The sequence below is a fragment of the Rattus rattus genome, chromosome 2 (genome assembly GCF_011064425.1).
Source record: "Rattus rattus isolate New Zealand chromosome 2, Rrattus_CSIRO_v1, whole genome shotgun sequence".
Taxonomy (NCBI): domain Eukaryota; kingdom Metazoa; phylum Chordata; class Mammalia; order Rodentia; family Muridae; genus Rattus; species Rattus rattus.
In genome coordinates this window covers 154,378,189-154,609,725 of record NC_046155.1, presented here as the reverse complement: position 1 = coordinate 154,609,725, position 231,537 = coordinate 154,378,189, and the positions used below count along the sequence as shown (strand labels likewise).

The following is a 231,537-nucleotide window of genomic DNA, read 5'->3' as shown; positions in this document are numbered from 1 at the left end:
AGCCCTGGCCAGCATTATGAGGCTGAATATGGGTGATAGGTAATGGATCATTTCTGTTTCTGATTGCCTGCTACAGCTGTATACATAGCAAGGTGAATTCTGAATTATCAAGAATAAACTCAGCATATGCAGAACAACTGTTTCTGTGTAGTAAGAGTAACTATACTAAGAGGCTTCAGAAAACCCAATAATGCCATAAGTTTTTGAACTGAAGTTTTTTTTGCATCAGTACAGAATGTAGGTGGCTTTAGGAACTAGTGTTTTTCTTATGATACATGGGAGAATACAATTAGCTCTTTTTATAAAACTGAAAAAGCTTGCTTTTATTATGTTTGCTATAATTTCTCCCAATAATTGCTACAAGCTCTTTGCCAATTTTCATTGATTATCCATAATCACGTAATCTCAGAATTAGTATAAGGTACTACAATTTCTGCCAGGTCTGGTCCCAACAATTGACAGTCTTGTTCTACCCTTTTTTTTTTTTTAAGATTTATTTATTTATTATATATAAGTACACTGTAGCTGTCTTCAGACACACCAGAAGAGGGCATCAGATCTCCTTACAGATGGTTGTGAGCTACCATGTGGTTGCTGGGAACTGAACTCAGGACCTCTAGAAGAGCAGTCGGGGCTCTTAACCACTGAGCCATCTCTCCAGCCCTTGTTCTACCCTTTATGATTAAACCAGAAACTTTGTCTGTGTAAATGTTTAATTTTTACTTTGTGTGCTAAGAAAATCCATTCATTAATAAAATCTTCTCTTTGCATAATGAATCCCTTAGGAAAATGAGTTGAAGATAAAATAACCACATAAACATCTCTGTGGTCTATGTTCTACTAGAATTAACTCTCTCTGCTTCAGCTGCTAAGCATCTTTGACTGTTTAAGTCTGAATCTCCTTGTAATATTTGAAACAAATTACTTAACTCTAGAGTAGTTAATCCAATGATAGGCTGCAGCCAATTGATACCTCCAGTTAACTTTTTTTTTCTTCTTCTTCCTTTTTCTTTTTTTCGGAGCTGGGGACCGAACCCAGGGCCTTGTGCTTGCTAGGCAAGCGCTCTACCACTGAGCTAAATCCCCAACCCCCAGTTAACTTTTGAAAACCATTAAGAGTTTGCATCCAGGCCAGGCACAGTGGTGGTGCCCAACTTTAATCCCAGCACTCAGGGGCAGAGGCAGAAGGATCTCTGTGAGTTCAAGCGCAGCATGGTCTACAGGGAGTTCAAGAAAAACAGGGTTGCATAGAGAAACCCTGCCACAAGGAGGAAGAGGAGGAGGAAGAAGAGGAGAAAGAGGAGGAGGAGGAAGAGGAGGAAGAGGAGGAGGAGGAGGAGGAAGAGGAGGAGGAGAAGGAGCAGGAGGAGGAGGAGGAGAAGAAGTTGTTGAAGTTTGCAATTGATCTGATCTGTACCTTTTGTGGTTGAATTTTTTTGTTGATATGATATATATTTTATAACCCCAATAGTTAATAGACTCTCCCCTCTGTAGCTTTTCAGGAGTAATCTGTAACCCCCAGCAGGGCAGAATTCTTTGCTTCCTTAACTATTTTCTTGAAAGTATCTGCAACATAATCAACCAACAAATTATTATCCATGTAGTGATAAATAATGGATTGAGGGAATTGCCTGCAAGTTATTTCCAGTAGTTGACACATAAACTATTGACATCAAGTTGGACCGTGTAACATCCCTTATGGAAGAACTTTCCACTGATATCTTTTTATAGCTGGAGAATTATGATGGGTAGGTACTGGGAAAGAAACCTTTCTCTACCCTGCACTTGCAGGAAGATAGTAAAAAAACAATTTTTTAAATCAGTTACTATCATAGGCCATGACTTAGGTAATAAGGAAGGTAAAGGAATACCAGGCAGTAACGGACCCATTGGTTGGATTACTCTGTTCACTGCTTTTCAATCTCTTAACAGTATCCATTTTCATGGTTTCTTTTTTTATAGTAAATGCAGGAGAATGCCATGGGTTGGTAGACTCTTCTGTATGTTGAACCTCCAGCTCCTCTTGTACTAACTGTTCAAGTGCCTATATTTTTCCTTAGTTAAGGACCACTGGTCTAGCCACTCAGGCCTGTCAGTCAACCGTTTTAAGAGTAGGGTCCTAGGGCTGGAGAGATGGCTCAGTGGTTAAGAGCACTGGCTGCTCTTCCAGAGGTCCCAAGTTCAATTCCTAGCAACCACATGGTGGCTCACACCATCTGTAATGAGACCTGATGGCCTCTTCTGGAGTGTCTGGAGACAGTGGTATACATAAAATAAAAATAAATAAATCCTTCGGGGGTTGGGGATTTAGCTCAGTGGTAGAGCGCTTTCCTAGCAAGCACAAGGCCCTGGGTTCGGTCTCCAGCAAAAAAGAGTAGGGTCCTTAGTGCTTTAGCATCACCTCCGTTATAAATTTGGAAACTCAATCTCGGTTATGCCCTCTGTTTGGACAATTGGCACAGGCTTTGCTTTTGATGACATATATCAATACTTTCCTAAGGAGCATCTACCATTTCACCCCTTATTTCATCATAGGCTGTCCCTGGTATTGCAGCAATGTTAATCTGAGCACCCCACTATTGTAAAAGATCCCTTCCCCATAAACTTGTGGATATGTCAGCCACATAAAGTCCTAACTTTTTGATTTGACCTTTCAGTCCCACACATTTAGCCTGCCTCATGCTTTGTTTTACCTCAGATAGCTTTCCAATTCCTAGAAATTGGGTATAAAGACTTTTACACAAAGCTTTATAAAGGGGCTAGAGAGATGGCTCAGTGGTTAAGAGCACAGGTTGTTCTTCCAGAGGTCCTGAGTTCAATTCTCAGCAACCACATGATGGCTCACAACCATCTGTAATGGGATCTGATGCCCTCTTTTGGTGTGTCTGAAGACAGCGACAGTGTACTCTCATACATGAAGTAAATCTTTTAAAAACAAACTTTTGTGAACGATAGTTACACCAGCTCCCGTGTCCACCAAACCTTCTATTTCAATATCATTTACTTGCAATTTCAATTTTGGCCTCTGATCATTAACTATTGTTTTCCAGAACACACATTTTCTAGGACTTTCAAACCCTTTTGTTCTTCCCACAGGAACAGCTTTGCTTTTGATGTAGGGAAACAATGGCAGCTGAGCAGTCCTATCACCTAGGTTAAGTGCATCCACCCCTCTTTTTACATAGGCACTAATATTGATTTCTCCTTTGAAGTCTTCATCTATAATTCCTGGATGCACAATGCATCTTTGGGAAGTCAATTTACTCCTTCCCAAGACCATCCCTACTATCTCTGTGGACAAAGAGCCATAAACCCCAATAGTTGTTTTATAACATTGATAACAGTCACCCAGCAACTGGTCTTCTGCTACATTCATTCCCCTCTATTTTACTGTCCAATATTCACAGCTCTTTCCCCCCACTTTAACCATTGCAACTGCAGACCGGCTTCTAGTACAGCTTTCATCAAACCATTCCAGCCTTAGGGAATGATTTATTTTGAGTGGCCCAGTTATTTAGAATTTGTTTCACATAAGGGGAGTGCATCCTATATAAAATCATGACCCCTTTAAGTTGCCTTAGACTTATTACTTCTTTAGGACATCATTACCTTTCTCCACAGCATTCACAGGCAAATGCTACTGAGAAAACAGAAAGGTCATCTCTTAACCCCTGGGGTTGGTTTGAGATTAACCCTTTCTCTCTAAATCGGCTGTTTCATCAGCTTGTCCTCCAGCCTTTTCAGCTTCTCTCTGATCCTACTGCCCTTGAACCCAGGTTCTTTTCCTCTTTCCTCCTTGGAGAACTCCCAGTCTCTTGCTCAGTCACTGGGACTGAGCCTTTTTGTTCTCCCTTTTCCCAGTGCTCCTCACCTCTCCAGGGCTTCCTCTTCCACCAGCAGTTTTTTCAGGTGCAGCGAATTCTGCAACAACTTCAGAAAAAAGAATGCAAAGCTACACCTTTTGTTTTCCCATTTCAGCTATTTTTTGTTTTTCAGCCCCCTCCCTTCCCACCTGCAATTTTTCCAGTTGCACAGCCATTCTCCCAACCTTTTAAAGAAGAAAAAGAGAAATGAACAAAACAAACAAAAACAGGATAATCCTCTCTGGGAACAAAGTAGAGGATATCCCAGCAGTAGCAGCCTCAATAAACTTTTTGCTGATCTCTTGAAAAAAAAATAATCAGGGGCTAAAGAGATGGCTCAGTGGTTAAGAGCACTGACTGCTCTTCCAGAGATTCTGAGTTCAATTCCCAGCAACCACATGGTGGCTCACAGCCATCTGGAATGGGATCCCATGACCTCTTCTGGAGCGTCTGAAGACAGAGACAGTGCACTAACATATATAAAATAAATAAATCTTTAAAAAATATATTTAGTACATGTATGTGACCATCCACAGTATGGAGGCCAGAGAACAACTAGTAAGAACTGCTTCTCTTCTACTCTCTAGGTTGTGGTTGGAGTCAAACACAGGTGATCACTCTTGACAGCAAGCACCTGCATACCCACTAAGCCATCTTGCTGGCCAGTTTGTTTGGAGAAAAGATCTCACTACATAGCCTAGAATGGACTCAAACTCATTGCAATCCTCCTACTACAATTTCCTGAGTAGTTGGGAAGACAGCCCTGTCCTAGCTGTCTTGGAATTTTGAGTCTAGGTCATTTCCCAGGCTTGAGAACCTCTCCGGCTATTTCCTGTAACCCCCCATCTGGGAGGTATACCAGTATGTAGAGTGGTTGCTTTGGGATGGTACAGTGTGCTAATGTCTTCCAATGGCTGCCAGACCTCATGGTGCCTGGCAGGTATAGATAGAAGTTACACAAGTGCCTCTCATTATACTTTGATTGGACAACCCTACTGTCAATCAACAGAGATGAGTCAATGAATCCCTGCAATCAGCATTATAACACTAATTCTGAGGATGACTTTCAGAGACACCCTGACACTCACAAGCTTAATGGCCACTAGAGAGATAATCAATTGGTGAGGTGAAGAATGAGACTAAAGATAGTACCATCTTTGCAGGCTCTGGCTCATGCCATCTAGGGACTGACCTTAGAGTGTAGTCTTTTTATACATTTTTTTTTTGTTCTTTTTTTCGGAGCTGGGGACCGAACCCAGGGCCTTGCGCTTGCTAGGCAAGTGCTCTATCACTGAGCTAAATCCCCAACCCCTCTTCTTATACATTTAAGCAGAGTAAAACATTAGGAAGGGGTTTTCACACGACAATTCTCATAATGAAGCTATTGGGATGGCTACACTGCAGTTCCCTTGCAAAGTAGCAAAGCATCTGTCAACTTTACAATAAGAATGAATTCTTAGGCCAGGTGGTGTTGGTGCATGTCATTAATCCCAGCACCCCTGAGGCAGAGAGCAGAGGCAGAGGCAGAGGCAGAGGCAGACGCAGACTCAGACTCAGACGCAGACGCAGACACAGAGGCAGAGAGGCAGAGGCAGAGGCAGAGGCAGAGGCAGAGGCAGGAGGCAGGAGGCAGAGGCAGAGGCAGAGGCAGAGGCAGAGGCAGAGGCAGAGGCAGAGGCAGAGGCAGAGTTCCAGGTCAGGCAGGGCTACACAGAGAAACCCTGTTTCCAACCCCATCCATGAACTTCCCAAAGAATAGATTCTGTTGGCTTATAAAGAGAGCTCAGGGCTAGGGCCTAGTGTAATGAGGATTTTGCAATTTTGGTTTCTTAAAAAACAAAAACAAAAACCCACAGGATTGTGGGAAGGGGTGACTTGGAGCAGAGCAGTGAACTGGATATAAAGTGAATAAGTTTTTAAAAAAAGAATTATAAGAATATGCTTTTGTGGGCTGGAGAGATGGCTCAGTGATTAAGAGCACTGATTGCTCTTCCAGAGGGGTCCTGAGTTCAATTCTCAGCAACCACATGGTGGCTCACAACCATCTGTAATGAGATCTGATGCCCTCTTCTACTGTGTCTGAAGACAGTGACAATATATATATATATATATATATATATATATATATTTTTTTTTTTTAAATCAAACATGCTTTTGTTTTTAATCCCAGGTTTGGGACATGGTGCTGCTTCAGACTGTCCCCAGCAGCTGATTATGATTTGCCTTGTGCTCTAGCAGGGGAGTGATTTTGCCAGCTGCAGATAGTTTTTTTTCCATTGCATGATGTCTGGAATTCTGGGGTGGGGATTGGGGGTTAGAGTGTGTATCAATGCTAGGTCCCTGAGAGGCAAAGTGAGTTGTTTGTTGTTTGTTGGTGGTCATGGTTTGTTAAGTTGTTGTGTACATAGAAGAAACAACAAGAAGAAAGAGTTAGATATCCTGAAGGCAAAAATCAAACTTGCCCCTAAGGAACACCCCTAATCAGCAGGAAATAGTCTAATGATATCGTTACCTCTTTCCTACCCTTTATTCAGGGATCTCTTTCCTTTCCCCTCTTCTCTAGTGTTAGGTGGTTGAAAGAATAGAAAAGGGGTGGGAAGGGGAGAAGAAAGAAGAACCCACAAAGTAGCAAAAGACAGCTACGAGTGGCAGCCAGACCTGGGGCTAGGCAGAATGGGACACTTGATTTCAAAGAAGGAAACAGCACAGGAGGAAGGAGTGGATATTCCTTTATTTTATGAGTATACTGTATAAAGATTATTTATTTCATTTATATGAGCACACAGGCATATCTCTGTGAATCTGAGACCAACCAGGACTACACAGTGAGAGTGTCTTAAAAATCAAGCAAACTGCCTGGAGAGATGTTTCCGTTGTTAAGAGCACTGACTACCTTTCCAGAGAACTGGGGTTTGATTCCCAGCACCCACACAGCAGCTAACACCTATCTGCAACTCCAATCCCAGGGAGCTGACACCTTCCTCTGGCCTCACCAGGCACTTGGCACACATGCTATCAACAGATGTACATGCAGGAAAAACACCCATGCATAAAAATAATTAAATTAAAAGCTACATATCACGAGGACCATCTATACATTTTATTTAATCCTGCATACTCAAATACCATCTCAAGAACTGTTCCATGACATTCAGGTTGGCCTCAAACTCTAATGTAGCTGAGGATGGCTCTGAACTCATGGTCTTCCTGCCTCCATCTTCCCAGACTGGTCCCAGACTTGCTGTGTGGCCAGGACCAACCTTAAACTCTTGATCTTCCTGATTGCCGTAAGATACCAGTATTCATCTGTGTTTACATGTTTACATGGGTGTACATGCATGTGTGTGGGCATGTGTAGAGGCCAGAATACATTCCTCAGTCACTGTCCACCTCTTCAGGGTTTTGTTGTTGTTGTTTGGTTGGTTGTTTGGTTTTTGTTTTGTTTTTGTTTTTGTTTTTGAGATGGAGTCTCTCGTGACCTGAAGTTCCCTGATTTGGCCAGTAAACCCCAGGGATCTGTCTGTCTGTACCTTTCTAGTGCTGGAAATTCAAGCATCACAATGTGTAGCTTTTCTTTTTGAGATGTGGGTCCAGGGGGGATTGAACTCAGCCTGTCAGGCTTGGTGGCAAGCACCTTTACACACTGAGCAATCTCCCAGCCCTAGATACTCATTCTCTCCCCCACTCTTACATTATCTGTTTTTGTTATTTGTTTATTGGGTTTTCTGGGTTTTTGAGACAGGATTATACTCTGTGTAGCTCTGGCTATCCTGGAACTCACTCTTCCAACTCACTCCACAGACCAGGCTGACCTTGAACTGGGAGATCTACCTGCTTCTGTCTCTGAGGGATTAAAGGCATGCACCACCATCACCCAGCAAATTTTCTTTGAGATTTCATTATTTTTGTTTCACGTATATGAGTATTTTGCTTGCACATCTGTCTGTACACCACCTTGTGTGCCTGGTGCTCTCAGGGGCCAGAGGAGGTCACCAGGGTCCCAATACTCTGTGACTGGAGTTATAGATGTTTAGCAGCAGCAAGTACTCCTAAGACACTGACCCAATGCTACAGCACCCTGGATTCTTTTCTTTTTGTTTAAAGATATTTTATGTATATGAGTACACTGTCACTGTCTTCAAACACACCAGAAGAGGGGGGTCAGATCCCATTACAGATGGTTGTGAGCCACTGTGTGGTTGCTGGGAATTGAATTCAGAACCTCTGGAAAACCAATCAGTTTTTTTGTTTGTTTGTTTTTTCTCCATCTTTATTAAATTGGGTACTTCTTAATTACATTTCAATTGTTATTACCTTTCCCCATTTCCATGCAAACATCCCCCAACCCCTTCCCCTCCCCTTCTATATGGGTGTTCCCCTCCCCACCCTCCCCCTATTACCGCCCCCTCCCAACAATCCCATTCACTGGGGTTCAGTCTTGGCAGGACCAAGGGCTTCCTTCCACTGGTGCTCTTACTAGGATATTCATTGCTACCTATGAGGTCAGAGTCCAGGGTCAGTCCATGTATAGTCTTTTGGTAGTTGCTTAGGGTTGGTTGGTATTATTGTACATATGGGGTCTCAAGCCCCTTCAAGCTCTTTCAGTCCTTTCTCTGATTCCTTCAACGGGCCTCCTGTTCTCGGTTTTGCTGCTGGCATTCGCCTATGTATTTGCCATATTCTGGCTGTGTCTCTCAGGAGAGATCTACATCTGGTTCCCGTCAGCCTGCATTTCTTCGATTCATCCATCTTATCTAGTTTGGTGACTGTATATGTATGGGCCACTGTATATCTAGTTTGGTGACTGTATATGTATGGGCAGGCTCTGAATGGGTGTTCCTTCTGCCTCTGTTTTAATCTTTGCCTCCCTATTCCCTCCCAAGGGTATTCTTGTTCCCCTTTTAAAGAAGGAGTGAAGCATCCGCATTTTGGTCATCCTTCTTGAGTTTCATGTGGTCTGTGTATCTAGGTTAATTCGAGCATTTGGGCTAATATCCACTTATCAATGAGTGCATACCATGTGTGTTTTTCTGTGATTGAGTTACCTCACTCAGGATGATATTTTCCAGTTCCATTTGCCTATGAATTTCATAGTAATTGTTTTTGATAGCTGAGTAGTATTCCACTGTGTAGATGTACCACATTTTCTTTTCTTTTTTTTTTTTTTTTTTTTTTCTTTTTTTTTTTCGGAGCTGGGATCGAACCCAGGGCCTTGCGCTTCTAGGCAAGCGCTCTACCTCTGAGCTAAATCCCCAACCTCACATTTTCTGTATCAACAATCAGTGTTCTTAACTGCTAAGCCATCCTTCCAGCCCCCTGGATTCTTTATTTATTTATTTATTTATTTATTTATTTATTTATTTATTTATTTTTGCGCACCTTTAATCCAGCACTCAGGACAGTCAGGGCTACACAGAAAAACATGTCTTGAAAAGCCAAGGGCTGGAGAGATGGCTCAGCGGTTAAGAGCACCCAACTACTCTTCCAGAGGTCCTGAGTTCAATTCCCAGCAACCACATGGTGGCTCACAACCATCTGTAATGGGATCTGATGCCCTCTTCTCCTCTTCTGGTGTGTCTGAACACAGCTACAGTGTACTTATATATAATAAATGAATAAATCTTTAAAAAAAAAGACAGACAAGCCAAAAAAAGGGGCTGGAGAACCAAAAAAAGCCCAGTCCACTGTGTGCTCTAGGCTGGATCGAGGGAGCTGTACAATCAAAGCCAGGGCTGGAAGAGTCCACTGAGTTCTACAGGGGAGAGCCGAGCCAGGATCTGTTCTCTCCCATACCCCTCTCTGTGACCCAGTGGTTAGGCCCTTTGTGACCCAGGCCAGGAGCTAGAGACCCTGACCACCAGGGGGGGGCGGGCAGAGTAGATGGTGAGTCTCCCCCTGGGAGCAGGCCCCCCCGCGCCATGGCAAGCGTGGTGGTGAAGACAATCTGGCAATCCAAAGAGATCCACGAAGCGGGGGACCCACCTGCGGGGGTGGAGAGCCGCGCCCAGCTGGTCCCGGAAGCTCCCGGGGGGGTGACCAGCCCTGCCAAGGGGATAACAAAGAAAAAGAAGGCCGTGTCCTTCCATGGGTGGGTTTCCTGCACCCTGTTGATGATAAGTCTAGTGCCCAGCAAAGCATGGATGCTGAGGGCAAAGAGAGACGAGGAAGAGGACATTACAGAGGCGGTAGGGGAAGAAGGTAGTGTGGGTTGAGGGGAGAGTCAGGGAAAGTGATGGAAGGAAGCGAGCATGGGGCGGGGGCGGGGCTGAAAGGCAGCAGGGAAATGGTAGATGAAGAAATCAAGGAAGCAGGAGGTCAATGGCATCAGACGGTGCAGGTGCTGTGTTGTTGAGAGCATAAGGCCCGCCCTCTGGACCCCCCACCCCCATGTCCCCACTGTCTCCTGGATCATCTGCAGGGTGGAGCCCCGGATGTCCCACGAGCCGATGCACTGGTGCCTGAACCTCAAGCGGTCCTCAGCCTGCACCAACGTGTCCTTGCTCAACCTGGCTGCCATGGAGCCCGACTCCTCCGGTACAGACTCGACCACAGAGGACAGCGGTACACTGGCACTGCCAGGGCCACCTGCTTCCCCTACAACACCCTGGGCTCCAGAGGACCCTGACATCACAGAACTACTGGTGAGCAGATGACATGCGGGTGGTGGGCCACGGTCTACTCGATGGAGGTCCAATCTAGTTTAGGAGAAGTTACAGTCACTGCGACCTGAAGACAGGCTTTAATAACCATATCAGGAAATGTCTCCTGGGAGTAGGGGTACAGCTCAGCGGTTGAGCATTTGGCTAGCAAGTGCCCTGGGTTTCATTCTGAACAACGCAAGAGAGAATACACTGGCCCCATTGAGTCACACAAACCTTGTCATTTATTTACTCTTTAGACGGGGTCTCACTTCTTAGTCCAGTCTGGCCTTGAATTTGCAGGCCTCCTGCCTCAGCCTTCCAAGTAGCTGGGATGGATGAGAGGCCTGAATCCACACACCCAGCTTTTGATAAATATTCCCTTGAAAGCCTGAGATGTCAGGGGTAGGGAAGAGACAACTCCACACTGTCACCTCAGCTGCTCGAAGCATTATCTTTGCTGTTGACTTTGTTTTGGGGAGAAGATCTTATTATGTAACTCTGGTCTGCAACTCTATATGTTGACCAGACAGGCCTGGAACTCACAGAAATCCTCCTGCCTCTGGCTAGAATTAAAGACATGTACCACCACACCCAGACTGAGGTATTTTCTTGGTCTCCCAGGGGCCTGACTCAGGCCAAACTGAGGTTTGAGGCTTCTGTGTAGAAAACAAAACAAAACAAAACAAAAAACAAAACAGAACTAGTGGGTTTATGTGGCAGAGCCAGAGGTTTCATTAGAAACATTTAATACAGACTTTAATTATGCCAGTTAGGAGGAGGGGTGCTCAAAGGGAAAACAAGATCCACTCAAGTGTGAGTATTGCCTTACCAAGGGAGAATTCCAATGAAGTGTTCCAGCATCAGCCATACAGTCCATTCTGGGATCTCTCAGGTTATATCTCTGAAGGTTGCTAAGAAAGGTTTTTTTTTCTGACTTCTGAATTGGTTCTTTAGGTGGTTTGGGGAGGGGCTCGGCCCCACAATGCATTTGTGGAGATCAGAGGATAGCTTGGACCAGTAGGTTCTTTCCTTCCATGATGTGGAACCCAAGGTCAGAACTCTGGTCTTGAGGCCAGGTGCTTCACCCTTTACCTGCTGAGTCAGCTTGTCTGCCCGCCCCCTCCTGGTTTTTTAAGACAGGAGTTCTCCGTGTAGCCTTGGCTGTCTTATAACTCATTCTGTAGATCAGTTGACCTTGAACTCACAGAAATTGCATGCCTCTGCCTCTCAAGTGCTGGGTCTAAAGGCATAGCCTCTCTCTCTCTCTCTCTCTCTCTCTCTCTCTCTCTCTCTCTCTCTCTCTCTCTCTCTCTCTCTGTGTGTGTGTGTGTGTGTGTGTGTGTGTTGCCCAGGGAGACCAGAAGAGGGTGTCAGATCCTCCTGAAACTGGAGATACAGATGATATTGAGTTGCTAAGTGGATTCTGGAAACCAAACCTCGTCTTCTGCAAAATCAGCCAATGCTCTTAGCCACTAGGCCTTTTCTTTCTTTTTTTTTTTAAAGTTACATTTATGCTTCTGTGTGAGGTGGGGCACATGTATGCTATACACAAATGAGACGAGAGGGCAACTTAGTGAAGCTCCCCTTCATTGAATGGGTCTGGGATCAAACTCAGGTCATATTCAACCAGTAGGCCATCTCATCACCTCAGATCTGCTTTCTGTAGCTTCTGCCTTACTGAACAGGTCTATCTTGAGCTATCTAAGGTTCACAAGCCTCAGCCTACCTTGCCTGGAGATGGGGCACAAGAAGGCCTGAGCTGGGAGATTGGGAGGTCATCTTGTGAAGGTGACCAGGACAGGATGATGTCATTGTTTGAGATGTTAAACACTGTATACAGGTCAGTGTGATGGTTCAGTGGGTGCTTCGAAGCTTGACAACCTTCGTTCAGTCCTAGAAGCCCACATGTTAGAGAGAACCAGCTCCTGTGAGGTGTCCTCTGATCTCCTCACACATGCCCTGGCATCTAAGTGCTGAGACGGTAAATAAATGAGGGAAATATATAAATGACAGCCATGGTGTCTCAAACCCTGAATCCCAGCATTTGGAAGGCAAAACCAGGCTGCAACTTGGAGGCCAGCCTCAGCTACATCTTTTTTTTTTTCTTTTCTTTTTTTCGGAGCTGGGGACTGAACCCAGGGCCTTGTGATTGCTGGGCAAGCGCTCTACCAGTGAGCTAAATCCCCAACCCCTCGGCTACATCTTAAGGAAAGAAATCTAAAGCAGAATCTGCTAGAGATTCAATCGTAGTCTGTGAGTCTTGGAGAGCAGAGAACATGTCCCACTGTGAGAAACAATTTAATGAAGACATAGGCCGTACGAAATAGCAGATTCCAAGACAGAAAGCTAGGCCCATCTCCAGAGGCTGTCCTTAGAAGGAAGGGGAAGTCTATTCACTCATGCCTGAGCCTGGGTGTGGCAGCCAGCCCACAGCCCCAAATACTGTCAGCAGGAATAGTTATTTCTGTCAGTATTGAGCATCGTTTCTCTGTTGATGAAGCTCTGGAGGCCCAGAGAGGTTAAGTAGCACAAGCAAGGTCACAGAGCAGCTTAGGGAGTCACAAAGAGGGTTGGGGTGATAATCTGCACTGTCGGGGACAGTAAAGGACACTGGACACCCTGAAGAAGAGTAGTCAACGTGGCTTTGCAGAAAAGAGAACATAGGCTGAAACTTGAAGCTGAAATAATGTATTCTCCTTGTAGAAAACCAGGGAAAGGTGTTGCAACCACCAGGAGCAGCATGTGCAAAGCCACAGGGACTGAAAAGAGTCTGGGAAGGAAGGGACAGGGCTGTGGTGTATGGAAAAGATGGGGCTGGACACTGCCCACATAGGCTGCAAAGCATGGGTATTGTCCCAAGGGGTCATAGGGAGTCCTTGTGGATTCAGTAGGGAAAGGAGAAGCAATCCATTTGCTGCTATCCTCTTGTGTGCTATATCGGGTGATGTCACCTCCCCCTATCAGAGCATCTGTAAGGGAGTTGGTATATTGACCCAGTTTAAAGATAAAGAGAAAATTAACCAGGTTATAGAAGGCAGAGTCATTCCCAAGGTCAAAAGGCTCTGGAGTGTTTGTTAAGACCCAGAGGCTAAATTAGAAGGCTGCTGGGTTTAGTACCAAAGAAAACTCCTTCCTTCCCCAAGACTTCCCTGCAGTATGTGCAGGGGAGAGGAGGCAGAAGCAGTGGGGCTAGTACTGGATAGGAAACCAGGCACAGAATAGACTCAGACCTCCCTCCTCCCCCACCCCAGTGCCTTCCAGTGGTTCTCATGTGAGCCTAGAGCCTGATGCCTCCCTGAAGAGCTATGAACATGTCCTCCGTGTCCTCCGAGGACCGATGACATCCAATCAGCTCTGGGCTGTGGGATTTTCGGGCTTTAAGGATGAAAGCTTCGTGAGCATGTGTGGGCCTCAAGCATCTTACTGCAGCTTCCTCCTCTCTGACAAGGAACTCGTGATCACATCAGGGGGCTGCAGAGAGCAGAGGGAAAGAGACAGAGTCTCAGAGAGAGAGAGAGAGAATGATAGAGACAGAGATAGAAGGGCAGAGACCAAGACCCAGAAGGACACAGACAGACAGCAGAGCCCCAGAGGACCATGGTGACCGGTCACCGTCGGTGTCCACTCCTAGTTTCTCTGGAGACAGAAATGCTGTGCGGAGACGGTGGTGCTCTTGGGTGGTCACGAGATGAATGACAGCAGTGAAGGCCACACTGACACACTTATCCCATTCTGTGGTGGCTCCTTAGTCCCTCCTGGACACACTATGCCATCTTCATTATTTTACTCTGGGGTAGAGATCTCATTATAGAGCTGGCCTGGAATGCACAGTCCTCTTTGCTCGGTGTCTAAGCGCTGGGGCCACAGGCATGCACCACCATTGCCAACTCTTGCTGTGTTGTGTCCCTTGATTTTTTTTTCAGACAGAGCCTCATGCATCCTAGGTTGGCTTCAAACTCTCTTTGTAGCCAAGGATGACCTTGAACTCCTAATCACACTGCCTCCACCTCGAGAGCGCAGGTGTGCACCACCACGCCAGGTCTGTACAAGACTGGAAATGGAACCCAGCCCTTTGTGTGTGTCCGGCGAGCACTCCCAACTGGGCTACTGCCCTCAGAGTCACTCTGTACTGGAGGACTGCCTTGAACTTCTTCTGACCGTCCTGCATCCACCGCCATGCCAACATGGGTCACTAGGTTTATCAATCAAGATATTGATCACCCTGTGGCTATAGATCCAGCCATATGGCCATCCCTTACTATCATAGCTATGTAGCCTTATCTCCCACTTTCAGGGAAGGGTAACAGAGAGGCTCCAGGCAGGATCATGCTGTCAGGGGCTGTAGAGCACAGTGGTAGCTCATGGCAGAACACGGCTTCCTCACCTGTGTGTAACTCTTCAGCTGCCTGCCTTCTCCTCTCTCCTCCAAGGACCCCGAGTACCCCTTCCCATAATTTGAATCAGTCATCTTGTGATGGTGGCTACCAGTCACAGCTATATTGCACAGGAAGGAAAACTGAGGTACACCCGGCTGTGATGCTCTCCCCAAAGTCACCCGGGGAAGTAAAATGAGCTGGCCCAGGGTAAATGTTCTAAGTCTCCCAAAGAGCTCCCTACGGCAGACTCCTGAGTCTCCGGTTCAGAAAGTCATTTGCATATGATCTAATGCTTTTGAAAGTTGTCCTGACACTTCACGCAGACCATCGGGGAATGGCTAAGTTGGAAGGTGTGGCACAGGGCCATGACAGGGTACAGTCAACATTTCTGCCAGAGCGGGTTAATATTTTGTCCCTGGCCATAGTCCTCAGATGGGGTGAGAATATGGTTGGCATTTCATCCAGGACTTAACCTTTGGGTGGAATGAGGTTGCGGTAGAAATCACATCCATGGATATGGGGTGCGATCGCTTCTGTGAGGACCGTAGGCCTCTGGTGAGAGGTCCATGCAGTCGCTATTACGATTAGTGCTATACATATCTGATGGGATCAGTGTGCAGTCAACGTTTTGGCCAGGGCTGAATTCTTTTGATGGCTTGGCTAGGGTTGGAAGATGCCCCAAGACATTGCCCTGACTCAACTCCTTTCTGGCTTCTGAGTGGAGACCTAGGCTTTTGGCCATAGAGGCTGCTTCTCCTTACACAGATGCTCACGACCTGGGAGCCAGCATTCCTCAGAACATTCCTCAACCTCCCAGACAACAGATGTGTGTCTCCATACCTGGCCCACCGCACCCATGAATTCTCACAGCTCGGCAGTAGTGCTGTGTGCACGCAGAAGGCAGAGGCAGGCAGATCTGAGTTCAAGGCCAGTCTATTTACAGAGCAAGTTCCAGGGCAGCCAGGGCTACACAAAGAAACTGTCTTAACACCCCCCCCCCTAAAAAAATGTCTGGAGGCCCTGGAGCTCACTATGTAGACCTTACTTTGCCTCCTGATTTCTGGCTTAAAGGTGTGTCACATGCCTAGCCACTGACAGACCTTAAAACAATGTCTTCATTACAAAAGAAATATGTTTTCTTCATTTTACAGTCAAAGAAACTTGTTATTATCGTAGTTTTGGTTTGGTTCTTTTTTTTTCTTTTTTTTTTTTAAGATTTATTTTTAAAGTATACAGTGTTCTACCTGTATGTCTTCATGCCAGAAGAGGGCACCAGATCTCTTTATAAATGGTTATGAGCCATGTCATAGATGGGAATTGAACTCAAGCCCTCTGGAAGGGCTCTGCTGCTGCTCTTAACTTTTGAGCCATCTCTCCAGCCCTTGTTTTTGTTTTTAAAGAGAGGGTAGAGTCTCTATGCCACAGCTACTTAGACAGATCTCATGGTCTCTATCTGATGATCCAAGATGATTGTCACTTTATACTTCAGAGAGTGGGAGGACAGGAAAGGAGGAGGGATTTTGTGGGTACACGTTTGCATCTGGAACCCACGGTCTTGTGCATGCAGGCAAGTACTCTGTCGTTGAGTCACACCCCAGCCCCTCACTGGGGGATTCCAAGGAGTGGCTTTACCATTGAGCCATACCCTCACCTCCAACGGGGAAAACCTAGGCATTTTCTTGAAACTGTCTTCCCCTCTTACTTGTCCCAGCGCACTGTGAGGAATATTAGTCTCCTTCTGGCTTTACAAAACAAGGGACTAAATTCGAGGATGCCACCTTTTGCCCAAAGCCACAAACCCATCTAGAACAAAACCAAACTGAAAACACAGCCTGCTACCTCTAGAATTTTCTTGGTGTTGAACTCTCCCGTTTTTCACCAGAGTGGGGTCAACAGTGGATTGGTACGTGCCAAAGACTCCATCACCAGCTTGAAGGAAAAGACCACGCGGGTTAATCAGCATGTTCAGACACTGCAGGTAGGCTACGGGAGGATCCCTATACCCTTGCCTGTGGCCTCTTCCTCCAGAACTAAGTTCCTGGCTTGTAGCCACCTTTCTCCATTGCGCATGCCCAACCCTTAGGAGGCTAAGACGCTGCTCCCGGTATAAACTTTAACCCTGCCTCCCTTCCATGGTCAAGAGCGAGTGCTCTGTGCTGAGTGAGAATCTGGAAAGAAGGCGGCAGGAGGCAGAAGAGTTGGAGGGGTACTGCAGTCAATTGAAGGTGAGCCGCTGTGGAAGGAACCGGTTGGGGAGAAAGGGATGAGAGAAGCAGAGACCACGGAGGGCTTGGGATGTGGCTCAGTTGGTAGAATGCTTGCCTAGCGTGCAGAAAACCTCGGGTTCAGTCGTAGTGTGGCATTAAGCCTGAGTTGGGTAGAATACACGTCTGATTTCAGAACTTGAAAGTCCAAGATTCTTTTCAGATATATAACGAGTTGGAAGCGGGGTGGGTATATGAGACCCTCTCATGGCTACCAAAAAAAAGTCACTCTCTTCTGGCTTTCATGGCCACTGCACGCATTATTGCACATACACTTATATACATATACACAGGCAAAACACCATACATATACGAATTTTTTTTTCAAGACAGGGTTTCTCTGTGTAACCCTGGCTGTCCTGAAACTAACTCTCTAGACCAGGCTGGTCTCAAACTCAGAGATCCACCTGAGTCTGCCTCCCGAGTGCTGGGATTAAAGGCATCCGCTGCCATGGCTGCCGCTGCCACCGCCACCATCATAAGACATTTTCAAAAAAAATTTTTTTTAATTTAAAAATTTAAAACAAAAGGAGCACAGGAGAAGGGGGATGATCAACGGGGTAGTGCAGTACAGGCTTGGCTAGGAAGGAAGCTTGGTTGGGAAGTGGATGAGTCCTACATAGGGCAGATGCTATGCAAAAAACGAGGCTGAAGGTGGGGGGCAGAACCGGAATGGGAAGGTAGGGCCCCCGCCCTGATGTCCTGACCCAGGAGAACTGCCGCAAGGTGACCCGTTCAGTGGAAGACGCTGAAATCAAAACCAATGTCCTGAAGCAGAACTCTGCCTTGTTGGAGGTACGAGGGTATGGAGGGGGGTCCCAAGCTAGTGAGAAATTTGGGTGGAGTCTCGGGATGGGGGTTGGAGGAGCTATGGTGGACAAGGACAGGGGTGTAAAGGCTGCAGATGTTCCAGTGAACTGAGCTGGGTTTGGGACCTGGCTGTAGGGGTTGGATATCAAAAGTGGGAGGGCCCAGGGGAGGAGCCAAATAGGGCTTGCTGGGTGTGACCAGGGTGGAGCCTGGGGAAGCTTAGTTTGTCAAGGGTGTAGCCTGAAACGACTGGGTAGGCCGGGTCTAGAATGAAGACTTGTTAGCTCACTTTCCAACAAAACTTGGAGAAAGCTTGTTGCGATCCCTAAGAGGCAGGGACTGAGGCAGACAGGACAGGAGACGAGAGTGGTAGGTTGCCTGCAGCAGTAGAAACAGCTAGCAGAGTTTAGAGTAAATGTTATCTCCCCTCCTAAAGACAAGCAGGAGTTCAGTTAGACTTCAAGTGTACTTCCCAACTATCCTCTCTCTACACTACTTTGCAGTCTCGGGGATCCCTGGAGTGCAGTTAGCTGCGGGTGGTAAGTTGCCGATCACCTTGACTCATTGTCCTCCCTTGCCCAGGAGAAGCTAAGATACCTCCAGCAGCAACTGCAGGATGAGACGCCCCGGAGACAGGAGGCCGAGTTGCAGGAGCTGGAGCAAAAACTAGAGGCTGGCCTCTCCCGGCATGGCCTAGGCCCTACTACTCCCATTCAGGGCTGCTCCGGTCCTCCTGGTAGCCCGGAGGAACCCCCGCGGCCGCGAGGCCTGCCCTCCAATGGCTGGGGCATGGCAATCCGCGCAGGGGAGGGACCCTCGCTGAGCGAGCAGGAGTTGCAGAAGGTCTCCAGCGGCCTAGAGGAGCTGAGGTGGGCGGGGACTGGAGGAGGTGGGTGGATCAGGACCCAGGTGGAGCAAAGGGCGGGAGTTGGGAGGAGCTTCGAGGCTGGGTGGGCGGGACAGAGTGTATCCTAGTCGGGTTGTAGTGGATGAGAATTGGAAAAGCTTGATGTGGGAGGGGCTTAAGGGGGCTAAGCGATTGGGCACAGAAGCCCACTAGATGAGGATTGGGTGATAGCATATGTGGTACCGAGCTAATCCAATACACCAAGAAAAGGAAAATGAAAAGCAAAAACAAACAAACAAACAAACAAACAAAAAAGGGGGGGCTTGGGGATTTAGCTCAGTGGTAGAGTGCTTGCCTAGCAAGCGGAAGGCCCTGGGTTCGGTCCCCAGCTCCTCCGGAAAAAAAAAAAAGGAAAATGGTGGGAGGCAGGGAGTGGTGCATGCCTTTAATCCCTTAATCGCAGCACTGAGAGACAGAGTTCAATGCCAGCCTGGTCTACATAGAGAGTATCAGCACAACCTGGACTACAATAGACAAGACTGTGTTTTTTGTTTTTTTTTGTTTGTTTGTTTTTTGTTTTTTTGTTTTTGAGACAGGGTTTCTCTGTGCAGCCCTGGCTGTCCTGGAACTCACTCTGTAGATCAAGCTAGCCCTCAAACTCACAGAGCTCTGCCTGCCTCTGCCCCCCAAGTTCTAGGATCAAAGGTGTGCACCACCACAACCCGGCAACAGACCTTGTCTTTAAAACAAAACAAAAAGGAAAGAAAAGGGGTGCTGGAGAGATGGCGCAGTGGTTAAGAGCACTGACTGTTCTTCCAGAAGTCCTGAGTTCAAATCCCAGCAACCACATGGTGGCTTACAACCATCTGTAATGAGATCCGATACCCTCATCTGCTGTGTCTGAAGGCAGCGACTGTGTACTCATATAATAAATAAATCTTTAAAAAAAAGAAAAAGAAAGAAAAGAAAAAATAATTCGGTGATCTATTTGGGGCTAGGTCAACAAGGGCGTAGTCAAATCTATACCCAACCCTTTCTTCCCTTCTGATCCTCGCAGGAGGGAGGTGTCCTCGCTGGCAGCTCGGTGGCATCAGGAGGAGGGGGCGGTGCAGGAGGCCCTAAGGTTGCTGGGAGGCCTGGGCGGCCGTCTGGATGGCTTTCTGGGCCAATGGGAGCGGGCGCAGCGGGAACAAGCACAGTCCGCACGGGGTTTGCAGGAGCTGCGAGGACGAGCAGATGAGCTGTGCACTATGTAAGGGTTCAGCCGGTGCTGGAGGGCGCGCGGGGTCCTTGGGAGAGAGGAAGCAACCAACCGGAGGGTGGATCCTTGAGGAAGGAGGCTTGAGCTGGGGGCTAAGTGACCTAGATTCTCCAGTGAGAGGCTGGTGTGGCTCAAACTGAGCCCCTCCCTCACCCCTGCTCCGGATTAAGGGCTTGGCTTTGAAGTTGAGATCCACCAGTAAGGAATGAGTGTGGTTCAGCAGTAGCGCATTTGACTAGCAGAAGCCCTGGCTTCTATCCTCATCAGAGCCAGGCCCCGCAGGTATATAGGTTTCGGGTGCTGGAATAGTCCTGGCTATTCCAAGTTAGCCACATTGGTTGCTCTCCTACCTCAGGGTGGAGAGGTCAGCAGTGTCTGTCGCTTCACTGAGGAGCGAACTGGAGGCACTGGGCCCAGTAAAACCGATTCTGGAGGAGCTGGGACGGCAACTTCAAAACTCCCGAAGGGGACCTGACCATGTCTTGAACTTGGATCGTCCTGCCCAAGGTCCCTGTCCTCGATGTGCCAGGTATGGGGAGGGGTAACAACTGCACCACATTTAGGATTGATCACATTTAGGATTGATCGACAGTGTCATTGTGAGAGATAGGCTCCTGTGGGCTGCAGAACGAGTGCCCTGTTGCATTGTGGGAATATCTTCTCTACCCTTCCCACATGGTAAAAATTGGCTTCTTGTAGAGGGCAAAGGTTAGATGCACTGGTATTTGAGACTTGGTGCGTTTCCAGCACACTGTGGGAGGGCTGGGTCCTCTGTGACATAATACCAGGGGCACAGAGGGGTAGCTCAGTTAGGAAAGTGTTTGCCTTGCAAGCAGACAGGAGATCCCTGTACTGGTCAGTATAGTGACTCTAGGAACTCCAGATCCTGTACTATAAAATTAGACTCTGCCTTAAAAAGTAAGGTAGAAGGCTGGAGAGTAGCCGGAGGAGTCGAGCACCAACTGCTTTCCCAGAGGTGCTGAGTTCAATGGTGGTTCACAAATATCTGTAATTGTAGTCCTGTGGGATCCAATGACCTCTTCTGGTATGCAGGCCTACAAAACAACCATATACATAAGCAAATAAATCTGAAAAAAAACAAAAAAACAAAAATAAAAATAGTAGGGCTGAACGTGCTTGAGCACGCCTCTAATTGAGCACCGCCTGTAATTCCAGTTCCAGGAGATCCAACGCCTTCTTTTGGCCTCAGTCGGCACCTGTACACAGGTGCCATTCCATCACAGGTACACAAAGATAAACTAAATCTTAATAGAAAAGCAGAAGGCTGGAGAGATGGCTCAGGTGGTTAAGAGCCCACACTGCACTTTCAGAGTCCCAGTACCCACATCAGGTGACTCAGTCATTTATCACACCAGAGCTGGGGGAGTCCAATCCTACTGTGCTCTGCAGGCATGTCTTGCACACACACACACACACACACACACACACACACACACACACACACACACACACACACACACACACACGTATGCATAGATGAAAAAATAGGCTGGAGAGGTGGCTCAGAGATTAAGAGCACTGGCTGCTCTTCCAGAGGTCCTGAGTTCAATTCCCAGGCAGCCACCACAGAGCGGTTCAATAACCATCTATAATGAGATCTGCTGCCCTCTTCTGGCCTGCAGGCATACATGCAGGCAGAACACTTTTCTTAATAAGTAAACCTTAAAAACAATAAGTTGGAGTCGATTGAGCAAGACATTATCAACCTTTGATCTCCACACACATATACACACACGCAAAGTGAGACCTGGATGTGTTGTGGAAAGAGCCGGAAGTGGGTTTCCAGTACCACATAGGGTCAGGTTTGACTTATGCTGCGGCTAATGCCTGTTAGGGTGTTTAATGAGGCGTCTAAAGAAACAGGGCCAGGCCTGGCTTGTTCACATCTTTAATTCCAGCAGTCGGGAGGCAGAGGCAGGACATCTCTGTGACTTCCACTTCAGACTGGTCTACATGAGTTCCAGGACAGCTAGGGCTATGTAGAGAGACCCTGTCTCAAAAAACAAAAAGTAAAACAGCCAGATGGAGCCTAGTCCAGGGCCTCATCCACCTGGTGCCCATTCTTTACAGCCAGGGGCAGCAGTTATCCACGGAGTCCCTACAGCAGCTGCTGGAACGTGCGCTGACCCCACTGGTGGACGAAGTGAAGCAGAAGGGTCTGGCTCCTGCCTGCCCCAGTTGCCAGAGGCTACACAAGAAGATTCTGGTACCAGGGACCATGGGTTGCCATGACCCATGTTACTTTTGTGTTTTGCAGGGTTTGGGGAACCTATGGCAGGAAGGGGAGGCCAGCATGGGAACAGCAGGCTTTGCCTGTGTGCAGCCAAGACAGAGCTTGGGTTATAGCTCAGTCACTCTGCACCCTGGAGTGACACTTTATCCTGGGTCTGGGATATCACGGGACATGGGGGGGCAGAGTCTATTCTATAGCTCATGGAACATGGGCCTGATTTTCTGTAGCCCTTCAGGGAAGTGACTGGACTCAGAGGGACCCTTAATGCTAGACTGGGGTACCACATAAACCACAGTCCTATAGTTATTAGAACGTAAGGACCGATGCATTGTGGGACACGGAGAGCCAGTGGCCTGTGCAGTGATGGGATTGAGCAGCCCAGGAATACATGGGAGGTCAAGGCTTGGTGCACTGGGGAATATGGAGGTTAGTGCATGATAGGATTTTGGCCTCAGGGATGATGGGATATGAACTGTAGTGAGCTGCAGCCCCACTAGTACATATGAGAGCCTGGTAAACTGTGGGAATTAGAACATTGTAACACTAGGCACCATTCTTGTGACCGATGCTGGCATCACAGATGCAGGTCTTCTTGAGAATTATGGGATGTGGAAGGGCACCACAGGATGCTGGGATACACAAAATATAGGAAAATTCACAGGCACCAGGGGACAGTATTTGAGGTGTGATTCAGCTTGCAGGGACACAGGCCAGAGCATTAGGGACACTCACAGGCTTCTTGCCAGATGGAGTTGGGGAGACCAGTGAATTGTGAAATTCCCCGGGGCTAATTCCCAAACTCAAGGCCTGATGGGTTACTTTGGGTGGTATGCGGGCTCCGTGGGACCCTGCCCCTTGCCCTCCGCGACCCAGCTCCCCCTCCACCCCCAGCCCAGTCCAGTAAGCCCAGCGGCGCCTACACTCCTCTCCCCAGGAGCTGGAGCGCCAGGCCTTGGCCAAACACGTCAGGGCAGAGGCCCTGAGCTCCACCCTTCGGCTGGCCCAAGACGAAGCCGTTCGGGCCAAGAACCTACTGCTGACGGACAAGATGAAGCCGGAGTGAGGACGGAGGCAGAGGGCATGGGAGGAGGGTGAGGTCTCTGGATGGGGCCTGGCTCCTCCTCCTGCCTCTCACCCACCCTACCCCCAGCTGGGCCCCCCACAGTACTGATCCCCTCTTGGTCATCATTGCAGGGAGAAGGTGGCCACTTTGGACTATATGCATTTGAAGATGTGTTCCCTCCACGACCAACTCAGCCACCTGCCACTTGAGGGGTCCACAGGGGCAATGGGGGGAGGAAGCACTGGAGGGGCTCCCCCTAAACGTGGGGGTCCAGGCTCTGAACAATAAATGGCCTCTCATGCTGGCATGAATTCTGACTCTTGAGTTGGCATCAAAAAGCATAGTCATCAGGTGTGGACGCTGAAACAAGATTTCCATGGGATCTGGGTTACACAGTGACATCCTGTCCTAAAAGCCAAATGGGAAAGGCATACAGCTCACACTGTAGAGCACTTGCTGAGCTGGCTTGAAGTTCTGAGCTGACTTCCCACCTCCCAGGATGCACCTGTCAACGCCAGCCTTGACTACACAGGAAACCCCAAGCTAGCCTGTGCTTCATGAGGCTCTGCCTCAAGAGAACAAAGGGGCTGGAGAGATGGTTCAGTGGTTAAGAGCTCTGCTCTTCAAAGGACCCAGGTTCCAAACAGCCACGTGCCTGCTCACAATACTCCAGTTAGAGGGGATCTGCCGCCCTCTGCTGGCACCGAATGTACACTGCACAGAGTGCACACAAAGCACTGATCCACATAAAGTAAACGAACTTTAAACCAAGAGAAAGGGAAGAGGGGGAAAGGGGGAAAAGAAAAGACAGAGGAGGGAGGAAGAAGAGCAGAAGAAGAAGAGATTATGTCCTGAAGGCTGTGTGACAGACAGTCCTGCAGTTTTGCTGGCCCTCAGTCTTCCAAGTCCTGGAAGAGTCCTTCACCCCATTTTGCAGATGAGGCTGGTAAAATGATGACCCACTAATTCTCAGAGGCATTTGATTAAGAGGAAAGCCCTGTCACTGGTTTTGGTTCTGGTTTGCTTTGGTTTCTCTAGTTCTGGAACTCACTGTGTGAGGCCAGATGAGGCTAGCTTCGAACTCAGAGATCTCCCTGCCAAGCCCCCCATGCACACTTCAGGATTGGACCTTGCTATGTAGCTCAGGCTAGCCCAGAACTCAGCATCCTCCTACCTCTTGAGTTAGTTTTCAATAGTAGGATACAGTGGTACAGCCAGCACCTGGGAGGCAGACACAGGAGGGTCAAGAGCAGCCTGCCTGAGCTACAGGACACCCTGCCTCAATCCTTTCTCTCTGAAGGAAAGAATGGCTGTTCAGACTTTAGTTTGGAGATGGTCTGATGGGCCTTTAGTGTTGGGTGACAGGCACGGGGCTCATTGAGTGTGAGGAGCTGATCTGGTCTGGCCAGGGAGTTGAAATGGAGCCTGCTCAAGTGGTGGTGTGGGCTGTGGTTAAGGTGAAGACAACTGGGAAGCCAAGTTGGGGTGAAAGGGGTGCCCCATCCCCCCACTCCACCCATGCCTCGCAGAAGAGTACAGTGGATACTGCATCCAACTCCCATCTTTATTACCAGGAGGGTGTGGGGATCCCCAATACCCCTGTCTGCGCCAGCCAAGTCCTGGGAGCAATGCCCTCCTTCCTGAGGGAGACCAGCTCCCTGCTGAGGGGCTCACAAGTTGGTGGAGGATTTGGGGATATTGGGGTCCACAGTCTTACAGGAGAGATTGCTGTATTTCCAACATGAACTCTCCCCGAGCCCTGTGAACTGGCGCTTGAATTGCTGTCCAGCCTGGAACAGGGAGGCTACATCCAACAGGGCATCTTCAATGTGCTGCCCCAGCCGGTGTGAGTCCTGCAGAGAAGCAAAAGAGGAGCTAGGGGAGCCCTGGGAGACAGGTCTGAGGGAGGAGGCTAGATCAGGGACCCCTGGGGTCTGAAGGGCTCAGTCCCAGAATTTAGAGAGAGAGGAGGAAGGCACTCAAGTTCCTCTTACTGTTTCTGTGCTTGATTGCTTGCTGGAGATGTGGAAGGTGATTGCGTTTTCCCCCATGAAGATGTAGGAGACGCCATACCCATGGTCATGGGCCTGGAGAGGAAGAGTGAAGCCAGCCGATACCAGCCTGTCCTCCACGCCCGCAGGGCACGAGTCCCCACCGCTCCCTCCCCAGATGTCCAGAGGCTGGACCCAATCCAGTTCACTCACAGGCCCAAATCCACCTCCAGAGGAAACATAATCCGGGTAATTGTGGACATCGAACAGGTGTGCCTGCTGCACAGGGATCTGGCTGGTAGACAGAAGCCATTGCTGCGACTGGACCTGAGGGTAGCAGGCGGTCTCATGAGCAGAAAAGAATTCCTTTCCTTCACTGCAAGCCTGACCTCCTCCTATGCCAATCCCTCCAAAATCAGTGGCTTTCCTCTGACCATGCCCCCTCCCAACTAACCACACCCCTTTCCCATGCTTTCCTTTCCACTCTGCTCTTTCTGCCCCACCCCGCCACCCCCAGGGTCTCTGTGTAGCTCTAGCTACCCTGGACCTCTCTAGACCAGGATGCCAGGCTGACTTTGAACTCAGAAATCTGCCTGTCTCTGTTTCCCGAAGGCTGGGATTAAAGGCCTGGGCCGCCACCACCACCACCCAGCCCATCCTGTAGCACGCCAGGCGGGGGCAATACCACCCAGCCAAGCCCTTAGACCTCCAGTGGGGGATTCTAGACTGATGCTCTACTGCTGAACCCCTTTCCCCTCTCAGCACCCTGACCCCAGACTTGGCTTGGCCGTTTCAGCACCCTCCTGGCTTCCTTCTCCTCCTACCCATTTTCCTGACCTGGGTCAGGAAGGGCGACTGCATGTGGAGAAGCCGGGACATGATGTACAGTGCGAAGAGGTGACGGTCGATCCCTTGCCCACTCATTGCTGCCTTCAGCAGGGCCTGGTGCTTGTCCACGGCTACCCGGAACAGGGCAAGGCACTGTTGGTCCTAGGTCCCCCAGGGCAGTCAAAGGTCATGGAAAAACAGGAAGTGGGCTTACTTTGAGGATCTGGATTATATCTGGTCTCAAGTCAGCTTCCAAGATGCCTACAAGGTAGGGATGTCTTTCCCACTTTGCAGAGAGGAAATGGGTTCAGAGAGAGGAAGTAACTTGTCCAGGGTCACACAGCTAGGAATGCTCTGTGCCTGACATTAGGACCTTTAGGTCCTCTAGTAAGCCACAGCATCTCACAGGTGAGAGAGATGAAAGGTTTGCAAACGGGAGTGGAGGGAGGGGACGGCAGAATTGTTTAGAGCAGAGGCTATAAATAATTTGAGGTATGATGTAGACGAAGGTCATGGTTGCACAGTGTCACAGTGGCTGAAGTGAGGAAAGCAACAGAGTAGAAGCAGCACTTTCTGCAAAGTGCTCCCCAGTACTGTGTGTCGTCCCCACTAAAGCCGGGAACACATTCTCCTAGTCTATGATAATCCTTCATTTTGAATCCCATGGTCAGAGCTGGTTGGTCCCTTGTTGTGGATGCCCCTCCCAGATCCTGGCCACGATGGAAACCTCCATGAGGCCAACACTCACTGTCCTCTCCTTGTTTTCCATGGCTCTCACAAATTGGCAGGCCTCTCTAGTGCAAGACCTCACTGTCTCCGTCCTGCCTTCCAGAAACAGTCGGGTCATGGCTGATTCATAAGTCAGGCAGAATTGACCCCTGTCCTGGGGGAAAGGAGAAGAGGAACCTGTCAGCTAGCCTTGGGATGTCTTTGTAGTCCTGATGGAGACCAACCTCATTCTGCTTAAAACTAAGGAAACCAAGATGGCAAACCCACAACACAACAACAGACTCGCGAGATGGCTGACCCACAACAAGATGGCTGACCCACACAGGATGAATGACCCAGAATAAAATGGCTGATTCACAACAAGATGGCCAACCTATGTTAAGATGACTGACCTGGGGTTGGGGATTTAGCTCAGTGGGAGGGCGGTTGCCCAGGAAGCGCAAGGCCCTGGGGTCGGTCCCCAGCCCCCAAAAAAAAAACCAAAAAAAAAAAAAAAAAAAGATGACTGACCTACCGGGCTTGGCTGTCCATGTCTTTAGTCCTAGCACTTGGAAGGTAGAGGCAGGTGGATCTCTCTTGAGTTTAGGTCAGCCAGGGATACACAGTGAGACCCTGCACACACCCTACAATCCCCTACAAGTCCCTTAAAGGTTTATCTTAAACAATGAGTGACCCATAAAATGGATGAGCAGATGACCCATAGTGTCACAAGACAAGAAAGAGACCCTGAGGAGGTAGGTGAAGAGGCGGGCGCTGGAGACTCTGAGGGAGCAGGCACTGACCCTGAAGTGGGCCAGCTGCAGGACCAGCTGGATGAAACTGTCTGAAGAGACATGACAGCGTTTGATGAAGCTCTTGCCGAAGTGGAAGAAGGGGAAGACATGGCAGTCAATATTGCCAGACAAGGTCTTGGCTCCCCTCAGGGCCAGAGAGATGGACGGCTGGATCTGCCAGAGAAGGAGGTGGGAGAATGTCTGCTGTTAACATGCATTGTAGTGGCAGAGCTCAGGCAAGGGTCTGGGAGGGGTGGGGGGCAAAGATGCAATTAGGTGGGGTGGGGCAGAAGGGAAAGGAAGAGGTTACGATAGGGTGAGGACAAGTGAGGGAGTGCGGTTCAATTTAGATGAAGGACTGAGATGCAAGCAAGCTTGAAGAGGTTTGAAGGGACCAGGCATGGAGCTGGACAGGGCTACGGTTACTGGGACAGGTCCACCTGAGAGACAAGATGCAGGGAATGGAGGTGAGTAAGAGAAGAGGTGTTGGGGATGCTATGGGACTCTAGGCAGTGGGTACGTTTGGTGTGATATGGAAATTGGCACAGGGATGACTTCAGGGTGAGGCATGGGACTTAAAGGGGAGTCCCAGAGCCCAGTCTTACCTGCTCTGGAAGGTCCCACTGCAGGCGCTGGGGCTTCGGCAGGGCAGGGTCGGTGTACCCCTTACAGTGGCCGTCTGTGGCGTATCCCAACTGGAAGCACTCTGTGGCCAGGGTGAACTGGGGACGAAAGTGTCATTTGTTTCCTCTTCTGGACCGAAGCCACCGTGGAGACAGCTGTAGTAGGGCCCCGTGTGGCTGAGTCTGAGCCGCAGAACCCAATGTGGTGGGATGTTCTAGGTTCCCACTGAGCACGTACCCGGGCTCACGTTTCTCACCTCTCTCAGCTGCCTCATAACCCATTTTGGTTTCATTTTAAAACAGGGGCTAATGTAGTCCAGGCTAGCCTGGAATTTACTGTATAGTTGACAGTGATTCTGGACTTCTGATCTTCTCGCCTCCACCTCCTTTTTTTTTTTTTTTTTTTTTTTTTTTTTTTTTTTTTTTTTTTTTTCAGAGCTGGGGACCCAACAGGGCCTTGTGCTTGCTAGGCAAGTGCTCTACCACTGAGCTAAATCCCCAACCCCTCGCCTCCACCTCCTATGTGCTGGAACACGACAGGCAGCAGTACCACGGCCATCTTACATGCTGCTGGGGATAAAACCCAGGACTGCACAAGTCCACTAGTTGAGCCCAAAGCCAGCTTTGTTTCCTTTTGCAATAGACTGGCTGGTCTTTAGCCCAGGCTGGCCTATAGCCCAGGTTGGCCTCTAACTAAAAGCCTCCTGCCTTCCAAGTATTTAGATTACAGATGTGTGTGCTACAACACTCTGTGTGTGTGTGTGCCAGTGTAAGTGTATGTGTATGTGCATGAGTGTGCATGCGTGCTATATCCTGTGAGAGTCTGTGTTAGAGCATCCCGTGTATGTGTGTGTGTGTCTGTCTGTCTGTCTCGCTCTCTCTTTGCATGTGCTTGGGTGGGGGTGGGGGTGGTGTTACAGGTTACAGGCTCTAGGTTGGCTGTCACTGTGCCTTCTTTCTGTGTGACCCTTGAAAGTCACTTTCCTTTCTTTGAGCCTCAGTGATACACCCACCCCAGGCAGGTCATCCCAGCAAGCCCCATTCTCTGCTGGGCTCTTCTCTGATTCTGTATGTCTCTATTCTAAGGTCCTTCAGGGTTAGTCTTTGGACAGGGTCCCAAGCGCACCTCACCTCCCATAAATGTCCCGCGACAGGGCAGTCAGCCCATGAGTGCTCCACGCTGAGGCCCAGCTTCCCGTTGGAGAAGACGATGAGGGTGAAGGATTTGTCAAACCAACTGCAGAAAAAGTTTGGGTGGGTCTCCAGAGAGCCAGGGAGGAGAATGTGAGCACCCATGGGAATTCCAGTGTGGGGGTGTGCTTCTGGGTCAGGATGGGGCAGGGGAATCAGCGGGGGGCGGGGGGTGTGCCAGCCCAGGGGGCCTCTGGGAGTGCTGCTGATCAGAGCTGACTTCAGACACATGGGTGTCAGATTTAGGGAACTGCTTTTTTTGGTTTTATTTTTCTCGGAAGTCAGCTCTGGGGGTGCTGGGAAGAGACCCTCCATCTTGGGTCTGTTGTTATAGCTAAATAATCCTCCATCACGGGGCCTCACTCCCTAAAGCGACCACAGCTCAGTGGAGCAGTTGATCTTGAGCAGTAACTAGAAGTACAAAGGTGGAGTATCAGTTAGTGAAACTCTGCTCTGTTCAGGCTGTAGAATCTATACAGCTGCTGAAACTCAACGAATTTCTGCTGGGCTCAACTAGCTAGGTTTGCTGACACAAAATGAGTATCGGGCGATCAGAGTCTGGGGTCTTGAGCAGATCAGTTCTCTGGGTTAGCGGTCTCTTACTTCTAATGAACTGTTTTGGGGGTTGTAAGATATAGGTGAGCTCTGGATCTAGCTGCTGAGGTGTGGGGTCTGGCTGTCTCCTGTGGAGAAGCCCTAGTTCTCCAAAAGCGTGTGGGTGGTATTGTAGGGGGGTCGACTCACCGGTCATGGCCTTGGCCAGTCAGCAGACTGTGGGCATAGGTGTCTAGGGAAGCTGCGGGGTTCTCTCTGGTCAGTCCCGCGGGCTCAGAATCCAGGGACACAAAGAAGGCAGCCCCTTCCACAGTCTCCAAGGCAGTGGCCGCATGGGTCTTCACAGACTCACGTACCTGGGCCCACATACTCCTGTCCGAGTGGGATAGGCCTGAACCCAGCTGGCCCCTCTACCCTGCCCAGCCTGTTCCCCGGAGCCCTGCTTGCCCCTTGCAACCACAGGTAACCGACCCTCACCTGGGAGCGGCAGTCAAAGCAGCTAGATGTTCCTCAAGGGGACAGGCTGGGGAGGGGTCGTCCAGGATGTCCTGGAACTGCTGTTCCAGGGCCCGTGGGGACAGCAGGCCATTGGAAGAGTGGGTCTCTACACGGAAGAATCTGCCCTGGTGGAAGACAGCCACATGTTGGCTGTCTTGGAGGTGACAAAGGTAGTCTGGAAGAGTATGGGGAGAACACGAAGGTGGAACGAGGCTACATTATAAGATCCACAGCCATCTACAATGCGATCTGGCGCCCTCTTCTGGTGTGTCTGAAGACAGCTATGGTGTACTCATTATACATTATATTATATATACTCAATATACATTAAATAAATAATGTTAATAAAAATGCTAAAAATTGGGGTGGAGAGATGGCTCAGTGTTTAGGAGCACTTCCAGAGGTCCTGAGGTTAATTCCCAGCAACAACTTGGTGGCTCGCAGCCAAGGGATCAGCTGCCCTCTTTTGCCCTGTCTGAAGGCAGCTACGGGGTACTCACACAAAATGAGAGGCTTCCTGGCTTGCTCCACCTTAAGCTATCTTTAATTTTACGTCAACTCAGATACCAATGTTTCACTGTTGAAGAAGCTAAGGCTCAGAGGGGACAATGATTTCCTGAGGCCACAGAGGAAGCATCACAATCAGGGGAGAGACCCACACAGACTGGCTAGAGACCTGCTCTTGCCCTCTGCCCAGTGCAGGAAGGGACGAGGACTGAGTAGGGGGTTATCCTCACCTTTTTCCACCCCTGGAATCCGTGTAGTGTTGAACATCCTCTCGTACTGGGCGGAGCACAAGGGTCGCATCCCCATCAGCAAGGTCTGCAGGAGGCCAGGGGCTCCTGAGCCAGGCTCGGCCCTCTGCAGCTCCCTGTACCTCCATCCCCAAGCCACGGGATCTGCCTTACCGGTGGGATCTCCTGCCGGTTCAGAAGGTGGCGATACAGGAGCAGGGTATGCACGGCATTGCCCGCACGGGCTGCCTGCAGTGGTGTGGGGGTGACATACAGAAAATCCTGCTTGGTGGCAAAGGGAGGGAATACAAAATATACTGAGGCCATGCTTGTCCCTGATGGGGGCCCCAGCCAGCGCTCTGCACTGTCATGGGTCGCCAAGGCCACAAGGCCCCTGCCAGCCCCTGCCTGCCTCTCCCTCCTCACCATCATGTAGTAGGTGCTATTAACCAGCGAGCCTCGAGAACGCAGGTACACAAACTCTTCCCACCAGTCGCTGACCTGCGAGGAGAATCGGAGAGGCTCAGCTCGGGTGGCTGAGACCCTGAGGGAGAAGGATGGTGTGACCAGGGAGCCTGCAGACGTTCCTGTGTCACATGGGCAGAAAGGATCTTGGGGGGGGGGGGGATTGGTTCTGGTTAACAACCAGCAATAACCTGTAAGTCCGTCGAGGACGAAGGATTAGTTCATTAATACCTGCTACCCTCAAGTTATGGAATATTACATAACCATTAACTAGAGAGTAAAGGCACCGGGGAGATGGCTCAGTGGGCAAGTGCTTGCCTTGCAAGCATGAGCACCCCAGTCAGATCCTCAGGGCCCAGAGAAAAGCCAGGTGTTGTGGGTCACACTCATAATCTCAGTGCTGTGGAGGAAGGGAGAATTGCTGGGGCCTGCTGGCCAGACGCCCTACCCAATCAGCACACCCCACGTCTCAGTGAGGGACCCTGTTTCAAAAAACTAGATGGAGCTGGGGAGACGGCTCAGGAGTTAAGAGCTGCTCTTGTCGTGGACCTGGGTTTGTTCCCAACACCCACATGCAGTTCACAACTGCATATAACTCCAGCTACAGGGGATCCATCCGATCCTCTACCCTCTTCTGGCTTCCGTGGGTAATGCACGTATGTAACACATCTACATATACAAACATGCAATCACCTATACACACAAAGTAAAAACAAAAAGAAGTATCTTCAAACAAACAAACAAAACACAACTATAGGGTGCCCCGAGGACCTCTGCACTGCACGCTCATGCACACACATATTTGTGTATGTGTACATTTGAACATGGATGCACACCTGCATGAACACACACACACACATTACACACACAGACACAAAACAGTAAGGTACACATTTATGAACACGATGAGCATCAACACACAGTTCTGAGGGCTCTGGGTATCTCTTGCTTGCTGGAGGGCTTGCCTACCACATACTGGGTGTGGTGTTTCTTCCAACTGGGCCATTCCCCAAGGTTAAGATTGTTTATGTGCTTGGGTGTTTCTCGTGCATGAATGTCTGTGTACCGACAGCACCCCAAGGCCAGAAGAAGGAATCAGATCCTTTGGAACTGAAATTACAGAGGCTTCTGAACCACCGTGTGGGTCCTGGAAATCAAACCCAGGTCCCTGCATATACTTTTAAAAGGGCAGAATCGGGGTGGGGGGTTGGGGATTTAGCTCATTGGTAGAGCGCTTGCCAAGGGGGCCCTGGGTTTGGCCCCAGCTCCAAAAAAAAAAAAAAAAAAACAAACAAACAAACAAACAAAAAAAAAAAAAAAAAAAAAAAAGGCAGAATCGGGCCCTAAGAGCATGCAGAAAAAAGGAACAAAAGTAGACTACTAGGGCTGGAGAGATGGCTCAGTGGTTAAGAGCACTGACTGCTCTTCCATAGGTCCTGAGTTCAATTCCCAGCAACCACATGGTGGCTCACAACCATCTGTAATGGGATCTGATGCCCTCTTGTGGTGTGTCTGAAAATTGTACTCATATAAATAAAATAAATCTTAAAAAAAAAAAAAAAAAAAAAAAAAAGTAGATCACTAAAGTCTGTCTGGTTTTCTCCAACCCTTGAAGGCACTTAACACTAACCTGGGGTGCCCCACCCCAGACCCTCTTTCCTTTTCCTGCCTCTGTTAAAACCATGTGCTACCAGCCCCAGGCAAGCCCAATGCTTGCATTAATAATTTAAGTGTCTGCTGGCTGCTGCTATCCTCAGCTTCCTCTCTAACCTTCCATCTCCAGGCCTTCCTACACGCCCTGTCCTGTTCTAAATCTTTCCAGCTCCCTACTACATTCCTGGGAAAACCTATCGCTCGAGCTTTCCCATCCTTGCACGCCTGTGTTCTGACCAAAGTGAAGCCCCCTTTCCATATTTGTTTACATTTGCCTCTTCCACTTCTCCTAAGTCCTGCTAACTGGACAAGTTCAGTTCACATTCAGGCTCTCTGCCTACCTCTGAGATATTTATAGCTCCATCTTGCTTCTTCACCACCTCTCAAATGCCCGTTGCCTGTCACCCTTCTCCAGTTTCCTACGTTAGCCAAGGCTGGCATTCCTAATTCGTGTGACTCATTCTATACCTCAGTTTCTTTTTTCTTTTTTTTCGGAGATGGGGACCGAACCCAGGGCCTTGACGTTTGCTAGGCAAGCGCTCTACCACTGAGCTAAATCCCCAACCCCTGTACCTCAGTTTCTTAAGGAGCTCAACTCAAAAGTGCAGCCATGGGCCTAGCTCCCAAACTAGCTAACCACCACCCATCTAGGAAGCCGTCCGCGAGCTGGAAATGGTGGACGGATTCATGTTGGAATTCTGGTCCTAACACAAGTAGTGTGACTCAAGCTCAGATAGAGGATCCTGAAGTTATTGCAATTTGGGTGACAACAGGGAGGGGCTGAGTACAGAGGAGGGGCTACTTACTGAAATTCCATTATCCTGCAAGTCACAAGCAGGGCTGGGGCAGGCCAATCACTTGGACAGGCCAATCGTGGTAGGGGCATGGTTAGGGCGGGCCAATCACCACAGGACGGGTGGGCCAATCACTGCAGGGCCGGGCTGGGCCCCGAACTCACGTAGTTGGAAGCGCACCAGGACTTGAGTTGCAAATAGAGCTGGAGTCGTGGCGCCTGCAACCTCAGGAAGTCGTTTGCCAGCGCCACAACGCTGTCGAAAGCGTCGTCTCGGAGCACAGGGCGCACGGACTCTAGGTACTACAAGCAAACAAGGACAGGAGCGTCAGGGCCCCGCCGCCTGCCCGAGACCGCCCCGCCCCAGGACACGCCCACCTTGCGCACGGTCTCATGCGCTCCGGGCACTGGCTGCCGCGGGAGCGCACGTTGAAAGCTGAAGAGCCTCGGGTGCCTCCCCGAAAAGATTCTGACCAATGCCTGCGGGACAGAGGAGAGGACCCAGTTGGGGCAAGGAGCGGGGAAGACGAAGATGATGTAGGGAGAGGGAGTAAGGAAATGAAGGGGGTTTGGATGGAGGAGAGAGGACAAGATGATGGATGGGGGAGGGGAAAAGGAGGACGGAGATAATTAAAGGGAGAGAAGTAGAGACAGAGTGAAGAACAGGATGGGAGGACAGAGGTGACCGTGAGAGGGAGGGCGGGGAGGGAGGAGGGGGATGCACTGACCCAGAGGACAGAGATGATGTACAATGTGTGGAGGGGGTACAGGAAGACAGCACGAGAAGAGGGAGACAACTGGGGACAAAGCGGGAGACAAAAACCCAGAGAGAAAGCGACAGAGATCCAAAGACAGAGATGGTCAGAGAGCCCCAGAGAGAACGGGGTGGGAAGCTGGGGTTATGAACACAGAGACAGGAGTGGTGGTGGACCAGACCCAGAAAGAGACAGCCACACGTTTGTTCTGGGAGTCTAGATCCTCACATACCAGCCAGGTCTTCGTGGGTGAGGACATGGTACCATGAGGTTCCAGAAGCCAGCCGTGGTGGGACAGCAGGAGCCTCAGAGCCACATGAAGTGTGAAGATCAGGGTTCCCCACAAACACGAGGCAAAGACTGCTGCTGCCAGGAGCCCCTGGAGCTGGTGGTGCTGTCCGCCCCTGGGAGAGAAATAAATAAAAGGGTGCCCCTGGGGTTGGGGATTTAGCTCAGTGGTAGGCGCTTGCCCTATGGCGCGCAGGCCCTGGGTTCGGTCCCCAGCTCCAAAAAAAAAAAAAAAAAAAAAAAAAAAAAAAAAAAGGGTGCCCCTGAAGCTGTTAAGTGGACCGAGTCTGCAGGATGCGCACTGGGGACAATCACATTTGACAGACATATTTACCTGATAAAGTGGGTGTGTCCCTCTGTTGCCCATGACCACCCTTGTGGAGGCACCAAGCTCCTAAAATCGCTTTCCTGGGACCAGAGGGGACACCAGGGTAGAGTGCTTGCCTAGCATGCGAATGCCCTGGGTGTGATTCATAAGCTGGGAGTACTGTGCTGGCGATCCTAAAATACCAGCCCTGGGAGGCAGGAGGAGGAGTTAAAGCCCGTCCTTGGCTACCTTGGCTACATGGTGAAATGGAGGACAGCCTAGGTTACATGAAACCCTGCCATAAAGAAATGCATACATACATACATTCACGACTTTCAGCCATGCCGTCTTTAATCGCGGCGGCACTCAGGAGTCAGAGGCGAACTCTGTGAGTTTGAGGCCAGCCTGGTCTACAGAGTTCTAGGACAGCAAGGGCTTCACTAAGAAACCTTGTCTCGAAAGACCAGAAAATAAATAAATAAATAAATAAATAAATAAATAAATAAATAAATAAATAAATAAAAATAATAAGTAAGCAAACCGGGAAACCAATGAGTGCGGTGTGGTGGAGGAAGCCCAGAGCTTAGCCTTGTCACAATCCCTCCCACCATGGGCTCCTGGTTTCAGACTGTGGGCACATCACTGCAGCTCCTCCGTAGGATGCCCCGCTAGACTGGGTCATGAATAAGTCATGTCCTTCTAGGAGTTTCCCTGTCTAATCTGGGCTCTGCCTTGTCCAGAAAATCTGCTTCTTCCAAGGAAGACTGGCCTACCTCCTGGGACTTAGCACACCTATCCCTGCCTGGTTTCCAGGCCCTACATAAAGGTGACAATGTTTGCTTTGGCTGTTTGGTGTGACACAGGATCTTGGTTTGTATTCCAGGACGGCTTCATCCTTGCACATCTCTGCCTGGTCCTCCTAAATGCCGGGTTACAGGCATGTACCTGGCTGGAAACATTGCTTTTGTTTTTGTTTTGTGTGTGTGTGGGGTTGTTTGTTTGTTTTTTCTCCCCGGAGCTGAGGACCGAACCCAGGGCCAGCGCTCTACCACTGAGCTAAATCCCCAACCCTTGTTTTGTGTTTTGAGAAAGGATCTTCCCATGTAACCCCTGCCTCTGCTGGGATGAATGCTTACTTGGTGAGCCACCATTCCTGACCCCTGACTCAGGTCAGAACTGAGTATAAGAAGAGCTTGGTAATCCTGAAAACCTCATGTGGCACTCAGGTCTCGGGAGGTAGAGGGAGGTGGATCTCTGTGAGTCCGAGGCTATGCTCTCCACATAAGTCCCATTACAGCTAGTGCTACATACAGAAAGAGATGCTATCTCCAAAAGAGGGAAGGAAGGAAGGAAGGAAGGAAGGAAGGAAGGAAGGAAGGAAGAAAAGAAAGAAAGAAAGTTGGACATGGTGGTGCACTCCTTTAATCCAAGCACTTGGAAGGCAGAGGCAGGCAGATCTCTGAGTCCGAGGCCAGCCTGGTCTACAGAGTGAGTTCCAGGACCGACAAACTACACAGGGAAACTCTGTCTCAAAAATCAAAAATAGGGGCTGGAAAGATGGCTCAGCGGTTAAGAGCACCCGACTGCTCTTCTAGAGGTCATGAGTTCAATTCCCAGCAACCACATGGTGGCTCACAACCATCTGTAAAGAGATCCGATGCCCTCTTCTAGTGTATCTGAAGACAGCTACAGTGTACTTGTATATAATAAATAAATAAATCTTTAAAAAAAATCAAAAATAGGTAAATGAAGCTATGAAGTGAAAGAGATGAAGCTCCCCCACCCCCTCCCTTTTTGACTGTACCTCTATTAACAGTCATAAAGTAAGCTCCAGAAATTCGATTTTTGATTTTTTGTTTTTTGGTTTTTTTTTTTTTCCTTGTTTTGTTTTGTTTTTGTTGTTGTTGTTTTTCCAAATCAGGGTTTGTCTGAGTAACATCCATGTCTATCCTGGAACTCACTATAGACCAGATTCTCCTGCCTCTGCCTCCCCACAGCTGGGATTCAAGGCTTATGCACCGCCACACCCAGAAATTACATTTCTTTGACAAAGCACACAGAGTGTCTTGGTAGGGGTTAGGGCTGTGACTGGCTCGAGGAGGAAGGTTCTCACCAGTCTGGCAGCAACTCTTTAATCTTCTCCATCAGTCCTAGGGAAGGGTCCAGCTGGAGGAGACAAGCAAGCTGGATTGTACTGAAGAGGAAAAGCCAGCTGAGGGGCGTTGCCGGGACCACACCAGCAAGAAAGTCATTCTGTGTTGAGAAAAGGGCATCTTCAGTCCTACGTTCCCTCTGAGCACATGCTCGGTCTCACTTGCAGCAGCTTACAGGGTCTTGGATGCGGGCAGCGCCCAGGGCTCCTTTTACTGAATGTATTTAGTAAGGAGTTGGGGGCATGGTATAGCCTTTGTCTACTCCCCAGTGAGGGGCTGAGGCTGGGAGAGAGGCTCTTCCTAGAGTCCACCCTGTGGAGAGTTAGTGGAGGGAGGTATGGCTTGGTGGTAGGGAAGCCTCCTGGAACCTACCAGTATTGGGGGTGGGGGTGAGAGTTCATTCAAGCTGTCCTAGACTGTTCAAAACCCTGGGTTCTGAACCTTGGCACCAATAAGTCAGTCAGTAAGTAAACAAATAAATAAATCCAAGATAAGGAGACTATACTGGAAGCTGTTGGGGGAGGAGCTGCGTGGGGAGTGCAGCAGGGGTGAGGTGAGTCAGGAGCAGAGCGGGTCAGGTCAGTACAGAGCATCCCAGAGGAAGCCATAGTTAACAGTAGCCTGAGACTGGACACCCAGATCTTCAGAAGTGGGTTTCAGAAATCCCAGAAGCAGGTACCTGGTTCCCCAGAAGGAAATCAGCCAATAGCTCTCCTCACCCAGACACGCCAGAGATGCCTTTTCCAGGAGCGTAGGGCAGAGAGGTAAATCTCCTGCCACACTGAGGAGCTGAGCTCCACTTCTGCCCCGTCGGAACTGAGTGAAGACAGCAAGCTCGAGGCCTGGTGTGCCTCAGCCATGTTCCCTGGGACCCCTAGGAGAAAGGCAGAGAGTCATTCTTCAGGACCTCGTGCCTCCTCTCAGATCCACGAGTCCAGAACTTGGTCCTTCTCCCTTGGACCCACCTATGCAGACTTTGCTTCTACTCTCGGGTGTGTGTGGGGTGGAAGATTCCAGGCCGGGAGAAGTCTAGACCCCAGCCCCCTCTCTCAGACTCTATCCCTTCCTCCCCACAGCGGGACCGCAGGACTCAGCATAGGCTGCTCCAAGAACCTGAAGGGTTCTGCGGCTCACTGTTTGGGACAGGAATTCATTTAATTGGGGATCTCTGAAAGCATAAAGGCTGGAGAGCAACCTTGAGACCTGTATTACTGAGAATTCACTGCTCAGTATTCGGGATGGGAGAGGGAAATTGATGCAGGCTCAGTTCAAATAAAGCACACTATTTTTTCGGTTTTTTTTTTTTTTTTAAACGTACTAGTTTTTAGACCCATAGGGAAATGAACATTTGCCGACGGTGGCACTGTTCATTTCCAATTGCAAGGCAAACACATATGGGTTCCCTTCCACCATGGGGTCTGGAGAGGGATAAAGAGGAAGCATCCTACTGCGCATGCCCGGCATCGAGGGATGCTGGTGACAAGCGGAGGCATGTCCAGGACGAGTGATGGAGAAGCCCCACTCGTCTGCCCCAACACAAGGCCCATAGCCCCTCCTATACCCGGTACTAGTACTTACACCGGTCAGAGGTAAGCAGCTGCGGTTCCTGGGGTCAATTCCATATACACCTCCTTCCCCCAGTTTTGAGTCCACTACTGTTTCCCTTGTACATACATCCAATCCCCGTGTAATGAATCCACGAACTGATCAACCGTCTTTGGCTGTTATCCTGAAACCCAGAGCCACCTCGCGGGCACCTCCTCGTTCCCTGAACTGGGTGTTCAGGTCCTAGGTTTTATCCCCGCCTCCTCTGATCCCTCCGCGTTCAGTCCCTGCCCCTTTCCAATCCCTCCGCATTCTCTCCCCGCCCCTTCGGAGTCCTAGCGTCCAACCCTCTTACCCTAAGCCTGTTTTTTTTGGGGTTTTTTGTTTTTTTGCTTCTTTTCCTTTTTCAGTTTGTTCAAGAAACTAGAACAGCCTTGGCCTCCCTCCCTGCCCTCTTTTAGGTACAGCATCATGTCATGCTTGTCGCTGTATATCTGCTGGAGCACATCTTGGGAGATGCTTCTCAGGCTGACAGGTCAGAACCATCCACAGCAGGCTTACAAAGAGGCTCATGAAACTGGTGCCACTGGGGAGATCCCAGCTAGACAGAGGGACGGTGCAGGATGGGCATAGATACACACAAACACAACAGTCTGCTTTATTCCACTGTGGGATTTCATATTCTGTCCACGATGGATCTGGTGTTCTTTTGGGTCCACCCCAGGACAGCCCATTGTCACCCAGAAAGAAGGGCAGTATCCAGGTCTCTTCACTGCAGGTAGGGATCTGTGAAGGTCCTAGGGCTCAGGCTTCCTTAGGATTAGGAGGTGGCAGAGTCAGACCCGGAAGCTCTAGCAGGACCCAGGAAGCTAGCTAGTGTGGCTGAGGAGTCAATGCATCAGGAACAGGGTGGGAAGCCAGATCAAACAAGTGTCTTGTCCAAGGCGTTCAGGTCTGCTCAGTGAGCTTTCTGGCTTTAGGGTTACCCACCCCTGATTGGCCGATTGGCCATGCAACATAGGATCCAAATTCCCACCTGTCTCCAGGCCAGGGTGACCCAGCTTCCACAAACACTGGTGGATCAAGATAATGGTCTCACCCTTATTCCAGAAGACAGGAGAGTGGAGGGACCGGATCACTGGACTGGAACTAGCTTACTTAGAAACAGCACAGGATAACTTTCTGCAAGTTCTGAGTTCAAGTCTCAACAACCATGACTGGCTTGATAATGGGATCTGATGTGCAGGCATACGTGCAGACAAAGCACTCAAAGCCTTGAAAATATTTAGCTGTGCAGATTATATGCCTTTAATCCTGTCACTTGGGGGGCAAGGGCAGGTGGACCTTTGTTTGAGGCCAGCCTAGACCAGAAAGCAAGTTCCAGGACAGCAAGGGCTAGAGAAACCCTCTTGAAAAAGCAAAAACACCCAAATACAAATGACACAGGACCACGGTGCAGGCCTTCAGCCACAGCACTCGGGGGCAGAGGCAGGAGGACCTCTGTTGGAGCTGAGCCTGGACCATAAGGCAAGTTCCAGGATAACCAAGGCTGCACAAAGAAACCCTGTCTTAAACCCCCAGATAACAGAAACAGCACAGGACATGGAAGGTCTGGGGTCAAAGGACAGATATGGCTGGCCCCACTGAGGACTGTCCTCAACCTTGGCTCCAGGGAAGAACCTCAGGAAGGTCAGGGAATACAGAGACATGGTGGGGTCCTCGCCTAGCTTGAGGGACACACCCCTAGACCTACAATGGACAGTCCTCAGGGAGTGACAGGCTGCTGAACTACCCCAGCCCCCAGGGCAAGAAGTGGCACGGTCAGCTGAGGATTTATTGGCATAAACGCAACCATATAAAAACATAAGTTATGAAAAACACAGCCACGATGTACCCTCCCGTCCCCCAAGCCCAGCCCCTGAGCCCCCTTTTGCAGGAGGGCCAGCCTGGCACCTCCTCAGCGCATCCGGTAGTCGGTGGAACAAGAGAGCTCACACAGCTGACCCTTGAAGTCCAGGTCGATGGTAAAGTCCAAGTCACGCTGAAGGGAAAAGGTGGGAGACAGGGCTCAGGTGTGCCATCAGGCCAAGGGTCAGGTAAATGTGCTGGCCCCTTCTGCTAGCACACTGCATACCCCACACCCTGACTTAATGACTGCACTACAGGCTACAGTCACCCCACTATGTTCCCCAGGACCAGCAGTGCTGGAGCCCACCACTGTTTCCAGTCCCCCTGGCAAGCATCCTGAAACCCCTCCACCCATGGATCAAGGCTGTCCTAGCATCACACTGAGCTCTGCCACTTGCTACTTTAACGTGTACAGGGAGTCAGGTGATTTCAGTGCCCACAGGAAGGGTACTGAACCCAGCAGCCACACAGGGGCTTCCTAAGGTACCTACCTACCATAGTACCTAAGCTGGCACTGTTCAACTCTACCCAATACCATGTTTACGCTCCCTCAAGCCTCACATTGTTTTTGGCGTTGGGCCTCATTCCAATAGTGCCAAAAATCTCCTCGCCGGTCTTCACTGTTAGGTAGTCCTCCATGTAGAACACAGTCTGCTTCCAATGTGTGTACGGAGACTCAGGACCTGGAAGGTGGGCATAGTCAGTTCCAGGTTTTGCCTGGGTGTTACCATGCCAAACCTGCTAGTGTCCCAAGGTCACCAGCAGCAAGGCTTTAAGGGCTCCTGTCCCTGCATCTGCCTGTGTTCAGAACACTAGGTCAGACTCAGCCACACGATGACCGACATCAGAGCCAGTCTGGGACAGCTTAGTGTCCCGCACTCACCCTTGTTCTTACCAGGAACAGGGCAGGAACCCTGAATCAGAATACCATAGGCACCCCTCATGAGAATACCATGAGACACTAAGCCATGCCCCACCCCTCACCCAGTGACTCTAGGCTCTCTGTGGCTCCATTTCAACTCTCCTTTTTTGAAAGGGTTATCATTAATTTTCTTCAACTTTCTGCCCTGTTGCCAAGCAGCTCTGTGACGGTCATAAGCCCCAAGGGCTTGTGCTCCTCTCCTCCTTACACAGATGCTCCTGCCCCAACCCAGCCCCACATGGCCCTCACTGGTAGAGAAGCCGGTCCTCTTGTGGCATCGGGTGAACTCGATGTTGAAGTAGGCCACTAGTGCATGCACATAGTCATTCCTCTTCACTTGCAGACAAAAGGGGGAGGTGAAGGTCAGGTCCTCCACCTTGACTGTGTAGATGTCCACCTCCTGCCAAATGTAAGCCCAGTCAGTGTTCAGAGCCCATCTTGCACATGAGGACTGCTGCTTGTTAGGCCCTTCCCATCACAGCAAAACATAACCCCCCAACTCCAAGTCCCATTTTCTGAAACAGGGTCTCATGTATCCTGGCCCTCAAAACATTTTCTTTCTAAAAAAGACTAGCTGTCTTCAGACACACCAGAAGAGGACATCGGATCCCATTGCAGATGGTTGTGAGCCACCATGTGGTTGCTGGGAACTGAACTCAGGACCTCTGGAAGAACAACCAATGCTTCTAACTACCATTTTCTTTCCCCTAAAGATTTATTTATGGTGCTGGAGAGATAGCTCACTGGCTATTCTTCCAGAGGTTCTGGGTTCAAATCACAGCAGCTTTATAATTGTCTCCACCATCAGTTTCTATTGACCTAATCTCCATAGGCAACAGGCAACACTCGGTGCTGATACATACATGCATATAAAACACCTGTCCACATCAAATACATAATTATGTATGGACGTGTACGTGCCTGTCTGAGTTTATGAAGTCATATCCATGAAGATACCCACTAAGGTTAGACAAAGGGTATTGGATGCCTGGAATTGGGAGTTACACACCCCTCAAAGAGCATCGAGTACTTTTAACCACCAAGTCACCCATCTCTCCAGTCCCAATTCTTGGTTCTTTTTTTTTTTTTTTTTTTTCCAGAGCTGGGGACCGAACCCAGGGCCTTGCGCTTCCTAGGCAAGCGCTGTACCACTGAGCTAAATCCCCAACCCCTCCAGTCCCAATTCTTGATCCTCGGACCACAGAGAGGCAACAAACTGAAGGAGAACCACAATGACTCTCCAGCCCCCAGGTGCCCCCACCCAGCCCCCCTGCTCCCGTGCACTCTGCCTGCCTGCTTCATTTTCCTATCCTGGAATTCAGCACCAGGCGTGATCCTCAAAACTCTGATGTGTGGGCCCAACTGGTTTCTCCACGCCTCTAATGGACAGGTCAGGGACCTGGAACCCCTATTGCTATTGAGTTACCTTTATGAGGCAGGCGTTGGTGACCAGCTGCTTTGGGTCCACCACGTCTACCAGGGGCTCCTTGATGGCCACGTCTTTAATGCAGGACATATCAAAGCCATATACATTCTCCCACCCTGGGAACAGACAGGGTCAGGTGAGCTTGGAACCCAGGTCCTGTCCCCACCACCCATCCTACCCTCACTACCCACTCCAGCCCCAGCTCACAGTGGATCTTGTAGTCTTTATACTGTCGGTCCTCAATGGCTGTCACATACAGGGTGGCTCGGTCTGGGAAGATGAGGCCATCAGGTGCCTGAGGGAGGAGTTGTGTAAGATCAAGAGCCTAACTGAACAGACCCAACTGTCCAGCCCACCAATACTTTCCACAGAGACCCCTTAGCCATCTAGGCCTCACCCTCATCCTTGAGTCTGGTCCCTACTCAACAGCCACAAGGAACCCAGAGCCCAGGCTGTCCCACAATTCCTAGGAGCCTGGAAATACCACATTAGGAAAGACACCCTCATTTTGTACAGTGTCCTCCTGAAACCCACCCCCGCCCTTGGCTGCTACACAGCACACACTCCCCTGGTATAAGGACCCTGCTCTGGTCTTCTTGAAGTCAGCTCCTCGGCCATTCCTTTGGTCCCCTCTCCCTGGGAAGGTCTTATCCACCACAACACCTGGTGGCACCCTACTTGCTGCTCTAACTTCTTAGTCTGGGGTTCCCACTACAACCCCAACACATATGCCTCACCAGCCACTTGTCACGAGCGTGCAGCACAGTGTTGAGCATGGACTCATAGAAGAGGCAATAACCCATCCACTCGCTGATGATGATGTCCACCTTCTCCACAGGCAGCTCCACCTCCTCCACCTTGCCCTTGATGATGGTCACCACTGCATCCACAGAACGACATGCCAGTCAGGGTGAAGGCTGGCCCAGATGGCTCCAGACACCCACACAGACCTCTGGTCATAGACCTCTCTGTCTCACTATGTAGCCCTGGCTGTCCTGGCACTTGCTATGTAGACCAGGCTGGCCAAAACCCAGAGATCTGCCTGCCTCTGCCTCCCCAGTGCTAGGAATGAAAGGTTAGAAATCAGGGCCAGCCCAAGACAAAGGCACAGCAGCGGCTCCACTGGTCTAAGAGTGGCTCTGCTGCAAGCCCAAGTTTAACATTCTCCGGGTCTGCGTTTCCACCCCTAGCAATGCCCGACGAAATATATTTCTCTATTCAGTAGGTATCAAACAGTAAGTAATTGTGTGGTCACATGTGTAAAATGAGGGCCAGCTTGGGGTGCTTGCCGCCAAGCTGGATAATCTGAATTCCACCCTGAGGCCTGGTGGCACTGGCCTGTCACCCAGCTAATTAGGAGGCTGTCACTCAAGGACTGGAGCTCAAAGCCTACTTGGCCTAAAGTAAGAAACCCTGTGTTGGTGTTAGAGAGAGCAGTTAAGAGCACTGACTGCTCTTCCAGAGGTCTTGAGTTCAATTCCCAGCAACCACATGCTGGCTCACAACCATGTGTAATGGGATCTGATGCCTTCTTCTGGTATTTCTGGAGACAGATATAGCATACTCACACAAAAAATAAATCTAAAAGAAAAACAAAACGAAACCCTGTCTCAAAACACAAAGAAGGCTGGTAGACAGGGTCAGTGGGAGGGCCCCTGCCAGGCAAGGGCTAGGGCTCCAGGCCTAACACCAAGGCTGAGGAGAGAAACAAAGGCACAGCCTGCTGCTGCTTATCTCTCACATACATGACGCCTCGCAGGAATCTACTTCTGTTGCAGATTAGCGCCTCTGCAATCACTTGTGGGCTCAGTATGGAAGCCTCGTCTAAGGAAAGCACCATCACCCGGGTGGCAGGACACACCTACCCATGCCTGCCTCTGCTCTTGAATGGACTATGGCAACCAGTACTCATCCACTCTCAACAAACTCCCGCATTTTTTCCCTTTCTGTAGCTTGTCCTGGCCCTCAACCTCCAAGGGATGGGAGGCCAGGACACACCACCACCAGGCCTTCACAGTTTAGACCTATTCCACCTTTTATAATGCTGAGTACAGCCCCACTAAAGGTGGGGCCACACACCTTTAGTCCCAGCACTTGTAAGGTAGAGACAGGCAGATTTCAAGAGTTCAAGGCCACCCTGGTTACATAGTGGGGTCCAGATCAGCCAGGGCTACACAGTGAGGCCTCCTCTTGAGGAGGAAAAAGAAAGTTTAACTGCATGGAAAACTGTGTGGTGTGAAATGGCATCTCAGGCAGACTAGAGGCCTCCAATGTGTACACGTGAGCACAGGACAAGGCGTGTCCTGGAACTGCAGGTGTGAACTGCAGACACACAGGCAGCAGTTGTGGGGTTCTCAGGGAGGCAATGTCCAGCATGATCAGAGTGGGGGCTGCTGGGGAGAAATCTTTTTTTTTTTTTTCTTTTTTTTTTTCGAGATGGGGACCGAACCAGGGCCTTGTGTTTGCTAGGGCAAGCGCCTACCACTGAGCTAAATCCCCAACCCCGCTGGGAAGAAATCTTGACAGGCCCTGGATGTGATAACTGAGGGATGGGGATGTTCCAATCCTGAGCACAGTCACCATGCAAAACCCTAAAGCATGAGGCCCAACACCCCGATATCCAGACTCTCAGCATTCCCAGACATGAAGGAGCCACCAGTTGTCAACTGGGGTCTCTTAACTCTGCACTGAGGCCTTCCAGAAGCTGGCTGTTCCTCCACAGGCCCCCTGCCCCACTCACCGTGGTCTAACTTGTTGGCTTTGACAATCTTCACAGCATAATCAGAGATACTGGAGCACTCGATCTACGGCAGGAGGGAGGAAGGAGAGGCTGAGTGCAGTCCACGCCTTTCCACTGTCTCCGCCCCTAACAAGCCCACCCACTGCCTTGAGACTTACCCCAATGACCTTGCGGGCCCCTGCCTTGGCAGCGAACATGCAGAGGATGCCAGTGCCCGAGCCCACATCCAGCACCACCTTGTCTTTGAAGAGATGCCGATTGTGAAACATGGAGTTGCGGTACGTGAGGGTTCGCACCTCATCCTTTAGCATCTCCTAGGCAGATAACAGAGACAGAGGACCAGAGTGAGGGGACACGCAAGGCCTGGATGTCACCGCCACACTGATGATGAGCGAGCTTCTTCTGCAGTGAACATCCAAACTGGCCAGGTTTTATCAGTGCCACCCTTTCAAGAGCCAGGGACGAATCAGCGGGCAGAAACAGGAAGATCCTGGGAACAAGGCCGGCCCTTAGATCACCAAGAGGCATCATGGTATTGGCCCAGCATCTTACGCTGCTTGGGAAACTTAGGCAAAAGAAGCGTTAAGTTTATGGCAGGCTCACACAAATTAAAGAGGGAGCAGATAGCCGGTAGCAAGTAGGTTGTGTAGCAAATGCAAGCGAGGGGTTGGTCAACCCTTGGCATCACCTCTCAAGTTCCAGCCATCTTGTTTTCTGACATGGTGTCTGAGACCTGGGTAGCTGGACAACTAGGTTAGGCTGGTGAGCCCTGCCTCTGCCTCCTCAGAGCTGAGCTTATGTAAGCACATACTACCATGCTTGGCATTCTGAGAGTTATAGTGCATGCAGGAACATGGAGGTCAGAGGACACTTTCCCCATCTACTCCGAGTTTGAGGGAGCTCTTGGTTTTTTTTTTTTTTTTTGGTTCTTCTTTTCGGAGCTGGGGATCGAACCCAGGGCCTTGCGCTTCCTAGGCAAGCGCTCTACCACTGAGCTAAATCCCCAACCCCTTGAGGGAGCTCTTGCAAGGCAAGCACTACGTTCTGCTTGTGTGGCAAGTACCTTTACCCACTGAGCCGTCTTGCCAGTCCACTATGGCTTTTTAAGTGGGTTTTGAACTCTACAACCCAGGCTTGCATGGCAAGCATTTTAATAACTGAGGTATGTCCTTAGGCCCCCAAAAACTCAATTTTGTTTTATGTATATTTTCCAATTTTTCCCCTCGTTTATGATGTTGGGGATGGAGGCCATGATCCAGCACATGCTAGGCAACTGCTCTGCCATTTTGCCACAGTCCCAGCCTTTTTTTTTTTTTTTAAATCCCCATGGAAAACACAAGGATTCCTTAGAATGTCATTTCAGTTGCATGGAGCCAGTCTCCTTTATCAAAAGGGTTGTAGTGTAGCATGAGCAGTGGATGCAGTCCCACCGCCAGTCACTAGAGGGCACCAGAGACCGGCAAGGCCTGAGCTCATCCTTAGGTCTGTGGCACACAGCACTCCCACTGGCCTCTGAGAGCTGTTGAGACTTCAGTCTCCCAAACAGGGGGCCAGGGGCAGAAAGGGAGCAGTGCACATGCTGAGACATTGACCCCCTGTCCAGTCTTGCACCCCTTCAGTGCGTGCTGGCTTTAGGAACAGTCTCTACTCACCTCGTGGATGCCAAAGTGGGCATAGGAGTCAAAGTAGTAGTCTTTGGATGTCATGTCCTCAGCATTGGGCTTCTCACTACTTTCTGCTTGGCCACAGGAAACCTGGAAGAGGGGAAGTGGCACAAGGGTCAAAGGTGGGTTCCCCAGAGTCTCCTCAACCTGCAAAAAGCCCCTCATCATACCAGGAAAACCCTCCAGCCCCCTCCAGTATCTTTCTTCCCCAGGTAACGTTTCCACTTCCAGGACCCACCCAGAGCACCATCCAGGGAGCAGCGGCCTCGCCTACCATCTCTCCAGGCTCTATGCCCCGTCTCTAGCTCAGCCCACAGCTGGGGAGGGAGGGAGAGAGGGCGGAGCCAGGGCAGACACATGGAAGGGCAGGGGAGGAGGGCTGGAGATGGAGTTAAGGAAGCAGCCATGGTTCTGGGGGAGCCAGCTGGGGCCAGGTCCTAAGTGTTTAGGGGGCACAGCGGAGGAAACTGGTTTGAAGCAAGAGGATGGTTAGACCTCTTGGGGAGCCAGATGTATAGCAAGTAAGCTTATTGTGGAAGTGGGTTGGGTGGGGGTCTCACAAAAGGATATTTACTTCTTCAAGAGGCGGCTGGAGGCTCATCCCATTAGCCAAGGTGGCTACAAAATTCTAGGAGAGAGTAACAGGGAAAAGGATTAGCTACGGGGCGGCTGGGGAAGGCCTTTGGGGCAGTGAGTGGTTTGTAGGCTGGCTTTTCCCAGGCAAGCGAGTGGGTGTGTAAGCAGGGACAAGCAATGAGGCTGTGGTTGGGCAGAAAAGGATAGGAAGGAGGAGGGAAGGGAAGGTCTCCTGTCCCAGCTGTTGGCTGAAGAGATGGTGGCCTGCCCCATGTTGTCCTTCTGTGGTCAGGTGACTGGCCACATACACCTACCCCATCTAGGCCACAAGACCCGATACTTGCCAGTGCACATGGGCACTACCAGCTGTTGCTCCCCTTCACTACCTAATCACCCGCCCATAGATTAGGTGACATTTCCTGACACACATGCCAGGCAGAAGTGCCATGAATAAACTGGAGGGAGGGGTTGAAAAGGAATGGGTGCTGTTTCCTGTCCTATGAGGGTGCCATTAGAGAGATGTAGCAGACCACCATAACAGCAGGCACCTCCAACTCCACCAGGGTGAGGAACACACGCACGCACAACCTCGTTTTACCTGACTTTCCGATGAGGTATTAAACGTGCCCTGGGGGGTTGGGGATTTAGCTCAGTGGTAGAGCACTTGCCTAGCAAGCGCAAGGCCCTGGGCTCGGTCCCCAGCTCCGAAAAAAAAAAAAAAGAAAGAAAAAAAAAAAAAAAAAAAAAAGTGCCCTGGAAAACTGGGACCAGCCCCTTTCATACCTCACCTGGGTCCCCACACTCAAACAGCCTTCTCTCTTCTCTGTCCACAAGTCCCAGGGTCATTGTAGTGACCCTGGAGGCTAACTGATCCCTATTCATGGCAGATGTCCCAGCAACTGACCTTCCTCTCCTTTGAAGAGGTATGGGCTCCATCAGATTAAATCCCATCAATGACTGCCATCCAAGGCTTCCAGAGAAGCTACGAGCTAACTAAGCTCTCAGTTCCCTGCAGCCTGTCAGGGGATTTTCCCACTTGGGCCTCTCTTTTTCAATAGTACAGATCGATACAGATCAAGTTGACAATTGACTGAAGAGTGCTTGAAACCTCTGTCTAGGCCCTGCCTTACAAGCCTAAAGGTGAAGGCGTCCCCAGGGTACAAAGATGGTACATAAGATGAAGGAAGATGGCAAGTTCAAGGCCAGATCCATTTTTCTTTTTTCCAGAGCTGAGGACTGAACCCAAGGCCTTGCGCTTGCTAGGCGAGCGCTCTACTACTGAGCTAAATCCCCAACCCCCAGACCCATTTTTGAATTAAATTAAGTAAAAAGTAGACTAGGGAATACAGCTTAAGATGGAGCACTCAACTCTAAGCAGGTAAGCAAGGCAGGAGCTAGAATTTCATTCCGTTTTGGGCGGAAAATTAGGCAAAGGTGGAAATGCTCAAAAAGGGGTCCCTTGCCACATTCAAGGTGGTAAAAAAAAGCTCAGTGGGGGTTAAGGCCCGTGGCTATCCGAACTCCTTTATCCCCCACCACTGACCTCTGATCATCCACCCGAGGTCCCTCCCACGAGGGAGTGGGTTTTGGGCCACGCCCCATGAAAAAAGGACGCCCCTCTCACACGCCCAGAATGACCACGAGGGGGTGCCCGGCGACGGATCCGGATCTCCTCGGTTGAGATTCCCCACCATCTCCTTAAAGAGAGGTCACGGGGCTATGCCCATCCCCCCCTTCTGCACAAGGGTAACAGAGTTGAGGAAAGGGAGGCCGGGGGGTGATGTTCTCAGGCCCCACGCGGGTGCACGAATCCTGGGCTGCATGGACGTCCACAGCCCAGCCTGGGATAGCGGGTGGCAACCCCTGGACCCCTTGAGTGCATCCCAGGTCATCGGGCTGGGGGCGGGGCCTTTGTCCCGCACGTGGAGCCCGCGGGGCCCCTCGAGCGGCACACCCCCCTCCCCACGCTACACTGCGAGACCACGTGCGGCCCGGCTGGAAGCGCCCCCCGGCCCGCGACCACGTGCGACAACCCTTGGCTCGGGTGCGGGACCCAAAGCACCGAAAGCCGTGATCGCTCTCGTCACGATCGAACACATCCCCCGATGCGGACCAACGTGAGACCAGGTACATCAAAAGGCCCCGTTCCCACAGTTCAGGCCGTGGGCCACCCGTCTCGTGCCATCCCTGGGCCTAAAGAGCCCAGCTACTCACCTCCATGATGCAGTTCGCGGCCTCGGCTGCCGCCATCTTCACCCGAGTCCTACGGCCTCCGAGACCCCCCCTCTCTCTTTTCTCCCCCCCGCTCGACCGGGGACCGCCTTTTACCAGAGGGTCCACAGTCCAGCCCTCGATACCCCGCCATAAGTTCTCATTGGTCTGTAACGCCGTCCATCTGACAGCTTCACATTTCAATTGGATGACAGACACATCTATCAAATATAAAGTGCCCACCCCCTCCTAGCGTTTAAAGGCCCGCCCCCTCCTGTCCGCTAGGAAGGGAACAACTGTCTGTCTGTCTCGCCCAGCACGTGTGGCGATTGGGTAATATCCACCAGATCGTCCCGCCCCTTTCCGGCTAGCTCCGCCTTGGAGCTTCCCGGCGGGCTCCGCGCTAAGCGGACGTCTAGAAACTGAGCTGTCTATCACTAAGATAATCCGCTCCTCCCTCGTTGCTATTGGCTGAGTCAAAGGTGACGTTCGCGACTCTTACTCCACCCTGTTAAAGCGACCGGCTTAGAAGAAGAGGGGCCATTGGCCCATAAGGAGGCAGGCAGCACTTTGGGCAGCAGCAATTGGCTCTCAGGAATGTCAGTCATCAACCTTCTGTGGATTCCCCCCTCTCCCTGGAGGTTTTCTAGAGCAACTGGGGCGCGTGGGCGCCTTAAGTTAAAGGGAAACCCCGAGTTCCTGAGAGGTTCATGGTGGCGCATTCTAGTCTGAGGTTCCGAAACCAGCTATTGCTGGTTGTGAGCCGTATTGCGATAACCCCTACCCCTGTGCTGGACGCGCCAAGTTCTGAAGACCTGTGGTCTCCTCGTGGCCTCCAGGTCCTGTCCGGGAAACACCCATCGTCCTTTGTCTAACCAGCTCCTACACGTCAATCACCGGCAATTTGGACGCCGCCTCCTCCAGGATATTTCCCTGGATCTGTCGAAAGTTACTCCTTGCCTGAGGATGGATGTCAGTTGCTGTGTTCGTGCACCCTCCTTTTACCTTCTGTCCCACCAGTTCATGATCCAAACATAAGTTACTTTAAACTCCCGTGTGAACTCCTCTAATCCGAGCCTTCACATAAGGTATGCGTGCATATCTGACCTGTTTTCCTTCCAACGCCTAACACTTATTTTGTTTTGTGTGAATGTGCATTCGCGTGTGCCTTGAACGTATGAAGGTCACAAAGCAACTTATAGGAGTCCTTTCTTTCCACGATGTGAGTGTAGGGAATTGAACGGAAGTTGTCAGGCTTAGCAGCAAGCCCCTTTACCCTCTGAACCATCTGCGCAGACCAATATTTAAGATCTGGTAATATCTTTTGTTTGACAGATTCTCACTGTGCCTTAGGCCTGGAACTCGCTGTGGAGATCAGACTGCTTTTGTCTCCCAAGTGCTGAGATTTAAGGCCTATGGAAATCTTGCCCAGCCAATATGCCTCCCCCCTTTCCTAGACAATGTTTTTCAGTGTATCCCTTGGATGTCCTCTTACTCATAGATCCTCTTCTGCCCTCCCAAAAGGCATGCTTCCCACTCCCAGTTCAATATGATTTATTTTATGTGAGTACACTGTTTTCAGACACACCAAAAGCATCAATTCCCTTTACAGATGACTGTGAGCCAACATGTGGTTGCTGGGAATTGAACTCAGGACCTCTGAAAGAACAGTCAGAGCTCTTAATCGCTGAGCCATCTCTTTAGCCTTTTTGAGACAGGGTTTCTCTGTGTAGCCTAAGCTGTCTTGGAACTCTGTAGACAAGGCTGGCCCTGAAGTCAAAGATCCCGCCTACCTGTGCCTCTCTCAGATTTGATTGACTCCAGTCCTACTTTGTCCCCTATCTCAATAGCCCCAGGGCCTTTCCTGCTACAGACTCAAGGTGCCCAAGGGCCCTCTGTCCTACCCTGGTGCTTCAACCTCCCATTCCCTACAACTTACCAGCCCCTCTGCCCATGGCTTTTGAGGCCTTCCAGCACCTCTAGGACAATGTCTTAATCCTTCAACCACTTTCATGCTTCAGCTTTACTGATCCCATTTCCTGGGGCTGCTGCCATTTTTACATGGTGCCCCTCTTCTTTGGGGATGGAACTTGCTTTTCATTCAGGACAAGAGATTTTATCTCTAGCCAGTGAATGAAGTGCATTCTGACTGACCACAGATTTAAATAAACTTAGCATAGGGAGTCTCTGCGGCCCATTCAGGTTGCGACTGATTCCTTGGAGGAAACTGAGGCTCAGTCACAGCTACACACATAGGACACTGCTCAGCTGTATCTCACTACAGAAAGGCAAACGAAACATTGCTTTTTAAATTTTATTTAATTTAGATTTTGTCTGTGCACAGTATGTGTAGAGGCCAGAGGCGGAAGTCCAAATGCCTTCCTAAATTTTTCTGTACTTTGACTGGTCTGGAACTCAGAAATCCACATATTAAAGATTTATTTTATATATATGAGTACACTATATCTGTCTTCAGACACACCAGAAGAGGGCATTGGATCTCATTACAGATGGTTGTGAGCCACCATGTGGTTGCTGGGAATTGAACTCAGGACCTCTAGAAAAGCAGTCAGTGCTCTTAACCACTGAGCCATCTCTCCAGCCCCATACTTCTCTTTCTTAAGTGCTAGTATTAAAGGCATACACTGCCTTCCAGGCACCACCTTATTTTCTTGAGAAGACGTCTCTCACTGACACCAGAGCCTAACTGGCTGACCAGCAAGCCCCAGAGATCCTGCTTCTGCCTCCGAGTGCTGGGAGTGCTGGCATGCGCCCCGTGCCCTGCTTTTAAAGTGAGTGCTGGAACTTTGACTCAGGTGATTTTGCTTAGGCATCAAACACTTTAGAGGACAGATCCACCGTCCTAGCTCACTTTGGGGCTTTAGAAGCAAGGTCTCCTGTAGCTCAGACTGGCCTTGAACTCACTGTGTAGCTAAAAATGACCTTGAACCTGATCCTCCCAAATGCTGGGATTACAGGTCTGCAGCACCGAGCACTGCAGTTTAAAGGTGTAGCCAGCACACACCTATGAGACCTGCCATGGAGATTTAAGGCCTGTCACCCTTCCACTCACAGCTATACACTCCAGCAACCTCAGAGAGGTCCATCGTAAGTCAGAGCTAAACATGGAGCTTAGTGGCAGTGTTTGCTAGCTCAGTTGTTCTTAAGCTGTGGGTCTCAAGCCTTTGGTGGTCAAAAGACCCTTTCACAGGGTTCACTTACGACCATCAGAAAACACAGACGTTTACATTACCATTCATTGTAATAGCAAAATTACACTCAGGAAGTAATAACAAAGTACTTTTATGGTTGGGAGGGGGGAACCACAACATGAGGAACTATATTAAAGGGTCACAGAATTAGGAAAGTTGAGAGCTAGGAGAAGTGCCATTCATAATAGGAAAAAAAGGGGGGAAAAAGTACAGTTGGATATTGCCACAAGCCAGTTGTGTATCTGTTTGTTCCATATTGGAACATGGGAAGAGGAGGGGAAGCGCTTGAGATTCAGGAAACTTACAAGGCTAGCAATCTTGGAACCTTACAAGATTCCCAAGCTGTTCCCCAGGGCTACAAAGGCAGTGTGTAAGCACCAGTTCCCAACCCTAGGGGATTGAGTGTCTGGTCTCCTGGGCACCTGCACTCATACCTGCCCCCACCACGCATATAACTGCACATGTAACTTTCGATCTTTTTGAAGCAATCAGTAAGCCAGGCTGGAGAGATGGCTCAGTGGTTAAGAGCACTGGCTGGTCTTCCAGAGGTTCTGAGTTCAATTCCCTGCAACCACATGGTGGCTCACAACAATGTGTAATGAGATGCGACGCCCTCTTCTGGTGTCTGAAGACAGCGACGGTGTGCTCACATACATAAAATAAATCTTTAAAAAAAAAATTCAGTAAGCCAAACCTGGAGAGGCTACTCAGCGGTTAACAGAGCCTTTTCTTGCAGAGAACCGAATTCTGTTCTCAGGGAAATATCTGGCAGCTAACCGCGTATAATTCCAGTGCTAGGGGATCTAGCACCTTCTGGCACCTTCCTTCCATGTGTGCACAAACATAAAAACACACACACACACACATAAAAACACACACATAAAAACACACACACACATAAAAACACACACACACATAAAAACACACACACATAACATAATTCTTTAAAAGGACTTAGGGCTGGAGAGATGGTTCTTCTGGTATGTCTGAAGACAGGCACAATGTACTCATACACAAAAAAACAGATCTTTAAAAAAATAAAAGTGCTTAGACACACATACTGCACACATGTAGTGCACATACATGCATGCAGATACAAACATACATGTAAAATTTAATACTTTTGCTTTTGTATTTTTGAGATGGTCTCACTATATAACCCTTGCGATCCTGACTCCTATGTAGACCAGCCTGGCTCCACATTCAGAGTTCCACTTGTTTCTGAGTGCAAGGGTGGGAATAAAGGAGTGAGTCTCCACGCCCAGTGCAAGTCCCAACACTCGGGAATCCAGACTTCCTGGCTAGCCAGGCTACACAGCAACAGAAGAGGTGGGTTGTGATGAAGGAAGGAAGACCCCAACCTTGGCCTCCCACCTCCATGCACTTACTCAAATGCACATGTACACACACACACACACACACACACACACACACACACACACACACACTCAAACACTTTAGTGCTCTAGTCAAAGAACAAAGCTTTTAATACTAAACAGTCTTTTTGGCAAAAAAAGAAAAGTAGGGCAACCGCCACCCTACAGCCCTGAAGAATGTGTGTCGTCATACTTCGGTCACCTGCAGCCGGTTCAGAGGAAACGCTCAGTCCAAAGGCAAGTTCAAGTCCACAGGTGAGGTGGCCAGGATGCCTGCCTGCAAAGGACAGAGAGCCCAGAGCTGACAGGAACTTCAGTAACACCACTGCAGTGATAAAAGATGGTGGTGGAGGCTTGGGAAGACGGGGAGGGAGGCTCTAAGTCAGAGCTATGGAGACACCCAAAAAGAGGGATAGACACACAGATGGAGGAGTAGGAGGAAGGACGCCTTGAGTGGGACACTGAAGTGGCCTTAAGTGATTCCGTGATGTGGCTGTTCTGTGCTGCTCTAGGGACTGTGCTTAAGCCCTGCAATGCCCTGCCCAGTCTGTGCAGTCTATGTCCCAGATTCTGCTGTCATCTAAAAGAAGCAGGAATGCTGGTTTCTTTGCTGAGCTCTACTTGTCCCTCCTTTCTTTCTATTCTGTCCCAGTGTAATCTGAACCCCATCACCTCCCTATTCCAAGGAGTGCAGGAGGAGCCCACAGATGCTCACAGTAGCATCTTTCAGTCTTGGGAGAACCTACACCCTCACCAATTAATGAAATCCAGAGTCCTTCCTGCTGGGACTGACACCCACGTCAGGCCTTCCCTGCTCTATCTAGAAGGCAGGATAGGGTGTGCACAGACTGTATCTCAGAACCCCCACCCCACAGTGATCAAGGGCCCTTCTGAGCCTGGCTATGTCTCTAGAACACACTTTTTTCTCTCTCTCTCCTTCTGAAGTGCTGGGACTCTACCATTAATCTATATCCTAACCTTTTATTTTTGTGTTTTGAGACAAGATCTCAGTAAGTTGCCTAGGTTAACCTTGAAGCTCTGGAGCCAAGGATGACTTTAAACCTAGATGCTTTGCCTCAGCCTGTCTGATACTTGAGATGACAGGCCTGCACCACAAGATACCATCCTCTCCTCTCTCTCTCTCTCTCCCCCTTTCACACCACCACCACCCCACCGCTATGCCTCAGCCACCTCCAGGAACTTACTCCAGGATCTTCTGTGCAGCCCTGGCTGGTCTGGATCTCCCTATGTACAGTATGCTGGCCTTGACCTCAATAGAGCTACCTGCCTCTGACTCCTCGAATTAAAAGTAGGGCATCATGCCAAACAGATTTATTTCTATTGTACATGTATAAAATAAGTCAGTGGCCAGTGAAGACCTCAGTGAGTTGATACTCAACATAGGAAGCAGGTTGTGGAAAGAGCTGTGGGGTCAAACTGCTGCACACTCAAGGCACTAGATAAGCACCCTATGCATCCTTGAAGATCCCATTCTCTAGCACACAGCCACCCTAAAACCATGGGAAGGATGAGACGGGAGCAGTGTGAGCTATTCTCACAACTGTTCATTCAAGCCAGAAGGGCACCAGACCTCATAAGCAGTGCCTGGCATAGAGCAAGTGCTCAATAGACACATGATGGATTGAATGGAAGAGCTGGGAGTTCTGGAAACTCAACTGTCGAGATTGCAGTAGGGTCAAACTGAGCCCTGGCAGGGTGTGTGTGACTTACCCAGCCCCCATGGGCCTGGATCCAGGGCGCGAAGCTGTGTACATGCTCAATGCTGAGGCTGGCCAGGGTACCCCCAAGCCCAGCCACGCGCCGGCTCAGCTCCATGGCTAGTGCTAGGCGTGCCAGCGGATCTGGGGATGGCGGTGGGGGTCCTGGGCACGGCATCGAGGGACTCGAGCAGTTTGGGGAGGAACTGCCTCCCCGGCTAGAGAAGAGCTCCACAAGGCGGGCGAAAGAGCCTGCTGACAGGCGGGCCAGCTTACGATGCAGGGCCGGGTCAGAGGCCAGCTGAGGGGCAGAGGGGCAGTGTAAGCCATGTGACCACCCTGGAGGGACAGGGTTTTCCAGCACCAAGTCCCACCCACCCAAGCTGCCTCTATGGCATTCCTCAGGAGACTTCCAGGAAGGGGTCCTAGAATTAGAGCCAAGCACAGTTCTGAGTTCTAAACAGTTAGTTCTCCTTTGGTCCTTAAACCCAAGCTGGGCATGGTGGCACATGCTTAATCCCAGCACTTGGGAGGCAGAAACAGAAAGAGCTCAATGCTCTGAGTTCAAGACTGGTCTACTGAGTAAGTTCACGCAGAGCCAGGGTGACGCAGAGAAGCCCTGCCTTGAGGGCGTTGCAGGAAGAGTGCCTGAATCTGTGCTCTTTACAGATAATTGCTGTTACAGCACTGTTCGGTTTTCAAAGCCAGATTCCAGGAAACTCAGAGGCTATACCCTCTCGAGCAGGCTTTTCCTCCATATTCTAAGCTGTGTCCTTACTGTAGTCAATCAGGATTCTTGGGTTTAACTATGTCGCCCAGGCTGGCCCTGACTTTACAGAGCTCTGCCTGCCTCTGACCCAGTTGCTGGGACTAAAGGTATGTGCTCTCCTATCCCTCGCTGTCTTGTTGAAACAAGGTCCCTTAGTGTGGCCTTGGCTGCCCTGGAACCCTTCTGTGGCCCAGGATGACTTTGAACTGGTCCTCCTGCCTCATATCCCAGAGTGCTGGGAGGAGGCTGGGTCAGCAGGCTCTACTACATCCAGTTTCAGCTCCTGCCACAGCCATTCTCTCACCTGGCTCTCAGTTCTGGCTTCTTCTGTTTCCTGTTCTTTGTTTTGAGTATTTAACTTGGGGGAGAGGGTACTGGAGACAAAGTTAAGGTAAGGCAGGTAAGCCCTGCTAGGCAAGGGCTCTGTCACTGAGCTAATCCCTAACGCCTCTGGTGCCTCCTGTTACCCAGGTCCCATTGCTTGTTGATGGTCATGAAGGACGCGGGTGTGGAGTCCTGCTGTGGTGAGGCGCCCAGACGCCTGTGAAGATGCTCTGGTGTCTACAGGAGCCACACAGCATCAGAAGCCTGTGCGGCTCCAGCAACTGCCCCTATTCCATGACTATCCTCTCAAAAGCATGGAGTAGAGGCCGGTCACCTTTTGGTTGATGACTTCTGCCTCCTCCTCCAGCAAGGCTACCAGCCTCCTTAGCAGGGCTTCCTTCTCCGTGGGTGGGGGTCCCTGGATCTCTGGCGGGGAGGGGGGCAGAAGAGAATTGGACTGGGAAGGGCCCTGGCTTTGCACCTACCATCACCCCTCACCGGGGTTCCTCTGCTGCTTACCTGAGCTGGGCGGAGACTTGAGTTGCTCCTGCACCAACTGTTCCAGACGCTGGGCAACCAGGGCATAGAAGTCTGAAGAGGCTGGGCCTGGGCGGAAAGAATCAGTAATGCTTTGTGTTTACAGAGCAGGGTGTTTATGGTTTCTCTTCTCCCTACGATCTTGCCAGGCAGTAACAATTTCTATTTCACAAAAGGGTAAACTGAGGCCAAGAGACTTTAGTAAAATCCTCAGCCTTTCTACTTTGTTGCACCCTCAAATTCAACTGAGAATGTTCAAACTGAGCTCTGGAGACGATTCCATTCAGTAAAGGCAAACACAGCGTTCCCGCCATTACCACCTTATCCCCTGTCCAGTCCATACTCAGCAACTGGCCACAGGGCTCATTTTAAAAAACCCATCCAATCAGGTGCACCTCTTAAGAGTTTATTTTTTTAATTTTATATGTGTGTTCTGCCTGCATGTGTGTTTGTGTACCACTTGGGTGCTGAGTGCCTGTGAAGGCCAGAAAACAGCGTCAGAAGTTGGACAACTTAACAGTTAAGAGTACTGGCTGTTCTTCCAGTTCTCCCTGCCAGAGAACTGGGGTGGGGGGTGGGGGGTTGACAGTGGCCTGCACATACACACTCCCACTTCAGGCTTTTCCCGGGAGGGTTTGGAATGGCACAGGCAGCAGCATAGAGCACAGCTGCTGGAATAAACACTGGTAATGGGGAAAGCAGGAAGGTTCATTAGAAACCAAACCACCACCCACATGATGGCTCCCAACTTTGTGTAACTCCAGATCCATGAGAGCCAATGGCTCCTTAAAAAAGAAAGAAGATTCATTGGTGAGTATGGGTGTTTTGCCTGCATGTGTGTCTGCGTACCAAGTGCATACCTGATGTCCTTGGAGGGCAAAAAGAGGCCTCCTTTTCCTACTTCTTGATGTGTGTTTTTCATGCTTCATTTATGTGCTCCTGGGAACTGAATGCAGGGCTTCACGCATGCTAGGCAGGCACTCAACTGACTCAAGTTTTTATAGTCCAGGTTGGCCTTAAACTCACAGCACACCTCCTGCCTCAGCCTCTTTTTTTCTGGAGCTGGGGACCGAACCCAGGGCCTTGTGCTTGCTAGGCAAGCGCTCTACCGCTGAGCTAAATCCCCAACCCCCTGCCTCAGCCTCTTAAGTGTTGACTACAATAATGTGCTACCCCACTGGGTCTGTTGATCATCACTGACCAAGTCCAAAGATCCCTTCTGCCAGTCTTCTCTCTTACTTTAAATGGGAGAAAGGATTTGCCCAGTCAGATTACCAATTGGCCAGGGAGTTGTGATTGACAACCATGCTTCCTGTCTCTTGTGTTGGGTAGTGGAGCTACAAAGAAGGCTTCCCTAAGAGCCAGAGAAGCACCCACGTAAGGAAAGAGATCAGGTGCCAAAGCACCTCCCCCTGGTCAACCACGGAAGTCTATGCTAGGGCTCTATTTTATGGTGCATGCCTGTGATTCCAGTATGAGTTGGACTGAGACAGGAGGGCTCCAGTAAATGTGATTATGTCTCAACATTCCCTTTACTGTAGTCCCTCAGCAGTGCACCCCCAAATCCATCGAGTGCTAGCCAGCCTTTCCTTCCAGCCCTAGCCTAGGACATGAGCAGGCACTGTCAAAATGGCGGTACCATGAGGGCCCCTCAGCCTACAGCCTTGGTGAAACACCACTGCAGGAGCTGTCCCCAGGGGTAGCAGCTCCTCTCCATCCTCCTGGAGCAGCCCCACAGAGATGGCACCTCAGCCGAAACAGCCTGCAGCCAAGGGCTTCTCATCCTAACCCATGGGCCCAATGCAGGGAAAAGGTGATGAAAAAAGGCCACCAATCCCTGAGCTTCCCAAGCTCAGGACTTGAAATCCCACCAATCGTCAATCTGGAAATCCCTGCCCTGAGAAGCTCCACCCTCTAAGAAGTCCTATATAAGCCCTGCCCTCTGTCTAATTCCCTGCTGTCTGATCCCAGGAGCAGAGGGCAGTCATCCATGGATTTGTCCCTCCATACTCTGAACCCTCCAAAAAGTCTCTTTCATGAGATTTTCTGCCTGGTGTGACTCTCTAATCAGAAGGCGCCAAGAAGAAAAGAAGCAATGAAGCAAAGAAGTGGAGCGGGGCTGAGGCTCCTGAGCCCCTTGGCTCAGCTGGGGATGGATACCCTCCCTTGGGAACCAAAACACCTCTGCCGAGGAGGCTTCTTCCCAGAGCTGTGTGGTTCCTGGGCCCCTATGTCTCAGGATGCCCTAACATTGGGACACTGTCCCGCCTCAGAGCTGCATGATTCTTGGGCCCCCGGTCTCAGGTCTCTCTTGCACTGGGATACCTTCATCCTTCAGAGCTGTGTGGTTTCTGGGCTTTGGAGTCCCAAGATACCTCCCATCCAGGCAGAAACACTTACCCCCTAGAAAGAAGTGTAACAAAGAACTGAAATGGCTATGGCTGGCACTGAAGCTGAGCAGTGTTGACTTTATAATGGGTACTGTCTGGAAGGCTGCTAGCCTCCAAATTTCACAAGTGATCTGAAGAAATCTCTTACCAGGCTCCGAACCATAGCAGGGGCGGAGGGGAAGGAAGCAGGGCCTAGAGGACTCAGGGGGAGGAGCTCCTCGCCCCAGGGGACAAGGGAGGCATCTTCGGAGGCGGCTCAGGAAATCTGTTGTCTCTTCTTGGGCAGGGCTCCTAGGGGCAAGAACCTCGGAGTTATCCCAGAGGGTTCTGAGCAAACAATCCCTTCGTCCTCTCGTGGAAGATTCTTGAAGCTTGGGACAGACATATGGGGTTAGGTATGAAGAGAGTAGACCACTAGACTCAGGAAGATCTTCTGATCAAAGGCTGGCCCTGGGGGAGTGGAAGAGTATCTCACCTGGGTGGAGTTGGGACAGGGGACCCAGCAGCTTCACCGCGTCTAAGGAAGGCAGTCAGAACCTTCAGTGTGTCCTCTTGGAGACCCAACTCTTCAGAGCCGGCCATGGAGGTACCTGAAGCCGAAGACAGAGAATGTACCCAAATGCAGTGATAACTCAAACTTCATTCAATCACTGAATGAAGAGGACACCTTACTCCAAGGAAAAAGGTGGCTTAAGGGCCAGTGGGGCAGTTGATTCCGTTGAGGAGAAAGGACCTGAATTATTGAATCTAAGAAAGGACGTAACTGAGTGCTTGGACTCTTACATGCAGGCGCAGGAAGGGAGCCCTGAGTGCTGAAGGAGTCTCGAAGACCCTAGAGAATAGGGAACTACTAATCCTAGTACGCTTTGCGGCAAACGCTAGCCGGGTTTCCCCTCTTTTTCACCGAGCAGCCTGCTGGGAGATGTAGTTCCAATGACCTCTGGCGGGCACCAGGAGACCTCCGTGCTTGGAAGTCAGAGAGACAGGACTGGCTGTGACCTCTCCTGCAACCTAGCTCCCTCCCTGGTACCCCGCTCACCTGGATCGGGGTTCTGCCCCAGTCGTACTGGCGCACACGCTTTCACTCAATTTCTACAAACTTTACTTCCGAAGTTCAACTTTCCCGCGCCTGCGCACTGGGCCGACACGGTAACCGCCCCAACGTCGAGGGGGGCGGAGCGCTGTGTTGCATCATTTGCATATGGCGTTCCCAGCATGCCTGTAGGCGGAAGGCCAAAAAAGGGCATTGAGGGAGTTAGGCCGATTCAGTCGAAGTGTGCTCCTAGGTTTTCTGACTTTTCTAAACGTAAATGATGAGAATTTTTTTTTTTATCTCAAAATACCATTAGAAAGGAAAGTCCCAACGCTCGGAAGCTTAGTTGACAAAGAAGGGGGTTGCGTGGCTGCGAGTCTCAACTACTGTTTGGGAGCCCCAAAACCAGTGCTGACACCCGCGCCCCACGAGCGCGCAATTCCTCCCCTGGTAGGTAACGCGGAAGAACCGGGAGGGTGGCGGCCTCAGGGCACAGGAGCTCGGCTACCGAAAACCAGAATGGCTACGCGTTGTAGACGGAAGCCTGCAGTCTCAGCATCCAGACTGGAGGCAGTAAAGATTGCTGCAAGTTCGAGGCCAGTGAGCTCCAGGCCAGGCTGAACCACAGAATGAGCTCCAAACCAGCATGGGTTAAGCGAGTTGAAGACCAGCCTGAGCTACTGAATAAGTTTGAGGGTAGCTTGGGTTACAGAGTGCATTCGAGGCCAGCCTGGGCCACACAGTGAGTTGAAGACCAATCATGGCTACATAGCAAGTTCGAGGACAGCCTATGCTCCATACTAAGACCCTGTCTCAAAACATCCATAAAAACAATGTAGAAAAGACAAAGCAGAAGAAGCGACAGCACCTGGGAGAAGACTCTGGAAATGAGTAAGGGTTTTCTGCAAGGGTGAGGTGGGTGTGAGAACAGTCATGATTCTTTAAAGACAGGGAAAGAGGACTCCACCCTGGAAATGGGGTACTTGCTTTGAGTAATAGGGGTTTACATTTAGAAAAGGGAAAGAACCTATGGAAAACTCTGGGGTAGGATAGGCGGTCCCGTTGGAATTGGAAAGGTGGGAAGGAGTTTCCCGTTTGTACACAGGAAAACAGGGTGAAGGAAGGCCTGTGCTGTATCGGGTCGGAGAGGTTTGAGTGCATTTGCCCCTTGACATACAGGCTCAGGAACTGCACTGTATGCGCAGGCTGGATCATGGGAACCCCGAAACCGCTGATTTTGCCTTGGCTGGTGTCTCAGCTGGACCTGGGACAGCTGAAAGGTGTGGCCTGGCTGGACGAGAGCCGTACAAAGTTCAGGATCCCATGGAAGCATGGCTTACGACAGGACGCACAGATGGCTGACTTTGGCATCTTCCAGGTGCTGGGGGGCGGGGGTGGGGGGGGCGTTGAGACTTCAGAGGCATTTATGGGTGTGGCTAGACAGGGCTGGGTCTTGCTAATTAGGTGGGATGGACTTGGGGGACAGCCCGGAATTGATTGGCAGATTCCAGGAATAGAATTCTGAAAGCCAGATTGTGTCTCTAAAAAACCGTTCTGGAGCAATGGTTCTCAATCTGTGGGACGCAACCCCTTTGGGGGTTGAACGGCCCCTTTCATTGGAAAACAGATATTCACATTAAGATTTATAACAGCAAAATTACAGTTTTGAAGTAGCAATGAAAATAATTTTGGGGCTGGGGGCTCACTACATCATGAGGATCTGTATTCGGATAGTTGAGAACAGCTCTTTTATTAGAGGATGGGAAATCTCTGGGGGGTGGGCTCTTGATTTTAGATCCCTTAAATCTTAAGAATTGGAACAGCCCTCAGGATGGGGTTATTAGCTACCAGATCAGCATGGTAGTAACAGAATGTGGGGTGAGGTACCAAGTAGGTCCTAGAATACTGGCTTAAAAAACAAAAGGCTTGGGCTGGAGAGATGGCTCAGCGGTTGGGAGCACTGACTGCTCTTCCAGAGGTCCTGAGTTCAGATCCCAGCAACCACATGGTGGCTCACAACCATCTGTAATGAGATCTGATGCCCTTTTCTGGCACATCTGAGGACAGCTACAGTGTACTCGTCTATAATAAATAAACCTAAAAAAAACAAAAAGAAAATCAAAAGGCTTGAAGGTGGATGTGTGGCATACGTTTGTAATTCCAGCACTCTGGAAGTGGCAGCTGGAGGGTCGAAACTTGGAGCCTACCTTTGTTATAATGTGTGAGACCCTGTCTCATATTCAAAAAGATTTTTCTAAAGTGTGGAAAATATAGATAAGGATGAGGACGGGACAGAAGTCCTAGGGGCTCTATGAATGTGAGAACTTAGGTCAGGAACCAGAAATGTATGGAATATGGTGAGAGGTGTCAGGACCTCAGCCAGAGTCTAAGTAGTCTTCCCTACTGTCCTGGAATCACTGATGTATCAGGCCTGGGCGGAAGCCAGTGGTGCCTACACCCCAGGGAAGGATAAGCCAGACCTGTCAACCTGGAAGAGGAATTTCCGGTCAGCCCTGAACCGGAAAGAAGTGTTGCGATTAGCTGAGGACCGGAGCAAGGACCCTTTTGACCCTCATAAAGTGTATGAGTTTGTGACTCCAGGTGTGTGTAACAAGGCTGGCTTGGGGGTCACAGGAACCACGGGGTCTGGAAGATCTCTGCCACTTACTCTGCTCACTTCCACTCCGGACAGGAGCAGCAAGGGACTTTGTACATCTGGACACCTCCCCTGACACCAATGGCAAAAGCAGTCTGTCTGATCACCAGGTGAGGAGACACTAGTCTTGTGCCCAGCCTTGCCCCATCCATTAGGCCTCACCTTCTTCCCACCCCCGCCCTTACCCCTGGACCTCCATTCCCACCAATCTGCTACCCTCTGGCTCAGCTGAAGCTGTTGACTAGCTCCTTCCTCCTCCAGGAAGACCTCTTGGAATTACTCGATGACATGGCCTTGGGACCCCTCCCAGATGAGGGGTCCTCAGACCTGCCTATTGCTTCTGATCCTTCTCAACTACCACTAAGCCCCATTGTAAACAACTTCCCAAACCCAGCACCCCAGGAAAACCCACTAAGGCAGCTGCTAGCTGAGGAACGTGAGTGCCTGCTGTGGGGTAGGAAGGGCTGCAGCAGGGACTGTGGTCCTTACCTGGTCCTCTTCATCTCTCCCCTCCCCTCTTCATCTACCCCGGTACTCAGAGTGGGAGTTCGAGGTGACTGCCTTCTACCGAGGCCGCCAGGTCTTCCAGCAGACACTCTTTTGCCCAGGGGGCCTGCGGCTGGTGGGCAGCACATCTGACAACGGGACACTGCCCTGGCAGCCAGTCACCCTGCCAGACCCTGAGGGGTTTCTGACAGACAGGCTTGTGAGGGAGTATGTGAGGCAGGTACTCAAGGGGCTGGGCAAGGGGCTGGTGCTGTGGCGGGCAGGGCAGTGCCTCTGGGCCCAGCGCCTAGGCCACTCGCATTCCTTCTGGGCCCTGGGTGAGGAGCTGCTTCCAGACAGTGGGAGAGGGCCTGATGGAGAGGTTCCCAAGGACAAGAACGGAGTCGTGTTCGACCTCAGGCCCTTTGTGGCAGGTGAGTACCCTGTGCGAATTGACAGCTATGGTGGTTGGTTGAATTCAGAGCATGCTACTAAGCTTTGTGGCAAAGACAGGCCTGTACCCACCAAGTCCAGGAACCGGTTGCTGTAACTGTGACCTAATGTAGTACAGGCCCAACATATAGAAGATACTCTGGTGTATACAGATCTCAGTGTCTACAGAACTGAGGTACAGCAGGGGCTTGGCTCAGCTGCTAGTGCCCCTGCAATTTACAAGAAGAGTAAGTCCCTCTGGTCCCGCTGTCCATCAGTTCTGTGGTGTAATGAGCCCAGCACCACCTCCAGTTATTCCCACAGCCAGAATCCACAAGAGCCAACCAGAGAACCTTAGAACCGTTTTGAAGAAGGGTCTCTGTAGCCCAGGCTTTCCTAGTGCTAGGATGCATGTGTCAGGAAGGTACCCAGTGTGAGGTTGCGTTTATATTTGATACCTCAGTTTTCTAGGCAGGGTCTCACTCACTGCTTCTGCTAGGCTTGAACTCATATCCCTCAAGGGCTGGCAGGCATCAGGTGTCAATAGAGACGGAGTGGTCTGGCGTCTCACCTCCATAATACTGCTGGAGGAGGGAGGGGGCAGGAGCACTTGTGTGTCTGCAGGGACTTTTCACAGGCAGTGCCTAGTGGTGGCAGAACATCACCAGGGAAGCTAGAGGTTGAGCGGGTGAACAGGGACAAGCCACCCTTTCTTTTCTGACCTGACTCTTGGGTTCCCAGATCTCATTGCCTTCATGGAAGGAAGCAGACACTCCCCACGATACACTCTGTGGTTCTGTGTGGGGGAATCGTGGCCCCAGGACCAGCCGTGGGTCAAGAGGCTTGTGATGGTCAAGGTGCCAGCTGTCTTTATGCTACTGGGAATGGGAGGGTCCACTTGTGGAGGAACCTCAGCAGCCCGGGACTAAAACTCTCAGAAGGCCGTCTGAGACAACGACTGCAACAGCCCTCTGCAGCCACTATTCCCCATGCCCAAGATCTCTGGGTCTTCTCTGAAGGCTTCTCCAGATATCCAGAGCTTATTCTGACTCTAGACCTGTAGCTGGCAGGTGCAAGCCTTTAAATGTATGGCTCCCGGGGGCTTCCATTGGTTATGGCCTGGGTGGTGGGGGGTGCAGCCACAGTTCCTAGAGGCACTAGGCTGAGTGATGCTGGGTTATGCTGGTAGCCTATAGCTGACTAGAGATTTGTCCTGCCTCCTTCAGGTTGTTCCTACATGTCTTAAGGAGCTGTTAGAGATGGCCCGGGAAGGGGGAGCCTCATCACTGAAAACCGTGGACTTACACATCTCCAACAGCCAGCCGATCTCCCTTACCTCTGACCAGTACAAGGCCTGCCTCCAGGACTTGGTGGAAGACATGGACTTCCAGGCCACTGGAGAAACCTGAGCCCAGCTCAGCTGCTCCAATAAAGCAATTTATGCCACCATCACAAGTCTGCACTACCCTAGGCTGCTGGTTATTCTACAGGGGTCTCAGTTTTCCCATCTGCAGCTGAGGGTTAGGTGCTCGGTGAATGAGGTACACAGACAAGACACAGCATGGCTGCCAGCTCCTGACCTTTCCCCAAGGTCCCAGAGAAAATATCACAAAGGAAGCTGTCACAGGCTGTGATCTCCCCAAGTTGTGATGGGTGGCAGCAGGCTATGGGGCAGGCTGACTCACCATCATGGATCACAGTGCTGCTCACACCAGAGGTCACTCGGTGGAGACAGCTCCAATGTACACAAGCCAGCTCAGGTGCTGCTCAAGGCTGGGCCCTGCCTCCTGCTACCCCCACACTCCTGAGTTTGGATACCTTCATGGTCACCCCACCCTACCCCAACTCTTTCCTCCTGAAAAGGCAAAGAGCGTGGTTTTTTTTGTTTGTTTTTTGAGACAGGATCTCTGTAGAGCCGTCTTTGAACTCACAGAGATCCATCTACTTCAAGTGTGCACCAGTACGCCAGTCTGTATTTCATGAAATCTTTAATGAAACTGGAGGGGGCATGACAGAAGGGCTGGGACTGTGGGGGCAGGCTAGGTCAACGGGTAGGGATAGGGCTAGGGTGGGCTCTCCTCTTCCTCACAGCAACCTTCCCCATCATCCCACTGTGGGGGGGCATAGTGGGGAAGTGGAGCCATAAATATGTCCAGAATCTCAGAGGCACAGGGACAGGGTAAGGAGTCTTAGAGAGGGGGCAGGGGCAGGCCTGGGCCACCCTTGTCTGGGGGCCCTGGCTCCTTGGGTGGCCGAGGAGGTCCTGGGGGGTCCCCCGGCTTGCGACCGTGCTTGCGGAAGTAGCGGTAGCGCTGGACGTAGGCCCTTACCAGGTTGCTCACCTTGACAGGGTTGATCTCCCCGCTTTTGCTGTGGCAGATCTGCAGAACCAGGAACAACTGAGTTCCTGCCAATCCCAGGGCACCCTCGACCTTGACTCAATGACCCTATGTCTCTCTCCTGGACCCAGGTCCCCAATCCCAAAGTCCCTTGGCCCCACCTTGTGGACAGCCTTCCTCAGGATGTCCTTATACTCCTCCTTGGTGATGTCTTTCTTCTGGTAGTATGGCTTGATGGCCAGCTTCACCTCCTCCACCGCCCGCTCCTGTGTGTGCAGCTTCTTCAGATACTGGTGTGAGACAAGGACAGTCAAGAGCAAACATGTAGGAGAGGAGCTACAGCTCCCTCACCCTGGCCTGCCCTATCCTATCCTTTCTGCAGTTACCCCAGGCTAGTATAGACCTCTAGGCTAGACCCTGTGGCACCCTTGCCTAGCCAGGCCTAGCAGTCTGCTGGGAGACAAACCAGTCGAACACTATACTGTTCCTTTCATGTGGTGCTGGGACTGGAACTGAGGGCTTGCCTTATTTTTGTGTAGTGTCTCTAATAAGTTGTCCATTCTTGCCTTCAACTTTAAAATCTCCTGCCTCAGCCTCAAGTAGTAGGATCAGAGGTGTGTGCCCACCCCCAGTCCAACAACTGGCTCCCACCTATTCCTAAAAAGATGACAGGGTTACTGCGACTGCAGGGATGGCAGCTTGGCTGCTCAGACTCTCCTGGTTCAGGTCATTGTCACCTGAGCTGACAGGAGCACAGGAGGGACTGAGCAGTTGAGCCCAGGCGGCTCAGGCTGCTAAGGTGGACAGCATCACAGGGGGACCCAGCCTTCCACCCTTGGGGAACTAGATCCCGTAATTCATGAGAGATGGGACACCGCCATCAAGGAGCTGTGCTGGGAGGCTGGGAATCCTGGGAGAGTCCATGACCCAGGTAGACCTGGAGCTGCTTTCCCAAAGCGAGTGCAGGGCGTCTGGGCCCACAGCAAGCTGAGTGGGGAGGTCGGGGAACCACAGTACACGTGCTTTGGTAATAGGGACACACATATCCCAGCTGTAGAGAGAGCCAGTCTTAGCTCTATGTGCCATGAGATTCTCAAGTGACACAGAAGAGCGGCTGCCTACCACTCCATAAAACACTAGTTAACACAAGACAAATAGCCCTAGAGGCCTGGCTAGCAGCATGGGGATGTGACCTAGCGAGGGGCTCTGTGAGCTGAGGTCATCTGTTTCCTGTTCAAGCCTACCCTGACAGAGAGCTGTGGTGGGTGCCTTCAGATAGTGCTGTCTGGGGCATGACCAGTCACATCCATCTAGAGAGGATTTAAAGGAAGCAGCTGGAAACCAATTTTTTCTGTGCCTGCAGGGTCCTCGCTCCAGCCTTGTCACTAGCTCCCTTGACTTCACACGCTAGGGTTACAGGCCTGAGTCTGTTCAGCCAGCTTGGCCCTAAGTGCTTGACTTTTTTTTTTGACAAACCTATGTCTGCCAGTTATTTGAAGGTGGGGAGCAAATTATAAGGGGTGTTTATACATCCATGTATACATACATAAACTTTAAGTGTTTTAAATTCTTTTACACATTAATTCTTTTTATCTGGAACTGAGGATAGAACCCAGGTCTTCCTGCATGCTGGGCAAGCCCTCAATAACTGAGCTGCATCTCTACTCTGCTTTTCTGTTTACCTGCCCAGCCCCCAGTCCCATTCTTCTAGTGCTTTGACTCTCCCAGTCCATCTCACCTTGTCAGTGTCCCCACGTCCCTCTGAGCTGCTGCTGCCCTCTCTCTTGTCAGATGCAGGGACTAGCCCTGTAGGGGTAGGAGGGGTAGAGCCACAGCCCCCTATGGGGAGGCTGCCAGGAAGCAGGTAGCTGGAGGGGCCTGGGGGCAGACCCAAGGAAGTGGGCACGGGAGCTGGGGTCACCCCCAGAGTAGAGGGTGGCTTCCGGTGGCTGAGGATCTGTGAGAAGAGAGTATGATAAGCCAAGGGAGGTGGAAGGAAAGAGGGGGTTTGTTCCCCCTCTGTTCCCTCAAATTTCCCAATGGTGTAGAGCAACAGGCTCCTCTTCTGGCCAATACCTTGCCCTAAGGCCTGCTGGGAGTTGTAGTTCCTCTCCTACCCCGAGGCAATGGACAAAAGAAGGGGCTGCGGGGACTCTTCCCCATGGGAGCCCACCTGGTTGGTGGCCTGGATCAGCTCCTGGGCCTTTGCGCGGCTGGCCAGGTTGGCTTCTTCCATCTTGAACAGCAGTGCAGTCACTGCAATGGACAGAGGGATGACAATCAAGGCAGGTATCAGGATGGTAACAGCCAGGTTCCTCACTTCATCCCAGGACAGAAAAGAGGGACGTCATCCACTGAAGATCACCACAGAGCCCTGGTGTTCTTACCACTCAAGGGGTCTGCGTGTAGTAGGGTCAAGGAGTGCTAGGCTATGGCATGGAGACGGCTGAAGTAACATCTGCTAACTGACCTACCCCAAGTCCCAACCCCCCTACAAGAAAAAACAGCACCCTGCTGTTCTATCTAGTTCTACGTGACTGGCTACTGTGTTCAAATAGATCCCTGTACGCCAGTGCTTGGGCTAGATCCTGCCTGTTCTGTCCATCCAAGCCTATCTACCCATCCCTCTCATGCCTTCACCTTTCCCTCTCCCCACTTGCGAAGACTCACAGGCCAGAACACCACTGGTAGTACAGTCCACACCAGCAGGCAGGTTCCAGGGCATGGGTGGGGGTAGCGTTGGCAGCTGGGAGGCCCTAGCAGCTGGCCCGTCCTCTGCGCCGGAGTCTCCAGCTGTAGACCCCGCACTGGGGGCAGTGCTTGGGGCAGCTGCAGCGGTGCTGGTGGCTGTGGTAGTGGCAGGCTGCTGCTCCTCCTCCTCCTCTTCTTCCTCTTCCTCTTCCTCCTCCTCCTCTGCCCCTACTCGGACCCCAGTGTCCTCACTGGCTTCCTCTGGTAGGAAGGAGACTTCAGGGGTCTTGCAGCTGCTATCCACAGTCTGGGAGTCCGGGGTGAGTGCGGGTGGAGGTGGGGCTACCTTAGGTGGAGGGGTACTGGGGGCCTTGGTGGTCCGTTCCTCCCCAGACCATGATGTTTCCTCTGTCCCCTTGGCGCTGGCTGCCTGGCTGCAGCTATCGGCCTTGGATTTCTTCAGTGAACCAGGCCCACCACTGGCCGTGCTGCTGCCTCCACTGCGAACCTTCTTCCTAGTCTTCGACGGCTTCGTCTTTCCCTTGGTCCCCTTGGCTTTCTTGGCCCCAGCCTTGGCTTTGGCCTTGGTCTTTTTAGGCTTGGTGCTGCCTGGGGCCACCTTGGCCCCCTCTGCAGGAGCCCGTTCATCCGGCTTGAGGAATGGTGAACGGCTCTCACGGTCTCGGCTGAACTTGACCCCAATGGAGCCCAGGCCCGAAGACGAGGAATCCTTGGCAGGGGTGGTGCTGCTGACGCCCTCTCGGATGAGCACAGCCACCTTGGACTGCAGTTTTACTTTTCGAGAGGAGCAGGAGGACGACGAGGACGAGGAGCCACTGCTTGGGGGTGCTTTAGGCAGCGCCCCTGAGCCAGGAGCAGAGTCCTTAGGTGGCCGTGTCTTCTTGGATGACCTGTCCCTGTCTCGGCCCCGGTCCCCATCCAGGGCCTTCCGTCGAGACCCTTTCTCCCTTGAGGACGAGGATGAGGACGCAGCCCCTGAACGCCTGCGATCTTTGTCACCCTTGGCACCTCGCTCATCTGCACTCAGACCCTCAGAGTCATACAGGACCTCCCGCTTCGGGGACACAGCAGGTGCTGGCGAAGGTGCGCGTGGCTCCGTCTTGTCCGGGCGACCCACTGTGATGGTTCGTTTGATGGCAAACAAGTCGTGGTCCGTGAGGTCCTGGATAGAAGGTGGCACGGCTCCGCGGCGTCGGCTGTCACGGTCAGAGCCCGAGGGAGGCACAGGTGCGGGCAGCTTCTCTAAGTCCCCAGAGCGCTTCTCTGCCCGGGAGCGCGAGCGCTTCTTCTTCTTCTTGCCACCCTCGCGCCGCTTGCCCCTGTGCCGCTCACGTCTCGAGGAAGATGACGAAGATGCCGCTGGAGGTGGAGAGGCGGAACGCCGTCGGCGCCTGCGCTTCTCCCGGGAACGTGAGCGGTGGCTCCCACGTCTTCGGTCGGCGCTGCGGGAGCGTGAACGGCGTCGGGAACGGGAGCGTGATCGACGCCGGGCAGTGGAGTGGGAGCCAAGCTTGCGCTCACGTGAACGGTGCTTCTTAGCTTCCCAGGTGGGCGAATCCGGTGGCGCAGGGTCGCCGCTGCGCTGCCGCTCTCTTCGAGCCTTCTTCCGAGCAGGCGGTGGGCCTGGCGAGGCAGAGCGCTGGCGGTAGCGCTCACGTCGCTGGGTTAAGATCTTGCGGCGCAGGTCCAGGCCGCCCCAGCGGGCATCAGCAGCCGGTGGTGCAGGTGGCTCACCTAGGTCCACTTGAAGTGCGCCCTCGCCATCAGAGTCAGCATGTAGTGACAGGAAGTCATCACCCTCAGGGGCACGTGGAGCAGAGGCTGGGGGCGCAGCAGGGGCGGCCACTGAAGCCAAGGTGGCTACAGAGGCAGGAGGCTGACGAGGTCGTGCAGCACGGAACAGTGACACTGCCACCCTGGGCTCCTCCTCAGGCTGCACAATCTCGCCTTCCTCTATCTCTGGATCAGTCGGGGGTAGTGGTGGCAGCGGCAGCGCTGGTCCACCAGCCGTCGTCACGACTTCCACCGAAACCTTGCCCTCAAGGCATGCCTCAGCCTCCGGTCCCACCACAAAGACCCTGCGGCGTGGGGCCCCTTCGGCCCGAGTGGAGTCAGCCTGTGGTGGTGTCCCTGGGGCTCCCAGCGTCTGCGGGGGTGGGGGTTCCCGGTGGGGGCTATCATCACCTGGGAAATCCTGGCTCAAGCTGTTGTCATCATAGATGCCAGCCAGGGTCTCTGAGATTCGACTGATGCTCTGTGATAGACCCTCCTCTTCCTCTTCTTCCTCCTCTTCCTCCTCCTCCTCTGGCGAGGGGGTCCCAGCTGATGAGCTGGGGTTGGAGCCCGTGGGCTCAAAGGGATCATATTTTTGCTCTGGGGCTGGCGGTGGGGAATAGGCCTCGTCGGTGGGGTGGAAGGGGTCATAGATGTCAAATCGCGGGGCAGGCAGAGCTGGAGGAGGTGGGGGTGGAGGAGGAGGGGGAGGAGAAGGAGAAGACGAAGATGGGGAAGGGGAAGGCGAGGATGAGGCAGAGGAGGGTGCAGGTGGTGGGGCAGGCCCTCCATCCCCTGTGCCCAAGGTGAGGAGGTGACGGGAACAGGCAGGTCGAGATGCATGGGACTGTGGAGAAACTGCAGAGAACAGGGTAGACAGAGCAATAATCAGTAACGGATCCCTCCTCTCTCCCAGGCAGAGGCCTGCAGACACGGGCAGTAGAGCACACTGAGGTGGTGAAGTGGTCACATCTCCAACAAAACTGACCCATTCATGCAGTACAATTAAGGAACAGAAGATGGGTTCAGTGGTAAAGTTGGGGACTGGGATATGTGGCTCAGCTGCAGACACTGGCCGAATGTGTGTGAAGACACCTAGTACAGTAGAAAATGACCCCAGAGTCCACACCTGAACCCAGAGGGAGCCCTGACTTAATCTCACAAACCATGGGCTGGTCCTAAAGTCAATGAACTGCCTTGACTAATAGCAGTGATGTCCCCATAGGACAGAAGAACCAGCTGCCTCCTGTAGGAGCTGAACCTGTTTTGTGGAGAGGAAGGATGAAATGAGAGCTGGAGGCTTGGCAAACAAGAGAATCCTTTGAAGTTTTTTTGCCATCAACCTGCACCTGAGGCCTTAGAAGCAAGAGCCACTGACCCCCTGGGCATCACGAAGTGCTTTCCCTCCTCGCCGGCCAGGCTCCATGTGTCTCCTTAGCTTGCTCCTCAACATCCACTGCCCCAAGGACACACAGCAACGATGGCCGGGCCCAGACTCAAATGACTTTATCTAAGCACAGGATCTTAACCCCCACCCAAAATGGCCCATTAGGACATTGCCAGTTCCTCATGCAGATCCAGGGCACAGCACTCTCTACTCATGTCACCATAGGTCCCTGGCTCAACCTGCCTACTTCAGATTCCTTCTATAAAATCAAAGTCTGCTCATTCACTAAACTCCTATTTTATGTCAGGCACAGTCCCAGGGGTGTCAGAAAAGCAAGCCCCGCCCTCAGGGAACTCATCCTGATGACAGGGTTAATATCCAGAGCCCAGAGGGTATCCAGGACCAACTCAGAGTGAGACTCCCCACTCTCTGCTCCTTTTGTCATTCCAACACAGGACACTAGTGTCTGGAAACACTGGACGGCATGTGATTTGGATATGGGGGAAGATCATGGGTGAATACCATGTTCTTTCTTCTATGGTCTTAATATTTCCTAAAACAAGACAAACTAAAAGGGCTGGAGAAATTGCTCAGTGGTTAAGAGCACTGTCTGTTCTTCCAGAGGTCCTGAGTTCAAATCCCAGCATCCACATGGTGCTCACAACCATCTGTAATGGGATCTGATACCCTCTTCAGGTGTGTCTGAGAACAGCTACAGTGGTGTACTTATATATAATAAATAAATCTTAAAACAAACAAACAAACAAACAAAGACGAATGTGGTGGTGCACACCTTTTAACTGAGCACCCAAAAGGCAGAGGCAACCAGATCTTTGTGAGTTCAAGGTCAGCCTTGTCTACAATGAGGTCCAGGACAGCAAGGGCTACACAGAGAAACCCTAAACCCTTTCTTGAAAAACAAACAAACAAAACTGCTGAGGCTGGCATGATGACACACACCTGTAGCTTCTACTATTCAAGAGGCTGAGGCAGGAGAATCACAACAGTATCAGGCTATATGGTAACAGGAGGAGACTTCCCCACAACTGGAAAAACGAAGCCAACTATGACAGCACACATCCACAGTTCCAGCACTCTAGATGGAAGGTGGATCAGGAGTTTTAAGGCCAGAGTAGGCTACAAAGCAAGATCCATCTCATGAAAACAGACTAAGGATATGACTCAGTGGTTCCAGGTGTGAGGCCCTGGGTTCAATGCCAGAAACATACACAGATACAGAGGAGAGAAGAGCAGCAACAAAACGTCTCAGTGAATAAAGGCAGCTGCCGCCAAACCTAAAGACCTGACTTAGATCCCTGGGACCCACTTGGCAGAGGGAAGAACAAACACCTGAAAGTTGGCCTATGGCTTCCAGACACTACCATGGAATATGCATGCCACCCCAGCCCCACAAATGTAATTTAAAAACCAACAAACCAACAAACGGCCTTGTCAGTTCAGTTTAGAAACTAAGAACCCTGAGCAGGACAGAGCCGCAGTGCTAAGCGCAAGGGAGGTGAGTAGAGCCTAAGCCATGCAACCCTCTGCTCCCAAGCTCTGTCTTTAAAACATCACCACAGGAGGTCCAACCCTGTGATCTCAGCTCTTGGGAGGGCCGGGCAGGGCAGGACTGCCACAAGTTCTAGGCCAGCCGAGGTCAACAACAGGACAAGACCCTGCCTCAAAAAAAATTAAAAAAAAAAAAAAAAAAAAGCCAACAACAAAACCACAGCATAATTTCAGAGTCCCCATGAGAGCAATTGGCTAAATATATATCCCAGCCAGAACCCAAATGGAGCCATTTGTCTGTATGGACAGGTACTGTTGGGAAGTCCATCCTCTGTTATCTTTGGAGTAAGGATCTCCTGGCGTTGCCACACTGGTCTTCAACTCCACAGCGCCTCTCCTTCAGCCTACCAGGGCTGAGACCCACAGTCAAGGCTACACTCACAACTCTACACCCTCAGGGATAGGACAGATTCAAAATCTTCCTGTCGGCTTCTGGGGGTTCATGGGATCTGGGTACCATGTCCCCTGAGTCCAATTCACAACTGAGAAGGGACAAAGTATCTGTGACCTGCTTCAGTGGAGTCACAAGCCACTCTTCAAGGCACTAGTACTGATGGCTGCCAAAGAACAACTTGTACAAAGGCCTTCTCTCCACTCCACTTCTAGAAAGAGGGAGGTAAAGTCTCAAGCACCAGCAGCACAAAAATACAGGCCTAGGTGGAGCCTAAGTCAGAACTGACCCTGGGTGTCCTGGGAGCTTCAGCTAGATCACCTGCTGATGTGCTGAGGTCCCTGGGCACCCACTAGGTGCACAATGGGGAGCAGATTGTATCCCATATAACCACAGCACAGAACAAAATGTCTGCCCTTCCACTCAGACTCAAGCTGATCACCAGGCTCACCAATGGAGCTAGTGAGGAGCCACCTCCTAGGAGACGAATCCCCAACTCAAAGACACTACCAGTCAACTCAGATAACTGGTACCAGCATGCTCAAGGCTCCTATGTGATCCCCACTGCGCTTTTATTCTATGAGTACATGAACTAGTCTGTATCTAATATAACCGTCCTTACTACCTTCATTACAAATAGCCTACGTAATGCGAGTGTCTTAGCTTGGTGGCAGAATGCTTGTTGAACATCCAAAGTCCAGGACCCAGCACCATTCATACATAAATACAGTTGACTTTCACACAATTTCAAGACCACCCACCCAACACAGAGCAGGCCAACATACCCGTCTTTCCTGTCCTCCAGGCCCTGAGGCGGGGCAACAGGCTGGGCACAGGTAGAGGCATGGGGTCCCTGTCACCGATACGGACCTCAGCTACCAGCTCTAGCACGTCCTCACTTCTGCAAGGCAGAGGAAATGGTGAGTCCCAGCAGTGCCACAGCTCTCAGGATAGGGTCACCGCGCCTTCAGTTACCCAGGTTCTTACTCGCCAGGCTGAAGGTCCAGGTGGCTGGGAACCCAGGTGTCGGGGGGATCCAGGATGCTCACCAGCTCCACAAGGAAACTATCTGCAGCTGTGTCCAGTACCTGGAAGGGGCCAAGTGCGCTCTGTTCTGTGAGCACTCACACTGACACCCTTCCGAGTTCCAGTCTCTCAGGAACCCACCAATCTGCCACAACAACGTTCTGGAATCCAACCAACCTTATCTTAATGGTTTCTGGGAGCCAGCTTAGTCAGGGATCTGGTCCCCAGACTCCTGTCACTGCCTGCCAAAGTCACATCAGACCCAGGGGTTTAGATCCTCAGTTCCTTTGTCATGCAGGCCCCAGGATGAAGGTTGGTGGACACCCTTACTCACAGTGGCCATGTCAGCACCCCCTGACTCCTGTGAACGAGGCTCTGACCGAGGACTCCGACAGCAGCGCCTCCATCGTAGGCCACAACACCGAGAGCCATCTGGATAGACATTAAAATAAGATGGGACTCAATGTTAGGCCTTGCCTAGCACAGAAAGCAGGACCAGACCTAGTGTTTGCTGAGGGAGTACCTCCCACCTCCCAGCCTAGGCCAGACCCTGAGCTCCCCCAATGCGTGGCAGTCAGGGATGGGCCTGCACACACTGGCTTACTGAAGGGCATGTCTCAGCTCAGCCTTTGAACCCTGCCCAGTCCTGGCTCTATGTCTCCTGCCTCTCAAGTGTCCTACTACCCTGATCACCTCTAGCCGGCCCTGAAGCCACACTGGGTTCCCTCCTACCAGCTAGGCCTGCCTTCAACAAACCCAGTACCCTGGACACTCCTGACCCTGGCACAAGAATAGCACTCAGGACACCTCAGAAAAAATGAAGATAAAAGCCCAGAGGAAGGGTAGAAGCCTAAGAGGACCAGTGGACCTCATACCTTTATCATTAGGCAGGTCCCCCTGCAGGGAGCTTCCCACAGCCTGCTGAATGGCCCGCTGCGAAAGGGGAGAAAAATAAAAATCAGGGCCAAGGCCTCTGTTAGCCTGCTGTTTGGAAAGCATATTCCAGGCACCCAGCAGCCAGAGTCCACATGGAACCCGAAATCTTCCTGAGGGCCAGATTCAGGGCCTGGGCCCTCAGCCAGTACTTCAGAGCATGAGAACCTTGGTCCCCAGACCTCACTGCCCCCAGTTGTCTTACCAAAATAAAGGCAGAAGGAGAAAGGGCAGGATCTCTGTCAGGTGGACCGTCTCCCCGATCCTCGCCAGACTCCTCTGTTTTACCTCGAGACTCATCTTCCTCCTCCATGGTCACCTGGGGTTGAGGGCAAGTTTGAGGTGAAGGCTGACGGAGGCAGGAACAGAGGTGAAAGGAGACCTCAAGGCCTCCACTGCATCCTCCTTTAGTGTCCCTCTCTTCCACCTCATTCCTGATGACCTTGTACTTGGTCCCACGCTGACCTGCAGGGACTAGAGCCACTCTTGTCCTTCTTCTGGATTTCAGCTGCCTCCCCGTCAATGGAAGGACTGCTCAGCCACCTACTCCAACGTCTGGCCCTCCACTGCCCACAGCTTCCCAAAGCTCCTAGTCAAACCTCCAATCAATCCCCAGACCCAGTCAAATAGATGCAAACTCAACCCTGACTTCAGGTGTCATGATTTTAAGGCGTGCTTCAGTCTCAGAAAGCCACCGTCCCCACAGCGAGGAATGTGCCGACATGCTCAGTGGCACTCTGTAACAGGTACCGTAGCTTCACACAGCATTCGTCATCCTCCATGGTGAGGAACCAAGAGTTTTGTTTACAGCCATGAAACAGAACTATGATAGTATGATCATCGCAATCACCATACCGCTTTTAAAACAAAAATGCCAAATTTCAGAAAGGCATGCTGTCCTCCCAGCCCCATTGGGACACTTGCCTATCACCCAGCTGCCTGTCCTGTGGAAGCATGGCCAAAGCCTCGGTGATGTCACGGGAATTCTGAGCTTTGAGTGCCCAGTCAGGTAGTTGAAAGAGCATCCTTCAGACTGGTGGATGTCTTGATTGAGGCTTCAGAAAACATGAACATCACAGCTGTAAACCTCCCCACAGCTGTCAATCCTGCTACTCTGAAAACACCTAATCTTGGAATTCTTAAAAGCTCTAGGCTCCCTAAATCACACTAGTGCTTATCTGAAAATGGCAAAATAGTAGCATGTATATCATACTCATTCCCACAGATAAATGGCTGGATACACATTAGCAATAATTTTATCAGTGGCCCTTAGACCAGCTTTCCCCTTTTTGCCTCAACCTACTTCCCTGGTTGCTCACCCACAAGGAAAAGTCCTAAGCCCTGGTCTCAGTCCTACTGAGTCCACAACCTCCTGGCTTCAGCTCTCTAAATCGTCAGCTTCCTTCCTAATTCTCACAGGCATACCTTAGTCTGACAGCCCCTCTACCACATCCAAGCTTCTCTAAGCTAAAATTCAAGACTTCCCTATACTGTATATCAACAATTCCCAGCTCTGGGACTGCTCTCTCACAGTCTGATACACATGTTACACAGAGCCCTGACTGTCACATACAAGAAACTGTACCAAAAGCTCCTGGCTGCAGATTTGGAGAGATCCCCAAAACCATTGTAAAAGGTTCTGCAGACCATGTGAGATCAGTGATCCCTCAATTACAGGGCTCTGGGAGCAATTTAGTGGTTCACAAACAGCTCGTTACACATAAAACATAATGGAAAATACTTCCCAAGTTTCAAATGGAACCTCGAGTTTACAGGACTGGAGTAATATTAGTAAAATACATATGCTGGCATGCATTGAATCTCATCGAATAATGTAGTCTTTCCTTCCTATCAAGGTCAAGTTGCAGAGCATTGTATTAGATGATTCTAGACAGCTCAATGGACTCTCAGGTCCAAGGAATGATTCTCTCTCCTCAGCACTGGGACAACACAGGTTCTTATTTGTTTAAAACCATTTTCTTTTTAATTACTTTCTGAAAGGCAAGTACATTTGAGCTGGATAAAATGCCCAGCGTTTTCTGTTGTATTACTCTCTACACATTTATCTAGTCTCCAAAAGCATTTGAATTTGCTCTAAGACATAGACGGGATTCTTGCAATCCCTGGAAGATTCTAGCTCCTTCAAACTACCCCACCCCATCCCTGTCTCCCAATCACCCCCACATAAAACACTTTCCAGACTTTAGAGATTCGTTTATGCCTCTGGGCACATCACAATGCTTGCTTCCCTCTCCCTATGTGGGAACACATCTCTTTCTTCCAGGTGGACCTTAACACTTCCTAATCCTTGAAGTGAGCTTCTAGGCCTCCTAAATGGTCCCTGATCCATAGAGATGAGCCGAATGCAGAGGCCAGCACGAGTAGAGACTTCCCAGCCCTAACAGATATACCCCAGTGAGCTAGGTGACTCTGCAGACCCCCTTAACTCCTGGGGTAGTGAAGATCTCAAGATGGCCCCAAAAGCCTCTCAACAGACCCTTGCCTACGGTCGCACATAAAAACCATCTACAGCGCCTGCAGACATGTCCGGATTCAGCAATGGGATGGAGGGTGGGCCTAGGCGCGGTCCAGGCCATACGAACGCCCTCTGGCACCTACGGGCGCGTCCCAGGCCCTAAGAAGGCCCCCTACTCAGAGACTGCCTTGGCCGCTGCAGCCGGGTCTGAGGGTGCCACGCTACGCTCTCCAGGCCCCGTGGCATACGGGCGACACTCGGGGACGACTAGCGACTCGACTCCGCCCCGCCCACCCCGCTAGGCCCGAGCCCCGCGGCCCGGACCGCCGCCGCCATCTTACCCCGCCGCTCGGGCTGCGGCTCCGGTCCCGGCGCGGGGCGGGGCGGACTGGGGCGGGGCTCGCGATTTGAGCTGGGGAGGGGCGGAACCAAATTGCCGCGGAGCTTGCCGGGATTTCAAGTACCCAGCTGGGTTTCCAAAGGGCAGGCCGGGCGGGAGGAGAACTCCGTTTCCCAGAAATCAATTCGTCACATGGAGGTGGAGTGCGCGCGCTGTATGCCGGGAGATGTAGTCCGCGTGAAGACTCCGTCACGCGGGGACAGTGTAGGGGTGAGAGGTGAAGTGGGCGGGGTTGCTGGAGCGCGCGGTGAGACCCCCCACAGTGCCCTGCGTGCGCGGGGAAAGGGCGGCGGATCAGGAAGTGATGTAAAAAAGGCGCTCCGTTGTTGAGATCCATGGGAATTGTAGTTCAATTGGGATGGAAGCGATCCCCGCCTATAGTCTTCCTTTCTGAATGAGACCCTTCTAATTTCCTCTCCTATAAATCCTAAGGAAACTTTTTGAGGTGTCTTATGTGTCTCAGATGGGCCTGGAGCTTGTTGCTGTCATTCTCCCTCTGTTTCCACAGTGCTGGGACTTATCAGTCATCATGCCCAGCTTATTAAATTATTTGTTTTGGGGGTACTAGAAATTGGGGTTGGGGATTTGGCTCAGTGGTAGAGCACTTGCCTGGCAAGCGCAAGGCCCTGGGTTTGGTCCCCAGCTCCGAAAAAAAGAAAAGAAAAAAAAAAAAGAAATTGAATTTAGATGCTCATACATGGTAGACAAACGTTCTATATATCACTGAACTGTATCCATAGCCCTCTTTTCGTTTTTTATTTTGAGATAGGTTCATTCTAAGATGTCCAAGATAGCCTTTAAACTCCATTAAACTTGGAACCCAGAGCTGGAGAAATTGCTCAGTGGCTCAGAGCACTGGGTACTCTTCTAAAGGTCCTGAGTTCAATTTCCAGCAACCACATGGTGGCTCACAACCATCTGTAAAGGGATCTGATGCCCTCTTCTGGTGTGTCTGAAGACAGCTACTCATATACACAAAATAAATAAATTTAAAAAAAAAATCACTTGATAAACTTAGAACCCAGGAGTCATCCTTACTCAGGACAGTAAAGTTCAAAATCTGAGTCCTCTGATTCAGAGCAGAAGAGTGACGACTCATTTCCCTCTTCCTTGGGACTCAGGAATTTCGATTCTCTTTCCTTTCAAGACGTTAATACCATACCTTACACAAACGTAAGCGCTAAATTCCTCCACAACTCTCCCTGAGCACTCATACCCTCGAACTCAGAATTCTGCGTCTCCAGACTCTCCATCCTTTGGCCTCAAAGTCCAGACTCCCAGCTTTCCCAGTACCTAATCTAGTAAGTAGTAAGGAGCCCCTCCCGACGGCCGGTTCTCCCTAGAATCCGGGAATCCAAGTCTCTAACTCGGTGCTCTCGTAGGAACCAGGTGTCTGAGCCATGAACCGCATCCTTCCAAAGCCCAGAAATCCTGGCTCATGGATTAGGAATGTGGTGATCTCACAGCCCGTCCCTGCCCAGTTACCCTGCTGTCCCCTTCCAGGGCCCCAGCTCCCCTCCCAGTCTATCTTCCGTTTGGCTGGGACAGCGGGAACCGGAAGCCTAAGTCCCTAGGCAAGCCGAGACGCCAGCCTCTAGACCAAAGTCCGGGCAGACAGCTTGGCGACGATCCCAGGGGGGAGGCGGAGATTCGTTTTTGAGACCTTTGCTGTCCATCCTAAGATCGCCCTATATACGGCCCTGAGAAGGAGCAGGCAAGCCCCACCTACCAGAAACAGTGGTCCTTAGATAACAATTACAAGCATTTAATTTGCATATGCCCGCCCCGAAGAAAACTTTTTCGCCCAAAGATGGTCTTTATTAGCATAGCTCCTCCCAAAGGCGGACTGCCTAAAGAGAGCTCGTGGCTGGGCTCGGACCTGGCACAGTTCATTAGCATATTCCCACCCTTCTTGGAATTCCCCGTTTTTTTGCAAACTTGTTTCCCCTACCCTTATTAGTATAGCTCCTCCCTTTTCCTGGTCTCGCCTCCTCCTGAAGCTTCCGGAGACTCGTGTCCTACAGGCTCATGTTTATGCAGTACTCATTAGCATAACCCACCCCTTGGTCTCTCCTGACTCCCCCTAGGCGGTAGCGGCGGCAGCAGCAGCGGTGGCGACATGAGCAGCGGGGCGGCGTCCGGGACTGGGCGGGGGCGGCCCCGGGGCGGGGGGCCGGGACCCAGGGACCCCCCGCCCGGCGAGACTCACAAGCTGGTGGTCGTAGGCGGCGGCGGCGTGGGCAAGAGCGCGCTGACCATCCAGTTCATCCAGGTAGTGGGCCCTCACCGGGGAGGGTGTCCCCAAGATCGAGACTTTGAGCCCTTTGGGGATTCCCTGAAACTTTTCACTTCTCCTAGAACCATCATTAAGACCCTTCTAAGAGAATCTCTAACCCTAAAAGATCCCCTCTGATTGCGACTTCCAAGTGCCCAGGGCCTCCACCCCCTTCGTGAGGGGAAGCTTTCTCCTAATATGTCCTAGTCAGATCACCCTCCCAGAGGTACCAGAGAGCCCTCATCCTAGTGTATCTGGCCCTGCTCACCAACTGGGAGCACCCTAAATTCCAAATAGGTGCTCCATTCAGACCCTAAGCACTCCCTGAGGCTCCAACCTCCCCCTGATCTTTGTCCAGACTTTGATTCTAGGACTCTGCTTGGACCACCCTGTCCTAAAACAAGCACCCTGTAACCCCTGCTTGAAGAGGATTTCCCTTCAGACCTGAGATTTCAGAAAGCTCCTGCTACATGACCATTCTAGGAAAACACCAGTATCAGGCAGTACCCCATTCTGCTGAATGCAGACCCCCATTGCATCCCCAAGGAAAACTAACCATTTCTCCATCCTAAGTTCCCCACTCAAACTTCTTGCCCTCATCCCTGAAAACCCTAAGTAGCTCTCAAGTCACCTTCAGGTTAAAAAAGAAAAGTATAGAACTCAGGTTTTTCACAGCCTCCAGAGACTTGGAAGGTTTTAGAACCCATAAATGGACCTCTACTACAGCAGGAACCCAACCCTCCAGAATGCTCCAAACTATTCTAACCCTTGAGCATCTCCTAATATACTTTGGGGTTCAAATCGTCTCACACACCCCAAACCTCATCCTCTCTACGCCTTGCACCCTTCCCTGCCCCAGCCCTCAGCAAGCACTCTAGAGAGGAAGCCACCTTCAGCCTCAAGAGCCAAGTTCAGAAAATCCAGCCCAGCCCCGGAAACCTCCACCCAGTTCCCACGGGGAGCCTCCCCACAGCAGGGCAACACTAGGAAAGCAAGAGCCCACTTGCTGTTGTAGAGTTTCCTGGGTGATACACATTCACAGACAAGGAGCCTCCAGCAATGCAGTTCAGAAGCCTGCAGTGGGAAGAAAGCCCAAATTTGAGCCCCTGGCACGCAGGGCCAAACCTGAAGATGGCCAGAGGCCTGGTTGGAGGTAGCAGCACCCGTTCAGGAAGGGAGAGGCGGGGGATGAGGGTGGGGCTGTCTCTCAGAAGCAGGATTGGAACTTAGACCTTCCCAGGGGAGGAGACATTGGAGGCTGCTTGTGGAGGAGGGAGCAAGAGGAGGGAAGAAATGGGGGGGATTGGGGGGATGGAGGGAGAAGGGAAGAGAGAGGGGGCGAGTAGGGGTAGGGGAGAGGGATAGGCAGCTACTTTGGTCAACAAGAATTCTCAGAAGCTGATCACTAACACCACTACCAGATCAAGTGTTAAGTGTTAAACAGAGAATTCCCTCCAGAAGGGAAAAAAAAAACAAAAACAAAAAAACAAAAAAAAAAAACACCCCACCTTGTTACATGGGGTAGTGTTTTCATCCTCAATTCTCCAAGTGAGGAAATGGATTCAGAGACAGAAAGTGATTTGTTCAAAGTGAAGACGCAGCTGGAGTGATGGTGACCCAGGAGGATGCTTTATACTGAAAACAGAGGGGCTAAGAGAGGAGATGGGGGCATTGGTGACAGGGACCCTCAACCTGACAGCTGGAAAGGTGGAACAGAACAGCTAGAAGCAGGTTAGAGATCCAGAGAGAAAGGAGATTGACAGAAACCCAGAGGGGGAGAGAGGGAAAGACACAGGACAGTCAAACACAAAGACCAGAGATGGGGTGGGAGGGGACACTGAGACGCAGCAAGAGGGAGAGAGACAAGAGAAAAGACAGACAGACAGACAGAGACTCAGGAGAAGGCAGGGAGAGAAAGACTTTGAGACACAGAGAAAGAGAGCTGGGACAGAGACTTGAAGAAGGTATAGGGACAGGTCTCTCTCTCTCTCTCTCTCCCCCCTCCCTCTCTCTCCCCCCCTCCCTCTCCCCCTCCTCTCTCTCTCTCTCTCTCCCCGCCCCCTTTCTCTCTCTCTCTCTCTCTCTCTCTCTCTCTCTCTCTCTCTCTCTCTCTCTCTCACACACACACACACACACACACACACTCACACACTGAATACTTGGTGACAGAGACCTTCTCTATCCCCAGTCCTACTTTGTGTCTGACTATGACCCCACCATTGAAGATTCCCCACAAAGATCTGCACGGTGGACGGCATCCCTGCACGGCTGGACAGTGAGGATGGCTGGGCTTAGAAGGGAGGCAGGTGGCAAGGCTGGTGGGGACTTGTGAGCACGCCCTGGCTAATGTGGGACCCACACGTTTCTCTCCGTCCCCACAGTCCTGGACACTGCGGGGCAAGAGGAATTTGGCGCCATGCGGGAGCAGTACATGCGTGCTGGCAATGGCTTCCTGCTGGTGTTTGCCATTAACGACAGGCAGAGGTGAGGGGCGCGTGCTGGTAGACCTGGGTGAGCACAGGACAGGTTCCTGCCAAGATGGCGCCTCATGCTCTTGACTTCTCTTGCAGTTTCATTGAAGTAGGCAAGCTCTTCACTCAGATCCTCAGGGTCAAGGACCGCGATGACTTCCCCATTGTGCTGGTTGGGAACAAGGCAGATCTGGAGACACAGCGCCAGGTTTGGGATGCCCCCTCCCCTGATCACCCCATTAGGACCCAGGAAGCTCTCTCAGGGACTGTCTCCTACTCTGGATCACTGGTCTCTCTACTGTCACAACTTTGACTTAGATATGACCCCCCAAGTGGATCACCCATTGCTGAGCCACACTCCCATCCATCACTGAGAGATTCTAGGCAGGATCCCAGCACTAAGCCAGTCCCAGCCCTTCTAGTAATCCTTGGATACTGGTCCCTACTTGTAGTATACGTTCCCCTCTCCTGAACAAGGACACCCTTACTTCTTGCCCGCTTGCCTTCTAGTTACCTAAAACATCTTCATAATCGTCCCGACATCTCGAGTGTATCCTCCAGGATCCTCCTCTTGGGTCCTTCTAGAACTTTCTATCTTGAGGCTGATGAGCTTATACACTGGAGCACACCTTACGGCTTTTGGCATCTCCTCTCTCTAACCCCTCCCTTTGTCCTCCCTCTGTCTTCTTCCAGGTCCTCCGATCCGAGGCCGCCTCCTTTAGTGCTTCCCACCATATGACTTACTTTGAGGCCTCAGCCAAGCTGCGTCTAAATGTCGATGAGGCATTTGAGCAGCTGGTGCGGACTGTCCGGTAAGCACAGTACCCCTTCCTGACCTCCCGGTCCTCAGCCCGACATCTCTTTTTTTTTTTTTTTTTTTTTTTTTTTTGGGGCTGGGGACTGAAACCAGGGCCTTGTGTTTGCTGGGCAAGCGCTCTACCACTGAGCCAAATCCCCAACCCCTAGCCCGACATCTCATACTCACAGACTGCTTCCCACAGGAAATACCAGGAGCAAGAACTCCCTCCTAGCCCACCCAGTGCCCCTAGGAAGAAGGATGGGAGGTGCCCCTGTGTCCTGCTGTAGCCTCAAGTGACCAGCACAAGCTCTCGGGACCAGCTGCCTCACACTTGCTGTGTGGCCCAAGGCTCTCTCTGACTGAGCCTCGGTTTCAACCTCTGGGTTCCCCAGGACACACTACACCCTCTTACCTTTACTTCCCGGCCTCCTGGGGCTACCACCATGTGCCTTCTGTCAATACCTCCTCCTTTCCCCACAAGACCCTGGTAGGGTGAGGAGCATCTTGTCACTGCTGTATATAACCCCATCTTTCAGTATAATAAATATCACTGCCAACAACTGAAGACGCCTTCTATTGGGTGAGTTGCTAGAGATGGACCTAGAGTCTCATGGCTGCTAGGCAAGGGCCCAAACTCTGCGTCCACAGCCCAGATTTTCTGTTTGTTGGTTTGTTTGGTTTTTGCTTTGCTTTTGATTTTTCAAGACGGGGGTCCTCCGTGTAGCCCTGGCAGTCCTGGACCTCACTCTGTAGACCAGGCTGGCCTTGAACTCAAAGATTCACCTGTCTCTGCCTCACAAGTACTGGGGTTAAAGATGTGTGCCACCACCATGCCAGGCTGTATTTATTTTTCTAAACGGGAGTGGTAATCTGGCTGGATGACCAATCAGGTAAAGGTGTTTGCTGCCAAGCATAACTTTCTCAGTTCAAATCCCAAAGCTCATAGGGTTTGGGGGGGGGGGTGGAAGTAATCAACTCCTGCAATTTCTTCTGGTATCTACATGAATGCTGTGGGACCTGCACATGTGCTGGATATTTTTCATGTCAACTGGACACAAAAGCTAAGGATCATCTGAGAGAAGGGAGCCCCAGCCAAGAAACAGCATCCGTAAGATAGGTCTGTAGGAAAGAAAACATGGAGCGATTGGCTTTTTTTTTTTTTTTTTTTTTTTTTTTCTGGAGCTGGGGACCAACCCAGGGCCTTATGCGCTTCCTAGGCAAGCGCTCTAACCACTGAGCTAAATCCCCAACCCCGCGATTGGCTTTCTTAATGTAGATGTATTTTATGTGCATTGCTGTTTAGGCTACATGTATGTCTATGTGAAGTGTTAGGTCACCTGGAACAGGAGTGGCAGTTACAAACTGTCTCAGAGGTGCTGGGGACTGAACTGAGGTCTTCAGAAGACCGGCCAGGGCTCTTAACCACCGAGCCAGGCTCCAGCCACATAACTCATTTTCTTAATCAGTAATTGATGGGGAGAGCCCTGTCCATTGTGGCTTTTGCCACGCTGGGATGGTAAGCCACCGTTTTACAAGCAAGCTGGCTGAGCAAACCAATAAACAGCACTCCTCCATGGCCTCTGCATCAGCTCCTGCCTTCAGGTTCCTGCCCTGCTTGACTTCCTCTCCTGATTTCATACGAAGATGAACAGTCATGTGGAAGTGTGGTTTTTTTTTTTTTCCCAAACCTTTCCTCCTAAATTTGCATCTGGTTATTGTGTTTTATCAAGTAATAGTGATCCTAAACTAACACCCAGTGTGGCGGCGCATGCGTGTGACTCCAGCGTTGCAGGGGCTGTAGGAAATTTCGGAGGTACGGAAGAACTAGATCACAAGTTCAAACCCAGTTTCACTTATATGACGAGACCTTGTGGGTGGGGGTGCCTAGAAGGTTCTAGAACTACACTATTAAATATGGTGGCAAGAACTTAAATATAGCTATTAAAATTAAAACTAATTTCTTTGCTGGGTGGTGGTGGTGGTGGAGGAGCGCGCCTTTATTCCCAGCACCCCGAAGGCAGAGGTAGGTGAATCTCTGGGTTTGAGGCCAGGCCTGTCTTCAGAGTGAGTTCCAGGCAAGCCAGGGCTACACAGAGAAACCACGTCTTGGAAAAAATATTACAATTAATTTCCTCAGTCAGACTCTGGTGGTGCACACCTTTTAATGCCAGTGCTAAGGGTTCAGAGGCAGGGGGAATATTTCTGAGTTTGGGACTAGCCTGGCCTACAGAGTGAGATCCAGGATAGCTAGGGCTACACAGAGGGACACATCTGGAAAAAAAACAAAATAAAAAATGTGTAAGGATGTTTTGCCTGCATTGTCTGTGTACCACGTGCACGCAGCCCCTGCATCGTCAACAAGGCCATCAGACCCTGTAGAACTGGAGTTATACTGGGGCTGAGAAAAGAACCCAGGCTTCTGTCCGGACAGCAAGTGCTCTTAACTGTTAGGCCATCCCTTTGGCACATGGACCAGTTTTTGGCACATGCACCCACATGTCTACTCTTCATGTTATCTGTCCTAATTTAATAAATGGTTTCTGGCTGGCTGCTGGTGATGTACCCCTTTAGTCTGAGCACTAGGAAGGCAGAGACAGGCAGATCCTGGAGTTCAAAGCCAGCCTGGTCTACAGAGTGAACTCCAGGACAGCCAGAGTTACTCAAAGAAACCATGTTTCGAAAACCTAGATAAATGAAAATATAAAAATCCACTTCCTCAGGTTCAAGATCCCAGTAGTCACTTACAACTACCAGGGACCCTAACAGGCAAAGTAAATGTACAAGACCCCTACAGCTGCAGAGGGACCTACTGCAAGTGCTATTCTAGAAACTTCCAGGGACTTAAGAGACATAGACTACTACAAATCTATCTTATCCATCAGGCACAGCCCCCGCTCTACATAGGATAAAGACCTTTTAGCTAAGGAGAGGGACAGATGAGCAAGATGCCTTCTGGGTCTGAGAAATATCTTCTCTGTATACTTACACTCAAGCCAGGACCCACAGAGCCTGCCATACTGTGTGACATCATGTGTGAAGACTGGAGTCCAACTTGGTGACCATAGGGACACCAGGCACAAACCTCCAAACCCATCTGATCCAACTATTTTGAGCTTCACTGATAGGTCTCACATAGCCCAGGCTAGCCTTGAACTCTTCGTCCTCTTACTGCCACTCCCCAAATGCTGGAATTACAGGGGTGGGTGAGCCAGTGTGGTAGTTTGACTATGTTTGGCCCATAGGGAATGGCACTGATGGGCGATGTGGCCATGTTAGAGGAAGTGTGTCACCGTGAGGGTTGACCCTAAGACCCTCATGCTAGTTGCTTGAAGCCAGGCACCATGCTTCCTACCATGATAATGGATTGAACCTCAGAACCTGTAAGCCAGCCCCAATTCAATGTAATCTTTTATGAGTTGCCTTGCTCATGGCTTCTCAGAGCAATGAAAACCCTAAGGCAGCCAGCATCCTGGCTTGATCTTTGAACTCCAACCCTTACCCAGTACCCCAGGGTGGAACTTCATCTGAGTTGTGTGTCTCCCTGTGCAGAACACGGGCTTTTCAGCAGAAGTTGGCCCTTGGGGGGCTGGAGGAATGGCTCAGTGGTTAAGAGCACTGACTGCTCTTCCAGAGGTCCTGAGTTCAATTCCCAGCAACCACATGGTGGCTCACAACCATCTGTAATGGGATCTGATGCCCTCCTCTGGTGTGTCTGAGGACAGTGACTGTGTGCTCACATGTATAAAAAAATAAGTCTCAAAACAAAACGAACTGAACATCCTTCACACCCACTGCAGGTCTGGCCTCCTGTTCCCTTGCCTGGTCCCATATCAAATCTAGAACAGCAATTTGGCATTTACGTCCATTTGTCTTTGTGCTGCTTCCCTTGGGGAGATGAAAGCTATCAATGCCCCTCACAGAGCCGAGTCCAGTCCCTACTGGACTTGGTATCAACATCTATGACCCTTTCTCCCCTGTCCAATGACTGTGAATTTCATATTGGACCGCTAATCAGTGGTATCCCTCTCTGTTAACACAGCCAGAGTCTTTGGCCTATGTTCTGCCCCAGGACTGAGCAAGGCTAAGAACAGGCAGCAGCATGCTCTCCCTTTAGGCCAAGAAGGGATCGCCCCTTTCAAGAGGCAGAACCTGTAGCTGGCTGCAGCCTCTCCATCCTTTCCCAGTCAAGGTTTCCAAGTCTCAGGAGTCCCAGCAGGGGGGACGCTGCTCTTGCCAGCAAAGGATCCTGTGTCCCAGCAGACATTCCCCAGAACAGAGCTGAGTATTTCCCACCGCATGGTAGGGTAGGGTAGGGTGTAGTTTTTGGCCTGGACATCCTGGTTCTTGTAAGGCCAAGATGCACACTGAGCGCAGGACAAGTTACTGCTTGCCCTGAGAAGAAAGCACAAGAATACACACGACAACTGGCAAGCCATTTTTGGAAGCCTCCGGGCCACTACCATTCCCAAGTTTCTAAGACAAGAGTCAAAGGCCGGCATCTCCCTAGGCACGTGTCTGTGCCTGTGGTAGGGTTCCCGCCCTCTCCCAGGCTTTGGCAGTGGTTTTGTTTTGGGTTTTTGAGAAAAGGTCTCTCTCTGAAGCCCATGCTGTCCCGAGTCTTCTCTGTTCCGGTTCCACAGGCGTGTCCCCCAGTTTTAATGTGAGTACGTAGACGGCGTGCTTCAACTACAAGAGGCTGAGGTTCAAATTTAGGAAGTTGGATTTTCTCCAGATCAATACTGCCCTTCCACTCTGCCAGGGCTGTTGTCTTTGCAGGTTAAACTTCTGCTCTAGAGCTCCCACCTGGGACAGTCAACTCTGATCCCGGGTTCTCTAGCCTGCATTTGCAGGGCTGGTCCACAGTTTAGATCAAGCCACCGCATATTTTGGCTTGCAGGTCATAGCCGCTTACAGCCCTCACTAGAGGCTAACCCCATTGCTAACATTCCAGTTTTAGTGTCCCCATCCACCTTGGGGAATCAGGCTCTTCTTACACATCTGGTTTCTATCACTGATCCACACCCCAGCCCCTCACCGGGGAATTCTAGACAGTAGCTCAACCAGCAAGACCTGATCCCATCCCTTTTCAGGATAGCCTTGAGTTTCCATGGTAACTCCTCCTGGGATTACTTGGTTTTGATTTAACAGACCTGAGACGAAATTCCTACAAACTCTTGGGAGGGCTGCAGGGACACTCTGAGCAACAAATGACTCAGTAACATAGTACTTAACACCCATTATGGTACAGGCCTGTCTATCCCCTGTGCAGAACACACAGACACACCTGACCCAGCATCAAACACTGGCTTTGAACATCTCCCACATTCCCAGCAGCCTCTTTGTGGCCTTGCCTGGCCCCGCCCCTGGCAAATCAAATCTAGAACAGCAACCTGGCATTGTGTCAAGTTGCCTGTTAGCGCTGCTCCTCTTGGGAGGGATGCAGGCCGCTGAGGCAGCTCACAGAGCAGTGTGGAGTCCTTCCTGCCCATCAATATCCATGACCTGTCCAAGGACTGTGAATGTCAGCGAACTGAGCACTACACACCAACCCAGGCTACAGTGAGGCTGTCTGATATGCTTCCAGCTTTTAGGCTCCTGAGTCGTGTGGCTGTGGAGGGGACCCTTGCCTCTGTAATGACTGCTACCCAGCCCTCAACACCTGCTCTTCATGATCTACCTGCAAAGTGTTACAGATTCACGTATTCTTTAAAAGTGGAATCTAACCAGGTGGGGTGCTACATGTCTATAATCCTGGCACCTGGGAAGTAGAGGCAGGGGGATTAGAAGTTTGTCAGCCACAGTTACATGTAGCTTAAGCTATGTGAGATGTAAAAGGAGAGTTCAATTGCCTTCTGCATAAGCCATCCAATGTGGGGAGAGAAATGGGGACCTCTGTAAGAGCAGCCAGCACCCTTAACTACTGAGCTCCCTCTCCAGCCCCACAAGGAGTCTGCGACAAGCACAGTAGTAGATGTTTCAGACGGCTTCCTCCTTGCCCAAAACCAGATTGTAAGAAAATTCAATGAGATCATGGAAATGCTACACAGTAAATTGAGGCCAGCAGCCCATAGCCACACAACCTTACCTGGGAATCCTGCAGCCACAATCCCCCTAGGCAGCCTGTCCACCCCAACCCTCGATCTTGACAAACCATAACAAAATTCATGCTTGTTTGAGGTCATTAGATTTTGGGGTCACACATACACGGTCCCTGGGCTCTATACCTAAGCGGGCTTCATCCGGGTTTCTTTGCCAATCCTTGCTCCCACTGCCCAGGCCCACCCACCGCCGCAGACAGAGCACTCCAGCCTGCTGGTAAAGTGTTGCTGTTGGGTTTCGTTTGGCTGGTTGTGTGTACACAGTGTATACAAGGTGAGTTGTACAGCGCCGAGTAAGAAGAGCAGGAGGTCAACGAGAGGAGGGAAGAGGGCAGGAGGGGGCAGGGCCGGGGCAGAGAGAGGCATTAAAAAATAGAACCACATTGAGAAGACAAAGGGAAGCAGGGCGGAGGGCGGGGGAGACAGATCGCTGTAGAAAAGGAACAGGAGGGTATGTACCCTACCCCGCCCCTACCCCGGGTATGTACAATAAATAAGATTAAAAATAATTAACAAGATGTTTGGCCCCTCCCACCCAACACCACACGCCCTTGGGGAGCAGCCTTTAGTAAAGATGTTGGCCCGGAGGGGGAGCTTGGAGGGGAGAGGGGGTTCCCCGGTTCTCTCAAGCCGCCCTGCCTCCCTCAACCATACATAGAATTTTCCTATACATTATGTACACGGTGGAGGGGCAGGGGCGATGGCCGTGTTGGGGGGGCTGGGCCAGGGGACAGGGCAAGTGTTACTAAATAGACATTTATACATATATATAAATAATTTCTCTGTACACGAATGGGGGAGGGTGTGAAAGGGAGTAGAGGGGGCTGTGTGGACACACCCTGGCTGAGGACGACCCCTTCCCTCCTGGCAGCAAGGGAGCCTAGGAGTCAGCTCCAGAGGACAGTTCTGTCCAGTTCTCAGTTCATGGAGGAGGTGTCCCCCTCGCCAGGCAGGGTGTGGTCACCCACAGCGGCTGTGGGCCTGTGCTTGGGCCAGCAGGTCACTGAAGGAGTCGAACAGCTGTTCTAGCCATGGCTGGTTCCTCATGCACTGCTGGACTACCTCCTCTTGACCCAGGTCCTCAGCACCACCCTCGATGGCCAGGGTCTGCGGGGAAGGAAGGTGAAGCTGTGTGGGAAGAAATGGCTAGGGAAGATGGCTAGGGAAGGGATGGGACCAGGACTGAGGAGGAAGGCTGGAGTTCCTGACCACAAGAGGACTGAGGAGCCGGGCTGGTGCTCACCTGGTCTCGGCAGCGCAGAAACGTGTGGTATTTGTAGTGGTGCAGAGAGTGGTAAAGGGTGTAGTACCCCGACTTCTCCAGCTCCACCTTGAACTCCTGCGGACAGAGGAGCACGTGCTCATACGCTCTGGCCAGCACCCCTCCTCCTGCGCTTACCCCTCCCAGGCCAAGAGTCCTACCTGGGCCCGCACAACGCTTCTCTTGAGCTTGCTGAGCGTCTTTCGGTTATAGGGCTCCCCTGCAGGCCGCAGCCGCACAGCTCCCTCTTCGGGGGAGCCTTCTCCAGTCTGCTCCACCTGCAGCTGTGGGAACGTGTGCAGGGCATCCTGCGGGAAGCCAAAGGGTCAGGGGCCACCTCCCTGGACCTGACCTGCCATTCAACTCCAGCACTCAGATCACGTAGGCCTCACTATCCTGCCTGTGATCCTAGCATGGCCTCAAATCTCACAAGTGCCACATTCTACCCACCATTCTGCGCTCTACGGAATGGAGCTCTGTTCTCGAAGACGTCCCAGGTTCAGTTTCTAGCACCCACCCGGAACGGCTCACAACTGCAGATGTGGTCTCCAGCTGAATTCAAGATTCATACACACACACACACACACACACACACACACACACACACACACACACACACACACACACACACACACACACGCACGCACACGCACACACGCACACACACAAAAACACACCCCTAAAAATTATGCACTCTAATTCACTGTACCAGCCTCATCTATCCCTGGAACTATGCAAACCAGGTTGCTGAACACCGACCCAGAAGTAGGGAGGCAGCCTAGTACTAACCCCTGAGTTTTCTCTCTTCTCTTTTTCATAAAAAGACAGAACCCTCACTATTTGACCTGGCTGACCTTAAACCCACAGAGACTCACATGCCTTTACCTTCCAAGTACTGAGGCTGTAGGAATGTGCCACCACACAGCTCCTTTTTTAATCTTGTGACATGGCCTCGTTAAGTTGTCCAAGATGGCTCTGAGTTTTGATTCTCCTGCCCCAACCTCCCAAAGAACTGGGGTGACAAATATCTGTGTACTCTCTCTTTTTTTTTCCCCCCTCCGGAGCCAAGGACTGAACTCAGGGCCTTGAGCTTGCTAGGCAAGCGCTCTACCACTGAGCTAAATCCCCAACCCTGGGGTGACAGGTATATGCAAGCCTATTCTACACAGCAAGTTCTAATATAGCCAAGGCTACCTAGTAAGACCCAGTCTCCACAAAACCAAATCAAACCAAACCAAAAAAACCCTAAACAACACATTAACCAGAATCCTCAGAAGCAGACAAACTTTATACTTTTTTAAAGTCAGACTGACATCTTGCCAGGAGCTCCAAGACAACCTGCTATATTCTATCCCAGAATTCTCAACGACAATCTAAATACTCCAAACAGGACCAGCCTCCCGTGTTTACAGCTGGAAGAGTATCAGGCACCCACCATGTCTGGATAAGCCCGTGCTGAGGATGGAACCCAAGGCCTGAGCACGCTACCAAGTGAGCCGAATTCCCAGACCCTGACATCAGGATTAGAGTCCTCAGCACATCAGCACTGTACCTCAAGATTCTCAGGGTGGCCCTGGGGTGTACCATCCAGCATGAGGGGCCATTCCAGAGGGCAGGAATGAGCCCAGGATATGACAGCTGTGTCTCATAGGGAGACAGGAGATGGGTGATAGGGTGGCCAGACAAAAAAGCCTCAGGCCCAAGCCTGCTCTATTAACGTTCCCTGTGGGGCTGCTGGGAAGCCAGGGGCCTCGCCAGCTTAGCTCTCATCTTCTCCAGACGGAGCTGAGGACAGCAATGACCCTGTGATGATTCCCCTCCTGATCCCTGCTCTAGGGAAGGTACTCAAGTAACCTCGGCACTGACTACCCACAGTCTCCACACCTGATCTGGGCCCCATGCAACCCACTCAGCCCCCAAGCACCTGCAGCGCTGGGCTCAGTGACAGCCGCTTCAGGACCTTTTTCTTGTGCTCATTGAGGAGGCCGTCAATCTTCCGCATGGGTGGAAGATAGAGTTCATCTGCAAGAGCAGGGGTGTTGGCAGACAGCAGCTCCCATGAACAGGGTTTGTCTGGGGTCCCCAAATCCCCTTCTCCCCAAGACCACAGAGTCCAGGAGCACAGTTCCTTCCCAGGTCCCAGCTTTCCTCTCAAAGGGCTAAGTGCCCAGCGCTCAGCCCTAGACCCTAACCCTCCACCCGGCCCCAACCCTCAGCCTCAGGAAGCCAGCACCCACCCATAACTCCATATCCCTCCTCTGATCCAGGCTTCCTTCCTGGTCCAGCTCACCATGTGTGTCTTCCAGGGCCTGGATCATGTCTGGGTCCAGGGCTGTGCTCACCAGCATCTCCACATAGCTCCTGTACATCTCCCGCATGGCCCGTGTCTTCAGCAGCCGTCCTGGAACTGCCCGCTCTGGGGAGAGACGGGACAGACTCATTCAGAGGTTACCATGCAGCAGACGCTACTTCCAATGGTAAGGACTCACGGCGCAAACCCTAGCTAGGAGGGCACAGGGGAGCCTCTGCTGAGGATGCCGTGATGACTGAGCTCAGAGAACGACGTGGCTTAGCTTGTCCAGGCTGGAATGATAGATACACTCAAGATCCCAAGAGCAGAGTGACAAGAACGGCAACTCCTCAGGGCCAGGGAAGTGGGCCTAATTCAGTATGGCCCCATGAGAACCTATCGAAACCAAAACACTGAATCAAGACAGAGACCAGTCGGGCTGGAGAGATGGCTCAGTGGTTAAGGGCACCGACTGCTCTTCCAGAGGTCCTGAGTTCAATTCCCAGCAATCACATGGTGGCTCACAACCATCTGTAATGGGATCCGATGCCCTCTTCTATTGTGTCTGAAGACAGCTACAGTGTACTCATATGCATAAAATAAATATTAAAAAAAAAAAAAAAAAAAAAGAGACCAGTCGAGAATGGTGGTGCACACCTGTGATCCCAGCACTTTGGAGGCAGAGGCAGGGAGAGCTCTGTTGAGTTCAAAGCCAGCCAGAGCTACACAGTGAGACACAGTTGAAGCAAACGTACCAAAACGGAGGTCAGAGGTCAGGATTAGCTTAACTGGTAGAGCGCTGATCTAGAACACACCAACAAAGCCTGGCTTCTATGCCCAGCACCACGGCGTGAGGTACGCTTGTGATGGGAGAGGTGGAGGCAGTACAGCGCAAGTGCAAGAGTTACCCACAAGTCCGTAGCCAGTTACAAGGCAGTCTGAGCTACATAAGACCATCTCAACAAAAAAGAAAAGAGAAAAAAAAGGAGGGAGAGGGAGCGAGAGAACTACTTTCACAGCTGATACAGACAAGCTGAAGACATTACACTGGGGGTGGAGATGGCTGAGTGGTTAGAAGCACCAATAGCCCAAGAGGACCCAGCACCACGTGGTACTTCACAACCATCTGCACTAGGTCTTAGAGATCCAACACCTTCTTCTCCACTGCGCCAGGTATACACATGGCGCACAGACATACCCGCAAAAGACAGACACGCAAAATGAATGGGCATCTCCTGCAGTCCTCACAATTCACAAGCAGGTATGTCAGACATGTTAGCCATTTAGAGCCAAATGGTGCAAGAGAGAAAGCACATGCCAAAGCCAGGAGAATAGGGCTTTGTTGTTGTTGTTATTTTTGAGACAAGACAACAAGCTTGTGTAGACAGGCCAACCCTCTAAACTCATGGCAATCCTCCTGCCCCATAGGGCGGTCATCATGCTGAGCATTAGGGACACAGCAGAACATCCAGCTGACACAGAGCTCTTGTGGTGCCAACTCTAGGCAAGATTCTCCCTCAGGAGCTACCTGAGGCCAACTTGACAGGCAAGGTCAGGAAAGAAAAGGTTCTGCCTTTCTCGGGGTCACATGAGCACCGCTGTCTGGGCCCAGGACATCTGTCACAGGCCTAAGAACTAACCTGTCATGAACCAAAACCACCCATCAGTGAACATAAAGGGTGTCACAGGCTCCATGGGAGTGAACGCTGGCCCAGCCGCAGCAGGTCGCCCAGCCACGCAGGTGCTCCCACCCGAAGTCTGCTTCCTCATCTGTCTGCATATGGTGTTTAAGTTTTATTTGTTTACTTATAAATTCTGTAACTCTGATTTACTCTGCAGTACAGGAGATTCAAACACTGAGTTACAGCTTGGTTCTAGTTTACTTTGGAAGTTTATTTTGCCTGTTTCTTTGGTCTTTTTCCCTTGAGACCGAGTCTTCCTATATAGCCCTGGAACTGGAACTCGCACTGTAGACCCAGGCTGGCCTCGAACCCAAAGACCCATCTGCCTCTCTAGTGCTGGGATTAAAGGCGTCTGCCTCCACCGCCTGAATTCAACATGGTTGTTTATTTTTTACTTTGTCTTGTGAGATGGGATCTTGAGCTGAACGGGCTGCAGCTCAGACTGGTTCTGAATCTCCCAAAGTCCTCGGCTGCTTTTTAGCAGGATGAGGCCTCTGCCAGGAGGCCTGGCCTCTACATGGAGTTACAGCCTCTACCTCTTATGGCTGCCCTGGAAATGGAACAACGTACTAAGGCCTTAGCAGACACATACCGGTTACACAGGGAAGTGACTGTTAACGGCTAGTTCCTGCCATTACTGGGGAGTCCCCTTCCATTTGGGAGGCTACCCACGGCCCTCAAGCTGCTATCACCCTGTACCCTCAAAGCCAGTGTTCCCTCCCCCACATGACCCCCTATGCCCGCAGCTGCTGGAACCTACCATCCTCGCTGGGTGCGCCAGGGGAGGACTCGGAGTCTGATGAGCTGCACCCAGGGCCATCACCCGCTGAGGCATTGCCCACTGCCTCCTTCAGCCACTTCTTCCTTTTCTTTGGAGGCGGCTCAGCCTTGACCTTCGAGGGCCTGGCTTTGGGCAGCCGGGAGGTGGTGGACTGCCCTGTGGCTAGGCTCCGGTCAGTCCGCATTTGCCGCCCACTGGTGGCCCGTTCGCTCCGCAAAGGCCGATCACCACCACGGGTTACCCTCTCTTTCTCCTTCTCCTTCTCCTTCTCTGCAGGTCGGGGTGGGGATGGCTTCTCTGGGGCAGGGGGCTCGGGTACAGTAGGCTCAGGTGTTGGCTCTGGAGGCTTCTCTGACGTCATCTTCTCAGGGGTCTCAGGCTTAGGAGGTGGGGCTGGGACCTTAGAGGGAGGTGCAGAATTGCCCCCAACAGGGGTAGGGCCCTTGGTCTGACCAGACCGTCTGGAAAAGGACAAGAGAGGTTGTCATCAGCAAGCTGGAGACCCCACCCCCACGCTCTGAGACCCTGAATGTTCACAATCACCTCCTTTTGGGTGGGTGGGTAGGTCACTGCTCGCCCTACCTCTCTAAGCCTCTCTCCTCCTTCCTTCCTCTGGTTCCGCACCTCTCTGGATAGACCTGCCTACCTCTCTGGGTTCCTGCTGCCTGCCTCTCTGGGACTGCATCCCCTACCATGGGTCTTTCTCCTTCTGCCAGGAGTGTCTCCTGGCTCTATTTCCCTCAGGAAAAGCTCCATCTCCTGCATGTGAAGCCAGCTTCACACCTTCCCCTCAGGTACCCTACCACTGTCAGTACCTGACTGGCAGTGGGGGCCGGTGCCAGGGTTTCCGAGCGCACACCCTCACATAATCCTTCTTGTTGACATTCTCCAAGAACTTCACATAGAGGCGCTGGTACCGGTTTTTTGCATCCCCAAAATAACCCAGATACTGTGGAGAGAGCAAAGGCTGTGAGAGCCAGCATGTGTTACCAACCCACCTCCATGCCCTGGGTCATGCAGAGATTGAGCACTCGCTCCCCACCCCCCAAATCCACACCCCCACACATTGGCTTACATTACTGGTAGCACAAAACTGCCTCTGGCCATCCTTGATCTCCGGAGTGAACTTCTGCAGAAGGGCCTTCTGGACACGCCAGATGGGTGGGGGCTCCCGGCCAGTCTGCAGGGCCAGCTGAGGAGGAAGAGACCAAGGAGACCTACAAGGTTACCCTCACCCCTGCCCTGCTGGAGACTTCGTCGCTCACACCTCTAATCCCAGCTGAGGCAGGAGGATTGCTGGTTAAGAGAGCTTCCTGTTCTTTCAAGTTCAGTTCCCAGCACACATGTTAAGACAGGTCCCAAATGCCCGTAACTCTAGCTGGCCTCCAAGGGCCTGCACACACATAACCTACACTTACAAAGACATATACGTTAAAAAGAATAAAATAAAACAAACCTTTAGAGAAGCAAAAGACAAATCGACCCCTTATTTTAGGGACACGGCCTGATGGTACCATCTAGCAACTAGGAAGAAGGCTCGTCCATAAACCAGATTTGCTAGGAGGCTGACATTTGACTTCCAGTCTCCAAAGCCGTGAGCAAGACATATGTTCTGTTTATAGCCACAAGCTATCTAGGCTCCTGAAGTGCAGTACCATAGTCGGAAGGAGACAGTGACAACTGCAAAGCTTTCCACGAGGCACTCAGAGCACAGGCAGCAAGTCGCACAAGGAAAACACGGGGAGCATCAGCTCCGCCTCTTAGGAGGCTGAGGCAGGACTAAGGAATGAAAGCCAGCCTTGGATACACAGCAAGGCACTATCTCAGAGAGGAGAGTTCAGGGGATAGAGTTGAACGGCAGGGCGCCTACCTACATCCTGCAGTAAGGAGTTAGGGGCGTGGCTCAAAGATAAAGTGCCTGCCTAAAATCCTCCCAGTGAGGCTGGGATGTGACTCACTCTGCCACACGTGCAGCACCACACGAAGTACCACAGAGACAGGCAGACCTCGAGCTCACAGAGATCTGCCCATCTCTGCCTCCTAAGGGCTGGGATTAAAGGCGTTTGTCACTACTGCCTGGCCTGGGCTGCCCTCTTGACCCTCTTGGCATTCTCTGACATCCTCCGTCCCAGTGTTTTAGCACGAGGATCCCAGTGCACAGCCATCTGACCTGCACACAAGAAGAGGACCACAGAGGAGATAAACACAGGAACAAAACACTCAAGAACCCAAAGAGGCAGGTGTGGTTCTGCATGCCTGCAATTTCCAGCATTTTGGGAATCTGAGGAAGAAGACTGACTTGAGGCTAGCCTGGGTTACAGATTGAGACCCAAAAATGCTTCCTGAAGCTGGGCCTGGTGGCTCACACTTTTAATTCCAGCACCGGGGAGGCACAGGCAGGAGGATCTCTGGGAGTTCGAGGCTAGCCTGGTCTACAGAGTGACACCAAGGGCTGTCACATGTGACAGGGCGAGACAGCCATGGGTGACACAAGAATGCAGAAATGAATGAAATGTGGCTACTGCATTCAGAGATTACAGATCAAGTGATCAAATAGAATTCAGATGGTAACCCCAATTGATTAGTCATGTCCTCCTTTTAACTGTGCTCAGAAGTATCAAGATCGGGGCTGGGGATTTAGCTCAGTGGTAGAGCGCTTACCTAGGAAGCGCAAGGCCCTGGGTTCGATCCCCAGCTCCGAAAAAAAAAAAAAAAAAAAAAAAAAAAAAAAAAAAAAAAAAGAAGTATCAAGGGGCTGGGGATTTAGCTCAGTGGTAGAGCGCTTACCTAGGAAGCGCAAGGCCCTGGTTCGGTCCCCAGCTCCAAAAAAGAAAAAAAAAAAAAAAAAAAGTATCAAGATCTATTGGTAATGTCTGCTTTGAGTACCAGTACTATACGGGTATATGCGTGTCAAACCATGCACTCTTAGCGTGGTGAAATCTGTTTCTGCACCCTCATTTTTTTATGGCTCCTGAATCAGTATATGCATGTAAAGGAGTTCTAACAACTTGCTCAATAGGACGCAGAGAGAGAGATACAGAAGGAATGCAGGTACCCCAAACCCAGTTTTCTTCTGAGCTCCCAGATGACATCACAGGCTAGGTCAGAAGTACCCCCCCCCCCCGAAAACAAGTGTACTTCAGACCACATCTGCTCAACTCCAAAATACTCCCTGGACTCCAAACACAGCCTTTCCCCTGACAAGGAAACGCTGTGTTTGTGTCCTCTCTCCTCCATCCTTGCCCCACAGGGCATCAGACCTCTCCAAGTTTGCAGTCACATCGCAGACTTTCTGAGCCTATGGGTACACGCCCCCACAGGCTTTCTTGCCCAATCGATGAACGTGAACACAGAACTCACTGTTCCGGTTCTTCAGAGACTTCCTGGAAGCCCTTTTGGGGTTTGTCACCAGGCACCAACCTATCTCCCTATCTGCCCTTCTGTTCTTTTCCAACTCAGGCTTTTGGTCTTCCTCCAAAACGCCCTTTCTTCGGTATTGTTTTTTGTTAACATGTCTATGAGTGGGAACGAGCACCCGAGAGCAGTACCCACGGAGTCCATGAGAGGGCAAGAAACTGCCCCGGTGCTGGAATTATCTGTGGTTGTAAAGAACCCAAGAGAACTCAAGTGAACTCCAAGATCACTGACACTCCTAATCACTAAGCCATCTCCACAGCTCACTCTTCGGGAGTGACCCCGGAAATCACAACCTTCTCTTCTCCCCACTCTTTAAGGCCAGTACTTCCAGGCTCTCTTCTTATCAATCATATAACCAACCCCACCCAGCGACTGACTAGGAAGTCGCCCATCTCACGGACCGCCATACTGAGATGGTCAGCTCACTGCAGGACACCTGACTTTAACAGCCAACAGGCAGGCCAATCACTGATCTCCATCTTGGTACCCAAGGATGAGTGGACCAATCTGATTCTCTCCTAAGAATGTGGCCCACGAATGATAAGCCAAACACGTGCTGCTGCTAGCGACAGGAATGTGAGCAGGTGAGCTACACACGCCCAGGGATGGTATTTAAGGAGAAAGGTCAGCTGGGTCCAGTGACCTGGAACTCTCTACGTAGCCAAGTCAGCCTCCAACTTGTGGCAATCTTGTCTCAGATGCCTAAGGACAGGGATTATAGGATGAGCCACCGTGCCTTAATTTGCAAGAAAATGTCTTGTGGGGCTGGAGAGATGGCTCAGCGGTTAAGAGCACCCGACTGCTCTTCCAGAGGTCATGAGTTCAATTCCCAGCAACCACATGGTGGCTCACAACCATCTGTAAAGAGATCCGATGCCCTCTTCTGGTGTATCAGAAGACAGCTACAGTGTACTTATATATAATAAATAAAATCTTTAAAAAAAAAAAAAAAAAAAAGAAAATGTCTTGTGTGCCGGAGTTCAAAGCCACTCAGAGCAACGACGATTACGAAGAAACAAAATCGAAGAGATCCCACCAACAGGAAGGCAGTCACGGACAGTGGTGGCCAACACTGCTCGTTAGGCCTGCAACTTACCCCTCAGTTACCTTCTTCAGCTCCCTGCTGACCAAGGGCCGGGCCAGCAAAAACTACATCTCCAAGAACAGCCATCCTCTCAGCCCTGGTACCCAAGTCCTCCACATTCCCAGTCCCACTCATGGTCCAGCCTCTCCCACTAGCATTTCTGCAAATCTGCCCCACTCCTCACATGGGGCCTTGCAAAGGCCATTCCTCTCAGATGACTGTCACGACCTCCACAAAGGCTGGGCTGTAGTATCATTTTTCTGTTACAGACAATGAGCCTAGAGCAGCCGGTGACCATCCAATTTGCAAGCCAGTTTACCCACACAGCTTTTCTTGTCGCTTGGTTGAGTTTCTTCTTGGTTTTTCAAGACAGGGTTTCTCTGTGCAACCCTCGCTGTCCTGGAACTCAGTCTGTGGACCAGGCTGGACTCCTGAGTGCTGGGATGATTAAAGGCGAATGCCACACCACCACCAGGGTCCAGCTCCACACAGCTCTTCAACACTTGAAGCCAACTCATTTAACCAGCACCTCACATTAATAAAGTATACGAGGGGAGTCTGAAGACTCAGAGCACAGAAAAGAATGCACGCCATCTTACCAACCCTTCACTTAGCCCAAGGAAACGTCGCCAACACGTCGGAAGAATGCAAACTTCCCCGGAGAGGCTTAAGACATTTGACTTAAATGAAATGTATACAAATGGCTCCTTTCACCGGAATTTTCTAATACTTGTGGAAATAAGGAAGTTTAAAATGCCATTTCACAGACCGAGGGTGCACCTCAGCAGGAGAGGCCCTGCCTAGAGTCCCGTCTCGAAGGACTGGGATGCAACTCAAGGGTCGAATTCCCCAGTGAAGGTTCCAGAAATGGAACTCAAGCCATCAGATTCTGAGACAGGCGCCTTTACCTCATGACCCATCTCACTGGCCCTAATTTTTTTAAGACTTCAACAATAAATAAAATTCATCTATATGTGTACACACGCAGGCACCAAGGCACACCTATGGAGGCTGGACCACAACTCGCAGGAAGACCCGTCTTTTCCTTCCGCCTTGTTGAGTGCTTGTGAGGGATCAAACTCCGGTCCGGAACAGGTACCGTCACCCCCTGAGCTTTGTTGCTGGCCCGGAACTCACAAATTAAGCGAGTCTGACTGGCCAACAAGCCCCCAAGGAATCCACGGGTCTCTACCTCCTAAGCATGGGGATTCCAAGTAGATCCCACCACCGAGGGCTTGTGGGATGGAGCTCAGTCGGGTCCCCATACCTGCAAGGAGACTTTTGCTTCATTTGAAATCACATCTGCCCCGGGCCAGCCTCAACTCTGTGATGTAGCTGAGGCTGACCTCAGACTCCTAACTACTGGTTCCACTTGCCAAGCACTGGAAGTCATGGGCTTAATCCAGGACATTCCTGCCTCAGCCTCAAAACGACACTGCCCAGACGACCGGGGGTGGGGGTGGGGTGGGGTGGGGGAATGCCAGAAAGAGGATCGTGGCAAAGCCTGACGACACTCGACCTCTGTATTTTACGGAGTGTTTGTCAAGCCTTGTAGAAAAAGCCAGCCCAAGACCACAGCAACATGTCCAACATTCCCACTGTGTGGGAGCCACAATCACTGACAAGGACAGGCCAGGTCACTGGAACACACATCAATACACACGAGGGAGAAGCTCCTGTCATCAGCCGTGGCTGAGAAAACTGAGACTGGGGATGACAAGATGGCAGCCCAGCTACTTAGCAGAGGTATAACGGAGTCTAATAAACCGTCCCAAGGCAGGACACACCTATCTCGCTCACCTCTAGGAGTCCCTGACACCAATAGGAGGTACAGGGCCTCAGGGCTCTGTGCCCCCTAACGAAGCTCACACTCGAGTAGTATTTTAAGCATCTGAGTCCTCGCCTGGCCCCTTCCCTTCCCACACCAGCTGGCCAGTAGTATCAGATGGATGACCGTGGCTCCTGTCCCAGTGCAGGTCAGTGAATGGGCCCCTTCCAAAGGCCCATTGGCCTTTCTGGCCTGTAAGATGGGGCTAGAGAAGCCACTGCTTTGAACCCTATTCACCAGGGTTAGAAAACAGGGCCGGAGAAGTGTAGAAAGCTTGCAGTCTGCCTCGACTACGCACCTGGTGAGGCTCAGGCCAGCCTCCGGAACGCAGTGAGACCTTGCCTGTACTGAGTGCCTTAAACTCCTAGTACTAAAAAACAAAGACAAGACAAGACAAAACAAAACAAACAAACAAACAAACAAACAAACAAAAACAAAAAAATCCACCCAACTGTTAGGTCCACCTCTCAAAAGAGTCTTAAGGAATAATGGTTTTTGTACTTGTCATGAATTCAATCTACTACCCATATGGACTGCAGAAAGAAACAGCCGAGACTCAAGACATACAATGTGCACTAAGGCACCGGTTAGTCCCACAACTGACATGCCTCCCAGCCTCCCAGGGCCAACCACAGAGAGATGGCAGCCAGCCAAGCGCCAGGTCTGGAACCTCTGCCATGTCCTATCACGGACAGAATCAGATTCTTTTTTTTTTTTCTCTTTTCTTCTTTTTCCTTTTTTCTTTTCTTCTTTTTTTTTTTGAGCTGGGGACTGAACCCAGGGCCTTGCGCTTACTAGGCAAGCGCTCTACCACTGAGCTAAATCCCCAACCCGAGAATCAGATTCTTGACCAACCTCTCACTGGGTACTCTACACAAGCATTTTACTGCTGGATCATTAGGATCCTCTTAATCCTGACTCAGCCAGATAAGCCTATGAACCAAACATCCTAGAAGAGGCCACCCAAACTTTTTTGGGACAAAGTAAGCAGGAACTTGGTTTACTGGTTTATACTGTTAGTTATTTATAGTTTCGCTCTACCACTGGGGTGGGAAAATCGCCCACAGATGATATGCTGCTGATAAATATTTATTTACAAAACCAGAAGCCAGACATGGTGGTGCACACCTTTAGTCCCAAAACTCGGAAGACAGAGGCAGGCAGATCTCTGTGAGTTCGAAGCCAGCCTGGTCTACATGATGAGTTCCAGGACAGACAGAGCTCTGCAGAGATCCCGTCTCAAAGAAAAACAAACAGAAAAACAAAACTGGACTGGACCAAGCATGGTGTCCATCTACAGTACCATATCCCCAAAACAGGCAAGACTGCTGCATGTTCGAGACCACCCTAACCTACCTGTGAGACACAGGCCAGGGAGGAATCAAAGTAACCTCTGCCTCCAGGGCGGAGGGTCTCTGTCAACAAGTGATGTATTACCACCGAGCTGGAGCCCCGCTTTTTCTGTCTTCACTTCTTCACTATTATTTTCCAGGCTGGCTTTCAATCTACTCTGTAGCATAGGAAGGTCTTGGACTTAGGACCTCCTGTAACAACCCCAGGAAACCTGGGAAGGCAGGCTGATGCCAGCAGGGCCAGAGCTACATCAAGAATGTAAATCCTAGCCAGGCAGCGGTGGGGCACCCCTTTAATCCCAGCACTTGGGAAGCAAAGACACACGGAGCTCTGAGTGCTGATCGGAGGCCAGTCTGAGTCTTATCTACAGAGTCAGTTCCAGGACAGTCGGAGCCACACAGAGAAACCCTTTCCAAACCAAACCAAACCAAACCAAACCAAACCAAACCAAACCAAACCAAACCAAACCAAGAAACCTCAGCCTGCCACTCAGCGAGCGCCCTTAAGCAAGTATCCGTTACACCACCTACAAGTTAGGCATAACCGCATCAGGCTGATGGCGGATATGTAAACGGGAAAGAATACAGGCTCCGACTGGATCCCCCCTGACTCTAAGTCCCCAAGAAATGGAATTACCAAGTGACTAATTTTTTTTTCTTTTTTTCGGAGCGGGGGACCGAACCCAGGGCCTTGTGCTTGCTAGGCAAGCGCTCTCTACCACTGAGCTAAATCCCCAACCCCCCGAGTGACTAATTTTGAACCCTCAATGCTGTAACTGCCCTGCCAGGCAAGATGTGCCCACTGGCATATTAGCGGCATGAAGATTACGGGGCAACTAACTGCTCCCAATGGATTCCTTGCATATGAGAGAATTAATGTCTGGCCCTATAAATCAAGAGTCCAGGGCTTGGGCTGGAGAGATGGCTCAGCGGTTAAGAGCAAACTGCTCTTCAGGAAGTCCTGAGTTCAATTCCCAGCAACCACATGGTGGCTCACAACCATCTATAATGAGATCTGCCCGGTTCTGGTGTGTCTGAAGACAGCTACAGTGTACTTGCCAGAGGAACCTCTCTCTGCCGTGGCAGAACTCAATGCGGACTAATACCTGGTAAAAGGGCTGAAGGATCCTCAGCCCTAAACAGTACATTTCTATCAAGTTCATGAAGGCTTGGGGGACATCACGGAAGAGGGGGCAGGATGAAGGAAAGCAAGTGTCCTCACTTCAGGCAGCCAAGTGAGACAACCCAAAAGCAGCCTAGCAAGCCCACTGGGTGACTCTTCGGCCTCCGCCCCTACCCAGACTGGCCCGTCACTCGCCAGCTGCTCAGTCGGTGGCTCAGAGACTTTGTCAGGCTCCATCTGGGGACAATGCTAAGGCTCACCTTGAGGGAGGGTATGTCCTCCGCACGAATGACGAACTCATCCCGCTCTCGGAAGATGCCCTCTCCGCCACTCTCCCCAGCCTCCTCATCCGTCTCCCCGCACACAGCTGCTGTCTCCTGCTTCTTGGCCAGGTGCAAAGGCCGAGCATCTGGGGGTTCAGGGTCCTCTGGAGACGGGGCAGCAGGCTCCTCTGGAGGGGCAACTGGTGGGACAGTTGTGGGTGCTGGCGGGGGCGGTGGAGGTGGTGAGGGCAGCGCTGGTGGAGGCGGTGGCTGTGGTGGTGGAGGTGAGCTAGCCACAGGAGTCACCAGTGGGGCAGGTGAGGGCAAGGCTGGAACTGGGGGTGGGGGTGGAGGTGGGGCCGGCTGAGGTGTTGGGGCAGGAGGCGGAGTAGGTGGGGGCTTCTCCTCCAACAGCGGGGGCTCTAAGAGAGAGGGGGGAGAGAGAGTCATCAGATCTATTGCCATTCATTGACCATGTAGCCCAGGCTGGCCTTTGAACCCTGACTTTCCTGCTTCAATCTAAGAGCTAGTTAGAATGACAGTCATGTGTCACTATTCCTGGCTGGCTCTACTAACCTTACAGATCCTGTGTCCCTAATGGCAACTTAGCCCTCAGTCTACCTACAAAGCCACATGTGTCCTTACTAAGGGTAGAGAGCAAAGACAGACATGGCTCTCCTGTAGAAGTCCCACTTCTTGGTCCAGTACTGGGTCCTTCTGTGAGACCGCAAGCGTAGCTCCAGCAATTACCTGGGACTCTTGAAACCCATCTCATTCCCCAGTGCCATTGTCGGTGCTGAGCTGTCTCCCCAAGCCCTTGTAGCTCTTGTCTAACTCCTAACTCCATATCCTGATGCCTCCTTACTCCGAGCGCTCTAGCAAGCCTCCCAAGTCCTCATTCCCTCCTGGGATACTCCTGCCTTTTTACAAGCCCCTCCCTGGTCTCCTCCATCAGCTATTTGATTTTCTAATGCCACAGACATTTGCCTAGTTACGTGTACGTGTGTGTGTGTGTGTGTGTGTGTGTGTGTGTGTGTGTGTGTGTGTGTGTGTGTGCGCGCGCGAGTGTGTGCAGACCATGTATGTGTGCAGACCATGTATGTACAGGGGCCTACGGAAGCAGGAGAGGGTACCAGATGCCCTGGAACGGGAATTATGGGCGGTTAGTTGGATGCGGGAGCTGGGAACTGAACCTGGGTCCTCTACAAGAGCAGTAAGCGGGGTTGAGGATTTAGCTCAGCGGTAGAGCACTTCCCTAGCAAGCGCAAGGCCCTGGGTTTGGTCCCCAGCTCCAAAAAAAAAAAAGGAAAAGAAAGAGCAGTAAGCACTCTTAGCCACCAAGCCATCTCTCCAGTACCCCTAACTACTTTTACTAGTAATAGAACTCGAGTTTTTCACTCGCTAGGAAAACCTAATTAGGACTCACCAGGAATCCCTTTGCTGGTGGATTCTACACAGAACTCTACCTCCTCTGAGCCACACCCCCAGTGCCTCACTGGGGGATTCTAGGTAGGGGCTACCACTGAGTCCAGCTCACGGCTTACTCTTCAAAGCACTTCTACAGGCCTCACAATCATTAACGGTTCCTTAAATCTCCCTTGTTACCCCTTTAGCTGGACCTGCCACTTATACCCTAGTCTCTCCCCAGCATCCTCGAGGGCCCAGTACTAGGCCCTGCGATTCCCTGCTGAACCTCTGAGCTCATTAAAAGATGTTTCTCTAAGCAGTGGTGGTACACTTTTTTTTTTTTTTGGTTCTTTTTTTCGGAGCTGGGGACCGAACCCAGGGCCTTGCGCTTCCTAGGTAGCGCTCTATCACTGAGCTAAATCCCCAGCCCCATGTGGTACACTTTTAAACCTAGCACTCGGGAGGAATGTGGATCTGCGAGTTCAAGGCCAGCCTGGTCACAAAGTGAGTTTCAGGACACAGTGAAAGGGAAAAAGTGTGGTCACCTCTGTCAAGTGTGGTTTTCTATACAACAGGAAAAATCCTTTAAGTAGTGTATAACTTAAACAACTTTATCTGCGGACTCCAATAAGCCCCACCCTGTTCCCCAGACCACCTTCTGAGAACTCACCAGGCGTGCCATTGCTGTTGGTGCTGGGCAGACTTGGGAGAGGGGGTGGACCGGAGGCTGTAGGTCCAGTGTCTAGAGGCGGCTCCTCCGGTGTGGACGTGTCCTTAGGCCCTGTGAGGGGTGGATCGTCCAGGGCCGAGATGGCTGAGGAAATGCTCTCCTGCAGGTCTCGGTTCTTGGCCACGGAGTCTTCTTCGTCCGAGGAGAAGGAGGGCAGCGTCTCTAGGTTGCGCTTCAGCTCTTCGTCCAGCCGCTTGCAGGGCGAAGGGCAGCCAAGCCCCAGCCCCTCGCTCTCCGCAGCCTCTAAGGCACCTCCCAGGCCAAAAGGACCAGAAGGTGCCGGGTGCGGCACAGTGGGCACGGTGGGTGGTGGGGGCTGCAGGCCTCGGGTGGGCACAGAGGCTGGCACGCTCTTAGGGGGGCTTAGCGGTGGCGTCAGGCCAGCTTGGTAGACTGGTGGGTGCCGCTTGCCTGACTTGAGAAAGTCAAGGAAGGAAGCCATGAAGCCTGACTTCATCTCCGGCTGTTTCTCCTCTACCTCCTTGATCTTGGCCTCAATCTTCTCCCGGGTCAGGTTGGAATCCAGGCTGTTGTGGTCTACACCCGAGATGACATCGTTGGAAGGTGCTCCCAGACCCTCACCGACCTTGGGCACAGACAGCTTGATCTAGACATGGGGAGAGCAAAGTGTCATGGTCCAGGGGCCCAGCCTCCAGGCCTCCTTCCTCAGATCCAGGGATTCGCCTTGGAGTTTCCCATCCCACCTCACTTTAGACCACCTCCAAATTCCTGCAACCAGTCTGTAGAGTCTTAGATTTCAACACAACTGACTGTACTTAAGAGACAGGAGACCAGGCCAACAGTCCCTTCACACAGGATCTGAATGCCAGCCCATCCCCCACCCCCTCTATGCACAAGACTTTAGAGCCTGGGTCCTGACACCCCGTCTTGTCAAGAGCGTCACATTACATTTTATCTTACGGAAACACCGGAACTCTACCTAGGTGACGCTCTGGTGCTTTTTAATGAGATAACCACAACTCTGACGCCGAGGGCATCTGACACCTTCAATCTCAGACAGTCCAGCCCAACCCCTCCCACACCCAGTCCCCCTCACCTTAAGCGGCTTCAGGGGCTCCAACCGGGTACCTCCCATTTCCTCAGCCTTCCTGCCTCTGCCCCGGCCCCGGCCCCGAGGTTTCTTGGCCCCGTCAGTGGTTATGGAGGCTGAGGCTGGACCTGCCATGGCAGGGCCCTCCAGTGGACGAATCCTGGGCCTTCCCCTGGGTCGGGGAGGGCCGTCTCTCTTTGCCTTGGTGGGTTTGCGGCCACGACGACGAGGGCCATCAGGACCAGGGTTGGGTGGGCAGAAGTCTATATCTCCCAGCGGTGAGAGGGCCGGCCGGGAGCGACAACTAGACACCAGGTCGGGCAGACGCCTCGGGTTTAGGCGGATATCTGCGGGTACGTCGGCTTTGTCCTCATCGGCCTCAAACTCGTACTCCTGCGCATACAGCTTCTTGGGTGTCTGGAAGGGGGGATCTCGGCGGCGTAGCAGGTGGAAAGAGGACGTCTTCAGCAGCTTCTTTGGCTTGGTTGAGCAGAAGATGGGCGAGGTGAGGCCACCCTTGGGCTCAGAGACGGGTGGTGGCGGCGGCGGCGGCGGAGGGGGAGGTGGGGGCGCCGACTGGTGTGGCCCGCTCTGGATCAGGCCCAGTGGCTCTGCGTTGACTGTGGAGGGAAGCTCGGGCGGTTTGTTGGGGTCCAGACCCAGGCCTGGAGTCTCTGGTCCGGTTCCAGACGCCCGGCCTCCACAGTAGGGGCCATAGGGATCGTAAGCAGTGGGACCAGGGGGTGGACCAGCACCAGTTTTAGGGTCTCCATCATCTTCGGTCTGTCCAGCCTTGCCATAGTCATCGGCTGCCCCTCCACCAAACATCTCCTCCATGGTGGGGAAAAAGCTCCGCTCCTCATCCTGAAGCAATGAGTCGGGGAAGCAGATAGACGTGAGGGGTACGAACCGCGGTGCCTTGGTCCCTTGAGGGCTGGGGCTTCGGTAGGCGCCTGTAGGATCCTTGCCCTCTGGGTTAGGTGGTCCCACACCGGTATCCCCAGGCCCTGGTGGCAATGGTTCCAGGGCCCCAAGTAGTTCTTGCATGGCTCCAGGAGGTTCCAGGCTTTCCTCAGGTCGTAAGCGAGGACTTGGGGCTGTGGGTTCCAGGCCATGACCGCGAAGGTGGGCTTCAAGCTGCAGAGGCATAGGTGGTGGGGGTGGGGGCGGCGGCGGCTGGGGAGCCCCATCCCGGGTGCCTGGCTCGAGGAGGTGAACGCCGACTTTGGGGGCACTGGATGAGGGGCTGGGGGCATGGCTGAGCACAGAAGGGAGCAGCTGGGGAGGAGGTGGAGGCAGCACCATTGGAAGGTCAGGACCTCCAGCCTCCAAGAGGAGGCCGTGGGGCGTTGGCTGGGTTGCCTGGGCCGTGGGTGGTGGGGGAGGTGGGCTCTTCTGCAAGAAGGCTCCGAGCTCCTTGGCACCGGCTCCATAGTGAACAACTGAGGTGGCTAGCCCCTCAGGAGTTTCGCCGCCCCGCTCTGGCCCCTTTTTCTTGTCCTTCATCCTCCCCAGGCCCAGCTCCAGGGCGGCCGTGGCACCCTCGTCCAGACTGGCACTAGTCCTGATGACGCTTTGCAGGTGGTACCTCTGGGGATCTTCCTTGGCTAATTCGTAGGGTGTGCCTGGCGGTCCTCCGGCTCCACCACTGCCCCCAAGTCCCTTGGAGGCATCAGCAGGCCCATCCTCACCCACCAAGCCATCTGCCCCTGAGGTCCGAGGTGGGCTGGGTGCCTGAAGCAGGTGCTGAATCAGAAATTCTTCATCTTCCGTGCGCTCAGCGGCAGCACCACCAGGGCCGGCGAGCAGCTCGGAGCCGTCACCTTTTCCCTTGTAGCCACCGGCTCCAGCTGCATAGCTGCTAGCTCCGGGGGGTGCCAGGAATGGAGCCGAAGCTAAGACTGAACTTAAGTATTTGCCAGGGGCTCCTGGAGAGCCAACGCCAGGAGGGCGGCCAGTAGCAGGCGGTGACTGGAGGGGTCGGATAATGTGAGATGGGCTGGCCTCCCCACCACCTCCCAGAGAACTGGGTCCCCAGCCACCTCCATGGCCCGAGAGAGCAGGGGAGTGACCAGTACTGTAGCTGAGGGAAGGGCTGGCTGTGGGGAGCCCCTGTGAATGGGCAGCTGGCCCTGGGTAAGGCTCACTCTGTACCCCATAGAGCTGACCCTGAAGCTGGTCTGGAGAGTAACTCTGACAGGTAGCCAGGCCAGGAGGTGGGGGACCACTGGGGGGCTGAGGGGGACCCCCAGAATAGTTAGGGCCTTTGCTCAAGTCCTGTGCTTGACCCCCTCCAAATCCCTGCCCATAGGCCTGGGGTCCCAGAAGCCCTTGGGGCTGGCCAGGAGAATAGGCCTGGCTCCCAGCCCCACCAGCCCCAGAGGCTTTCCCAGTGGCGTAAGCAGCTGCTGGTCCACCCAGGCTCTGACACTTGGGTGTGGCGGTGGATCGAGGTGGTGGGGGTCTGGTGGCACCCCCTGTAGCTGGTCCATAACCTCCCTTACTCGTCTTATAACCAGGGGACTGGATGATAGGGCGGTACCCACCACCACCCGCAGCTGCACCTCCCCCAGCCGTCTCCGGGCCTGCAGCCCGGCCAGCTGCTCCAGCTGTGGCCCCACTAGGCCCACCCTTGCTAGGTTCTCCAGCCCCTGGAGAGGGTTCCCCACCTCCCAGAGGGCTGCAAGCCAAGCTGGCCCGGTGGCCCATTGAGGGATAGCTGCCTCCACAGCTCAGATAGTGCTGCAGGGAATGGGCTGGTGGTGGGGGCGGTGGGGGCTGGGCACTGGCAGGCCGCTGATAGTGTTTGATGACCGTGTCCTGTCGGGGCAGGGCCCGCTCCGGCGGTGGACCCGGGGCAGCACCCGAGAAGTTGTAGAGCTGAGGGGAAGATGGCTCGGCAGCTGTGGCAGCAGAAGAAGAAGCCAGCAGATTGAACTGAGTCGGGAGGTGGCGGGGAGGTGGAGGTGGATCTGGGGGACCAGGACGGTAAGGGGGAGTCTGAGCAGGACCAAGGCCGGCAGGCCCCAAGACACCACCCCCTGCCAGGCGCTCAAAACCCAATGAAGAGGGCACTGTAGGAGCCTGGGAGGGCTTCAGGTGGAGCACATCATGGGGGGACAAGAGCCCATTAGCAGGAGGACTGAAGGGTGGATCCTGGAGGCTGAGGGATGAGGGCACTGGGAAGGGGCGGCTGCCGAAGGAAGCCGGGTGCTGGTAGGCAGACAGGGCAGAGGAAGACGGGAAGGTGCTGGAACCTGGGAGGGCACCAGAGATGAAGAGTTCCGTGGGGCCCGGTGTGTGCATGGCTAGGGATGAAGGAGAAGACCATTGGTCAGAGTGGACCAGGAGACAGCCCTTCTCCAGCCCGCTGGGAGCAGCACTTACCTGTCTGCCAGGAAGGACTTCGGAACTGGGAAAGGAGTGAGGAGGCGGAAGGGCCAGGCTGGGGGCCCCGGGACTCCAGGGCCGAGATGAGGTTCATGACGGAGGCGTCGGGCCCTGCTGAGCCCGCGTGGTGGAGGCCAGTGTCAAAAAGTCCAGAGAGGCCTGACAATGGACAAGTCAACAAGTCAGCCAGGTAGGGGGTGGTGGTTTGGTCAGGGAAAGCACTACACAGTGCAGAAGAGGACTGGAGGGAGGAGCCAAAGACAAGCAAAGGGACGCAGTGCCTTTCAACTCAGCTTCCAGGAGGCTGAGGCAGGGGGATCAGACCTTCAGAGACAATCTGAGTAACTCCATGAGACACTATTGCACTTACTAAAATAAACGGAAGGAAGGGGTAGGGGAGGAAGGGAAAAGGCTATGGAAGGCTCCGGGTTGGATTTCCAGCACAGAAGTACCAAACGAAAGTCAAAAAAGAAAAAAAAAAAAAAAAAAAAGGCAAGAGGCAGAAAACAGGGATGGGACAAGGAGATCCGGGGCAGACTGGTTTAAAAATCAGAGGTGTGCGCAGCAAGGACAAGGTGGTGGATGAGGTTACTCTAAGCAAACAGAAGGAGGGCCAAAGAATTGGAGCCAATAGGGAAGAAAAAGGAGCCAACCAGCCAAGAGAATCCCACTGGGAAAGAAAGGGCTGGGGGTGGGCTGCAGGGAGAGGAAAAGCCTGGAAGAGAAGGTGGGATTTGGGGGCCCCTGATGGGTAGCAGCCAATAGGAGACAAAGGGCGGAGCCATGAAGCACCTAACGAATCCGGCATGAAATAAAGCCTCCGAGGCAACCAATCACAGGAGAAGTGGCAAAAAGAGGTCCAGGACCCAGAGCAAGGCCAATTAGCAGGGGCGGAACTTTCAACAACCAATCAGATGTCTTAAAGGGCAGACCAGCCCCAGCCCTCCAGGATGGGAGCCCATACCTGCAGGGTGGTGGTTGGTGGCATAGCTTTGTAGTGGGTGGGGGGCAGCGTAGGCCTGGCGATGCAAGATGTCGGTTTCTGGGTGGGAAGTCCGGGAGCTGCCGTAGACCAAGCTGGGAGCAAGGGAGAGATGTCAGAATATCCTCTCAAGCTATCCTCTGAGAAGGGGGCTAGGAAGAACTTCCCAACTGACTGAAGAACCCTGAGATAACACTAGGGAACACAGTTATCCCATGGGGTGGGGTGGGGGCGGCAAAAAACGATGCTATTCTGGACACTTAGGAGTCCCACGTTTGCAAACACGGACATGCGGGGACACACTGGGGACGAAGGAAGTCAGGGGAAGCGGCTACAACAGTCAACATGAAAGGTGTGATCCTGCCTTGTAGTATACTACTCCCCCACCACAACAGAACCGAAGGTCCAACACTGCAAGGGCACATGGACAAACCAAGACCCGCTGAAACAGCACAGACCCTGAGTTAGGAAAGGAATCCAGCCAGGCCAGGAGCAGGAGGTAGCTTGTGTCCCAAATGGCTAGGGGAGAAAGTGGGGAGGGGACAGGACCAGGGAAAGTCCCAGGTACAAGTACTGACACGAATTCATTGCATCCCCAGAGGCTGAGGTTCAAGTGCACCGGCCTAAGCAAAGTCAGGTGCGTGTACAAACAGTTCAATTCACCCGTGGGGAGGAAAAGGTCCCGAGTGTGAAGTCCCACTCTAAAAATTTGTACACGCTGGGGAAAGCCAAGTGTTGAGGGGGAGGAGAGTGAAGGGCAGGTGAAGAGTGAGGACACACGACACAGATTAAACTGCGAGAGGCAAATTCACGGGTGAACGGACACGCGGCTAGCCACGCATGCACAGGGCCCACGCTCACACGCGCAAACACAAACGGGGAAAAGATACGACTCTATCCCAGAAAGGGCCCAAATCCGTGGCCTTGGACCAGAGGGCAAATAGCGCGCCATCAACCAGGATTCATAGCTTTGAGAAAGGTGGGGAGCAGAAGGGGGCGTGTCCCTAAGCTCAGGACCCCCCCAACACACAGAATCCTAGTTTAAGAAGGGGGCGGGGCCCCTTGCCCACTCTGCGCGGGGAATTTCTTGGAGGGGGGAGGGCCTGAGTGGCCCAGCCTCCAGCAGCCCCGGAACAATAGGACCTGGGAGGGGGTGCGCGCCCCCCAGGTCTGCGAGCTAATTCTCCTTTCCTCCCACCTTTGCAGTTGCAGAGCTAGGGGTACCCGGGGGGAGGGGTCAGCAAGCCGGGAATCTAAAGATGGGGGGCAAGTCCAGGCCTTGCTTCAGCAACCCTTCCCATCTTCCCAAGGCCTTCCCGGTTCGAATTTGTTTTTGCGCCTTGCCTGCTTCGTTTCTCTCTTTTGCAAGCCGGAGCTGGCTTTGGCGGAGTTTGCAATTTGCAAACTGGGGCGGCGGCGTTGTTACAAACCCAAAGAAGGCCGCTCCCTTGCAAAAACCGGAGGGGGAGTTGGCGATGCACGCGTTGCCGAGCGGGCCCCAGGCCCAGGCCAGGCAGGAATCCCCCACCTCTTAGCCCGTTTCTCTAGGTCCCCCTCAGCTTCTTACCTAGCTTTCGCTGACCTCTCGTAACTCCATCCCGCCCCGGCGCCGAGCGGGTCCCCGAAGCCGGCGCTGGGGTAGTTCCTGTCCATGAATTGGCCGCGGTGGAAATTGGGGGGAGGGGGAGGGAGGGGGAAAGGAGGGGGAGCGCGCGCGCTCTCCTCCGCCGCCGCTCCCTCCGCTGCTTTTTTTCCTCCCTTTCTCTTTTTTTTTCTTTGCGGCCACCGAAGGCCCGGGAAGGCCCCGGGCGGGGGAGGGAGGGGGCAGGGACGGAGGGGCGGGCAAAGGAGGGGTGCAGCCGCTGAGCCAAGGAGGGGGGGTTCCCCCTGGAGGAGGGAAAGGGGGGAGGAGGGACCCCGCTGTCTCCGCCTTTGCCCCGGCGCTTGCAAGAGAGAAGGGGGAAGCGCGCTCGGGAGGGGGCGTCCCGGACGGCCCCGGAGTGGGTGCGGGCGCTGGGTGCTCGCTCTTTCGCCGCCGCCGCCGCCGCCTCCTCCTCCTCTGCGTTCACGGTGCAGCCATCTTTGCACAAGGCGGCTGGGGAGGGGGAGGGAAGGGGGCGGGCGGCGGGGTGTCTGGCTGCGCTCCGCTTCCTCCCACAATCCCGTGCAAATGCAAAAAAAAAAAAAAAAAAAAAAAAAAAAGAGAGAGCGAGAGAGCAGGCGAGCACTAGCCAGGCCTGGGAGGCGGGGGAGGGAGGGGAAAGAGCAAGTGAGCGCGAGGCACCAGCGGAGCCTGGGGGTGTGGGGCACAGCACCGGTACCCAGATATTCAGCTCCACCGCGCGCAAATGCGCCCAGTAAGGGGGCTCAGTTCTTTTACATTTTTATTTTTCTCATTGTTTCAATTTTAATTTCTTCCAAACCTTTCCCAAAGGGTTTTTAAGTAAAGGGCAGCTCGGATCAACTCCATTTACCCGGGTGCAACACAAGCGTTGACACCCCATTTACAGCACATTGCAAATGTGCCCCCCATCTTTATGCTGGATTACGAACCGCCCATGTGCACGAGTGGGGAAATACACCAAGTAAGGTGTGTGTAAGGGCCTGGTTCCCTGAGTGTACGCGCTCCGCGGCACCAGTGGGGTGACAACCGAGTCACGTCTGGTCCGAGTTTCCTAAAAAGTCTGTCCATTCTGAGGCAAGGCTCAGCAGAAGTGGGGGTTCACGCGCGGGCCAGGGGCACCGACTCGGCAACAGGATGGTCAGGGACATGCGTGTATGCGTGCCCGGCGGAAACACATGTGTCATGTAGACCCCGGGTCCGACGACCCCGACTCCCCCACGGACACACTGAAGCCTAGTCGTCGAAGAAGCCGGCGACTTCCGGAATCCGCTATGAATCGGGGGCACAGTTGAGGGAGCCCGCGCTCGGAGCAGGTCTTCAGTGGGGCCTTCTGAGGCTATCGGGGATGGGGGGGTTGGGAGTATATAGTGCAGAGTCAAACATCCCAGCCGCCCCCTCCACCGAGCCTACACCGGCCCGCCCTTGGTGCTTCAGCCAATCCTCAATCCTATAGGCACAAGCCCCACCTTCCTGAAAAGCAGCACTATTGCAAGGCTGATCCACGCCCCTACAGACAATCGCGTAGGGTCCGCCCTGCCCTGCAAGCCCCGCCCCATGTAGGTTTTCCAAAGCACCAAGCCCTGCCCTTGGGGACACGCCCCTCCCACGCGTTGCCGCTCTTTCCCCCTCCCTCTGGCAACACCCAGGCAAGAATCCCGCCTCCTACCTGGAGTAAGGGGGTGGAGGGGCGTCGTGCACCCCGGAGGCTGCTAAAGCCTGCTCATAGGTGGGAAGGCCTGGGGGAGGCGGTGGAGACAGAGGCGTCGGAGGACTTAAGGGGATGATGAGCCCGGTCCTGGGGACAGAAAAAGTATGGTTAGTATACAACCTACATCGTAGTTCGAGACAAGGGGGTCCGCTGTTAAGACACTTGCTGCACTTGGCTGAGGACCCAAGTTCCCATTCCAGCACCCACATGGCTCATCATAACCATCTGTAACTCCAGTCCTGGAGGGGCCAACACCCTCTTCTGACCTTTGATGGCACCAGGCACAAAAAAAGAAAATATTAAAAGAAATGAATAAATAGAAACCTATAAGACCAAAGGGTTACAAGACCAGAAGAGCAAATGAGGGTGGAAGGGGACAGAGGTGGGAGGGAGATGGCCCAGAGAAGTGCCTCAAAGGACACCCTGATGGACATGGACAGTACACTGGAAAGGAACCTGGATATACACACTCATCAACAGAAACAGGTGCACTGGAATAATAGAGAAACATCAGGTGGACAGACAACAACAGGAACGACAGACGAAGCTCAGGAGGTCCACACAGACGTGGACACAACACAGAAACATTTAGTCCCAAAACTTCCCATATCCAGTCATTGAGGCAAGGTCTCCCAGGCTGGCTTCAAAACTTCCAAAAATCCGTCTGCCCAGCCTCCTGGGCACTAGGATTGCAGGTGTGAGCTGCCATGCCCAGCTTCCAAAGCCATTCTTTACATTGTATTTTGATATTTAAATTACAGGGGTTGGGGATTTAGCTCAGTGGTAGAGCACTTGCCTAGCAAGCAAAAGGCCCTGGGTTCGGTCTCCAGCTCCGAAAAAAAGAATAAAAAAAAAAAAATCGTCCAAAAAAAAAAAATTACAGTTACATATTCTGTGTGTGTGCACACCCCCACACACACACAAATGACAAGCAGAGGACAACACAGAAGTGTGTCTCCTTTTACTATGTGGGTCCCTATGTGGATGTAGAGTTTGGGAGCAAACTCCTTCACCCGATAAGCCATCTTTTTTTTTTTTTTTTTTTATTTTATGTATGAGTATACTGTCACTGTGTCACTGTCTTCAGACACACCAGAAGAGGGCATCAGATCCCATTACCGATGGCTGTGAGCCACCATGTGATTGCTGGGAATTGAACTCAGGAACTCTGGAAGAGCAGTCAGTGCTCTTAACCACTGAGCCATCTCTCCAGCCCCCCACTAAGCCATCTTGATGGACCTCCCCTACCCAGGATCCAGAACATCCTATGTCCCATCCCTTCTTGGGTGGCCTTGACACTGGCATTCCACCACCCATCTACAGCCTCTCTTTCTACATTTTATTTTGAGAAGGGCTTCTCCCTAAGTTACCCAGGCTAGCCTTGAATTCGCATCATTGTGAAGAGGTCTTGAACATTTTAGGTCCTCCTGCTCTGCCTCCCAGGGGCTGGGAGCACCATGATCTCCAGCTACAACTGTGAGACACCCTATGAGGCTCTCTCTGCTTCTCTAAAACACGGACTACTCCCATCTCATACAAACACTTGCTGTGACTTGTACCCATGGAACAGACCATGCCACAGGCAGGTAGAGACCGCAGCCTACACAGACCCATCGGTTGCTTTTTCCTATCTTTGTTTTTTTTTTTTCCGGGGCTGGGAATCGAACCCAGGACCTTGCGCTTCCTAGGCAAGCGCTCTACCACTGAGCCAAATTCCCAACCCCCCTATCTTTGTTTTTTTTTTTTCTTTTTTTTTTTTTTTTCCCCAGAGCTGGGGGCCGAACCCAGGGCCTTGCCATTGCTAGGTTGCTAGGCAAGCACTCTACCACTGAGCTAAATCCCCAACCCCCTATCTTTGTTTTTGAAAACAGGATTTCTCTGCGAAGCCCTGGCTGCCCTGGAACTTGCTCTGTAGATCAGGCTGGCCTGAAACTCAAAGATCCACCCGCCTCTGCCTCCCAAGCGCTGGGATTAAAGGCATGCGCCACCACACCTGCCTGCCAGTTGCAGTTTTACCCATAGTGATGACCTCACTGAAACCTGGCACTCAAATGACTGACAGGTATCAACTGCAAAAGGAACCACTGCATGCTGGGCAGACCAACAGGAATGGCAGCCTTTCTCTCCATAGGCTGTGGCTAGAGACTCTTCATCACTGGTCTCCTGCCCCCAAGCTTCAGCCCTTCAACTCAGATCAAGCTGTCTCCCTCCCACTTTCGTCCCCTTCCTCCTGGAAAACCCCTTACTCTTGCAAACAGGACTCCTGGACTCTGAGGCGGCGCCGTCGATAATGCAGATACCAAAAGGCTCCCAAGCCAGCCAACACGATGAGCAGGATCCCAGAGGTCAGTCCCACTGCCAGGCCTGCAACATCCACCCGTCCACGCCCTGTGGGTAGAGGGTGCCCCTGATTCAGTACTACCACCTCCTCAAACATTTCAATTCCTTCCCCTAAGGGCACAAGGCCCATCTGAGGTCCCTTCTGGCTCCCATGGCAACAGGCAACAAACATGATTGCTTTCTCTTTTCTTTTCTTTTCTTTTTTCTTTTTTCTTTTTTTCGGAGCTGGGGACTGAACCCAGGGCCTTGCGCTTGCTAGGCAAGTGCTCTACCACTGAGCTAAATCCCCAACCCCATGATTGCTTTCTCAAAGCCTCTGTTTCCTGTGCTGTAGAATGGGATCATGACCCCTGCCAGGAGCTCATGGAAACCCGACCTGGACCTGCCATCTCAGCTACTTTGAAGGCTAAGGCTGGAGGAGTCCATGTTGGAAGACTGTCTGACAGTGAGTTCAAGGTCAGCCTGGGCAAGTTATCGAGACTGTGTTACAAAAGAGGAAGTGAAGAGAATTTGAGATGATGTTGCTCAGTGGTAGAGCAGCTGGGCAGAATACGTAAGGCCCTGGATTCATCTCCACTACTGGGAAAAGAAGGAAGAGACAAACGTGCATCTTCGGGCTGGAGAGATGGCTCAGTGGTTAAGAGCACTGACTGCTCTTCCAGAGGTCCTGAGTTCAAATCCCAGCAACCACATGGTAGCTCACAGCTGTAAATGAGATCTGATGCCTTCTTCTGGTGTGTCTGAAGACAACTACAGTGTACTCATATATGATGAATAAATAAATCTTAAAATAAAAAGTGCATCTTCTACTTAAACTGAACTTGATGGTAGAACACAGGAGGAAGGGCCATTGCATAGGAAAGCCTCAGCCAAGGATAGAAAGACTTCACTAAACAATGGATAAATTAGGGGAACACCCTGAAATACTGAGGTGTGGAACTTACCTGAAGCCATGCCTTTCAACAAACAAAGGAAGCAAGCAAGACTTCAGCATCCTACTTGCGACCTGTTTTTGTTCGCCTTGGCTCTTTTTATTTTTAAATAATTTTATATAGTTTTTGTTATGTTGGAGACTGAACCTCTAAAGTTATTGTTGTTAGTAGTGGTGGTGGTGGTGTTTTTTTGAGACAGGGTTTCTCTGTGTATTTCAGGATGTCCTCCTGGAACTATGTAGACCAGGCTGGCCTTGAACTCCAAATGCCTCTGAATGCTGGAATTAAAGGCATGGGCCATCATGGCCCAGCCATAAATTTTTTTTAAATATATTTATTTTTATTTGATGTGTATGGGTGGTTTGCTTATATATGTGTCTGTACACTACACACATGACTGGTACCCACAAAGGCTAGAAAAGAGAGGTGGCTGTAACTCTCCTAGAATTGGAGAGTTGGAGATGAAATTAAATGTGCGTATCACCACTGGCAAGAAACACCTAGCTTTAAAAAGAGATTTATAGGGCTGGAGAGATGGCTCAGTAGTTGGGAGCACCCGGCTGCTCTTCCAGAGGTCCTGGGTTCATTTCCCAGCAACCACATGGTGGCTCACACCCATCTGTAACGAGATCTGATGCCCTTTTCTGGTGTGTCTGAGGACAGCTACAGTGTACTTATATATAATAGATAAATAAATCTTAAAAAAAATAAAATAAAATAAAAAGAGATTTATATATTTTACCTATATGTGCACTACATTCACACCTGGTGCAGTAAAAGGTCAGAACAGGGTGTTGGGTCCCCTGGAAGTGGAGTTGATTATTGTGATCACTATGGTGGTGGTGGTGATGGTACTGGAACCTGAAGCCAGGTCCTCCACAGGCAAGAGCAGAAAGTGCTCTTAACCCCCAAGTCATCTCTCCAACTTCTTATTGATGTCCTAAAAAGATCTATTTCATTATTCTATTTTTATCTGTGTGTATGTGCGGGGTAAGTAGGGACACGTGTGTGGGTGCCCACAGAGGCCAAAGGAAGACATTGTGATCCTCAGAAGTGAGCAGCACCTAACTAGTGTCCTGGGAAACAAACTCCAGGATTCTGCACCATCAGCAAGCACTCTTAATGCCGTGGCATCTCTCTAGCCCTTACTGCTTTGAAAAAAAAAAAAGGTACCTATGTGTTTGTGTAGTGACCACAGTTCCCCAGGGAACACATTTTCTCATTAATTTTTAATTTAATTATTTATATGTGCACATCCGTGTGCATCTGTGTGTGGATGTATGTAGAGGACAGAGGACAACTTCCAGAAGTCAGTTTGCTCCTTCTACTAAGTGGTGTCTGGGGACTGAGCTCAGATCCTCAAGCATCCCCTGCTGAGCCATCTCACAGGCCTGGGATCACTGATTTAGGGAAGCTGGTTAGCCAATGAGCCCCATGGTCCCTCCCTTCTGTCTCTCCCCTCAGCGGGCCTCCAAAGGTACACTAGCATGCCCAGCTTCTTTCTGTAGATTCCGGGTATCAAGCTCAGGTCCTGGGGTCACATGGCAAGCACTTTACCAACTGAGACATCACTCCAGCTCTTGGTTTTGTTTTTTTGAGACAGGGAGTCTGGAGCTGACCTCAGACTTGACATGAAGCAGGGACTGGCCTTGAACTCACAATATTTCTGCTTCCGCCTCTGGAGTAGCTGGGATTGCCAGACTGAGGCCAGGGCCATCCTATCTGGCTACCTGCCATCCCCACCCCCATCCCCACTTTTAGCTTGTAGTGAGAAGAGAGGTCTCCCAAAATCTGGCAGATTTCAGGTGATCCAAAGAGCCACTAGGTCTTGCTAAGATTGTTGAAAAGGAGCTGTCTCCCCTAGCAACCGGTTTCACTGTGAGGACTGTAGTACAGACTGAGGGCCTGTTGCTAAGGTGCATCCACCCCTAGCAACCAAGTCATGAGGGGGTGGGGCAGCTGGTGCCCAGAGGGGGGTCCTCCAGCTGGGCAGGAGGCCCTGGTCCTCCAGCTAGGTACGGTTGCTAGGGAGAAGGCCTCCTTAGCAACCAGGCTGGCTGTGGCTGGCACAGAGCTGTGGGGGAGGGGCAGGCAGCCAGGTAGTGTTTCTGGCTTCCTCTGCCTGGCCTGGCCAGGGCCCTGTTGCTAAGGAGCAGCCCCCCTTAGCAACAAAGCTCAAGCCAAGATGAGGGCTTCAGAACTCAGAGGAGGGGTAGGGTGGGCAAACTGGACAGGTGAGAATGGCCAGGCTTCCTGCCTTAGCTCTGTTGCTAGGTAACAGCCCCACTAGCAACCAAGATGCTTGTAAGGGGCTGGGGCTCTGGTCTCTAAGGAAGGACCCCAGGTGAGTTTGTCCCTTTGATGGGCCCCATGACAATAACTTCTTGCTACCATCTGCTCATCCACCTGTCCCCCTCCTGGGGACTTGGGGTCCTCCTATGAATGTGAACACAGAGTGCTTGCTGGGTTTCTCAGACAAGGGCCAAAGTGAAAACAGAGGAGACACCTTGTCAGTCATCTCTGGACAGCATTTGATTGGAGGGAAGGTGTGGAGAAGGTGGACACTGGATTGAACTCCTGGGCTAAAGGCTGCTACATGAGGGCTGAGTGTCACTCACCTCCCTTGCCGTTGTATGCATAGCTTTCCCAGAAACGCTCCTAGAATTAGAGAAGAGAAGGGAGAGACAGCAACTAAACATGGAGAGTCATGCCCCCACCCTCAATCAGTCTGCCCTGATAGGAGACCCCAGGGAGGTGGAGAGGGAGCTGAAGGCTGGAGGCCCATGATTCTTAACACCTAGAGAAGGTAGACAGGCCCTTGATGCTGCCAGGGTCCTCTGAGGCCCTCACCGTCAGTGTGTTGTCCTCAAAGTACTCCCGGGCCTCCTCCCAGGAGCACCTCTCCTCCAGACACTCCCGTTCCAGGTTCCCAGGGGTCAGCAACTCCAGGTCCCAGTGGTTAGCACGAGGAAAACGCCTGCGGCCAACTAAGAAACTCTGGGCCTCTGGGGCATCCAGGAAGATGTCAAGAACTAAGGACATCAGAGTCAAAAGCAGAGTCCTTAGGATTGAGGACAAAGAAGACAAAGAACTATGGGGTTCAAAGATAGGGTGTGGGCCAGGCTTGGAAAACCCCAAGCAAGACAGGGCAGGGTTTGCAACATTGGGTATGAAGGAGGAAGACTGGAGTCTGGAACTCTTTGTGGAGCAGGGTTGGCCTTGTGAATCTGAGGGAAGAAGCTGGAGCATGGACCCTAGGATCTGAGGAAGAAGGGTCAGGTCCAGAAAGACAGGAAGTATTCTGGCTCGGGGAAGGCAGAAATTAAACCTCCACAAGGCTCTTCCCCAAACACTCACCTTGGCTTTGCTCTCTATGAGGTAAGGTGTCCAGGCAGGTGGCCAATCCCATGTAGACTAAGAGCAGGGAAGGATGGCTCCTCATATTGTGTGAACTCCCAGATGACAAATGCCTCAGCAGAGTTATGAGGCCCCAGGACTCCCTGCCCAGACTCTGCAGTCATGAATAAAGATAAAAACAAGTATCCAACCTACCTGTATTGCATGCCAAACACCATGGGTCTTTATCCACTCATCTTTACTTTCAAACCAATCCTATTACTCTTGCAATTTTATAGGTGAGGAAACTGTTACCAGGGGTAAAGTCTCTTGCCTATTGTACCAGGTATAATGTCAAATGTCAGAGGAGGACTTTGGAGGGGATGGTCCTCTTCCACTGGTGAGCACAGAGTTGCTGAGGCTATCTTTTTCTATACCGAGCACCTATCACAAGTCTGACAACACAAAGTAGGCATTTAAACAAGTTCATCATCAGTCCTGGTCCCCTCCGACCCAGCAGATTCCAAGTCAACCTCCCTCTGCTGTTGCCTCATCGAGCCTCAGAGACCAAACACTACACTACAGACCAGGCCCTATATTTCTAGGTCTTAAAGGCTTGAGGGGATAGAGCCCTGGGAATCCACAGCCTTGAGATTGGGTTCCAAGTTTTTAGATCCCAGTAACGTGGGGAGTCAGGACACCAGATCCCCTGCCCACAAGTTTCTTTGGGAGCATTCATTCACTTACCTGCCCAGGGCTGGGAGGCCTGCTTCTCTTCTTGAATGAAGACCCTCTGGGTTAGCAGTAGCCAGCTGTGCAAAGGGGTAGGGGAGAGGGGAGGGGAGAAGGAGGAGGGGTGCTCCACCTCTGGTACTAGGCCCGATCCGGCTACTGGCAGGGGGCGGGGCTACTGATTACCTGCTTTGGGAGGGACTCAGGTAAGGGACAAAGTACTTAAAGGGACCATAGGATAAAGGTCTTCAGTACCACCGCCCCACATAGAAGAAGCAACGCTTTCCTACATTGTCGAGGGATCTAGGAAACTTTATTAAAGTCTCCCTTTTCCTCCTTTTCCAGCCGGAGTCTCTCTCAGAAAACTTGCTTGGCAGAGCCAGGAAAAATAAATCTTAGGTCTCTAGAGATCTACCAACTGGTGGGAACGGAATGCTTTGGTTCCTAGAATAACTGGGAGGTACCACAATAAATCTGTTTCTTGAAGGTAACTTGAACAGTTTAGCCTCGTGATCTTTGATTATTGCTTTTTCTATAATAGGGGATAGAGTTCTCACTTTATTGTCTTTTAAGATGCGACGGGAAAAAAATAAGTCTATATTTGGGGAACTGTTATTATACTCTTCGAGTGACGGAGTTAGTCCCTAAACTCAAACTTGAGACTCAAAGCAACTGCTCCGCTCTGGAGAATGCCTAGTACAGGCTAAGGTGTCTCGAATATCAAGCTACTTTCGCTCACCGGAACCTTCGAGCTGTTACTCACGTTTCCGGGGGGATGGGAGAGAAGAAGAAAGCACCTACCAAGAGAGGAGACGCGCCTCCGCAACTAGGGGCAGAGTTATTTCCGGTTTCCTACTGCCAGGCGGAAGTGGGAGGAGTGGAGATTAAAAACAGTACTCTTTTCCGGTTCGGGACACAGTTGAAGCAACGACAGGACGGATAGTCGTTTTTGAGGTAAGCTGCTGGTGGTGAGGGGTAGCGTAGCCAAGATCCCTTCTTGTGGGAGATATTTGGAATTCTGAGGGATGCAGGATAAGGTTTCGCACTCCGACTCCCTGTCAATCATTAATAGAGCGCTCTTGAACTCTTTAAGTTGAAAGAGGAACTACATTTCCCAGGATGCCCCGTAATATGTCTCCCTTATCCTCGCTGGTATTAGAAAATGTAGTTCCGCAGTAGAGGACTGACCTGGCTCAGTGCAGAGAGGAATTTGGGACTCCCTGGATTAGTGAGAGTTGAGGCCGGATTCCTTAGTTTGTTTCAGTTTTCTAGACAGTGGTGAAGAGGGTAATGAGCGGTAGTCATTTGAATCCTTGAAGGCTCCTATAAGAAAGTAAATTATTTTATTTTACTTGAGACAGAGTCTCATTTTGTAGCCCTGGCTGTTCTAGAACTCTCTGTGCAGTTAGTTTCAAACTCACAGAGATCCGCTGGCCTCTGCCGCCCCAAGTGTTGAGATTAAAAGCGTGCACCACGACATCCAGCCACATATGCATACACACAGACACACACACACTGTTCCTTTTTTGTTTTGTAAGATAAGGTTTCTCTGTATGGCAGCCCTGGCTGTTTGTAGATCTGTCACTTTGTAGACCAGGACTGCCTCTACCTCCTGAGTGCAGGGATTAAAGGAGTGTACCACCCCTCAGCGATTTTTTTTTTCCGAGACAAGATGGCATCTAATTTCACTATGTATCTCCGTAGGGAGATTCCAATTTATTTAAAGTAATGAGGGGAGGGGAGATGAGTGGATTAGGGTACATGATGTGTAATTCACAAAGAACCAATAAAAAGTTTGTTTTTAAATGTAAAGCACGATTACCCTCTCTTACTCCCTCCCCTCTTACCCCCTCTCACTCTTTGTTCTTCTCTGTTTTGGCCCCCTTCTCTCTTCCCACGTGCCCATGGCCGTCTGCCTTTCCTCTCCTCTCCGCTTTCTCTCTCATTAAACCTCTCCATGTGGGGGAAAAAAAAAAAGTAAAGCACTTGAAAGCCCTTCCCCCCAAAAAACATTTATTTAATCTTTAATCCCAGCACTGGGAAGGCAAAGGTAGGTAGATCTCCCAGACTGAAGCCAGCTTGGCCTACAAATGGAGTTCCAGGCCAGGAAGGGCTGCATAGTGAGACACTGTCCTGAAAAGAAAAGAAAGCATTTGTTTTTATTTTCTGTGAGTGTTTTGCCTGTTTTTATGATTCTGAATGCAATGCCTACAGAGACCAGAAGGCCATTAGATCCCCTAGAACTGGAGTTATAGACAGTTGTGAACTGCCATGTATGTGTTAGACATCAAACCCAGGTCCTCTGGAAGAATAGCCAGTGCTTTTAGCCATTGCACCATCTCTATAGCGTATTATTATTATTGTTTTTTTTAAAGATTTATATTTTTAATGTTTATGAGCACAGTGTCTGTCTTCAGACACACCAGAAGAGGGCATCAGATCCCATTGCAGATGGTTGTGAGCCACCATGTGTTTGCTGGGATTTGAACTCAGAACCTCTGGAAGAACCGTCAGTGCTTCTAACCACTGAGCCATCTCTCCAGCTCCTTAATTGGTTTTGTTTGTTTGTTTGTTTGATTGATTGTTTGTTTGAGATGGGCAGCCTGACACTGGAATTACAAGCATGCAGGCCTCACTCCTGGTTCATGTTCTTATTTTCAGTGAGGTTTATTGGGATATAATTTCACATAATACATACTTTACCCACTTAGAGCAAACAATTCAGCGGTTTGTAGTATACTCACAGAGTTGTACTGACATCACCACTAACAATTTTAGAGCATGTTCTCTGGGTGTGGTACCACACCTGTAATCCTGTCCCTCCTAGGGAATCAAATGCCCTCTTCTGGCCTCCACGGGTACCAGGCAGGAAGCTGCTTCAGAGCTCTAACTACTCCAGCAGGTAGAGGCTGCAGAATCCAAGTTCAAGGTCATCCTCAAGTGCATAGGGAATCTCAGGCCTGGGCTATAAGGGCTACTGTCTCAAAACAATCTTAGGACAGGGTTAATACCTTCCCAGAGAAATCTTGTCCCACACCCACATTTTTCGCCACCCCCAGTCCTTGGCCGTCTCTCAGCTCGTATGCTTATGCCTAGTCTGCACATTTCTACTGAATGCAGCCCTACAGGGTGGGCTGTTGTGACTGGCCTCCCTCCCACGTTGCCTTGTTTCTAGGTCTGTCCCTGTTGTGGCCCGATACCCTGTTTGCGGATGACTGGTCTGTTGTATGAGACATAGCATGCCTCGTTTCTCTCTCAGTTGATGGACCTTTAGGATTGCTTCTACTTTCGCGCTGTAAGAGAGGCTGCCATGAGCGTTTGTATACAAGGCCTGTGTGGATACCTTCTTTCATCCATTGGGAGGAAAATCAGTGATGGGTCCTTCCACCTCCCCACTGGCGTGCGTGCCTCCTAGTCTCTCCACCTCTGTAAGAACAGACAGTGCTCTTTTGCTCTTTTCTTTTTTAATTGCATTTTTTAATTTACATTTTAAATGTTATCCCATTTCCTGGTTTCCCCTCCACAAGCCGCTGTCCCCCACATCCCCTGTTTTCTATCTATGAGGGTGCTGCTCCCTTACCCATCCACTCCCTCTCACCTCCCCGCCCTGACATTCCCTACACTAGAACCAAGGGCCTCTCTGCCCATTGATGCCGGATAAGGCCATCCTCTGCTACATATGCAGATGGAGCCATGGGTACATTCCTGTGTTCTCATGGGATGGTGGTTTCGTCCCTGGGAGCTCTGGAGGGTCTGGTTGGTTGATATTGTGTTCTTCTTAAGGGGTTGCAAACCCCTCAGACAGTGTTCTTAACCACTGAGTCATCCCTCCAGCCAGTTGTTTTTGAGCAGGGTTTCTTTCTCTGTGTAGACCTGGCTATGCTAGAATTGGCTATGTAGACCAAGCTAGCCTCAAACTCAGAGATTCATCTGCCTCTGCCTCCCAGGAGCTGAGGTCAGAACTGTGTACCATGTCTGGCTGTATTGGGTTTTGACTGGGTGCAGGGATCTGAACTCAGATCTCAAAGCCTCAAGGATTGAGGCTAGGGGAGTCTCCATGGGGAGGGGAGTGGGAAGCAGAAAGAGAAAAAGGGCACATGGAGAGAGAGAGGGAGAGGGAGGGAGGGAATGAGAATATGAATGAGAGAGAATGAATGAGAGAGAGAGAGAATGAGAAAGACCGAGACCAAAGTGTTTGGATTATATGCAACAAGCACCTTCCTTGGTTCCTGCACATGTGCTCTCAGCCAAGGGCTGCCTTGTTTGTTTGTTTGTTTGTTTGTTTATTATCATCATCATCATCATTATTATTTATCATTATTCCTCCTACTACTTTGGTTTTAGAGACAGGGTTTCTCTGTGTAGTCCTACTGTTCTGGAACCCACTCTGTAAACCAGACTGGCCTTGAACTCAGAGGTCTGCCTGTATCTGCCAAGTGCTCTGAGTGCCGCAGCCCCACCACCACTAGGCTTGGGGGTTTTTTTGTTGTTGTTTTTTGTTATTTTGGGGTTTTTAAAGATTTATTTATTTTTTATATATGTCACTATCACTGTCTTCAGACACCCCAGAAAAGGGCAGCCATCCCATTACAGATGGTTATGAGCCACCATGTGGTTGCTGGGAATTGAACTCAGGACCTCTGGAAGAGCAGTCAGTGCTCTTAACCACTGAGCCATCTCTCCAGCCCTGGTTTTGGTTTGTTTGTTTGTTTGTTTTTTTTTTTTTTGGTTTTGGTTTTGGTTTTTTAAGGCAGGGTCTTACTGCCTAGTCTAAACTGACCTTGACCTGATTCTCCTTCTTCTACTGATAGGTTATTTCTTCCCTATTTAGGGAAATGAGCCAGTTTAAAAACCAGATTAGGGGTTGGGGATTTGGCTCAGTGGTAGAGCGCTTGCCTAGCAAGCGCCAAGACCCTGGGTTCGGTCCCCAGTCTCCGAAAAAAAAAAAAAAAAAAAAGAAAAAAAAAAAATTGCACAATAAAAAACCAGATTAGATTATATTAAAGGCAGGTTTATTGGGAAGCTGCTCTCTGGTAGCCAAGTTCACTGGCCCCAAGGATTGAGGGAGGGGGGAGTTCAAGGTTGGGGGCACAGTGTGTCAGGTAGGGACTGGTGATGCTAGAAGAACCTGGAGACCAGGTCTGCTTTGATGTGTAAAAGTGTGCACCTCAGTCCATTCTCCCTTGTCCAAAACGGAACACCTCCCTCCCGGTTGCATGTTGCCTCTGTAGCTGGCCAGTCTGTCTTTGTTTTGTTTTGTTACTTGGTGTATGTTTCTTTAGAGACAGGTTCTCACTCTAACCAGGACTGGCCTGGAGCTCACTGCACAGTCTCCACCTGCCCTCAGGCTCTCTCTGCTTTCCAGGGTTTGAGGAGCCACACCCTGGCTGGTGGTCAGCTCTGCCTGCCTGCTGGTTAGCTCTTGGTTGTAGACTGACATGGGACCTCCTGTGGTCTTTGGATGTCAGTGTCCCCCACCAGAGTCACATGTGGAGAGCGTGTTCCCCTCAGTTTGTATTGTAAAAAATATTTAATCTCAATCTGGGGCTTCTGCCCCACCTTGATCTTTCAGTTCCCAGATACGAGACACACAACTTTTATTGTTTACAATAAGCCTTTGTCAGCACTAATGCTGTGCAGATATATACCTGCTGTGCTATTAAAGATCTGTAACCCCAAGTTACTCCTTACTGTGTTTCATCTGGGCTGCTTTTTAACTCCAGTTGCCCAGCCCTCGGGCCATGCTTTCTTGACTCATAACCCAGGGTATTTTTCTTCTGGTTCCTTTCTTCTCTCCTGGTAGTCTCCTCCGACCCCCTAGCCCAGCAACACCAAGCCCAGCAAGATCAGTGTCACTTGGGTCTTAGGTGCTTGCTGACTCTCATTTCTGGGGCAACCAGGTCTTCACAGCCCAGCCAGCCCCTCCCCCACACTTAGCATTACAATGCATAGCAACCGGCTGAACCTCTACTAGTTGGCTTCCTTCAGAGACTGCGCCTCTGTAGGGCCTTAAGGATACAGCCCTAGCTGTAGGAGGTTTGTGTTCTCATAAAAAGGGGTAGAGGCAGGGATGTGGCTCAGTGGGTAGAACGGATCCAGCATGGCTGAACGCTGCATCCCATCCCCAGATCCAGTTATCCTGGTGGTAACTGCTTGTATTTCCAATGCTCCTTGGGTGGAGACAGGAGGAGGGGAATTCAAGGAAGTCCCTCACTATATAGCAAGTCTGAGGCTAAGCTGGTTAACAAGACCCTGCCTCAGGGGGCAGCCATCTGCAAAGCAGGGATGGGGTCATCACCAGCACCATACGATGTTACCCAAGCTTAGACTTCAGTCCCTGTGAGAAAAGGACTGTGAAGCCAGGCATGGTGACACATTCCTGTCACCCCAGCCCTTAGGCTGACTAGAGGGATTGCTGTGAGTTCAAGGTTAGCCTGAGCTACTCACTTAATTCCAGGATAGCCTGAACTCCATACAGTATGAGACACAGACACACCTCAAATAGGAAAAATGGTTTAATAGTTTAAGTGGCTTGCTGTGTGGTGTCCATGGCTCTGTGGGATGTGGCTGAAGCCCTTGCCACTCAGCTAGGTCTTGTTCACTTTATACAAAATGGCTTCCCGGTCTCCATAGGCTTCTCTCTCGCTGGCAGCCACCCACAGGCACTGCCTGAGCCAGCTCTTCCGCCAGAGACTGAAAGGCTGCCGTCCCCCATCCCTCATCCTCCATACACACCATAGTCTGTAGTTTGCATTTTATCTTCCCCAGGTCCCCTCTGGAAAGCAATTGGTGTTTCTAGCTTGCGTGTTTGGGGGAGGGTGTGCTAAGCCTGTACCTTACCATTAAGCTAAGTTTCTAGCCCTGGGTCTGTTTTCTTGCCTATAAAGTAAGGAAGGCATTGAGAGACTAAGGAGGACTTTGAGAGAAAGGCCAGACGAAGTTATAGATGACTCCATCTTAATTTAAAAAAACAATAATGAAACTACCAAAATAGAGACATGGCTCAGAGGTAGAGCCCCTGCCTAGAATCCTCCAATGAGGGGCAGGGAATGTGGCTTAGAGGTAGAGCACAGCCTTGCTCTCAGACTCAGCCTGGCTTCACTCCTACGAGAGAGAGAGAGAGAGAGAGAGAGAGAGAGAGAGAGAGAGAGAGAGAGAGACACACACACACACACACACACACACACACACACACACACACACACACCCCAGACAGAGAAGGGCACATGTGTCCATCTGGTTATCCAAAGCCTCCACAAACCTCATGTGACCTCAGAAATTAAACTGCACATGTTTAAGGGAGTAAAAAGAAAACAAGGACAAACCCCATAACATCAGAGATAGGGGTATGGACTTCTGCAAGGACGTTAGCCTTCTCAGCAACCCGAGTCCTAGGTCTCACACAGTCCTCCGCTCTAGGCAGGTGGCTTCCCCCTTAAGACTCAGCATCCTGGGCAAAGGAGGCCCTTAGGAGACAGATGGGAGAGTGTGACTGGCTGGAGAGATGTCTCAGCTTTTTTTTTTTTTTTTTTTTTTTTAAGTGTTTCGAGACAGGGCAGCTCACAATGGCCTGTAACTGTGGGGCTCTCTTCTGAGATCACCCTCTTCTGACCTATTTGGGCATCTGCAGGCACACGTTCATACACACACAGGCGCACATGTAAAATTTAAAAGGGGGTGGGGGGGCTGGAGAGATGTCTCAGAGGTTAAGAGAGCTGGTTGTTCTTCTCAAAGGTCCTGAGTTCAAGTCCCAGCCACCACATGGTGGGTCACAACCATCTATAGTGAGGTCTGGCGCCCTCTTGTGGCCTGTAGGCATACATGCAGACAGAAAAAAATTAAAGCTGGGTATGGTAGCAGCTGCCTCTAATCTCAGCACCCTGGAAATTCTCAGCACCCAGGAAGCATGAGTAGGTGGATCTTCAGTTTGAGGCCGGCCTTGTCTATAGAACTAGTTCCAGGACAGCCAGAGCTACACAGAGAAACCCTGTCTTGAAAAACGACACAAAATTAAGAGAAAAAAGATCTCGGGGTTGGGGATTTAGCTCAGTGGTAGAGCGCTTGCCTAGCAAGCACAAGGCCCTGGGTTTGGTCCTCAGCTCTGAAAAAAAAAAAAGAGATCTCAGTATTCAGTCTGTGTAAATGTACTGAAAAATAGAAACCGAGGCCAACAGAAGGGAGGACAGGATCAGGGCTATCACTCCTCTGTCAAAACGGTGGTGGGGAACCTCCCTACCCACTGAGTGCTACCTTTTTTTTTTTTTTTTTTTTTTCCAGAGCTGGGGACCAACCCAGGGCCTTGCGCTTGCTAGGCAAGCACTCTACCACTGAGCTAAATCCCCAACCCCTTGATTGTTTTTTTAAGATTGATTTTAGGTGCATTCGTGTCTCTATGTGAGGGCACCAGAGCCCCTGGAACTGGATACAGACAATTGTGAGCTGTCATGTGGGTGCTGGGAATTGAACCCTGGTCAGGTCCTCTGGAAGAGCAGCCAGTGCTCTTAACTGCTGAGCCCTTTCTCCAGCCTCCAGATCTGAATTTTCATATCTTGTTGCTCTGCTAGAATTTTGTGCTGCAATGCTTGTTCTCTTTTTTTTTTTTTTTTCCCCCGGAGCTGGGGACTGAACCCAGGGCCTTGTGCTTGCCGGCAAGCGCTCTAACACTGAGCTAAATCCCCAACCCAACACCACCACCACCACCACCACCACCACCACCACCACCACCCCCTGCAATGCTTGTTCTCATGCCTAGGAAACAGGAGCTTTATCCTGACTGACAGCAAGACTAAGGGAGTCAAAGCTTGCATACAGTGTTTACCTGGCCCATCTCCACCCTACCCCACTCTTCTCCTTGTAGGGAATCACATTTACCCATAGGTAATAGAGCAGCTATTCTCCACCTGCAGAGCGGGGCCACTCCCACAGGTCCTGCCATCACCTCCAGGGGATGTTTTGCATATTTCTGTGACACCGGGGAACAGAAGTACTCAGAATTTCAAAATTAGGGCCAGACCTGGTGGTCACACCTCGAATCCTAGTGGTGGTCTGAAGACAGCTTTCAAGAATTTCCTTCTTGGGCTGGAGAGATGGCCCAGTGGTTAAGAGCACTGACTGCTCTTCCAGAGGTCCTGAGTTCAATTCCCAGCAACCACATGGTGGCTCACAACCATCTGTAATGGGATCTGATGCCCTCTTCTGGTGTGTCTGAAGACAGCTACAGTGTACTCATATAAAAAAATAATAATAATAAAAAAAGAATCTCGGGGTTGGGGATTTAACTCAGTGGTAGAGCACTTGCCTAGCAAGTGGAAGGCCCTGGGTTTGGTCCTCAGCTTGGGGCGGTGGGGGTGGGGGGGGATGAACACCAAAAAGAATCTCCTTCTCTTCTTCTACCATATGGGTGCCTGGTATGGGACTTAGGCCATCAGGTTTTGTCGCAAGCCCCTTTAGACCCTGAGTCACTCCCTTCCGTTGGTTGTTTTTTTGAGACTGTGTTTTACCATAGCCATGGCTGGCCAAAAACTCTCTGTGTAAAGATTATTTTATGAGTGTTTTGCAGGAGGTGTTGTGTGTGTGCATGTGGCCTAACGTCTCTGGGAATCAGAGAGGGCATTGGATTCCCCGGGATTAGAGTTACAGATGGTGTGACCACCATGTCAGTGCTGGAAGCTGAATCTAGGACTTCTGTAGAAGCAACAAGTGGGAAGATGAAGAGGACTCCTCTGGTTCTTTTTCAGAGGACCCAGGTTCAATTCCCAGCACCCACATGGCAGTCCACAGCTGTCTGTAACTCCAGTTCCAGGGGATCTGATACCTCTTCTGGCCTCATTCTCAGCAAACACACATGTTGTATATAGATACACACGCAGGCAAAGCTGTGGTCCCAGTTGGCCTTAAACTCGCCAGGTACATTGACGAGGGGCTGTGGTCTTCTATTGGTTAAACTGTCTTCTCTTTCTGTCCTAGAGATGACATTTCTCAGCTGGAGGTGGCTAGCTCAGCTGGCCCTTGCTTGGTGGCAGTCACAGGAAGCCCTGCGGTGAAGGTGTGAAGAAAAACTGTCTGTAACTGCAGTTCCAGGGCATCTGGCCTCTCCTCTGGCCTCTGCAGGCACCAGGCACATGTGAGGGACACAGAGATACACACAGGCAAAACACCCACGCACATCAAAATAAATCTTGAAAGAAGAATTTTATCTTTTAAAACATTTAACTTTATGTTTTGTTAATAAGTATTTTGCCTGCATGTATGTCTGAGCACCGCAGGTATGGGCGCTGTTCAGGGAGGCTGGAGCGGGGTCAGAGCCTCTGGAACTGAGATATGGATGGCTGTGAGACACTGAGCGCTGGGGCAACCCAGCCTCTACAAGAGAGTCTTTTGTTGTTGGTGGTTTGGTTTTCTTTTTAGGATTGATGTATTTATTTTATGTATGTGAGTACACTATGTTCTTTTCAGACAAACCAGAAGAGGGCATCAGATCCCATTACAGATGGTTGTGAGCCACCATGTGGTTGCTGGGAATTGAACTCAGGACCTCTGGAAGAGCCGTCAGTGCTCTTAACCACTGAGCCATCTCTCCAGTCCCCATCAGCTACATTTTCAAAGAGAATAATGATGTGCCCCGACCCGCAGGGCAGTCGACCAGGGTCTGGGGTCCACCTAGGAGAGAATGGGGGACAAGAGATGCAAAGAACGGACAGCAAGTCAAGAAGTCTGATCAAGCTGACAATTTTTAATTTTTCTCAGGCTGAAGATATACTGGTAGAAGCAAAATGTGGGGAGGGGTTGGGTGACCACAAAGAATGGGCCTGGCTTGATAACCAGGATATTGGCTGGGTAAATCGGCCAAGCGGGGGAACAGCAGGGTGGGTTGCTTAGTGACCTGACCATCAGTGCCTGACCACTGGTACTCAGTGATCTGACACCTAGATTTATGCTATCTATTGAATTTACGTAGAGCTGCAGGTGCTGCTTTTGATCTAACCTAAGGCTATTGCTTTTTGCTCTATCATAAGGCTAAAATATAATTGCTTTTTAACCTGAAGACTATTGCTTATTATTCTAACATAAGGCTAGAACACAATTGCTTTTTAACTTGAAGGCTGCTTTCGCCATCTCAAGGCTGCTCCCAACAATGATGTAATAACATGCAGGCTGGAGAGATGGCCCAGGGGTTAGTAATGATGGCTGCCCTTCCAGACCTGGCTTAGTCTCCCAGCACCCACGTGGCAGCTCACTACCACCTGTGACTCTGGCTTCAGAGGATCTGTCACCCTCCTCTGGTCTCCGCAGGCGTTGCGTGCACATGATGCCCCTTCAAACAAGCAAGCACACACGTAGGCAAATAAAATGCGTTTGGAGAAAGTCAAGGTTTCAGTTGTGTTGCGAGATCTCGGGTGGCCAAGGCTGGCCTCCAAGTTGCTTTGTAGATTCAAAGTAGTTCAGGTTCACCTTGAACTCTTGTTTGTTTGTTTGTTTGTTTTATGTGCACTGGTGTCCTGCCTGCGTGTGTCTGTGAGAGGGCACCAGAAACCCTGGAACTGGGTGTGAGCTGTCAGTGTTGGTACTGGGAATTGAACCCAGGTCCTCTGGAAGAGCAGCTGGTCCTCTTAAGCCCTGAGCCACCTCTCTCAGCCCCTACCTACCTTGGACTTTCTCCTGCTTCCGCCTCCCCGACGGCTTATTAACTGTAAGGAGAACGAGCAGCACATGTGGAAGGAAGGCCGGGGATGCAGTCCAGCATGCAGCGCACCCCTAGCACAGAGCCCCACGCTGCAGCCTAAGCACTGCGTCAACTGGATGTGGGGGCTCAGCCTGTCTCCCAGCATTGGAGGGGCTGAGGCCAGAGGTTTACCTGGAATGCAAGGTCAGGCTGGGCTATCCAGGAAAACACTGTTTGTAAAAAGAAAGGTGGTGGGCAGTGGTGGTACAAGCCTTTAAACCAGCACCCGGGAGGTAGAGTTTGAGGCCAGCCAGGGCTACATACATAGCAAGACTCTGTCTCAAAAACAAAAGGAACAAAAGGAAGTGTCTCAGGCCTAGTGTTCTGTCCTCCCTGCTTGAGACCCACGTACCACTGTGATTTCAGGCGAGTTCAAAAGGCTTCTGGAGCAGGCTACTGACCACAAGCCCAGGAGGTGTTCGTGTCCAGTGTGAGTCAGGTCACCCTGCCACTTCCCCCTTGGACAGGATGACGAGGCATGGCAAGAATTGCACTGCAGGGGCTGTCTACACCTACCACGAAAAGAAGAAGGACACAGGTACCGTCTTGGAGACCACGTTCACCTTCGGTTAGGTGTCCTGTTCTGCCCCTGCATGGCTGGTCTCTGCCCCGTCTATGCTAACGATAGTGACCGTAGGCAGTGTGACCCACATGGCCCATCTAACACATACCATCCCATGTCAGATCCCTTTCCTCCTAACCAGTCCTGGCTTCCAGCTGTGCAGAAAGGCAGGCTGAGAGCCACAATGGTTCCCACCCCAGGAGAGAGAGCCTGGCCTGAGTCTCTTCACCTCGCCACGGGGAAAGAAGGCTGACGTAGCCATGCCTTTCTCAGGCTCTACCAAACCTGCACATTTCTCTGGGACATTCGGGGAAGGGCATGTCCCCACCCATCTCTTCATCACCATCTCGTTCTGTCCCCAGCGGCCTCAGGCTATGGGACCCAGAACATTCGACTGAGCCGGGATGCTGTGAAGGACTTTGACTGCTGCTGTCTCTCTCTGCAGCCCTGCCATGACCCTGTGGTCACGTAAGCTGGGGAGGGAAGCTGGTTTGTGTGGGTTTAGCAGACCTCTCAGAGCCTCAGAGCCCTCACCAGAGATAGGCAGCTCTCCTCCACCACAGGTGGAGAGAACGAGCGAGCGAGCGAGTGAGCGAGTGCACTGCAAGTAGCTGGGGCTGGCTCAGAGGGTGGGGTGCTTTTTAGCACGCAGGAAGCTCTGGGTCCATCCCCAGCACCACAGAAAGCAGGGTGTGATGCACACCTGTTATCCCAGTGCTCAGGCAATGCAGACAGGAAGACAGGTCCAAGGCCAGCCCCAGCTACATGGCAGTCTGAAGTTAACCTGAGCTTCAGGACATCATGTCTCTAAAGAAAATAAAAAGAGCTGGGCTGAAGGGAGGCTGTGGAAGATGTCCCCTAAGGGTGTTTAGTGGTACCAGGGCAGTGAGTGAATAGACGCTCGCCTGAGGTGGGACCCAGTATGGAGGGGATGGCGTCACAGGATGGAGCCCCCCTGCAGCTGAGCACAGGCACATGCTTCCCTCACCCCTCTCTCTGCAGCCCAGACGGCTACCTGTATGAAAGGGAGGCAATCCTGGAGTACATCCTACACCAGAAGAGAGAGATTGCCCGGCAGATGAAGGTAAGGGAGGAGGCTGAGGAGAGGAGGGCACAGCAGGAAAGTTTCCAATCTCAGCTCCTTTCCTCAAGAGACCTTCACTGCTGCTGCTTTGCCTGGAATCCTGTTCACCTCCCACTTCTCTCTAAATATGTCCGCTCCATCTCGGCCCAGGGAGCACGCATTGGACCTCCTGCAGGCCAGGGCCTCTGGGGTACACCTGCTAACCCCGCCCTAGGAACCGGTGACCCCTGTGTGCCCTAGTACGATGGCCACTAGGGTGAAATCGGGGTGCAACAGAGCCAGCGGAAGACACAAATAGAAAAACTGTGATCCAGGCCATCCATCCAGGGACAGGCACGCTGGGCGTCCCTCATTCTATGGGGAGCGACACATTGTGTCGGGCCCCCTTCCTTTGTTTCTGTTTTGGACCAGGCATGAGACCCAGGCCTCACAGGCCAAGCACTTGGAGTTCTATCCTGCTGTCCACCTCTGGCTCACGCATGCTCAGCCCCTGCTCCCCAGACTCCGTGTCTGCCGCACGGCCCAGGGGCCAGCCAGACTCTCCCTTACCTTGGTGCCCCTGTTGGAGGCCTTCATGGCCTCTGTCACTACCTCAGCTGGGTGATCCAGGGAGTCCCCAGAGCTCACTACTTGACGCTGCTGGGTGCCAGGTAGGACTGGGCAAGGGACATACTTAACCTGCTCTGGTCACACAGACCCAGCAACTGGACTACCTACAGATTTCCACGTCAAGCCCCCCGTGGCAGGGCAGGTTGGCTGGCTAACCAGCATACTGTGTTGTGTTTACCACGTGCCTGTCAGAGTCTAAGCCCTTTAGAGACTTCACCGTGTGGCTGGAGGAGTGGCTCAGTGTGGAGAGCTTGGTTAGTGTGCATGAAGCCCTAGGTCCCAACTCCAGCATGGATAGATGACCAGGAATTGATGCATGACTTGGTTGGTGGAAGATCAGGAGTTCAAGGTCACCCTTGGCTGCATAGTGAGTTTCAGACCAGCCTGGGCTAAGGAGGCCCTGTCTCAGCTTGAGGAGGCCCTCCCATCAGGAGGGCTGAGCCCCACACTGAGTGTGAAGCCACAGGCTCAAACGCCAGGGCCACTTAGCAAGAGAACTCAAGAGATCAACAACTGTTGCCAGCCCGTGGCTGCAATGCTGACCCAGGCCCCTCTTCACCCAGGCCTATGAGAAGCAGCGAGGAGCCCGGAGAGAAGAGCAGAAAGAGCTGCAGCGAGCTGCAGCACAGGACCAAGTTCGAGGCTTCCTGGAGAAGGAGTCAGCCATTGTGAGCCGGCCCCTCAACCCCTTCATGCCCAAGGCTGCCACCTTGCCCAACACAGGTGACAAGGAGTACCCGCCCTTTGTCAGGGTCTTTAGGGGGTGGCTTCCTGAGGTGTGTACCCCAGCTTCTCCCTCCCACAGATGGTGAACAGCCAGGGCCCAGTGTGGGTCCCCTAGGCAAGGACAAGGACAAAGCACTACCCAGCTTCTGGATTCCCTCACTAACGCCCGAGGCAAAGGCCACCAAGCTGGAAAAGCCGGTGAGCTCCCAGTGTCCAGAACTCCTGTCCCTCATGCTCCTTCCACTGCCCACGCGGCTGACCCTGACTGTCCCTCTCCCCTGTTGACCCTGCCTCTGTCCGTAGTCCCGCACGGTGACCTGCCCGATGTCTGGGAAGCCACTGCGCATGTCGGACCTGACGTCAGTGCGCTTCACGCAGCTGGACGACTCTGTGGACCGAGTGGGGCTCATCACGCGCAGTGAGCGCTACGTGTGCGCAGTGACCCGAGACAGCCTGAGCAACGCCACGCCGTGTGCGGTGCTGCGGCCCTCGTGAGTAGGGGGTGAAAAGAGGCCGGAGGGGTCCGAGGTACCACAGAGCTGACTTTGCACTGTCTTCCACTGTAGCGGGGCCGTGGTCACCCTGGAGTGTGTGGAGAAACTGATCCGGAAGGACATGGTGGACCCCGTGAACGGAGATACGCTGACGGAGCGGGACATCATCGTGCTGCAGCGGGTGAGTTGCTAGCCTCACCCCAGCCCGCACCCCATCCTAGCCTTCGCTGCAGACTGTTCCCTGGTGTCACCGCCCAACCCGTCTTCCACCCAGCCCCTTACTGCCCGCCCCTGACATTACTCCTCCCCACACACTGTGGCAGGTTTTTCTTTCTAATGCCCCATCCTCCTCCGCCCTTGGGCTCCTCCCCTTTGTCAAAGTCACCCCCACTCCAGACTCTTCCCTGCCCCCACAACAGAACCGCTGCTGCCCGGAGCCCAGCCAGTCAGCTCTTCCAGCTTCTCCTTTTCCTTCCTCTCCAGGGTGGCACAGGCTTTGCAGGCTCCGGAGTGAAGCTACAGGCAGAAATGTCCCGGCCAGTGATGCAGGCCTGAGCCGTGACCTGATAAACTTGGACGTGAACAGTCTGGATGTGTGGCGCTTCATTGTAGGCAGGGGCTACAGAAAGAGTGGGCCTGAGGAGTGGCATCCACTCAGGATCTCTAAGCTCCTGGAGGTTTACTCAGTCACTCATGAGCGTGCAGAAACCCTGGCAGCACGAACCTGTGGGTCTCCCCTGCCTCAGTCAGGACCTGGAAGAGGGCGCCCTGTCCAGGAAGTGCAGGCCTCAGGATAACACTCCCAGGCCTGCTCCCTGCGAGACCCCATAGACCTTCCCCCACCATGTGCCCTTCCCCCCAAGGATCCCCTGCAGACCCGGTACACACCGCACACTGCTCCGCGTGCACACTTAGCTTCTTCACCTCTTTCCCTCAACGCCTAGAGAGTGTCTCTCAAGAGCTAGCTTCCCTGAGGATGGTCACCTTTCCTCCGTGCCTCCCCAAACCTGAAACCTGTTCACAAGCAACACAGAGCACCCTCCCCCCAGCTCCAAGTAAAACTTAAAAGCTTTCTTTTTTCTTTTCTCTTTGGACTGGCAATGCGCACACTAAGCAAGTTCTGAGGCATTCCTTTCATTTGATGTGTGTCTAGGGAGGGGTTTGTGCACATAAGGACAATGCCTGCATAGGCCATCGTAACCTGTCAGGGCCCTGGAGCTGGGGTCATAGGCAGGCTTGTACAGCCTGGTCTAGATGCCGAGAGCTAGGCTCAGGTCCTCTGCAAGGAGCAGGAAGTGAGCCCCAACCGTCTCGTTCTGGGGGTAGTAACCCATGTTTCCATCCCGTCACAGGAGGATAGCTGCAACTTTTAGGCTAGCCTGTGCTACATAAGACCGGCTCTAATTGAGAAAAACAATTATATACATTTGAGTCCTTAAATCTGGGTAAATTCTTGATGGAAAGAAAAAAACCACTGACTGCAGTGATAAGATGTTTTCAGTGAGTATTTTAATTTTACATCCTGCAAGTCTGTTGCCAGTATTTAAACATAAAGTGTATTCCAGGCATGGTGGTGTGCGCTTGTAAAATTGACCCTCCTGCCATCTCTGCCGTTGTCCCACATTACCAGAGTGCATCTGGACACCTGGATCTTTCCTGTAATTTGCAACTTTGTGAGTAATTTTGATAAGGTACTGTCAACCAGACAACCTCCATAGATTTGGAAGGGGCTTTTGGCCAGTAAATCGGTTGTCCACCTGCAGCCACTAGAGGGCAGAATGCCACCACCATTGAAAGGCTGAACACAGGCTTTGAATTCCAAGGCTTCCAGAAACAACAAAACAAAACAAAACAAAAACCCTGGATTAAAACAGGCTGGGGAGTGCACAGACTGGAGGGCCTGAGTTCAGACCCCTGTAAGGCCGGCATCAGAGACAGGACCATCCCATTCCAGGCTCTGTGAGAGATCTCCTGTCCTAAGTAATGTAAACAATAGTTGAAGACACCCAGCATTGGCCTCTGGCCTCTGCACAGACGCACACAAAATACAGATATTACCTAAAGTAACCAGAAAGAAAAAATCAGGGAAAATTTGGAGACCTGACATTAAGAAAATGCGAAGCAACTGGGGAGAGTTTCTAGTGTGCTGCTTTCAGCCTGGGATAAGGCCAAGCCTTGCTTACCAAATGCCAGCGGAGAGCCAAACCAGGCCTAACGGTACAAACCTCTCATCGGCCAGTGTACCAGGAAGGGAGGGCAGGAGAGGGGAGAAAGCTAGGGAGGTACCCCAACTATATATTCACCTGAACCCAGTTGAACCATATCTGCTGCTTGGGGGTTCAATCCAAGAAGCCCAGCAAGGAGTTGGGCATGATGGTACACACCTTTAATCCCAGCACTCAGAAGGCAGAGGAAGGTGAATCACTGTGAATTTAAGGCCAACTTGGTCTATAGATCCAGTTCCAGGACAGCCAAGACTACACAGAGAAACTCTATTGGGGGGGGGGGGTCCCAGAAAGCATGAAAGCCTTGACTGAAGTGCAGGAGAAAGGACAGGGTAAAGTCTGAGTTTCATCAAGTCGGTCAGCAGCTTGGAAAAAGGTAATGTGGGAGCTGGAAAGGTGGCCCTGCGGTAAGAGCTCCAGCTGTTCTAGAAGACCCAGGTTTCATTCCCAGCACCCACCTATCTGCAACCCCAGTTCCCAGGGATCCCACACCCAGTTCTGGCCCCCAAGGATGCTACACACATACAGTGCAGAGAGATAATATGTAGGCCGGACATGTGTACACATAAGTGATTCTTTTAACTTCAAACTAATTTTCTCCTGAAGAGTAAAACAGGGGGTTGGGGATTTAGCTCAGTGGTAGAGCGCTTGCCTAGCAAGCGCAAGGCCCTGGGTTTGGTCCCCAGCTCCGAAAAAAAAAGAAAAAAGAAAAAGTAAAACAGACTCTAGAGATACTACTGTCAGTCTAAGAGGGAGTGTGGCTCAATGGGACCTACCTGGAATCTCCCAGTAAGGAACTGGGGTGCTGTTAGAGCATAGAGATCAGAACCTGGGTCCTAACTCTGGTGTCCCCCAACCCAATGCTATAAGACCTATTACTTTGTTTGCTAACTTTAAAAGTTAACGACAAGAAGGAAACCCCTAGATCTCAGAAATCCCCATTTTGTGGGAAGAAAACAAAAAATTGTCTGACCTACACACAAATAAAATTTCAGGATGATTTCATAAACAAGCTGAACCCCACAGGGAAACAGCAACCCCTGATAAAGAGCCTGATTTCCCAGCCAGAAGTCCCAGCATTCGCCAGCAGAGGGCGCGCAAACCATTCGATGCCTTGCTAAGTAATTGTTTCCGCTCTGGAATATACAGCCTGGGCCAAATCGGATGAGATTTCCACCCGCACTTGGGAACTTCGAAGTCTCTTGTTCCAGGCTGTATGTCAAAGTCCTCGCGATGCCACCACTTTTTCTGCAAATGAACACTGTAGATGTTTTACAGTTTGGAATCTTTAAAGAAGGCACTGGCCTGGCATGGACCTCATTAAAAGAATCTGAGGTCCAACTGGGCATGGTGGCCCACATCCTTTAAACCCAGCACTCAGGAGGCAGGAGCAGATGGATGTCTGAGTTTGAGGCCAGCCTGGCATACAAAATGACTTCCAGGACAGCCAGGGCTGCACTTAGAAACCCTTTCTCAAAAAACAAAACAAAACAAGCTACATACATATACATATATATGTGGGTGGGTATGTATACATACATATGTATGTATGTATGTATGTATGTATGTATGTATGTATGTTTGGACTGGAGAGATGGCTGAGTGGTTAAGAACACTGATTGCTCTTCCAGAGGTCATGAGTTCGAATCCCAGCAACCACATGGTGACTCACAACCATCTGTAATGAGATCTGATGCCCTCTTCTGGTGTGTCTGAAGAGCTACAGTGTACTTTTATATTATAAAGAAATAAATCTAAAAAGAAAAAAAGGTCTTGGCCCAATCTCCCAACCGTTAACCGTGTGCTGGGGTCGTTTGGAAGGGAAGAAAGAATCTTTTATTTATTTATCTGTTTGGGAAGAGTCTTTTGTTTGTTTGTTCATTATATACATTGGTGTGTTGTCTGAATGTCTGGGGGGGTGTGATCCTCTGGAAATAAAGTTGCAAAGATGGTTTATTTATTTTTAGATTTGTTTATTTACTATGCATACAGTGTTCTGTCTACATGTACGCCTGCATCCCAGAAGGAGGGACCAGATCCCATTACAGATTGTTGTGAGCCACTATGTAGTTGCTGAGATTTGAACTCAGGACTTCTGGAAGAGCAGACAGTGCTCTTAACCACTGAGCCATCTCTCCAGCCCCAGCAGAAAGACTCTTGAGAAGTGGACTCCATAGCGGTGGCATGTAGACAAGTCTGTGGAGTTTTTCATGAACGATCGATGTAGGAGGGGTCAGCCCAGTATGGGCAGGGCCACCCAAGGAGGTGGTTCTGGGTGCTATAAGAAAGCAGACTGAGCAAGGCATGGGAAGGAAGCCAGCCACTGCCTCCACATCAGCTCCCGCCCCGACTTCCTGAAATGACGAGCAGCGATCTGAAATAAACCCCTTTTCCTCAAACTTCTTTTCCTCCCAGGGTTTGATCAATGTAGTAGAAACCCCAAGACATCTGCTGAGCTATGTAGCCAGCACCCCCACCCCAGGGCTTATTTATTTTATTTGTGTGAGTGTGTAAACATGTCTGAGTGCTGTCAGAGGACAGAAAACTGATTGCTCTGGGATGGAGTCACAAGCACTTGTGAACGGTCCTGCACGGGATCTCAACACTAGGATCCATCACTGCAGAACACACACACACAGGCACACACACACACACACACACACACACACACACACACACACACAGGCATGTGCACACACACATGCATGCACCCTTTTTGTTTGTTTGCTTTTCAAGACCTGGTTTCTCTGTGTGACAGTCCTTGCTGTCCTGGAACTGGCTTTGTGGTCCAGGCTGGCCTCAATTTCACAAATATCTGTTAGCCTCTGTCTCCCAAGTAAGTGCTAGGACTAAAGATGTGCACCACCGCCTGGCTTTTTTTACTTTATTTTGCATCCCTTCCTCTTTTAAAGTAAGATATAACTACATTCTTTCCCCTTTTCCTCGCTCCAACCTTTTTAAAAACAAAACAAAACAAAACAAACAGGCTAGACATGAACTCCCAGAACATCTCCTGTCCCAGTCACCATATACATCACCGTAGCTCAATGCAGTGACACACAGGCTCCCCCCTCCCTCATTCCTGGCTATTCCCTTTTCAGAGCCCACACAGCACAGGGTGTTTCACTGAGAACCGTGCTTGTTTCTCCAGCTGTGGTTTTGTGCTCCCCCCACCCCACCCCACCTCACCCCCCCTGCGGCACTTACAGGGCGCTATTTCCTGCCTGACTTTCCTGCGGCCCCCAGGCTGCCCGCTTCAGTCTCAGTCTCTGGGAACGCCCTCAGGCTTCCACTAACATCCACCTCCCACGTCCAGATGGCCTAGACCAGTTCTTCTCAAGCTTCCTAGTGCTGTGACCCGAAACACAGCTCCTCCTGTTGTGGCAGACCTCCACCAACCATAAAGTCATTTTCGTTGCTATTGCATAGCTGTGACCTTCTATAGTTATGAATCGTAATGGAAACATCTGATATGCAGGCTATCTGATAGCATGTGACCCCGGGAAAGGGACACCGACTCCTAAGGGGTCGAGACCCACAGATTGAGAACCCCTGGGCTATGCCTTATTGCAGCCCTCAGTTCCCAGCATGCTCCTCCATCTCCTCCCAGCATCCTCCACCCCTCCCACAGACAGACAGACAGACAGACAGACAGAGCAGGGGACCCCAGCAACAGCTTTTATTGCTCCTAGGCAGGACAGGTTAGCTTGTGCTGTTTTAGTTCAGATTGGGGTTCAGTCAGGATGTGGTCCCCTGGGTCTGTGCTGGGGGATGGGTGTCATTTATCTTTAAGTGCCTGAGTGTCCTGGGCAGGTTGGGGGTCCCAGGATTGGTGACAGGGGTCTCTGGAAGAGAAGGTGACTGAGGGCCCAAGAACCAGGAACACCAGAGCGGAGTCTGTGACCTGGAGGGAGGGGCTGGCTGCAGTGGCCCCCGCAGTTGCCCCCATGCGGTCATGGGGTCAGAAGTCTGAGCAGATCGGGGAATCAGAGCTCATCATGGTGCCTTGTCAGATCCTCACCGTAGTTGGTGGCCTGGCTACCCACAAACATGTTCCAGTTGCTTAGGATCTCAGCTTTGCTCAGTCGGCCATCCTGTGGGCAAAGGGGTCAGCAGGTGGCAGGGCCCACATGGGACCCTCCCCACTCAGGACGTCCCTAGGACCCCTCCTCCGCCTCGCTGCTCTCCTCTGGGTCTCATCCCCATCTGTTTCTCTGGATGTGTCTCTCGGTCTCTTTCAGTAGCCCGGACTCACCTTGTCTGTGTCGCTCTCATGCAGCAGGTGATTGGCCTCCACCAGGGGCTGGTCCTGGGACGGAGGCAACACCCAGTAACCGACTTCACTGCCGTCCAGCCGCCCATCCTTGTTCAGATCCCGGAAGTCTCGGAACTGCTGCCTCTCTGTCTGTACCCAGGCCGGTTCCTCCTCCCCAGGCTCCGCAGAGTACAAGTCCGCTAGAGGGGATCAGGGTGGGGGAAGATGAGGTCTGGGGCAGCCCCGAAAGCCTGGGAGACCTTCATCCTGCATCCTAAGAGCCATCTTCCTTGAGGCGTACCCCACACCCACACACCTCCCACTCTTTCCTCTCCAGCCCATCTGCACACACGCCCACACGCAAGCGCCAGCCCCCTTGGTCATCAGTCAGTCCTCCATCTTCTGTCAAATTTGTGCCGGGGATAAAACATGTTATTTTAAAAGATTTAGAGGGCTGGACAGATGGCTCAGTGGTTAAGAGCACTGACTGCGGTTGGGGATTTAGCTCAGTGGTAGAGCGCTTGCCTAGGAAGCGCAAGGCCCTGGGTTCGGTCCCCAGCTCCGAAAAAAAGAACCAAAAAAAAAAAAAAAAAAAAAAAGCGCACTGACTGCTCTTCCAGAGGTCCTGAGTTCAAATCCCAGCAACCACATGGTGGCCCACAACCATCTGTAATGGGATCTGATGCCCACTTCTGTGTGTCTGAAGACAGAACAGTGTACTCACTCACATACGTTAAATAAATAAATCTTTAAAAAAAAAGGGGGGGTTGGGGATTTAGCTCAGCGGTAGAGCGCTTGCCCTAGCGAAGGCGAGGCGCAAGGCCCCTGGGCTCGGTCCCCAGCTCGAAAAAAAAAAAAAAAAAAAAAAAAAAAAAAAAAAAAGGAATTGAAGGTGTTCTCCACTTCATAGCAAGTTCAAGAGGCCAGTTTGAGATACAGGAGACCAAGCTCAAAAAATGAAAAAAAAATTTTTTTTTCCTAAAAGCCAGCAAAACTGTCAGATTTTATCCTCATCCCTGAGTTAAACAGCCAAGGCCTGGCAAAGGGCTGGCTGTCCAGGTTAAAACACTTGAAATAGCCCCGGACAGGACAACGGGAGACACTGCTATGGAAACAAGACAAATCTGGAGCCTGGTACAGCCAACAAAGCCAAGATGTTGAGCCGAGGCCATTGTAGAGCCCCAGGCTGTCCCCGAAGGGCGTCTCTCTCTGGTGCTTTCTGCAGGTTCCCCATGAATGCTCCCTGGGCTAGACATGCAGTAGACTCTGCACACAGTGGGGGCTTGATTCATGCAGCATGAGGCATGAGGACCTCAGCTCCCCTTGGTGCCAGGAGATGGCAGGCCTCAGGTGAGAGCCGGCCTTGCTCACCGATGTACTCTTCCACCTGCACGTAGCCATCTTTGTTCTTGTCAAGGTCCTCCAGGGTCTCCTGGGGAGAGGCATTGGGGTGAAGAGTCAGTGTACATACAACTGAGCAATGTCGGGGAGGGGGGTCTGTGGATGTGACCAGATGTGCTTGTGTCCAGTGGGAGGCAGCCAGGAACCCCCATGTCCAACCCTGCCCAGCTTTGTCTGTTTGGCTCTATGAGATAGGCTCTCACTGTGCAGCCCTGGCTGGTGTATAACTCACTCTGTAGACAAGGCTGGCTTTGAACTGAGTCCAGCCTGCTTCAGCCTCCCAATCGTTGTGTTCTGCTACAACCAGCTCATGGATAATGTATATTTAAAGGTTTTTTCTTTTTAATTTTATGTGGGGCTGGAGAGATGGCTCAGTAGTTAAGAGCACCGACTGCTCTTCCAGAGGTCCTGAATTCAAATCCCAGCAACCACATGGTGGCTCACAACCATCTGTAATGAGATCTGATGACCTCTTCTGGTGTGTCTGAAGACAGTTACAGTGTACTCAAATATAATAAATATTTAAAAAAAAAAAACTTATGTGTGGATGTTTTGCCTGCATGCCTGTGTACCACGTGCACACAGTCCCTCCAACATCAACAAGGCCATCAAACCCTGTAGAACTGGAGTTATACCAGGGCTGAGAAAAGAACCCAGGCTTCTGTTGGAACAGCTAGTACTCTTAACTGTTAGGCCATCCCTCCGGCACATGGACTATTTTTGGCACATGCACCCACATCTCTACTCTTCATGCTATCTTGTCCTAATTTAATAAATGGTTTCTGGCTGGGCGGTGGTGGAACATGTCTTTAATTCCAGCACCAGCAAAGCAAATCTCTTTGAGGCCAGCCTTGTCTACATAGTGAGTTCCAGGAAAGACAGGGCTACACAGAGAAAGCCTGCCTCCAGAGCTCAGATAGATAGAGAGGTAGATAGATAGATAGATAGATAGATAGATAGATAGATAGATAGATAGATAGATAGATAGATAGATGGATGGATGGATGGATGGATGGATGGATGGATGGATGGATGGATGGGTAGATAGATAGATAGATAGATAGATAGATAGATAGATAGATAGATAGATAGATAGATAGATGGATGGATAGAATCCAATTCTTCAAGTTCAAGAGCTCAATAGTCACTGAAGATTAGCAGTGGACCCTAAGAGACAAAACAAATTTACAAGATCCCTGTAGTTGCCACACAAGCTTGAAGACCTGAATTGCATTACTCAAAACCTGCATAAGAGGGGCCTGGTGACCCACACTTATCACCCCAGAGCTGGGAGGCAGAGACAGAGAGATGCCAGGGGACAGCTGGTCAGCTAGCCTAGTTTAATCGGCAAGCCCCAAGTCCTGGTCAATATCCAGTCTCAAGAAGCAAATAGCAACAAAGTGTGGAGCCCTGGCTCTGAGGTGAAGAGCACATGCTGTCTCAGAGGACCTGAGTTCAGTTCCCCGGACCAGTGCAGCTCCAGGTCCAGGTGGTCCAGCACCTTTCATGGCCGCTGCAGCACCTGTACACCCCACCGCCTTCCGGGTAAGTACGTTCCATATCTAGTATCTGAGATTTGATTAAATCACAGCATGCTGGGCTGGAGAGATGGCTCAGAGGATAAGAGCACTGACTGCTCTTCCAGAGGTCCTGAGTTCAAATCCCGGCAACCACATGGTGGCTCACAGCCATCTGTAATGAGATCTGATGCCCTCTTCTGGTGTGTCTGAGGACAGCTACAGTGTACTCACATACATAAAATAAATAAATCTTTTTTTTTTTTTTTTGGTTCTTTTTTTCGGAGCTGGGGACCGAACCCAGGGCCTTGTGCTTCCTAGGCAAGCGCTCTACCACTGAGCTAAATCCCCAACTCCTAAATAAATCTTTAAAAAAAAAAAATCTAAGCATATGTGCATTTCAAATAAACTGTGTTTTCCTGGGCTCTGGCCACAATTGGTGTTCACCTGAGGCATCTTTTTAAGATGTTGTGTCTGGGAACAGGCTGGGGACCAGACATTAACGGGAGCACAGGAAAGACTGACAAAGAGGTACCAGGTACTTGATGGGGAGTAGACACGGGATAAAATGCTGTCCCACATCTACACTGGTGGCCTGGAATCCTTGTGAAAGCTGCTGGGACCCAGGACAGGTTTGGGAATCATGCTCTCCACAATGGAACTCACTGCCACCACGATGTCCCGCATGTGAGGGAACTCCTCAGGATGCAGAAAGGCCGTCAGCTCTTCCCGAGTAGCCATGGAGTCCCCATCTTGGTCGGCTACCCGGAATCGCCGCTCATCCCGAGCCAGCATCTTCTTGTAAGTCTCGGCATCCTCCACATCATGAAATTCCTCCCCTGGGGAAGGACAGATGTGGATGAGATGCGTGGTCACAGAGGCGAGGCCTGGGGCCTTAGGGAACAGAAGGACCCAGCTAGCAGAAGGCCTGCCACAGTGTGAAAGAAGTAACACATGTCAGTCACACGGTGGGTATGTGGGCAGGTCTGTCATTCTCATCCTTAAAAGACTGCAGCAAGAGAATTGCAAGTTCAAGGTCAGCCAGGGTAACTAAGCAAGACTATCAGATAGCCCAGCAACGAGCCCCTGCCTAGAATCTCCCAGTGAGGGGCTGCTCTGTGGCTCAACCATTCCTGGCAAGTGTGAGGCCCCAGGTTCAATCCCTAGAGGTGTAAAATAATAATTTTCACGTGTAATATACTCAGCTTCTTGTATCTGGCTGTAACAGTCAGTGACGTCACAGACTAACTCCTCAGCCCCAAGAACGTCCTCAATGCTGTTCATCTACAATCTCTCTCTATTTTTTTTTTTTTTTTCTTTTTTTTTGAGCTGGGGATCTATTGAGCTAAATTTTTTTTTAAAGATGGGGCTTCACTATGTAGTCCAGGCTGACCTGCAACTCACTGGGTAGCCTGTTAGTTCACAGAGACCTGCCTGCCTGCCTCTCCCTCCCAGTGCTGGGATTAAAGGGGAGCTGCACCATTCCCACTCCCCAGACCCCTCTGTGTCCCGTTTCCTACGATGCTCTATTTAATCCTCACACAAAGCCAGATTCTTGCCTTTTCCATTTGTCCTCTTTTCTGAAGGTGAAATGACTGGGCTCTGAGTGGACACTGGCCTGGTTAGCCCTGAAGTTCTTTCCTGATACAGCAAGTGACTGGCTCTAACTCCATGACAGAGGCAGGGAAGGGCTTCTCGCCAAAGGAGGTGCAGCGTAGGCGAAGTGTAAAGTATTGAGGAGATCGTGGACTCCACCAAAGAAACTGGGGCAGAAACCCTATGAACACAACATTGCTGGTGGGAGAGGCTAAGGAGGTAGCTTGTCTGTCTCCTAGGGTCCCTGGAGCATGGAGAGAGTCACCTGTGCCATACCTATCCTTGAGCTCGGGGCAATCCTCCTGCCTCCTCTACCCCACAAATGCTGAGACTGTAGGCAAGACTGAAGAAGACAGCTAGCCAGGGGTGCTGGCTAATTTTATGTCAACTTGACACATGCAGGTCAGAGTCATCCGAAGAGGAGGAACCCCAATTGAGAAAAACAGCTTCGGGGTTGGGGATTTGGCTCAGTGGTGAGGCCTAGGAAGCACAAGGTCCTGGGTTGGTCCCCAGCCCGGAAAAAAGAAAAGAAAAAAAAAAAAAAAAAAAAAAAAAAAAAAAAGCGCCATAACACTGGGCTGTAGAGCAGTGGTCAACCTTCCTAACGCTCTGACCCTCTAATACAGCTCCTCAGGTTCTGGCGGCCCCCATAGAATTGCTTTGTTGCTACTTCCTAACTGTAATTTTGCTACTGTTATGAGTCGTGATGTAACTATCTGATACACAGGATAGCTGATATGTGAACCCCAACGGGGTCGGGACCCACAGGTTGAGAACCAGTGCTGTAGCTAATTCTTCAGAGACAGACACAGATGTGGAAGCAGAGGCCAAAGAAACCTTCTCCTCCCCAACTTGCTTTTGGTCCAGTGTTTCATCATAGCAATAGTGACCCTAGCTAAGACACCGACACCGCGTAGGGATACCATCTCGAAAAGAAACAGAGATCAGGGGTCTGGTTAACAAGACGGTTAAGCGTTAAGTAGTTCCTGCCAGGGATGTGAAGTCTCCAGTCAACTTGTCACATAGGTTGGAGTTCAGAAGGAAGAGCAAATGACATTTGAGGGAGGGGAGGGGTTGGGGATTTAGCTCATGGTAGAGTGACAAGGCCCTGGGTTCGATCCCCAAAAAAAAAAAAAAAAAAAAAAAAAAAAAAAAAAAAAATACGTTGAAGTGGAGGGGAGGTATCAGTGACAAGATCCTAAAAGCGAGGTCATAGGGCAAAGGCGAGGTGGGCATACCATACCGGGCTCATAATGGCCATAGGTGGCATTGCGCAACTCCTCCCAACCCACGCGCCCGTCGCGGTCCGTGTCGTAGGTGTGCCAGGCTGCGCTCACCGAGTCACGGATGTGCCGCTGCTGTGTGTGCGCAATCCACGAGCGGAGCTCAGCTAAGGACACCCAGCCGTCGCTGTCCCCAGCAAGGTCCATGCGATCTACGATCCGCCTGCAAGGAGAATGAATGTCAGTCTCTGGTCCTGCCCAATGAGGCCCTGCCCCTAGAGTAGAGATGCAGTCAATCTCAATCCTGACTCCGCCCACCAAGGCCCCTCCCTGTCATGTAGAGTCACCCTTGCCCCTACATAAGACAAAAATGGGAACTTAAGTGATGGCTCAGCAATTACGGGCCCTGGCTGCTCTTGGAGGGACCTGAGCTTGTTTCCCATGAGCCCCACAAAACAGATCACAAATATCTGTAACTCCGGTAGCAGGGGATCCATTACCCTCTCGTGGTTTCTGTGGGCACAGATAGGTTAATAGTTAACATACAAACATGAAAGATACCCACACTCATATAAATAAATCTTTTTAATTAAAAAAATAAAAAAAAGCAGGCCTTTCATCCCAGCACTCGGGAGGTAGAGGCAGGCAGATCTCTGTGAGTTCAAGGCCAACCTAGTCTCCAAGACACAGCAAGGACTATTTAGGCAAACTCAAAAAAAAAAAAAAAAAAGATTGTCGTGAAAGAAAAGAAAAGAAAGAAAGAAAAGAAAAGAAAAAATTAAAAGAAAAATAAGAAGGCTGGAGAAACAGCTCTGTGGTTAGGAGCGCGAGGTGCTCCTTTAGATAGGTTCAATTCCAGCATTCCACATGGAAGCTCACAACTGTCTGTAACTCCAATTCCAGGAGATTCATTGGCATCCGTGTGGTACATATACATGTGCATGCAGGCAAAGTATCCATATACTTAAAATAAAACAATTATTTAGAAATAAAGATAGATAAATAAGGAAAAAAATGCTACCCAAGATGTGCAAGCAAACTGGGGGTGGGACCCCAAATAAACCAAGGAGAGGAACTGTCTGTTTTTGTTTGGTACTATTTAGCGGATTATTGGGGGTTGTTTGTTTGTTTGTTTGTTTGAGGGTGGGGTCTCATTATGTATTCCTGGCTAACCCGAAACTCACTCGGTAGACCAGACTGGTCTGGAACTCACAGAGATCTGCCTGCCTCTGCCTTCCAAGTCCTGGGATTAAAATTGTGAGTACAGGACCAGGAAGAGCATCACCGTTGATAGGATTCACCCACACTACGTCTTTGCCCATCCTGACTCCGCCTTTTGCCCCTAGCCACACCCCTCAGAAATGCTGCTGTATAGGCTTGGAACGGCAGTAAAGATGCTAGGTGAACTGAGAGGCACCTGTTAATCTCAGTACCAGGCCCTTCTAAAAGCCTGCCATCTTCACCTAGCCTGTCCCCTACCGGAGTCCTAGAGACTTGTATTAGCACGTGGCACAAACCAAGGTCCCACCCTCTACTCTAGCCCGGTCCCCTAAGCGTTACATAGACCCTCGCTGGACTGAGCTGAAGTGTGAACAGTGAGCCCGGCCTCTAACTGCACCCCAATAGGAGAATGCTACTGTCTCTTGAAACTCCACCTCTCCCTATCTCAGGGCCCGCCCCTCTTTCAAGCCCAGTCTGCCAGTGGACTCAAGCTCTGCCCACTTCCCTAAGTGGGCAGATCAATTTTGGACTCCTCCCTCTCCAGCTCCACCCTGCTACCATTTGCCCAGTTTAAAATTAGAAATTGTCACCACATTAAAGATGCACTCCTTTAATCCCAGCACTCGGGAGGCAGAGGCAGGCAGACTTCTGAATTCTGGACCAGTCCAGTCAACAGCGTGAATTCTAGACCAGCTAGTACCACAAATAAAATTCTATCTCAAAGTACTAATAATAACGAAAATAATTAAGCATATATACGTGAGCGGCCTTCTTGTCCCAGGCCCATGCTGACAGTGTCTGTCACCTAGAAACAGGGCAATCCTGCCCAGCTGGCGTCATTCATCCCAGTTCAACCTGGCCTCTGAGCTTGGCATCTTCCTCAAATCCCATGTCTTCAGTCTCTACCGAGAGTCGGTGACACGTTTAGAAGAGAGAACAGGGATGCCCAGACAGGCATAGGGTGGATTGAAGTAGAGAGAGAACCCAGGTGTTGGTGACACTGGTCCCCTACAGCCTCGGGTTTAACTCTACCTTTTCCCAGGAGGTAGTACCACAGTTCTGTCCGGTTTCCTGCCTCTAAGTCTTCTCAGTAAGCTCATTTCTCCCCACCTCCCACTTCTCCACGGCTCCCCGCATCCTCCTACCCAAGTCGGGCCTGGCTTTCTTCTGGGGTGAGTTGGTCAAATTCCTTGGCCACGTCTCGTCCCAGGAACGCCTCATGGTCGTACTGGAAATTCCCGTGGGCGTCATCGTGGGGGGCCTCACTCAGGGGGGTTCCATGATGCACCCTATCCTGGCCATGAGGTCCTGCATCAGGAGATGGCTTCCCCAGGGCCCAGTGCCTCAGCAGTAAGAGAAGCAACATAAGCGTCCATCGCCACATCATCGGTTCCTGGGGAGAAGCGAGGAACATGGGTCAGGGGTAAGATTTGGGGGGAAAAATCTGAACCAGAGATAATGCGAGAGAACTTTGAAGGGGCGTGGGGGAGGCTGCCTGAGGCAGTGCAGATATCCGCGCAGGCTGCAAACAGTTTGGGGCTCAAGAAAAGTCGGCAAAAAGAATCGAGAATTTGAAGGTAAAACCATCTCTGGGGGTGAAATCCGAGCCTCAGAGGACTCTCAGAGCAGAAAGGGGGTATTTCAGTTAGAGACGTGGCATACATCCCACACAAAGTTGAGGGCATGGTGGTGGCCAAAAGCATGATGCAGGCTCCTCTGTGTGGCTGGGGAGTCTGGACCGTGAGCCTCACGCTGAAGCCCCCTCCATAGCTAGATCTCCACCTTTTCACCCACCCCACCCTCGCCCCACCACATCTCTGTTACCTGGCCTGGGTTCGCTCCCCACGCTGAGCTCTGCTTTCACGCAAAGATGCCCAACTTGGCCTGCTTCCAGTTAAGCTCCGCCACAGGCAGTCCAGAGGCTACCGCCCTCTGACCAATGACTGCGCAGAAGAGCCTCAGGGGCGGAGCCAATGAGCGAGGAGGAGGAGAAGAAGAGTGCCCGGGACCCCCTTGCCACGTCCACAAGCCTGAGCTCCAGCGGAGAAGGCGGGGTGAGCGATAAGGCCGATGTTGAACTACAACTCCCAGCAGACATACGGGCTGACTGCACGACCACTCCAGAGTCTCTGGCCCCAGAGAATTAAGAGAATGTGGGGTTTTGTTTTTGTTTTTTTTTTTTTCTGTTGTTTTGTTTTGTTTTGTTTTTTCTTTTTTTTTTTTCGGAGCTGGGGACCGAACCCAGGGCCTTTCGCTTGCTAGGCAAGCGCTCTACCACTGAGCTAAATCTAAATCCCCAACCCCTTGTTTTGTTTTTTTAACTCTTTCCGTTTCTCAGATCCGTTTCAGAAAAGAGGAGATCAGGTTTGGTGGCTCATGCTACCAACACTTAGGAGGCAGAAGCAGGCGGATCTCTATGAGTTTGCGGCCAGCCAGGACTACATAGGAAGACCCTGTCTTCAGGGAGAGGGAGGGGAGGGAGGGGAGGGGAGGGAGAGGAGAGGAGAAATGATGCCTGGTATGGATTAGGTATCACATACATTTATGACTAAAAATACACAACTCGGTCTATAAAATGGCCAGGCTGTACCACAGCAATCAGGAGGAGTCTGTACGATCTTTCTCAAACTTGTTCAATTTATTCCGGCTGCCTGAAACCTGAGAATAATGATGCACACACAGATTTGGGCCCAAATTTATGAGGAGATGGAAATAGCCATTGACATTAAGAGGGGAAACTGAAGCAGGCCACAAAAGAAGGGATCCACGAGGAGGACATCCGGCCCAGGGCTCCCTCGGGAGGCTCAGAGACAGTTCAGGAGGTCACACAGCCCCACAGGCTGCAATGGGTATGGGGCCTGGGTTGGCATCAGGAAGTGGCCGGAAAGGCATTTACACCTTGAGGTTCAGCCTCCGGGGGCAAGTTCCCACCAGGCAATAGGTCGCCGGAGTCATCACCACTGAGAGAAAGCCATGGGGCTAAGAGAGAGAGGAGCAGAGGTCAACAAAAGTATCTAAGGTCTCACTCACCCAACACACCTGTGAGGGCCACACTATGGTGTCTGTCCCCATCTCTTTTCCCAGGGTGGTCAGGGACTGTCTCTGTCTCTCTGCCCCCCCCCCCTTTCTCTCTCTCTCACTTCTTGCTCTCTGGGTCTCTCTCCATCTCTGTGGATCTTTGCCCTCTTTGTGTCTCTGTCTCTCCCTCCCCTCTTTCTCTCCTCTACTTCCCACCACACCCCTCCCCAATCCTGCACGCACCTGGCAGCCCACTTCGCATCCTGTTCCATAGCAGCACACCCCCTGCGATGGCCACTACCACCAGCAATAAACCAAGAATGATTCCGACCACAGGCACAGAAGATCTGGCGGGTGAATCTGCAGCCAGAAAGTCTCATGAAGACAGGGAAGAAAGGAGTCGATGACTCCTCTCAGAGACCCCCAGAAGCATATATCTGAGGGTGGGTGTATGCAGAGAAAAGGCCCTGGGCCTCATGTGTTTCCACACTGAATGTAAGAACCAGCCACACAGTGGTGGCATACCTCTTAATCCCAGCATTTGGGAGGCAGAGGCACACAGATGTGTGGGTTAGAGGCCAGGCTTGTCTACATTGCAAGTTCTAGGACAGCCAAAGCTATACGGAGAAACCCTGTCTCAAAAACAAAAAAAAAGAAAAAGAGGAAAAAAAAAAAAAAAAGAACCTGCCACTGTGCTGGAGAGATGGCTAGAGCTGTTAAGAGCACTTGCTGCTCTTGCAGAGGATCAGTTTGGTTCCGACCTGAGCCCAACCCTCTATAAATCTAGCCTGGCGAGAAGGCTCAATGAGTTAAGGCATTTGCCCTAAAGCCTAGTGAGTTTGATCCCCAAGGTTAACACCCACAAGTTGTTCTCTGTCTTCTCAAGTATCCCACGACACAGGCTCACCTCTGCCTTCCCTTCTCACATAAAGAACGTAAGGAAATTAAACATATATGCATACTCTTAGATATAAATCTGAAGAAGAAGAAGAAGAAGAAGAAGAAGAAGAAGAAGAACAAGAAGAACAAGAAGAAGAAGAAGGAGGAGGAGGAGGAGGAGGAGGAGGGGGAGGGGGGGAGGAGGAGGAGGAGGAGGAGGGAGGAGAAGGGAGAGGGGGAGGGGGGAAGGGGAAGGGGGGGGGAGGGAGGGGAGGGAGGAGGAGAAGAAGGACGGGGAGGAGAAGGAGGAGGAGGAGGAGGAGGAGGAGGAGAAGGAGGAGGAGGAGGAGGAGAAGGAGAGCTATATTGAGAGAACACAGCCACACTGTGACGGAGCTCAGTGAGGACCTAATTGAGGAGGAGCAGTCACAGGACAAATGGCAAAGTTGGTGCTTCACCAAAGCCATGGCAAGAACTGTCAGGAGCAAAAGTGAATGGTCAAACACCATGAAGACCAGTAGCAGCAAGACTCGTGATCAGACTCAGGGGGACTGGCCACAGGGTAAATGGAGAATCAGAAGCTAGGAGCAGAAACAAAGAGGACACTGAGGCCAAAGGGACAGCCTCACCTAGGTCCACAGTGAGAGGCTGGGCCAGCCCCTCATGCTCCACTTGACATTGGTAATGGTGTTCATCTCCACGTTTGACCTCTAGCAATGACCATGCATGGAAAGATCCATCACCGTTGGGACCAGTGCTGCAATTCCCAGAGCCTGAGGCTAGCCCATTGCGCAGGAATCGAAACTTGAGCTCCGGCGGGTAGAAGGAGAAAGCAGCACAGGTCAGTACGGAGGAGCCAGAGTTGCCAGGACGGGCCTTCAGGCGCATAGATGGTGGCTCTGTGGGGACACAGGGAATGGGGTGAGCCAGCAGTTAGGCTAGGCTATGACCTCACCCACTCATCCCACCCCTGCCAAGCCTTGGTGTGAAACTTGTCATGAACAGACCCCACTTCCCTATTATCAGCACTGTGCTGACCCAGAGGGCTTCCCAGAGTGACAGACACCCCATCCTGCTGACCCCGCTACCACGCCCCCTGATTTTGGCGTATGTGTGGTATATTTGTGGATCAAGGACAGAGGTCAATGGCAGGCACCTTCCTCTCTTGCTCTTCGAATTTTTTCCCCCTTTCTTTTTCACTCTGTGTGTCTGGGTGATTTTTGGCCTGTGTGTCTGTGCACCACATGCAGGCAGTGCCCACGGAGGCCAGATGAAGACATCAGATCCCCTGGAACTGGAGTTACGGGTGGTGGTGAACCACCATATGGGAGCTAGGAATCAAATCCAGGTCCTCTGCAAGAACAGCAAGTGCTCCTAACCACTGAGCCACCTCTCCCACCCTCCATTTATTTATTGAGATGGAGTCTCTCACTGAACCTGGGGTTCACCCTTTCAGCCACACTAAGCGGCTGGTGAGGTCCCATCTCTGCCAGACCCATCCCTGCAGCTACAGACATGCAGCAGTACACCCAGCCTTTGCAAGGGGACTGAGGATCAGAACCCGGGTCTTCCTGCACAGCAAACACTGTGCTCAGTGTGTATCTCGCCAGGCACATGTATTTGTTTGTTTCCCAACTGAATTTCACTCTTAGTCCAGCCAAGCCTTGAACCCGTTATATGGATACACATGACTTTGACTTCCTTATCTTCCTGCCTTTACTTGCTAAGAGCTAGCTAAGAGACAGCAGCCATGTGCCCCCGGATACTGGTTTATGTAGTAAACCTCTCTAGTGCATGACCTGTTCTTGGCCCTCGGAACACATTAGTGTATACACAGAGCGAAGAGACATGGCTGTCCTAGCCGCTGTGATGGTGCGGGCCCATACAAATGATCCCAGCACCTGAATCTCTGTGAATACCAGGCCGACCTGTTCTACCTATCAATTCCAGGCTACATAGTGACATAGTGAGACCAAGAAAAGAAAGAAAGACACAAATAAATACATTGTGGCTGGGGATGTGGCTTAGTTTGCAGAGTGCTTGTCTGGACCTGGGTGAAATCCTGGGTTCAATCCCAAGCACACTGACATTGACTGTGCACCCTGGAGAACCCCTGTGATCTCAGCACTGCAGACTGGAGGTCAGAGGATGAAGAGTTCAAGGTTACCTTTGGTGAAATAGGAAGTTTGGGGCCAGCCTGGGCTACACAAGATCCTGAATCAACAGCAATAAACCCCTAAACAAAATGGAATCCATGGGGATCTGAGACCCCAGCAAGGCTGTGTGCACGGCAGAGGCGTTCCCTCCATGCAGGGTGGGTCTCACAATCTTGGTTCTGCTCTGATCCTCAGCAGAAAATAAGCTGACAATTTCTTAGGAAGAGGAAGCTAGGCAGCTTCCCTGAAAGAGGGGCCTCACTGGCATCTAAGAAAGACCTGCGGCACCGGCTCTCAACCACAGAGGACCGGACCTCAGTCAGCAGTTCTGTGTCCTGCCTTGTGCTTGTTATTGTTTTCCAGTGAGGATGACTTCCTGTGGGTAGTGCTGAGAGACACCCATGGTTCTCCTGTTTTCCAGTTCTGACCCTGAGGGTGCTAAGAGTCAGCCCAGCCTTGGCTTCTGCTTAACAGAAAAAAAAAAAAAAAAAAAAAAAAAAAAAAAAAAGGAAGCACCCTAGCCCCAGAAACTGTAAGCTGGCTGGCCAGGGCAGCAGGATTACAGTCTCACCCATCAAACCACAGAGGGAGTTGAAAGGTAGCTTGGGAAACTTAGCTAGGCCCCATCTCAAAATAAAAAGTCAAAAGAGGGCTCAGAAGAGCCTGAGGAGCAGCTTAGCAGCATTTTCTACAGAACTGAGTTCATTCCCAGTACCGACACTGGGTGACACTCAACCACCAGTAACTCCAGTTGCAAATGACCTGATGCCTTCTGGCATCTGTGGTCACATGCACAATATGTGCATGTACACGACCATATAAATTAGCAATAAAATAAATGTAATCAGAAAAAGTTTTAAAAATAAAATAAAATAAAAGAGGGCTGGTGATGTGGCTCAGTGGGTAGACACCTGCTGACAAGCCTGGTGACCTGAGCTCCATCCCCACAGCCTACATGGCAGAAGGAGAGATCCAGCTTACTAAGTCCTCTGACCTGTCTACACACACACACACACACACACACACACACACACACACACACACACACACACACAAACACAAACACACACTCACATGCACAAATAAACAAATACAAATAAGTGTAACTTTAAAAATATTTTTTAGGGATTGGGGATTTAGCTCAGTGGTAGAGTGCTTGCCTAGCAAGCACAAGGCCCTGGGTTCGGTCCCCAGCTCCAAAAAAAAGAAAAGAAAAAAGGATTTTTAAGTAAAATCAGGGCCAATGGTATGCCCAGTGTTAGAACCTAGAATCCCCCAGTGAGGGGCCGGGGTGTGGCTCAGTGGTAGAGCCCCTGCCTAGAATCCTCCAGTCAGAGGCTAGGGCGTGGCTCAGTAGAGCCCCTGCCTTGTATGTTTGGAAGGAAGGAAACAGTAACATAACCTTACACCTGGTAACAGAAGGCTATTATGAAAAACAAAGTCACATGTAGACAATGTATCAACTGTAGCCAGTGCCTGTAGAACTTGGAACCCTTGTCAAGGAGAATGTAAACAGTGTAGCTACTATGGTATTTCTCTTTCTTTTTCTCTTAGCCCTGGCTGGCTTCAGAGACCTCCCTGTCCCTGCCTCCGGAGTGCTAAGATTAAAGGTGTGTGCTCCCAACACAAGCCACCATGGTTTTCCTGAATAAATGAGTCCAGACCTGGAGAGCTGACTCAGCAGGTAAAATTAATAGTGAGTGGCTGCCCTTCAGGGGATTCGGGTTCAATTCCCAGCACCCACGTGGTAGGCAACTGCTAAGCATCTGTAATTCCAGCTCCTGGGATCAGATGCCTTCCTCTGGCCTCTGTGAGTACTGCATGCACATGGTGCACAGACATACATGGAGGCAAAACACACACACACACACACACACACACACACACACACACACACACACACACACAGAAGAAAAAAAAAAACTTTTTTTTTTTGGTTTAATGAGACCAGCCATCCTATTTGTGGACACTTAACCAGAGGTTGATATCAAGATTTCAGGGAACCATTGGCCCCTATTCTGCACTGTAGCACCCATCAAAACAGCCAAACTACAGAAATGATGTAAACCCCCTTGGCTTCTAGGATGGACAACTGTGCAGCCATAATTCCTCAGGCTGGGGAGATGGCCCAGTAGGGAAGAGTGTTTATTGCACCAGCATGAGGACCCAAGTTCAAATCCTTAGCACTTATGTAAAAATTTAAGGGGTTGGGGATTTAGCTCAGTGGTAGAGCACTTGCCTAGCAAGCACAAGGCCCTGGGTTCGGTCCCCAACTCCAAAAAATAGAAAAAAAGAAAAAAAAAAAAACTTAAGCATATCTCCGACTGTAACCCTGGCACTGAGGGTAGGGGCAGAGGAAAGAGGACCGTTAGGGGCCTGGCTAGATGCCTGTGTGGCTTCAAGTTCAGTGAGAGAATCTGGGTCAAGGAAATAAGATGGACAGAGACGGGAGAGCCACCTTCTCTGGTCTCTGTGCATGTGGATGGGTGAACACCCGTACATAGGTGTATAGCACATACATGCATACACACACACACACATAGATAAGTAAGTAAATGTAAGTTTTAAGGATGTTTTAAAACCTAAAACACGGCCCAGCGGCGGCAGCGCATGCCTTTAATCTCCAGCACTTGGGAGGCAGAGATGGATGGGTCTTTGAATTCAAGGCCAGCCTGGTCTACAGATCGCGTTCCAACACAGCTACTACACAGAGAAACCCTGTCTCCAAAAACCCAAAACCAACCAAAAGTGTGCTCAGTGGCAGAGCTCTTTCTTACCTAGCAAGAGAGAGGGTGTGAGCACAATCCCAAAGGAACCAATCAAGTGAGGGGGCAGAGTAAAAAGCAAACGGGGGTTGGGGCTGGAGAGGTGGCTCCGGGACTAAGAGCTTGCGGCTATTAAGAGAACTCCGATTCAGTTCCAGCACCCACACTGGGCACGCTATAACTACCAGTAACTCCAGCTACAGGGGATGTAACGCCCTCTTCTGGCACTCATGTGCACACAGGCACACAAGTACACATATGAAAAGTAAAGTACAAGTATTCTGTTTTTATTAGGTGCATGTATGTGTGTGCACGTGAGCATAGGTGGCCAAGGAGGCTGGCTGGTGGCTTCAGATCCCCTGGTCCTGGAGTTATGGATGTCTGGGAGCTGCCTGACTGGGAGCTGAACTCACATCCTTTGAAAGATCACTGTGTGCTCTCAAGCACCGAGCTGAGTCCAGCCTTAAGATTTGTTTTCCAGACCCAACACCCGAAGCTGTGCTCTGGCCTCCACACACATGAACACACTCACAACTCAAATCCAGACAGGATGAGACTTGGGTGGAGAAATGACAGACCTTTTTCACATCCAACTTGTTGGAAAGGAAAGCAAGAGGATCTATACGTAGAATGTAAAGCTGTAAAACTCCTCCAAATACACAGAAAGACCTAGGTCATCCTGGGCTGGGAATGACCTCCAAGCAAGATATACCAACAAAAGCACAGTCCTCAGAAGACGGCTCGGGGCTAAAGAGATGGCTTAGCAGTTAAGAGTACCAACTGGGGTTGGGGATTTAGCTCAGTGGTAGAGCGCTTGCCTAGCAAGCGCAAGGCCCTGGGTTCGGTCCCCAGCTCTGAAAAAAAAAGAAAAGAAAAAAAAAAAAAAGAGAGAGAGAGAGAACCAACAGCTCTCTTTTAGAGGTCCTGAGTTCAAGTCCCAGCAATCAAATGGCATCTTACAAGCATCTACAATGGGATCTGATGCCCTCTTCTGGTGTGCAGGCACACATGCAAGCAGAACACTTATATACAAAAATAAATAAATCTTTAAAAAAAAAAAACCAAACAAACCAAGATTTGAAGATACCTTTAAAAGAATAAAAGAAAAACAATCGAGGAAGCGTGTATGAAACACTTATTTGATGAAAATTTGGGTCCACAATATATAAAGAACTCTTAGAAGTTAACAAGAAGAAAAAGACATGGAAAATCCTAGCACTTGAGAGGCTGAGACCAAGAGGGTGACAAGTTTGAGGTCCCGTGGTCTACATTGTGAGACTCTGCCTAACTATAACAAACAAAAAAGAAAACACAGATGGGCACAGCAGCATACTCCTTTAGTCGTAGCACTCAAGAGATCTCTCTGAGTTCAAAGCCAGCCTGGACTACTGTCTCACAAACAAAACCAATTTGCTAGGTGTGGCAACACACTTCTGTCAAACCAGCACTTGGAATGGGGAAGAAGGATCAGGAATTCAAGACCATCCTCAGCTACACAATGAGCTCATGGTTAGCCTGGGCTACACGAGACCTTGTCTTTAAAAAAAGGTCCACTGGGATGTGTGAGAAGGGCTGCACTGAGGAGGATGCTGGGAAGGCTTTGAGAATGGCTGTGAAGATCTGGAGGAGGGACAGAAGAGAGGCTCACCCTTCCACTCCAGGTTCTGACGGCCCCTCTCCAGGTGGCCTAGCAGCCGCTCAGGACAAGAAGTTAGCAGGAACTCGCTCTCCTTCCTGGCCGCCTCAGGTTGCTTCATCCACAGATTACCAACGATATCTGTCTCCGGCCACTCCCCACTCCAGTTGCCCGTTCTTGGGTTGAACCGCATGAACTCCTCACCATTGAGGGCAAACACAGCCGTGGGCAATGAAGAATTATCAGGGGCCAGTTCACAGCCCAGCAGGCCCTGCAGTGTGAAGGTCCCTAGATGCCAACACGCAGGCAAGCAGACTCAGGAGCAAGGGCCAGCCTTCCTTTCCTCTCTTCCCTCAGACCTCGAGGTTCAGACCCAACCTTCCCCCTTATTCCTGGGGGTTTTTATCCTCCCACTCCAGACCCAGGACTCCAGCCTCCTCAAGCCCAGGCTACTATGGCCCACCCTCCTTTCTGACCATTTATTTGGTTCTCCAGGGTCCTGATGGCCTCCAAGAAGAGCTGTTCTTTGCTTTTCAGATCCGTGGTCTCCTTCTCCCAATACCAAGACACCTGGTTTTCCCATATCCAGGCCCCACAGGGGTCAGCCTCCTGCCGCAGGTTGTTGTAGGTCAGATACTGCTGAGCACCCAGCCAGCCCGTGGCCCAGAAAGAGGGAAGCCCCGTTGATAAGTCAGACACAGCTGCAAGATGATACATCAGTGGGGGACGGGGCTCTGCAGAGGAAAGAGGAGAGTCAGCGGGTCATGCGCTGCACCCCGCCCCACAGAAATGCAGAGTGAAGACTGGGCTCAACCTGAAGGGCCTTGATCCTACAGAGAGAAGGGGACAGACACCCAGGGAGGAAGACAGACAAACAGATGGACAGGCACAGAGATGACCCTGAGATTGTCAAGTGTATTTGACACAAATGCTCAAGAGTAGTTAGTTACGCACAGCGAGATTTCCAGGAAGGCCCGGACATCACAAAAAAGCCTTTTTATTGCCTCTTCTCCACTCCTTGTCTCTTCTTCCTGTCCCCTTTCTGACCCGCTCCAGGGAGGTCCTGGTGGCCTCTTACCTGCTCCCCAGGTCTGAGGCAGGAGGACCAATAAGAGGCTGAGGAGGACCCCGGGCTGGGACATCCCCATCCTGACAGGGCGACCCGGAGTGGAAGGCACACGTGACTCCTCTGGACCCCGCCTTGTTGATTCTTCACAAGGTCCCTGTGGACTCTTCGTAGACCAGGGCACTGGATGGTGGGATGGAGACCCAGTCCAAGACGACAGGAGTGCTCCTGTGTGAACTTTCACCTTCTCATTTGATCCACGTTAGTTAATTAATTACAGAACTAGACAGACCAAAATTTGTCTCAGACTTATGTTATTTCCTTTTCTCCTCCCTCAGACCTGACGTGCCAGGCCTTATCCTGTCCCTCATTCCCAGGGGCTCAGATTTCAGCCTCAGAAGCCCTCAAACCCAACCCAAGAGTCCAGTTCCCAGAATTCCTCCCTCAGACCCAGGAGTCAACTTTCAAGATCCTCCCCCAGACCCAAAACTCTAGGCCCAGCCTTCCTCCCTCAGACTCAGGTGCCCAGGATTCTGCTTTCCTCCCTCAGACCAGACTCCCCTCTCACCCGAAGGAGTCGAGGTCACAATGCTCCTCCCTCAGACCTAGGCGCCAATCCCCTTCCCTCTGACCCTGGGGTGCTGGCCCCTCAAACCTAGAAATCCAGGCCTTGGCTTCCTCCTCTGACCCTCACCCTGGGCCCCTCTTCCTCACAGAAGCCTGCTTCCCTCTTCACCTGCAGCCGATGGATCCTCTGCTCGGAGCCTCTAGTTCTTTTCTTACATCCTGTCTGTACACAGTTAGGACTGTGGAACTCTGAGGGAATCCAGCTCCACCCACGAGCTCTTAAGCACACCCCTGGGCCTCCGTCCAACCTCTCTGGAAGCCTCCTGGGGCAGTCGTCATTCGGCCTGCCTCCCAAAGCAGTTTCTGTGTTTACTCATTCTGAGCATTTTCAGAGTAGTCTCACAGTTCTGGAAAGGCCTGGGCACTGAATGTGGCTTTAAGACACCTCGGGATTTGTGGGCTGCGGGTGTGGCTCAGTCATGGCATAACTGCCTAACACGAAAGGCCTGGCTGCAGCCCACTCTCGGCTGTAAACCCGCTCTGTGGCCAGCACTTGAGTGAGGCGGTCCCAGCCCTGCCTACACACTCTGTGACTAGAGTCCTCCTCTCAGGCCCCATCTCCTACCCTGCCACCCAACCCAAGATCTTGCCAGGAAAGACACACAGACACACAGAGAGACAGACACTGACAGATGGGTAGGTTGACGGGTAGATAGAGAGCAAAGGAGACAGGGGGTGGGTGCGCACAATTCCAGCTCTGAGGCTGAGGCGGGGAGGCCAGGGGATCATGGCCGACTTGGGCGAATATAAACAGCTGAGAGGGAGCTTGACGGAACCATGAGTGGTCGACTAGCGGGTCAGCAGAAGGATCAGCAGGCGGAATAGACAGGCAAAGCAGGCATGGTGGGGCAGGCCTGGAACCCATGTACTTGAAAGACAGACGCGAGAAAATGGACAGTTTGGAGCTGAAGAGCTGGCTCAGCAGTTAAGAGCACCTGCTGCCTTTGCAGAGGCCCTGAGTTTGGTTCCCAGCACCCACATGGTGGCTCACAGCCGTCCATAACTCCAGTTCTAGGGGATCTGACAATTTCTTATCTCCCTGAACACCAGGCAGGAACGTGGGGCACATGTATGCACCCGGGCATGAATAAAATAAATCTAAAAAAGCCTTAGAATAGAAAGTCAACTGCTCCAGCCTGCCTTGACCTCCCTCTCCCCCAGGTCTGTACTGCATGCACGGGCATGTGTAGGTGTGTGTAATGGGGGTGGTCGTGGTAGCAGAGGGGTAGGGTAGATGTGTCTATAGAGAGAGTTCCAGGACAGCTAGGGGTACATGGAGAAACCCTGTCTTGAAAAACCAAACAACAAAAAGAACACTGGCTGCTCATGTGGAGCGCCTGAGTTTGATTCCCAGAATCGGCATAGATGCTCTCAACCATCTGTAACCCCAGCTACAGGGGAGCTAACTGAGGGCATTGTACTCACATGCACAGACACAGAGGAACAAGCAAATCCGGAAACTAAAAATAAAAAAGAACAGGTGTGGCAGCTCACGCCTTTCGTCTCAGCTCTCAGGACACAGAGGTAGGCAGATCCCTTGAGCTCAAGACCAGCCTGATCTACACAGTGAGTGTGAGTCAGGGGCTTTGTGTCATTTTTTAAAAAGTTAACAGCAACAACAAAAGCTATGAAGACCTGGGGCTTTGGTTCATTTAATGAAGTAAATCTACTTGCCAAGTTTGCAGAAGAACAGGGAGTTCAAGGTCATCCTCAATTACATAGTAAGTTTGAAGCCAGGCTGGGCTACAAAGGACCCTGTCAAAGGAAGGAAAGAAGGAAGGAAGGAAGGAAGGAAGGAAGGAAGGAAGGAAGGAAGGAAGAAAGGAAGAAAAGAAGAAGGAAGAAGGAAAGAAGGGAGGAAGAAGGAATGAGGAAAGAAGGAAGAAGGAAAGAAGGAAGGAAGAAGGAAAAAAGGAAGAAGGAAAGAAGAGAGGAAGAAGGAAAGAGGGAAGGAAGGAAAGAAGAAGGATTGGCAGGGAAGTGTTCATGGGAAGCCTGTCACACCAGAGTCTAAAGTCTACCGACAACTGAGGGTAAAGCCACAGTGAAATTAGCAGTCACTGTTGTGTTGTGACAACGGAGGTGACACCCTTCTATGGAGGGAGATTTCAAACAAAAATACTAACATAGCAATCAGCTACGCTGAATGGCCACCACCAAGACCTGACCTTTCTCCTCTGATACGGAAACCCCAAACTTCCCGAAAGTCTTACACATTGGCCCAGAACCTTTGTCCACAGTGAGAAGCTGACTTTCTTCCCTTGTGCAATCCTACAGTCTCCAGTTTTACCTCTTCAGCTGCAACCCTACCCCGAGCCTTCCAGGAGACACCCTGATTTCACTTAACTAAGAAAGAGGGGGGAGGGGTTGGGGATTTAGCTCAGCGGTAGAGCGCTTGCCTAGCGAGCGCAAGGTCCTGGGTTCGGTCCCCAGCTCCGAAAAAAAAAAAAAAAAAAAAAAAAAAAAAAAAAAAAAAAAAAAAAAGGGGGAAGGTCTGTCTCTTCAAAAACATACTACACTGAACAGAAGCCTCCAAGCCCTGTGTGGTCACAGGTGAGACACTTAGCGGGACTTTCCCTTGAGAAGCCTAGGGCCACGCTTGGGCCCTCCCCTTCAGTGCCTCTTTCTATGAAGGTCCCTGTGCATCAATCTGTGTCTGAATCCCTTCCAGGGCTGTGGAGATGGCTCAGCAGGTAAAGGCATCTGCTACACAAGCCTGATGATCTGAGTTCAATCCCTGGAACCCACACAAAGATGGCAGGAGGGAGGGAGGTAGGGAGAGAAGGAGGGAGGGAGAGAGGACACAAAGTTATCCTCTGATCCCCACATGTGTGGTATATCTCCCTTACCACATGCATATGTGCGTACACATGCACAATAATGCATTGGAAAATTTGGGCCAGCAAGATGGTTCACTGGGTAAAGGAGCTTGCTGCCAAGCCTAATAACCTGAGGTTGATAACCAGGACCCACATGGTCAGAGAGAACTGAGTCCTGAAAGTTGTCCTCCGATCTTTGCATATGAACTGTGGTGCACGTACATGCACAAAGTTAACTGTAATAAAAAAAAAAAAAAAAAAAAAAAAAGGAAACGGAGATGAGACCCAGTCTCAAGAAACATTTTTAGCACACACCTTTGATCCCAGTACTCAGGAGGCAAAGGCAAAGGCAGAGACAGAGATAATGTCTGAGTTGGGGGCCAACCTGGTCTACAGAGTGAGTTCTAGGACAGCCAGGGCTACACCAAGGAACCCTGTCTTGAAAAACCAAAAATTAGGGGTTGGGGATTTAGCTCAGTGGTAGAGCGCTTTCCTAGCAAGCACAAGGCCTTGGGTTAGGTCCCCAGCCCCAAAAAAAAAAAAAAAAAAAAAAAAAAAAAAAAAGAAAGAAAAGAAAAACCAAAAATTGCAAAAACTTCTAAAAGTTTAGACCACCTCTACAGGTCACTCACGTCCCTGCTGCCTCCCCCGTTCTGTGGCTAATAACCAGTAATCAATAACATACCACCGCTTTTTGTCTCTCAGTGCTGCCCCTGGCATGGTGTTTTGGTGACCCATATGGGGACATCTCTTCTTTATCTCTCACTCACTTCTTCCTAGGGTGCCTGAGGTCAGTTCTGAGTCCACCCCCTCTGGAAGGGGGGGCGCCCTAGAGTGAGTGACTTGAACTTGACCAGGCCACCCTAGGCCACTGTAACCTCAGGGGTACAAGCTGCCTAAAGAGCTCATTTCGACGCTTGTAAAGAGCCTGATGTCATCATATTTGCCTGTGACAGACCCTGGCTAAGGGACACTTTGGTGAAGGCCCACAGTATCCAGCTAGGGTAAAAGAACACTTTTCTTCCAATTCACCCTCAGTGTGGTTGATGGACAGCTCCACCAAGGGAAACCCCATATTGTCTTTTCTCTTCTCTAGCTGTTTTCTTTCCCCTTGTCTTGAGACAGGATCTCACGTAGCCCGGGTTTACCTTCAATTTCTACTTCCTGAGGGCTGGGATTATGAGGATGTACAGGTTGCTTCCTATTGCTATAATAAGCACAGCAACCAAAAGCAACTGGGGGAGGAAAGGGTGTATTTCGTTTTTCACATCCCTCTGTGATGGGAAGTGAGGGCAGAAACTCAGGCAAGAACTGTTTGTGGCCATTTGAGTTTACCAATCTCCCGTAGAGACCGCTGCAGCCTAAGCAGCTAAGTTCTTCCGGTGCCCAGATTCTACTTCATGAGGCCTCTTTCTCAGGGGACTCCAGTTAAAGACCCAGCGCAGTCAAGTGAGCCTGGATCTCAGTCCTGGTGTCAGCGAGAGTTCACCACCATCTAGGAGTAGCTCTTCAGCAGCGATGCATCTTCAGGAGAACCTAGTGAGTCTTGTGTCGCCTACGGGTTACCTTTGGGATGTGTGATCAGAAATTAGGGCCTGTAAATACAGTTCAGCCATTAAAGGGTAAGCCTTGTAAGGAAAACTTCCAGAGTTCGGTTCCCAGGACCCAAAGTTCATCTTTTCAGCTTGAGAATAAATGGGAATGGCTGTCACAACTGTGCTCTTCTGTAAACTCAGGACTCAGGAGGCAGAAGCAGTTAGGATCTCTGTCAGGTCAAAGGCAGCCGAGCTACCAAGGGCTACAAAGTGAGACCCTGTCAAGAAAGAAAGAAAGAAAGAAAGAAAGAAAGAAAGAAAGAAAGAAAGAAAGAAAGAAAGAAAGAAAGAAAGAAAGAAAAGAAAGGAAGGAAGGGGGAAGACAGGAAAGAACGTTGGGGAATCTGAGAGAATGGTTCACTGGATAAAGTATTTGGTAAGGACCTGAATTTGGACCCCTTACACACACATAAAAGCCAGGTACAAGACAGGATGGTGGTGCCTTTATCTAGCACTTGGGGAGCAGAGGTAGGCAGGTCTCTATGCGTTTGAGGCTAGTCTGGTCTACAGAGCCAGTTTCAGGACAGCCAGGGCTTCAGAGAGAAACCCTATCTCAAAAAAAACAGACAAACAAAGCCATCGACAGTGACACACACCTGTGTCCCCAGCACAGGGTGGCAGGGGCTGGGAAGATACCTGGAGCTTGCCGACTGACCAGTCGAAATGGTGAGCTCCAGGTTTAGTGAGGTGCACTGTGTTAGAAAATACAATGGGGGCTGGAGAGATGGCTCAGCGTTGGAGAGCACTGACTGCTCTTGCAGAGGTCCTGAGTTCAAATCCCAGCAACCACATGGTGGCTCACAACCATATGTAATGGGATCTGATGGCTTCTTCTGACATGCAGGCAGAATATAATAAATAAGTAAATCTTTAAAAACACAATCAATTACCTAAGGGAATTGTAACATCAACTCTCTGAGTTGCTACTTGCTTACTGAAGAAAGAAAAGGAAAGAAAATACAATGGGGATCTAAGAAGACACAGGGGCTCCCCACACACCCTTCCCTCACATCCTCTGAACACACCCTAAACAAACACATTCATACTCAACACTTGCAAAAAAATTTTTTTTTCGGAGCTGAGGACCGAACCCAGGGCCTCACGCTTGCTAGGCAAGTGCTCTACCACTGAGCTAAATCCCCAACCCCCACAAAATTTTTTAAAATTTAATTTTACTTTTTATCAGTGTATAATGTATATGTATGTACGTGTGTGTCTGTGTGTGTCTGTGTGTGCATGTGTGTCTGTGTGTGCATATGTGAGTATCTGTGTGTGTGTGCATGTGTGTCTGTGTCTGTGTCAGTGTCTATGTGTGTGTCTGTGTCTGTGTGTGTGTGCATGTGTATCTGTGTGTGTCTGTGTCTGTGTCTATGTATGTGTGTGTCTGTATGTGTGTGTGCATGTGTGTCTGTGTGTGCATGTGTGTCTGTGTCTGTGTGTGTGCATGTGTGCCTGTGTCTATGCCCATGTGTGTCTGTGTCTCTGTGTGTGCATGTGTGTGTGCATGTGTGTGTGTGTATGTTTGTGTGTGTGTCACCCAGCCATTTCATTGTCCTCCATAAGCTCGCTTATTAATTTATTAAACCTTTACTTGCAATTGCTACTGTGTGTGTTTATAAAATGTGTGTACAAGCATACATGCCATGGCAAACATGTGGAGATCAGAGCACAGCCTCATGGAGTTCTTTCCTTACTGTGTGTGAATTACAGGGATGAGACTCAGTTTACCATGCTTGTTCAGAAGATCTTTACCCTCTGAGCCATCTTCTGACCCCATCTTTCTTAAACCCTTTAATCTGCCTGTCTGCCTGCCTATCTATCTATCTATCTATCTATCTATCTATCTATCTATCTATCTATCTATCAGTTTTGAGGCAATGTATCACTACCAAGTCTAAAAAAAAATCCCAAGGATCAGCCTGATTCTGCCTCTACTATACTGGAATTAAAGACAAGCACCACAGTATCTGGCTACACTTCACTCCATAGAACATCTTCCCCCTACAAGGTGGTCAGGGGGTGACCTTTGGGTATGTGTCCCCTTCTTTGTGGCTGTCCTGTTCCAGCTTTTTTTTTTTTCTTTTTAATATTTATATATATGAGTACACTGTAGCTGTCTTCAGACACACCAGAAGAGGGCATCAGATCCCATTACAGATGGTTGTGAGCCACCATGTGGTTGCTGGGAATTGAACTCAGGACCTCTGGAAGAGCAGTCAGCACTCTTAACCACTGAGCCATCTCTCCAGCCCCTGTTCCAGCTTGTTATCCCTGGTCCCTACAGTCTCCTGTGCAGCCAGCACCACTGGACATAGTTTTCCAGTTTGGACTCTGTCTCTCTCCCTCTCCTCCCCATTTTTATTATGTTTGACTACAAGGGTGGGGCACATCTGCCATGAAGCACGTGTAGAGGCCAGAAGACAGCTTACGGAGTCGTCTTCCTCTCCAGGGGTTGGATCTGTGGCCTGAGTTTGGCTACTTTTTGGGTTCTTCTTTCTTCCATCCTTCTCCACCATTTTCTTCCACATTTTCAATCTCCTAACACTAGACAGGAGAGAAAGAAAAAAAAAAAACATAGAGAGGAAAGAAAAGAAATCCCTGAGTAAAGCCAGGGGTCAGAAAGGGGGCAACGCCATCATCAGACTACTCTCTGCTGATCAGGGGCATCGAGCTCCTTGGGCAAGTTTGATCTTCACTGTCAGGACATTTTCACTTCTTCTTGTTCCTTTGTGCCTGACTACTTAAGAAACCTCGACCAACTGTTATCAACGGCACCCAAAAACCATTCAACAACCCACCGCTCTTGGGGCCCTCTTAAAAAAAATCCCCAGAATTCCAAATGTCACACAATTGCAAAACCCTATCTGCTGCTGGCAAAATCAGGACCTCTGGAAGAGCAGTCAGCGCTCTTAACCACTGAGCCGTCTCTCCAGTCCTCTATGCTCTTTTTAAGGGGCCAAAATTCCAGCGTTTTCATTACAGGGGTCCTCAACATATCAGCAGGCTTAGCAGCAAGCACTTTTATCCACTGAGCCTTCTTGCCAGCCCCTCTTCCTCATCCCCTTTAAGAATAGCTTGTGTCTGGAGAAAGGACTCAGCAGTTAAGAGCACTGGCTACTCTTCTGGAGGACCAGGGTTCAATTCCTAGCATCTACTTGAGGGCACAGTGTGTGTAGATGCTACTGTGTGGCTCTTGCTGTCTTAGAACTCACTATAGAGTAGGCTGGCCTTGAACTCAGAGATCAGCCTGCCTCTGCCGCCTGAGTGCTGGGATTCAAGGTGTGCACCACCACTGCCTAGCTAAATAAAAACATCGAGACTAGCTTGGGCTCGTCTTAAGCTCAATAAGTAGTCCAGAATGACTTTAAACTACCGATCTTTCTGCCCCTGCCCCGCCCCTGCCCCTGCACCCACCCCTGCCCCTGCCCCTGCCCCTGCCCCTACCTCTGCTGGGATTACAGTGTATGCGCCACCAGGCCTGGCTGATGTGTTACTTGGGGCTCAATTCAGAGTTTCCTGCAGACCGGGGCACTGCCCTCCCTAGCCTTTCTCTTTCCTTAGTCCCTCAGGGAACACACAACTTTTGCCTCCAAACTGCACTGACAGGGTTAATATGAAAACCTCCCTGGCCTCTCTGTGAGTCTTCTCTCTTCTTGCTGAGCTAGGCTACCAAAAGAACACCTGTCATTATCTTGGCAGATCTTTCTGGAATGCTACACTCTAACTCTCAAGTGCTCGTGAGGTCCAAAAGTGTGCACAGGAGCCTTAAAAAAAAAACACAGAGTGCCTAGGACACTCGGAGGACATGGCCCTGCAGTCAGGGAGTGCGTGGGTAGGATAGTGCCTGCAGTCAACCGTCTTTTGAAAAGTTGGTAAATGTATGTGTCGCCGTTTTCTCTTACATAAATTGAAGGATTTGTTTTTTGTTTGTTCTTTGAGACAGGGTTTCTCTGCATAGCCCTGGCTGTCTTGAAACTCACTCTGTAAACCAGTCTGGTCAAAAACTCAGGAAATCCACCTGCCTCTGCCTCCCAAGTGCTGGGATTAATGGTGTGTGCCACCTCAGTCCAGCTAGATTAAAATAACAACAACAACAACAACAACAACAACAACAACAACAACAACAACGTTGGGCTGGAGAGATGGCTCAGAGGGTGAGAGCACTGACTGCTCTTCCAGAGGTCCTGAGTTCAAATCCCAGAAACCACATGGTGGCTCACAGCCATTTGTAATGGGATCTGATGCCCTCTTCTGGTGTGTCTGGACAGCTACAGTGCACTTATATAAATAAAAATAAATAAATCTTTAGAAAAATAATGTTTATAGACAGGCAGTGGTGGCACACACTTTTTTTTTTTTTTTTTTTTTTTTTTTGAGCTGGGGACCAACCCAGGGCCTTGCGCTTGCTAGGCAAGCGCTCTACCACTGAGCTAAATCCCCAACCCGCACACACCTTTAATCCCAGCTTTCCAGAGGTAGGCAGGTCTCTGAGTTCAAGACCAGCCTGGTTTACAGAGTTCCAGGACAGCCAGGGTTACACAGAGAAACCCTGTCTTAAAAAAAGCAATAGTAATGATAATAGTATTTATTCATTTTGTATCTGCCTGTGCCATAGCACATGTGTGGAGGTCAGAGGACCATCTACAGGAGTTAGTTCTCCCTTCCTGTATGTGGGTCTTGGCATTGAACTCACATCACCTGCCTTGGCAACAAGCTCCTGTACACACTGAGCCCCTTTGCCAGCCCTTTCCTGCTGATCTGAGGCAGAGTGTGTGTAGCCCAGGCCCTGATTCTTCTGCCTCCTCCCAGAGCTGAGATTACAGGCAGGCGCCTGCCACACTCAGCTTGTCTCCTGATATATATGTCAGAGGACAACTTTCAGACTCAGTCCTCTTTCCACCTTTCTGTGGAAACCTAATTTGTGGGGACCAAATTCATATCGCCAGGTTCCTGCGATCCACTGCCTTGTTACATTTTTAAAATTATTTCTTTGTTTTCTCTCAATTGAATTGCTGTGCTTGTGATTAGCTATAATTAGTGCAGATGTTTCTCTCTCTCTCTCTCTCTCTCTCTCTCTCTCCTTCTCTCTCTCTCTTTCCTTTCTTTTTTTCAGAGTTGAGGACCGAACCCAGGGCCTTGCGCTTGCTAGGCAAGCGCTCAACCACTGAGCTAAATCCCCAACTCCTCTCAATCTCTCTTAAGCATCTTTTTATCTTTGGGTTTTCTGAGAGAGGGTTTCTCGGTGTAGTCCTAACAGTCCTGGAACTCACTCTATAGACCAGGCCGGCCTCGAACTCAGGGCTCTGCTTGCCTTTACCTCTGAGTGCTAGGATTAAGGTCACCACGCCAAGTTTATTTTAGGCTCTTGGTGGATAAATTCCTGGGGGAGATGGGCCTTTAATTGCTGGAGGAGACATGGCTGTAGGTGTCTCTGGAGTAGGGGAAAGGCCAGTTAGTGGCTTGTGGGTGGTCTCATGCTGGGTGGAGGAGCCATAATTCCTGGAGGTGTTTGCTCTGACTATGGCAAGGCTGGGGTTCCCCATCCTGGTGGGTGCTGCGTAGATTTCCCGAATTGTTAGCAGAGAAGCAACCACAGCAGCTAGGGTAGTGATTCTTCCTTTTTTTTTTTTTTTTTTTTTTTTTTTTTTTTTTTGAGACAGGGTTTCTGTGTATAGCCTTAGCTGTCTTGGAACTAGCTCTGTAGACCAGGCTAGCCCCAAACTCAAAAATCTGTCTGCTTCTTTCTGCCTCCCGAGTGCTGGGATAAAAGTGTTTAAAAGTGTGTACCACGGGGTTGGGGATTTAGCTCAGAGGTAGGCGCTTGCCTAGGAAGCACAAGGCCCTGGGTTGGTCCCCAGCTCCGAAAAAAAAAAAAAAAAAAAAGTGTGTACCACTACCATGGGCTTGTTTTCTGGGACATGGTCTCACTGTGCTGAATTGCTAACTGGCCTGGAACTTACTATGTAGGTCAGGCCGGCACTTGGGAAGTCAGGCAGGCAGATCTCTATGAGTTCAAGGTCAGCCTGGTCTGCATAGATTTGGGCCAGCCAACAATAAAATTCATTATTTCCTCTTTAAGACTGAGAAGCCTGCATGAGGCCCTGGGTTGGTCCCCAGCTCCGAAAAAAAAAAAAAAAAAAAAAAAAAAAAAAAAAGACTGAAGCCTGTCCCTGGGTGTTTAGCAGAATTTAGAGACCTGAGCGAGTCAGTACAGAAGGACAAGGAGCCAGTCAGTATTTTGTCCCTTGCCCTCTGAAGTCATCCAGGACTCAGGAGCAATGGGGCCCTGTCATGGCTATCACAGCTCTGATAAGTCACCCGTCGGCCAGACTAGGGACAGAAGTTAGGCTCTCACCATTGTTCACGTCGCACATCCTTTGTGATTGTGTAGAAGCTACGCAACCAGCAAGACCCTGAGCCACCCTAGCAGGTGACACGCCAGTGACAAGGGTTCCTCCCAACTCCCACAGAACAGTCCTTAAGCAGTCACTATCGAGCTTCACAGTTAAAACGGTCTGTGGCTGGGAGAACGGTCCGTTCTCAAGCACTAGGACCTGAACTTGATACTCAGTACCCAAGTAAATAGTGGGGTGTGGTACACACCCACCATCCCAACACCTAGGAGGCAGAAGCAGAAGGACCAGCAGCTCCAAGTTAGCCTGGGCTACAGGAGATCCTGTGTCAAAATAAATAAATAAGTGGAGAGGCAGAGGCAGGTGGAGTTTTTCCACAGTGAGTTCTGGGACAGCCAGAGCCACACAGAGAAACCCTGTCATGAAAAACCAAATAAATAAGTAAATAAATACATACATACACCGACACACACATACAAACATACATACATACATACACATACACACATATAAACATACATACATACATACACACACACAAAGACATGCGCACATACACACATACACACATATGCACACACACATACACATGTATGCACACACATATACACATACACACACACACACATACACACACACACACACACTACACACACATTCTGCATTGCTGTCAAGTACACAGCCCCATTTGTCCTCTCCAGCCCGTTCCAGTACACAGTTCCTCCATACAGACCTCTGTCTACACTGAAACCCAGACACCTTATCTCCATTTGTCCTATCAAGTCCCTGAGGCCCGGGATAATGACAACCCGGGTCCTGAGCTCGGCCATTCTGGAATGTCTGTCATGTTAACTGGGGAGACTGGGTTTATCTGAAAAGCCAGTAAACGATGTCTGGACCTGATCGTACCCGATCTTGCCAACTCGTCGGCTGCAGTCAAGGTACACAGCGAGCCCTGTCCCTGTGGGTCTGTCTGAGCCCAGTTAACCTCCCACTCCCAGAAGGTCAGACAGCAGCTTCCTCCTTTCTGGTGGACATAACTGCCTTGTCTTCTAATGACCCGTAGGGAAACTCACCCACAAATACCTCCAGACTCTAATGAGTCTCCAAGGTTTTCTCTCACCACCTTTGCTTTCGTTTGGTTTGAGACAGGGTCTCTCGCTGAACCTGAAGCCCAAAGTTCTTTGCTACCCAATCCCCCCACCCCACCCCCAGTATTAGAGGGGGGATCTGCTCAGACTCCAGCAGCCCTTTTCTTTTCTTTCTTTCTTTTTTTTTTTTTCTTTTTTTAAGATTTACTTATTATATATGAGTACACTGTAGCTGTCTTCATGCACACCAGAAGAGGGCATCAGATCTCATTACAGATGGTTGTGAGCCACCATGTGGTTGCTGGGATTTGAACTCAGGACCTCCAGAAGAGCAGTCAGTGCTCTTAACTGCTAAACCATCTCTCCAGCCCGCCAGCAGCTCTTTTCAAAGATACTTACAGATGCCCTACTGAATGAATATAGCCTGTGAGGCCCTGCCTAGTTCCCATCCAGACATGGGGTAGTGGTGGGTGGGAGAGGTGGGAGCAGGCCCTAAGAAGTAAGTTTACATCAAAGTTAGTGCAGGCTGCTCCTCTCCCCCTCCCCCTCCCAGAGTCTGGCTGTGGAACCTTTCTCACTCTCAAAAAGGTGCAAAAAAAAAAAAAAAAAAGATCCTCTGCCACTTGGGCTCCATTTCTTTCCTTAGACCCTTTCTATGCTATAGCCTTTCTGCCTCCCTGGCTGCCTGCCTGCCTGTCTGCCTGTCTGTCTGTCTGTCTGAGGCATTAATAACTACTGATAAACTCTTCACTTTTTTTTTCTTTCTTTCTTTATTTTTTTTTCCCCAGAGCCGGGGACAGAACCCAAGGCCTTGTGCTTCCTAGGCAAGCGCTCTACCACTGAGGTAAATCCCCAACCCCTGGTAAACTCTTTATTCCCAGGTAATCCGCCTTAGTGTCCCTCTTGAAGTCTTTGGAACCTTTGCTGGGATCACGACGTGGGCTACCGTGGGCTATCATGCCAGGCTTTTACACGGTGCCGGGAATCTGAACTAACTGCTCACTCTTGCAGCGATTCCTACATCCCTACCAAGGGAGACACGTCCTCAGCTACTGTTTGTGCAGTTTCTAGATAACCAACACAGGCAGCCTCACGCCTAATAAGGACTCTTTTCTTTGTCTTAAGGTTTTCTCTCTTTTAATTTTGTGCGTATGAATGGTTTGTCTGCATGTATATCTCTGCACGTTGGGCATGCTTGGTGCCAATGGAGGCCGGATGTGGGATTCCTTGGAACTGTAGTCAAGGATGGTTGTGAGCCTCCATGTGGGTGCTGGGAAATGAGTCTAGGGTCCTCTGGAAGAGCAGCCACTGCTCTAAACTGCTGAGCCGTCTCTCCGGCCCCTGTTCCATTCTTTTTATCCAAAAGTTTATGTGTATGTATGTGTGTTTGTGTGTGTGTGTGTGTGTGTGTGTGTGTGTGAGAGAGAGAGAGAGAGAGAGAGAGAGAGAGAGAGAGAGAGAGAGAGAGAGCACACACAGTACACTGGAATGCCATGGCACATGTAGATGTCAGAGGCTAGCTAGCTCTTTGGAATTCTATTTCTCCTTTCACCAAGAGGTTCTTGGAGATCAAAGGAAGGTCGTAGGGCTTGCGTGGCAAGCACTTTTACCTGCTGAGCCATCTCCCTGGCCGAATGCTATTCTTTAATAAGCATACTTAAATGGTTGGAAGGGAAGTTTGATCCTGTGACCCATGCTTGCTGATAGCCAGTCCCGAGAAGGGACAACCCATATGTCAGACTTACTCCTCAGCAAAGTGAGACACCCATGTGGCCATGCCATGAGCTGCACAGGTGTCCTACCTGATAAGACATGAGTAAGAACCAGGCCACGGTGACAGAGAAACGCTATTCCAGAAGCAGCCCCAGAACTCTGCTGACAGTGTCTCTCCACTTCTCAGTCCTGCTTCTGCATCTCAGCCCAGCTAATAAGGCCTCCTTTGTCTTGGTGAATTCAGCCAGCAATGCCCTAGTGGCAGGAGAAATGTTTCCTACATTTTGAAGAAATAAAGGACCAAAATGTAGCACAAAGAACCAACAATGTTTAGTGGACAGAAATTCTTGCTGCTAAACCAATCCTGACGTCCCAAGTTTGATCCCTAGGAACCTATATGGTTCCTGACTAGCGAAAGCTGTCCTCTGATCTTTCATACATATACTATGACATATACAAAAATGAGTGTAATAAGAATTTTCCGGGGGCTGGGGAGATGGCTCAGTGGTTAAAAGCACTGACTGCTCCTCCAGAGGTCCTGAGTTCAGTTCCCAGCAACCACATGGTGGCTCACAACCATCTGTAATGGGATCTGATGCCCTCTTCTGGTGTGTCTGAAAACAGCTACAGTGTACTTACATATAATAAGTAAATAAATCTTTTTTTTTTTCTTTTTTTTCGGAGCTGGGGACCGAACCCAGGGCCTTGCGCTTGCTAGGCAAGCGCTCTACCACTGAGCTAAATCCCCAACCCCAAGTAAATAAATCTTTAAAAAAAAAAGAATTTCCCTGGGCTAGAGAGAGGGCTCATCAATGAACAGCACTGGTTATTCTTGTAGACGGCCAGTTTGGTTCCCCGCTCCACATAGTGCCTCTCAACCTTCTGTAATTTTAGTTCCAGGGGATGTGGATATGATGCCTTCTGGCCTGCTGGTGATGTACAGACATCCATGCAGGCAAAACAACCACTGGCATGAAATATATTTAAAAAAGATAAAGAAGGGCTGGGGATTTAGCTCAGTGGTGGCGCTTACCTAGGAAGCGCAAGGCCCTGGTTGGTCCCCAGCTCAAAAAAAAAAAAAAAAAGAACCAAAAAAAAAAAAGAAAGGGGTTGGGGGGGTTGGGGATTTAGCTCAGCGGTAGGCGCTTGCCTAGCGGCGCAAGGCCCTGGGTTGGTCCCAGCTCTGGAAAAAAAAAAAAAAAAAGATAAAAAAATATTTTAAAAGAAAAAAAAGAGGCAGGAGGATCTTCCAGGCCAGTCAAAAGTACAAAGTGAGTCCCTATCTCAAAAAAAAAAAAAAGAAAGAAAGAAAGAAAGAAAAGAAGGAAGGAGAGTTGGGGATTTAGCTCAGTGGTAGAGTGCTTGCCTAGCAAACTCAAGGCCCTGGGTTCGGTCCCCAGCTCCGAAAAAAAAAAGAAGGAAGGAAGGAGAAAGCAAGCCAGGATAATTATTCAAATTTATGGTGAAGGTTGGTAACAACAGGACAACATTCCTTGTATGTAGCAATACCTCGGAGAGGAATATAACATTATAACAAACTGTCCTTCAGGCCAAGCATACATGACCCCCGAATTTCTTACTCCTTTCCCAGCTGTGAACCTATTTTCTGGGAATTTTACAAACAAGACTATAAACTTTGTGTTCTGTACAGAAATTTCTTAAGTGCCCTGGGTCACAAGGGGACCTGCTGCGTCTTTATCACCATCGGAGGTCATTTACTGAAAAGAGGTGGGGGAAACTCTTAAATGTTTGCCCAGGGCCGGTGAGATAATACATGGGTAAAAGTGCTTACCATGCAAGTCCCAAGACCTGGGTTCAATCTCTGGAAGCCACGTGGTGGGAGGAACTGACCTCTGGAAGCCGTCTGACCACAGGCACAGACTAAAAATAAATCTAACAAAGATGTTGGTGTAAGGCACCTCACGGGGATCCTCTCTTGAGAAGCCCATAGCTGCACTCAGATGTGTATGGTTTTCTCTAAGTGTCTTTCTCAGTCAGTGTCCGGGCTTAAATCACACCATGCACTTACATACCCAGGCACATATGGATTTTTGTATTTAATGTCTTTTAAAAAGTTTTTATTTGGGCGCGATATGTATGAAACTTTCAGTTTTGAATGAGTAGATTTAGTAGCAGGAATGAAAGCAGAAGGTTCTGGTGAGACGGCACCACTGTCAAGCCTGGCTACCCATGCTACCCATGCTTGATTCCCAGCATTTAAAATGGGGCAAGAGAGACTCAGGTGACTCGTGAACATTTTTCCCCATCTCTGTGAGGAGCGTTGGAGGCCCTGAGAGTGTGAGGTCCAAGTGGAGGGATGTGGGGGAAACCTATCCCTGGCTCATGTGTGACTGTTGATGGTGTGTGCAGAAAAGACCAGTAGCTTTCTCCCAGATGTTTATGGCCTCAAGACCTCTCCCCTACAGAAACGGACCGGGCAGAGGTAAGCTCAAGCTACCTCCTTGTTCAACTGTGTGCAGTAACCCAGCTTCTCTGTTGAACTCTGCTTAAGAAACAGTGCATTCCGGGGTTGGGGATTTAGCTCAGTGGTAGAACGCTTGCCTAGCAAGCGCAAGGCCCTGGGTTCAGTCCCCAGCTCCGAAAAAAAGAAAAGAAAAAAGAAAGAAAGAAAGAAAGAAAGAAAGAAAGAAAGAAAGAAAGAAAGAAAGAAACAGTGCATTCCTAGGTGCTGCATTTTCTCCAGCAGAGAGCCCAGCCCATGCTGGACAGGACAGGCCTCCTCCACATGCACTCCATGGTACAAATAAGTATTCACTAAATAGCTGTAAAAACTGTTTTGCTTTTGTTGTTCAAGACAGGGTTTCTCTGTGTAGCCCTGGCTGCCCTGGAACTTGCTGTGTAGACCAGGCTGGCTTTAAACTCAGAGATCTGTTTGCCTCTGCCTCCTGAGTGCTGGGGTCAAAGGTGTGCCCTATCAGTGCCTGGCTAAAATTTTTTAAAAAGTATCCTGGTTTTGAGCTTGGGGTGTGTGGGGTGTGTGTGTGTGTGTGTGTGTGTGTGTGTGTGTGTGTGTGTGTGTTTCAGCTGGTAGAATTCTTGCCTTGGTTTCCATCCTACATAAATGGGGCATGGTGGAGAGCACCTGTCATCTTGACATTCAAGAAGTTAAAGCAGCATGGTCAGAAGTTCAAGGTCGGGCTGGAGAGATGGCTCAGAGGTTAAAAGCACTGACTGCTCTTCTCGAAGGTCCTGAGTTCAAATCCCAGCAACCACATGGTGGCTCACAACCATCTGTAATGAGATCTGATGCCCTCTTCTGGTGTGTCTGGGGACAGCTACAGTGTACTCACATAAATATAATAAATACATCTTTAAAAAAAAAAAAAAAAAAGCACTGACTGCTCTTCCAGAGGTCCTGAGTTCAATTCCCAAAAACCACATGGTGGCTCACAACCATCTGTAAAGAGATCCGATTCCGATTCTGGTGTATCTGAAGACAGCTACAGTGTCCTTATATATAATAAATGAATAAATCTTTAAAAAAAAACAAACAAAAAACTAGGAAGCGCAAGGTCCTGGGTTCGGTCCCCAGCCCCGGGGGGTGGGGGGGGAAAGTTCAAGGTCTCCTCAGAAACTTATAGGCTGCAAGGCCAACCTGAATTGAGTGGAACTCTTTTTTTTTTTTCTTTTTCTTTTTCTTTTTTTTTCGGAGCTGAGGACCGAACCCAGGGCCTTGCGCTTGCTAGGCAAGCGCTCTACCACTGAGCTAAATCCCCAACCCTTTTTTTTTTTTTTTAATGAGAGGCGGGAGTATTGCCACAGTTTGAGGATAGCCTAAGCTACATAATGAGGCCCTATTTCAAAACAAAACTGAACAAAATTAAAAAACAAAACCAGCCAGGTGTGGTAGCACAGGCCTTTAATCTCAGCATTTGGGAGGCTGAGGCAAGTGGATCTCTGTGAGTTCAAGGCCATTCTGTCCTATTTGGTGAGTTCCACATCAGCCAGGGCTATGTGGAGACCCTGTCTCAGAACAAAGACTGGTTCTGCACCCCATGTTGTCATTAGACTCCGCCCTTATCACAGCCCACCAGGAGCCAGGGTATCATACCCACCCACAATCCTACCATTTTGGAGGCAGTGGCAGGATGGCTATGAATTTGAGGCTAGCCTAGGCTAATCAGAGAATTCTCTGGTAGTCTCATTAACAGAGAGAGACAGCAACTGTCTCAAAACAAGACAAACACGAAGAAACAAAAAAAGGGGGAGCAGCAATACTGCCTGGCTGTTCTGCCCCCCAAAGAAAGTTCTACACATGGCCAGACCAGGCCACAGTGTGAGCTAGGCCAGGCCTGCCCTGTCTGCAGTGGGTGGGCCAAAGTCTGCTGTCACTAAACCAGGACCCTGTGCTGGGTGGTGGTGATGTACTTTTTTTTTTTTTTTTTTTTTTTTTTTTTTTGGTTCTTTTTTTCGGAGCTGGGGATCGAACCCAGGGCCTTGCGCTTCCTAGGCAAGCGCTCTACCACTGAGCTAAATCCCCAACCCCTGGTGATGTACTTTTAATCCCAGCATTTGGGAGGCAGAAGCAGGAAGTTCTTTGTAAGTTTGAGGCCAGCCTGTTCTACAAAAGCAAGTTCCAAAACAGCCACAACTACACAGAGGAACCCTGGCTACAAAACAAAACAAAACAAAACAAAACAAAACAAAACAAAACCATCCAAGACCCTGCTGAGAAGCTTTGCCTGGGGCCAGTTTCTCCACTCTGGTCTTCTCTACCAGACAGGATTTGCTACCGAATCTTCTAGGAGCATACTTAAATGACTTCATAGAGCTTGCTCTAAAAGACACAAGGTGTCATAACCATATGACCTGTGCAGCTACCCCGGGGTGCAACTACCTAAGGGTGACAGAGTGACCTACCTGCACAGCTGCTAGTATGGACATTTACAGACGAGGAGACCCAAGGCCTGTGGTTGAGTGAGTCACTCCTCAAAGGCTGGTGAGTGCAGGGGCTCAGTCTCAGAACACCTGGATCTTGGGGTGCCTCCTATTTCCCACTTCCAGGGATTGGATGTGCAGATATACACCCTTAAGGTCTTGCAACCAACAGGCAGGAAGTAGGTTTGACTCACTATATAGGAAAATCAAGGAGGAAGTGTGGGCTAGTGAGACGAGACGGCTCAGTAGGTAGAGATACTTACACGGCAAAACATCATGGCCTCCCCGTTTGACTTGTGGGGGCCGCAGGATGAAGAGAACTGAATTCCTTGACCTCCCCATGGGGGTCTGTGGCAGGCACACGCTCACATAAATAATATTTTCACTTTTGGAAGAGGTTCTCACTATGCAGACAGGCTGGCTTCAAACTCTGAGCTCCGCCTGCCTTTTGAGCTGTGGGATCAAAGATACGTACCACCGCCGGGTGTGGTGGCACACACCTTGAAACCCAGCACTTGGTGGGTAGAGTTTGAGGCTAGTCTGGTCTAAAAGCAGGTCCAGGACAGCCAGGGCTGTTACACAGAGAAACCCTGTCTTGTCAAACAACCGACCAAAAGAACCAAAGATGCGTATCATCACCCCTGGCTTCGTTCGGAACAAGGTCTCTTGTGGCCTTAAACTGCTGATCCTCCTCAAGTCTCTACCTCCCAAGTGCTGGGATTATGACTGCTTGCTGTTGGTGTTTATGAGGTGCTGGGGGAGGGTCCCAGGACCTTGTGCATGCTAGACAAGTCCTCTACCATGGAGTTACAACCCCAGCTCCTCACTGTCACATTCTAGGAAAGCACTACACCTTTGAGCCACATCTCTAGATTTAAAAACAAAAACAAAAAACAAAAACAAAGCAAAACAAAACAAAAAAACAGACAGGGGTTTTCAGACCAGAATGACCTCAAATGTGCCAATTCTGTCTCTCTCTCTCTTTTTTTTTTTTCTTTTTTTTTTTTCGGAGCTGGGGACTGAACCCAGGGCCTTTCACTTGCTAGGCAAGCGGTCTACCACTGAGCTAAATCCCCAACCCTCTCTTTTTTTTTAAAATTTTTTTATTTATATGAACACACTATAGCTGTCTTCAGACACACCAGAAGAGGGAATCAGATCCCATTACAGATGGCTGTGAGCCACCATGTGGCCGCTGGGAATTGAACTCAGGATCTCTGGAAGAGCAGACAGTGCTCTTAACCGCTGAGCCATCTCTCCAGCCCCACATCCCTAGGTTTTTAGTTTTATTCTAAGACAGGGTCTGTGTTGCCCAGACTAGCCTCTGACTTCTGACAATCCTGCTTTAGCTCAGCCTCCCTGACAGCTGGGTTACCACCCGTGACTGACCACATGTGATTGGAGCTGGAAATTACTTGGCAAATGAAAGCAGGTGTCTGTGATTAAAAGCCTAAGTGGGCTGTGTGTCACCTGACATCTCAGCACCCAGGAAGACAGGAGGTGGGGGGACCGATGCCAGTCAGAGGCCAACCTGGGCTGCAGACCGTCTAGGAACACACAGCAAGACCCTATCAAAATAATCTAAAACCACGAAGCCAGGGAGGACGCTTCCACCTGGAGAGGTGTAGCTGCACAGGGGTTTGACAAGCCAGAGTGCTGTAGGGAAACTGCTGGGCTCTCAGGCAGGGGACTTGTGTTCCTCAGGTGTGCAAAGAAGGCCCAAGACCACAATCTCTACTCCGCAGATGATAAAACTGCCTAAGGGTCGTCAGGGGTCTTTCTTTTCTCAGGTGTCCCCTCACAGGCTCTGAAAATTTGAAAGGCGAAGCCCCAACCACCCCTGGGAGGAAACAAGGGAGCTGGGCTGTTGTTGTAAACAGAGCCCCACCCGGAACGGAAGCACCTGCGGCTGGAGGGGGCCACACCTCTGAACAATTGGCTTCAGATTCCTCAGGGTCCCTGTCCCCTGTAGCTCTGAGGCTAGTCCCTCCTCTGCTGGGTGTCTCCACTCCTGGGTGGCTGGCAGGCGCCCAGCTTGGGCGGTGCCCCCTCCTGACCGGTCCCTGCCCCTTCCTGCTCGCTTTGATGCAGGCCCACTTCCTTTGACAGGAACCCCCTCCCTCAGCGGCCTGGTAAAAGGCAGAAGGCCGTGGTGAAGCGGTGCATTCCGCAGCATCTCTGCAGAGGACTCTTCTCAAGGCCCTGTCTCCCAACCCTTGTACCAGTGCTGTGCCTCAGACCCTGGTACAGGCCTGGGGGACAGGGACTTGGGGACCCCAGCAGCAGCAACTCCAGCTTCTCCTGCAGCCAAGGGACTTTTCCCCAGGTCTGTCCCCTTCTCACATATGGGTGTGTGTGTGTGTGTGCCTTGGGTTCTATTCTGAGTGGGTGTCCCATCACCCCCACATCCACACAGGCCAACCTTCTAAAGGGTTCCTGCCTTGGACATAAGCCCCAATGGGAGGCAATGACTACAGGGCTTCAAGCAGACCTTGATACTCAAGAACTTGCCCCTTCCTAGGTGTCTTCACCTGCAAGGTGAGTGTGGGCCCTGCTTACTCTTCAGCTGTGGGAAGACCAGAGGCCCCTAGGGAAAGCCCAGATGGTTCCCTGGGGCACTGAAGAGTTTAGACCTAAACTGAGGTCAGGGGCTCCACCCTCACTTCCTCCCAAGGGACAGGGCAGTTACCGGCTGTACCAGGTAACTGACCATGTCTACTTGGTCACCAAGATTTAGAGGTTCAGACAGACCCCAAGGGAATGAATGCAGTAGACACCTCCAGTTCAAGAAACCCCTCAGGTCTAAGCCCCGAAATCTCCTCTCTGATCCAGGACACAAGAGACTCCAAGTCTGTTCTGTAAGTTGGAAAATAACTTTTATTTGTTCTAGGGCATTGGCTAGAGTCCCCTCAGAACTTCTGGAACTGCTTCTTGGTGCCAGCAGCCTTGGTGACCTTGAGCACATTGAATCGAACAGTCTTGCTCAGGGGCCTGCACTCTCCAACAGTGACAATGTCGCCAATCTGGACGTCCCTGTAGGTTAGACAAAAAGTCTGCAGGAGGGGCCTCCCCAGTGATCCCTTCATCCAGAGACAGGCTGAGGGTGCCCACCTCCACTCCACCCAACCAGTGGCCATCTAAACGGTTGCTAAGACTAACACAAACTCCAGCTTCCACTTCCAGACACCCAGCAGCCGCTCCTCTTCCCCCAGCAGTCTATACACTCCTGGACAACACCTCTTTGCCCACAGGACACCCCACTTTGTTCTAAAGACAGCAGCATTTCACCCCTGGGGCTCTTCCTGACACAGGTACCCTCCAGCCTGGCCAGTGATTGTCAGAGTTATTATCCCAACCTATCAGAGAACCACGATCACCTGAAACAGGGGGACAGGTGCACAGACATGTTCTTGTGACGCTTCTCAAAGCGGTTGTACTTTCTGATATAATGGAGATAGTCCCGGCGGATGACAATGGTCCTCTGCATCTTCATCTTCGTCACAACACCTGGGAGAGGGCAACAGAAAGGGGTTAGCAGGTAGAAATCAGTTGAGTGGGGCTCCTGAGAAGCTCCATTTATGGCATCAGCTTTGCCAAGTGGCTGTCTCAGCAGTGCCCTGGAGGACATCTGAAGACCATCGTGAGAACAGACATCACCTGCCAGCACCCCTGGACTCAGGCCACCAAGATGGACCCTTTTACTTCTCACTCACCAGACAGGATCCGTCCTCGGATGGAGACATTACCAGTGAAGGGGCATTTCTTGTCTATGTAGGTGCCCTCGATGGCCTGTGCAGATAAGAAAGTGTGGTTTGGACTACCACTTCCTAAACAGAACCAAGGATGAAGCCTCAGGGTCCAAACTACAATTCCCAGGGGCCCTATGGGCAGCCACTCCGAAGAGGGCGGGGTGGCTATGCTCCCACATGTGCAGGGTTGCATGAAATCTCATCTGTTGGGAGGGTCCTGTACCTCCTTGGGCGTCTTGAAGCCTAGACCGATGTTTTTGTAGTACCGAGGGAGTTTTTCCTTGCCAGTTTCTCCCAGCAAAACACGTTTCTTGTTTTGAAAGATTGTAGGCTGCTTTTGGTAAGCACGCTCCGTCTGTAGGGATAATTTGGTGAGGTTACAGTTAAAGTTTGAGGAGACCAAAGATATTTTTCCTTCCAACCTTTTTACAACCTTCACCCCCAAACGCCCAATCTGGAGGGGCAGTGCTCCACGACCACCCCAAATCTATTTTAGCTTACACACTGCGTTCTATCAACCTCCACAGCTTGCAGAATTCGTGGCTGAGATCAGAATCAATGTTTCAGCAATACTGATTCTCCAAAACACACAAGTTCACTCACTCAGGAATCACATCTTATGTACTCGTGGCTGAGCTTCCAGGTACTCGGAAGGATGAGGTAGGATGGCAGGTTTAAGACCTGATCTGACTCGAGGCCAGGCCTGCGCCAACATTTAAAATTACAGCAAGCGTCGTCGGGGCTGTATTTCTGCGGTAGCGCACTTGAGCAGTGCGCACGAGGCCCGGGGTTTAATTCTCACCGAGAAAAAAACTGCTTAAACCTGTCTCCCCGGCTTTGCCCTCAGGACTCCGGCCCCTCAGGGTGCCCTCTTCCCTCCTCAAACTATCATCCGTTAGGGCCTGAGTTTTAAGGAATAACACCCAAAGCGATCAGACCCCATTACTGTGTAGAACCCAGACTTTCGATCCGCCTATCAGATGAAGGCATGCGCAGGCATCCTCGCTTCAGCTAATTCGTACGATAACAGAGACACAAAGGAATAAGCTCCACACTGAAGCGGCGGGGGAAAACAGCTAAATGCTCGAACCTGAATGTCCGCCATCTTCCCGGCAGCCTGAGGAAAAGAGAGGTAGGAACACACCCGGCTGCCTTATTCACTACGCGAGGTCCGGAGCGGAAGTGGCGTAGGATCAGCCCCTTGCGGAAGTGGGAGGTACTTCCGGCAAGAACACGCGATTCTAGTACTGTCCGTACGCCGCCATGATAGTGAAAGACTAAGGGGCGGGAAGAGAATCCTATCATCTCGCGAGATCTCAGGAGTCCATTGTCGAGCGTTCTGTCTGGGAGAGTGCATCACGTGGTATCGCGAGTCATAGGGCGGAGTAGTTTCTTCTGCAGCTGGTTTCACGTGGGATTTAGGAACCGCGTGGTGGTATTCAGTTTTTCAGAGAGAAAGGGCATCGCAGAGCGGATCTCAGGAAAATCAGTGAACTGCTTCACACCAGACTAACTGCCCTATGACGTCATGAGCAGTCAGTCGAGCAGTTTTTAGCTTTTTCCTTTTATTAAAAGTTTATGGGCATTGTGCTGACTAGCTCCGATTCTAAAATTGAATTTTTGCAGTAAGGTGTCCAAGCTGTGCTTGAAATCACGTTACCTACCTTAAAGGCTCAAGTAGCTAGAACCTTAAGTTGTATAAATTAACAAGGTTCATGTCTGTTGACAGTATCTCAGGTTTCCCATCCAGAAGCCCAGCTGGCAGATCTGTTGTACCTTTTGATGAGTTTATGTGTTGATTACTTTTGGAGGATTGTTACCTTAGGTGACCACTCCAGGTAATAATGAAGGATTAAGCCAGGACTTAAAAGTGGCAAAAGATTTTATCTGCCAAAGTTTCAAGTATTTGCAGTTTTAGCTCTGTAATAGCTGGGACAGTAAAAGTTATTTTCAAAATAGAACTATGTCTTGTGAATAGTTCTGAATGCCTTTAACTCCAGCACTCAGAGAGAGGCCTAAGAATTTCTATTTCTTTAGTTGGCCAAGTGCCAGGTCAGCTAGGGGTCATAAAACCTGTCTCGGGGTTGGGGATTTAGCTCAGTAGTAGAGCACTGGCCTAGCAAGCACAAGGCCCTGGGTTCGGGCCCCAGCTCCGGAAAAAAAAAAAAAACAAACCTGTCTCACAGAATAGGGCAACATGTGAAGGATTTGATGTTTGGAACAGAATGTTTAAGAAAACTGAGTAAGTCTACTGGTATCCCATCCCACCCCACCCAATACACAGATAAATCCCAAAACACTAGTCCAGGCTGGTTAACCTTTATCCGGCCTAAAGTTGGCCTCAATCCTTCTGATTAAATTTGCACTTAAGTTGACCTCTTCCAGATTCATACTGTCAACTATCTTTGCACCCCTTTTATCCTTGTCTTTACTCATTTGCTATGTCCTGACACTATTTTGGAGCGGACTTAATGAAACCATATAGAACAGGCCCAAGATCTGTACATGCACCTCTTGAGCAACAGGGCACATCCAATCACGATGATCAAAAAAAAGGGGCAAACCATGTGGCAGTGCACCATCTAACAAGTGCCCTCTGCCCTCCCTGCTTCTGTATAGGAGACGACCACGAAACACCAGTTTAAGTCAAATAATTTATTAGCACATAGAACCCTCCAGAAAAATATTGCCTTGTGGTCTGTTGGGAAGCAGCAAAGGCAGCACCTACATTTGGCCAAAATCTTCAGTGTGCACTTCTAAGTCTCAGCCCAGGTGGGCAGCCCTCATTTCTCATAGCTTCAGAATATGGTATTGGGACAGGTGGGTGGGGCTACTTTGAACACTGAAGATCAGGTCATTCCATGGTTATCACTTTAATGTAAAACTCAAGCAGATGATGGATGAGCTCTCACTCAGCTGTCTAAATGCACCCTCTACCTACAGGAGCAGTGACTAAGGACCCTTTGGTCCCCACATCCCTGGTCGGCGGTGGAGGAAGGGCAGGCCAGGCAGGCATGAGGCACAAACAGTCTTTATTGGGTTCACACCAAGAGTCCATTGGTCTTGAGGACCTCTGTGAACTTGCAGATTTTCTTCTCCACATTCTTTTCTGCCTGTTTCCTTAGCCTCTGTGGTTTGAAAAGACAAGTGTCAGAGATTTGTTGCTTTTGTCCCAGGGCCACCCCAACCCTGGAGCGCAGGTTCTATCCTCACCAAGAGCTGCTTTTTCTTCCGGTAGTGGATCTTTGCCTTTTCCTTCCGTTTCTCCTCCAGAGTAGCTGTCACTGCCTGGTACTTCCACCCGACCTCATGAGCCAGACGCCCCAGATAAGCAAACTGCAGGGGCACAAGGCTGTAAGGACATGGAATGTGCCCCAGCAGCAGAGTGAGCTGGAGGGCCTAGGGACCCTACTTCAAGGACTCATCCCAACATGGACGCTCTCCTGGCATCAGCTCAGCCTTTGGCATTATCGGCACTGTGGCATCCGAAGACCATCGTGAGAATAAACCATCATCTGCCAGTCTTGAGGTCCCACAAGTTTATTCTGTAGCCTAGAGCTTACCTTTCTGGTAGGCTTCAGCCGCACAACCTTGAGGGCAGCAGGGACCACCATCCGCTTTTTCTGTTATAGAAAAATAAGGGCTCAGAGACATGTTGGGTGCACTTGGTAAGAAGGCTGATGGGTCAGGCGTCTCAGCCAGTGCAGTTTTCATGAGGCTCAAACAATGTAGGTAATAGAACATCACAGACGCTAGATGCAGAGAGGCTGTGAGGCTAGGCCTGCAAGGCTCACCTTGTCATAGGGTGGAGGGATCCCATCCAACACCTTGAGGCGTTCCAGGGCAGCCTGGCCTCTCTTGGTCTTGTGCGGCAGCATGCCTGTGGGTGTAACAGCAGGCCTCATCAGAGGTGCTGAGAAACCCACCTGACCTCAGGAGCAGGGATAGGCCAGCCTCAGATGGTAGTGCATGTAGAGTTGTCTCATTGTCGGGCAACTCGAACATGAGTGGGAAACATCCTCATCACAAGCTGCCAGACGCTCCCCTGTCCTCCATGTCACCCATGGGACCAGCTTACCTCGCACAGTGCGCCAAAAAATGCGGCTTGGGGCTCGGAAGTGGTAGGGGCCTCGAGACGGGTTGGTGTTCATCCGCTTTCGGAGAAAGGCCAGATACTTTACTGTCAGAAGGGAAAGTATATGAGGATGAGGCCTTTTGGGTCCAAAAAGCAACTAAGGACCTGTTTGTCCAGGATCAGGTTAACCCCGCCCCCACCCCAGCCCTAACTCACACTTGTTTCTGTAGAAATTTCCAGAAATGTTGATGCCCTCACAGCGTACAACCACCACCTTCCGGCCTAGAAAGCATGGGGTTGGAGACAGTCAGGAAAGTCACTGAACACCCAACAAAGCCACAGAGCACTCATGGAATGCAGATCTGCTCCAAAATCATTTCTAAGCCATGAACCCCAAGTAAGCAGGGGCTGTAAGTCTCAGAGCGGTGCATGGGTTGATCTCACAGTCGTGAGACTCAAACGAAAGATGGTGATTATTGCTCATCACAGACTCTCAGGCAAATGTAGATGTTGAATGAAACTTACCCAGCAGTACCTGCTTGGCCACAATGGCCGCCAGGCGGCCCAGAAGATGGCCCCGGCCATCCAATACTAGAACCTGTGGAAACAGGAAGGCTTAGTAGGCTTTCCCTACTCCAAGTTACCAACCCCTTCACAGTGCCTCTCCCCACCAGGATGCCTATAACCCAGATGAACCACGTGTCCCAAAGGTACATTATAATGTGTACACAATATGACTTTTTAAAATGGAACTTTATGTTACCCTACCAGGCCTCAAATTTCAGGATAGCTGGGATCCACAGGCACACCATGAACCACAAAGAGTCTATCCAGACTTGGTTTCAGACTTTAGCCCATTGTAGAGTCCCACCAAATTCCCAGCTTTCTCACTAAGAGCAGACCTGTTCCTCTAAGCAGCACAAACGAACCTGTAGTTAGCTAAACTACAATGGCTGTCCTGTCCTGTCTGCAATTCTGAGCAGTTCAGAATGGTACAGCTCAAACTACAAGAGAAAACCATTGCACACTACCGTTTACATTTTTAAACAGCGTCATCTACTTCCTTAGCAACAACCTACCCTCAAGACATCTAAAAACAGCAGGAAAGACGCAGTTCAACTCCTGTCAGCCCTCAAAGTCACGAGGTTCCTCCCTCAGTCTGTTTTACAAGTCTGCTTCATCATTTCACCCCTTAATTCTGAACACTTAACACCCTCAAAAGGGCTACAAGCCCAAGTATTAGATGTTACAAAAACCCTAAGTCATGCAAAACAGAAGCCTCCCACTAACAAAAGTACAATATCAGGCATGAGCAATTCCAAGGTCCCCGCACCCCAATGCCGGAGATGAAACCTGTAAACGTTCTTTCCGGTGTTGGGAACCCGAGTCCCACTCCCGTCTTCCCCAGGAAAAACGCTACGTTTTCATCGCCCCATACCTAAAGAGTGCCGCGGCTGGTTATGCCCACGTTACACAATCCCCTCGCGTCAAAACGTTTGCTTAAGTCCCATCGCACAAGCAAAGTGGAGCAGTGGGCTCCCATTCCGCTCCCTCCTGGAACCCACCCCAACCCCACACCGCCCGGCGCGCAGAGTCCGAACCTGCCCCTCCGCCATCTTCGGCAGCCGCCTAGGAAAGGAAGAGGTCTTGGCGCAGGGTTTCTTATCCCTTGCTGCAGGGGCGGAGGAAGTGACGCAGATGGCTCGAACTGGAGGGTTTCTGTCTTCTCATTGGTCGAAGCGGTGAGTGCGCGCACACCGGAGGCGGGCCACTTTCATATTGTCCAATCAGACTATCGCATGAGTTGGATCTTGACGGCCATGACTGTGCGGGGCGAGAGGTCACGTGGTTCTCGAGGCGTCTTTAGCCGTACAAGGCCATCCAGCCGCTGCCGCCATATTTTGGAGGGATTGCACGTCTCCGTTCAGGGGTCCGTGATGTGGAGCGCCATTACTCCCATCAACGAATGACGGTTGCAGAACATGTGGTGGCCATAAGGGGGCGAGAATATTTCTTGGCCCGCCCTTCAGAGCTGCGTGTGTAACGGTCCCTCCCCTCAACCTCTTGGTGTGCTGAAAATTGCTGGCCTTTCCTGAGCCTAGGAGTTTCCTTCTGTCAGACAAGTCGGGGTAGTCTTTCTAGATGGAAGAGTATGAAGGAGATAAGGCCTTTCAGGTTCCTGAGACGCAGATGCACTCACTTGCTGCTGTACCCAGCTGTGAATTGTCTGAGCTGCCCTCTCTGCTGTGCACCTATAACCGCCCACCACCAAAGGAAACAACAAAAAGGCAGTAGATTGTTCAGTATGAAAGACTCATTTTGTCCTGAAAAATCTCCCTAAACATCCCAGCCTGAGTCGGTTCCTCCAGGAGGTTCCAACACTGTTTTGCTTACTTGTTACACTTTGGTGCCATGATTTTGGGGAATTGGACTGCTTCTGCTTCACATCATAGTCCTATGGAGCATTTCCCCGTGCTGACCCTGGGCTGCTGAAGGCTTCAGAAAACAAATAGAACCTTTTGTTGTCCGTTCGGGTTTTTGATACAAGATTTCTGCAATCCAGGCTGACCTTAAACTTAAGATCCTGCCTTAACTTCTGGAGAGCCCGTATTGCATCACGAAGCACCAAAAAACCAAGATTCTGAAACCTAAAAGGTCCACCCATTCCCTGTCCCATCCACAGATAGGCCTGGAAGAGCTGGTACCAAAAAAAAAAAACAAAAAAAACCAAAAAAAAAAAAAAAAACAAAACATTTATATACAAGTTCATGGGGGCAAGGACTTTGTACAGAAGGGGCGAGTGGGACTTTTGTTGAGTTCTGATGTTGTCTCCATCCTGGGGAGAGCTGGCTGAGGCAGTGAGGTCCAAGAGGAGGCCAGCCTCCACCCAACTGTCCCTGTGTCCAGGCTGTGCAAAACGTCTGTCAGATGACTCCGGCTTGGCCTCAGTATCCTCTGTAAAATGGGATCATCAATGGTCTGTCTGAACTGGAGTTCTCAGACTGCATTCTAACACTGACCTATGCCCCCCATCCTCTTTCTGTGAAAGGCAAGCAAATCTTCTAAGACTGAACTACACCCTCCCACCCCTTTACCCCCTCAACACTGCTTAGGTTAGCCTCAGACTTCTTTGCAACAATAGATAACCCAGAATTCCTGATCTTTCTGCCTCTTCTCCAGAATGTACAAGGGAGTACAGATTTGCACCACAAAAATCTGCTGCAAGTCTTTTTTTTTTTTTTTTACAGCCAGGCCTGGTGGCTCACCTATCTTGGAGGAGGCAGAAGCAGGTGGATCTCTGAGTTCCAAGCCAGCCTGGTCTACAGAGTGAGTTCCAGGTCAGATAGGACTACATGAGACCCCCATTTCAAAACCAAACGAGTCGTGGCCTTCAAGCTGGGTTAATGGGTAAAAGACCTCTGCTGCCGAGTTTGACCACTGGAGTTCCATCCAACACTGGAGGACCAACATGGTGAAAGAATGAGCTTCCCACATGTCCTCTGACTTACATACAGGTGCCGTAATACACTGTGCCCGCTCCCCGGGTGTAATTCTTTTTTCAGTTTATTTGGTGGGGGGAAGTCTGGCATAATTTCTTGTTTTTTTTGTTTGTTTGTTTGTTTGTTTGTTTTTTTTTGGTTCTTTTTTTTGGAGCTGGGGACCGAACCCAGGGCCTTGCGCTTCCTAGGCAAGCGCTCTACCACTGAGCTAAATCCCCAACCCCATAATTTCTTTTAAAAAGAGGAATTACTGTCAGGTATGGTAATACACACCTGTGACTCCAGCACCCCAGAGGTAGAGACCGGAGTATTGCCCCTACATTCCAGGCCATCCCAGCTACATAGACCCTATCTCAAAAATAAATAAATAGAGATGGGTTTACACACATGTACCGCTATGGCTGTGTGTTTCAGAAATGGGAAACTGCAAAATTTAAAAACTTAAATTTGGAAAATTTAAACAATCTAATTGTTTTAATTAAGCTGACAGGAAATCCATTTTGGCAGTGTGAATCTTAAGTGCAGATGACGTGTTTCTATAGCGACTGTGTGGCAGCTGCAGATGGGAGCCAGAGTCTCACATGTGCAGGGACCCTGCCACTAAGCTCCAGTGCCAGCATTTCTGTTTTCCATTGTTATTTTGAGACAGATTTTATGAAGTTTCCCAGGCTGGCCTTGAACTCACTCAGTAACCCAAGTTGGCCTTGAGCTCACTCAGTAGCCCAGGCTGGCCTTGAAGTTTTAATCCCTCTGCCTCAGCCTCCTGAATACTGAGATTCCAGGCACGCAGCACCATACCCGGCAGTTGTTTTTATTTTAAGGGGTGGAGGTGACAGAAGCGACCACACAGGGCTACAATGCATCCCCTTCTTCCTTTCTGTTTTTCTTAAAGTCAGTATCCTCCAGTTTCAGCATCTCCAATCCAGAAGCTCTGGAATTACACATGTCCATCGCCAGGCCCAGACAGTGTGTCCTCTGGGCTGGGGATGTAGCTCAGCACAGCATTTGCCTAGCTTGTTCCTTGTTTTGGTTCCCAACCCTAGCACCGAGAAAAAAAAAAGAAGAGAAAAGCCTTGTTGTATATAGCATGCCCGTAAGCCCAAGCTATTTGGAAGGTAGGGGCAGGAAGGTTCATTGAGGTGTTTAAAAAGTGTTTTAAGTCAGTTTGGGCAACATAGTGAGACCTCATCTGAAAAAAATAAGTGTCACTGAACTGAATGTTTTTGTTTGTTTATTTGAGACAGGAGACAAGAGTTCATTGTGTATCTCACAGTGGCCTTGAACTCACCTTGTAGCGCAGGGTGGCCAGACAGTTCAGCAATCCTCCTGCTCTGGGCTCCCAAGGGCTGGGGTTACAGGTGTAACCTCCACATGAGAGGCATTATGAGTGTAAAATATATTACATTCTAAAATTCGGGTGCTGGCAGGGGACCCGCCTTCTTCCGCCTCTTTGCTCATTCTCACAGCAGACCCATGAGCTTTCCCAGCCCTCCACAGCCTTGTGACTGTGGGAGCTCCAGAAACCCCCTGAGTGTTGCCACACTGAAAGTTTAGCAAAGACTCCCCTGCCCCTGACACACACACCACTCTCCTGAATCTCGACCCCTCCTGTGAGACATAGTAAGACAGCCCCCAAATCTTGGACCGACTCTCATCCCGAAGCCTGGCCATTCCAGGCTGCAGTGTAAGCGGTAGGGTAGACTCACCGAGAGAAGACCCTGGCTGAGTCAGCGACGCACAAGTCTCACATCCTAGGGATGGGAGGGGAGGGGCACCTGAGGCCCCCACAAGGTCAGCCACCTGCCACCCTCATCCCTTACCACCCACTCCATCCAACTGCCCTGGACACTAGGCTCACCCCAGGGCGGAGCTCCACCCTCCTTCTTGTCCTTTGCCAGCGAAGGCACCAGGCAGCAGCCAGCAGCACCACTGTGAGAGGCAGTAGCAGCAGGAGCCACAGCTGCCTGGGCTGAGGCTTTGGAAGCTCCGTGGCTCCTAGGGCTCCAGGACTCTCTGGGGGCAGCAGGGTGGAGGAGTCTGGGGAGAGAGAAGAGCCAGGTAACCGAGTGGGTTCATCAGAGCAAACATGGAAAGTCCTGGAGCGCTATGGGTGATGGTTCATGAGGGACCTACAAATAACAAGACCAAAACCTGGGGCACGAGGTAGGCCTGGCACACCGTGCCTTTAATAAGCCAGCACTGGGGAGGCAGAAGCGACAGGTCTCTTTGAGGCTAGCCTGATCTACATAGTGAGTTCTGGGACTGACAGAAACATACACTGTAACACTGTCTCAAAAATAAATCAACACTGGGGATAAAAGGTATGAGCATGGCTGGACACCATGGTCCACACCTTCAGTCCTGAACTCAGAAGGCAGAAGCAAGGGGATCTCAGCCTGGTCGGCATAGCAAGTTAGAGGCAGCCTGGACTATATAGACAGACCCTGTCTCCGCAGAACAGCATCAATAACAGTAAAAGAGAAAGGAAAAAGGTAATGAGCATGTCTGCTAGTATCGTTACCCAGAATCCTCTGCTTACTTAGTCCCCATCCCCTGTGGACAGGGCTGCCCTAGACCAACAGACTACAAATTCTGTTTCCTTCTCAAAGATAGGTAAACTGAGGCCATAAAAAGGAATGCCCCGTCCTTTCCTGAGCATCTGTGGCAATTAGCTTTTGCTAGGCAGGAAGAGACATTTTCTTCAGGAATGTAGCCTTGCTAAGATGCAGTGTAAATAACTCCTGCACAGTTCCTACAGGCAACCACCTAAGTGGCTTAAAATATAAAAAAGGAAGAAGAAGAGGGGCCATTGGGAAGGAGAAAGGGGATCAGTGAGACAGGGAGGCAGACAGGAGAAGGTAATGGTGACTGTGATGAAAATGTAGACACATATGAAATGTCACGAGACATTGCTATACATAATCAATATATGATGATAAAAACATGGAAAAAGGAAAGGAAGCCAGAAGTGTTGGCTTCATACCTGTAATCCCAGAACCCAGGACACTGAGGTAGGAGGATTGCTTTGAGTTCAAGGTCAGCCTAGCTTGCATAATGAGACCCTATCTCAAAAGAAAAGAAAAAAGGGTTGAAGTGGTGGCTCAGCAGTTAAGAACACTGGCTGCTCTGGCACTGGACCTGGGTCCCAGCACCCTCATGATGGTTCACAAGTAGCTCTAAGTCCAGTTCCAGGGAATCTGTCAGCCGCCCTCTTCTGGCCTCTTCAGGCACCAGACACACATTCAGTGCACTTACAGGTATGTAGATAAAACATTCACACATAAAAACAAATAAATCTTAGAAGAAGAAGAAAGAAAAGAGAAAAAATAAGGGAGAAAGCGCTTGTCTCATGTCCCGGCTGGTGGAAGCAGAAGCCTCTGGGAGACACAGTAGGCAAGGCTGTGAGCCTGGTGGCACCGGGGGACGCTGGGCTCTGGGGCTATTGTTACCCGGCTGGCACTGCACCTCCAGGCACCGAGAGAAATTCTGGCAGGCTTTCCCGATACAGGGCTTCAGAGCTAACAGCTGTGAGCAGGTGTCCTGCAGGAGGTGGGAGATGTTGGTCTGGACGAATCGAAGACATTCTGGTAGGGGCTGGGAGCAGGGAGGGACAGGTCATCACCATGTCACACCCGTGTCTCCACCAACCCAGGGCCCTGACCTTCAGAAGTCACAGAGCCAATGGGCCCAGGTCTCAAAGACTCCAGGGTTCTCCAGTTGTTAGGGGAGAGAGGACACCTTAGTAACAACCTTCTTCAGCTACTGAAAGCAAAGACCCAGTAACAGGTGACCTCAAGGCTCGGAGGCTCCAGTTCTACCTCTGTGGTATGCTGTGAGAAAACGAACTCCCCCTAAAAGACCTAGCAGAGGAGGCTGGAGAGACGGCTCAGCGGTTAAGAGCACTGATTGCTCTTCCAGAGATCCTGAGTTCAATTCCCAGCAACCACATGGTGGCTCACAACCATCTGTAATGGGATCTGATGCCCTCTTCTGGTGTGTCTGAAGACAGCTACAGTGTACTCATATATAATAAATAGATCTTAAAAAAAAAAAAAAAAAGACCTAGCAGAGCTGTTCTTCAAGGCCTGGGGAGGGACTTGGCGCTCTTTCTTCGTTACCAAGTTCTAAGGCTAACCTGGAAGGTACACGAGGTGACAAAATGTATCTCCGTATTGACATCCTCCAGAAGCTTTTGCATTTTAGACCCTGCCACAGTCTTCAGTTGCTCTATCCAGCGATGGGCCAGGAAGAGGCTCCATAAGGCCTTGCAGTGTTTCTCCTGAAGATCAAGAGCCCAGGCCAGATCTCAGGGAGAAGATGCGGGCCCAGATGACTAACAGGGGGCAGGCCGGGGCAGAAGGCAGAAGGAAGGAGGGCGGGTCCAGATGGTTTAAAGATCGGACTAGGTGGCAGAAGAGAATGGGCGTGGCCAGATGCTAAGATAAGTTGGGAGGGGCTGGGGCCTGAAAGAGGCCAGAAAGGGTAAGGAGGGTAGGCCTGACACTTTTATGATGCAGGTGAGTCAGGATCAAATTCCTGAGATGAGACCCGGGCAGACACCAAGGGAGAGAAGTGGTAGGGCTACAAGTCTGAAGACCCCGGACCAAGGGGCGGGGCCAGATGCCTGAGAGGGAGGGACCTACTACAGCCAAAGGAACAGAGAAGCCAATCTTGAGAGCTTGATGGGAGAATAAGATAGGATGCCTGGGTCCGGGGCCAGGGTGGGGTGGGGGTGGGTGGGGAGAAGGTCTAGATTTCTAGGTTTGTGGAAGCAGGAGCTGGCCCGCTAGCCTTGTCCCTGAAGGGTGGCGCATCTCGTGTCTGGTTCCCACCTCCATCCCAGGGCCCTCCCGACTGTGACTCACGTCCTGAAGATTGATGGCCACAGTGACTGGGTAATCTTTAAGCAGGTAGTCAGTCTATGGGAGAAAATAAGATGGGGCCTGACTGAAAGCAAGAGCAAATTATAGAGAGTTGGAGAAGCTGGAAACAGACCCTGAGAAAGAGGGACAAGGACAGAAAAGGGACAGGACTCACATAAAGAAGAAGAGAACCAGAGAGAGAGAAAGAAAAAGAGAGAGAGGAAAAGGAGAGGGACCAAGAGAGTAGCAAAGAGATTCACAGAGAGGCAGAGACCCACAGAGAGAAGCATCCAGAGAGAGGGACAGAGAGGAACATGGACCCAGAGTGGAAGCCAGAAATCGAGAGACCTAGAGAGAAACAGTGACAGACAGTACAACAGGGACTCAGAAAAAGAGAGAGACAGACAGAGACAGAGAAAGATACTAAGAGATCCAGAGAAGGGGATGACAGATCCAAAAAGAGAGGCACAGAGGCTCCACAGAGATAAAGTCGCTGCAAGAGACAGTGGCAGAGATGCAGGGTAAGGATCCAGTACAGCAGCCTGGCAGGGATGGGAGCCGGCTCACCAACTCGCTAATCCTCATGTGGAAGTTGGAGGAGATGGGACTGTGGCTGAAGTAACAGTCAGGTGTCCCCCGCAGACAAGGGCTCAGCAGCAGCAGCAACAGCAACAAGGAGGACTACAGGGAGGTCGTGTCAGCCACTGACTTCCATGCAGGGGCTCCCTGTATCCTGCTTCCTTCATTAACTGGGTGTCATCTTCTCTCCCTGTCTTGGCCTGTCCTGCACTTGGCTGGTGTGACAAACCTGTGTCCATCTTTTTCCACTTCATCCTACACCATCCTCTTTTTTCTTCCAACCCTGTCCCATGTCTGTCTCCCCATGCCTCCATCCCCTGCCCATTTCCCTTCTCCACCCAGTTCCATCACCCCTCAGGTATACGCACATTTGGGCTCCAGGCTGGCGCCAGCACTGTCATCTCGGCTGGGGACCCCTCATGCCTGTGGCAGGGTCTTGGAAGTGACAGAAGGGCAGACTTTGGACTCATACCCTGCAGCCCCTTCCCCACTCGTCCCTGTACCCCGCCGCCCCGCGCTGCCGCCCTTGATGTGGGTGCGTTTCCGCCGCCTGCTCCCCCAGGCTTCCTGCATGAGCCTCAGTGACGGTGAAAAGTCATCTCCCCTTCTAAGAACCCCGACCGACGTCCCCAGAATCCTCCCCACGTCTCGCACCCTGCTCCCTCTGCCCCGGAGTGGGGACCTTGGGACCGCCCCTCGGGGACCTGGAAAGCCATTCACCCCACGCACCAGGCTTGCCCCAGCTGGGTGTGGAAAGACCGAACTGGATGACAGCCAAAGACCGAAAGTGAAAGGAAGCTTTGGGGTAGACAGTGCCAGGGGTGAGTTCGTGCCCGGGTGGGACGCGCCACCTAGTGGTAACAAGTGGCGCGGCCGCAGACCTCAGCTTGGGCCCTGAACGGACCGCGAAGGGATACAGCTAGGCTTTCCAGCTTCGAAGTGTATGTAGAATGGGAACAGTCAGTCACCTCAGCTGCCGTTATACAGGCCTTGCTTCTACCATAAGGAATGTTGAGGTGGCCTCCTTTCTGATTTCCCTACTGCCTAGCCCCCAACTATTCCCTGGGGCACAGAACTTGAACCTCCAGCCTTTGGGTTCCTGATTCATTTGGGGATAAAAAAAAAAAAAAAATCCAGCCTTTCAGCAGGGACTGGTAACACAGACCTGTCACCCCAGTTACCAAGGACCCTGAGGCAGGAGGAATGAGTGTTGGAGGCTGGTCTTGTTTCAAGGCTGGCCTGAGCAATTAGTAAATTAATAAATTTTGAGACCCTGTCTCAAAAAGTAAAAAGACAGACAGGTGCACCGCGCAGTTGGAGAGCAGCCGCCTAGAATCCACCAGTGAGTCAATGGCAGAGAACTAGCTTGCTTGATGCCCTGGACCCAATCCATAGTCTCGCCTCACCCCTCCAAAAAAGGTGGCCACACAGAGCTGCACTACTTCACTCTGCTGCCCTGACCCCTCTCTGCTAATCTCATGCTATTAATGTTCCTTTCCAACACTATCTGTCCGTGGTGTGTCAGATGGCATTCTCTTGCCCAAGGGCCTTTGCACTAGCTGTTTCCCCAGAATGGAATATCTTCCCTCCAAGCTCCTGTGTTCTCCTCCATCTCATCCCCGTCCTTGCTTAAACACACAGGCAGAGGTTTCATGATACCTTTTCCCAAACTGCACCCCTTGCAGCACCAGACTCACCCTGCTTTGTCCTTATCACCATTTAACACACACATGGTTTCCTTATCTTCCCCATTGTCTTGGCTTCTTTTTTTTTTTTTTTTTTTTTTTTTGGTTTTTTTTTTTGGGGCTGGGGACCGAACCCAGGGCCTTGCCCTTCCTAGGCAAGCGCTCTCCCACTGAGCTAAATCCCCAACCCTGTCTTGGCTTCTTTAGTGGCTGTTTCCACCCTGCAAAGTCCTTGCACCCAGAACTATGTCTTCCCTAAACAGCAGCTACCCCAGAGTCTATCCGATGAATGTACTGGCAGGTCCCGACCTCTTCCCAGCTCACCGCTGCTGTGTAGCACAGGATGTGTCTAGGTTTGGGTTTTGGTTTCTAGGAGATAAATCCTTGGGATTCTCCAAGTATGGGGAGCGCCATCGTTTATCAGGGCTGACACCTGAACTGCACCTGAGTTCACACAGAGGCAATTCAGAAAGGATCAGAATGAAGAACATGGTGCATTGGAGGCAGGTGGACCAGGAGTTCAAGGTTAGCCTTGGCTACAAAGAAGACCCTGTGTCATATAATAGGCAAGATGTGGTGGTGCTACTTTTAATCCCAACAGGAGAGGCAAAAGCAGACGGATCTTCTCTGTGGGTCGCGGGTTGCTTATTCTTGGATTTAGGGTCAGCTTAGATAATGTATGGAGATCTCATCTCAAGATCCTGGGGCTACAGATATCATGGTGCTTGGCTAGCACACACAAAGTCCTAGATTCCACCTCCAGCATGGCAGAAACAAGACTAGGCAGAGTACGCCAGTAATCCAGACAAAATCATCCTTCGCTGTGAGATTGAAGCCAGCCTGAATCACATTAGACTTTGTCTTCCAAACAATCAACCCCCAGCTCTGACCTGCCCATCTATGCTCCTCTGTGCTCTGCACCCCCGCTCTGTGCAGGCCACGGTGAGCCCACTGAGCTGCTTTTTTTTCTTTTCTTTTCTTTTTTTTTTTTTTTTTTTTTTTTGGAGGCTGGGGACCGAACCCAGGGCCTTTGCTCGCTAGGCAAGCGCTCTACCACTGAGCTAAATCCCCAACCCCGCTGAGCTGCTTTTTTATAGCACCTCAGGGAGCCTGTCACATCCAGTCTACAGGTGTCACAGTGGTGCTGGCTTTGTCACTGTGAGAACCAGCCCTTTGTCCTCTGTAAGCTGAAGGTTTTCCTACCCTAAACTGGGAGATGAGTTAGTAAATGACACAAATACAAGGTGTCTTCTTTTTGTGCAGTTCTGGGGATTGAACCCAGCACTTCCCACATGATAGGCTGATAGTCGACTGTTGAGCAGACGCTCTCAGTGGCGTTCGAGGCAGGGCTCTCCTGCCTGTGTAGTTCTGTTTCTTCCTTAGTCCGTCTAAGCCTCTCCTGCAGAAGCCTAGGTCTGCTCTGCAAACTCTGGTGTGCCTGTTTGGTTTGCTTTGGCCAGTCACTGGAGAGTGGAAATTGAAGGTTACTGCTGGGTGAAGCCCAACGAGCTTGGGAGTGGGTGTGAGGGAAGTGCTGGCATCTCCAGGTGGAGCTTTAATGGAGTCCTACAACAGGCCTGGGATCTCAGCACGTGAAGGCTGGGGCAGGAGAATCACAGTAAGTTCTAGAACAGCTTGGGATGGTGAGTTCCAATTCAGCCAGGCTTAGTCAGACTCTCTTTTTTGAGAGTCTTACGAAGTACACTATGTAGCTCTGGCCTGGAACAAGATATATGAACAAGGCTGTCCTCAAATTTAAGGAGGCTCACCTGCCCTGCCTCTGGGATTACCACACCCAGCGAGCCTCTGTCTCAAAAACCAGAAGACCCCTGGGTTCGGTCCCCAGCTCCAAAAAAAAACAAAACAAAACAAAAACCCCAGAAGACATGGGACTGAAGAGATGATTGAGATTAAAAGTCTGTACTAGGGCCTGGGGATTTAGCTCAGTGGTAGAGCATGGCAAGGCCCTGGGTTTGGGCTTCAGCTCTAGGGGGGGCGGGGGGGGGAGGAAGTCCGTACCATTGCACAGGACCTGATTCAGTTCCCAGCACTCACAGTGGGTGCAGCTCCTTGGCATCCAATACTCTCTTCTGACCTCACGTGTCCATACCCGTTGACATCATTAAAATAAAGTCATGGGGGCTGGAGAGACGGCTCAGTGGTTAAGAGCACTGATTGCCTGCTTTTCCAAAGGGCCCTGGCTCAATTCCCAGCACTCACAAGGCCGGTCACAACTGTCTGTAACTCCAGGGAATCTGACACCCTCATTCAAAAATAAAAGGAGATCACTAAAAGAAAAAAAAAAAAGAGAGAGAGAGAAAGAAAGAAAAAGAAAAAAGATACGATGCTGCTTCCCCTCCAGTCCCACTCCCCTTCCTTGGGACAGGGCTTCTCTGTGTAATTCAGCTAAACTGTAACTTGACCTGTAGACCAGGTTGGCCTTAACTGAGAGATCCTGCCAAAACTGCCGTCTGTGCTGACTGGTTTTATGCCTATTTGACACAAGCTACAGTCACAAACTATAGGGAACCTCTATTGTCAAATGGCCTCCATAAGATGGGCTGCAGGCAAGCCTGTAGGGCATTTTCTTAGTGACATAGAAGGTTACATCCATGGGGAATGGTGCTACCCCTGGGCTGGTCATGGGTGGTTTAAGAAAGCAGGCTGAGCAAGCCACAGGAAGCAAGCCAGTCAGCAGCACCTGTCCAAGGCCCCTGCTTCCAGGTTCCTGCCAGGTTTGAGTTCCTACCTTGGAATGTGTAAGCTAAATAAACCCTCTCCTCCCAGAGTTGCTTCTTGTCACAGTGTGTCATCACAGCAGCAGCGACACGCACACACTATATCATGTTATCAGGGTCCCTGGGACAGGCTTTGTTCTCTTAGAAGCTGTCATGCCATTAGCATGCCAAGGCTTCACAAATGCCAACCAGATGGGGCTCCCAGCTTCACCAGCCATGTACTGTGACCTTTACTCTTGGCAAGTGACAGTCTGTGATAATCAGTTACAGCTCAGAAGATGGGCTCAGAGGAAGTTGAGCCTGATGGCTCAAGTCTGTCATCCCAATGGCAGGAGAATCAGGAATGCAAGGCCGTCTTTGGTGCCATAGCCATAGGAAGTTCTAGTCCACCAGGGACACACACACACACACACACACACACACACACACACACACACACACACACACACACACACTGTGGTTCTCGAAACCAAACCAAACCAAGCAAACAAACCAAACTCCAACAAACAGAACACCATCGCCAAACCATAAGATACAAGAAAGGAAATGGACTAAGACAGCTTCCATCAGCCTAGGGAACTGGGCAACATTAGTGAGCAGAGCGGAATTGGGGGGGGAGCGTTGACCATATGCAGTGAGTAAACCAGTTGGCCATAGCCCACAGATCCAGGTGACTGTGAAAGGCTAGGCTAGGCCATGGTGGTGGCTCTTCTCCAGCGTCTCTTGCCTGTGGCCTTCATGTTCAGCCTGAATGAACAGACACTCTGTCTTCTTTTGTGACCTCACATGGTAAAAAGGACTTGGCAGAGAAGATTAAGGAATAACACAGGGTGGAGATAGATATATATAGGTGGATCACAAGAATTCCAGATCGGGGTGAGATGGCTCAGCTGATAAAATGATTATAAAAAGGTTATAACTACTGAGTATAAATACTTGAGTTGATCCCATGAACCAACATGGTGAAGGAGAGAACTGACCCCGTGTGTTTTCTGTCTTTTGTGCATGCCCACATACATGCATACTGAAAAAACCAAAACAAAACAAAATACAAAAACAAAACTCCCCTGAAACTTTAATTTTTTTTCTTTTGAGACAGGGTTTCTCTGTGTACCTGGCTGTCCTAGAACTTGCTCTGTAGACCAGGCTGGCCTCAAACACAGAGGTCTGCCTGCCTCTGCCTCCGGAGTGCTGGGATTAAAGGCGTGCACAGCCACCACTGTCTGGCTTAAAACAATTTTTTGAAAGATTTATTTATTTATTATATATAAGTACACTGTAGCTGCCTTCAGGCACACCAGAAGAGTGCATTAGATCTCACTATAGATGGTTGTGAGCCACCATGTGGTTACTGGGATTTGAACTCAGGACCTCTGCAAGAGCAGTCAGTGCTCTTAACCACTGAGCCATCTCTCCAGCCCTAAAACAATCTTAAAAAAAAAAAAAAAAAGAGAGAGAGAGAGAGAGAGTGTGTGTGTGTGTGTGTTCCAGGTCCTACAGGACTACATAGTGAGATCCTGCTTAAAAAACAAAAACAAGGGCCTGGAGAGATGGCTCTTCCAGAGGTCCTGAGTTCAATTCCCATCAACCACATGGTGACTCACAACCATCTGCAATGGGATCAAACACCATCTTCTGGTGCGTCTGAAGACAGCTACAGTGTACTCACATACATAAAATAAATAGATAAATATAAAACAAAACAAACAAACAAAAACCCCACTGCTTCTATCCCACAGGCAGACGTCAGCCAGGTTGGAAGCACCTGACAGTAACCAGCATTCAGGTTGAGACACGAGGAACGGATGTGCAGATTAGCTGTTCCCTAAGATGAAACAGACCAAAGAGGGGGAGAAAAAAGCAAAACCACAAACCTAAAACCCAAACTAAAGGCTAAATCCATGGAGACCTGCTGTGATGGTAAGACATGATGAGTTTCGGCTCAAGGAAGCCAGGCCTTGCCTTGAAGCTGTGCCCTCAGAACCTGGCACAGCAGTGGTGGCCCTGGCCTGGGCTGACATACTAGGGCTGTGCTAGGATATAGACCTAGTCAGAGAGGGGACTTACAGGAAGGGGTGGCCCTGTGGCCTACCCAATGCTGGAATCAAGTATAAAGGGGACAGACAGAGCCTTCCAGGGACTTCCCTCTACCTCCTCCTGACCCCAGAGTGCTGGACGGGGCTAAGTTCCCTTTATGCATTATATAAACAGTGCTCTCCCAGGGCTGCCTACCGGGCCACACAAGAAGCCGCTGTTCCCACACCCTCAAATGTAGTCAAAGTCACTCAGTTTATTTGAAGTCATGGGAAATCTGAGAGAAAAGTTCCAAGCACTTGGTGTCCCTGGCATGAAAGATGGAGTGGGTGGCTTCGACCTCAGTCCCCCATTGGCAGCCACAGGGCCTTGGTTCGTGCTGCATGAAGACTCAGCTCCTGTTCTGACCCTTGGACTTCCACATCCCAGGCCCTTGGGAAGTCCCTGTTTACCCACACGGGCTTGAGGTTTCCTGCAGAGGCCCATTCCACAAACTGGGAGCCCTGGGATGGAGAGTACAAGATTAGTACTGCCAGTTGCCAAACAGCTGCTTCCTTGGCAACGAACACCTGTAAAAGAGCTAACAAGACCTGACAAGGCTGGGCATTTAGATCCTGGCCAACACTCCTTTTAGATGCAGAGGAAGTAGACCCAGTTCAAGGCTCTTGTCAATGGGGACTTCCCATGCGCAACAATGGTTTAGGAGGGGAGAGCCTTGGAATGTTGCTAGGGTGCATACCTTAGCAATAGGTCTCCCAAAAACCACCCTGTCTTTGGGCAAGGGAGGCTTTAGGCCCTTGAGCAGCAGTGATGCAGACCTTTAATCCCAGTACTTGGGAGGTAGAAGCAGGCAAATCTCTGTGAGTTCAAGACCAGCCTAGCTTACATAGTGAGTTCTAGAACAGGGGCTACACAGAGAAATCCTGTTCGAAACACTGTGTCCCCCAACCCCAATTGAAGACTCTTCCTTTGTCCTGAGCTTGTACGGGGTGGGTAGGGCCTCAACAGCTGTTGCTAAGGCATTCCTTCCTGTCAGGAACAGAGGTCCTTAGGGGATGAGGCCATGCTCCTAGCACAGAAGTCTGTTGGTGAAGGTTAAGTACCCTCAAGTACCTGGGCTGAGCCAAAGTACCACATGGCCTGGACATCCTGATGTAAGGCCAGACAGCGGGTCAGATGGTCCCGATCTCCTGTCACTACGTTCACCAGGCCAGCAGGAAACAGAGCAGCTATATCCTAGGATGAGAGAGTGGGACACCCAGGGTTGAACATGTGGCAGGGTGAAGAGTGGCCCTTGTAGGGCAGTAGCTGTAGGGGCTCATATAAGGAATAGGACTTAGATGGGATGCTGAAATTCAAGTTACCATGGTTACCCAGGAGGGAGGAGGCCAGCTGAGCTCTGGAAGACCCAGAAGCAGTAGGCAGGAGGGGAAGCAGGTGATTTTACCTGACAGACTTCCAAGGCCAGCAGAGGACATGATCCACTAGGTACTAAGACCACAGCGTTGCCATGGGCCAGTGCAGGGGCTAGTAGTGACACAAAAGCCAGCAGCGGCCACTCATCTGGGCACACCACAGCCAGCACTCCTAGTGGCTCTCGAAGCCGGAGCACAGGGCCTCTCAATCCTGTTACCTACAGGGACAGATGACAGACACATCAACAAGTTCCCACAGGCCTCTCTATTGCCTGCCCCATTCTCCCACATCTGACATGTTCCTATTCCACAGTAGCTCCTATAAAGTGTGACCAGGGGATGCTCGTTCAGGGCCTAAAACTCTGGATTCCAATGCCCACTCATCAGCATGAGTTACTTAACCTCTCTGGGCCTCTGGGCCTTGAACCTGCCATTCTCCTGCCTCAGTCTTTGGAGTAGCTGAGATTTGGGCCTGTGCAATCAGTGTGTTTTGAGGTATTGCAGAGGGCTCCACCATGCTAGGATGGGCAAGTGTTCTATCATTGAACCATATTCCAACACTTGCTTGTGTCTGGTTTGTTTTGAGACAGGGCTCCCTATGTAGCCCAGGATGGCCTCGTACTCAGAGATCTGCTTGCCTCTGCCTTCTGAGTACAGGCATTAAACACAGGCGCCACCAAAACCCAGCTTGATTGATTGATCGATTGATTGATTGATCAATCGAATGAGTTTTGGTTTTTCAACATTCTGGGCAGTCCTGGCTATCCCGGAAGTCACTCTGCAGACCAGGCTAGCATCAAATTCACATAGATCTACCTGCCTCTGCCTCTTGAGTACTGGGACTAAAGGCTTGATTTATTTTTTAATTGTTTGTGTGTGTGTGTGTGTGTGTGTGTGTGTGGCACAGTTATGTGCACTTGTGAGTGTTAGAAGGAAGCGTGAGGTCTCTGGGAGCTAGAGTTACATGAGGTGGTAAGGCTTCTGGCCTGGGTGCTGAGGTCAAACCCATCCCCTGCAGGGCAGCTCCTTACTGCTGGGATGAAGGCCACCATGCTCAGCAATACCTTTGTTTTTTCGATGCAGGGTTTCACTGTGGTCAAGGCTGACCTTCAACTTGTGATTTTTCTGCCTCTGTTTTACAAATGTTGAGCCTGGGCTCTGGCTCTTGGCTGGTGTCTGTCCTATCAGCTGCTTAGATCTGTCTCACCTGTAGTGTCTGGCCTTGGTCCTGAACCCGGGTGGCCCATGTCTGGAGTCGCCTCACACTCAGCTCCACTTCAGTCTCCGCAACCGTAGGCGCCGCTCCGTGCCTCTCTAGCTGTGCGGCCAGGACTTGCTTCCTCCGCTCCAGAGCAGCCGCCAGGGCCCACAGCAGGCTTGCTCGGGCCCTTGGAGACTGGGCTCCCCAGCTGTGGGCAAACAACGCAAGTTAGGGGTAGAGCCTGACCTTAGCTATTCCCAGATGGCCACCTCTATCCACAGACTCAACCTAGGGCTCCAGTCCCAAGCTTACTCCCACCCTAGATACCCTTACCTCTGGGCTTCCATTTGACCCTCTTACCCAGGGGCAGCCTGATGAGCGGCCTCCACAGCACCTCGGATATCCTTGGCTCCACCCTCAGCTACATAGCTGGAGACTTTGCCCGAAGAATCTTTGATGGGCCTGGAGCTCTGGGTCCCAGGAGACTGGAAACGGCCCCTGACAAACAGCCCATAGGGAGTTGCTGGGCTGCAGAGTGGGGTGGGAGGAGGCTCTGAGTCCATGTAGGCTACTGGCAGGTCTACTACACTGGTTGGACCTCCCAGTTACCAGGAACCTTCTGGACTCAAATTTCTATTCTCATGAGCGTCTAGGAGGATTCAAACACCTGCTGCCATGAGCCTCTGGAGGCTTCTGAATTTCTACCCCATGAGTTTCTGAGGTCATCTAAAACTCTTAACACTCTAAATTCCTATTCCTATGAGCATCTGGGTGCTCCCCGAATTCTTGCTTCGGGAAAAACTCAAGCCATTAAGTAGAACTGAGATTCTCTTTACACTTGGGGTTAGGATCTAGAAAGCTGCACTAAGAACTGAGACCCCGAGACTGGCTGTAACCTCCTCCTCCCTCGGCCCCTCCCTCTCACCCTTAGGCTGCCAGGCCTCAACAGCTCACCTCGGCCCTGTTTCTGGTCCAGACGGCAGGCTGGAGGACACGGCAAGGCCAAATGTGTCATAGTTGAGACTCTCACAAAGGAAGGACTCCCGGTAAGGTGTTCCCAGGAGCTGTAGGTACTCATATAGGCCCTGTGAGAGGTGTGTGGTCACCAGGAGGCCAGGTGGTACTAGGTGAGGGGTACTAGGTGAGAGGTATTAGGTGAGGGGTATTAGGTGAGGGGTACTAGGTGAGAGGTATTAGGTGAGGGGTATTAGGTGAGGGGTACTAGGTGAGAGGTATTAGGTGAGGGGTATTAGGTGAGGGGTACTAGGTGAGAGGTATTAGGTGAGGGGTACTAGGTGAGAGGTACTAGGTGAGAGGTATTGGGTGAGGGGTATTAGGTGAGAGGTATTAGGTGAGAGGTATTAGGTGAGGGGTACTAGGTGAGAGGTACTAGGTGAGGGGTATTAGGTGAGAGGGAGTCGATGAGGGGTAGTAGGTGAGGGGTATTAGGTGAGGGGTATTAGGTGAGGGGTATTAGGTGAGGGGTACTAGGTGAGGGGTATTAGGTGAGGGGTACTAGGTGAGAGGTATTAGGTGAGGGGTACTAGGTGCGAGGTATTAGGTGAGGGGGTGAGGGGTATTAGGTGAGAGGTATTAGGTGAGAGGTACTAGGTGAGAGGTATTAGGTGAGGGGTATTAGGTGAGGGGTATTAGGTGAGGGGTACTAGGTGAGAGGTATTAGGTGAGGGGTATTAGGTGAGGGGTACTAGGTGAGAGGTATTAGGTGAGGGGGTAGGGGTATTAGGTGAGGGGTACTAGGTGAGAGGTATTAGGTGAGGGGTACTAGGTGAGAGGTACTAGGTGAGGGGTACTAGGTGAGGGGTACTAGGTGAGGGGTACTAGGTGAGGGGGTGAGGGGTATTAGGTGAGGGGTATTAGGTGAGGGGTACTAGGTGAGAGGTATTAGGTGAGGGGTACTAGGTGAGAGGTACTAGGTGAGGGTATGAGGTGTCAAGAGACACAGAGGCGATGGGCACTCACATCTGGCCCTCCATGCCAGGAAGACCCACTCTCCTTGTAGCCACCTGTAGGCACCGCAGGGTCTCGGAGGCCATGAGCATTGATCCACACTGTGCCGACCTGGAGCCTAGGAGGCAGGAAAAGACACCAGGGGAGGGGATGGAAAGCTGGGTAAGGGGAGGGAGACACCTGAGTGGGAGACAGGGCACAGGCAGGGGAGTAAGGACCAACTAACCCATAGCCCAGCTCCAGGGCCTGCCCTAGCCTCTCACTCCACACACTGGCGCTGCCTCCCCGGGGTGTTCCATTGGCCAGGGCCAGGGCCTCCTTGACTGTGCGGAAAGGTGAAGCCATAACCACAGGCCACGGCACCTAGGAAGGACAGGTGTTAACTGGAGAGCAAGCCCTAGGGTCAACACTTTACTCATTTAGGAAGTCCTCGTATTTCCAGCCCCCGGTTGGTCACAGGGTCACTCAAACATTCTAAGGTATGGGGTGCTGCCCACAAGTTACTGAGGATGGAAGGGCGGGGCAGGATGACTGCGGTCTCAGGGGCCTCACCTCAGCCTGGGCACATGGGGCTGCTGGAGGAAGACCAGAGACCAAGGTTGGAGAGAAGAAGGGGCTGTTGGAGGGCACATCACCAGCTTGGAATACCTGGGGAGGAGGGGACATGGAGACAAATCAGATGCCTGTCCTCTCTAGACCCAGGGACACCACTCAGCCTCCTCCTGCAGGCTCAGGGGTCCAAGCCCCAGGCTCCCCCCTCAACCTGGACATACAGAACCCTAGCCTCTTCCCTCAGACACTGAAGGCCAGACCCCAACTTTCTTCTGCAAACTGAAGAGGCAGGCTTTAGTCCTTCTCTCGGACCCAGGCATCTAGGGTCTGGGACCTTCTGACTCTGACATAGGAGCTAGCTAGTCAAAGTCTAAGACTCCATTGTGCAGTTGGGGCTCACCTGTCCACCCTGGCTTTGGGCCTCATCCACAAAGCTCTGGGCAAGGTCTCGGGCAGCAGCTCCTCGAGCCCCCATGTCCACAGCCCCATCTAGTCCTTTCCCGCTCCGTATCTGTGCCATCCTGGCCTGGAGTCGCTTCATAGCTTCATCCCATACAGATTCCTGGATGAGGAGCCTGAGTCCCCCCTGTTGGGAAAAGGCATCAAAAATGGTCAAAATCAGGGGCAACCAATATAAGAACAGGTTCCCACAGAGGCGTGGACCTCAGGGAGGAGGAGCAGCAGCAGGCAAGAGATGCACTGCAGAAAATCCGTGACTTGCCCAGAATGGTGGCATATACCAAGAACCGCAGCAGGATTAGGAGTTCAAGGCTAGTCTGGGCTACATAGTGAGTTGGAAGCCAGCCTGGGCTACATAAGACCCTGTTCCAAATAATAAAAATGCCCAAAGACCAGAAAGTAAAAACAAGTTGGGAACGAACACCCATGTATTTGGAGAGATATGGTGGGCCCTGGACTTTGGGGACATGAGCATATAGATCTTACCAGGCTGCGGTCTGACCAGACGGCATCTACAACACCCTCCATAGCTGAGTCCACATCTGCTGAGTCTGTTAGCAGCAACAGGGACTCTGTGCCCAGGGCCAGGCCCAGTTTGGCTCCCCTGCCTGCTAGAGTCTGTCGTAGAGCACGTCCTTCCTGAGGGAACCCATGGGTTTCAGTTGTGACAGGAGCCTCTTGGCCCTTAGCTGTGCCCATCCCACTCCCATCCCCAAAGATACCTCCACAGCGCCACAGAAGGCCACCTTCTGCACTCCAGGTTGGGAGGCCAGGACAGGCCCCAGTGAGGCAGGGCCACATACCACATTGAGGATCCCTGGGAAGGAGCCAAGCTCCCCTGCCAGCTGAGCCAGGAGGAGAGGTGTTGGGAAGGATGGGGGCACAAGGGCCACCACAGTGCAGCCTAGGGGAGGGGAACAACCAAGGAACCTTAAAGTCCAGCTCTCTTTCTTCAGATCTGAGTCCAGACCTCTACCCTCCTCCTCAGACCCCAACCATCCTCTGAGAAAAGACAGGGGGAGGGAACCACAGCCCTCACCTACCCATAGCCAAGGCAGGGCAGACCCTCCACATCATGTCCAAGAATGAGAAAGAAGTCGGCAGGATGAGGCCAATGACTCCTACAAAGAATCCATAATGAGGGGGATGGACGGGTTGGTTTACTGGGTCAGGAGGGCTCTTTGAGGGCCTACAGGTTCTCACCCAAGGGCTCCCAGTCTGCCAGTGCGCTATCCTGCGCATGTGCCTGGAGGGCATGGTAGTGGAGCAGTTGCTGCGCCAGTGGCATATCCCCATCTCGAATTTCTCGAACAGCCCGCCCAGTGACCAGGGACTCCAGGGTCCACAGCAGGTGCTGGTGCTTCTGAATAACCTTGGCTAGCCTTTGGAGGATACAAGGAATTGGTCCATGCTCAGAGCAACCTGGACTATAATCCCCACAGACACTAGGGGCGGATCCATAATTTATCAGGGACAGCAGGTACCAAAGCTGTATGGGAAATGTAGTTTAGGAGAGTGTCAAAACTCTGTGTGGATGCTGTAGAACGGTCCTGGTCACTAATTACCAGCCAGGACCAGAGGTAACTGGGGACTTGAATCTGAGCCTCTGATTCAATTGCATTGTGGGAAATGGGATCTTTATAGCTGACCCCATAGTCTGATGGAAGCAGGGAGCTCAGATTCTAATGAAGTGCTGAGAAACAGGGCTCTAAGATGTTCTGAAACCACTAGTCCCAGTGAACTGGGAGAAACAAGGGTTGTTCTGGCCACTGAAGCACCACATACATTCAGGTAACATGAACACTCAAAAGGCTCTCAGGAAGCGGAGTCACTGTTTCCAGTCTCCTGTGAATCCTGAGGGACAAGGCCCATCTCTTCCTCTGTGGACCTTGCCTGGGCTTCCTCACCGGGTTAGATGTTGGCCCCGAGCAGTTCCAGGGAGTTGGCTCCAGGTCTTGAATGCTATCCTTGCAGCTTCCACAGCTGCAGAGATATCCTCGGCCTCTGCTTGCAGGCAGTTGGCCAGGTTTTCTCCTGCCAAGACAAGATGGGGGAAGCCTGTGTCAGAAGTTCCCTGTGCATCTCAGGCCTTCCTCTAGTCACTGGTCACTGCTCTGACCGAGCCCTGCAGACAGGAGTCAACTTTCTTTTCCTTCTTTCTCTGATTTTTAAACCTTTTGTTTGTTTGTTTTGTTGATACAGGGTTTCTCTGTGTAGCCCTGGCTGTCCTGGAACTCTCCCTGTAGACCAGGCTGGGCTCAAACTCAAGGATCTGTCTGTCTCTGCCTCCTGAACACATTAATGCTCAGCTGTGTTTTTAAACTTTTACTTACTTAAAATTAGTTATGAGTGTTTTGCCTGTATGTATATATGCCTGTATGTATGTATGCCTGTATGTGTGTGTGTGTATGTATGTATGTATGTATAGGAGTCAGAAGACGTCAGATCATCTGAACCTGAAGTTACAGGTGGTTTTGAGCAGCCTGGTCCTGACATGGGTACTAGGTACTGAACAGTACTGACTTCTAACCACTGAGCGGTCTCTTCACCCCTTCTTCTCTTTTTAAAAGTGTCTCACTATGAAGCCATGGCTGACCTGGAATTCACTCTTGTATTTCAGGCTGGCTTCAAACTCATGATCCTCCTGTTTCAGCCTCTGGATTGCTGGGATTAGAGGTCTGAGCCATTATACTAGGCTTGAGGAAGGGAATTTAGTAAAGAGGGGCTTCAGAAGCCTTTTGGGGCACTATAATTACTGAGACGGTCATCAGGAGAAATGAGAACTCCCATCCCCACCACCATCAGTGGTTGTTCCTGCACTCAGGGGCTTGAGCCTAGATATCAGGGATGGCATGGCTGACACCCTGAGAAAGGTCTTTGTTCCTCCTGAATGACTGGACTCTTCAAAAACCTGTGATGGGATCCTGGCAAGGCGCTGGATTCCTGTGTTCTGGCTTCAGCCACATCCCATTGACATAGTGGCCCAAGAGGCGATTGTGGGTGTCCAGCCAGGCCTGGAGGAAGAAAGGAGTTTGGAGAAGAGCAGATGAGGCAGCTGGGGCAGCTCAGCCCCTTGCTCTCCTTGAGGGGACATTTGCACCCTTTGCCCTCAGCTCACTCTTCTCCTGTGTGCCTTTTGTTTTTGTTTTGGGCAGGGCCCTAAACTATCAAATTATACTTCCAGCCCATTTGTTTGTTTGCTGTTTGTTTTACTGTGGTTAAAATGTTATCTGAAACTCATTACGTTAGTTGGACTGCTGCTACAGCCTATGCATGTATAGCCTGTTACAGGCCAGGACTCAGGCCAGCATGGGCTACAATGGCAAGAACTTGGACTCTAATTTTTCTCTGTTTCTTTCTTTTTCAGACAGGATCAAATGTAATAATAGCCCAGGCTGGTTTAAACTCACTGCGGTATCATGAATGAACTCCAGATCTTCCTGCATCCATCCACTGTGTGCACTAGTATGCCTGGCTTAAGTGTGAATATATATGTATATACACATATACACACCACACACACCTCACTTCCATCCTCAGAGAAGTGACTTTGTTAGTTTTGTTTCCGTGGAAACATATTTGTCAGTGGTGTTTCTGTTTATTTTTTGGTGCTGGGGATGGAACCCAGGCCTTGAACATGTTAGCCAAGAGCACTACTGTTTTGTTTATTATTAATAACACTAATATTATTATTATTTCCATTTTTCCATTTTTCTCTTTGTATCGCTGGCTGTTCTGGAACTAGCTCTGTAGACCAGGCTGGCCTCCTGCCTCTGCCTCCTGAGTGTGCGCCACCACTGCCAGGCAGAGCCAGGGGGTTATAACTCTGTCTCTGGTAAACCACCCCCATGCCTGGGGAGAGGGAACAAATACGCATAAACAGCCAGCATCACCACTTTAGTTCCTCCTGTGACCTTGGCTTCAGCTTCCTCTCCAGGCACACATGCTGCTTTCTCTTCCTCCTTAGATTCTGCTGAATTAAATCCAACCTCTACTTTCCATTCTCAGATGCTTTCCCTTATCCCGACAACTGGCCTCTCATTCTTTGTTTACTTTTCTTCCTTAAAGCAAAATGGGCTCAGTGTGCACCACGTGCCTATAACTCCGACACTAGAGATGGAGAGGCAGGAGGATTGCTACTGTAGCCAGTCTAGGCTACCTAGGTAGACTCCATCTCGAAACAGTGCATGGTGGGGAAGTACGTCAGGCAGCAAAGCAATTTTTTTTTTTTTTTTTTTTTTTTTTTTTTTTTCGGAGCTGGGGACCGAACCCAGGGCCTTGGGTTACCCTGGGCTACCACTACCACTGAGCTAAATCCCCAACCCCTCGATTTTTTTAATTTATTTTTCTATTTATCTATAAGCACACTGTAGCTTCAGACACACTAGAAGAGGGCATCAGATCCCATTACAGATGGTTGTGAGCCACCATGTGGTTGCTGGGATTTGAACTCAGGACCTCTGGAAGAGCAGTCAGTGCTCCTAACTGAGCCATCTCTCCAGGCCCAGCAAAGCAATTAATAAAAGAACCTGAGTTCAATCCCCAGGATCCATGGGAGAAAAGTGGACCAAGGCACACACATTTGTAATTTGTGTTAGGAAGGTAGAGGAGGAGGATCCTAGGAGTTCAAAGAACAGCCAGTTTGGCCTACAGAAGGAATTCCAGCCCAGTGGGAGAGCATTCAAAAGAAAGAAGGCTGGAGCAGAAGAGCGACTCCAGAGCTTCCCTGGGACTCCTCACAGTTGGTTTCACAGCCACCTGCAACTCCAGCCCTGGGGATCTAACCTCTCTGCTGGCCTACCTGATCACTCATAAGCATGTGCACATGCATACATACACATAATCATAAATAACAAAAAAGAAATCTTGGCTGGGGTGGGGCTGCACACCTTTCGTCTCAGCACTCGGGAGGCGGAGGCAAGAGAATTGCTTTTGAGTTCCAGTCAGACTATCTACACGGAGCATTCCAGAACAGCCAGGAAGGATTACATAGAGAAACCCTGTCCCAAAGAGCAAAAGAAAAGGCAAGGGGCTGGAGAGATGGCTCAGTGGTTAAGAGCACTGACTGCTCTTCCAGAGGTCCTGAGTTCAAATGCAAGCAACCACATGGTGGCTCACAACCATCTGTAATGGGATCTGATGCCCTCTTCTGGTGAGTCTGAAGACAGCTACAGTGTACTCATCATATATATAAAATAAATATTTAAAATCTTAAAAAATAAAATCATTCAAAAAAAAAAAAAGAAAACCACATAAAAAAGAGAAGAAAAACTGTCACCCAAATGTTCCAAACTGCAGCGTCCAAGAGGACAGAGCCAATTTTGGAAGTGGGGCCATTGTGAACATGAGCTGGGAACTACACTCATGATTGACAGTTAATGCTAGGACAGTGTTAGTTATATAAAGCAAACCTTATCTGTTAGAAATAAAGACTCAAACATTTATGGGAGCGTAGCACAACAGCTGGCATTTGTGTAAACTGCTCTTGAAGGGAAGAAGGAAGCGGCAGCAAACACTGGCCTGCATGTTAGTTGTCAGAGCCGAGTGATGGATACATGGGAGTTCCTAATATCAGCTGCTGTGGAAAAGTTGGAAAACAAACTCCCACAAGAATGTCCACAGGGTCCTGGCAGGCCACAGCAGCAGGAGCGGAGCGCCTATTGGACACCAAGAGCTTCAAATGTCCCCAAGTAGCCCAGACAATTGGTTCCAGATGAGTTTTGTCAGGCAACTGGAGCCAAAAGCTTGCCAAACTTTGGAATTTTATTTTCAAGAGAAATTAGTATCCAGGATGTTTAGATGGAATTAATTGTACAATAAATGACATTTCCAAAAACAAAGCCCACGCCAAAGAAAACATGTTTTCTGGTTGATGAGCTGCCCATAGAGGGTAAACCTGAGACCTTTGGAGGAGTAATGGGGGCAACTGATGAGGGCGCACAGAACCCAAGACATGGTGACAGGCCTGGCTCCTTCTCTCATTTTTTGAGACTGCTTAGCTGATTTGGAACTCTAACTCTCCTGCTCTGGCCTTCCAAATGCTGGGATTACCGGTTTGTCCACCATATCTAAACTTCTGTTTTTCTTTTTCTTTTCTTTTTTTTTCGGAGCTGGGGACCGAACCCAGGGCCTTGTGCTTGTTAGGCAAGCGCTCTACCACTGAGCTAAATCCCCAACTCCTCTAAACTTCTTTAAGCTGTGTGTACTGTGAGCAAAATTATTCCCCTCATCAGCCTTGTGCTCTGTCCCTAAAATAACAAAAATAATCCCCTCTCTGCTGTTCTAAGGATTAAGTAAAATCGTGGGCAGCAGAGGTTGGCACAGTCCATCCATCCATGCATCCATGCATCCATGCATCCATCCTTCTGCCTATTATTGTTGCTTCTGGGCACAGCACCTCTAACCAGCTTCCAGCTGGGGTCTCCGAATTGTCCCAAATCCTCTAATAGTTCAGTACCTCTTAACTGACATCTCCGTGGTTGGAGTCTCCACTGCAACTGTTTGTCCAGGAGCATAAAGCCCAAGCAACACTAGGCTCCATCTCATCACAGCATCCATGTCAACGGATACCTGGTGTCTATCTCCCCCTGGACTCTCCATGCAGGAACACTACTCAGCCTGAAAACCAGCTACCAGGGTTGGGAGCCTACTCTTCTTCTTTTTTTAAAGATTTGTTTGTTTTTTTAATGTATATGAGTACACTGTTGCTCTCTTCAAAGACACCAGAAGACGGCATTGGATCACATGGCAGATGGTCATGAGCCACCATGTGGTTGCTGGGAATTGAACTCAGGACCTCTGGAAGAGCAGTCAGTGCTCTTAACCGATGAGCCATCTCTCCAGCCCAGGATCCTACTCTTAACCAGCATCTTGGTGACATCTCTTGATCTTGATGAGTCAGTCTGACTCTATCTTAGGCTTGAAAGCCTCTTATAGGATAGACTAACTAGTTCTTTCCTGTTTATGATTAAACCTCTGTTTCTCAAGGATTGGGCTATGCCCCACCTGTAACCTTAAGTACAAATGATTCTGTACTGCCTGTTCCAGGAAACCTCAACCATGCCTTGGTTTTAAAAGGATATTACAATCATTTTGCAACCCTGCCTTTGTTTCAAAAGGTCGTTAGGCTACCATTTTAGGAACACCTTGCAATATTGTCCTTGCTTCAGGAGGTCAATAATATGCTTATGTTTTGCTCCTGTAACCCCAAATCCACCATTTATATCCCCAAGGTATAAAAACCTTGTCTTCCTCACATCCAGTACTGACTTCTAGAACTCAAACTTATTGGGGAGGTAGCTTGTGTACTCAGATTAAAAAAGCTTGCATAATTACTAGTTTTAATTACTTTGGCCATGATGATTTGGGGTCAGTGGTCTTTCTCCTCGTACCTTTGGGATTAACACTCTAAACTTTAGAGTGCTGTCCTTCCAAAGGTGGAGCCCTCCGTAGTTCGAGGACTCCTCTTAGAGTCTAAAGACTCTCCAACTTCCTTAATACCCTGCCTGGATGCTGGGAAGAATTTCTGGGACCATGGGCATTCTGATTGGCCCTTGGTTTGAAAGAAAATCCCAGGAACCCTAATAAATTCCCCTAGGACTGCAAAAAGGTTCTGGAACCCTAAGTCAGGAGGCTCTTCTAAAGGAATAATAGAAATGAAATACGAAAATAGAAAAATCTCCCAAAGAAACCCATTAAACTGGGGGAAGGAGGGGAAGAGACAGGGGGAGACAGAGAGGAAGAATGAGAATCTAATGGGCCAGAAGGATCAAGAAAACTCATGACCTTCAAAGGAGCGGGGGATCACAAGAGCACCGTAAGGATATTCGGAGAGGGGCAGCAGTCACGGGAAGTTTTGAACTAACTTGGAGTTCTGCAAGTTCTTGTGAGCCTCCAAAGTGCCAGGGGCCGAAAGGAACCACGGTCTAGCAAGAAGTCTCACGAGGACCACGAGAGATATGGGGATTTAGTGACCACCCTTTCCTGAAGGGTTCTGGAAAAACACTACAGCAGCGTTCAGGACCGTAAGTAAGAACCCCGAGGAGGGTCATCAAGGCCCAAGGCCAGTCGCCTAGGCCAGGCTTCCAAACCTTAGCGGGAATCACGCGCGCCCAGGGGGCGGGGCTGCCGAGAATGCCGCAGGGGATGACGGGAGCCCGTGCGCCTAAAGCGGCCCAGAGGATTTAGGGACTAGGCAGCCGCCGCAGGGCAAGCCCTCACCAGTGCGCATGCGTGGCTCTCCGGCACCGGTCCGTACTCCAGCGTCGTGAAAATCTCACGGGTAGAGGGCTGTACACGCGTAGCCGCCATCTCTCGCCGAACGCCTTCCGCGAAGGACTGCTGAACGTTCTACCTAGAGGAACTTGGAGGTCCGAAGGGCGGCACCGCCCACTCCAATCATTGGGGCGGGGTCAACAGTAGGGCGAAGCAGCGAACTATAGGATGTGACCCGCCTACTTTAGAGTCACAGGATGCCGGCTGCGAACCCTGGGAAATGTAGTTTCAGAGAGAACAGACATGGGTGGGGTCCCGCATTAGCAGAAGGGCTTCGGCTATTGTAACTTTGACTATTTAAAAAGAATAGTTTTTGGTTTTATTTTATCTTTTTGAGACAGGGTGTCCCTGTGAAGCTCTGGAGGTCCTGGAGCTAACTATGTAGACCTGGCTGGCTTTAACTCACAGAGATCCACCTAACTCTGCCTACTGAGTGCCGGTATTAAAGGCGTGTGCGAGCACACCGGCTAAAAATATTATCTTTCTTTGGGTGTTTTCCCTGAGGTTCTTTGCGCTGTGTGTCTGCAGTGCCTATGTAGGCCAGAAGAGCGAGCCCACTGGCAGTTGGGAGCGACCATGTGGGTATTAGGAGCTTAACCCCAGATTTCTCCAAAAACAACATGTGTTCTTAATTGCTGAGCCTTCTCTCTCATGCCCTAATCCTTCTCTTTCTTGAAAAGAAGCAAACAAAGATTACTTTTATGTGCGTGAGTATTTTGCTTGCATGTCTGTACAACACGTACATGCAGTATCCCAGGAGGCCAGAAGAGGGCGACGGATCTCCTAGAACTGGAATTACAGAGGATTGTTAATCGCAATTTGAGTGTTGGGAATCGAACTCTCGTCTTCTGGAAGAGCAGTCAGCACTCAGCGTTGAACTATCTCTCTAGCTTCCTCTGCCTCCATAATTTTTTAAAAGATTTATTTATTTAATGTATATATGAGTACACTGTAGCTGTCTTCAGACACACCAGAAGAGGGCATCGGATTCCATTACAGACGGTTGTGAGCCACCATGTGGTTGCTGGGAATTGAACTCAGGACCTCTAGAAGAGCAGTCAGTGCTCTTAACCACTGAGCCATCTCTCCAGCCCCATAATTTTTTTATAAACAAAATATTATTCATTTTGTTCAAAAAGGGCGGATAACACCATTGAGACTAACTGTGTGTCGGACCCAGAGCCTAACACATGATAGACAAGAGCAGGAGACGCTAAAGCTTTCAAAGTAGCAGTCCTCTCTGCACTGTAACGCCTGCAGTGAGGGAAGGGCGGAAATGTAGGTTTAATTCAGGAAGTGTGTCATTTCGCGGGCTTGCTCAGTCCTTACTCTTGATTGGTTGGTTAGGAGGGCGTGGTTTCAGCTCTTTAATACAAGTGGTTCGTGTGGGTGCCTGCTTTGGATGATAGGGCGCTGAGGTGGGTTTAACGGTGGCTACTTCAGTTCCTTGGTTATACAGACGCCGGAAGTGTGGCTTTCAATTACGCATCGGCCCAACAGGACCGATCAAGAGACCTAACCGACTTGAGGACGGAGCCTTCATCATAATGAAATCGTAGATCATTCTCAGGGCAGATTTTAGTATTCTGGGTGGAGTACTTTGTGTACTCGACTGGTAGTGGTGCACGCCTGTAATCCCAGTACTTTGGAGGCATCTCTGGATTCGAGGCCAGCCTGGTCTACAAAACATTTCAGGTCAGCCAGGAAGGACTACACAAAGAAATCCTATATCGAAAAAACACACAAACAAAAAGAATCAACTGTGACCTTACAGTAAACTGGTTTCGTTTATCTGGAAAAAGTTCTCCACGTTTTGGACGCCTAGGACTTTTTCCTAGGGCCATGGCGGACTCGAAGTTACTAGCACCAGAGCTAAGCGACGCGGAGTCGATGGGCGAAGAGACAGTGCGGTTTCAGGAGTTGCTGCTGAAGGTGCGGGCTGACTGGTGGGAACCTGGCTATTTATGGCTATTTAAGGATCGATCTATTATTATTTGGCACGCAGAGGCTTCCGTTCCCAGAATGCCCTATGGCATCAAGGAGACCTATGGGAATTGTAGTTGTTTGGCTCGAGGTTTCCTAGATTTTAAAAGAAAGGAGTTGGGGTGATCTTGGGAGTTCTTATAAAGATAAAAGTGGGCCTAGGCTGTATAATACCCTATGTGATCCCGAGCTATCACATATGAGTTGTCCTATAGACGTTTGAGAAGCAGATGAGGGGATTTGACTTTGCAGACTCATCCTGATGGTTGTTTACCACCCCCCCACCCCCACCCCCCAGGCTTCCAAAGAGCTCCAGCAAGCCCAGACAGCCAGGCCAGAATCTACACAGATCCAGCCCAAGCCTGGTGAGAAATAAATTTAGATAGAAATGTCTGTGTCTAGATAAATAGTTAGGTAGGTAGGTAGATAGGTAGATGGGTGGGTGGGTAGGTGGATGGATGGATGGATAGATAGATAGATAGTAGAAAGAAAGATAGGAAGATAAGAAGAAAGAAAGAATATCCCATCCCGGGGAGGATGGGAGACCCTGACAAAGGGTCAGTAGAAACTGGAGGCAGGAGACACAGAGGATGAAGGTGCCAGATCATAACTGGGGACAAAGGCCTAGAAGTAGTTATGTGAGTGGACAGGCAGGAAGATTACCAACAAATACTGGATGGAAGACAGCAGAGTGGGAAGTGGAGATTCAAAGTAAGAAAGAGTCAGGTGCCTGAGAGAAGCAGAGAGGAAGAGGAAGATGGAAGGCAGAGCTCAAAGTGTGAAAGCAGGGCCTACTGACAGGTAACAGTGCTTGTCCCTAAGCCTGGTGAGCTGAGAGAACTGATGTGAGTGTTGGCCTCTGACCTTCACTCCAGTCATGGCGTACTCGCACACACATGCACACATGCACACATGCAGGCTAGGTGCATGCACTTAAAAGAGGGAGAGAAGGGAGTGCCTGTGATCTACAGAGGCAGAAATATCCCAAGTCTGGGGCCAGCCTGAGTACTGAGTGAGAGACCTTGTCTCAAAAAAGGGAGAGGGTGGGTGAGAACGGGACAACTCAGGGACAGATGGCCAAGATAACTGTACTCGTGCAGGTTTCTGCATAAAGACCAACTCATCGGAAGGAAAGGTTTTCATCAACATCTGCCACTCTCCCTCCATCCCTCCCCCGGTGGACGTGACTGAGGACGAACTGCTTCAGATGCTGGAGGAGGACCAAGCTGGCTTCCGAATCCCCATGAGCCTGGGAGAACCACATGCTGAGCTGGATGCAAGTCAGTGCCCTCAGAAGACACCAAGTCTGTTCCCCCAACATTGTTTTCCTCAGGAGCTTCCAGTCAGCACTGGGAGGAAGAGGGGTCCAAACGTAATTCTAGTGAGAGTGATTCAGGACTGCCCTGGGCTTCACTGAGGTTGAAGGTGTCAGAGGGTTGTGTGGAAGAGTACCAGTCTGATTTGAAGAGTTACTTAGGCAAAGAAGAGAGGGTCGTAGGCAGATGACAAGTGAACTGGGTATGAGCTCACTCTCTTAATCTTAGCTCTTAGGATGCTGAAGCAGGAGAACTGCTGAGAGCTAGAGGCCAGCCTAGGCTACATAGAAAGATGGCCCATGTGTGGAGGATACAGTTAGTTGATGGACTAAGGATCAGGACAGACTGGTGTATGGACAATGGGAGGGCTCTAGAGTAGAAGTGGACATTCCTTAGGGTGGCATAGAGTGAGGGGAACCTTGGAGCTGTTGGGGAGGGGCAGTACCTGCCTCATTGGTGCAGTCTGCAATCTGGGTATGAGCCTAGAAGCCAAGAAGAACCTTGTCTGAGTTGGCCGGAAAGTGTATGCTGCCTCTCACTTTCTGTGTCTTGAGTCTCTGGTCCTTGGGTAAGTTTTCCTTATGGGTATTCCATGGAGGTTATGGGGACCTCATTCCCTCTCTGTCTCCACAGAAGGCCAAGGCTGTACTGCCTATGACGTCGCTGTCAATAGCAACTTCTACCTGAGGATGCAGGTGGGGTGCGTGGCAGGGATGAGCCCTGGGCAGTGTGCTCCCTCCAGCCCCTCCCGCACCGTCATGTCTCCTCTTCCTCTCACCTCAGAACAGTGATTTCCTGAGGGAACTAGTGGTCACCATCGCCAGGGAGGGCCTTGAAGACAAGTATGGCCTACAACTAAACCCCGGTGAGTAGCAAAAGGCTTGGGTGCCTTACTTGGGAGAGGTGAATCAGTGTGTCAAGTGGTTCCTCGACTAGCTTTCAGGAGGGGTGAAGCCTCTTAGAATAAGGGTGGAGCCAAGATGGTTCAAGGCCAAGAGCCTACAGCGTGTGCCTAGGGGAGTTTCTTGGTGCATTCCCCAGGAAGGGTGGGGCTAAGGTAGGTGGGGCCCCCTAGAATCAAGCTTGCTATGGTCAGAGGGGAGCACCACCTGAGGTGAGCACTACCTTAGTGATCTTTGACTCTGTACTGTCAGAATGGCGCATGCTGAAGTACCGGTCTTTCCTGGGCTCCATCTCACAGCAGAACATCCGTTCCCAGCAGCGCCCTCGGATCCAGGAGCTGGGGACCCTGGATACCCATGACTCACTCGGAACCCGGCACGGGTGAGCCGCTGTGTACATCTGGGCACATCTGGGTTGGTTACTGTCCTGGGACTGAATAGCGGAGAAAGGGACTGTAAGCCAAGTAGAGGACCACCCTTAGTCTGCCCTTGTTCCCCTGCAGCCCAGATCGGCCTCACCTGAACCTCTGGTTGGAAGCCCCTGACCTCCTCTTGGCTGAAGTTGACCTTCCTAAACTGGTGAGTGCAGGCTCTTTAGTCAGCGTAAAGAGCTCGTGGACACCCTATGGCTGAGGCAAGAGGTCTAGGGGCCAAACTCCTGGGTCTGAAGGAAGACTCTGGGGCCTAGACTCCTGGTCTGGCTTATATCTCTCAAGGCAGTGATGCAGTTGCCTCTTTTGGCCCAGAAAAACGACAGCTGCAGATGCTGCTATCCTGGGTTTGAGTTCCGTGAGACTTAGAATTATTGTCCTTTGGTTTTTTTTTTTCCCCCATTATTTTGGTGCTGGGATTGAAGCCACAACCATGCATGCTAGAATCTTGTGGACATAGCTTCCCAGTGTAGGGGGTGTGGGCTGACTGTACCTTATCACCAGGATGGAGCCCAGGGGCTGGCACTGGAGATCGGAGAGAACCGCCTGGTGGTGGGAGGCCCCCAGCAACTGTATCACCTCGATGCCTGCATCCCCCTGCGGATCAACAGTGAGGCAAGCAGGGCTGCTTTTCACCACAGGAGAAAGGTGCCTGGAGGGGCTTCAGGAAGTGCTGGAGTGTAGGGACCTGGACCCCTGGGTGTGGGAGGAGGTGTGGACCTAAAGTCCTGGGCTTTGGGGGAAGAGGGAGGAGAGCCAGCATCTGGAGCTCTGGGTCCTGAATCTTCATTCTCTCTTCTTTCTCAGCAACTGATGGTGTCCATGCCCCTCCTGTCAGCGTCCTCTTGACCAGAGTGCCCTGCATTTCCAAATGTGGAGAAGATACTGGTGTCTTCTCTCAGTGAAATAAACAGGTTTCCAGTTTTCTCCAGCTTTAGATAGTGATTCATGGAGGGGGAAGGGAAGAGAACACTGCTCCAACTCAGTGTCACCAAAGTCTCTGTCTCTTTCTCAAGGCCCCGGCCTCCTGAGCAGTGTGGCTCCTGTCTTTACTGTCTCCCCTGGGCTCCAGAGCCGCCCCTGCTTCTCTCCTATCCTATTTCATTATCCCGACGAGAACATGGAGGCTTCCAGGCTCACTCTGGCCCCTCCCTCCTAGACAAGACTCTTCCCTCACTGGCATCCAGCAGTCTACAGAATAATACCACCTCTCTTGCTTCTCCTAGTTCTAGTGCCATCTTCTCCAGAATGTCCTGTGGGAAGTTGTTAAATGGCCATCCCTGGTACAGTGGATCTCTTGGGACTGGGGCTTGTGCAGTGAAACTCAAGCAGTGTCTGTAGACTCTCCTGCCTCATCCTCTGTCAACCGTCCATTCTTGGTGTCCAGCTTCATATCACAGGCACCCCCAAGTTGAGGTCCCTAATCCCCAAGCCTCACTCCCTCCTGCCTCAGCATGTCCTGTTCCCCTTTTTAGGACACTCCCATTCTACCCCAATGTCCTTTCCCCCGAGGGGTGCTGGTGCTATGCATGTAACCCAGGGTCACCAATGCCAAGTGTATTCTGGGCAGGCATTGGTGGCACTCACCTTTAATCCCAGCACTCAAGGGACGGGGCAGGCAGATAGCCGAGATTGTGGCCAGCCTGGTCTACAGAGTGAGTTCCAGGACAGCCAGGGCTACACGGAGAAACCCTGTCTCAAACATCCAAACCAAACCAAACGAGCAAGCTAGGCATACATTTGTTGTACCACTGACCTACACCTCAGGGCACCCCCATCTGTTCTTTTATTTGTTTGTTTGAAAAGAGGTCTCTTGTTGTCCAGGCTGATTTGAAACCTCTCATGAAATAGGATTTGCATTTATAATCCTCCTGCCTCCCCTAAAGTATTGGGATTTCAGGTTTGCCCTATGCTGGTTTATATAGTTGGGGACCAAACCCAGAATGTCATTTATGCTACGTAAGTACGCCCCAAGCTGAGGCCCTTCCCAGCCACCACCCTGTACTGTAATATATACTGTATTGGTAAGTTGTCAGGTGCTGTTTGTACATTTATGAATATATGTGCACTATTTGTGTGGTTGGTTGTATAGCGATCACAAGGTGTTGAATCCCAGAACTGGAGTTACCATGTGGGTGCTGGGAACTGATCCTGGAACTTCTGTGAGAGCAACAAGAATTCTTTTTTTTTTTTTGGAGCTGGGGACCGAACCCAGGGCCTTGCGCTTCCTAGGCAAGCGCTCTACCACTGAGCTAAATTCCCAACCCCGCAACAAGAATTCTTAACCACAGAGCCATCTCTCCAGTGCCCAAAGCCACAACCTTGTCTCAGACTCAAGCACACTTGTTTCAAACTCTCTGTCTTGGGTCAGGCTGGCTCCTTCTTCTGCTGAGGGAAGAAGGAGAATACAAACAGTTAATGATATTAAAACCGTTGACCTGGGCATCCAGATGTGGGGGTAAAGCCACTTGCTGCTGGGTCTGATGCCTATTCCGGGAACTCATATGGAAGAGAACAAACGTCGAAAGTAATATATATGTACACACACACACACACACACACACACACACACACACACACACACATATGAGAGAGAGAGAGAGGGAGGGAGGTTTAGCTACTGCATGGTATGTCCCAAATATATATGTAATTTTTAGGATTATTTTCTCGAGATAAGGTTTTTCTGTGTAGCTCTGGTTTTCCTGGTCCTGTAAAGCAGGCTGACCTCAAATTCAGAGATCCATCTGTTTTTGCCTCCCAAGTGCTGGGATTAAAAGCGTGTGCCACGGGCTAGAGAGATGGCTCCGTGGTTAAGAGCACTGATTGCTCTTCCAGAGGTCCTGAGTTCAAATCTCACCAACCACATGGTGGCTCACAACCCTCTGTGACGAGATCTGATGCCCTCTTCTGGTGTGTCTGAAGACAGTTACAGTGTACTTATATATAATAAATTAAAAAAGAAAAGCATGCACCACTACTCGTGGCTTATGTGTAATTTTTAAAGATTAAGCACAAAAGCCTGGTATGGTGGCTTAATCTGGGCATTTGATCTCTGTGGGTTTAAGGCCAGCTGGTCTAGAGTGAATTCCACGACAGGTAGGACTATGTAGAGAAGACCCTGCTTAAAAAGTGAAATTAAATAAATAATCCAAGATTGAAAACATTGCCACATAACTGCTGAGATAAGTCGATAAAGTCAGGATGCCTGTTTAGTGGCCAGACATGGTGAGTTTGCCTGCTATAACATTCTCCGGAGGCTGAGGCAGGAGTTAAGTTCCACGCTAAGTCTGTACAACAGCCAGATTTGTCTATCCTGCTCCAGCGTGCGAGCAAGCAAACTGGCGACCCCTGTCCACGTGAGGGCGCAAGGAAGCCTTAGACTCTAAGGCTTCTTAGCTAAAATTATATCTCTTAGAACAGGCAAATAGAAACGTGGGGTGATGGGAGTGGGGTGGGGTTGGGAAGCGCCGGACTGACTTCCAAGCGCAAAGGCCACTGGGGCTTGTAGTCCAGACTGAGGGCCTCCCTGGGCAACCTAAGGTCTAGTTTCCAGGTCCTGAAAAAGCTTGAAGACTGGGTGCGTTCTTCCTTTCTCCGTCGCCATGGTGATGGTGCGGGCGACGGCCCGGGATTTGGCAGCGGCAGGGCCCCCTTCCCACTCCCTCCTCCTCACCATCTGCTCCTCCCTCACACCTGGCCGCGAGCCGCGGACGCCTCCTCCGCACGCAGTCCCGGGCTCCACGGCCACCAGGTGGCGCGTCTGCGCGGCTCAGCCTGCTGCCCTCCTCCCCGGGGACGTGTCAATCAGACAGAACTGAGACCCTCCGCGACCGCCCGCCGCTCGATCGACTTCGCTGGTCCCCTCCTGAGTCGCATCATGAAAATTTAATCCCAAATGCATTTGTAGCCTGACACGGGGAGAGGGAGGGTGGCGAAACCAACACCCTGCTAAGGCCTAGAACTTGAGGTGCACTAGGAGAAGCGTTGGCTTGGCGCGCTTCAGAGCCACTTTAGAGTTGGGGTTATCCCCCAAGGGACGGGAGTGGAGTTTACCAGTGGAGAGAGGACTTAGTGGGCGGAGACAGATTGTGGAGCCCGAGTGGAAGTCACCGCTGGGACACACTTGGAGGAAGGAGCCAAACTCAAGGGGAGGAGTCAGATTCCAGAAGGCAGAGACAGAACATAGACAGCAAGTATGCAGGAGTAGGGGGACATATTTGGGGGCGGGGACAGAGCTCAGAGGGAGGAGACATGACTCGGTTGATGGGACCCAGACTCTAGAGAGTATCATAGAGTCTAGGGAACCCGACGTATTCTAGGGAAGTGCGGAGGAAACTGTGGGGCACGAAGGGCAGTAATGGCGTAAGGACAAGCCTATTGTATCTAGTAGAGTTCAAAAGGATGAAAGGAGACGGAGTTGAAACTCAGGGAGAGAAAGATTGGGTGCAGATAAAAAAAGTAGAACTCAAGGGGAAAAGTGGAATACGAAAAGCGAGAAAGTCAATCCACCCGCACAGCGGGCAACCCCAGCTCCTCAGGAGGCTGCAGCAGGATCAAAAAGGGCAGCCTGAACTACAGAGCGAGAACTGGGATTGTAGTTCGGTGGACTTGCCTAGCATGTGTGGGGCTCTGGGTCCCATTCCCAGTATGGCCAAAAAAAGAAAAAGAGGCCGGAGAAATGGCTCAGCGGTAATAGGCTGCTCTTCCAGAGGACCTGCGTTCAGTTCCAAAGACGTACATGGCGGCTCACAGCTCCATTTGCAGGGGATCTCGTGCCATCTCCATGCTTCCAATGCCACTAGGCATACAAATAGTACACCGATATATAATATGCCAGCAAAACACGCATACCTAAATTAAACTTTAAAAAAAAATCTTTTTTGGAGACAGTTTCTCTGTGTAGCAATGGCAATCCTGGAAGTCGCTGTATAGACCAGCCTGGCTTTGAATTCACATAGAT

General features: G+C 50.7%; 17 protein-coding genes and 5 non-coding genes across 50 annotated transcripts; 5 read left to right on the top strand and 17 right to left on the bottom strand.

Moving 5' to 3' along the window:
* The first annotated feature begins 9,781 nt into the window (after positions 1–9,781).
* Tsks (testis specific serine kinase substrate) lies at positions 9,782–23,679 on the top strand. Of its 2 annotated transcripts, none has more exons than XM_032893702.1 (11): positions 9,782–9,951; positions 10,282–10,504; positions 16,763–16,858; positions 17,022–17,105; positions 17,856–17,939; positions 18,537–18,823; positions 19,859–20,053; positions 20,418–20,591; positions 22,154–22,289; positions 23,251–23,375; positions 23,511–23,679. In XM_032893702.1, exons 1-11 carry the CDS (start codon positions 9,782–9,784, stop codon positions 23,665–23,667), a joined length of 1,731 nt encoding a protein of 576 aa, XP_032749593.1. In that variant the 3' UTR covers positions 23,668–23,679. The 2 variants fall into 2 exon arrangements, with proteins under 2 accessions (XP_032749593.1, XP_032749594.1); XM_032893703.1 differs by having other exon boundaries at positions 17,829–17,939.
* Positions 23,680–24,922: 1,243 nt separating this feature from the next.
* Cpt1c (carnitine palmitoyltransferase 1C) lies at positions 24,923–39,533 on the bottom strand. Of its 4 annotated transcripts, none has more exons than XM_032893700.1 (19): positions 39,294–39,526; positions 38,435–38,589; positions 37,676–37,815; positions 35,200–35,371; positions 34,591–34,692; positions 34,378–34,515; positions 31,728–31,802; positions 31,476–31,586; positions 31,305–31,389; positions 30,547–30,742; positions 30,259–30,441; positions 29,455–29,560; positions 28,306–28,422; positions 27,710–27,874; positions 26,947–27,081; positions 26,208–26,360; positions 25,584–25,697; positions 25,374–25,466; positions 24,923–25,232 (listed from the first exon to the last, which is right to left on the bottom strand). In XM_032893700.1, the coding sequence occupies exons 2-19, from the start codon at positions 38,573–38,575 to the stop codon at positions 25,050–25,052; spliced, it is 2,409 nt and encodes an 802-aa protein (XP_032749591.1). In that variant the 5' UTR covers positions 38,576–38,589; positions 39,294–39,526; the 3' UTR covers positions 24,923–25,049. The 4 variants fall into 4 exon arrangements, 3 of the variants coding, with proteins under 3 accessions (XP_032749591.1, XP_032749592.1, XP_032749590.1); XM_032893701.1 differs by having other exon boundaries at positions 31,476–31,583; XR_004386925.1 differs by having other exon boundaries at positions 26,208–26,379; positions 31,476–31,802; positions 39,294–39,533.
* Positions 39,534–41,075: 1,542 nt separating this feature from the next.
* Prmt1 (protein arginine methyltransferase 1) lies at positions 41,076–51,031 on the bottom strand. 4 transcript variants are annotated; one of them, XM_032893694.1, is made up of 11 exons: positions 50,711–50,812; positions 48,495–48,548; positions 47,909–48,010; positions 46,415–46,570; positions 46,257–46,320; positions 44,254–44,396; positions 43,724–43,811; positions 43,517–43,632; positions 42,340–42,490; positions 41,730–41,851; positions 41,076–41,301 (listed from the first exon to the last, which is right to left on the bottom strand). In XM_032893694.1, the coding sequence occupies exons 1-11, from the start codon at positions 50,744–50,746 to the stop codon at positions 41,218–41,220; spliced, it is 1,116 nt and encodes a 371-aa protein (XP_032749585.1). In that variant the 5' UTR covers positions 50,747–50,812; the 3' UTR covers positions 41,076–41,217. The 4 variants fall into 4 exon arrangements, with proteins under 4 accessions (XP_032749585.1, XP_032749589.1, XP_032749588.1 ...); XM_032893698.1 differs by having other exon boundaries at positions 48,195–48,548; positions 50,711–50,774; XM_032893697.1 differs by lacking the exon at positions 48,495–48,548 and having other exon boundaries at positions 50,711–51,031.
* A 4,352-nt stretch (positions 51,032–55,383) lies between these two features.
* On the bottom strand, positions 55,384–62,252 carry Bcl2l12 (BCL2 like 12). Of its 2 annotated transcripts, none has more exons than XM_032893692.1 (7): positions 62,073–62,252; positions 61,509–61,623; positions 61,182–61,324; positions 58,626–58,712; positions 58,441–58,532; positions 57,027–57,314; positions 55,384–55,572 (listed from the first exon to the last, which is right to left on the bottom strand). In XM_032893692.1, the coding sequence occupies exons 2-7, from the start codon at positions 61,613–61,615 to the stop codon at positions 55,522–55,524; spliced, it is 768 nt and encodes a 255-aa protein (XP_032749583.1). In that variant the 5' UTR covers positions 61,616–61,623; positions 62,073–62,252; the 3' UTR covers positions 55,384–55,521. The 2 variants fall into 2 exon arrangements, with proteins under 2 accessions (XP_032749583.1, XP_032749584.1); XM_032893693.1 differs by lacking the exon at positions 62,073–62,252 and adding an exon at positions 61,817–61,863.
* Position 62,253: 1 nt separating this feature from the next.
* On the top strand, positions 62,254–67,095 carry Irf3 (interferon regulatory factor 3). Of its 5 annotated transcripts, none has more exons than XM_032893690.1 (8): positions 62,254–62,516; positions 63,272–63,444; positions 64,496–64,667; positions 64,759–64,832; positions 64,984–65,158; positions 65,262–65,642; positions 66,382–66,497; positions 66,867–67,095. In XM_032893690.1, exons 2-8 carry the CDS (start codon positions 63,280–63,282, stop codon positions 67,047–67,049), a joined length of 1,266 nt encoding a protein of 421 aa, XP_032749581.1. In that variant the 5' UTR covers positions 62,254–62,516; positions 63,272–63,279; the 3' UTR covers positions 67,050–67,095. The 5 variants fall into 5 exon arrangements, with proteins under 5 accessions (XP_032749581.1, XP_032749580.1, XP_032749579.1 ...); XM_032893689.1 differs by having other exon boundaries at positions 63,246–63,444; XM_032893688.1 differs by having other exon boundaries at positions 62,254–62,957.
* A 516-nt stretch (positions 67,096–67,611) lies between these two features.
* Positions 67,612–80,675, bottom strand: Scaf1 (SR-related CTD associated factor 1). 2 transcript variants are annotated; one of them, XM_032893686.1, is made up of 11 exons: positions 80,588–80,675; positions 77,976–78,089; positions 77,713–77,770; positions 77,172–77,269; positions 76,799–76,899; positions 76,597–76,712; positions 70,650–73,322; positions 70,153–70,235; positions 69,718–69,936; positions 68,141–68,269; positions 67,612–68,021 (listed from the first exon to the last, which is right to left on the bottom strand). In XM_032893686.1, exons 2-11 carry the CDS (start codon positions 78,081–78,083, stop codon positions 67,830–67,832), a joined length of 3,777 nt encoding a protein of 1,258 aa, XP_032749577.1. In that variant the 5' UTR covers positions 78,084–78,089; positions 80,588–80,675; the 3' UTR covers positions 67,612–67,829. The 2 variants fall into 2 exon arrangements, with proteins under 2 accessions (XP_032749577.1, XP_032749576.1); XM_032893685.1 differs by lacking the exon at positions 80,588–80,675 and adding an exon at positions 78,695–80,563.
* Positions 80,676–82,720: 2,045 nt separating this feature from the next.
* On the top strand, positions 82,721–86,756 carry Rras (RAS related). Its single transcript, XM_032893684.1, is given in 7 exon segments — positions 82,721–82,918; positions 85,110–85,149; positions 85,152–85,196; positions 85,303–85,405; positions 85,492–85,600; positions 86,086–86,204; positions 86,394–86,756. Coding segments are annotated over 7 exon segments (654 nt in total). The 5' UTR covers positions 82,721–82,765; the 3' UTR covers positions 86,479–86,756.
* A 5,607-nt stretch (positions 86,757–92,363) lies between these two features.
* Prr12 (proline rich 12) lies at positions 92,364–117,045 on the bottom strand. Its single transcript, XM_032893683.1, has 14 exons — positions 116,498–117,045; positions 114,913–115,025; positions 113,946–114,107; positions 110,565–113,866; positions 109,448–110,114; positions 107,368–107,792; positions 99,379–99,495; positions 99,119–99,252; positions 98,283–98,764; positions 95,841–95,966; positions 95,475–95,572; positions 93,712–93,858; positions 93,533–93,628; positions 92,364–93,396 (listed from the first exon to the last, which is right to left on the bottom strand). Exons 1-14 carry the CDS (start codon positions 116,581–116,583, stop codon positions 93,250–93,252), a joined length of 6,102 nt encoding a protein of 2,033 aa, XP_032749574.1. The 5' UTR covers positions 116,584–117,045; the 3' UTR covers positions 92,364–93,249.
* Positions 117,046–117,301: 256 nt separating this feature from the next.
* On the bottom strand, positions 117,302–126,479 carry Prrg2 (proline rich and Gla domain 2). 2 transcript variants are annotated; one of them, XM_032893681.1, is made up of 8 exons: positions 126,404–126,479; positions 125,618–125,682; positions 124,892–125,045; positions 124,385–124,566; positions 124,153–124,192; positions 120,509–120,650; positions 118,221–118,349; positions 117,302–117,890 (listed from the first exon to the last, which is right to left on the bottom strand). In XM_032893681.1, the coding sequence occupies exons 3-8, from the start codon at positions 124,974–124,976 to the stop codon at positions 117,872–117,874; spliced, it is 597 nt and encodes a 198-aa protein (XP_032749572.1). In that variant the 5' UTR covers positions 124,977–125,045; positions 125,618–125,682; positions 126,404–126,479; the 3' UTR covers positions 117,302–117,871. The 2 variants fall into 2 exon arrangements, with proteins under 2 accessions (XP_032749572.1, XP_032749571.1); XM_032893680.1 differs by lacking the exon at positions 126,404–126,479 and having other exon boundaries at positions 125,618–125,789.
* Nosip (nitric oxide synthase interacting protein) lies at positions 126,447–141,385 on the top strand. Of its 2 annotated transcripts, XM_032893679.1 has the most exons (10): positions 126,467–126,556; positions 135,569–135,647; positions 137,691–137,862; positions 138,249–138,354; positions 138,889–138,970; positions 140,143–140,302; positions 140,385–140,503; positions 140,609–140,796; positions 140,872–140,980; positions 141,283–141,385. In XM_032893679.1, exons 3-10 carry the CDS (start codon positions 137,793–137,795, stop codon positions 141,352–141,354), a joined length of 906 nt encoding a protein of 301 aa, XP_032749570.1. In that variant the 5' UTR covers positions 126,467–126,556; positions 135,569–135,647; positions 137,691–137,792; the 3' UTR covers positions 141,355–141,385. The 2 variants fall into 2 exon arrangements, with proteins under 2 accessions (XP_032749569.1, XP_032749570.1); XM_032893678.1 differs by lacking the exon at positions 135,569–135,647 and having other exon boundaries at positions 126,447–126,556.
* Positions 141,386–146,685: 5,300 nt separating this feature from the next.
* On the bottom strand, positions 146,686–156,275 carry Rcn3 (reticulocalbin 3). Its single transcript, XM_032893677.1, has 7 exons — positions 156,062–156,275; positions 155,383–155,630; positions 153,037–153,239; positions 150,864–151,036; positions 148,651–148,711; positions 147,280–147,479; positions 146,686–147,118 (listed from the first exon to the last, which is right to left on the bottom strand). The coding sequence occupies exons 2-7, from the start codon at positions 155,622–155,624 to the stop codon at positions 147,011–147,013; spliced, it is 987 nt and encodes a 328-aa protein (XP_032749568.1). The 5' UTR covers positions 155,625–155,630; positions 156,062–156,275; the 3' UTR covers positions 146,686–147,010.
* A 579-nt stretch (positions 156,276–156,854) lies between these two features.
* Fcgrt (Fc fragment of IgG receptor and transporter) lies at positions 156,855–166,717 on the bottom strand. 2 transcript variants are annotated; one of them, XM_032893675.1, is made up of 7 exons: positions 166,494–166,717; positions 165,770–166,039; positions 165,168–165,425; positions 164,704–164,979; positions 158,764–159,033; positions 157,499–157,615; positions 156,855–157,216 (listed from the first exon to the last, which is right to left on the bottom strand). In XM_032893675.1, exons 2-7 carry the CDS (start codon positions 165,837–165,839, stop codon positions 157,107–157,109), a joined length of 1,101 nt encoding a protein of 366 aa, XP_032749566.1. In that variant the 5' UTR covers positions 165,840–166,039; positions 166,494–166,717; the 3' UTR covers positions 156,855–157,106. The 2 variants fall into 2 exon arrangements, with proteins under 2 accessions (XP_032749566.1, XP_032749567.1); XM_032893676.1 differs by lacking the exon at positions 165,770–166,039 and having other exon boundaries at positions 166,494–166,583.
* A 20,989-nt stretch (positions 166,718–187,706) lies between these two features.
* Rps11 (ribosomal protein S11) lies at positions 187,707–189,817 on the bottom strand. The gene is made up of 5 exons (XM_032893673.1): positions 189,694–189,817; positions 188,827–188,958; positions 188,568–188,643; positions 188,232–188,361; positions 187,707–187,887 (listed from the first exon to the last, which is right to left on the bottom strand). Exons 1-5 carry the CDS (start codon positions 189,706–189,708, stop codon positions 187,764–187,766), a joined length of 477 nt encoding a protein of 158 aa, XP_032749564.1. The 5' UTR covers positions 189,709–189,817; the 3' UTR covers positions 187,707–187,763.
* On the bottom strand, positions 188,430–188,516 carry LOC116894957. The gene has a single exon (XR_004387151.1). It is a non-coding gene; the product is annotated as a small nucleolar RNA SNORD35 (small nucleolar RNA).
* A 1,426-nt stretch (positions 189,818–191,243) lies between the features above and the next one.
* Rpl13a (ribosomal protein L13a) lies at positions 191,244–194,345 on the bottom strand. Its single transcript, XM_032893672.1, has 8 exons — positions 194,280–194,345; positions 193,204–193,276; positions 192,895–192,960; positions 192,682–192,783; positions 192,398–192,483; positions 192,167–192,226; positions 191,817–191,939; positions 191,244–191,731 (listed from the first exon to the last, which is right to left on the bottom strand). The coding sequence occupies exons 1-8, from the start codon at positions 194,292–194,294 to the stop codon at positions 191,645–191,647; spliced, it is 612 nt and encodes a 203-aa protein (XP_032749563.1). The 5' UTR covers positions 194,295–194,345; the 3' UTR covers positions 191,244–191,644.
* LOC116894958 lies at positions 192,044–192,123 on the bottom strand. Its single transcript, XR_004387152.1, has one exon. It is a non-coding gene; the product is annotated as a small nucleolar RNA SNORD35 (small nucleolar RNA).
* LOC116894949 lies at positions 192,291–192,357 on the bottom strand. The gene has a single exon (XR_004387145.1). It is a non-coding gene; the product is annotated as a small nucleolar RNA SNORD34 (small nucleolar RNA).
* LOC116894945 lies at positions 192,553–192,637 on the bottom strand. The gene has a single exon (XR_004387142.1). It is a non-coding gene; the product is annotated as a small nucleolar RNA Z195/SNORD33/SNORD32 family (small nucleolar RNA).
* LOC116894947 lies at positions 193,090–193,172 on the bottom strand. Its single transcript, XR_004387143.1, has one exon. It is a non-coding gene; the product is annotated as a small nucleolar RNA Z195/SNORD33/SNORD32 family (small nucleolar RNA).
* Positions 194,346–195,420: 1,075 nt separating the features above from the next.
* Positions 195,421–202,421, bottom strand: Flt3lg (fms related receptor tyrosine kinase 3 ligand). 12 transcript variants are annotated; one of them, XR_004386922.1, is made up of 9 exons: positions 201,988–202,341; positions 201,608–201,721; positions 201,044–201,097; positions 200,314–200,457; positions 199,628–199,772; positions 198,037–198,215; positions 197,885–197,953; positions 196,977–197,109; positions 195,546–195,633 (listed from the first exon to the last, which is right to left on the bottom strand). XR_004386922.1 is itself a non-coding variant. In XM_032893671.1 (9 exons), exons 2-8 carry the CDS (start codon positions 202,018–202,020, stop codon positions 197,930–197,932), a joined length of 693 nt encoding a protein of 230 aa, XP_032749562.1. In that variant the 5' UTR covers positions 202,021–202,054; positions 202,349–202,421; the 3' UTR covers positions 196,974–197,217; positions 197,885–197,929. The 12 variants fall into 12 exon arrangements, 8 of the variants coding, with proteins under 8 accessions (XP_032749559.1, XP_032749557.1, XP_032749555.1 ...); XR_004386923.1 differs by having other exon boundaries at positions 196,977–197,217; positions 197,885–197,929; XR_004386924.1 differs by having other exon boundaries at positions 197,885–197,929.
* A 5,896-nt stretch (positions 202,422–208,317) lies between these two features.
* Aldh16a1 (aldehyde dehydrogenase 16 family member A1) lies at positions 208,318–222,016 on the bottom strand. Its single transcript, XM_032893663.1, has 17 exons — positions 221,892–222,016; positions 216,583–216,685; positions 215,579–215,705; positions 214,875–215,053; positions 214,715–214,792; positions 214,394–214,575; positions 214,158–214,310; positions 213,613–213,798; positions 213,213–213,308; positions 212,887–213,023; positions 212,673–212,778; positions 211,647–211,777; positions 211,053–211,220; positions 210,699–210,900; positions 209,524–209,709; positions 209,190–209,312; positions 208,318–208,579 (listed from the first exon to the last, which is right to left on the bottom strand). Exons 1-17 carry the CDS (start codon positions 221,979–221,981, stop codon positions 208,418–208,420), a joined length of 2,409 nt encoding a protein of 802 aa, XP_032749554.1. The 5' UTR covers positions 221,982–222,016; the 3' UTR covers positions 208,318–208,417.
* On the top strand, positions 221,938–227,508 carry Pih1d1 (PIH1 domain containing 1). 2 transcript variants are annotated; one of them, XM_032893661.1, is made up of 10 exons: positions 221,938–222,040; positions 223,784–223,877; positions 224,227–224,293; positions 225,029–225,208; positions 225,878–225,939; positions 226,028–226,109; positions 226,399–226,528; positions 226,650–226,725; positions 227,082–227,225; positions 227,385–227,508. In XM_032893661.1, exons 2-10 carry the CDS (start codon positions 223,788–223,790, stop codon positions 227,424–227,426), a joined length of 873 nt encoding a protein of 290 aa, XP_032749552.1. In that variant the 5' UTR covers positions 221,938–222,040; positions 223,784–223,787; the 3' UTR covers positions 227,427–227,508. The 2 variants fall into 2 exon arrangements, with proteins under 2 accessions (XP_032749552.1, XP_032749551.1); XM_032893660.1 differs by lacking the exon at positions 221,938–222,040 and having other exon boundaries at positions 223,094–223,877.
* The last annotated feature ends 4,029 nt before the right edge of the window (positions 227,509–231,537 follow it).

What these genes read in the sequence shown, in the direction of transcription:
- Tsks (XM_032893703.1), top strand. Translation starts at nt 9,782, where the DNA reads ATGGCAAGCGTGGTGGTGAAGACAATCTGGCAATCCAAAGAGATCCAC. An exon ending in AAGGCCGTGTCCTTCCATGG is followed by an intron (nt 9,952 to 10,281) that starts GTGGGTTTCCTG and finishes GATCATCTGCAG; the next exon opens with GGTGGAGCCCCGGATGTCCC. An exon ending in CCCTGTCCTCGATGTGCCAG is followed by an intron (nt 20,592 to 22,153) that starts GTATGGGGAGGG and finishes CATTCTTTACAG; the next exon opens with CCAGGGGCAGCAGTTATCCA.
- Cpt1c (XM_032893699.1), bottom strand. Translation starts at nt 38,575, where the DNA reads ATGGCTGAGGCACACCAGGCCTCGAGCTTGCTGTCTTCACTCAGTTCC. An exon ending in CACCCACGAAGACCTGGCTG is followed by an intron (nt 34,693 to 35,199) that starts GTATGTGAGGAT and finishes TCTGTCCCGCAG; the next exon opens with GCATTGGTCAGAATCTTTTC. An exon ending in TGCAGCTGGCCCACTTCAGG is followed by an intron (nt 27,082 to 27,709) that starts GTCAGTGCCTGC and finishes CCTTTCCCCCAG; the next exon opens with GACAGGGGTCAATTCTGCCT.
- Prmt1 (XM_032893694.1), bottom strand. Translation starts at nt 50,746, where the DNA reads ATGGCGGCAGCCGAGGCCGCGAACTGCATCATGGAG. An exon ending in TCCAGCCGCCTCTTGAAGAA is followed by an intron (nt 48,011 to 48,494) that starts GTAAATATCCTT and finishes CCCCTCTTCCAG; the next exon opens with GTTTCCTGTGGCCAAGCAGA. An exon ending in GGCCCAACGCCAAAAACAAT is followed by an intron (nt 41,302 to 41,729) that starts GTGAGGCTTGAG and finishes TTTTCCCTTCAG; the next exon opens with CGTGACTTGGACTTTACCAT.
- Bcl2l12 (XM_032893692.1), bottom strand. Translation starts at nt 61,615, where the DNA reads ATGGCCGGCTCTGAAGAGTTGGGTCTCCAAGAGGACACACTGAAGGTT. An exon ending in CCTGTCCCAACTCCACCCAG is followed by an intron (nt 61,325 to 61,508) that starts GTGAGATACTCT and finishes TCTTGCCCCTAG; the next exon opens with GAGCCCTGCCCAAGAAGAGA. An exon ending in CAAGTCTCCGCCCAGCTCAG is followed by an intron (nt 58,533 to 58,625) that starts GTAAGCAGCAGA and finishes CCTCCCCGCCAG; the next exon opens with AGATCCAGGGACCCCCACCC.
- Irf3 (XM_032893687.1), top strand. Translation starts at nt 62,857, where the DNA reads ATGCTCCATACTAAGACCCTGTCTCAAAACATCCATAAAAACAATGTA. An exon ending in GTATGAGTTTGTGACTCCAG is followed by an intron (nt 64,668 to 64,758) that starts GTGTGTGTAACA and finishes CACTCCGGACAG; the next exon opens with GAGCAGCAAGGGACTTTGTA. An exon ending in AGAGGCTTGTGATGGTCAAG is followed by an intron (nt 66,498 to 66,866) that starts GTGCCAGCTGTC and finishes TGCCTCCTTCAG; the next exon opens with GTTGTTCCTACATGTCTTAA.
- Scaf1 (XM_032893686.1), bottom strand. Translation starts at nt 78,083, where the DNA reads ATGGAGGAGGAAGATGAGTCTCGAGGTAAAACAGAGGAGTCTGGCGAG. An exon ending in CTGGAGGACAGGAAAGACGG is followed by an intron (nt 73,323 to 76,596) that starts GTATGTTGGCCT and finishes TGTTCTCTGCAG; the next exon opens with TTTCTCCACAGTCCCATGCA. An exon ending in TGAGGAAGGCTGTCCACAAG is followed by an intron (nt 68,022 to 68,140) that starts GTGGGGCCAAGG and finishes CTGGTTCTGCAG; the next exon opens with ATCTGCCACAGCAAAAGCGG.
- Prr12 (XM_032893683.1), bottom strand. Translation starts at nt 116,583, where the DNA reads ATGGACAGGAACTACCCCAGCGCCGGCTTCGGGGACCCGCTCGGCGCC. An exon ending in AGTTTTGTGCTACCAGTAAT is followed by an intron (nt 99,253 to 99,378) that starts GTAAGCCAATGT and finishes CTCTCTCCACAG; the next exon opens with TATCTGGGTTATTTTGGGGA. An exon ending in CACTGAGCCCAGCGCTGCAG is followed by an intron (nt 93,859 to 95,474) that starts GTGCTTGGGGGC and finishes GGCTTCCCGCAG; the next exon opens with GATGCCCTGCACACGTTCCC.
- Prrg2 (XM_032893681.1), bottom strand. Translation starts at nt 124,976, where the DNA reads ATGAGGAGCCATCCTTCCCTGCTCTTAGTCTACATGGGATTGGCCACC. An exon ending in TTGAGGACAACACACTGACG is followed by an intron (nt 124,193 to 124,384) that starts GTGAGGGCCTCA and finishes CTCTAATTCTAG; the next exon opens with GAGCGTTTCTGGGAAAGCTA. An exon ending in TGCATACAACGGCAAGGGAG is followed by an intron (nt 120,651 to 124,152) that starts GTGAGTGACACT and finishes CTCTACCCACAG; the next exon opens with GGCGTGGACGGGTGGATGTT.
- Nosip (XM_032893678.1), top strand. Translation starts at nt 137,793, where the DNA reads ATGACGAGGCATGGCAAGAATTGCACTGCAGGGGCTGTCTACACCTAC. An exon ending in AGATTGCCCGGCAGATGAAG is followed by an intron (nt 138,971 to 140,142) that starts GTAAGGGAGGAG and finishes CTCTTCACCCAG; the next exon opens with GCCTATGAGAAGCAGCGAGG. An exon ending in TGCCACCTTGCCCAACACAG is followed by an intron (nt 140,303 to 140,384) that starts GTGACAAGGAGT and finishes TCCCTCCCACAG; the next exon opens with ATGGTGAACAGCCAGGGCCC.
- Rcn3 (XM_032893677.1), bottom strand. Translation starts at nt 155,624, where the DNA reads ATGATGTGGCGATGGACGCTTATGTTGCTTCTCTTACTGCTGAGGCAC. An exon ending in GAAAGCCAGGCCCGACTTGG is followed by an intron (nt 153,240 to 155,382) that starts GTAGGAGGATGC and finishes TTCTCCTTGCAG; the next exon opens with GCGGATCGTAGATCGCATGG. An exon ending in CTATGGCCATTATGAGCCCG is followed by an intron (nt 151,037 to 153,036) that starts GTATGGTATGCC and finishes GTCCTTCCCCAG; the next exon opens with GGGAGGAATTTCATGATGTG.
- Fcgrt (XM_032893675.1), bottom strand. Translation starts at nt 165,839, where the DNA reads ATGGGGATGTCCCAGCCCGGGGTCCTCCTCAGCCTCTTATTGGTCCTC. An exon ending in GCCTCAGACCTGGGGAGCAG is followed by an intron (nt 165,426 to 165,769) that starts GTAAGAGGCCAC and finishes TTTCCTCTGCAG; the next exon opens with AGCCCCGTCCCCCACTGATG. An exon ending in CCTGGAGAACCAAATAAATG is followed by an intron (nt 164,980 to 165,167) that starts GTCAGAAAGGAG and finishes GTTGGCATCTAG; the next exon opens with GGACCTTCACACTGCAGGGC.
- Rps11 (XM_032893673.1), bottom strand. An exon ending in GCTTCAAGACGCCCAAGGAG is followed by an intron (nt 188,644 to 188,826) that starts GTACAGGACCCT and finishes TTATCTGCACAG; the next exon opens with GCCATCGAGGGCACCTACAT. An exon ending in CACCTGTCCCCCTGTTTCAG is followed by an intron (nt 187,888 to 188,231) that starts GTGATCGTGGTT and finishes TCTAACCTACAG; the next exon opens with GGACGTCCAGATTGGCGACA.
- Rpl13a (XM_032893672.1), bottom strand. An exon ending in GGCCAAGCAGGTACTGCTGG is followed by an intron (nt 192,961 to 193,203) that starts GTAAGTTTCATT and finishes CATGCTTTCTAG; the next exon opens with GCCGGAAGGTGGTGGTTGTA. An exon ending in GGCTGAAGCCTACCAGAAAG is followed by an intron (nt 191,940 to 192,166) that starts GTAAGCTCTAGG and finishes GTGCCCCTGCAG; the next exon opens with TTTGCTTATCTGGGGCGTCT.
- Flt3lg (XM_032893664.1), bottom strand. Translation starts at nt 202,089, where the DNA reads ATGAGTCCAAAGTCTGCCCTTCTGTCACTTCCAAGACCCTGCCACAGG. An exon ending in TCACCTCGTGTACCTTCCAG is followed by an intron (nt 199,773 to 200,313) that starts GTTAGCCTTAGA and finishes CCCTGCTCCCAG; the next exon opens with CCCCTACCAGAATGTCTTCG. An exon ending in GGAGGTGCAGTGCCAGCCGG is followed by an intron (nt 198,216 to 199,627) that starts GTAACAATAGCC and finishes CTCTCTCCCCAG; the next exon opens with ACTCCTCCACCCTGCTGCCC.
- Aldh16a1 (XM_032893663.1), bottom strand. Translation starts at nt 221,981, where the DNA reads ATGGCGGCTACGCGTGTACAGCCCTCTACCCGTGAGATTTTCACGACG. An exon ending in AGAGCCACGCATGCGCACTG is followed by an intron (nt 216,686 to 221,891) that starts GTGAGGGCTTGC and finishes TTCTTCCTCCAG; the next exon opens with GCCTGGCTGGACACCCACAA. An exon ending in GGTACTTTGGCTCAGCCCAG is followed by an intron (nt 208,580 to 209,189) that starts GTACTTGAGGGT and finishes TCTCCATCCCAG; the next exon opens with GGCTCCCAGTTTGTGGAATG.
- Pih1d1 (XM_032893661.1), top strand. Translation starts at nt 223,788, where the DNA reads ATGGCGGACTCGAAGTTACTAGCACCAGAGCTAAGCGACGCGGAGTCG. An exon ending in AAGTTGACCTTCCTAAACTG is followed by an intron (nt 226,726 to 227,081) that starts GTGAGTGCAGGC and finishes CCTTATCACCAG; the next exon opens with GATGGAGCCCAGGGGCTGGC. An exon ending in CTTTTCACCACAGGAGAAAG is followed by an intron (nt 227,226 to 227,384) that starts GTGCCTGGAGGG and finishes CTTCTTTCTCAG; the next exon opens with CAACTGATGGTGTCCATGCC.